General features: G+C 38.9%; 17 protein-coding genes and 3 long non-coding RNA genes across 33 annotated transcripts in view; 10 read left to right on the top strand and 10 right to left on the bottom strand.

The window, feature by feature from the left end:
* Window positions 1-22330, bottom strand: part of LOC146478791 (polycystin-1-like protein 2) — a 39359-nt gene extending 17029 nt beyond the window's left edge. The window contains exons 1-10 of one of the 4 annotated variants that reach the window (XM_085112420.1): window positions 22213-22330; window positions 20228-20390; window positions 11702-12024; window positions 10323-10464; window positions 9538-9651; window positions 8942-9058; window positions 2825-2938; window positions 1937-2052; window positions 1589-1650; window positions 802-947 (exon numbers count right to left, since the gene is read on the bottom strand). In XM_085112420.1, coding sequence (XP_084968546.1) covers window positions 802-947; window positions 1589-1650; window positions 1937-2052; window positions 2825-2938; window positions 8942-9058; window positions 9538-9651; window positions 10323-10464; window positions 11702-12024; window positions 20228-20315 — 1222 coding nt within the window. In that variant the 5' untranslated portion in view covers window positions 20316-20390; window positions 22213-22330. Of the gene's footprint in view, window positions 1-801; window positions 948-1588; window positions 1651-1936; window positions 2053-2824; window positions 2939-7172; window positions 7496-8941; window positions 9059-9537; window positions 9652-10322; window positions 10465-11701; window positions 12025-12629; window positions 13077-20227; window positions 20894-22212 lie in introns of those variants that run through there. The other 3 variants (XM_085112421.1, XM_085112422.1, XM_085112423.1) reach the window with 3 other exon arrangements.
* On the top strand, window positions 19491-22226 carry LOC146478792 (uncharacterized). The gene is made up of 3 exons (XR_014865167.1): window positions 19491-19754; window positions 20231-20346; window positions 21103-22226. It is a non-coding gene; the product is annotated as an uncharacterized LOC146478792 (long non-coding RNA).
* A 1863-nt stretch (window positions 22331-24193) lies between the features above and the next one.
* Window positions 24194-26079, bottom strand: LOC146478793 (uncharacterized). Its single transcript, XM_085111763.1, has 3 exons — window positions 25686-26079; window positions 25438-25515; window positions 24194-24543 (listed from the first exon to the last, which is right to left on the bottom strand). The coding sequence occupies exons 1-3, from the start codon at window positions 26012-26014 to the stop codon at window positions 24516-24518; spliced, it is 435 nt and encodes a 144-aa protein (XP_084967889.1). The 5' UTR covers window positions 26015-26079; the 3' UTR covers window positions 24194-24515.
* A 495-nt stretch (window positions 26080-26574) lies between these two features.
* On the top strand, window positions 26575-29149 carry LOC146478794 (F-box only protein 22-like). Its single transcript, XM_085112433.1, has 2 exons — window positions 26575-27476; window positions 28612-29149. The coding sequence occupies exons 1-2, from the start codon at window positions 26828-26830 to the stop codon at window positions 29070-29072; spliced, it is 1110 nt and encodes a 369-aa protein (XP_084968559.1). The 5' UTR covers window positions 26575-26827; the 3' UTR covers window positions 29073-29149.
* A 667-nt stretch (window positions 29150-29816) lies between these two features.
* On the bottom strand, window positions 29817-46592 carry LOC146478795 (putative tubulin polyglutamylase ttll-15). Its single transcript, XM_085112432.1, has 16 exons — window positions 46246-46592; window positions 43884-44099; window positions 42751-42909; window positions 42053-42172; window positions 37193-37268; window positions 35704-35863; window positions 35256-35340; window positions 34083-34161; window positions 33366-33415; window positions 33081-33139; window positions 32925-32991; window positions 32322-32384; window positions 32020-32084; window positions 31835-31934; window positions 31393-31506; window positions 29817-31015 (listed from the first exon to the last, which is right to left on the bottom strand). The coding sequence occupies exons 1-16, from the start codon at window positions 46285-46287 to the stop codon at window positions 30899-30901; spliced, it is 1572 nt and encodes a 523-aa protein (XP_084968558.1). The 5' UTR covers window positions 46288-46592; the 3' UTR covers window positions 29817-30898.
* A 2469-nt stretch (window positions 46593-49061) lies between these two features.
* LOC146478796 (voltage-gated potassium channel KCNC1-like) lies at window positions 49062-59454 on the top strand. Of its 2 annotated transcripts, none has more exons than XM_085112411.1 (3): window positions 49062-49171; window positions 52908-53610; window positions 57134-59454. In XM_085112411.1, the coding sequence occupies exons 1-3, from the start codon at window positions 49122-49124 to the stop codon at window positions 58193-58195; spliced, it is 1815 nt and encodes a 604-aa protein (XP_084968537.1). In that variant the 5' UTR covers window positions 49062-49121; the 3' UTR covers window positions 58196-59454. The 2 variants fall into 2 exon arrangements, with proteins under 2 accessions (XP_084968537.1, XP_084968539.1); XM_085112413.1 differs by lacking the exon at window positions 49062-49171 and adding an exon at window positions 50399-51813.
* A 5873-nt stretch (window positions 59455-65327) lies between these two features.
* Window positions 65328-80259, top strand: LOC146478797 (uncharacterized). 4 transcript variants are annotated; one of them, XM_085112417.1, is made up of 7 exons: window positions 69893-70077; window positions 70197-70541; window positions 73832-74053; window positions 75250-75777; window positions 77180-77519; window positions 77631-77735; window positions 78128-80259. In XM_085112417.1, the coding sequence occupies exons 2-7, from the start codon at window positions 70227-70229 to the stop codon at window positions 79546-79548; spliced, it is 2931 nt and encodes a 976-aa protein (XP_084968543.1). In that variant the 5' UTR covers window positions 69893-70077; window positions 70197-70226; the 3' UTR covers window positions 79549-80259. The 4 variants fall into 4 exon arrangements, with proteins under 4 accessions (XP_084968542.1, XP_084968543.1, XP_084968541.1 ...); XM_085112416.1 differs by lacking the exon at window positions 69893-70077 and adding an exon at window positions 65328-65663 and having other exon boundaries at window positions 77180-77735; XM_085112415.1 differs by having other exon boundaries at window positions 69893-70094; window positions 77180-77735.
* A 3411-nt stretch (window positions 80260-83670) lies between these two features.
* Window positions 83671-99286, bottom strand: LOC146478798 (ribosome biogenesis protein NOP53-like). Of its 2 annotated transcripts, none has more exons than XM_085112419.1 (13): window positions 99131-99286; window positions 98703-98773; window positions 95973-96218; window positions 94904-94959; window positions 94420-94515; window positions 91386-91490; window positions 90506-90667; window positions 90013-90068; window positions 89804-89923; window positions 89236-89302; window positions 87680-87756; window positions 86461-86542; window positions 83671-86193 (listed from the first exon to the last, which is right to left on the bottom strand). In XM_085112419.1, exons 1-12 carry the CDS (start codon window positions 99250-99252, stop codon window positions 86470-86472), a joined length of 1251 nt encoding a protein of 416 aa, XP_084968545.1. In that variant the 5' UTR covers window positions 99253-99286; the 3' UTR covers window positions 83671-86193; window positions 86461-86469. The 2 variants fall into 2 exon arrangements, with proteins under 2 accessions (XP_084968545.1, XP_084968544.1); XM_085112418.1 differs by having other exon boundaries at window positions 98700-98773.
* Window positions 99287-101632: 2346 nt separating this feature from the next.
* LOC146478799 (ectonucleotide pyrophosphatase/phosphodiesterase family member 5-like) lies at window positions 101633-103825 on the top strand. The gene has a single exon (XM_085111764.1). The coding sequence runs from the start codon at window positions 102066-102068 to the stop codon at window positions 103518-103520; it is 1455 nt and encodes a 484-aa protein (XP_084967890.1). The 5' UTR covers window positions 101633-102065; the 3' UTR covers window positions 103521-103825.
* Window positions 103826-107658: 3833 nt separating this feature from the next.
* Window positions 107659-119201, top strand: LOC146478800 (protein dispatched homolog 1-like). Of its 2 annotated transcripts, none has more exons than XM_085112429.1 (5): window positions 107659-107724; window positions 112109-112306; window positions 113040-113175; window positions 113700-116316; window positions 116653-119201. In XM_085112429.1, the coding sequence occupies exons 2-5, from the start codon at window positions 112176-112178 to the stop codon at window positions 116973-116975; spliced, it is 3207 nt and encodes a 1068-aa protein (XP_084968555.1). In that variant the 5' UTR covers window positions 107659-107724; window positions 112109-112175; the 3' UTR covers window positions 116976-119201. The 2 variants fall into 2 exon arrangements, with proteins under 2 accessions (XP_084968555.1, XP_084968554.1); XM_085112428.1 differs by lacking the exon at window positions 107659-107724 and adding an exon at window positions 108217-108349.
* A 413-nt stretch (window positions 119202-119614) lies between these two features.
* On the bottom strand, window positions 119615-138243 carry LOC146478801 (uncharacterized). The gene is made up of 23 exons (XM_085112430.1): window positions 137381-138243; window positions 135332-136053; window positions 134767-134811; window positions 132283-132411; window positions 131378-131452; window positions 130349-130455; window positions 128328-128623; window positions 128008-128051; window positions 127810-127852; window positions 127575-127642; window positions 127110-127202; window positions 126627-126656; window positions 125715-125787; window positions 124636-124778; window positions 124087-124236; window positions 123820-123920; window positions 123600-123698; window positions 122327-122395; window positions 121952-122044; window positions 121427-121567; window positions 120863-120957; window positions 120325-120378; window positions 119615-119972 (listed from the first exon to the last, which is right to left on the bottom strand). Exons 2-23 carry the CDS (start codon window positions 135497-135499, stop codon window positions 119947-119949), a joined length of 2142 nt encoding a protein of 713 aa, XP_084968556.1. The 5' UTR covers window positions 135500-136053; window positions 137381-138243; the 3' UTR covers window positions 119615-119946.
* A 9-nt stretch (window positions 138244-138252) lies between these two features.
* LOC146478802 (kelch-like protein 28) lies at window positions 138253-148040 on the top strand. Its single transcript, XM_085112431.1, has 4 exons — window positions 138253-139699; window positions 141084-141251; window positions 142400-142699; window positions 143339-148040. Exons 1-4 carry the CDS (start codon window positions 138718-138720, stop codon window positions 143599-143601), a joined length of 1713 nt encoding a protein of 570 aa, XP_084968557.1. The 5' UTR covers window positions 138253-138717; the 3' UTR covers window positions 143602-148040.
* A 3576-nt stretch (window positions 148041-151616) lies between these two features.
* LOC146478803 (ceramide phosphoethanolamine synthase-like) lies at window positions 151617-163715 on the bottom strand. Its single transcript, XM_085112437.1, has 4 exons — window positions 160910-163715; window positions 155528-155650; window positions 153390-153470; window positions 151617-152321 (listed from the first exon to the last, which is right to left on the bottom strand). Exons 1-4 carry the CDS (start codon window positions 161672-161674, stop codon window positions 152295-152297), a joined length of 996 nt encoding a protein of 331 aa, XP_084968563.1. The 5' UTR covers window positions 161675-163715; the 3' UTR covers window positions 151617-152294.
* Window positions 163716-164183: 468 nt separating this feature from the next.
* On the bottom strand, window positions 164184-170459 carry LOC146478804 (uncharacterized). Its single transcript, XM_085112435.1, has 5 exons — window positions 170338-170459; window positions 168315-169438; window positions 167466-167952; window positions 166019-166221; window positions 164184-165823 (listed from the first exon to the last, which is right to left on the bottom strand). Exons 2-5 carry the CDS (start codon window positions 169436-169438, stop codon window positions 165013-165015), a joined length of 2625 nt encoding a protein of 874 aa, XP_084968561.1. The 5' UTR covers window positions 170338-170459; the 3' UTR covers window positions 164184-165012.
* Window positions 169447-173147, top strand: LOC146478805 (uncharacterized). Its single transcript, XR_014865168.1, has 3 exons — window positions 169447-169903; window positions 171215-171319; window positions 171970-173147. It is a non-coding gene; the product is annotated as an uncharacterized LOC146478805 (long non-coding RNA).
* On the bottom strand, window positions 172703-195669 carry LOC146478806 (TOG array regulator of axonemal microtubules protein 1-like). The gene is made up of 20 exons (XM_085112434.1): window positions 193537-195669; window positions 189656-190292; window positions 187114-187173; window positions 184719-184876; window positions 184005-184183; window positions 182115-183514; window positions 181833-181923; window positions 180682-180876; window positions 178155-178260; window positions 177752-177838; window positions 177221-177369; window positions 176835-176993; window positions 176516-176642; window positions 176200-176327; window positions 176079-176133; window positions 175853-175984; window positions 175254-175298; window positions 174901-175072; window positions 174516-174602; window positions 172703-174161 (listed from the first exon to the last, which is right to left on the bottom strand). The coding sequence occupies exons 1-20, from the start codon at window positions 195418-195420 to the stop codon at window positions 173917-173919; spliced, it is 6096 nt and encodes a 2031-aa protein (XP_084968560.1). The 5' UTR covers window positions 195421-195669; the 3' UTR covers window positions 172703-173916.
* A 3713-nt stretch (window positions 195670-199382) lies between these two features.
* LOC146478807 (uncharacterized) lies at window positions 199383-211998 on the top strand. Its single transcript, XM_085112438.1, has 13 exons — window positions 199383-199441; window positions 200791-201338; window positions 202428-202707; window positions 203047-203227; window positions 203453-203536; window positions 204290-204511; window positions 204865-204993; window positions 205992-206274; window positions 207552-207849; window positions 208251-208467; window positions 209549-209832; window positions 209982-210162; window positions 210632-211998. Exons 2-13 carry the CDS (start codon window positions 200891-200893, stop codon window positions 211019-211021), a joined length of 2997 nt encoding a protein of 998 aa, XP_084968564.1. The 5' UTR covers window positions 199383-199441; window positions 200791-200890; the 3' UTR covers window positions 211022-211998.
* Window positions 211999-212451: 453 nt separating this feature from the next.
* LOC146478808 (calcium-activated potassium channel subunit beta-2-like) lies at window positions 212452-227667 on the bottom strand. Of its 3 annotated transcripts, none has more exons than XM_085112441.1 (4): window positions 227527-227667; window positions 226406-226514; window positions 214567-215737; window positions 212452-212979 (listed from the first exon to the last, which is right to left on the bottom strand). In XM_085112441.1, the coding sequence occupies exons 3-4, from the start codon at window positions 214957-214959 to the stop codon at window positions 212632-212634; spliced, it is 741 nt and encodes a 246-aa protein (XP_084968567.1). In that variant the 5' UTR covers window positions 214960-215737; window positions 226406-226514; window positions 227527-227667; the 3' UTR covers window positions 212452-212631. The 3 variants fall into 3 exon arrangements, 2 of the variants coding, with proteins under 2 accessions (XP_084968567.1, XP_084968568.1); XR_014865170.1 differs by having other exon boundaries at window positions 212866-212979; window positions 214989-215737; XM_085112442.1 differs by lacking the exon at window positions 227527-227667 and having other exon boundaries at window positions 226406-226538.
* On the top strand, window positions 220692-233850 carry LOC146478809 (regulator of microtubule dynamics protein 1-like). Of its 3 annotated transcripts, none has more exons than XR_014865169.1 (8): window positions 220692-220840; window positions 223075-223461; window positions 226483-226572; window positions 226958-227013; window positions 227518-227605; window positions 227723-227753; window positions 228882-231915; window positions 232219-233850. XR_014865169.1 is itself a non-coding variant. In XM_085112440.1 (8 exons), the coding sequence occupies exons 1-8, from the start codon at window positions 220712-220714 to the stop codon at window positions 229819-229821; spliced, it is 960 nt and encodes a 319-aa protein (XP_084968566.1). In that variant the 5' UTR covers window positions 220693-220711; the 3' UTR covers window positions 229822-233850. The 3 variants fall into 3 exon arrangements, 2 of the variants coding, with proteins under 2 accessions (XP_084968565.1, XP_084968566.1); XM_085112440.1 differs by having other exon boundaries at window positions 220693-220840; window positions 228882-229018; window positions 229780-233850; XM_085112439.1 differs by having other exon boundaries at window positions 228882-233850.
* Window positions 228042-235362, bottom strand: LOC146478810 (uncharacterized). The gene is made up of 3 exons (XR_014865171.1): window positions 234806-235362; window positions 229374-232607; window positions 228042-228408 (listed from the first exon to the last, which is right to left on the bottom strand). It is a non-coding gene; the product is annotated as an uncharacterized LOC146478810 (long non-coding RNA).
* Window positions 235363-245375: the final 10013 nt, after the last annotated feature.

Raw genomic sequence — 245375 nt, forward strand, 5'->3', positions numbered from 1 at the left:
CTCTATCTGTTCCAATACCAGGCAAAGAAAAGTTTATGCTAGCATATTATATTGTTCAAGATATTGTTCAAGAAACCAAACATAAACAAAACAAACACGAGCTTACAAGACAAGATTCTTTGCCGTCCTTTTCTTCTCTTTCGGTTCACCTCGCCACGTTGTTGATACAATCTACGGATTTTTGAAACAAATGCGGTACTCGTAAAAAGAACATTGGTTGTTTCCTTTACTGAGCTCACGTACAAATATTGGTGATAAATCACCCGCCACCTTAAGTCTTCGTGCAGAACCTTCATGATTTTGCGAGTTCATCGATGAGCTTGGTAACCTCTCGGTCGAATCATGACCGTCGAATCATGTAAAAGAAATCCGGGTCTATACACAGCAATGAAATCAGAAATCAGCTGTAATTCGTGAGGCATGCTTCCCCCCAACCCTAACCCGCCATAAAAAGCCGATAAGCTGAAACACAGGTGATACTAGAAACAGAGCACATAAAACATTGCAGATCCCATATTTGATCCCATGGACGCGACATTACCCGCTAATCATTTTCAGGTGTCCAAACATCACAACTTTCATTTTAAGAAAAACAACGTCACGTGATCCATAAGGCAAATGGCCTAGTTTGAGTGCAGAGCTTACTGTATTAGTTTTTGATTGCTTCAGTAGGAGTGAAACACTAGTTGAACAGTACCCCAATAAGGTTTCCAGTTGTTTGTTAGGTTTTTCTTATCACCGATTGGAAATTTTCCGAAATATTGTCCTTTAGCACTTGCAGGTGGTGTTAAGGCATTTTACCTCTGTTTTCAAACTTCGTGTAATTCTTGTCGAATCTGCCGCTATGAGTGCTAAGCTTCCGTGTAATGGTATTCATGATGTACTCTGTACTGTTTTTTGATGTCCTGAGAAGGATTTCTGCCGCCACTGAATCATCGTCCAAAGGACTAAACAACACAGACAAAACGTATTACATAATCATTTTGAGACCCATTCGACAGGTGTAGTGGACACTTGTGTTCTGTGGGAACAACGCTGTTTGTTGCAAACTCTGTTTATATAGGTGAGTTCGACGATCTAGTACGTTCAGTACGATAACATGACATACTTGACTTAAGATCACGGAGAATCATTCTGCCCATTCTAGAATATTCTTTGCCATTTTGTTATTACTTTTCAGGTTGGGTATTCCATGTAGTGAGCTATATGAGGAGGCTCCACCCGAGAGGGGTGGGGTACTCACACGATGCGAAAACGTATCGATATTTGAGATTAAGTATTTAAAGGGTTAGAAAACAGACAGTGAACCGCAAGGGTGGTAATTAAACCCGAGCAGTAGAAAGGATATCAAAAAAGTGCAGAGATTTTTGGCAGCAATCGCAACGCAAAGATTACGTTTTCCGGCGTTAAAAAGATAAATGATCCCAGCAACTCTCACAGGAATAAGCTGAAGTTCGTCAAATAATGTTACAAGCCCCACACGAGCCCCATGCCGCAATTTCACCCACCCTACCCACAAAAAGTAAAGCACGACTGGGAGGTGGGACTGGTCTTTCATCACATGACGCCAATAGTTTGTGTGACTTACCTGAACTTTTGCAAAGCTGAACCAAAGTAATGGTCCTTCTCGGTCAGCAACATGTTATGCATCTAAAAATAAAACAGGTACAGTATTTAAAATTAGAGCCGAATAAATTTTCTGTCAGACAGGCAATTGCAAGTCTCAGTGAAATGCTGTTTACATATCTTTACAACTTCAGTCGTAAGAAGGGAATCCGTAGTAAAAAACAAAAGGCAAAAAAATATTAAACATAGGTATACTTTTCCGGCCAAGTCTTGTCTGAAGTTTGAAAAATTTTCCACAAAGAAAGTTACGTCCAGGCAAGAAAATTTAAATATCGCTTATTCTAATATAGTAACATAGTTAAAATCATACCTCAGTTATAACATCATCTTCTGTATTTCGATACAAAGCGGAACGCTCATTCACAAGAGGAAGTGTGAAAGTCATGTTCCTCAACTTAAGCCACACAACCAGGAAATAACCAGGCTCTACAAAATCACATAAGTAATTTTTTGGTCAAAGATTGATCTGAAAATTTTGTGCTGGCAATATAAAACATAATTTTAAAAGCACACTCTTGTTCTTAGTTATTGGACAGTGAAATTTCTATGAACAGGTTGACTGAGTTAGAACGACTGACATTATTTATTTATTGTAAAGCGCTTAGAACAGAACTGGATAAGCGCTATATAAGTAGTTATTATTATCATAATATTATTATAAAATGGCAGTGAAAACTTCTGGATGCCCAGATTACCTAAACAATGATTGGGCAGCCAGCCGTAGCCAATCAATGTAACGACCAAATTACAAATTACAAAAATTATTATTATTATAATATTATTATTATTATTATTATTATTATTATTATTATTATTATTATTATTATTATTATTATTATTATTATTATATTGCCCTGTTAATATTTTCCATTTTTTATACATGCTTGTCATGTTCGGTGTCATTTGGTGAATGATCCCCATAAAATTTTACAAAAATAAAAAAAAAGCTGGTCAGTAGTACATTTCTTATGCTGTGCATCTTTAGACTCTTGAAATTGTTTCTCTTGATACTTATGTTAAAAAAAAAAAAGATAAAGAAACAAATGATATATCTGACAAGTTCCAGGAAGCATCACTGCATAATCAGAGCAGGTGCCATGGGAAACATGTTGTTTAATTTCAATATTTTCTTAATTTTTAAACGTGCTTCACACAACAAAAATGGTGGATCTAAAGGTGAAATTTTTTTTTCACACACCTATCTCGCATCTGGATCCAATAAACCCCACAGGACAACTGCATGTAAAACCATTCACATGATCGATGCACGTGCCACCATGCTGACAAGGGCTGCTGGAGCATTCATTTACATCTACAATACATCAAATATCATAAGATAAATATACATAACAGACCCCCAATACAGGGCAAGTTACCAATCTTAAGCTCTCTCCAGCAGACACAAATAGCTTTATAGGCTTATTCAGATCAAAAATAGACATTTTGTTTTAGAGGTTTTCTTTTATTCTCAGTTCTTTATTTCCGTTGCAGGTGGAAACATGTTCTTAAAACTTTGGGTGAAAGAGTAATGACTTAACAACTGTAGACTGACCAGGCTCTGAGTGAATAGAGGCATTCAGTTATGTAGCACTTTTTCCATCTTCGATTCAATCTCCAAATGAACTGTATTGTATCACTCTGACAGCCCTAGTGGCAAGTTTTATTCCTTTCAGTTCTACATATTGTTGATATAATTATACTAGTGCATGGAACAACTCAGTAAGTCAGTACAAAGTGGTTGGACACGACCAAGTTTTCCTTTTTGACTTGTGTGAGTGCAAACAATGAACAAGTTTCCCCTTCAATTGTTCTGAATGATATTTTTGAACAAGGTAAATTTCCAATGATAAACTTAACACATTCTGTCGTGCACACGAGATGAGGCAGACTAAGGCAGAGGTAGACCTGTTAAGGAAACTCAGTGCTCATGCACAACCATCCTGACATCACCAACACACTTTTAGACTGGCTGAACATTACTTTGTTACTGCAATTCTTTCAGAAAAAATGAAAGACGGATTTTCAGTCTGTTTAACATCCCTTCCTAATTTGATGGCAGAAACATTCAGAGATGTGCACATTTAAAAATTGGTAACTACACGAATTGAAAAAAAAATACAAGCACAAAGTGAAAGTAAAGGCCTACTGTGGGACCTTAAGTCGCCTTAAATCCCCCATGGAGGGGACTCACATATAAAATTGACGGGGCTGATCATGGTACCTTTTAGGGGTTAAAATTTCTGGTTTGGTACCCCTTAGGGTGTTAAAATCAAAAAATATTTCCGTCAGAGGGATAATGGTACCCCTTTAGGGTATAATGAGCTGAAAAATATGACAGAAAGCAAATGTCAATCAACTGATTTGGTACCTCTTAGGGGTAAAAAGTTGATCAGATCATCCCCACAAAACAGAAAACACCCTTGTCACTTTTATATGGGAGTCCCCCCCCCCCCTCCAACTGCCAGGCTTTCAAACAAGAAGTTCTGCTATAAAATGGTATTGCCCCTTCTTCATTTCACACCTTTGCAGGTGTGAGATGCAAATTTAGACGCTGCTCAGTTGTGGCAAGTCGAAAATGAAAAATATGCCTTAAAATTATATAATATCACCACAGTAATATAAGATATCAAATTCTAATTTACTTAACAAGGGTTATTCTGAAAACTAAGCCAATTTTATCATTAAAAGCCAATGAAAAAGACACATGTTGTTTGTCAGTTGTTTGAGCTCTAATGGTTGATTGACAACTGAAGGTGAGAATGGCCTGCCCCGGCCCCTTTTATACTGGAACTTCCTGTTAAAAAATCAGTTAGGTCAGCAAAGCTCAAATTGCCCCTAGAGGATAAACTTCCCCATTTTCAATAAAAACAAATATTAATTTGTTTTCTATAATAGTGTAATCATTGGGTTACTGATCTCTGTCAGTGACTCAACTGGTAGCGGCAACATTATATAATGCCGTCAACCATCCTAAATACAAATGTGAGAACTTAAAAGCTGGGGTTGGAGGACCCTTTTCTAAAAGTAAAAGGCCTGATTATTACACCTTTTAACACAACCCTAAAGAATATTCTTTCGTTGGCATGGCTCCAATTCTCTTTCCCCCCAAGAAGCCTTCTTGGCACGTTACTTACACATGTGCCAAAAAGTGTATTTGTATGGATGTGAATTAAACATTATTGTTCAGTTTTGTTAAAGTGCACCTAACAGCAGATCTTTTTATTCGGCGAAATAAATGTACTTTCTTTCTAAACTGTTCCAGCGAAAAAATTTTTTGAATTGGTTGAATCCTCGATTTTCTATGCGCTTTTGAAGTTGGGACTGTGTTGTTGCACCACCGTGTTTTAGGAAGCCTGGGACGAGGATGGTTGTGACGTCACCCCAGGGACCACACGATATCGAATGCGTCTATTTTTCGGTTTATTTCTTCGCGATTTACTCCACATAGTCCGTTTCAGAATGTGTTTGTCTTCTTCTTTACGGTTATCAGAAGAGTCCAAGGAGCCCGAGGAGTCTGACGAGATCGAGGAGGATTTAGAAGATTCGGATGACTCCAAAATGATTTACATCTCCGAAATCGAAATGGACGATTATCGACAAGAAGTTTCAGCAAGCGCAAACCCATTTGATAACAGCGACCTCGAACAAGACCTGTTTTAATACGGATGAGCCGCGTGCCGACCCGGAATAGACAGCCAGATACAAAACACTTTATACTGCGCACCAGCAATACATCCTTCTCTAAATACTACAATTGTTAAGCTTTCGAAAGAGATCAAAATGAACCATTTGGACACGAATTCGCAGATATGAATTCTCGAGTGTGATAGTTCTGTTTGTTGTGAATTAATTTTGCGTTCGCGAGGGACGGACACAAACAGCGCGCTCTGCGATTTCTTTTACAATTTCGATTCTACTTCGCTAAGACTGTTTGATCTGTATACTAGAACAGTGAAGTTATTTACTGGGTGATTTCTTTTTACTCGGCGAAAGAAATTGAAGTCAAAGTAATACTTCACAGTTACGAAGTCTTGAGCGCTTTCGAAAAATTCACCCGTTGTGTCATTTCCTCTCGTGTTTACAAGGTTAAAAGCAGCTTTCTTTTATACATCGCATCAGGAATATTCCTTTTTCTATCCAGTACATGTCTTAAGCTTTCGAAAGAGACCAAAATGAAACCATTTGAACACGAATTCGCAGAGATATGAATTTTCGAGTGTGATAATTCGATTCTGTTTGTTGTGAATTAATTTTGCCTTAGCGAGGCGCGGATACAAACAGCGCGCTCGGCGATTTCTTTTATAATTCCGATTCTATTTCGCTAACACTGTTTGATCTGTATACTAGAACAATTTAGTTAATTGCTGGATGCTTTCTTTTTATTCTGCCAAGCGAATTGAAGTCAAAATAATTTTTCAAATTTATGAAGTCTTTAAGCGCTTTCGAAAAATTCGCCCGCAGCGACATTTCCTCTGAATGTTTTGAAGCTTAAAAACGTCTTTTTATATACAGTGCATCAGCAATACATCTTTTTCTAAACACTACAAGTGTTTTAAGACCTATAGAAACGAAAGTAAGACGAAAGGATCGAATAAAGGGAAGAAATTGGTTTCGCAACATTGGATAATATACAAAGAATCGAAGATTTTCTCACCTTCCTATTGTTTCGGTCAGACTGAGGCACATCGACTGGGGCTCCAACGGCATGAATTTTTGGCCAGACAGTGAATCCCATCTCATCTGTTATTAAATGTGGCCAGAATGGTTTTACTTGGCCAAGTAAATTGTGGAACTGTCTTGTGAAACAGTCCTCCTCAAAATGAGCCGAGCAAATGTGAGAATATTCCGTCGGTTCCCACTTCGCTCGCTTGAGTTTTGCAAAATCCACCCATCGTTTCCGTCTCTTCAAGGCAACAGTACGATCGTCACCATAATATGGTAGTAAATGGAGACCTATCCCCTTTTCTAGATTTGGTACGTTACCACAGCCTCCAACAACACATCGGGAAGGCATATTAGGTCATGTAATCACTGATGTAATTGCAAAACATGAGTAGAAAGACTGGAAAGCGAAAGATCCTGCGTCCCTGGCGTGACGTCACAGCAGCTCGATCCATTCCCCGCCAAAACACGGCCGCGCAACAAAAATGGCGCGATTTTCAAACCTTCGCTGAAGCACCAAAAATCGAGGATTCAACCAAATCAAAAAATTTTTTCGCTGGAACACTTTAGAAAGAAAGTAGATTTATTTCGTCGAATAAAAAGATCTACTGTTAGGTGCACTTTAAAGCAGGTATGAATTAAGCAATGGATTCAAACTGTGATGAGGCTTATGTCATGTGCAATTCCTGAAGCATGGAAAGGAAAACAAGAAATAGAGAGGAGAACGCAAATATATAAAATGAGCTTAGGACGATAATAATTTTTCTAATTAGGTCCTGGATAAAAATAAAGAGTCATTGTCTCTTACTGAGAATTGATACAATGTAAACGTAAAGCTTAAGTGCACACTGTTCATATGAAGCTGTCCACTATCAGTCACTTACCGATTCGAAAACTAATCAGGTGCCATCGAACAGTACATAAATGTAAGAAAGGATAACTTCTGGATATTCACGTGCCAAATCCATTCGCGATGGGTGTCTATTTTTCAACAACATTTGTTTGAGCATTTGTAAACAAACGGAAAAGCTGAAACGTGCCAGGCGTCTCCGGGCGGGCTGAAGCTCGTTCTAATTTCATATATACATTGAATTCAGTTTCTTACTGCAATTCTTCATCGCCAAAACGTTTCCTGTAATTGACTATTAAGTAGAAGTGCAATTTTACGAACATCTTTTCCACTGCGACTGGAAATAATTCCAAAACCTATTAAAATAAATCCAGGAAATTCGCAAGTGACACTCGCAAGTCGCACGTGTTTGAAAGTAGCGTGGACACTGGGAACAAGTAGAGGTGAAGAAATGCATCCTGGGACGATCGTGCTCAGATAAATCAAAATGGCGGCACAGATGCATGTGCATGCTTTCATTCTGGTTTGTTTACGTTTACATTTTTGTGAATTTATAATGCGTATTCTGGTTCTGTTATATTGTCATCAACTGAACGGAATACATTTTATTTGAAACAGGAAAAACGATACCGAAGGAAGCGTGTCAACCGTTTTATAGCTGGATTTCTAGTATAAAGCTGGTATGTTTTTAACAACGACGGCTATCAAAGCAAGTGGGATTTGGAGGAATTCAGCTATTGACATAAGTTTTATATTAATAGTGAATGTAACAAAATGCTGTTAATGTAGCTTGCTAAGCTTAATATGTATTAAATAGATCATTGTGATTGAGTGAGTGATTTTTGATACTCTTTAATCTCCTTATCGCCTTAAGGTGACTCCATACGGTTAGTTGGCGTGCGGCGACTGGGTACTAAAAATGGCGCGAGCGCGCGCAGTTTTCTAACTGATACGTAAATTTTCATTATGCTGGCGCGCGAAACAAGGCGTTTTAAATGAGTTTTCCACGGTGAATTTTTCTGGCTCAATGTTAGCTTTTAGCTGGTATTTGTACTCTAAAATATCTTAGGGAGAATTATACATGGACAACTGCAATAAATGGCAAAAACGAAAATTGCAGAAATAGGCCAAACGTATGTACAGAATTTGTTTTGACTTTACGAGGAGATACTTTGGAGTTTCTCTCTTCTTTACACAAAAAATAGCGAAATTTTACCGCGCAAAATTCGGACAAACCCGTATTTAAACTCGCTAGGAATGAAGGAATCAGCAGATGTATCATCCGATGGTTGCCATGGATACGGGTTTACCAGTTGTAGTGGTGTTTTTAGCAAAGCATAAGGACTTAGGTACTCGAAATATGTTTGAACCCAGATATTTTTATAGAGCTGAAAGAACCCGAACATCAAGAAAAATATATATCACTACCAGCAAAAACTGAAGAAATGCTATAGAGGCACCTTAAGTCGCTTAAAATCGCCTCAATCTTACAGTGTGTATTGCTGAATTTGCCTTAAGTCGCCCAAAGTTACGGCGACTTATGGTCCCAGAGTTGGCCTCTGTTTATTGCGGTTTTGCAGCTGTTCTGTATGCTCCGATTATAAAGTACTGGATGTAGGTCTTATCCATCAGCTAGTATGTTTTCATCGTTAGACCTGAAAAAACCTACTTTAAGCCACCAGCTTAATTCACTCAAGAGAAAAAACTGTGATAATTCCTGGATACAAATACTCTTTGGCACTTGTCAGTCGAATAAATCATGTTCAGTCATGTGACAGCAACAGTTAAAGCTACTTCACAAACCTTGTTCGCATGTCTTGCCAGTGTACCCAGACAAACATCCTGAACATGCAAAATCGTTGACTAGGTCTATGCAGCTTCCGTTATTCCTGCACGGATTGCTCGCACATTCATCAATATCTAAAAAAAGAATGCAAGTTTATCAGTTACATGCTAACACTTAAACACGTGTGAGTGGAACAGAAGACAACCTCTACAATCTAGTCAGAACCCCGGGGTCAGAACTTGTCAAATAAATGACGAGCTCTGCAATACAACCAGTGACATGCAAATAACTGACCAGCTACGAAAATGAAACCTGAAGTCATGAACACGCAAATTGTCGGCTATATCGATTACCTAGCAGTCATAATAATTGAAACTACATTAAAAACTGCCATTTTTTCAACAAGTACTAGCCAAGTAATCGATCAGTAACGAAAACGTATCAGAATGCAGGGGGGTGACTTGATATACTGATAAAAAAAACATCCACTCTTAAGGTAACATGGATCAATCATGCATGTACTAGGAATCCAAACTACAATTGTAGAATTCTTGTTACCAATCATTGGTATATAAATTGTTCAAAACCACTAACAGACGTTGTTTCTACTCACTTATTTCACAGAAAGTTCCGTTGAAGCCAGCGGTACAGTTGCACTGGTATCCACGGATTTTTTCCCAACATGTCCCATTGTTCTGACAGGGAAGGCTTTCGCATTCATTTCCATCTAAAACATAGATGTGCGTTAGATTTTCAATGAACCCAACATTTTAAAATACATGTAATTTCAAGAAAAAAAAAAACCCTTGTGAATTTATCAAGGATCGAAACATTTTAGTCTAATGGGGTTTCGTGATCACGAGGCTCTTCAAATTAACTGCGCCTTGAATGGACAGGTTTGTTCGCCACAGAAATGAGCCTCTGACAGGGCTTTCATTGTGACATTTTTCAGTGTTTAACAGTTGTTGCTAATTTCAGGATTTTTAGTATTATGTTTTGATAGCTTGGGAGGTGGCGTGGCCTAGTGGTTAAGGTGCTGGACTTGTAATCTGGAGGTCCCAGGTTCAAATCCCTGTCTGACCACTTGGATTTGTTCAACTTTCTCCCTTTTTTCAAGGCCATGCTTTATAAATAACCAACTGGTTTGCCTCACACCAGCTGGGATTTTCAACAAATGCTATGTTCAGTTTTTATGTTTATTGCACTGATTTATAGAGTTCCCAATTAGCGCTACAATTCTAAATGCTTCGACTTTCAAACTAGTCTTTTTTAAGACTGTTTCTCACTGAGCAATAACCGTCCTCGCTAATATTAAATCCGGCACATGCTTATGTTACTAGTTAAGGGAAACCAATTCATGTTTTCAATGATATGCTCCTAAATAAATTGCATACTCACCTGCAATGCAGCCGTACAGTTCCAGTCGAATGGCAAAGTTGTTGTTCCATTCTGTTGGGATCACGAGAACAGAGTCGACCATGGTAGGCAGGGGAACATAGTGGCGTACGACAGTATTGTTATCAAAGTTTCCTTGAAATTGCTGAAAAGCAATTTGATGATGAACTTATGAATTTACGGCTTCGCTGGCATTTTAGTTCATTACAATAGTCAGGTTTCGTTCAAAACCAATGCATTTTGGAAATGCCCGCCTTCATTTTACCGAAAAGGAATCAAACGTTTTGCATACCCATGTACACTAACGTAAATTAATGTAAATGTTATTGTGGAAGTGCGCCACCAAAGCAAATTTACAGACACTCCCCCGTCCACACTGACAACGAGCTACTGCTGATTGTTACAACGGTCATCTGCGCATGCGACAAATAAAGGCGTCCACTATGTCTGCGGAATTTTCCGCGTGGGCGTATCGACTAAGTTCCGTTTTCACTGTCCACATTAACTAGATTGGGTTCCAATTTTTAGATGTCATTCTGAGAGTTTACAAATGTAAGCCATTTCGATGAAAACGATAGCATTTTCGATCTTTTAAATGTTGATGCAAGTTCAAAACGCATCGAAATGCGGTGATGCACTTTCAAACGAAAGAGTTAGTGTGGGATGTGGCCTCACCCAAAGATTACAAGTACTATGGCTTCATGAATGACTCTCACAAAAGATTGTTGTATAACTACACGAAAAGTATATAGTTCAGGGAAAGATAAAAGGTTGATCTTTTATTCATGTCAACAAAAAATAATCACGATTGTCGGACTTTTAATATAAGCATTTTTCCGAAACAACAGTGTAGAGTAGTGACCTGATGCTCGCAAATCGAACATTTGCGGTCATTCATTCTTGGCAGGGTGAAAAGAATATTGCTAAGCACTTATATATATTTATCGCACCTAACATACCAATGCGCGCGTGTGAGAGATGCATGATTTATTCCCGTTTTAGTTTGCAATCGGTATGGCAAAGTCTTTACCATTTTTATAGAAAATGCGCAATATAAATATTAAATATTATTATTATTATTATTATTATTATTATTATTATTATTATTAAATAAACACGAATTCTAATTAAGTTTATAGAGCAAATTTCTTCATCCCCATTATAACTCTTTTAAACGATCAGCTACGGTAAGCAACAGCGGGCATTATGAACATGACTATTATTCACGTGGTTGAGTAACGCGAATGTAGCCGCCTCTCGTCGTCTCGACCGCCAAGGAAGTTTGCGCTATGGAGCTCGCACATCCCTAATGGCTGAGACAAATGAGTAAGGTGGCTAAATTATTCACAGACCAGAATTCTGCTCCTTTACCTTTCTCCTACCTTAGTTCTACCTTGGTAGCTCTCCTTAAAGAAATAGGGCTTGCCTGATCCAAATGTATACCCTAACAGATATACTTTAGTCCACTCTTGTATATTTCCACCGAGATAGCCTTGAGTAGCTATTCCAGTGATGATCATAGCTTGCTGAAAATTCACTGAAAGAAATGCGCTTGATGATCTGAGCTTCGCTCGGTAGCCACCACTCTGGTTAAGTCTCGCTCGGGAAGGTCCGTACAGTAAATTATTGTCCTGATAAACAGAACCAGCTGTAATTTGAGTGTCATTGATGCGGCCATCAGCAAGTCCCAGAGGTTTGTGGCAATCTGTAGGATAGAAAAAATATACACATGTTAAAGGAGGAGAAGAGCAGTTTTCACATAAATGGTCACACAAAGAATCTTAAGCACACTGATTCCAGGACTTTTGTGTATAAATATACAACTTTTAGATATGGAAGGTCAAGACTCAGGGAATCATTCATGATCATTTGCATACAATTTACTCAACAATTTCAGCACAACTGAAGACCCTTCTTTTCGATCCCTTCTATTTTCGTAAATGTTGACAGAAAACGTCTTGCTGAAGAAGGACCTCTAGCGTTATATTCTATGTATGTTAGTGTAGTTCGAATTTAGGTGCAAATCCTAGTGTTTGCAAAACTGCGGCAAGGAAACAAGTGAGAATTAAACAAAAAAATTCACAGATTGATTATTAATGGTAACAATTAGATAGCACAACATTTAATCATTTAAAACGCAACTTTTAACTGAAGTAGCGAAACTATACAAGACCTGATCCGTGATTTTTGAAGGAAAGAAGAGTCAACGACAAATGAGAACCGTCGTTTGTTTACTGTAATAGGCATGTCACTATTTGTGATTGTTGCACAACTTTTGCAAGAAAGTGTTGTATAAAATATCATACTAACCTGCGGATGAGACTCCACAAAACCTCAACAAGGCTATCCCCGAAAAACAGTGAATAAGGTAAACTTTAGCTGTAAAGAAGTTCATTATCGTATGATAATCCAAAGCTCGCGTCACTTGGAAGAGTGTTCAAGACTTATTGATTTTCTGGTGGGTTGATAAATTCCATGTCATACTCGAGACACAACACGTAAATTAGGGGCGAATTTTTTAACAATAGAGCAAACACTCTTAGCCGTTGTAATGTTCTGAAGTCCGCGTACAAATGTGAAAATCAGTCTTTATCGAAAGTTCTTGACGGAGTTTGTTTATTAATGTCGAGTTAAACTTGATTAAAACATGCTTGAAAATCTTTGGTAGTTAGCTTATTTTTGTCATTATTTATTTGCTCGTGACCTCTCTTTTGTGAAACGGGACCTCTGCGTTCTGTAATCAAAGGCTTGTGGATAGTTGAAAACAATCAATGAATGTGACGTGGGCGCCCGACATTCCCAAACTTTAAAAGCCATTATTACAAGTATCGTTGTTCAGAAATCTCTCTACCATGGCTAGCCTTTTGCTTCTTTTGGTAAGCTTTGTTCTTATTTTAAGGCCACTTGACAATGGATATATTTTTTGTATTGGAACGCTAGAGGCAATTATGGTAATTGAGTTAAAATAGCTCGATTACTGGCTATGAATGATAATTAATGTAAAACGTTTAATTAAATGGTTTAAGTTAGCCTGGCTTGTTAGCCTTTTTTCTCAGGCTGTCGTGGTGTAAAGCCGTATGGCGCACTGCAGACCTTCGGTAGAGCAGACTAATCAGTTGCAGAAAGTTGTAGAAGGTCCACAGGATGTTCAATGACATCAATTATCAGGCTGTGAGTTCTGACTCTTAAGTGATGTATTCATAAGAGCCTCTGGCTTTTAAAACAATTAACTCTGGGTAGTATCTCTTAATGCTAAACCAATGCACCTATTGCTTGATACCCAGAATTCCGTTTGGAGAAGTCAAGATACGATATAATGGAAAATTTGTTATCTGTATAAGCCACAGATTGCTGACTGTTCACTGTTGCGTGTAACCACCGAAAATAAAGCTTTACTTTTTTTTATTTTTACCACGCACTGCAGTGAGAAAGGAAATTGCAAACTGGTTAGAAACAATGAAAATAGATTGAAGAAATAAATCAGCCGTGAAAGACATCAGTGGGACTGTTCTTGAATATAAACCAGGATCTCATAACTAACAAAACTGGCACAGCAGCAAAAACATTGATAGCACATTGAACGATTTGCATCCTTTTGAATTAAAAAATATGACACACGAGGAACTTGAAAAAATTTTGCAATACATTTTCATCCTAGTTATCCGCAGCCATCTGATAACTTTGTGCTGTTAGTAGGGTTATTCGGTTAACGAAACTGAACCACCATTATTTTAACGTTCCTGTCAATGCAAATATGTTTTTGTTTTCGCTATTCAAAGTGACACTGCTCCTTTAATAAACACTCGAGCCCGGCGGATACAAAAGTTATGCATGACGCAGTGGCTCTACTGCCTTGAAACTAATGACGTCTTATCCAATTCATAGATTCGCTTTGTGTAGATTATTCTGTTTCTTCTTCGACTAAGTTCAGACATTTCCCCGAGTTGAAAATTCTAAATTGAGAAACCGTGATTTGATTTGATTTCTCGCTATAGAGGGAAATTCCGATAGTGATAAGAATTGACGGTTACCGGTAAATTTGCGTGAACTCTGTATTTATGATGTGTATGGTGAACTGACTTATCCAGCAGGTGATAGGCCGTTACCTCAAATCTTTGAAATTTTAACTGCTTACTCGGTTTCACTGCTATATGTTTTGATGATGCAAAATTAATCCAGCATTTATTCTCCACCTTTATCCACTGTTTATATTGGCAAAGTTCTATATCCATGCATGAATTGGAATATCGTGCAGGATAAAGATAAATTGCAGATATATACAACTACAGGCTGCTAGCGCATGCATCAACTATTAGAAAGCAATTAAAATTTTAATACTGAATTTCACGAGTATACCATTTGATTACGTTTTAATAATCGAGGGCTTTTGACTTGTTTATTGTATCGAGAACTCCAAGCATTGAAAGGTTTAAAGCAAACATTTTGGATAAAGTTCACAATTTTTTGAATTTCTCGACAAAAAAGCCCTTTCAAATCCTTCTTGCTGTTTATAAAATCAGGGCCGTAGCCAGTATGAGGCAAACCGAGGCATTTGCCTCAGTCATTGTTGATAAATTCACAAACAGTTAAATAAGTAAAAAAAAATGTTAACGCAACATATTATGTTGAATGTAACGCGAATCGGGCAGTGCCCTGAATTACAGGTGAGAAAAATTAAGCAAAACCAGGCAGCGGCTTCACAAAGAAAACTGTCTTGTTTTCATGTGTCATTTTCTGCCATTTCTCGAGTCTTCTGTTTTCTGTTCTGAGTGAGAAAAATCTATCAAAATGCAGCGTTCTATCAACTTTTTTCAAAAAAAAAAAAAAAAAAAAGGAAAGAAGTTGCTCTCATAAACTACTTTCAGTTCTTCTCAATAATCGAACCAAAATTTAACCTTGTTTTGGCATTACTAGTATTCAGCGAAGCAACTTTGTCTTTCATTCCGTCTAGTAGATGGTGGTGTCAGTGAAAAAGCCCTCGGAGATGGACGGAAAGACGTTGTAGAGGCAAAAGCCGGACAGGCGGCAGCGCCACTAAGTACAGCCGGAAGCTGTTCAGCTTAAGCGCTCTCCACAGGTTGAAGACCTGGTGCCGTTCATCGATGGGCTCTAACAGTCCTTAGGTCGTTGTTATCTAAGGCCTTCCTATAGAAACAAACCTCCAACAAACACATTAAACAGCCGCATACAAGAACACAGAGCGCCTAAAGTAGCATTTAAATGACGACTTATCTCCACGTCGAACTGCTTCAGTTCTTGCTTCTTGCACGCTCCAGTCGGCGATTCTTTTCACGAACGGTGCAATCCATTCAATAATATGGATCCACTGAGTGGAACTGACGTGATCCAGACCGAGAGTCCCGAGAATTTTGTGGTAATCTTTGAAACCATTGACAAGGAATGGAAGAGCAACGAGATTACGTATTACAGATCTTAGACGAGTTGTGGCTTTAAATACAGGAATCCTACTCTTTAAGTTGACTTTTTCCCACGTCGACTACACTCACACTCGAACTCTTCAACTGTGTTTTGTTTTACCGAACAAAATTCGAATTCAGTTTCTTTTTCACAGTCACAGTGTTGTAGATTACTTATATTACTGTTAACTAGGTTCTCAAGCGAGGTTGATGTTGTAAGGAGAAGTTGTCCATCACAAGGTTCGAGCTCACCATTATCAGTCAGTCAGGTTTTCTATCGAGGGGTTAGCATTTTTGATGTGAGAATGAAATTCTTGAGCTAGAGCTGCTTTCAAGGATAATTTACAAGCCTCCTTGCTCACCGTCTGCTGCTCCATGCTGTCTTGGGAGAGTGGTTGCAAGTTAGTGGCCTCGATAGTTTCGTTTATTTGTGTTATATCTAAACAGTGGAGTTTCTCAGGTTCGGAAGGGCAGTTCACGGACACAGGTTCACAGGGTCGCACAGTTTTATCTCAAAAGACGTCAGGGAGTTTCGGAACGGTAAAAAACGCCGCGGACACAGAGTTTTCTTTGAAGTTTGCAGGTGATGATAGTGCAATTCTAATTTCAGTTTGTGTCTCCGCATCTTTGAGATTTCGATTCCCAACCTGACACTGGAAATCTTGTACTGTCACCTTTTCGAGATTTCCCCATCGAGATGCAGCCATCGCTGCGGCTTTCTGTTTACGTCCGTACGGGGATGACATTTTCAAGCAAAACACTCAAGTTTAAAAAATAAAGGCACGACTCACATGTTGTAACCGTAAAGCAGAAGATTAATCAATAAAAATGTAAACAAAAAGTTTTTCTTGTGTTTGTTGCAACGAAGTAAAAAAAAAGGGTACCGGCGACTTGAATCGGCGACGCCGGGCCGGCGCCGAAAAAAGCGCGCGAAAAAATTTTGGCTGACCGGAAGTGAAAATGAACTTGGGTAGCAACCGTGTAGCTTAGCAACGAGATACTTCAATGGGCCCTTAAACCATGGATATTGCCTCAGTCCTTATCTTTTTCTGGCTACGGCCCTGAAAATGTTTCAAAGTTTAGGCAACTGTCAAATCTTCCTTATATGATTGCCTATAATTCGTCATGACTGAACTAAAAAAGCCGCCCGTGTAAACTGCGCTCAAACTTGCGCTCGAGTACTTTATCCAACTGCTCAGGACGAACCGTCTCAGGGTTTTTCTCAAGGCCATTTTCTTCAAACCAAAAACCCTCACGCAGTTAATTGTGCTCTTTCGCGTAGTTAGGTTTTCTGCAGCGTCTTTTAATGCCGTAACTTTGAACCTGGACACCATCTTGGCACTGAGATATAGGAACGTTACCATAGCAATTTTGTAGTTTCACATGTGAAATTATAAATTAGCGCTGAAATTTCGCGCCAAAATTAAGGAATAATTTGTCACCAATGATATTAAAAATGTATTTAAGATAATATAAACCTCGTACAAATATATAAAATTGAAGATTAAATAGGGATAACCTATAAAATACTGTCTTAAATAAGTGAGTCTTAAGAGCATTTCTAAAAAAACCAACGGATGAAATTTTAATGTCAAAATCATGAAAACGTAGTCTATTGGAATTAACCCATGGTAGTTATCTTTGTATTGGAACTACAGTTCTTTGGTCAGCATTATTAGTGTGGAATGAAATAACGATTGCTCAAGGTTGCTGTCTGAAACGCGGTCGCAGGCGGGTTTACAGGCATAGGGAGGTTAAATATTCAGGAACAGAACGAAATCATTGCATTCGCAAAAAATATAACTTAAACCGAGTATTTGCAAAAGAAAACGGCGAAAGAAATCCGACGGCATAGTTAGGCCTGTAGCACCCTTAGGTTTTTTTCTTTGTTGTTCGTTTATTGTTTTTTGTTTTTGTTTTTCCAAGAGTGGGAAGGTTTAGCGCGTGCGTGTTTTGAAGGAAAATGTTATTTATTTGTTTAGCCAACGGGCGTATTATTGTAAGTTATTATTCTCAATGGTAAAATTGTATAATTATAACCACTGATTCCGGAGTCCAGAGGCCCAAGTTTTTGGCGGAAACGGAAAACGGAAAGTGACCTATAGAAAATAGGTCACCCGCTAAATAACGTATTTCCCTAAACAAATATGAGGATTAAATTTGTTCAATCAGAAATAATTGAATGGCAAAGTTTTGATTTCAAGAGCACAGGTTTAATGAATTAGAACTATTAAGCAAATAAAGAGAAGCTGAGCTGAATTAACGACCACCGAGGAGAGTTTCCGTTTTCCTACTGTTTTAAGTCAGTTTAATGTGGTAATAGAACATTTTTTTATTATAGTAAGCCTCAGGAAAAATACTACTGATCTCCTATTTTGTCTATCAGTAACCGGACGGGTTTACTTACGGTGACTGGGAAAACTGAATGGCAAGTTGGACAAGTTTCAGTATATAGTTATTATTATTAGTTGATTGATTAGTTGATTATTAGTTGATTGATTTTCTGTGCTGAGAATTAAAAACTTTCATAAGGAACGTCTTATGCGAATAGGAAACCGTTCATGTTCAAGTAAGGGAATTAATAAAAATCTCATCAATGTACCTTGCATTTCAACATTGCCTTGCTATGTTCAACATGCATGAATGCATGACCAATAATATTTATCACACTCTTTTTGGCCCAATTGTTTTTCCAGACTGTAGTATGCACTCTGTTCTATATTTCTTTTAAGGTCAGGTTAGGTCGCATTATTTATTGTGTAAGTTAAGAACATATTTTAAAACGCTTTACACAGTAACTGAGTTTACCTCATTTAGTATACGTCTGTTGTTTGTTCTATTGTTTTCTGGAAAGGTTGCAAGCCAATCACAGTCCCTATGTGCGTTATGTGTTTGGGCTCATGACAATTAAACCGACATATACATATCGCTTACTCAGACCAAACTAGCTGTCGCCGTCCAAAACAAATTTTTGTTAAATATCGGCCTGGCCGGGCATGGTTTGGATACGTTCTAAGCATTTTAGCCAAAATGTCAGCCTGTTCAGCTTATAAAAGAAAGACTGAGTCCACAATATTTGCTGTGAACCTTGGCTGTGAACTGAGTTAAAATAACCGAAAAACTGAATGATTCTATCCTATGAAGCTATTACATGACTATACAAACTGATGTCTACTTTTAACTGTTATAGATGTGGTATCTACCTGTGCAGTAGCCCATAGCTCCTCATAGCCCAAATAATTTTATTATTATTTATTTAATTTTATTATTATTTTCTTTACGAATTAATAATATTGATTATCAAAGGCCTCTCCATAAAAAACCCACAAAGGTTTAATGAGAACTCTCGTCTATTGTTAAATCTATCTTTAATAAATCTTGTTATAATTTAAAGTAAACGGGGCAAACAAAGGTGATTGATTTAAAAAGTTGAAAAAAAAATCCATTTACTTACTTCGACTTCGTTTCGAAAAAAATCAAACGAAAAACAAAATGAAAAGAAATGAAGGAAACAGCGCAATATAGTATTCCAAACTTTTCATTCATTCGAGTGTTTACCGAGTAGAACATGATTTGTTTGGAGTACTTCTTCCGTTGCCACAAGTTTTGGCGGAAACATTGTTGAGTTCGTTCTGCTTACTAAAAAACGGCTATGGTTAGAAACATTAACCTGAAGATTCCACAGATTCAATGTTTAAGCCGCTAAAAACTGGCCAATGGTGGCTGATTACATGGAAAGGTCTTGAAATTTCAAAAAAAAAAGCTATTGGCAGTCACGCAGGAAATACATGAGTAGCCCATGTCTGTGGCTGGGGGTGAAAGATTAACACCGATTGATCAGTTGTAATAACAAATCGCTGCCATATTACCGTGACAGCTATCAGGCAATTTTATCACAGTTTATTACCCAGCCAAGTCGCAAAAAATCATATCTCCGAGTGTTGTGCTGAAGAAGACGTTTGTGAGGGAATCACAGGTTTCCATTCTAAGAGACAACTGTTTAAAACTTAAACGTCTGGTAAGGATGCCTTCTAAGACAGTGGAATGTTTTGTTTTGTTTAAACTGCTTGAATCATTGTGGATTTCATGAGATAGCCATTTTATGATCCACTCCAGAGAGTAGTGGATACGGTTATGGCAAAGTATCTGTTTCACTGGTGTATTGTGCCTTTAAAATAAAGCAGCTTTACTTTTAAATTGAAACGTCAAGTCTGATTCAGGAAACTGTCCATTGATTAGATCAAAGGCAAGACATTCTTAGACCTGAAAAGATTTTACAACCGCTTTGTAGTAATCGCATTAACGGATTTCAACTGTTTTCCGTGGCAAGACTTTAGTAAATTTTTCAAGCAGAAAACATTTTAAAATTTAGTTATAACGTTACGACAGGTTTCATGGTATTATCCTTACATAAATTATGTATCAGTACAGTAAAGAAAACACGTATATCAACAAATGTAAAAGCTAGATTTTAACAGTTTCCATACTTACCAGGTCCTACGTAGAAAGACCAAGTCTGTCGTGAAAGGAGGAAGATAGCTGGGCCCACAACGAGGAACACTGAAAACGTTGGCTTCATTCCGGAGCTTTGCGCTCGCTCTGGCACGTATGTATGTGTTGATGGTTGCACTGTAATCTTATCATTGCACTGTAACTGCGCGGAGAAAGAGGTCAAGTCAGAGGCCAGACAGTTGTCAGATGTTTACATGTTTACAAAACTTTGACGACTGCTCAGAAAGAATAACACAATACTAATAAATTGTGCTAAAACCGTTATAGTTGATCATCTTAAAACTAGCCTATTATTTGAATAAATCGACATACCGCCTTAACGTCTTTTTATCAATCAAACATTTGGTATCTTCGTTGACTAAAACACCTCTGGCTTATGGAGCTCGAATTTTCCGCCACTGAACTGATATTTCTCTCTTTTTATCAAAAGTTAGCTTCTACCTTCTAAAACAAAAATATTTCTATAGATGCGGCCACATTTAAAACACTTCAGCTTAAACGTCCTTTTGAAGTATTGGACATGTTTATGCTTTTAAAACACAATTGTCATCCAAGGTTACTGATAATTACTGTTTAACAATTGTCCATCGAAGTGGATGTGAAATAGAGTTTGAGGAGCCAGTCAGAGGGCCCGAAAAACACTATCCATCGGCTTGGTATGTACTCAAAGCAGTTATTTGTTGCTGGCAAAGGCTCCACTGGTAATCCGCGCATGCGTGACGTTCTGGGCAAACCGGGGAGATGCGAGATGCTTCCCAGTAAATTTACCTTTCATAATTATTGTTTATTTGTTTATTTATTTATTTATTTATTTATTTATTTATTTATTTATTAATAGCCTCTTTCTCAGATAGGTTAGCCACCTAACATGGAATTGCCTGGTGTGTGTCGTCCAATTTCTATTTATACTACAAGGATCATACATAATTGCTGGAGTACGAAGATGAAGTAAAAAATATATGTGCACCTATGTATTCACTCGATCTCTCTCCTGGGAGGTGATAATTCGCCCATCCAATCAGACATGGAGAAAATTCAACTGAGAATTTAAGGTCCCTGTACCAGCCAACTGCGCCGTGATTCAAAGAGGTGGCATTGTACCGAAAATGGGATCCAAGACTCTTTATATTGTTGACAAATTAAAGCAAAGAGGAGAGAAAACATCTGCAATTGAGTTGTGCGATTGATTTGCGTCCTAAGATTAGTGAAACTCCTTGAAGTATATTCATAAGAGGCTTATACATCCTAGATGTTCATCGTTCAATGAGCCTCGATCAGAAATGACATGCAAAGAAAAAAAATGTGATCATGCTGACGCCTACGCAAAGGATTAAAAGGAAGGTCATTTGTGATAAGCAGCCAGCGAGGGTTTACTTGTTTAAACAAATATTATTCCAGACTCCTAAGTAAATAAGATTCCTAATACCATATATTACGGAATGCCGACATAGCCAGGTTGTTTATTCCTGAGACAGTTTACGCGTGTTTTCTTCGTTTAGTGTGGAGTGCATCAGCTATCAAGACTGCGTTTCATAGTATAAGCGGTTACTAAAATACAAAGTTATGTTTGTATATTGAGTAAATTACGTCTTTCTTGAACGTTTAAATAACAAACCAGTCAGATAACAAATATTAACGCGTAAATCCTAATATTCCCGTTTTGTTAAATGTTTGTTTGTTTGGTTTTTTTATATATCCCCGCTATCTTTACAACGTTTACTGAACCCAACTGTGCTTTCTTATATCTCACTTTTTGTGACTGGATAATCAAGCGAAGAGCTGAGGACTGAATTTTTACGGATTAAGGGCATAGCTGTAGAAGCTAATTTCAGTTCCTGTGATAGTAAAAGAAGACTGGACAACGTTGAGTTTTATGCAGAGACTGGTTAGCTTATCCGTTTCCCATTCACTGAATTTTAACTTCCCGAGTACTAATTACTTAACTCCTTAACTGACTGACTTACCTTTAGTCATCCAACAAACTTGTGGTATTATCCCGTTATCTTCCATCGGTTTCAACGTATGAGTGATAGGTATTATTAAGTTTTAGCTCATGTCGTGTTAACTTTGAACAAATCCGTGAAGTAATGAGTCGGAAGGTAATGTTCAGCTCGAATACCTCTAAATAAAAGCGTTATTTTCAGTATCGTTCCGTATCCACGTCTTGTGCGTGTGGTTTTCCGACAAAATTTCAATATAAACGTCCCTACTAAATATTTGTTGACGTCAGTATTTACAACCAATGTCAATCAAACGTGATATTCTCTAAGTCTTTATTTTAGAGCATTTCGCATTTCTTAAAGAATTACTGATAGCTGCTGTCTAAATTCAGACGATGTCCGCATATTATAATCCGGCCATTGAAAGACCTTGAACCAATATTGACCTTAGCTTCAATAAACGCTGTACTGTACCACGAAGTGCAGCTGGCCATGACGTGGTTATGTTGAATTCTTCAAGATCAACTATTATTTTAAAGTTCTTACTTTTAAAAAAAAAACACTTGAAATGTTCTGTGACAAGTGTTGGATAATATTAGATCAACGCTTCAAAAGGAACCACCGCTTTTTACCTCCAGACATGTTGTGACTGGTGTATTATCAACAAGGAAAATACTGACCAACTACTGAAAATAGTTCTGCGAGAAACGGTAAACATTCTATGTTTACAGACCGATGTACACTCCATAAAATGACTCCTTAGTCTGCAAAAATCCCTGATTAAAAAAAAGTAACCAGGCTATAGAAGGTCCTTAACTTAACCGATGAAAAGCACGATAAATAGGTTAGAATTCAAACCGACCTAGAGTTCGCCTGATTGGCGAAACGTTCCACGAGCGTTTTAACATTGCCACTAAGACGATGTTTACATGTGTAACATAAAGCAGAAAGACACAACTAAAGTGTATGAATGTTTCTTAATGAACAGTTCTTTTTTGACAGAAAAGAGAAAAAAAGTGCAGAGAAGTTTATATATAAGCCTATCGTGATGGACAGAAGTCATTCCTGAAATGGAGTTGTGTTACTATGACAACCAGTGCAAATAGCGCTATTGTGTAAACCCTCAGTATGCGTGTGACTTGCTGTAAGAGAAAAGAAAAGTTATAAAAGAAATGGTATTGGCCACAGAGGCATGAAACAAAACTTGTCAATTTGAAAAACGCATGACGTTACACCTGAATTAACATGAATAAAGTAAATTTAAGGTTGGCATTAGTTGGTGTTTTCAATTGCTGTGTTGTTTCCTTAAACAAGAAACTTTGCTCCTCTCTTCACTCACGTGTATAAAGGGGTACAGGCGGCGTACTGCTGGGGGTAACCCTGAGATGGACTAGCATTCCATCCAGTAGGGAGTAGTCAACTGGCTCCCAGTTACTTCATGCTGGGTACCCTGTGATGTACTAGCATCCCATTCGGGGGAGAGTAGTAATACTCCTAGTTGCTTCATGCTACAGAAACCAGGTTAAGCTCCGGCCGTGTGGGCCACTTAAGATCAAATGCAACTTTACCTTCAACTTTACCTTACCTCAATTCTGCCTGCCTCATTTCCTTGTTTCGACTGCCTGCTTCTCCAGACACGTACAGGCTTAGTTTTGAAATTTGTAAATATTATTACTAGTTAACAACTCTTGTGTTCTGCCATAATGTTTAATTTCCCTTCCTGGCCAATGTGTTCAGGTGGATGCTGCTGCTCTTCAACGCCGACCTTCAGAAGGCATTCTTGAAATGTAGTAGGAATGTCAATAATTACTAAGGAGCCTATTTCTCTAATAAATTACATCTCGTCCCGATATGATAATTTTTCTTAGATCCCATGCACTCTTTGCACGAACAATTCAGTCCCTTGATCCCCACCGGTAAATGGGTGGCAGGACGCCCTTTTTCGGGGCCCAAGGTTCATAAGTAAGTACCAAGGGCATATGCTGTCAAAACTATCAAACAACCATTCTGTCCATGATGATTTTATTTAGATAAAATTTTTGTTCGTACAAGGAAGAAGCTTCGCTATAAAATAACATTGACAACAACAACAACAAAACCTTGATGTCGTCAAGTGTAAGATGAATATATTTTGCAAGATTGCATCATAGTAACTTCATAAACAACCTCCGTAGTCTTATATTGCATAACCAATAGCTCTTTCGGTTCGAGGTACTGCGTTCATCACGTTTGTGAAGAAAATAAATGTTCGCTTTATTACTTTACGAAAAAACAAATAAAAGAAATGCTTCAACAGAAGGATGCTTAGCGGACTCGATTGAATGTAGCTACTTGTTGTCCAAAATTCCCGGGTTCCTGAAACGAGATGGACAATATAAGTATTAATAGCAAAATAGTGCAAACAACCAATCAATGTATTGACGTTTAACGGAGAAAAACTACCCCAAACCAACCCTTTCATACTTCATATAACAATGAGCAATAAGGCAAGGTTTAACCTAAAAAATGCACAATGTGCGGTTGAGTTATGGTGCTAACTGAGAACTGAACAAGGCGCATGCGTACAGCACGTCACTCCTCTTCTGGAGGCGGGCTGGTCATACGATTAGGTATTAAAGTTAGAATCATGTGACCGGTTTCATAAGGCCTCGGATAAAGCTCGAAACCTAATAGTATTGAACAACAGTATTTTATACTGGAACTAAACGGTTACAAAAACACTTTAACTGAGAAGAACTTTGTGTTCTCTGCTGTCGCACTGTGCCCTTGGGCAAGAATTTTCGTCCTCAATGGGGACCAGGAAGGCGTTACGGAATATAATCAGTAGGGATAACCCATTCCATCTTACTGGGGAGGTGGAGCGGGGGGGGGGGGGGGGGGATGTCGGATAATCCTAGTTGCTTTATGATAATGACATATCACTAAAAACCGTGAAACGGGTCTAAAACAATAAAATCTGATACACAGAACATTTGAATGGTTAATAAAAATATAGTAAGAAACATTGAAAAGGGAACCAGTAGTCACCTCGTTGCAGACTAAGTAAGCGTTCTTATTATGATTTCATGCGTGTTGATGGATCTTCTTCCACCTGAAGGGTGTTCAAATCAACTCGCTTATGCCTCAGGAAGCAGTCGATCAACACATCGATTTATTTTGTCTAGTGCTTCGAGTTGTCCTTGTTACCGTTAGCTTTTTTAAAGTTTGTTCGTTAAAAAACTTTAAGCAAAAAAGTAGTAAAGTACTTACTTCTTCTTCCATTCTTCGCAGATCTCTAGCAGGGTTTTGTTACATTTCTTCTTCGAACGCCTTTGAATTTTGTCAATTCTGTAAGGAAGAGCATACCTGAAGGTTTTATTATTTTTTTGTTTTTGATTTTGGACAAAATAAACTGATAGATGGTGCAAAACAAGAGCGAGCGAATGAATATTCTAGTTCCTGGCAATAATCTCTATTCTAGCGTCTACGCATTTTGCACTAAAGACAGTGCGGTTTACCTGGGGGTGCTATAATCCCTTTCTTTCACTTCTTTCTTTTCAGGCAGCGGTTTCTTCGGAATCCTACAGGTATGTCGTCCCTCAGCGGCTGTCAGTCGTGGCGCCCTTACCCCACACCCGGCTAAACTGAATTCGCCGATCATCTGATGAACCAATGTTTTCGTTTGTTCAATTTCGCCCAGCAAACCTTCGATTCGGTCAAGCGCGTTCATGGCGGTTGTATAGAAACGAATTCCATTTTCTATTCCGCCACCGGCTGTGAGTGGTCTGGATTTAAACTTCAATTCCACAGGATCTAGACCTTCTAGGTTTTCTTGTTCATTGCTCATGTTTTTTTAGGACAGGCAAAGTTAAAAAACTGTTGGCACTGATTAAAAAATGCATCGAAAATGTGCCTACGTCACAGGGAACTAATGGTAATTTTCTTTGACAAGCTTCTAATGTCGTTAGAAACTGGTTATTGTTACTTCGATTTACATTAGCGCAGCTCTGTAAAATGCTGATTTATGAGAAAATGAAATTAGGAAATGAAATAAATTGTGATATAGTTTATGTTACAGACACGAATTCGTTAAAACTGTGGCTCACAAGGCGCCGCCTCGCCCATGTAAACTTTAACTCACAACAATTGTACAAATCTGCTTAACTAGTTTCTGGCGGCTCACCACTTTATTAGAAATTCGTAAAAACCCTTTTAAAAAGTTTATGCTGAAAAGACATTATTTCTTAACTTTTCCTAAGGACTGTATTTTCCTTTCGTATTGTGCTTTGTGCTTACCTACGATAACAACTATACCACGTTCTGTCATTTCTGCGCATGCTTTTTCCACTTCTTGGTAGGCACCAGTAGCGTCAGTAGCAACAAAGGATGATTTGCATAATTGAGTGATTTACCGCCGGCAGAACGCTAATTAAGGCAAAAACGCTAACGGTTTGAATGGAATGAAGACCCCCTTCTTCGTTTCATTTCGGTTGCTGTTGCTTGCATTCAAAATGAGCAATTTCAAGATCGAACTCTTACAAGGTGACTAAATGACCATCAAAGATTGCGCGAGACAAAAACTTCCGCGCGCAAATCGATCGAATCTGACCTCACAAAGAAAAGCGTCACAGACACATTCAAACGCAAGAAGACGACGAAAATGTCGAGAACTCACGATCATTCGCAACCATTTGTGCCTTACGTTCCAGAGATAGTAGACATGATTCTACAATATCTTCCCGCTAGGGAACTGCGCACAACAGCAAGAGTGAACACCATGTGGAGAACCATTTCTCTGCGAATTCTTACTTCGCGCACAACCTGGACCGTACATTACCTTGCTGACAAGCTGATCACAGGAAACGAAATCGACTATGTCATCGAAAACATGCACACAGAGCCGCGATTGGTGATTCAGTTAAGCCATCGAGAAATCTGGTTCACGAGAAGAGAGCCTCGGAGGCGCAGAACGGAGGAGCGACAAATGGTGCGATCTGTATTCAACTTATTTTCCAAGTTACCGCCGGGATGCGCGACGCTAGGTTGCACCACTGAACGCATAGTCTTTCAACAACCCATCGACGAGTTTACACCAGATCAAATGCTGCATCTCAAGTCTGGACATGCTTTCATGTGTGCACCTTATATGCCGGGCGTGGAATACCATCATGTTTATCTCCGTACACCAAGACCTCCGCCAGCAAGCAGCTGGTGTGAAATGTTTGACTTACCAGCCACCACACCGGTAAAATTAGTGATATTGATTGCTCTTTCAGCCAGCAGAGATTTTATACCCTTCATCGCTGCAGGTAATACGCTTTCTTTCCTAACTTTTAAATTATCAAAGAAATTAAGTTAGAGCAACTGACGGTGTAGAGTTGCACGTTAGTTTATGATAACCATCACCAGACTTACTCCTTTGTTGTCAGTATTGAGAAAGCGCGCTACATATGACTGGGTGCCCTGTGATTCGTTCCAGATCTCCGTAGTCTCACTGCGCTTTGCCCGACTATGGAAATAGCTATTTTTTTTTTTGGCGGAAAACTTGGCAAGACACGCCGGTTTTTTTTTTTTTTTTTTTAAGATTGCGATGATTTGGCATGCCCTGCCAAACAGTTGCATCTGTCATACCGCTTCATCAGTGCCGTCTGGTTTCTCAAACCACATTCTTGCAACTTTGCAGTTTAGAGCCCAGGGCCCAGTTGTTCAAAGCCCGATTAAGCTAATCCTGGTTTAACGTGAAGTTTGATTCAAGTTTAATTACTAATCAATAAATATTTTTCCAAAAGATTTTTGCCCTTCAGCTTTGACTTGGACTTTTCTTTACCTTAAGCTAAAAATCAGCTTTTAAAAACGTTTTTAACGAGCGAGATACAAACCTCGGTGAATTTTTAATCGGGGATTAGCGTAAATCGCCTTTCGAACAACCGGGCCCAGTCGTTTAAAGCACGATTAAGTTAACCCAGGCTTAGTGGGAAGTTTGATTCCAGTTTCATTACTAATCCATAAAGATTTTTTAAGATCTTTGCCTTACAGCTTTAACTTTTCATTAACTTTAGCTTAAGGTTGGCTTTTAGAAGCTTTTTCAACGACCGAGATGAAAACCTCGGTTAACTTTTAATCGTGAATAAGCATTAATCGGCTTTCGAACAAACGGGTCCAGATCAGGACATCTCGGAGCCCCTTTGACTCTGTAGTTAACGAGTGGGAAGGGAGGGTGGAATTTTAACCATCCAGAATGATGTTACCCCGCTTAATCAAATTAATTTGATTAACCATAGGGCCATCAGGCTGCTATTAAATAATACTTTTGAGGTGACTCTCCTTCCTTCTCCCAGCGCACTCCACCTTCTTGACTGAATTTTATTCTATACTCCTTCGGTTCATAGCGTGTCCTTTATAGTAGCTATATCCCCATGTTACATAACATGTTTGCTGTTTCAGGAATCCGCGAGACATACGGCGACCAAGTAGTTGTATTTGCTGGTGTTGGACATGACCGTTTGTTCATCGATGGACTGGTAAAGAGAGCGAGAGTTGTCGCTGTGTTTATTTCTGGCCACCGATTCCGCGCATGCGCTGGACTTTTAAACAACGGAAACAACGCTGACTTTTATAGCCCAGCTCACCAACTCGTTGAAGAAGCGAGGGTAGAAGGATTTTCACCCAAATTCTCGCTTCTTTTCACCTCAAGATTTGTTCATAAAGGACAGGCTTTCTATTCTAGCTCACAAACTGCTTTCAAACATGGCTTTTCGAATATTCCTATGCTCGGATTTTATTCTTATGGCGAGTATTGTTTGACTGGAAAAGATTCTGTCACAAGAATCAATGAATACAAAAGACTGATGAGATACAACTCTGCTATTTACTGCGTTTGTTCGCATAGAAACGAAGCTGGCTAGAAATTATTTAATATTAATTAAATACAAAATGCTTTGTCGAAGTTTGCAATAGTTAGAATAAAATAAAAGAAAAAGAATCCCCAATCTCGCACTCTCTAAATGTGGCTTTTAATTCAGGTTCGTTTCTTGAAAAAGGAAACCACAAAACTAGCATTTAATCTGAATGGCAACCTGCCCGGGCTTGGGACTTGCTAGAAATTAAAACAGGTGCTGTTTTTATGTTGTGATCAGAGGTCGGTGATGGTTTTATCCCAAAAGACGATAGAAAACACGCACGAACACAACAAAACAAACTAGGTCCTTTAGTGACGTCACACCACAAGGTCTTATAGGCAGGATTACATACAAGGCAGTCATCAATCTCACATGACGACACAGTCCCATTACCCGTATAACGAAAAGGCTTCGCCACCAAGCCCCTCTAAAATAAGCTCCACGATTCTCAGATACACGTTGAGCGAATATAAGGCTTGGGTTGACAGGGTAACCAACATTTCAGTTTAGCTCCCTGTTCAATTACGTTTCTGAAAGGTGATTACTGCGCACGCCAGAGTTCAACGATACTGAACGTGGGGCAAGACGAATCTAAAACTGCACAATGTTAAACATTGCATCTTAGTAATACAATCACGGAAATTAAACATCGTTAAACGGAATGCATGTGACCAAACGAAGTCAACACGAAACCCGTGCAATGATGCACCATTAGGTTGGATCAGTACTGAAACACTCAAAGTCATTCACTTTGATCAAGTTATTTGTTGTTCTTTTATTCTGGTAGAAAGTAAGTGCTGGATTTCACAGTTTGAAAAGAAAATATCAAACCCGCAAAGCCAGGTTACGCGCATAATTCTTGCAAAGAAGACTGACGTCCTCACACTAATCATGCACGCAAGACAAGCCACGAGAAATGAGATAACCGGTCAGTGAAACACCAGTTAGTTGATTCACCACTTCACATACACGCGAATGAAACGGGGGTGAGTAACAGGAAATTGAAAATACAACCTGAATGTCATAAAAGCTTGTAAAGAAAAAAAAATTGTGTACTACTCCAAAATGAATTTAAAGAGTTAGGTAAAATAAATTTCGTATCCTTTCATAAAAATATAAACTTAATCCAATTTTATACACGTCTTTGTGCTGAAGACCAATGCGCCATCCACGAGTAACAAATGGTCCCCCTATTTGCTTGAGACATTTAAAAATAATATACAAAAACAAGAACAATCAAAAGAGGTATCCTGAGATGGTAGCAGTACCTTCTAATAAAAGCTCTACGTACATTATAGTCTTTCATAACATTCCTTATTTAAAGAATGAATGAAAAAATGACTGGGAGGGGAATTCTTCAAATAAATAATTATGGTACACATGATTAACAATTCGCATTTTAAAACCTGAGAAATAGTAAATTATAAACCACAAATTGAAAACAAGTGTCAAAGTCTCTTCAAACACAAACACATACCGTAAACACACCTTTTGCAATACTGTAAAAATAATTTTTCAAGCAGTTTGCATAAAAGAAAACCATTTTCTGAGACAAACATTTTTTTTTTCAATTTCAGTGAAAGATGAAATCTTCACCTACATATGATCAACAAAGAAGTGGTTGAACATTCCATCAGGCCTTGATACAAATCCGTCGCAAGATGCTTGACGTATCACGACAGAGCCAAAGGTTTATCTCTTAAGCATACAATCCAAGCCAGTTTTGTCACACCTTTGCTCCACCATGGCTTCTTTAGCTTGGTATTTTAAAGCATTATTGAAATAATTTGACTGCAGAGCTGTTTGACGGTGCCTAGAATCACTTCACAGCGTCAAGCACACCAAGAGATGTCGCGTTGACACATGGCTTTGAACCACTGAGCCATCAGCTGATTGGATGAACTCAAGCTTAACGCAGGGCTTTCCTCCCTTATATCTCCTGTGTGAGTCTGTAAACAACGATCGTGTGATAAGCAAGCTTGTTAAAGCAGGAATTCAAAACTACAGTAAGTTGAAAGATGTGTTTTAGCTGGATGACCAGTGAAACTAAAACTAAACATTTCACTTCCCTCTCCCTTGCCGATTTTCGCAATTTTTTCTTTTCATTCTCCCACTTTCTGTTGTCTCGTGAGTACTCTAGTCTTCCGTTCTCTCTTCATTTTACCCATACCCCAACACCCTCTTTTCAAAGGTTCGCACTGCCCTGCACTGAATAGTATAGCGTGTACAGAATACAACAGTAAGCACTCTGCGGACTAACAAAGAAAGCCTCGTCCACTTGTCTCCTTGACACTGGAAATTTACGAAAATAATATCGAATACTTACCAAGGGAGGAGGGTAAACTCGGCGGTATCCTCCTCTATGGGTGTGCTCCAAATATGCAGCCTTGATAAACTCTCGTTCAGACTCCCTTAAACACGGGTAGCATAGACGACATTTCTAAGTAATAAAGACCAGAAATTAATGATTCGGAAAGTGCGCCCTGCAGTAGCATAAAGAGTCTTATACAAAATAAAAGATAATAATGGCAAAAGAGAACAAAACAGTGCAAAAAGAAAGCATTGTGAAAAAGTAGTAATCTGAACTGATTTCCCCCTTTTCAGGGCAAATTTTCGCCGCCGTAATTTCGGGCAGCTTTGAACCACCACAAAACAAAAATTGAATGAAAATTTAGCAGCACGCTAGAGTAACAGCTCATCTGGGAAACGAGGTAATATCTAAAGAGCCACGCCCAGTAAGTGGCAAATTGTAGCCAACGAAAACTCACCTCACTATAACAGTCTTTTGAACATTCTTTACTTGCACAGGTTTCGTACAAAACCTGGGTGTCTTGATCGCTTGCTAGCATTTCTTTCTCGGACGGAGAACTAAGGAAACAAAAAATCATACAACAAACGTTCTTTACTTATTAACTGTTTTATGAAATATTTTATTCGGAGTAAGTTATCTTACCTGTACTTTAAACTGTGATCCAGTTTAGTTGCTACTCCTACTAACCCAAGAAGGTTGAATATCACCTGACGGACAAGAACATATCAGATATCAATAGGGGACAACACTTTATATAAATATAGTAAAAATATCAGTATGGGAAATTTAATTTTTGTAAGTGGAGCAAATATTTGCCCCATCCTGAATTACCCCTTCTGAAGAGGGTCCAAGGGTGGAACCAACCCCCCTCCCCCCCCCACCCCCCCAAAAAATGGTTTAACCTCGATTTTTCATTTATGGACAGCCAAGGATCGGAGGCCTACCTGTTCATACATGAGTTTGTTATCGGAGTGTGCGGCAGACGACAGATTGGGAGACATGTTCACCTACAAAAAAAAAGGAAACGTAAGTTTTTATTTACTCACGAATTTCGATAGGTGCAGATAATTGATTTGCTGGAAAGTTTCACAAGCTACAACTTACGTAACAACACATAGTACTTACAAAAAACAATTTATTAAAATGCCTATGTAAATGATACATCAAGTGAAGTCTATTTACTCAAACTGATCCTGTACGTGTTGTTGTTACTGAGGATTAATTGAAAAGCTCTTACGTGTATGTAAGTTTGCTGAGTCACGCTCAATGTACAATGGCGGCATTGTATTGAAGGCATCCTCAGTCAGTTGGATACCATTTATAGGGGCATGATGGTAATTATGCTCTGTTGTAGTCAAAACTGCAAAAAATATTTGACAAGATACCTCTGCTCCTCTGAAGTGCAATTTTTTACAAAACCGGGCCATTGTCTTAAGGCTTCCATCTATATAACAAATTTTGTTTTATGTGTAGCTAAAATATTCAAAGTGACAATGAAAATAAATGCATTGCCCCTTTAATTACAAGCAGTAGCACTGTGGACATACCTCCATAAGCCACACTTTCATGTCTGCATCAAGGATAAAATCAAAACGAACCATCTCAAAGAAATTTCTGCATGGAAAACACAAAATGAGATAAGCTATAGTACTCTACCATTCTATGTGTATCTTCCATCATTTTAAACCAATCTTACACTGTACCTTGTGGATCTGTATGATGAGCCTGCATTAATCAAATCCGGTTCCTTTCTCAAATAAACCTGACAAAAACATGCGATTTAACAAATTAGAAGAATACAATTGGAACATGAAGGCTTTGTCTTATCTCTTGCTTTTTAAATTGTCAACTTTGAACATTTTAGAGTACCCTTATTCTTTTGTCCAAAATTTAACAACCTTGTGATTTGAAACAGGACTTGTGGTTTTCTTTGAAAATATTTGTAGATACCTTACAATCCAGAGAAACATGCAAGGAAGTTCTGTTACCTCTGTTATGGCCCTGTAAATGTCATTCCACACCTTATCAACATCTTTACCTAAAAAGTGCAAGAGTAGAGTAAGATTAATTTTTGGCTCTAGAAATGTTGGGCAAAATTAGCTCTCAAGGGATCACTGAAGAGGGAGAGCCAGACGTCTGTAGCAAATTGTCAAAGGAGTGATTAAAAGATATTTTACATTAGGGAACTTAAGCACAGACGTTTTTGAGCCACGGACGGCAACGGGAAATTGAATTTTTCCCTTTTTGGAGCGTTTTCATGCCATCGCGTTTGTAATGTCCAGCCACAGGCATCAGCAAGAGCTTTTCCTGTCCATGGAAAGGAGCAAAACCACGCCAAAAAATTAAACATTTGACTTCTGGTTGCTGCCCTTGGCTCACAAACATCTGTGCTGAAGCTCCCTATTATCGCTAGGGTAAACTGTCAAGCAGGTGATTAGGGAGCAGGGAGTCTGAGACAAAATGTTACAAGGGTGATCTGACCAAATGTTTGGGTCTACCAAGACTGTGGGGACTGTACTTCACACATGTACATGTACAAAAGAATGAAATTTGTCAAAGTTGAAGTCAAAGATGCCATTTCTGACTAGAACACAGCTTTACCATAATTGTTTGTTTATTCACAGTGCCGGTTTCTGTGACCATGCATTCACACTAATGTATGTAAGGGCAAAGATCAATAACAAAATGAGGAAATCTAATATTACCCTGCTGTTTAAGATACGCATTTAATAGCATCTTCCGACTGTATTTTCCATCATTCCAAAGGGTCCTTAGGGATGGCAACTGAAAATTAAACATATTAAACAAATACAATGTTGCTCAAAAACAAAGGGCGCTTTTTAAATCCACAATTCTGGAATAAGAATGGTTGGTAGGGAATGCTAGGAATAATTCGGATTGTCTGCATAAAAAAACCCCCGTCGGTCCTGGCCGAGTAAACATTGCGTAACAAATATGGCGGTCGACGAAGAGGCTGCCATTGCAGCCGTTATCGCAGCAATTTTCCTTGTACTTTTGGTACAATGAAATTAGAAGCAATGTTTCATTTTGTCCAAAAGTGTAACCTGATTTTTTCCCTTGTAGAGACGTATTTGAATCCGCAGCGCTCACCTCGCCGTCCGCCATCTTGGATTTCATTCGCAACATTCTGTTCATTCTACCCCTGGGAGCAGAATGGATGGAATGGCATTCTGTCCATTCCGGAATAGGAATGCGGAATAGAAAAACGCGCGCATCTTACATTCTGTCCATTCTCATTCCAGAATTGTGAATAAAAAAACACGCCCAAAGAAACAACACAACAGTACTACATATCATATACGTTAATGGAGAGGAGTGCAGAGGAATGGTTTAAAATTCAAGAATAAAAAGACAAAGGTTTTGAAAGTGTTTAAACCTTTGAAACTTAAAGGTGGGGTTTAGCTGTTTTCAATAACCAGGCATTTGGTGGAAACATCACACAATAAATCCTCTTTGCCCTCTGTTGGACTAAAGGAGGTGTTTCATTGCACTGTCTGAGAACTCTGTGAAATATATATCTGATTGGATTGATATAAAAATATATACCAAAAAGTGCCAGTAATGGTTTAAAAACCACAGACGTATACAACCCTTCTTCACTGAATATATATATTTTTATATCAATCCAATCAGATATACATTTTCAAGTGTCACGCATCACCTACGAACTCTGTGAAATGTCTGGATTAGTTTAACTTTGTGGAAATCAGGAAACTGTCACCATAGCTAAATCAGGTTCATCAGCCAAGGGTACCAAACAAGGTCACAGAACTATTTAGTTTATAAGCGGAGATAATTGATGATGCAGAAGGGGTCAGGAGTATACATGGGTAAGAAAGACATAATGTTTGAAGTACCTCCCAAGGTTGAGTGTATTCATCGCCCACAACATACTTGTGTTCATCTTCAGGATCAAATGGATAGTAATCCTTCACACAAAATCTGTGCAACAGAAAAAAAAACAATGTACATAATTAAAAGAGATCAAGCCCCATATTAAACAACACTAAACAAATAAAATAATATTAACAACAGGACGTATCCATCAGCAACAGCCTGTAATGAGCCAGGACCAGGTCTACCACCTACCCAAATCATATGGAGTGCCTTTCACCAACACAAGGCTGTACATCAGTGACTGTATAATATTGAAAAAGGGACTTGAATGAAGACTGAATGAGCTCCAAGTCACTCCCTCTGTTGAACTTTTTGCCAAATTTGTTGATCTTGGAGAATAGTTTCTAACTAAATTAATATTTTATATAGTTGTTGTATGTACAAAATTAGAAACACAGATGTAATTACCTTATAAGAACTTCTTGGTCATAAACATAAACTCTTAGAGGATCAACAGATGTAAGGACAGTGTAAAGGCCAATATCAAACTTGCGATGGTCAACAAGTAAGGGGTTGGCAATGTACTCCTGGACAAAATTTTCATCAGAGCCCTTGTTGAGATCAATCTCTACAGAAATGAAAAATTAAACAAAGAGAGCTTTAACAATTTATTATAGCAAATAAAAAGAATATATTATTCTTCCCTATATTGTGACTGTATGCAAAAAGCTGAACAAAAAAAAAACAGTATTTAATTAAATTATTGCAAAAATATGATTTTCAGGAACACTATTAAGGTTACCGTATACCTTTAGAGGTGTCTCACGTCCAAGCGATGTAGCATGTCCAGTTTAAACTGTAGATACCTAAACCCCTATATCAAATTGAAGCTTATAGAGCGGGCTATTAAACTATACCAAGAATTTTTAAATAAATTGAATTGTCGAGTTTTTAGCGCTGCTTTCTCTAATCAATTTTTTCACTTAAAGGGGACACTTTAAAGAGCTAAAACTCAAAGGGAATTTGTTCGTTTGCCTTCAAATTTGGACAGTAGCTAGTTTAACATATAAAAAACAAAAACCTGTTTGCGAATGTTTTCTTTCGAAGTAATTTTGCTCCGAGAGCGATTTCTGAATGATCACTCCACATTTCTTTTAACCTTATTTCGAACATGTTCTATTTCTTTACACTGCAACACTTACTGAATATGGCAAAACACGTTTTTTTAGCGCTTTGGGTCCAGAAACTGAGAAGGAAATTAAATTAGCGAAAAACAAAATTCGCTTTCAAAAGGTGATTCAGACACTCGCATTTAGAAGTCGTGAAAAATTTGACAATTCATTTTATTTCAAAATTCTTGGTATAGTTTGATAGCTAGCTCTATAAGCTTTAATTTAATATAGGAGTTTAAGTATATCTACTGTTCAAACCGGACGCGCTACATCGCTTGGATGCGAGACACCTCTAAAGGTATACGGTAACCTTAAAGGGCCCTAGTCAGCCACACCTTTGTTTTTGTTTCTATGCAAGAGTTTGGCTATTATATATTATTTGGAGAATGTCGAAATGAACGAAATCACTGTGAAACTACTAAAGACAATGAAACTTATTTTCAGGAACACAACTTACAGTAAAGCAATAAGATTTCGCTTCACCATGCAATATCCATGATTTCTATGGCATCGAAAATGGCGGAGGCTGACTAGGGTAGTACTGACATTACTTGTAGGCCAGAATTCCATTTCTGGGGGTGACTGACAGCAACTCCACAAGAAGTACTTCTTTGTGGTTTAGTTAATTTAGTAAAATATGTAGTCTCAGTAATATAAATGAATGACTCTTGAGGCAAGAATATTTGCTACTGAAAATAACATTTTTTATTGAAATGACATCTTTAGTCAATTTGGTTACAAGGAGCAGCCTGCAGTATCTGCAAGCTTGGCATTGTGCTGAGTACCTTTGGGAGATTTGATGTGTATTCCTCTGTGGTTATTACTCTTTTCAACCCACAATTTCTTGGGATGATTTTTTACCTGTATAAAGTATAATAATTAAAATAACACAACTTGTGAGGACGGTGCCTACTAATACCAAAGTATTTTTGTGTGGTTTATGACTATGCTGGAAAAGCAGATCTTAGCAAGGGCTATTGGAATCCAAAAAGAAAATTGGGGTAACCATGCATTTTTCAGAGATAACTAAGCAATAATATCTCTAAAAACCGCCAAAATATAAAGCAATGTATGGGATTTTTTCCTAAATTGAAGCTTAATTATCTCTGAAAAATGCATGGTTACCCCCCAATTTTCTTATGAGATACCAAAAGCATTTGCTTAAGTTCTGCTTTCTCCGTATAGTTTTAAACTGCGCAAAAATATTCCTGAATTAGTAGGCACCACCCATAGGAAACCCGAGTATCTCGAGATGCGCAGAACGTTATATGCGCAGTAACAATAGTAGGCACCGTCCTTTAGAGAAAATTATTAAAAATCTGAAATATTCATGTTGTGGAAAAGCTTTTTGATTCAACACATGCAAATAATACACTATAGTCTAGCTGCTATCGTCCAAAATTGTTCACTTTTGTGATAAAAGCATGAAACTTTGCATGATTACTACTAACCACGTAACAAACAGTTTCTGATATGGATCCAAGCTAAGTTAAGCTCTGGACTTGTAATCTGCGCATGTCCTGAAATTGCCAACATGGAAACGAGACTGAAATCAAATTGCATTAAAACGAGCCTCCGAATAAAAAAATAAACACAGAACTGATAAATTGGTAACATATGTGGTATTCTGTGCTAGAAAACTATTAAGATGTGATCGCGTGACCTTTCTTTACAATTTTACGATTTTCGCTTGGGTTACCTGTGGTGGAATATCAAAGATGGAGGCATTACGCTATAATTAACACAAATGAAATCCCAGTTATGGTTCTAATATTTTAATGACAAGACAGATTTTTACATTGTTTCCAACCTTGAAAAGACCTTAAATCTTCGCTTGCATTATTGATACATCATGCTCACATTGCATTTTAGATTTGCTTAATTACATAACTGCTAAGGAAACACAGTAATTCTGTATACCTTCACATAGCTTCTCCTACTCCCTGAGGGTCGATGAGATGCTCTAGGTGGCGGTCAATAGAGATCGCAGCTGCTGAGATAGCTGGTCAAAACTGCTTAGCTACAGAAATGCTCTCGGTGAGAAATATGAACCAAGAGCCAACTTTAACGTTTTTTGCAGTTGCCTACACAGTTGCATAATCCAGTACAGGTCAGATTGGCTTTCTGGCATTTGCAGCGTCCTCGAGAACTAGCTTTACAACCACACCAAATGAGCTCATAGCCGGACTACTTTCAAGCTGCCACCCCCATCTAGATGGACATGGTAATATAGGCTGCTTTAACAGGGTCTGGCCCCATACAAAACCACCTTGGAAGGCAGCTCTCTCGACATGTTGCAGTAGCGATGCTTGAGTGGGAGGAATGTTGTCAAGGGATCTTGTCTTTCTTGAGAAAAGCTCTTGAGAAAAGCTGCTTGTGCGGTCCTATAAGAGTATCACAAATCACAGCTTTATTCGTAGATGGGCAGCTTCTTTGTGATTACAGGGCACAAGAGTACTCATATCAACCCTGTATCACAGTTCTCTTGACATGTTGCAGTAGCGATGCTTGAGTGGGAGGGATGTTGTCAAGGGATCTTGTCTTTCTTGAGAAAAGCTTTTGAGAAAAGCTGCTCGTGCGGTCATATAAGAGTATCACAAATCTGCTAATGACATCCATGCATGTATCATCAATATCCTCTGGAAACATCAGCAGTGCTTTAAGAACAGGAGTAAGCTGTGAGAACACGTTCCACACATCCCACGCCGTCTTCTTTCCTTTCCCACTGAGAAATGAAAGTGTGTCGCACCCTGTGAATGAGTGAAACATCGGTAACACACATGCTTTCTCTTAACCCAGAGATGTAGCTATGACCTGCGCTGGAAGGTAACCGACCTGCTTGGAAGAACCGTACGATATCCGCAGCTCACCTAAAAGGAGACTGGTTGGAGCAATGGAAATGGCAAGCACAACAACATCGGTATTACTGTTTCGGATCTTTATTCGTAGATGGGCAGCTTCTTCGTGATTACAGGGTACAAGAGCACTCATATCAACCCTGTATTCAGACGTAAGCACATTTTTGCCATGTGATGTGAAGACTGTCTCTTCTACTGGAAGCTGTAGTAAAAACACCTAGAAAGTAAATATAAAAATTAGTGTTTTGCCAACAAAATGAATGACATGGTTGACATGGTTGACATGGCACCTTGGTTGCTAGCAGTTTGAAGAGCTCATCATTGTTCATTGATCAACTCTTAAGAATCCCTTTCAGTCAGACGGTATTCGGGTAGACAGCAAAAATTTTCTCCTCTGACCCGATCCTCGCTTCTCCCTCGTCGCTTTCTTCAGAGAATCATCTTTTTAGAGGTCCCACACAATGTCAAGCCTCTTTACATATTCTAGCTGCCTCATGATTTAAGGCGCAAATATGGAATTGACGTACTCTTCAAATGCGCTTACAGCTGTGGGCTGGAGCATCTGGACTGTAACGGCTCCATCCAGAATAACTACATCTACACTCAGTTGCTCCACTGTCTGGCTGGAGGCATCTGACAAGCACTTTACAAGATCAGCTTTGGTTCCTCTTCGGAGTTCTCCCATAGACGGCCATGTTTGATTTTCGAACTTGAAAAAGTCTTCAACGTTTCCGTCACGGTTTTGATAGGCAATGTAGAGTCTAGAGTCTTGTTGAGTCTTCAGCACCGTTATTTTAGCCTTATCTTTCGACACGACTTTCCTTTCTCGGGCGTTATATGTAGGAAGATTATTCGTCTTGAGGGGGTCTGTTAGAAGCTTTGTTTTGTCCTGTAGTCTTTCTTTGAGGAACCCTTTAAATTGTTGTTCTCGGCTAGCTGTCTTGCAGTTCTAACGGTCCGCACAACCTCTTCATTCGTGATGTCTTTTGTTTGAAGGGCTATGAGATCCTGTCCAGCCTCCTGGAACGGACTGCCAAGCTCTTTGAAAGAGGACAACAGGATGCAACATCTTTAGCAAAGGCACTTTGGATGACTGGTTTGCTTTCATGATGGTTTTGGCTTTAGCGGAGATTACTTCCTCGAATTCTTCAACAATTCGTGCAAGCTCTGGACCAGCGACCATCCACCTTCTTAGGGCAGCGGGGTTTTCGGTCAGTTCGATGGTACCTCCTTCACCTTTCACGACGGCATTGACTTGCTCGTGGGCGTGGTCTAGGGCGATTGACGAGAATAATCTCTTCGTCTTGTTTACTTTGAAAGAGCCGTTATGGGACTCTGCACATACATCTGGATGCTTGACAGGAAGGTCACACATGTCTCGGTAATGCACAGATAGCCACCTTACATTGTTATGGCTGTCCAGAGCAAACATCCATGAAAGTAACTCTCTAATAGCTTTGAGATACATTGAAAAATCAGCCTCGCGGATCGCTCTCACAAGCTGGAGAAAGACAAGCTCCAATTAAAATTAGCACAATGGCCCATTAAAAAAACTTCGGAAACTTGTTCATCTTCTCGTCTCTCCATTTTCAATTTTAAAATTGAATAAAGTCGTACAGTGAAACAATAAGTAAGGATCAAGAAACGTCCATATCAAAAATGCAGCAAACCCAACACAACGTTCAGTGCGTGTTTTGTGAAAAATCATTTTGATGATAATCAAAAAATAAACTGCAGAGGGGCCGGGAGCGAAAATGCTGCAACTGTACGCAGGATCAGCCAAAAATAAACACAAGTAACTGAAATGACTGCAAGGCTGATCTGTCTGCGTAGAAAAAATAGTAACACGACAGCGACATGATAGAGACCAAACCGATAATCAAAATGCAACCGTGTACAGCTGCCTCAAGCTGGTTGGTTCTAGTCAGCACGGTGTAGTTATTTTAGATGATAATTAAAAAAGGCAGTGATGCAACGCATCGCATGGTTGGCAAATGCACCTGCCGTTGTGGATTTTAGGTTTTTTTAGGGTAGCAAACAAGTGAAAAGCAAGGCCTTGTCATTGAAATAATAGATCCATAGCTGGGCTTTCATTTGTGTTAATTATAGCGTCATGCCTCCATCTTTCACATTCAACCACAGGTATCCCAAGCGAAATTCGTAAAATTGTAAAGAAAGGCCTTAATTATTTTCTTGCACAGAATATCACATATGTTACCAATATATCAGTTCCGGGTATATTTTTGTACTCGGAGGGTCGTTTTAAGGCAATTTGATTTCAGCCTCGTTTTCATGTTGGCAATTTCAGAACATACGCAGATCTCGAGTCCAGAGCTTAACTTGGTTTGGATCCATATCAGAAAGTGTTTGTTACATGGTTAGTAGTAATCATGCAAAGTTTCATGCTTTTATCACAAAAGTGAACAATTCAGCTATTTTTTGGACGACAACAGCTGTACTACTATGTTGAAAATAAAATGGATAACAAAACAGTACTGGAGTAGTAGTAAATACATACATACATACATACATAATTGGCTCGTCCCCATGAGGCTTTTCAGAGTCAATTTAACAAATACAATACATATTAACTAAGTACAAAAGAAGATAAAAGAAGATAAAGCTAGTGGATTAACTAAAACAGTAAAATTATTATACATTGTAGTTAGGATGATGCTATAGAAACCAGACAACCAGTTGCCAGCCACGTGGGCTACCTGCATGCTGCGGTTGACCTCTAACAATCACAGTAAATGGATCAGCTGGGATTAATAAGATTATTCTTACCTCTTTTAAGAATTTATTAGTATCTTTTGGAATCACAAAAGCTGGAGGGATGAAGGGAAAATGATTGACAGCCAAGCTAACTTTGTTTGTTATAAAACCTGATCCTGGAAAATGATTAACCTACAAAGAAAAACAGATACAGTATCAGTCAGGAATTTCTCAAGAATCCCAAGAACACAACCCAAATAACTAATTAAAACAACACTTGAAAATAAATATCTAAAGTAAATAACTGATAAAATCACTGACTGGTTAATGTAGGCTACTATATTTGAAGACATTACAGTGGGGTAGCAGGTATATTTATGTCAGGGGTATGGGGTAAAAGGAAAGGAGCCATAAGGAGGGCAGTTTAGTGTAATATAAGAAGACAAAATAACCTTTTAAAATGTTACCAAATACACTCACCACATACAGGCGTAATACAGGCAGTGATACTAATGGTGTAAGTTCTTCAGTAAAGATAATAACAGATTTGGATTCCAGTCACATTACTGGCAACAAGGCTTTCCGATACGAAAATGGCTGGTCATTTGTTTGAGCCATAAACAACTGCTAAACCATCAACAAAGGTGGTCAAGTACTAACAAAGTGGTCACAAGTTGGGTTCCACCATATCACCATCTTCTTGTTATAATTATTTTATTTATAATCCTACTTTATAAATAATTTTATTATTTAGTGGGGAAAACTCTAACCTTTTGATGTGGTTCTAAAGACTGCAGCATTTCTTTAAGTTCTGTAAATGGATAATCATGAGCCCACATCACATCAAATAACCGGCTGCGTGCCTCCGTCCTGGTGTAACCAATGCGACTAAACACTGCTATCACATGATTCAAGTATCCTGATCTCAACTGTAACAGTATTGGGGTGAAAGATGGAGAAACCAATATGTAAACAAAACTTGACTGTATAACTTACAGTTGTAGTTCTGCTTTAACTGATCCCAAGAGAATGTTATTGATAACAAATTTGTACTTAAATGCCTAACAGATCTCAAGCCCAACTCACAAAAAATTTTTCAAGCACAATTAAGAATTGGTTCATGATTAGCGTGCGTATATCGAGTTATGGACGCACGCGGGAAGTTTGGAGAGCACGAGAGAAGCGTAAGAGTTGCTCGAGGCGTAGCCGAGAGCAACTCTAGCTTCTTGAGTGCTCTCCAAACTTCCCAAGTGTATCCATAACTCGATATACACACAGCTAAAAGCATGAACCAATTCTTTTATAACATAGTGAAAATAAAGTAAACGATTGCTGGAAAACAGGTTTTGTTCCTGATAAATTACAAAATTCTCTGAAAAAAAAAGGTCATATCGGTTTAATCTTAACGTTACATTAACTTCGACAAGCTCTAAGAAACATACATTTTTTATGGTGTTGTCTCTCTGTAAAAAGTTTTTTAAAACATAGCGCGTGCATGCTTCCTTCGCCTGACTTGCACACGTCATCGGATGGACGCACGGCCGTGCGTATGTTGAGAAATGTACCATGATGACGCCAATACAAATAAGATTAGGATGCACGCGTGCTACGTTATAAAAAAGGATAACTCATCAGACCACATATCTGTGGCATAGTGAAGATGGAATCTATTCAGTAAAAACCTGATGACAGATCACTGACCCTAAAAATTTATTTAAAAGGATATTAAAAATAAAAGAAAAAACTAAAAGTTATTCATCATATAATATCATTGCCTTCCCATACATACATAAAGAAACTTAATTCTGCTCTCAAATGGAAACCTATATGTAGTGTGAAAAATGCATTAATGAACTACAAGTAATATGACCTGTACACTATTGAACTCATTCAACATTCATACATTTTTTCCTTTGATCCAAACAATTGGTCTTCTAGAGCTTCCAAATTCTGGATCACCCACAGTCATCCCAGCATTCAGGCTGCGCAACTGGTATATATTCAGTAAAATCAATAGCACACCAAAGCACAGGCACCCAACCATCAGGTACATGACACGCACAGGCATTTGCACCCCAAGATGAGGGTGTGGGTGGTACTTGGAATTATCTGATGCATACTACAAACAAAACAAAAAAATGTAAACATTACTTGTAAGACCCATTCCAGACACAACCATGTGCTGCATAATGTATGAATTATTAAATTTCTCCTCTACAAAAAATTTGGAGTGATCACAAATGATTCAGATGACACACTTCTGCCAAAGCTAGTTCACCAAACCTTAAAGAACAGGTTGAAGTAAAACAAGAACTACAAACAAATGTGTGACTTATCAGGTTAAGATATTGCTAAATGATATAATAAGAGAAAATCAGCTGGTAAATTCTAAATCGTTTATCCGCTAAAACGAAAGCAGCAAGTAAAACAGATTCCCTATAAAGGGTGCATAAAGGATTGTAAATTGAAAGCCAAAAGATGTCAGATTTTGTTACACTTAATGATGTTTGCTGCACCTAATTAACTACAGTATTACCCCTGCACCATTTTCCTGGACTTACATGTAATTCATCAATAAGGTTTGGCGCATTAGTGGCATGACAATTGGATCAGTTCTACTGAATGGGTATTTGCATCCAAATCACAAGCCATCCTACTGATTGTGGACATACAGCTGTAATGGCGTGTAGATTATTGTATAGGTCCCTTGTTTGGAATTTAGAAAGGAGAATGGGTAGGTAGGCTGTGTGTGCAGTGACATCCCAGGGGGGATACTCGGGTATAAACGTGACAGGGGGGTCCGACATATTTTTTTGGGTCTAAAATTTTCAACTCCTGTATTTTTTTGGGTTGAAGATTTAACCTGAAAAATCTGCGCGTATTTTTTTGGTTTGAATTTCTGCCAGGCTAATAATTCTTACATTATTCAAGCCAAAGTTCCCACAAGATCCGAAAGGCAGAAAGGCAGTATGCATACTGTTCTTAAGATTGCATTTTTAGAGTATAAATGTCATGTATTTTTTTGGGTCTCAAAATTTCCAGTCTTGTATTTTTTTGGGTGCACAATATAAGGTCCATGTATTTTTTGGGGTGCAAAATATTAGTCTGTCGGACCCCCCCCCCCCCCCCCCCCTCACGTTTATACCTGAGTACTTCTCCTGGGAGTGACATGGGGTTCCTGATGTCCCATGCTCTGTACAGGGTGATGTGTGAGTTATATAATTCAATTTAATTATTGAAAACAAACAGTTAATGCAAGTACACTTGTCTTACATTACTAATGTAATATTTTTTCCGAATTTTTGTTATGTTTTAGTGACATACAAAGCCTAATAAACACCCATGTCAAAATAAGACAATGGACACAGTCTGTGATTGGCTGATAACAAATTTGGCTGGTAACTTGGGCATAACTAAAATATCACTTCTAATAATTATTGATGACATCCTAAATCACCCTCGTAACCTGAACAACAACAAATATTCAACAAGTTCAAAAGAGTGTAAAACACTTCTTTCCCTTAAATGAATGAAAAATTATTAAATATCACAAAAAAGAAATTGATACAAAACAAAATTATAAAAATGCTGACTTCAAAATTTAGTTTTCCAGTGAAATAAAAATTTTGATGTTAATTTTTTTTACCCCTTTTATCAACCATTTAATGAGGTGGCATGGAGACACAGGCAGCTGGCACAAAATTTTCATTAAATTGTGACCATTGTTTTCTTAAGTATAAAGAGCTGCCAAAATGTGCTTTCAGTCAAGCTAAGGTGCGGCACCTGATACTGTAGGCTAGAATATTACCGACCAATTCTGCTGTTGGCCTTGAGGGCACAGCAGCAAGCTTACTTAATAATAAACAGGGTAACATAGTCTCCAAGAAATGCTACATATCATGAAAATTATTAATCTTATATACGGCAAGCTTACATATATTACAGTGTATAGACTTTTTATATAAGCTTATTTTTGGAAGAGGAAGGGGATGAAATGATTTCGAATAGAATATAAGATTTAAAATCGCGCTCCCAAAAATGTTGCTTTAATTGGCAACGATACCGAATATTTTCCTAAGTAACCCAATTACTGTAGTCGGTGTAGCATAATCAAAACATACGGAACTTCAAGGTGTCCCAACGCTTTCTACATCTGAGAAATGTTACTTTAAAGCTGAGCTGCTGAAGCTATTAGTTGCGATAGCGCTTTTTCAATTTTCCCTATTCGTCGACCTTTTAAACCTTCCTTCACTTTATTAAGGTACCTTAAATTCCGGATGACGATTATTAGACTTCCAAGGCCACATTTTCAGGACAAACACCAGCTACGTTAGGTTTACCGGCTGTGTACTGGCTCCATTCAGCTCAGTGTGTTGTTGTCGTCCCGTTCTTACGTGCTTTGGTCGAAGTCTTCGAGCGAATTCGGCCGAAAGGAGTAAATTTCGTCCCGCAATGTGCTCGGATAATATTGGCATTGGTGACTCGGCGATTTTTAGCCTGATCTGCTTTCCACATGAAGGGTCATCGCATAATATTCAATGGAAATAATAATGCATGTACCCACAGCTGGTTCCGCGGTTTTTTTCAGGCGGTTTTACGGAAACGAGACAACAAGAGAGAGACTGGTGACTGCTACTCCAAACACCGCTGTGTTGCTTCGAAGCCATTGCAGGCGTACGAATTCAATAAAGACAAAAAACACTGTGACATAATAACACCGGACATATACCACGATGTCGTCCATGAGTTGATAGGCCAAACCTAGATTAGCAATCATCTCTTGAACTTACCGGGTCTGCGATTTAATCGCCTGATAATTATCGACAGACATGCGTAAGTAGAAAAATAATTTAGGCTTCCACCCGGGGGCTTCCATGACCACAAAACACGATAAAGAGAAAGAAAAAATGACTAAATTAGTCGAAAACGTTCGGTTTCTTTTTCTCTTATCTTGTTTTAGTCTTGTAAAATAAATTCTTTTTTTTAAAGAACGTCTAATTTTGGGGTCTGAGGCTGAATGTTCTTTTGCCGCAATGTGGTGTAAAGTTGCTTGACAAGTTGCGCGGCTTACATGTACTCTAGTGCTGGGTATAAGATGTCGCGGCATTTGGTCAAAATATAGCTGTTGTCAACTGACTTTCAGGCTGGGTAATGTTCTTAGTAGACTCTTAGCATGTTCTTAAATTTTAGTTAATCTTGGTATTCTTGGTTTTCACATGACGTCATAAAAAAATTGAAATTCATAACTAAAGTCAATTTTGGGTTTTTATCTTCATCACATATAAGAAAATCTAAATTTCCATCGGCTTGCTTGTTTTCAGCAGGATAGCATTCTTTGTTTTGAAAATAGAGCAGTTTGAATTTTAGATTTTTGCGCAGTGCGTGACAGAAGGATTGCTGCTCTCAACATGTCACGTACATGAAAACATCGATTCGCCTCGTGTTTTTTTTTAGGTCTGATCAGCTAACATGTAATAGAAGCGTTAATGTCAATGTGTGAAAGTTCAGCAGAGAGAAGAAAGGCTTTGAAATAGCCTAGGAGGGTCCTGTTCTGCTACTTAGTCGGTAGAGACTTGAAAGAAGAACATATATATCCAATGTTACTTTCTTATTTACCATATGACATTAGTTTTTGCGCTACGCGCCAATAATAGACGATGTTTTAGTTGGTAACAGTGTAATGGCTTTGCCAAAAAACGTTAGCATAAATTGTAACTGGGGAAATAAATTTGTCTACCCAACCCAAAATCCACCCAAAACGAGTTTTCTTACTGATAACATCCCGGGGTGTCCAATCGATGGAATCGATAATCGATGACAATCGAGATCAATCGATACCAATCGATATCAATTAATCGATTGATATTGATAATCGATGATCAATCGATGGCGAAGATTCGTGTGGTTAAGGTTATCGATTGGTATCGATTATCAATACCAATCGATAGATAAATTGGTATCGATTGGTTGCAGATTGACGGAACCGGAATCGACACAAAAAACACAACTTTGTACGCAGTAATTATAAACACATTTCATTTTAATGTTAACAGGAGAACAATACTCTCTTCTTTCTCTTTAACGTTAATGCCCCGTCCACAGGAATCCGTTTTTTTTTTTTAATTAAAATTTTGTTACATGGGCCAATCTATAGACTTCAACAAACGGAAAGTGGTTGCATCGTGCCTTCACAGAAAAATTCTGGTAACAGAAGTTTTACAAACAATAAAATTGCCAACAACAGCAGCATGAGTTGTTGCAAAATAATGAGTCAAGCAGCAATACCTAGCCTTATAATAACGAACCTAATTGTGCAAAGGCTGATCACATACATACAAACTAAAAAAATCTAAGGCGCCAATTGAGTCTAAAAGAAATAAAATATGCAGCAAAAGATAAAAAAGACGTTCCTTTTTTTCATCATAGTAGTAAGCGATGAGCCATTTTAGTTTTGGTGTTTGGTATATTCTGGGTCGAAATTTGTTTTACCAATTTGGTCCCCAGGGCTTCCTAAAAATGGCGGATGATCAAACAGGTAGCGTGCGTGACGTCTGTTCAAGGTTGCTGAGCCAATCGATAGCAATCGATGAACGGTTTTTGTGTGGTTATCGATTGGTCATCGATTGGCCGATACCAATCGATACCAATTGACTAATTTTATCAATTGAATTTCCGATCATCGGTTTCCATCGATTGGATATCCCGGGTGACATGTGGACTCTGAAGTTCAGGATTTGATCAATCTTTACGTGTGCACTGGCGTCATCGGGGTCAAAAGGTCATGGTTCAAGCACTGTGATTAGCGAGTTTCGATCCAGTCTTCGGTTTCTGTATTTTTGTGGTCAGCCGGTATGTCTCTGTAGTTTATATGATTGACTTCAGTAAAACACGCAAATACAAGTTAGTTGGGTTAGTTCAGAGTCCGCATGTTTAATACTGAAAAGATAAAGCAGTTCCACATTTCATTAAGCGCACGTGCGCTTGACTTGACCCGTATAGCTAGATAAGAGCTGAATAAGATTTTGATCACTTCAAGTGCTTAAAAGGTGATATTGCGTTAGCATTTCATTTCAGTAATTTTTCGACATCCCTAGGTGGTATTTGAATCTGGTTTTTGCCATTTCGCCCCAGCGTAATAAACATGGGAGACAATTACAACATTGCGAGGAGAACATACCGTGTGAAGGCAAGGTGAGGTTAACAGAAGCGCTACATGCTTTTATCGTAAGAACAACAGAACAGTGAAACACTTTTACACATTTTAGTATCATCGGCTAAGCAATATTCTGTAGAAAGTAGTCGTCGTTCGGCGAAGCCCCGCAAAGAAGTTAGAAAGGCCTGAGTTAACTCTTAATCGGTCAACTTCATACCAAAGCCACGTGTTGCCCACATCTTGTTCCCAACAATTTATCTTTTATGAAAAAGTTAGTATAATGTTCTACTTTCTGATCACAAACAATGCTGGCACGTGTATTGCTGACGGTACCGGAAATAGCCTCGATCCCATTAACCTCCTCGTACTACCAGTTGCAAACCGGAAGAGGAAAAATAGCTGGGTTTTTTTTATTATCATTGTCCAGTCTAACGATTTCAAGCAGATAACTTATGAATTGATGGAGGCACGATTCGATAAGGAGATGAGAAGAGGGTCGGTTGAGTCAGTCCAATACAGTCATGTCACTGATATAGTTTACTGCTGAAAGAAAGTAAATCTATCGAGTTTATTTGGCTAATGTTTACTCCAAGCGCTCTTTGTGCGAAGCGTAAGAAATGTGGTAAATACAGTGACTTTCAAGAAATTAAAAACAAATGCCTAAAAATTTTGCCATTCCGGGTATTAATTGTTTTCACGGCTGTAATGAATAGATCCGTTCCACCGCTTTCTAATATAGAGATCTTAATGAGCAAGAAATATAAGTAAACAGTCTTATCAACAAAATAAATAGACTCATCAGAAAGTATAAATACCATCTTATAAGGAAAACAACTATATTGGCCATAAAAGGTGAGCATAGCGCGAAACCCGCACAAATAAACAACACTAAAAGAGAGTATCACTCGTAGCTGGGTGCCTCATAAGAAGGAACTGAATGATTCTACCCGTCTTCTCTGAATTTCTTTTATACGGACAAGTGGAGCATAGTAACCGGATATAGCTAGAGTCTCTCATAAAGACTCGGATTTTAGGTTTCTAACTGGGGAGCACGTAAGTTCTGACTTAACAGCCTCTGCTCGAAACAGCTGTCCACGGTTGCCGCATGTCGCTGTCGTGTTAAGTTTTCTACGCAGTCCGATTAGCCTTGCAGAAATTTGAGTTCTTTATGTATGTCAGTTTAAAATCTAGTAAGGGTCTAGTAACTAATGATTATCAGATTATAGATGGACACAGATGGGAATTTAATCTTTCATTTGTATTATAACACCGTTGATAAGGCTTTTCATGACCTCATAGCACTGGCCGGGTGCCTTCGTCACTTTAAGAGCGTGTATCTCATCACTTGCTTTTAAGTGCGTAACCATAAACATTTGTGATGTTCTTTGAGACAACCTCATGATTGTTTTAAACAAAAGTTTGAAAATATTAGAGATTGCTTTTTCATTATTATTATTATTATTATTATTATTATTATTATTATGGAATGATAACTTTATTATTTACAAGAATAAAATCTACTAGATACAGTTTGAATCTATTAAAACCTGAGTGATTTTACAGTTTGCTGTCATAAAATTGTAAAATATCATCATCTCATATATAAAAGCTAATTCATTTGGGTTTGGTTATTATTATTATTATTATTATTATTATTATTATTATTATTATTATTGTTGTTGTTGTTGTTATTGTTGTTTTTGTTCTTATTATTATAATTTCGTGTTTTTTCTCGATGTGCGGTACTGCTATGTGTTTTTGTTACCCGATTTGCCATATGGTGTCACAACCGCGAAAATTTTCCAAAATTACTAAATTAATAAGAGATTAAACACTATTCAATAACTAAAAATACTTTAAAAAGATTTCGAAAATTTACATCTGAAATGGGATATAGCTTGAGGTTCTCAGGTCTCTGTCTAAAGTATTCCAATCTTTAAAGGCATGGCAACACGTTCTTTGCTTTCCCAATTTCGTTTTACACATGGAAGTCTACGTCGTCTTTCGGCTACGTGTACTGTATCTATGCACATTGCTGTTTCTCAACAGTTCCATACTGTGTGATCTAATTCCATTCACGTATCTATAGACATGTAAGCAGGCAGATACAGTATGTGCATAGACGACAAGGTAGAACGCGGAGGAGAGGCCGTGACTTTCAAAACACGCGTTTCTACTGTAGGCTACTCCCGGAGTACTTGACCTGCAGATCACACGAGGTCACAGAAGGACTTCTATCTAAACACTGCAGAGAGGCTATCACTTACACTACTTGAAAAATCAAAACAAACTTTTCAAAATCACCAAACGTCTTAAACGTCGCAATCAGTCACCGTGACTGGTGAGCGACTGAAAATAAGCGGCGTCTCCGTCCAGAAAGGTAGTCTATAATCTACAATAACCAACCAAATCATTCTTTGTCCAATCAATTGCTTTATTTCGCAACTTCTCCGTCATCACTTACTGGGAAATGAGTGCAGAACCAGAGGCAGAGAATTCAGTCAGCTGATATAGTTGGGATTCTTTAAGATTATCAAGTTGACAAGGCTCTTGCGAAAAGCCAACAGATCATCAAGTTAAGGTTAAGGTTGTTGACTCAACCACTACTGCCAAACAAGTCTGGAAGGAACATGTTCGTGTCGAAGCGTAGGAAGGGAAACCACATTATCTCAGCAGTGATGTAAGTTGTACGGTATGCTTTCTGTATGTTGCATTTGTGACAAGCGTTTAATCAAGAAACAATAGCTCAGAGGAAGCATGTTTCATATTGGTAATAAAGTTGATATCCCGAACAAAAACTTGAAAAGGCCGGGCAAATATTGATGCTGTTAATGTAAATCCGCACGAAGATAATTAACCCAGGCGGTGGCTCAAAAGAACATTCCGAGCAACCATCAAGAGTAAATAAGGTGTCATAAAACATTCAGTAATGATATAAACACTCCTTGGTATTTTCTGACCTACCTGCTAAAGAAGCAAATGACGGAATTTAGCCGGAGAAGAGCGAATAATAAATTCATTTGCTTTAATATTTTTTCTTTTAGTGGTGCATTTTTTTACCAATAATACAGCACAGTTTTACGATGAATTAATTAAAGAGAGATAATGTCATCACACTTAATGTAAATCTGTTTTCCAAAGATGAAATGAAGGTGTTTACGTTTTGGAAGAGAGCCATTCCTACTCTGTACATTGTTTAGTTGTCTTAACTTCTTTCCGTGATTTCTTGAGACGCGAAATATCATTGAAACAACAAAATCATGCAGACAAAATCTCTCTGTTTCCGCTAAGGTAGGCGTCCTTTCGCACTTGTATATATTAGCAAACTACTCAGACAGAGCGATAAAAACGTCAGAAAAATTATCTCCTCAGAGACTATAACGACAGCTTTTTAATTTTCACTAAGGCGCACAATCTCAAAAAAATAATAAAACTTTTAGGATGCCACGCAGGAGAGCACTTTACTTACATTGCTATTGCTTAGGGGATGTTTGTTTGAAAAAAAAAAGGGTTGATGTATTTACACGAGTATTTGTGGATTGATTTAGCATCAAATGAGCGCAAGATGCCTTATTGCCCCAGGGTAACAGGCTTAGTAACAGGCCGAGCGCCGCGTGTTGCCAAGTTTGTCACTTACCTGTTGCGGTGAATTGCGTACAGCTCAGTCATAAGTAAAGCACTTATACACTCGCTAATATCTGTCAGACGATGACGGTTAACTAGTTACTTCGCACAAGCGAGAGACTGAATTTGTTACATACATTTGTGCATTAGGATTCAAGATCCGACTCCGCAGTTACAACACACGGACGGCGCAGCAGCTGAGTCCGCTGGCAACACTGGTCAGTCTCCGAGCTCTACGGACTCTGTTCTTCAACTGTCAAACATGTCGCGGTCTCGCTCACGCCTCTTTGATTCAGACAACCCTGGCGAAACGAGGCTTTATTTAAACGTCGGAGGACAAAAACATGAGACATTTGTGAGCACTCTAACGAGTGTTCCCGATACACGCCTGGCATGGATAGCGGAGCGAGTCATGAAGGACCCGAGGCCGCTTGGACAAAAACGAGAGTTTTTCTTCGACCGCAACCCCGCGGTTTTCACGCACATTCTGAATTTCTATCGGACAGGCAAACTTCATTGTCCAAGGGATGTGTGTGGGCCATTGTTTGAGGAAGAGCTGAACTTTTGGGGACTAGATGAGAAACAGATTGAAACATGCTGCTGGGCTAAGTATGATGAACATCGTGACGCCGAGGAAAAGCTACAAGGATTTTCACGCGATGAAGAGCAGGATTCTGACTTCGAAGATATTGAAAGTGGTTCTGGTGACATTGAAATACCGAGCAGTGGAAGTGAAATTTGTCATGAAACACGAAGAATTGGAACCGCACCGCGTGCGAGACATCCATGGCAAGCAGTAAAAAAGAAAGTCTGGAAAACCTTTGACGATCCTTATTCGTCTAAGTTTGCCAGGGTAAGTCGATAAATACCTGTAATCAAATGTATGTTTTAATCCTTGCCCAGCTTTCACTACCCGTTTTTTCGCTAGCGAATCCTTGTAATGGTGATAAAGAAAATTTTCGTTGTGCATTTAAGACGCAGAAATGAATACAAAATGTATTTTACAACTGAGCCAAAGCAGCCCGCATTTTTATTGCAGTTCTTCCGGGTAAAAATTACTAAAGGTATTAGTTTTTCACCTAAGATCCGTTAAATTTCCTTTTAAATGCTTTTGCGGGAAAACGAAGGTACAGTTCATATTTGTTTGGTGTAGCGTTCGTTTATTTTTAGCTTCAGGATTATTTGCATTCAAAACCGACAAAACAGAAAGGTTAGTGTGTTGCGATAACTGAAAGAGAATATGATTAGACGGCCTTTTTTTTCGTACGTGGCTTTGTGAATACCGAGTGTCCTCATTCAATTTTGTTTTGTGTTTAGTTGTGTCTGCTAATGGATCTCATAGCGTTAATGGACGTGGTTCTGGTTTACATGTTTAATAAAGAAAAGACTAGCTAACAAAAACATTTTGAAAGCGGACTTGCGCAAAAGTTATTGCTTTTGTTTTGGCTTTTAAATAGCAAGCAAATCAGACCTAGCCGGAGTGATAAATATCATAAGAAAAGTGTCAGAAACATCGAAAGCAAAGTGAGTGAACGTTTGTTCAGTGTCAATGTATAAATTTTCATCCTAATTTAGTCTTCATACTGTTTGTTCAGTTTTCTATTTTGTTACGTCTTGTGATGAATGAAAACTAATTTATTCTAACAGCGATTGGCTTAGATCCGACTTAATGTCGACTATTGAGAAGGCCGCTTCCGATTTCGCAATGAAAAATGAATCGTTACTTCCACAAAACTTAACAGCAGAAGATAGTGAAATGCGACAACAACACGCATTGATTATTAAAGTAAATTTCGTATATCCAAAGAGATAAGAACAAAATAAGATATTTTGAATTGCGTTTCAAGTATTCTTTTCTTTTCATAAAATTGTAAAGCTGCATTAACCGATTTTGAGTGAAGGGCAATTTTGTTAAGCTTAAGTGAGTTATTATACTCCCTTTTTTCTGTTTCATTGTGAAAAGCCAGGTGGATTCTCACTTTGCATATAAATGTGAGCCGTATTTCTGTTAATGAAAATCTTTTGTTAATGTGTCAAATCTGCTCACGAACCTTAAGAAAGCTGTCTGTATAACTCTTGCTTTTTCATGCTGTTCAACTTTTCTCCACCTTTTCAAATTTAATACGCGTGAGATGCAAACAATAATTTGTCGTCACTTATAAATGGTAAATAAGTTAAAAAGATCTTCTAATTCTTGGTAAATTGTACTTTAGGTCGCATATTGAAATTCGGCTCTTGCTGTTTTGCTCGACAAATTGCATGAGAGTATAGACAGCCCACTATTTTTCTCACTGATATTTTATTTGTACAGAATTTGCTAAGTAATAAAACAACGACAATGGATCTTGACTATACGTAGCCCAGCTCCTTTAGAATAGAAAGAAGTAATTTATTCAAATTTATCTGAACACGTTTTGGAAAATTTGTAGTCAACTCAGTGCAAAATTATCCGGCAAGTCGTTACATTAATAGCAAAATATAACGCTTGCACGCATCGAATTACCATTTTTTTCTGTGAGCCAAATTATTTTCTCAGGCTGAATTAATGAGAGAGAGTCTATAATACAAAGTTTTGAATGTATCATTGTTCAATCTACTTAAATATGTATTTTGAAAACCAATGTTTTTTTTTTCGTTGAACGGAAAGATTCTCGTGCGACTGATCTGTCCGTAAATTATCCAGCTTTGTTAGCGTCCTAGCTGGCTGTAGTTTTGTTTTCCATTGAAGTGCATTCATACTGAAGGTTGCTGGTGACAATATTATGAGGAAGCATAAATTACTTTTGAACATCTTGAAGGTAATTACAAATTTTATTTTCATGAAGGATGCCGCAAAATAACATTCGACTTCAAAATTTATGCATGGGCACCGGGCAAGTTACAAGTCTTAATCCGTCCTACGCTCGCTGAGAATCCTGGTCTTCGAGTGTGACCTATACGTATACCATTTTCAAAATAAAACATTGCATACATACTTCACATACGTATTTCCTTTTATGTAAAAAAGGATTGAAGACTGGTGACTTGAATATGCAGCTGGAGACACATTTACTTATTAACAACCTCGTCTGCAGCCGTAGAACGCTCTAAGCTCTTACATTAAGCTTGATTAGCTCAATAAGCGCGTTGAGGCATGACGCTTGAAACAAAATAAAAGTAGCATATCATGGACGTGTGAGCAATAAAGGGAAAAAAAAAGCGAAAATGCTGTTTTTCATGGCTAGACAAAACAAGAACAAACCTTTTTCAAGTTCCTTGTGTGTGCGCATGCTCTTTTTAAGCGGCCGTTCGGTTTGCCGGCTTTTTAAAAGTAATATACTCTTGAATATTTTTTTACTAGTTTTCGTGTCCATCACCTGCCCCATACAGGCAGGGAATGAACGCTACACTCGGTTTGCTTGATCAAAAGTATCAAATAACAGTTACAAGTAAAACAGTTTAAAGCATTTGATTGGCAGCCCCCCACGCAGACGTCCTTTGGCGTCACGTCACGCACTCCGACGAACGTCTGCGCATGGGGGATAGAATGCAAAGCATGACGTCAATTCCGGTCACGCAACATCCGGTATTCCTTCTTTTCGGTGAAGAAACATACAAAGTAAGTGACGGTTTCTCAACTTTTTTTAATTTTCAACCAGGTCAAACTTTTCAATTTACAGGCATATACAATTGGAATTATTGTACTTACGAGTACCACCAGCATTCTCAAACCCAATTATAAGGATTTCTTGTCGAATTGAATCAAGGAATAATAAAGCGTAGACGCACAAAGCTTGCTTGGAAGAGACTCCAAACAGTATGCGAACATTATATCGCTTATGTACTTTTTCGCCATGATAGTTCCTTACTAGTCAACATTGCTCTACTTTACACATGCATGCCTTATAAGTATAAAAGAAATGGTTTAGCTTTACAGTACATCTACTTGTTCTGAATTAGTGAATGATATTTAGTGAGCCGATTTATGGTGATGTCATGATAATGATGTCTGTGATAATGACGATGATGGTGGGGGTGGTAGTGATGATGGTAATGACTACATTGATGATGATCATGATGATGATGATGATGATGATGATGATGATGATGATGATGATGATGATGATGATGATGATGATGATGACGATGACGATGATCAAATGACGATTTTCTGACCTCTGGGGGGAATTCGTCTTATATTTTCTTTTTGCAACAAGAATAGGCGTCAGCATATAGAAAACACTTTCTTCCACAATTGCACAAGTACGTTTGGTTTGAGCAATTGGTGACATATTGGCGTGATGATTTTGCTTCTTTAGGATTCAGATTGTTTTCTGTATGGCCAGCCCATGTAATGATTTGTTTGCATAAGCTGATTTTCTGTTGTTCCTTTTCAGGTTGTTGGTTATATCTCCCTCATATTCAACTTGGCGGTTGTAACACAGTTCTGCATCTTGACTTTAGACTACTTCACCGACACACACTCCACACAATATCAAGTGCTGTTTGTCATTGAGTCCATCGCAGTCTCATGGTTCACGTTAGATATCGTAATACGCTTTCTATGTTGTCCAGATCGAGTGCGCTTCGTAAAAACACTTCAAAACTGGTTAGATTTCATCGCTATAATACCATTCTTCTTGGTCATCCTAACACCATACGACGAAATCGTCAGAAATTTTAGCATTTTGTACGTGCTTCGTATGACCCGAACTTTTCGGCCGTTAAAATTTTCCTACGTTATGCAAGTGTTCACGCAGACGCTGCGCGCGAGTTCGCGCGAATTATATTTTCTGATCTTCATTCTGGGACTGGAGGTAATAGTGTACGGCAGTCTCGTGTACTACTCCGAACGGAACATTCCCAAATCTAAATTTACCAACATTCCAGTCTCTTTCTGGTGGGCGCTTGTTACCATGACAACCGTAGGATATGGTGACATGTATCCTACCACGCTACCTGGCAAGTTGGTTGGTTGTTTATGTGCCATTAGCGGTGTTCTCATGATAGCGTTACCAGTGTCTGTTGTGGCCAGTAACTTTTCACTATATAACTCCTATGCGAAGGTTAAGTTAAAGCTCCCTTCGCGTGGCAAGAAAAACATGGTGGACAACGCCCTTAAAGCCTTGCAGCTTTCTACGCCCCAAACAAGCGTCAGCTTGGCGTCACCTGACGGTGTAAACGGTCGAGGCCGTTACTCTTCCTTGGTTACGTCAGGGATTGAAATGGGCGTTTTGAACAGCAATAAGAAAAGTCCCGGGGACGAGGTCGAATCGCTGACCAGTCAGGAGCCGGATCAAAACCGAAGGTACGGTCGGCGTTCAGCGCATTTCTCCTTGAACTTGGTTCCCATACGAGCGCATCCGGAGCTTCCTGAAGGTGACAGCGAACCAGAAGACGGCGGAAAGGAATGCGATGGAAACCATCTACAACCTTCTAATAACAACCTTACTTTATAGTTGTTGAATTCCTGCCAGCAAGTGGTCAACGTCAATATCCAAGCTACCGTGTGACAAGGGAAAACAAGATAACAAAACGAATATTCACGAAACCATCAAATGACCATACAAGGTCACATAACGTCAAACGTGAATAACTATCCATACCCAAATCCCCCCAAATATGCCAGACCTGCAAGAGTAAATTAATGGGAGAGGCGTATACAAGGAGAGAGGTGGCAGGTTCAAATTTTAAAAGGAATACAAATAGCAGCGTTGATTTAATATTACGTTTTCGTAAAAAAATTCAATCAACACTTGTGTTGCATGTTTTTAACCAAGGAGGAAAGACAACTTAAGAAAAACTTGGTAGGTTCGGACGAAATTGGTGAAAGAACATATGGTTGTGTTTGAATGAGGGGAAGGGGAAGGGAGAAAGAGGACGAAGAGGAAGGCAGAGGAGGAGAAGAAACTGGTCTCCAGTCAATCTATATATCTCTGTTTATTTACTATTTAATTTGTCCCAGTGTCGTGAAGTGTACTTTTGATACTCGCTGTTTAACAAATAGAAGATGTACGCATGCATGTGGTCTAGGAAAGCAGCTAATGGAGTCGCTAGTTGTATGCTAGTTCTTAGACATCAGCATTATCTGTCGTAGTACTAAGTAAAAAGTTAGCCCGCGATACACGATGTCAGAGAAAGAAACTTTGCAGATTTATTATTTCGTTTTTCTCAATTTGTTTAATGAAACAAAATCAAAAAAGAATGTCCAATCTATGTGAAAAACACTGCCCCTTCTCTGCACGCGATCAAATGTTGCGTCAATCATTGAGCTGATCGGAAGCATGCACAAGAGCTAAGTTTGCTCGATAAGCGCGAAAAAGTCTGGGAACGAGGCTGTGCACAAGCACTTCTATCAAGTCTGTCATCCATAAAGTTACATGTGCGATGCACAGACGAGCAACAGCGTGGCAACGTAACCATGAACACAAGCATGATCACACAGCGTCGGCCATATTGAACTACCATTGTGCCTTTCGTATGGCATCTGTTTGTGCGTGCCTGTACTTGCAGCAAGAGCACTGCAGTGCATGTTCACGCAACTATCTTTAAAGACAAGTAATGCATTAGTCATTTGTCGCGGTGCCCAACTTCGGCAAATGCTCAGGGGCACAACTAAACCAATAAGTTGATTTCTTCATTTCTGGGCTTACCTTCATTCTAATGAAAGTGAATTCAGGATAAATTAAGTGTCAAATAAATCTCATTTGTCATTATCGTTCCAGTGACGGTTTGTTTTGTGGATCTACCATCTAAATTGTTTCCATTTTTCTTTCTTTTTTTCTCTAATTATTTTTTCATGGGTCTTTATCATCTTACCTCTTCGTTTAATTGGCTTTATTGAACTGAAAATAGATGTTTGTGTTCTGACGGCAACAGTCTCTGAGGTAAAGAAACATTTCCGGTTAGTCCTGCACCCTAATTTACTTAGCTCTATTTTCACTGGACTCTATAGGCCTTTCTCATAAATGGCGGTCAATTTATTATTCTTTTAAATACATGTTAATTAGCCCTACTAACCTCATTTTAGAGTAAAAATTCTATTGAATTTTGCACATGCTAACGAGGCTAGTTAGGCTAATTTTCATGGAAACAAAAGAATTATTTATCAGCCGCCATTTATGAAAAAGGTCTATAACCTGCAGCTCCATTGTTTTTCACATCGGCCGCATTGTTTTCTTGTTCGTTTTTTTGTCTTCTCGACCAATAATGTGAGACGTTGCAAACGGTGCAGGCCGCCCCCCCCCCCCCCCCCTCAGTATTCCTTGCTCAAAATAGTAGTCACTAGGTGCTTGAATTTTCTTTCCTTTTTCTTTTTTTTTTCTTTTGTTGTTGTTATTGTTGTTGTTGTTTGTTTGTTTGTTTGGTTTTTTATCACTTGAGACAATTTCCACTTCGGAAAAGGTCGAGGCGATCTTTTTTTACGTAGTCGTGTCTTTGCAGTTGCGGCATACATGCCCCACCGTTCAAATTAATATTTGCTACATTTGCTAGACGCAAGAGTCTTCTTCAATTTCGCTTGACACTCTTAATTAAATTTTTGATAATTCCAAATAAAGTAGATCGATGTGAGGGTAAAAAAAAACTGCCGATGTCAACAAATTAAGATCGTCCATAACCTAACTTGTCCGATTTTACCACCCTTTGCACAAAACAAAGAAAATTCTTGAAAGTAAAAATCATTATATCTATTTGCACAAGCATCGTTTAATGATCATGTGTTTCGCTTTTTTAAATTGGAGATAAATCTAGAACGCAAACATCTCGAAATAGAAACGTGTACTGATATGATCTTCTTTTTTACTTCAGTGACTTCACTCTGAAGTACATAGGATAAATATTACGTTTGATAAATTCGTTCACTCCTGCCAACATCACTTTCTTGCGCGTACGTTGTCTTTATAGTTGTTAGAATGAATGACTGACAGAAAAATGTTTGGAAGCAGATTTTTAAAAAGAGCTCTTGACGTGGGCTATTTACCAGGGTAGCGAGGCCAGACGCAGCCATGTAGAGATTAATTACTTTCGAATGAAAGATTTAAAAAGGCAGTTGTTAAATTGATTTCAATATCTTTATCCCTGAAATTAAAACATATGAATAATTTTAATTTCTTAACGCGCCTGTGGCACTTTCAGTTTTGATGACGAAAAGGTCGCATACACAATCTTCTAACATCAACGCTGACGTTGGTCTTTAGAAGTTATAAAGATTACGGAGGATAGAGGTTCTTAGAGAAAACGTTTTTATCATTAGCGAAGGTAAGTTTACAAAGGAAGAATATTATCTGTCTGTGTTGAAAAGTTAGACTAGAAATAGACGAATGGTAACTGGAATACAGTAACAAACCCTAGCTTCTGATCTGCAAGCGCTCAAGTTAAACAGGCTCCGGACCTTTTCGATTCACTTCCTCTTTCACTATTCTTCGTCTTTTCTCCGGACGGTGGGGGAAGAAACAAAGGACAAATGGGAGAATGCATTTCATTGAGACCCTCCTTAGTGAAAACTTTTAATCAGCGTTGAGCGATAAGATAATAAAACTGTCTCCTTTCAGTAGCTTAACAACCCTAAATCTGATTTTTTTTTTTTTTTGTTTCACTGCCTCGCACGACCGTTGAAGGACGCTATATTATTTTAGCTAGACACTGATTAAAAAAGTGACAAAAAAATCCAGTCGGTTAAAAAGTTTTAATGGAAGCGGTGGCAACAATATGGGATTGATAAATTATTCAATAGGATAAGAATAAACGAAGGACCTATGCTATATTTTCCGTCCGAGGTGTCATTACAAAAAACAGATTAAATTTGCATGAAACGATTTGTCAGTCCGACATTATCTTTGATTGTGAATTTTGATTGACATGGTGGTTTCTTTAAGCACTGCAATAAATTCAGAAATAAATCTGCAAATCAGGCTGACTTTAATTTCGACTTTGAGCAGTAATCATTGCTCTTGGCAATCAGTAAATCAACTTTAGTTTACCTTATTTTCGTTTTCCTTAATCCGTCCGTGTATAGATCTCTCTGTTTGACCTTATCACAATCCTTGGGAATCTTGTAGACTCCTCTGTTTGATTTTGCTGGATCCTGACAGCAAATGCGATTTAGTTGTGACAGACTTTTTAAACAGTCCGTACCTCTTGTTGTTGTAAACAACAGCGAAGAGCCTCTAATAACTCTTTGATATATGTCAGAACCACGGTAAATTTAATTTAGACGGAAGTTCTTTTCTGGCTGCCTGCTTCTTGTTGTCTTTATGTTTTCCGCATATCGAATACAGGTTGATAACGAAAGGTGTACTGCGGTGGTCAACATGAGAAACAGGAGCCTTTTCCTTGATCAAAAGTGGAGATGGTAGCGATGGCGGTGATGGTGACGGTGATGGTGACGGTGGTGGTGATGGTAATGGAGATGGTGGCTGTGACGGTGGCGATGACAACAACGGTGATGGTGATGACAATAGAGATAAAGATGCTCATGCTGATGGTGATGATGATGATGATGATGATAGAGATAGTGCAGACTCGTACCCAGTCGCTATTTACATGTTTTGTGGGTGAGAAGATTGGATACGAGGATCGATTGAGGTGCGCGGGGTGTCATGGGAAGAAGCGAAGGAAAAATAGCGACTGGCAGATCATGATTTCGTTTGACAGATCCCTGCAATTGTGCGTAAAAACCTTGCAGTATTGGTATTTAGCGAGCTAAAGCGTTCGTCCGATGAGTGATTTCTTTTTTGTTGGCTTGTAATGTCGTGCTGCCGTAATGGCTTCTTCGCGGGAACATTAGCGGGAAGACGATGTGGGTGATTTGGACAGTTCCGTCGGTGAATTGTGGATCGAAGGTTAGTTTCACAGTCATATTTCGTCTTCCCGCGAAGAAGCCATTACGGCAGCACGACATTACAAGCCAACAAAAAAGAAATCACTCTTCGGATGAACGCCATATTGGATCGAAATCTGCCAGTCGCTATTTTTCTTTCGCCTCTTCCCATGACACCCCGCGCGCCTCAATTCATCCTCGTTTCCAATCTTCTCACCCACAAAACACGTATAGAGCGACTGGGTACGAGTCTGAAGATGGTGACATTGATGGAAATGATAGAGATAATAGCAGCGATGTGATTGTGGCGGTGATTTTTAGGATAATGGTGAAGAGGATAGCGATGTTGGTACTTATAGTGATGGTGATACCCATATATGGGTAACTTTGGGTCATTTTTTTTTTTATTTTCATCACATATTGTACCAAGCTGAATTTTTTTCGACACAATGTAAAATTTGGTGTTGGATATCATGGCCAAACACTCTGAGAGGAGGTCGTGTGTTGTCATTACGACAAAAAAGCATAACAATAGCAGAAAACTGTAAATGGTTTGAACCCAGGAGTCATGTCATAAGTACGTAAGTTATGATCATCCGGGTGAGTGTAGTCCTGAGAAGGACTGTTTGTGGTGACTTTGACTGACGTTTTGACAACCTGAGCGGAAGTCATCTTCAGAGTCAAGTGAATTGTGGAACGTCAGTAAGTGGTATATATGTCTCTGGTTGTTAACCTGAATGGTCAACGAAGTCGAGATGTTATTGGTCGTTTGTCAGTAAGCCGTCGGATGTTATTGGCTGTGAAGACTGTAAAAAGTGATTGGTGCATTTCAATCCGTCTTTTGTTAGTCAAAAAGTCCGTGGGTCTATTGTTAGTAAAATGTCTTTTATGTGTCTGTTTCGTTGTTGTTGTCAATAAGTCGTTTGTATGGTGCAGGTAATTGTAGGCAACGGTTGAGTGGCGTTTGTTCTAAGTTAGTAAACCAGCTTTCCAGAGTGAGTCGTTGATAGTAATTTGTATTGTAGGTAATGCACTTGGCAGAGTCCCAGTCAATTCTGTGGTTCGTTTGTAAATGGTGCCCAGAAATGTGATTGTTGATATCACCATTTCTAGTTGCTCGTTTGTGTTCAGTCAGTCGTACGTTTAAATTTCTGCCGGTCTCACCAATATAAGTGCCCTGGCAGTCGCAGCATTTGATCTTGTAAACTGCTCCCTGTCTGCGGTTCGGATGATCATAACTTATGTACTTATGAATAGCAGAAACCCTACCTATTTGCAAGTGAATCTCTGCCTAAAAACTTAGTTTAAACCAACTTCTCTATTCTAGTTGAAACCCAACGTTTTATCGTGTATGTAAAACAGCCTGTTAACAAATAGATCTCTGCCTACTTACAACCAACTACTCTATTGCAAATATAAAAGGGAGAGGGTGGACCGCGGCTGCACGAAGCTTTAGTTTATGTTAACCAGATGATACTGCGACCACTCGTACAAAAACATTCGTGCAAAAACACAACAAACTATACTGATAAGCTTTTAAAATTTATGAGGCAGCGTGGTCGAGTAGTTAGGGCGCCGGACTTGAAATCTGGAGGTCCCGGGATCAAGTCCTTCTCTGACCGCTAGCTGGAGTTGTTTCTCGGTAGCCCTGAGTTCAACTCCTCGTCCGCGTGTAAATAGCCAGCTTGTCTGCCTCCTGCCAGTTGGGATTTTTAACCATGTTGTGTTCAATTTAAATTATTTCTTTGTGAAGTTTAATGCTCGGCCCCACTAGCACTTGTGCTATAAACACTGCCGAGGGTAAATAAAGGTTATTTATTTATTTATTTATTTTTATTTATGACAATGAATGTGTTCAGAGCAAAAAAGAGAGCCACAGATTTTTAAAAAGAGTTAGTCAATCAGCGTAAAAGGAAACAATCTTTTTCTTTATTGTAATTTAAAAAGTATTAAAAAAGGTTGATATTTGAAAAGCCGAAATATCTAATCCAGGAAATAAGCAGATGGCCTAGCATATAATTCACTCTATTTCGGCACACTCAACGGGGAGCAAGACATCAACCTCATGGGCTAAACCTCACAGCAATACGAACATAAAACAAATAATCTAATCTCTACTGCCTATTCATATTCAAAACAACTGCTGAGATGACTGATTATTTAGCGGTTGAATGAAGTTTTTAAAGGCAACTTCGACGCGGCAGACTCACTTCAGTCTACACAATATTGAACTTTTTTTCTCCTACCATATGGTATTTTCTATTATATAGGTTAACATTTTATTACCAAAATTGATTGAATGTTTGAAAAATAACGGTAAAATGGTTTAATATCCAAGATGAACTTTAAAAGAAAATGATAACATAATAACTATATTAAGGACATTTTAAAAAAGATGAGTGGCTAAATCATACCCAGAAAGATTTTTTTTCAATTTCATTTTTAAAAAGAGGGCGTATTTACATTTGCAAAAGAAAAACTTCCTCTCCCAAACGAAAACATCGATTAAACTTACACCAAATGTTAGTGATAGCTTTTCTTACCGCGGTTTTGTTTATTCTAGGAAGAGCACAGGGCACCTAAACATGATCCTAAATGGGGCCACAAATCTAAGGATTACTTAGCCAGCCCACGGTTAATTTCCCGTTTTCTACTGAACTCCTTTATGAAGCCTAACAAGAGGCTTCTCAGATAATGCATTATCATTGGCTGCCAGAGGTATGAAAAAACGTCAAACTGTTAATGAGATCCGACTACTGTAAATCCGGTCGACCTAAGACGCTTTTTCATCGCCAACACTCTTTAACTTGAGTTGTGAGTCGGCAAGAATTTCAAATTCGGGGCGTCAAGTTGAAAAGCTCAGTCGTTCCAAACTTTGAATACACTTCAAGCTTTTTTTTTTTTTGACTGCGTATCAAAGTCGCTGCAAGGAGCATCAGTTTATGAGTTAAGCAGAGATTGTTTTGCCGGTAGAGCCAAACAAACTAATTATATTAGAGACCAAGTTAAATGAAAATATTGATGAGACAGGCCAATATAAACGGAATACAGACGTGAAGATTTGACGACGGGATTTTTCCATGTTTTTCATGGAAAGTAAAGCTCAGGTAAGATTTTTTACACCATCACTGGATATTGTGCTTCGAAATGTTCTACTGAAGCGCAAAAATATTAATTTAAAAAAAACCCGATCGAACAGACGGCGAATTCAATAAGATGTGGAAACGGAAGGCAGATAATTTACAAACGAATGAAAACATTACATGTCTGACTCTTGTGAGCTGTAGTGTTTGTTATATTTTGCCCATGCATTCAAATAAGTAGAAAAACCATGCTGCAAAATGCATAAAAGAAAACTACAGAAATGTATACTGACAGTATTTAAAGAACCAAGTGTCTCATTAATTAATATACAAGTTGTGAATCTTTGAGTTTTGTTGTCTTTATGATTCAGCAAGATTTCATCCTAAGCTTGTTTTGCTTTGTGAGCAGATCTTCTTCATGAAAAGATAATGTTCGATCGATTGTAAAAGGAATAATATTAGTGAAATTTTGGCTTGAAAAGCGAAAGCCTTCGCTTAAACATAAAACACTTTTCTGAAAATAAAAGCTTTCCAGCAAAACAAAGTTTTCTACAGCAGCAATTTTTTGACATGATGCAAACCTTTTAATGTTTGTCTTTTCAACAAGTCTTTAATTAAATGATTCACCTTAAAATGAACTGCAGGGGAGATAACGAATTTAGTAAAACATTTAACGGGTAATGTTTGTAAACAACACCCGGATAAGTCACCAAACAATTTCAACAAAATACTGCTCAAAGTTGTCAGTATTTTACATTAAATTACGATTAATTGACAAATTGCCCCTGAAATAACCTTCACAATTTGACAAATATTGTCAATGATATCAAGGCAAATAAGGACAAACTGAATAAAAATATGCTCGTTTATTTACAAAATTAGTTTTCTGAACAAGACCTCATTTTTGTGAGCCCTTAGCTTTTCCAAATGCGTTTATAAACTTATTTCATGGATCATTTAATTAAAATAATATATGATATAAGGATGACACAGGGTATAAGGATGCAATTTACATAAAGATTTAATTGTTTCTATAGAAGTGGGGTATTTTTCGGGGTCCACCAGGCAGCCTACTGTATTCTAGTGGTTTTGAATAGAAAATCTTTGTGTTAGGTTGTTTTATATATATTACTTTGAGCGCACTCGCACCGACACGAGGAGTTTCTGTTTCATAATCATCGGTAGTTCTTAACAGGAGAGACCGGAGTCATCTTCAATTTGTTTGATACTAAAGTTCGAGCTGGGCGACCTCTAGACCTTGGCTTGCCAAATATGGCTAACTTGGGGAAATTAGACGTGTATGAACTTTTCTTTGTTCATCGATGTATTTTTGGCGTTCGGATCAGTTTGCCCTGATCTTCTCCTTATACAACGATGAAAATATGATCTATTTTGGTATCAGAACAACCTGTGTCGTGAACTTTGGCCTAAGAGGAGTTTGTAACCCAAGGTGGCTAACCTCGGCTAAGGTAAATCTTTTAGGGTTAAACTTTACTCAGTGCAAGGAGAAAATTCGCTAAACGTTCATTCCAGTGTAACTTTTGTAACTCATTACTGTATGGACTGCGGCCTATACAAACTTTGATGAGACTTCAGAATGTTCAAAACGTAGCGGCCAGAATCGTTACGCTTGCAGCAAAACATGAACACATATCTCTAGTATTGTATGAACTGCATTGGCTGCCAGTACAAGAGCGCATAGTTTTTAGGATTCTTTTGATGACTTTTCAATGTTTAAATGGTCTAGCCCCCTCGTATCTATCAGAACTAATTCAGAAGTATATTCCTCCACATAATTTAAGATCTTTAAACAGTAACCGTCTTGCTAACGTGGAATATCAACTCTGTAGTTATGGATTAAGGTCCTTTTCAGTAGCCTCACCATAACTGTGAAATTCCCTGCCACTTGAACGTTTTTAAGAAAAAAGTTAAGACTCATCTTTTTAGAAAAGTTTTTCTATAGAATTAAATACCACATTTAGACATTTTGTACATTAGAAATATTAGACCTAAATATGTAAATGTAATCTTCTTTTTTTTATTCAGTATTATATAGTGTAATGAAATTTATTTGCCGTAAAGCGCGATTGGACAACGCTGGAAATCGCGCTATATGAATAAAGTATTATTATTATTATTATTATTATTATTATTATTATTATTATTATTATTATTATTATTATTATTATTATTTTTATTATTATTACCCCATTAAGTCCAATAACGTAACGATAAATCCAGGCAGTACATAGTTGAAATGCCTTGCGTGTGATATCACGGACGTAGTGACTCAAAGATTTGGTTTAAACATCTGCAATATTGTTACTAACTGCTACATTAATACTGCTCATAGAAACAGGCAAGATAACTTGGCCTTGGAAGCCCTCAGTTTTACTATTCCTAATAATATGTAGGCGGTTGTGTACCTAAAGCGAATATCAGTGGAGTGAACCTTGACAATACTGATGATTTGGACGATTTGGACAGAGTAACAATGTGTTGAATAATAAATACTGATTACTAAATACAGCTATCTTAATATTTTGTAATGTTTTTAAGATGGTCCTCTTTAGTGCGGAGTTTGAAGAATGGAGAACTAATGGAGTTGGAAATTAAGGCTCAAACGAACCCGTTATTGCACGTGTTGTTATCATCTCAGTCTAGAGTACATTCCCCGGCATGAAATTTCCATGCGTTTACTATACGATTATGACACGACTTTCTGGAGAGTGGTTGAGGAACAAACTCTGAAACATTCAGGAGAAATCGGACATCTTCTTGTAAATAATTAATAATGGTAATTGAACTGAGTGGAGTGCAATTTGGTCTGAAATCATACGCGTGATTTCAAAATAGAACGAGCGCGCAGCGCGAGTTTGATTTGAAATCACAAGTATGATTTCAGACAAAATTGCACGACACAAAGTTCAATTACCACTTTATTACACCTATTTTGAAATCACAGAGTATCATTGTCAATATTAATACTCTTTTTTGTTACTTCATTTTTATTTTGATGGGCTAAAGAAAGGATGCGATTTAGAGCAGAAAATGGTGCAATTTGGGAATAAATCGCACTGTTGAGAGCCAATCTGATTGCAGGGATCACCAGTGATTTCAAAATGGGTGTAATTAAAGGACCTAATAAACGGATAAAAATAATCATAAAGCTTGCGACTTCAAGAAAATAGGAAATATTGCAAAGTCATGTAGTTATTAGAATTGCATGCATAGTGCGAAACCGCGCGGAATATCGCCCGATGCTAAGCCGACGAGGCATTAGGCCGAGGTAACTAAAATCAGGAGATATTCCGCAATATTTCGCAGGATTATTGTTTTATTTTTCAACGCATTGTTAGCAAAGCACAGTTTTATTGCAGAAAAGCTGGAGACGATCGTTATTTTGCCATATTTCTTCCCGTCACACGAAATTACGCGCAGGATCATGATCTGTTGACTAAGGACGACGAATATTCAGTGCACTATGACCATATTTAGGCAGTGTTATAATATGTTGAATAATAAAAAGGATAAAGGAAGCGTTGAAAAATTGTAGAAATAGAGATTTTAAAAATGTAAGAACAATCTATCAGTCAAGGGTTCACCGGCGAGTCAATGTAAAAGGACGTTCAGGGCAAGCAAACACAAGGTTTACTGAGTAGATACGGGTCTACTTAGTTTTATTACACCATGATTAATCTTTCACTGTAAAATCCTAAAAGAGAGTTTCCTTCTAGGATTTGTTCCGGTCAATAAAATTGAGGCAAGGATATCGAGTCGCGCGATACGCATTTTGTACCACGTGGTCTTTTTACCAATAAGAGTGGCGGATGGATTATAATATAAATACAAAGTGTTATATGTACTATACTAAACTGACAAATATACTCGATCAAGATGCTGCGTATGATATCTGTTGATGTGATAAAAAGGTTCAATCGCTTGTGTAATCATCAAACGAATTTTTCCTTAGCATGCACACAAAAATAACAGAAACTCAAAGGACACAATGTACACGAATCAACTTTGTATTTACCTGCCTGAAATTATGCACTCAAGGTGTTTTCAAAAACATCGAGAAGCAACTGAATGTTGACGGCTGGAGGCAAATGGAAAGAGAATATTTGCTTCTCCTTGGCATACGTTTGAAATATCACCGTCATCTAATAACGTCATAAGACGGTACGTGATTGGTCACTGACTTTTGAGTAGCTTTCAATCATTTAATTTCTGCGAAAAGCAGCTTGAGAATAAAGAATAATTTAAGCTTTCGTAAGCTGTCGTTGATCAACATAGATACCGCTCAAAACACAATGCGGACGACGAAAATGCTCGAATGGACATTGCTCGAAAATGCTCGAAGGGACATTAGTTCTTCGCCGTGACAAAATTGAAATCGGCAAGTTCATCTGTTCACACCTTGGAAGGAAAGAATCGCGTAAGAATCCACCAAACGTGAAGTGAATGACGGAAACATGGATATGTTGGAAAAAAATTTCATATTGGTAGATTTTACAGACGTTCAGTCTTATTATGAACAATTTATTTTTGTGGCAGGTTTTTCACGGAAGGCAGTCTGGCTGAAGCATGCCTTCTAGTAAGGCAAAGAAAAGCTCCAATCGAATCGTGCTGAATGTCGGAGGAGTGCGACACGAAACCTTCTTAAGCACGCTGAAAACAATCCCAGATACTCGACTCTCTTATCTCGGAGAGCATCACACAACGGTCGCAAGATCCCCGGAATATGATGCCTCTAAAGGGGAGTACTTTTTTGACAGACACCCGGGGGTATTCGCACAGATACTGAATTTTTACCGTACGGGAAGACTTCACTGCCCTTCCGACGTGTGTGGACCACTTTTTGAAGAAGAACTGGGATTTTGGGGCATTGATGAACAACAGGTAACGTTAAGTTTACCCTATTGTTGGCGTTGAGAGAAGCTGTCTGATAAAGACGGCTTGATAAATAGTATAACTGAACTGATGAACATTCAAAACTACTAAAAAGCTTATTACATGCAGCTAAAATATATGCAGATAGAACTCAGTCAACTTAATCAAGGCCACATGTTTAAAAAAATATGAAGAGGAGTTATATTTTAATTATGATAGTTAAAAAGTCTTGCTTTGACTGGTTTAAGGCGAGTTTCTGTCTCCGTTAAATTATCATAAGTTGATCTTGCCCTTTTTATGTCGTATTTTAGAATCTGCCGCATTATTGTGAAATTAGTTTTACGTTGGTTTATATGCTTACAATGATTTAAGGGTTGATAAATCGATCTGCATGCTTAGAACAAGATGAACCAAAGCGAAATGCAAACAACATTAATGTGGCCTACAAAGAAGTGAACAAAGTCTTACCGAGAATGGCAACCTTTAGAATTCTAATCAACGAAACGTTTTGGAAGATTATTTCCAAAATAATGAAAATGGGACATATCTGTTTTGTTTCGCTGCGGTTGGTATCGATTAAGAAAACTTTAATCAAGCGCTAAATATTAAACTGACACCAAACAAGAATTAACAATGAAGACTGAAATTGTGTTCAGCGTTCATTTAAAAGTTGTAAATACTCGACATGCCTTATTTATATAAACAGGCAAGTTAAAAATATATTTTAATTTATTTCGCCGCTGTCAGCTTACAAGGACACAGCTCAAACTATTCGACCTTGGATAATTTAAAGGAAAGATGTTCGAAGTTTTTCCTTATTTATCTTACTTTCTCTGATGGTTTAAGGCGGCGACCCTTAAAAATTCCCGCCGTAATTGAAACGCTTCATAATATCTGCTTTGGAACAAGCCGTATCAGCAAAAACGAAGTCTTTCAAATTAAAATAAAGATGTTCTTTTCACTCTCGCATCTCCAAGAATCTATTGTCTGCTAAAAAGCGACAAAAGACAAAAATATTCTTTTGACCTCAACAATAATTGACGTTTTTAGCTTTACCCGCGACCATGAAAGAAAAGTTACGAAAATTGACTTTGAAATAAACTATGGGTGGCATCGGGTAACGCTTTCACTCTTCAAACTCATTCTAACCCAGTCGTAGTTTTTACGCTTTGGAACTGTATATTGTGGTACTATTAATTACCCCAGGTCTTCCGGGGTTTTTTTTTTTTTTCACCGAAGCGAAAAACTGAATATACCTTAAATGTATGTATTCTAATATGAGATCGATATTCATAAACAATTTCACTTTCCAAGCACGATCTGCCGAAATGAGGACAGGTGTTCCAAACCGAGCCACTATCTTCTCACATTACCTTTGCTTTCACAACTCAACCCTTCTGTTTCTGCAAAGTCCAAAATATTATTAATTCTACACAAAAGACGCGCCACTGAAAAGCTTAATCCGAACTATTTGCTCTAAAAGTGACTGGACATTGATATTTTCTTTTCGAATTAACTTGTCGTTTTAAAATGCAAATTGGACAGTGGACTTAACGTTAGGTTTGTTTGTCATAAATCTCATTGACAACCTAAGATAAGATAGTCCTTTTCGTTAAATGCGTAAAATAGTGAGACACTCTTTCCCCGACGCCTTATCAATATACACACCGGCGCCTTCATTCAATATTTTATTCATTCGATCTCTTATTACAACGCGTCTGATCGAGCTTCTAAAAAGTTGATTCCATTTATTTATGTCCCAGAAGCTAACTAAATACAGCAAGCAGTTGTTCAATAAAACATTATACTCCTATCTGAATGACTCATGATTTTTTCATAAATGTCAAATGTAGACAACTAGCAAGCATTCAAACCCTTTCCTGCTACGAGATCCTTCAACAAAATTGTTCACTGTAAGAGTTTTATAAAGCAAGACGAAATTCTTCTTCGCCTCACGATAAATTAAGATTTTACTAACACAAGAAGTCCGACCGTCGTACAGCTTTGATCAATCACCAGCAGAGCTGACATTTCCGCGAGAGATAGACTCAATAATAAAACACAACTCAAGGCGGTCACATATTGACTGACCATGTGCATTAGTTTTAATCAAACAATATATTAATTTTCTTCCTTAAGATTCCGCAATGGAAAACCAAGGATCATTAATATCAGTACAAAGAAGCTCTACGAATTCAGTGCATATCGGGGATAATTCCCTCAACTGTCTTCTTCACAAATGATTGATTTTGTATTGAGGAGAACTGAAATAATGGTCACTAGAAGTCAGAAGCCAATATTTGCTTGTTGACAGTTTTCTTTATCTTGTCACCTGTCTGCTGAACTATGCCTATATTGATATTGTAAGGAGAAGTGAGACTTTCGTCAATAGAAATTGTTGGTACATCTCCTTGACTGAACAGCGTAATAAGCTGGGAGAATTCAGTGAAAGCCAGAAAGATTTAAAAGGTCTTTTTACCCGTGGGGTATCAAAGTATACTCCTTAATATTATTCCTCAGTATTAGAACCGCACAGACAAAGCTATGATCCCAACTGGATCCTGCGACCGGAAGATGTAATAAGAGAACTCCCCAGCATGAGTAAAACGGAAGCGAAGGACAACCAGCCACAAACTACATCAACTTATTCCTGACGGCAACCAGGTCAACAATAAGAAGGGAATACTTGGCCCTTGACAAAAGAATAATAACCAGGTCAACAAAATAACTCTTGTTTCTCTACTTGCCCATGGTTCAGGCGAATTGAAACGCGCAAGTCATCCAGCTGCAAGTCATCGTTGTTCCTTTCTTATCAAAATTAACTGTAAATAGTGCCTAGAGGTTAACTCGAAAACCTTACCGTTCCTTTAGCCTCTAGGCTCCAATTACCTAAATTACTTTTCTTATTATTCTCTTTAATTAACCTGTGATGTATATAACGATCCTCTATAACTAGTTAAAGTGTGAGTTAATAAATATTGTTGTTGTCGTTGTTTGTTGTAGTTGTAATGTCGTCGGTCTCTTTTCATTTGGATCATTTGCGCCAGTGGCTGTTAACTAATGTCCACTTTTATCAAGCTTGCTCGGTCAAGATGTAGAAACATTGTCCACGTTCTTATCTTTACTCCCATATAGAACTCCGCCGAGCATCTTCAATTTCAACCACTTTTCGTAAAAATGATTGGTCTTATCATTAACTGTTGTCATCGACTACTAAACCATACTGTGTATATCGTTTCTGCGATATTTTACGGTTTGAATACATTTCTTTCTTTTTTCTTTTTTTTTTTTGTTCACAGGTTGAGACTTGTTGCTGGGAAAATTACAAGCAACACAAAGAGAAACAGGAGAAGCTCAAATATTTCAAACTTCCCGGATATGAAGACAGCCCAGAAGACGATTTCCAGTCCAAGGATTCGGGGCTTTTTGAGGACGTGGATGATGTGCACTCCTGGTGGTCGCGATATCAGCCCAAGGTCTGGAAGAGCCTCGAGGAACCTTACACTTCATTCTGGGCGAAGGTAAGAGTGATGCAATAGCTACATTATTTTGGTGCACACTGTAAATTGAAAAGGTCTGTTTCAGTCCCAAAGTGATGATTTAGCCCCGGTGACTTAGGAGCTGATTCAACCCCTTGTGGAGCCATTTTGTTCACAATTTTGGGCAAAATGGCGCAACCAACGTTCGCGCTCATTCTGGAACTCAGTTTCGCCCTTGGGTGTACATTCTTTAATTAGCCCCCCCCCCCCCCCCCCCCCCCCCCACAAAAAAAAATTCATCCCCGTCTGGAACACATTTTATCCGTCAGGTGCATTTTGCAGTCTAGTTTGGCCTTAATTTAGCACAGCCAATTTAGCCCTTAAAGCAGCACTGCATTTTACTCACCAAAATGACCCAAATTTTGGGGGCTAAGACCAATCTTTTGATTTTCCACCGCCGATTGTATTTCTTAAGGGGTAACTCAGTTTACTTTAAAAGGAGCTGCCTTTTAACCAACGTAAAAATGGATAAAATACAGTAAGCTGCTAGAGAATCCTTGTAAATAAGTTGTTAGTACCCTGTAATGCTCCAACACTGGTCATACAGTCCAGGAACAGAAACATAAAAGTACAATGACATGAAAATTAAGATTTATCAGAAGCATATTACTGAAGCATTTAACCGGTAAGCAACGTTGGGTCTCGTGCATGCTGCCCCAGAAAATGTGTTTCGTGCCTACAGGAGGAAATAAGCTAGGTACTGCAGCTGGCGCATATTTGAATAGATTTAGGCATGAAACCGGTAAGTGGCTCTAAAAGTTGATATTGGATTCATCTATTTTTTTTATATTGAATTCAGGTCATGTAGAGTAATATAGCACGTAACTGCGTAATAAACAGATCAAATATACACATAAAACTTAACTTTAGTTTATAAATCATCCCCCTCGTGGAAAATTGATTGGCGTTGGTGGCATTTTGCTTGTCCTGGCAACGATTTTGTCATCTAGACCTTTCCAGGTCTATCACAGAGAGGTGCTAGGATACATTTTAAGGAAAGGAGAATATATCGAACAAGGGAGGAATGACGACAATTGTTCTTTGCAACCCTTCTTTTTTATACAATTACTAGTTTGTTTCAACCATTTCAAGAAACTTACAATTCCAAAACGGAATCCTAAACGGAGAATCTCTCGGCAGAAGATTGCTAATACACAATCTTTTATTTTATTTTGCAGCTGGTGGGGATTGTTTCATTTGTTGTCTTCACAGCTTATATCATCAAATTCTCCTTATCAACGCTAGAGTATTTTAACGACAAAAACGCACCACGCTATATCGCTCTGTCAGTCATACACCTCATCTCCATTTCATGGTTCACCATGGACTTTGCTCTCAGGCTCCTTTTTTCACCGGATAAACGCGCCTTCGTAAAGAGTCCCTACACCTGGACGGACCTCATACCTCTTGTCCTGTTGTATGTGTTCTTTTTCCACCCTACCCTGGAGAAGATCCCATTCCTGGAGATGGTGGTTATGTTAAAAGCGGCGCGTATTTTTCAGCTCTTCAAGTTGTCCTATGTTTTACAAGTTCTTGTAAACACCCTTAAAGCGAGTTCCAGTGAGTTGTGTCTGCTGTTGGTAATTATGGGATTCGTTATGGTGGTGTTTGCTAGCTTTGTATATTTTTTAGAAAGACACGAGTTTGACAGCGACTTCCAAAACGTACCCGAGAGCATGTGGTGGGCTGTCATCACCATGACAACGGTGAGTTCATAGAGTTCCTAGTACTTTCATAGCTTGTTCATAGCACCTTTTTTCCCTGACCAACTATGACAAGGGGCTATAATTTGAATGAGAAGTCAAAAAGCACATCAGTCATCCAGTAAGAATAAATAATATCTAAGCTAATTATTATTGCTGTCGTTGTCATTGTCATTGTCAGTCACTGTCACTATCACTGTCAATTTCACGGTCACTGTCAATGTCACTATCATTGTCAATGTCATTACCACTGTCTATGTCACTATCACTGTCACTTTCATTGGTGTTGTTTGTTTTTTATAATAATTAAAAATAATTACCTGTATTTACCTCGGTAGTGCTTACAGCACATGGTGCTAGCGGCGCCGAGAATTAGAACTTCACAAAGAAATAATTTAATTTGAACACAACGTGGTTAAAACTCCCAACTGGTAGAATTTACGTCTACTTTGAATACAGGAGACCAAGGTTCAGATCATTACAGATCATTAAAGTGATCCTAAGTGAAAATATGGCTGATTCACTTAGTAGGAATATTCCTTGCCGTCTGTTTCAGGAGGCAAACCAGCTGGCTATTTACAAGCGTGGCCGAGGAGTTGAACTCGGGGCTACCGAGAGACAGCTCCAGCGAGCAGGCAGAGGGGGACTTGAATCCAGGGCGCTGGACTTGAAATCGGGGGGTCCCAAGCACTTGATTGGCATCATTGAACAGGATGTTTCTCCCATGAACTTAGTTCAATGGCCTTAGCTCCCACGAGTCTCCTGTAACTCAGTGGTAGAGCATCCGAACTAGTAATCGGAAGGTCTTAGGCTCGACTCATGATAGGAGCACTCGGAATTTCTTTTTCCGAATTTGCCTGTGTCATTACTGAATAATACATTATTCTCATTATTGTTATTGTTGTTTTCCAAACAAACTTACTGTCGATTTAATTTGTGCCATGAAATGAATGATAACCATGGATCATGATAGCCAAGGGTCTGCATGCAATAATCAAATCAGCAGTAACATAATTGGCAAGTGTTCATAAAAATAAACTCCAGTGGGGTCTCAAAGGGTGATTTCTGCAAAACATCATTTCAGAATACGAATCGCATGCGTCACTGACAAGTTCTGCTCGGCAATACAGGAGCGTCTTACTGGGTTATGTACAAGTAAATATGGCGGCTATGGCGTTTTGCCACGATTGGCCAAACGTTAATTTTTGCAGGAATTAACGATTTAACTTGATTAAGTTTAGAAACTTTTTCATTGCTTTAGCAAAAGATTTCATTTTAATGATAGCAATTGGCTAAAAGCTAACAACTCGGTATCGTAGTTAACTTGTGAGAATTCAACAAAGAATGGAAGAGAAGGGATTTAGGAAGCTAATCCTAGACTAATGTAAAATATTACATTCATCAGGTTGGGTATGGCGAGGTACATCCTCGAACATGGATTGGAAAGACCGTTGGTAGCGCATGCGCAATATGTGGAGTGCTGGTTATCGCTTTGCCTGTGTCCGTGGTCGCTAGCAACTTTTCTCTATTTTACACCTACGCCAAAGCAAGGCTCAACTTGCCGCCTAAAAAGAGACGTTTAGCTTTTTCCCATGCCCTCACGTCTATGAACAATCAGAGAACCCAGTGTGCAACACAAGATGGCGCGCATGCATTCAATTTTATGTCGCTGTACAGCGAGAACAAGATGGACCGTAGCTATCCCCCCTCAGAAGGGTCGATTAGCTGCACTATGACTCCAAGAGGTAGTTTGAAGAAATCTTCTTTTTGGTCTCTGCGTTCAATTTCAAAGATGCTGAGACCCTCAAAGCGCTCCAACATGAGCAGGAGCAAGTCCTTGAATTCTGTTTTTTCAGATTACAAGCCACAAAAGGAAATGTCCGTGGATGGGATTACTCTGAACTTTGAACCACCTTCCAGGTCACCATCGGCCATTGATGTGACAAGAGACCAAAGACAAGGTAATCACGACTTTACAGTTGCATGACGATAAACGTATTTGGTGATATTACTTGCCCGAAGGTAACGTTTGGAAAGACGAGCAGCGAAGGGCAGTTAACCTACGATGCACTTGTATCCCATTCAAGGAAAAGCACAATACAGAAATCTGACTGAAGAAATCCGGCCGGGTGGGCTACCTGTGACTCGCATACGTCTTTGCTTTTACTAATGTAAAACACAACACTCATAATTAATCATCCTAATTAATCTTTGGCTCTTTTATTATTATCTTTACTAAACAGTCTGGCAGTCCTCAGCTGCCAGACTGAATCCAAAGGTTTGCGTTTCAGGGTTTGGTGGGGTCAAATAACTGAACCTTGCTAACCAAGGTAATTATGGTTTTCTTCAACAGGCTCACTAACAATAGGAGAAAACGCATTTCTTAATGTTCCTAACGACAAGGGAAAAACATTAAAAAAAGAGAACATGAAAGATCTCCCTAGGACACCCTTGCTGAACAAGTCTCTTTACCCTCTCCACCTACGACGTGGAGCCGTGTCACCGGCGTCTTTCAGCCTCAGAAGCGCTTCAACGGCATCCAGCCTCAATGCGCTCCCACGGGGCTACAACGAATTGTGCAACGCTCTCAGTGGCAAAGGGCCCATAATTCTACTCTCAGACCAGGCTAGTGTGCACAGCCTTTGTTCGCTACATTCCCGGATGACATGTTCGTGCTCGAGTTTGAAAAGCGTAGGGAGTGATGGGTCGCAAGGAGCGGCCGCTAATGCAGATGCTGGAAACGTAACACCCGCGGGAAGTGATGGAGGTTTAGTAAGCAGCCCACCAGCAAAGGTTGACGGGATGCAAGTAACTCTGAGCGTTCCCGTGGAGTGCCATGGGAAACGAAGGAACAGTAATGGCCATCACGGTCTCTTAGCAACGGAAAATGCCAAATGCAGAGGCGACACAAAAGAAACACTGCTAACGCCGGTTGTGTCTGTACCAATTGAAAGCGGAGGAACAGACATAAACAAAAAAGACGACATTGATATAACGCTTACAAACCACGCCTCCAGTATAGCTGTTACAGAGAACACAAGAAAGGAATTAGACAACATCAATCTAAACAGTCCAAATATCCATTGTCTGGAAACTGGGGGAGCGGCATTTACCTTCAAAAATACAAAGGACGTAGAAAATTTACCGCTACAAAAGGATGACGAGTTGGACGCGTCTCAAGTAAAATTACCTGTTAAGCCTGTGCCGGTTGTTGGTAGGGCTGTGTCCGCTTACTCACTCATGGAATACCGTCTTTATAAAGATGTGGTACCAAACAATGGCGAAAGTCCAAAATGTAAGGACTTACCTAATACTAACAATGACAAAAATTCCCCAAAACGGCGGCACAGCGCGTTTACACTTATAGATTCTACTTCTTCCACAGTGAAAGCACGCCAGGGACGTTTAAGCACCGGCTGTATGAGGAAGAACGTGACTGAATGCGAACCACTGATTAATGGAAATGTGGGGCAGGATTGTCCAAATGACGTGTTTATCAGAGATGATGATGGAGAGAACGTTGACGGCGACAGTGATCAACGCGGCGTTCACACCTTGCAAAGATCACGTAAAAGTGGTGTAAGCGTTTGTTATTTACCGACCAACTCCAGTCAAAGAAGCGAGGACAGTACAGTTCCGGAGATTAAAGAACCTTCCACTGAGAACACAGACGAAGAAACATGGCTACGACCTATTCATCCATGTTCATCGAATGGGTGTCTTCTTAAGGTGACTACACATTATCCTAACTCAGAAAGAACTTCTCGCGTGTAATAATACGGTCTGCTTGCATCTCTGAAATCAGTGCATGCAGGTGCATTGCGTTGCCTACGTGATTTACGTGATGTCACGGTAGCCAGTGCCACGTTCTCTTTATTATGACTGGAGCAGTTGTCACGAAACCTAACTGCCTGCTATTGTTGTTCTCCACTAATTTGCGATTGGTTTAAGCTGTTCCACGTCATAAGTTTAGTTTCTTACGTAGAGGGAAACTACCAGCCATACGGCGATTGTAGAAGGATTGTAGTTTACCACTCAATTTTTCGCCAGTCTGATTGGGTTTACGTAATGTAATGCAAGCATAGGGCTTGCCCGACCAAAATGTATTTATTTCTCAAATTTATTAGTAGACAGGTTGAGTTTATCGTATTTTTATCTTTATTAGTTACTCATGCTATATTTGCCAAATTGGTGGGCTATAAATTAAAAATGCCAGTTAGTGTGTTCCTTGTTGTGAAGAAAAAATTTAGCGAGGAACAAAATAGTGACTCTGTCTCTAAACTTAGGTAGATTTCTTAAGAAATTTGAGTATTAAAAAAGAAATTTTAATTTGACGTTTCTGCGCTGATAGTTGCCCGCGGAAATTTGATGTTCTTAAAACAAATATCGCTTCGAAGGCCTAATGCTGGTTTAAAGAGCATCAAATGTCCAAGTGATAGTCCCGATATGCATGAACAAGGCACTAGTGTAGCTCCTAAACAAAAATCATTGAAACTTCGTTTGGATCATGCAGATCACGAATTTAACCTTTTAGTAATGAAAGTTGGGCTGATAATCACTCAACAAAAACATTATGTTATCAAGTTGAACTTCTGTTGATGGCGGCCTCTCCTCTTGTCTCCCCATCGATCCATTCCCTCAACTGACCCAAGAATGAGATCTCACCTCCAAAACTACCAGAGTACTTGGTGCTTGGGGAAGGCCAGTGTCGTAGGGTTCGACTTCAAAGTTATTTCACAACTTCGCTATGCATTGCATCCATGAACCACAGTACACTATTCGAACTCAACCCACGCTCAATAAAAAAATTTCTTCCAAGTGTTGTATATATGTATAAAAAAAATGTTTGTTAGGAGAATTTGGCTTTATATCAACATGTCGTTTGCTGTGATTATCGGGCTGTCACTGATTGTGTACCATTAAACATGGTTTGCTTTTCGTTTTTTTTTTTTTTTTTTTTGGTTTTTTCAGTATAAAGAAAGTATAAAGAAGTTTATCACCCTAGGAATTATTCGAATTTAACTACTGCTACTAACCACCGGGATTTTCAATGCACAAAGTGTCTCCGCCATCGATGAACGTGTTTTCACAAACGTTCCTGTTTGCAAAATATTACAATCGATATAATAAACAAGGCAATTATTCCACGTCTTCAAATAAGAAGAAGGCCTGTGGTGGTTAGAACAGATGTTATGTAGTTAAATCAGGATTTTCACTTTTTTTATATAACGAGTAGGTCATACAATGATCGAAAACACATTGTCTGTTGCATTGAGACAATAAATGTACTTAATATACGCAAAAGTTACTCTCCAATGGAGGGAGATACTCAAACAATTGAAATAAAAAATGTCTGCCCAGAAATTCCGATATTCTTGTTGTCAATCTTTTTGTACATTGCTATAGTAACACAAGTATTTATCCCACAGGCATGAAGGTGGGCTAAAAACAGTGAATACTGGGGTGAATTGTTCGCCTGTATATTATATCAAGTTAAATATTTTTAAAAGGCACGCCAGCCAAAGCCACCTGTAAGATGCGCTGCAATCTCGCGTTTACTTTTGGCGGGTCGGCACAATCAAGAACTTTCATCCTTTCGTCTAACCGAGTGTTTATCGCTTTGAGTGTTGCAGTAATTTGCTCCATTTCCTGGATAAAGATCGCGGACTCTCTTGCGCGCCGTTGTTGATCACGCAGTAACTGTTGATAAACTGTCTCTCGTCCAATTCGGCGATTCAGCGGTCTGTTCTTTTTCAACTTCTCGTGGTCTCCGCGCAGCATTTCTATTGCTTCGTCTCGGCTCTTAGCCGAAACGTTTTTGGTTTTGCTTTTGATCTTACTTGTCTGAGATAACCTTGGCAATTTTTTTGCATCCGAGGCAAGTTTGGCCTTTGTGGATACTGGAGTAACAAGAGTACGGCTTCGAGTGAGTGAGAAATCTTCGGAGATCACATCGTTAAGTGAATTCCGACGCACGGGAACGTCGAAGAACACAGTGTCGCTTTCATCAGCTGGGGTTGGCGGCTCCGTGTACGATGATCCAGGGTCGAGAACAGGGTTTGGCAGGAAATCAGTAGAATGCGAGGGGGCCGGACTCGCACGATTAACAAGCTTTATATCCACGAAAGGGGAGCTTTCCTCTTCGGAAATCGCAACAATAACTGGCTGTTTGTTTCCTGCCTCTCGTTCACTCTTCGCACGCTCCCCTTCCGCTTGAGATTCATCAGGCGTCCGAATATACTTGCTGTAATTTCTTATGACATTTTCCGCCAATGACAAGCGGCGGTTCAAGATTTTCGAATGCGCGTCTGTGGACGATAGTGTGTACTGCTTTTCTGTGTCATTACTACTGCTCGGCGGTGCTGATAAACGACGTGAAGACAATGAAGAAGCACTTTCGTTGCTTGCTGATACAGTCTCCACGTTTTGTTTTCCCACATCAGTCTTAACTGAAGATCTGTGATTTGGGTTTGCACTTTTTAAATAAACATACGTTTCCTCTTCATCGTCTTCATCTTCGTTGTCGCTAGTGTTTTCGTCGTCACTGATGTGACTACCTCTTTCTCGTTTCTTCATAAAGCTCGGTATTTCTTCGTCGTAGTCAAAGGAGCTTTTCTCTGCTAACCTTCCACGAAGTCTCTCCCATGCAGTGGCAGGCTGGTCGGATTGATGATGAAACTGCTGCCGAACCAAGCTACGCACATACGAACTGCTTCTCGAGAAATTTGCCAGGTGAGTCATAGATATTCTTTCGCTTTTCCAGTCGCCCGATGGCTTACCGCTGTCGGCCATGCTCTCAGAATTTACAGAGGAGAACGCTTAACTTTTGTCAAGAAATGGTTCCCGTTGTCAGGGTAAACTATTCTAACTAAAGCATGGTTATCCTGAGCCGAATCACATCTTTCTGAAACGTTATACAATTGCTTAACATGAAATGCAACACGCTGTGTAACGATAGCATTTTTCTCATTAAACATCCAATTAGAGCTTTTTCTGTGTTGTTGTATCTATTGTTCAATATACCACAGATAAAATCATTTTTTCTTATACAAAACGAAACATAAACAGTTAAGCTATTTTATCTACCACACTAGTTTTACATATCATTTTTCAACAACTACCGGTAATTATGGTGAATTTGCAGTTCTTATGATCTTCTTGTGATCATCTTCTGATCTTCTTATTATCATAATTTCCGTTTAACCCCTGCCTTTAATATTCAGATTATGATTTCTTTCAGAGTTTGCTAGAATTTATAGCCATTGTGAAGATTTGTAACCGAGCTACACAAACGCAGCAAAATGTTTGGACTGGTCGAGTGCGCATGGGCGGGCGAGTGACGCTTAATTGGTTTATCATACTGGGCCTCACTAAACTACAGTCTTTTGACAAATTTGAAATCTTTTGCAGAAGTTTTGCTTAACTATTGCAAGATAACGCAAACTGCAACCGCTAGCGAACACTGGATTTATGTGATGACAGAAAAAAAAACCGGAGAAATGGAAACAAGAACAGTGCATTTTGTCTTCTTTGAACTCTTTCGGGGTCAAACTTTCAGTCATGCTTACAACAATGTGGCTCTGACGTTTTGTCCGTGAATAAACTCATAGACACAGACGCAGGAATTTGCTGAGATACTGTTTTCGACGGTTTTCTTAATGCTACTCAATCACTGGACAGTGCAAGCGAGGCAGAAAACTGACCAAAAGCCAGGCTATATGTTTACAACCGCTTGCTGCCATGATTCCCCAGTCATTACAGTGACAACGTGGAATCCAAGATTGAGGAGGAGAATCTATACGTTAATCAAACCAAAACGTTTCAGTGGACTTTTAAGAACATCTGCGACAAAGCAAAGATGGCCAAGCAGGCTAAAAAAGAGGTGAAAAATCAACATAGCAGCCAGGAGATGTGGTTTATTAGCGATAACCACAGTTACACCGGTTTTCAATGATTCAACGACTCCCTCAGTACCAGGGTCAAAAGGTAAATTCTCCTTTTGATAGCTAACAAACAAACCCTACCATACAGCCATCTATCTTCATGACTTTGAAAACTGAGGTAATAATTTCCGAGACAATGTTATGCAGGAATTTGGTACTTTGCCCACGTTAAATAAACCATGTCTACGTCTAGGAGTTTCCTCTAATTAAATAAACAACCTTTTCTTCATTCGAAAGCAAACTTCCGCGCCGCGGATTTCACGCCAATTTTTAAAAACCTGCAGCAAAGAAACTCCTGCGTTAAGGCACTTGAAGATTTCCATTATTAGAAGAGATTAGGATTTAAGCGACATAAAATTTGTATAATGTCTTCTTATTTCCTAAGCAAAAAAGTGTCAGGAATGACTTCCTTTGCTAAATAAAGCAGTGTAAAATTCTTCCTTCAATTGCTAACTTTGTCTTACATATCCCTGTGATGATGTTGCACATACAAACCGCAACGGTTATTGTAATCAGATCCCGGTATTAATTAATGACGACGAAACGCTGCTTGACTATCGAGGTTTATAAAAACAAAAGTTTTCAATGTGTACTGATCCGTTTAATATTTAATAAAGCAACAGAACATATTTTCGCGTTCTTATACATCAAATATAATAAAAAAAAGATACTGGTTCGCAAAGAGAATTAAGTCTACCTGTTTAATGCCAACGCATGGTTTTACGATTGCTTTATGAAAATTTCCTTTGCCGTCAGGTATCCCAAGCTAGGACAATGAGAGATCGGTTACGTGGTACTATCGATCTTTCAAAGTTTAAAACAATAGTTTCTTGAATTTGTAACACGTGTTGCTGCAATAATACAGCGTCCACCGAGAGGGTACGATTGTTATGCCATAGGCTTCTGCCATGCAAATACGTCTCCACGGTCGATAATGTTATCTCCATGTAGCGATCTCAGACATTTTGAGAGGAAAACTGCGCTCAGAAGCTTAAATAAAGCATCATCACAGATTGAGAGTAAAGTACGACATGATCCAAACATAAGCGAACTGGCCATAAGGGAACCGGTCATAACAAGTTTATTCGAAGAGGACCCACCTTGTCTGGGGTAAGGCCGGGTTATCGAAGACACGACCTATCTTATGGACATTACTGACAACATTTTGTTGGCTTTAAAATTTGAGTTAACACAGAAATATTCAGCCAGCAAGAGTCAGCGTTCCTAGATAAACAAGAAAGTGAGGTTTGAATCTCACGGTCGCTTTTTACTGCTGGATGGAGGGGTGGCTATGGACCATTTTTTGAGGTTGAGGAAGGGGGATGCAGAGATCACCATCTGTTTTGTGGTTTGGTGGGTCCTGTTCGAGTATAGTAGTTTTGACCACTTCCCTAACAAGTTTATTCGAAGAGGAACCACCTAGTCTGGGGTAGGGGGCGGGGAGGAGGGTGGTCATAGAAGACACCACCTATCTCATGAAAAAAAAAATTCATTGGCTTTAAAATTTGAGTTGACACAGAAATAGTTAGCTAGCAAGAGTCAGCATTGCTAGATAAACAAGAAAAGTGAGGTTTGAATCTGATTGTCCTTTTTTTACTGCTGGATAGAGAGGTGGCTATGCAATAAAAACACCATCTTTTGAGGTTGAGGAAGGGGCATACAGGCAGAGACCACTAACTATTTTGTGGTTTGGTGGGCCCTACTCGAGCACCGTAGTTTTAACCACTTCCCTAAGACAGCAATTACTTCCACATGCAAACATTGTCACGTGTTCCAGCTAGAAATTTAAGCAGCTGGCCGGCTAATAGATATTCTCGTCCCAGAGCTACCTGAATCCTTGGCTGGCGCAGAAGAGGCACGAGAACCCAGCGCCACCGGCTAAGACGGACAAATGGGTCGGGGACGAAAATGGTGAACAGAGCTCACTCAGATCTAGCCAATCATACAGATTGATACGTATGATTTGTTACTGGTGATTAATGGATAATCTTTCTAATTTCACCACCTGAGTTCACTTTAACCAGAATTTCATCACGAGTAGTATGCCTTACTGTGAGATTCAACATAAACGCAAATATATCACTTGGTATGACGGCAGTTGAAGCATTGAATCCGTACCTTGTTTTTGTTTACACCAAACGAATGCTATTGTTTCTTCCTGTGGGGAATATAGTGCTACTTCCTCTGGAAGAGTTGGTGCTTCCTCGCTCAAGAGATATAGTGCGTTATTCTCCTGGGGTAGGTGGTAACTGGATGTCAACGTCTTTTCGTTTGATAACTTGCCAGTATCGCATGGCAGGGAAGGGAGGCACTGTACGTGTAACAGATTGTGATAATAAAGCATAGACAGCGTGAGGATCCGGCCCTGTACTGGGTTCACCCTGCTAGTGAACTGAACATAATTCTTGTCCACGAGTTGTTGGCAATATTTTCAGATTCTGTCGGATTCACAATACCCAACTATGACAAAGTGTTTCTGAAAGAAACAAAGAAAGGTAACAACAACAACAACAACAACACTTTATTTACCCTTTTTGTTTTTTACAAGTATTTACATTTAAACAAAAACAGCTTAGAAATAAAAAGCAAGGGTACTGGCAAGCTGAAATAACCATTGGGTTAAAAATGCCAGGTTGCCAGTACTTTTATAATACAAATTCAAAATATTTAGAAAAGGATTCAGCAAAATGTTCTTTTGCGGCTGTACTGTAAAGAAGCATATGACACTTAACAATTTCCTTACCTTCCTTTTCTAGATCTCCTTAATACAGGGTTTATCGTATGATTTTCTCTTATATGTTTTTTGCTTGTATTTTCGATGAGGCCTAACAGGAATACAAGAGAAAAATAACAGGATTTCGTATGGTAATGAATACTGCACAAAGGAAAATAAAAATTAAACTGAACCACAACATATTCACCATACCCACAGGCACTACAGCGGTCTTGTTATAGGGGACAATATCTACCACGTGGAGTTCTGGGGTCTGTTTCACAAAAGTTGCAAAGAGGTTTTGGTCGCTCAAGAAGTAAAGTAATATAATATTTCGAAATTATTAGAAATTGAATTTCTGGTGATGGAAATTATGCTTGTAAAACAGTTTTTCTGGCACAAAATGCTTTCGGGAGTTTTAAGAAATGTTTGCCTAGGCCTTTTGCTTGAAAGCATAATAACAAATGCAAATCCAGGGTTAATCTTTAGCTAAGTTTGCATTCTCTCTGCTACAGCCTGTGATCTCATCAATGAATAGTTTAACCTGGATTAGGGTAAGGGACTTTTCATTTTTTATGGGATAGAGGGGGCTGGTGGGATTTGGGGGTGGGCCATGCGAAAAATACAAAAAAGACTTTTGAGTGGGGGGGGGGGGGGGGCTGCCCAAAAAAATTGAAGGAAAAGTGGGGGTTGAGCAAAATTCTGAGATAGAGAAGTGGACTGGAATTTTCGCAAATTGATGAAAAATTCCCCTGCTTTATTCGCGAAATACAAACATCTATTATGTGCTAAAACAGTTCCAAAATAACAATAAAACTCCCTAACAACATTTATTTTAGAAAGGTGTTGCCACTTTTGTACTTATCAGGAGGTTAGAACACTCTTCGTCTTCTTTTAATTTAACTTCTTACAGTATAAAACACCAGGTATAACTTTTTTCGTAGGGAGGTGGGGTCATCCCAAAAAGGGTGGGTCAAAAACGAGGGGGGGGAGGGTCATTTGAGTAAAATTGGCTGACTGGGGGGTCATACAGTTTCCAAATGACACTCCCCCAAACCCCACCCCCCCCCCCCCCCCCACACCCATCCCATAAAAAATTGAACGGTCCCTAATCAATCAAACTTTAAACAACTGGACCTGGTCACAACCTTAGATCCACCCCTCCAAATAGAGCTGGGAATGACGTATGTAAAACTTTAAAAGAAATTTTCCCTTCAGTGTTTTGTCAATGGGCGTGAAGCTCACTCACTTTACAGGTAGCCTTGTTTCAATGATATTTCTTCTCTGAAGACTCTTGAATCTATCTTCAAACAAGTTTCCCTCTTGCTACAAAAGACAAGCACACAAAACCGTGAGTACAATCATAGCTGAGAGACTCCTAAGATTGAGCATTGGCAAATTTTTAATGCAGTTCACAACAACTTTGAGATAATTGCTTCCAATTACAATTGGTCACAATTAGTGTTTCTTGAAGCTTGAAATCAAGAATTTCAAGCCTATCATTAACAGAGGACTTGAAGCTTCTAGAGATATTAGATCTGTTCCTCTGATTACCAACTATTCTAGTTATATTTACATAATATTAACACACCTATGATACTTTTAAATTTTACAAAAGGTGACTTAAAATATCTTTACATGATTATGACTCTGTAATAGAGCCGAAATATTGTAAGTTTCAACTATTTTGTATTAGCATACCTCAGTGACCGACTATCGCGTAACACGCAATCTGATTGGCTACACAGGTGCCGTCTATCAATCGATAGACGGCAGTTTGTCAGAGCGCGCGCGATGTAGCATGCATCATTGCACAAATTTATCAAAATTTATGAAATATAGAGATTTTTTTGCTTCATAGATCGATCACTGAGGTATGCTAAAACAATTAGACGGCTCGCTCTGGGTTTCTATCGCCTTTGATAGTTGGCTCGGGGCTCAGCCGATAGAAACCTCGAGCTCGCCGTCTAATTGTTAAATAAACCAAAACTTCGTTTCTACAATGATATCAATTCTCGACCTGGCTTTCTTTATTTTGTGCATTGGCAGTTAGTTGAATCTTTACCTTCTACACTGAACCAAACTTTAACAATCAGTTTGAAAAACTACAAGTACCAAGATCACATTACAACATTATGTTGCCAATTTTCTACAAGTACCAAGATCTCATTACAATATTATGTTGCCAATTTTCTACAAATACCAAGATCACATTACACCATTATGTTGCCAATTTTCTACAAATACCAAGATCTCATTACAATATTACGTTGCCAATTTCCTACAAATACCAAGATCACATATTTACACCATTATGTTACCAATTTTCTACGAGTACCAAGATCTCATTACAATATATTGTTGCCAATTTTCTACGAGTACCAAGATCACATTACAACATTATGTTGCCAATTTTCTACAAGTACCAAGCTCATATTACACCATTATGTTGCCACTTTTCCACAATGTTTGTCACTTGAATGAATGACTGATCAACAAGATGACAGAAAATGACACTCTGTAAATCTAATATGAAGAAATCTTCCCTTTGTCTCTTCACTGGCACCATACTTACTGATCATGCAATCAAAGAAACATGGCTGTCACAATGGTTGCAAAATTTAGTCCCACAAATAGTTAACCAGAGATCGAGAAATTAATTGGCCTGCCACTGGTTCAATTGTGGTATCTTCTAGTATCAACTAGACTTCTTTCATTTAGGCAAGAAACAAAAAATACTATGCTGCTTTTGTAAAGCCAACATTCACAAGTGAAAGTTTCAAAAGTGAGCAGCAGAACACCAACCTTGAGGGTGCGAAGACTACCTGTGATCTCTCCGCTAAGTTGAAGTTCAATGTTTGGTGCTTCGTATCTAAAGTTGAAGTTAAGTCATCAACCTTGAGGTACGTGTACAAGGATTAATAGCAGAGCTAGGGCATGAAGGGTCCAAATCAAACTCTAGGTTCAGTTTTGGTTTTTATCAAAAATGAAACCAAATTCTGGGTGAGGGGCGGGGGGGGGGTGGGGGATGGATTTAAGTTTCTCAAACGAAGTAAACAAAATAGAAAAAATTGTACAATCATACTTAATTTTTTTTTCTGTTTACCATTGATTGGTATCGTTCTGGGAGTTAATTGGAGAACCTTAGGCCCATTATTTTTCCAGGATTTGGTAGTATTTTCCATTATTAAAGACCAAATACTGTATTAGCCTAATATTCAACATAGACCATTTATACCAACAGCCCTTCAACGGTTGTCTTCCATCCAGCCTCAGGGAAGGCATGACTTCCACCACTCCATTCACAGGACGGGCAGGTCGAATCATCTACCCTCCCCACCATGCATCAAGTTGGCATAAAGTAAAAGGATACTGGTATCTGCTCAGCTTTTTGGGTTTTGTCGCTGAGGTTTTTTGAATTTCTTCTTTCTTTTGCTTTCTGACATTAGCTTGCTGTTCAGCCATATTTATTTCTTTTTTCAATGTTTTTAATCTGTTACAGAAGAAAACAAAACGATTGTTGGATTAGCAACACTTTATGAGCGCTAGTTTGTATATGGTGTGTAGAAAATAAACACTAACCGAAATATCTCATTCTGTCTTAGCTTTTCTCTTTTTTCGGCTTCAAGCTTCTTTTGCTGCAAAAACAAAAAAAAAAGGTACCCTTTAAGATCGAGTGGAGGATGACCTGTGGCACTGTGGCATTTCAGTTAACAGGGTGGAGCGGGCATGTGAGAGAGAAATGGGTGGTGGAAGCTTCTCCACAATGGCACCACAAAAATGGAGTCGAGACGGTGGGAGGACGGTCAACCATGCCAGAAACAGGTGGCCTTGGTGCAGACGGCTTGATCCACTTGGATCTGAGTGGCTATATACATGTAGTATTTACAGACTAGAGTCCACACATCGATAGTCTACACATAGTTTGTATGGTAAAAGTTGAGAAAAATGTTTTAAAATCAAGACAATTAAACTTTTATTCTTTATTATAAAATCAATGTTAGTTATGTATAGAAATCACAAATAGAGGTTGCTGAGTGGTAAACAAGTACAGGTAATTAACAAAATTATTTACCTCTTCCTGTTGTTCCTTCTCTTTTCTTCTCTGTTGTTTTGTTTTCCTATCCACAGCTCTTACTGGCCCAGCAGACATTCCTTCATTACCACTCTCATCTTCATCTTCATCCTTGTCATCCTCAACAAACAGCCCCTGGCTCATCTCTTCAGTCCATGTTGGCTTAAGATCACACAAAACAATTCAGTGGCAACACATTTATGATGCAACCTTCTTCCGTGGTTTGCTTTTACTTACACTTTACAGTCAATCCACATCATACGTGACCAGTATTTCCGAGAATGAAATGAACAATCAAATTCCTCTTTGTAATGTCCGGCATTTGAATGGAATGTTGAACATTTCTCTGGAAATCTTTCCGAAAAAGACACATTAACTGGAAAAAAGATTCAAAATACTTGGGAAACAATAATAACAATTATTGTTATTCTTGAAATACTTTACGCTGTAATGTAAAGAAAAATTCACGGCTTTACACCGTCAATAAACTAGGGAAATGTTTACGGGAATTCTGAAATCTCGTTTACAATGTTCAAAACTGACATGTAAATTTCAAAACTCCGTTCAAATTTCAAAAATACTGGTCACGCGTGACATGGATTGACTGTAACAAACAGAAAGCTGCTTACGATAATTATCACTGAACATTTTATGAATACCTTATTGCATTTTCACTTTTTATTCGTGTCTCTTAAGAATTCTTTTTACATTTATAGTCCTTCTTCTTTCATTGATAATGGCGTTAAACGAACATTGAATGAAATGCCGTCGTATCTGAAACTTTTAACCAGGATGGTTTTAAACTTTTCAATTTTATCGCAATGTTTTATAGTTAATTTGTTTCACAAATGTCTTCTTCTAAACATTTTATGATGCTCACCAAATTGGCAACCTCTTCAGGAGTCAAGAACTTGACTTGTCTTTTTAATTTGTCTATTTCTTTCACTTTTTTGAACTCAACATCATGAGCAGTTTGAAGCAAAGACTGAAAGAAAGAGTTAAAAAAAAACCAGTCATCTTAATGTTAGTGAGAGTATAGTTTATCATTGAATAAAGTTTAGACTACGTGAAAGGTACTTCACATCAGAGCTGGTCTCCATCCCAGAGAAAAAAAGATTCTGCATTCTTAAAGGAGGCTGATTCCATAATAGCTCCATCCCTTGCTAATTCATTTAATTTTTCTATTAGAAGTGGAATTTTTCCAAGAGAATGGAAAATAGCTAATAAAGTAACACCGATATACAAAGATGGCAAGAAATGCATTCCTGATAACTAGTTAGACCTATTTCGGTAATGTCAGCTGTCACCAAACTGATAGAAAGGATTATTTTTAACCAACTGTACGGTTATCTGACAAAACACAACATACTCTCAGACTCCCAATCAGGCTTTAAACCCGTACACTCCACTACGACTGCTTTATTGGGTGCCACTAATGACTGGTTTCTAAATATGGATAAGGGGCTATTACATGGTGTCATTTTCCTTGATCTTAAAAAGGCTTTTGACACCATGGATCACAAAATCCTTCTGCAGAAATTGAAACTTTATGGTGTGTGCCAGGCCAGCCTAAACTGGTTTGTTTCATACCTCACTGAAAGAACTCAGAAAACGTTGTTGATGGTGTACTGTCAGATAGCAGCATAATTAAATGCGGAATACCACAGGGATCTATTCTTGGTCCGCTACTTTTTATTATTTACATTTAATGATCTTCCATCCTGTGATCTCTATTCTAAAGTCAGGATGTATGCAGATGATACCAGCTTAACTGTTGCACATTTTGATGAATATACCCTTGAACAACTGATGAACCATGATTTACATGAAATTCATTCTTGGCTTATAACTAATAAACTTAGCCTAAATGTGATAAAGACCAAATACATGATTGTAGCTAGTCAAATACCTCGAGCATCAATTCAGTATACACGTAAATCACCATTACCTTACAAGGGATAACTCATATAAATATACTGGTGTCGAAATAGATCAATCTTTAACATGGAGGGATCATGTAGATAAAATTGCTAAGAAAGCCTCTGGAGGGATTGGAGCTCTGAGATGTGTTAGACATCTCATACCTCATGAAACATTAATCACAATGTACAGCTCCCTTGTACTGCCATATTTCAATTATTGTAGTACAGTATGGGGGAGCTATGGGAGGGGGATGTGTGACAAACTCCAGGTCCTCCAAAACAGGGCTTCCAGAGTATTAACCTTGTCAAATTATGATAGATAGTCAGTTGAGATACTGGATGAAGTTGGATGGGATAATCTTGAGACACGAAGGATAAGGCAATTAGCTGCAATTATTAGTGTATAAACTGATTGATGGAACTATGCCCAATCATTTAACTCAAATTTTTACATGCGCAAACTCTGCACATGTATTCTGACAACTTAAGAAACTCTACATACAATTTGTTTGTACCAAGACCATGTACTGAAGCTGGAAAAAACAGCTACCACTATAGAGGGGCAGTTCTTTGAAATAGTCTGCCTGGTAAGGTCAAAGGTCAGACAAGCCTGAAATCATTTTTATTACATTTGTAATTTATTCATATATATTTAAGACCTTAGTCTCCTATTTATACATTATACTTCTAATTATCTCCTGTTGTATGTTTTATCATATGTTTTCCATATTGTATCATTAATATTTGTAATTTATTCATATGACACTGTTCTCTCCAAATACGTCTGGGACCAGAAGGATAATGGCACCAGTTACACGATCAAATGGTCCATTCTGAAACGAGCAAATCCATATCACAGACATCCCTCGCGCTGCAATTTGTGCTTATCTGAGAAGCTCTGCATCCTATCTGCTGACAAATCTACCCTCCTCAATAAACGATGAGTTAATTACAAAATGCAAGCATGAAAATATATTCTATGCAGCCAATCAGAAGCAAGATCACTCCAACCGCCCTCCTTAAATTATAACTCTACAAACTCCAACGGTACAGTCTGATGATCGCTTAGTGCTTGAAACTCGAGTAACTGTGTGACATTTTCTATCTTAAATTTATATTTCGCTCTGCATGTTTTTGCATCGAGCACTCGTGCGACTGAGTGAAATAATCATTGTATTGTTTCTTTGTGTAATTTATTCATATATACTTAAGACTTAAGACTCCTATTTTCCATATTGTACGACTTATATTTGTATCTTTTACACGGCTCTCTGGAAGAGCATTTTTCTGAAAGGGATTCCTTGTTTAAATAAATAAATAAAGATGATGATGATGATGCAATGATAATAATTATTAATAACATAGTGCGCGTGCATCCTAATCTAATTCCTGTTGGCGTCATCATAGTACCTTTTTCAACATACACACAACCATGCGTCCATCCGATAACGTGTGCAAGTCAGATAGGGGAAGCATGCATGCACTGTGTTATTAAAAACCTTTTACAGAGAGACAACACCATAAAAAATGTATATTTATAAGAGCATGAAGCTTAATGAAACATTAAGATTAAACCGATATGAGAAACCATTTTCACCTTTTTTTTGTACAGAGAATTTTGTAATTAATCAGGAACAAACCATGTTTTCCAAGAATCATTTACTTTATTTTCACTATGTTATAGTTTTCACTATGTTACATGCTTTTAGCTGTGCATATATCGAGTTACGGATGCACTTGGGGAGTTGGAGAGCACTCAAGGAGCTAGAATTGCTCTCGGCTACGCCTGGAGCAACTCTTACGCTTCTCTCATGCTCTCCAAACTTCCCGCGTGCATCCATACATCAATATACGCATGCTAAGCATGAACCAATTCTTAAATGAATTGATGCTTTGTTATCTCTGGTCATACCTAACACCAGGTGGAATTATGTTAAATTCTGGGGTGGGTCTTCCAGGGGTTTATGGCACAGGCCAGGCAACAATTCCTACCTGATGATCTCCATAGGTTGGGTTATATGAAGCTCCAGGAGCACACACTTCAACAGCTTCCAACTCTGATGTCTTCCTGCTGATGGTTTTTGGTTTCTAAAATATTAAGTAAAAGGATTTTAATTTTCTAATTCCAATTACTCTGTCTGAAATTAATAATCGACAATGTTGGAGAGCTCAGGGCTCAGGGCTCAGGGCTCACTGGTGATTCAGATTACTCTCAAATTGGTTTCCACAGTGGAATGACTACAAACTACATCCTTTGAATGAGGTGCCTATCAATTCCAAGTAATCCTCAGCATTTTTGTCTGGTTTCCACCTCAATTTGCCATTTCTCTTATTCTACAACAAGATAAAGGAACAAAGTGTTGGAAGAAAGTGCCTTGCTTACATACTGATGCCCTGAACACATAGATCTAAGTTATCACAGTATTTTTGAGAGGTGGGGGCTTAAGGGGTGGTTTCTTTCTCAGTAGTGTCTCACCTTGACTTTCCTCCTTCTTGTAGCTGTGAGAAAATGTTCATCTCCAGTGTGAGAGTCTAAAAAGAATCAATATAACAGTAAAAAAATACTGTACTAAAATTATATCAAAATCAATTTCAAATTCTCTTAAATGTTTATTTGTTTTTATTCTAAAACAAATTTAACAGGTACAGCTGTATAAATTTACACTTTAACAAGATGCCCCTCTAATGGCATTACACGGAATGCTTAATGTAGCCCCAATTATTCCCCATTGTATGTTTCGCAGATATTTAAAAAATATCCTCCCTTGGCCATTGAAATAATTGTCTGAATGGTTTTATTCAGATATATTGCGTGATACTTATCGTTGTGTTACTAGGAATCATACCAGAAATAACTATGCAATAACGTCATGACCCCGCTGAACTGGTCTGGCCTCCTCTAGCTCTAATCCTTCGCATTGATCATTCGATCTGTTTTTTAAAGCGGATTTTCTTTGCTGTGAACTCTCCCAATTTCCGCTGTTTCAACTGTCAAGTACTACCTAGAAGTTATTATTTCGATTTACTGCTTGAGAAAGGTTGGTTTTCTCTCTGAAAACGGCAGATCCGGAGTCTTAAATTCAGACATGTGGCCGCCATTGAACAAAAACAACTTTTCCAAATGATGATTTGCTTTGACGTCACACAAGTAGAGATGAGTGGGTCCCCTCCCTCATGATATACGCGCAGATAGTGGAGTTTGATTGGGCCGCTTTTGTTCAAGACGATCAAAACAATAGATCCCTTCTGGGAGAGGGAAGAATTTAATCTAGTTTTAATGAATAAATCAAATGATGATTTGACGTCACACAGAAGTGATGAGTGGGTCCCCTCTCTCGTGATATGTGCCTGAAAAATAGATTTTGATTGGGCCGCTTCTGTTGAAGACAATCAGAACAATATATCCTTACTAGGGGAGGACAGAGTTTAATGCATAAATTAATGTGCACATTTATGACACCGATGAAGAAAAAAAAGATACCCGACCGAAACCTAGACACGTCATGCCCTGCGGGCATTCCGTGTAATTAACCTCAGTGCCATACCTTCTGTTTTCCATAAATCAAACGCTTGTCTTGTTGGCAATTTATTTTTATTTTCCTTCGCAGCAGTAGGTCTGCTTTGCTCCATCTCGACATCAGAATCTGATGAGTCTCCAAGCCCTTCAGTTTGTCTTTTCCTTCCATTAATCTTTCTTTTCTTGCTTCCAATTGGTTTTATCTTGCTTTCTGGTAGAAGAAGCTGATCAACCTTGAGAAGTTTTCTTTTCCTAGATCGTATCCTGGGTTTGCCTGAATAAAGGGTGCATAGGTTTGAAACTCATATAATTCAATAAAAATCAAACTAATGAAATAATTATTATGAAATAATATGTTACGTCAACATTGTTCACGACTCAAAAGGAAGGTCAATGGAAATTCCAAGGGGGGGGGGGGGCTTATGGACGGAAAATTCCGACGGGTTGGGGGGTGTTCCTATGAAGAATTTCTCCAGAGGGTAAGGAAATTCACAAAAGAATCGTAAGCGAGGCACAAAGTTGGCTGACACTGTGGAAAACTAATTATAATTCAAGACAACAGCAGCGCAAACTATGAATCATTCTGGAAAAAGTCATTTTCAATTGGTAGAAGTGTTGTCTGTTTAACCCTTCTGATAAATGAAGTAATGTGTGACAGGTATTTTTCTTTGAAGTTCAACTTCGCAGCGTGATCAATCGGCCTCATGCTTTGCATGGTTGTGACTTCACAATCGTTTGAAGTTAGAGTTTTGAAATAAATAAAAGCCTCTTTACTCATATTGTAGCATCAAATGAGGAGATTAAAAGGTTTCAAAACGTAGCAACTATTTTGATGAGCATAGCCTTTTTCATAGTTCCACAGGCTAGTCTGCAGTTGAAATCTATTTCTGACACAACGAAATGTACAATGCACGTGCAGTGCTGTCGTGTTCCATGTTCTGGTCGCTTGCCAGAAGTCAGACCACAGGGGGTCTAAATTTCAGGTGAGTTACATATGGTAATTGTGGAGACCAAACACTTTTGCCAGTGCTTACCGAAACCCAAAGTAATAACTTTTCTTTAGACTGCCTGATTTAGGAGCAGACAGTAAACGGCATTTTGTAATGTTAAATTTCAAGCTTAAAACATCTACAACTTTCGCGTTTGTTTGTTTGTTACATAATCCAGTTGTTGTTCTTTATCGCCACAATTTTTCTTTTGACTAATGCAAGGTTGAGAGAGTCATCACCGGTCATGCATGTATAGCGTGCTATTTACAAGATAAGAAAGTTTCTTTCCTACAAGGGATTCAACCTGATTAAAGTTTATTTCAGTGTACACTATAGTGCATGTGTATGTTATCAATTGTTTCAATGCCAAGCTATTTCAGGAGATACTTCCAGTAGCTCCAGCTGTGAGATTTCAATACGGCGTCCACTGTAATAATGTGGGCCAATATGTTACAGCGACACATTTTGCAATTTCCGCCCGTGAGAGAAACAACAGATTGCGTGTCAAGTGGTCGCCTACGGAGGTTAAAAACAACTGAAATTTTTAAACAATCACCTCTAAAAGTGGTCGCTTGCGAGAGGTGGTCGCCTATGAGAGGTTCAATCTATAGTGATTTGACTTGAAAACTTTTGGTATTTTGGAAAAGTGGTCGCTAATGAGAGGTGGTCGCTTATGAGAGGTGGTCGCAGAGGGAGGTTGGACTGTAGTTTGTTTGAAGTTTTGAAAGGAGAACCTTTTGAAACTGTCCACAAAAGCGGCTTTCAATTATTGTGCATGCCGCCAGTTTTTGACTGGGTTTTCAAAGTTCTTCAAATTCTACTTGATAAATTAAAAGCCAGCATTGTATATTCGATATGCAACTAATTCATAGTGGTTTTTTTGCGGTAAATTTGCAAATGTTTTTCTGTGGAGGTCATTACAAAAATGGAATTTGCAAGGGCCGTCGTTTCAGGTTAAAAAAAAAGTTGGAAATTCCTGGAGGGTGGGGGGTCTCAAAGAGCCTCTGGAATTCCAGGGGGTGAGGGAGGGGTCTAAAGTGAAAAACCTTCCATTGGGGGGTGCAGATATTTTCTGGAACCACACATTACCAACATGGTGTGTAACCTAAACAACCTGAGTTTTATCCCCCGTCTTAATTCAATTTCAATCTTGCATTTGCATCCAATTGTAGGAGTGTAATCCATTATTCTTAGCCTTATTGGAATTCTGCTAAAAAAAACTGTCAATCCAAAATGTCCTTCACTATGACAACCATTATAAGGTGATGCCCCTCCTGCAATTTATGTGTGTGGATTTAAGACCATATGCATACAGACATACATACATATAATTTTTGTTGAGGCAGGTCGGTTTGCGGCAACCCAAAGGCTGGTGTGGACTTGCCAGGAACTAAAAAACTACCTAAATATATGTACAAGTCTTATTTTATAAAAGCTTACTTAACGTAAAGAAATTTCAAAAACTTAGAAATATAAAAAATTTGTTTGCTTTGATGTCATCACACAGGCCCCCTGTTCGAATTGAATGCGATTTAATGTCCTTGAGGCCTGTCTAAGTGCGGCAGCCTGGTAGTATAGGGTCCCCAGGGAACTGGTATGGCCGTCTTTAGTTTGCTACACATGGCTCCTAACATTTTCACAACCTTTATTCACAGAACATTTTCTTGGGAAAATGCTAATGCAATGTACATGCATAAAAAAGCAACTAATCCTTAAAAATTAAACATTTTAATTAATGAATGTGTATTGAGTTGTTTTCATCATACCAGCTGTTGCAGTTTCCTCAGTTTCCTTGTCAACAAAAAATAGTCCTTCATCAGGCTTTTCCGAGACAGGACCACTGTCAATCAAAATATTGAAACAATCAAAAATTCTTTAAATCAAATAGAAGAAAGATCCTCGCAGTCAGTACGCAATTAAGCAGTTGCGAAAAGAAAGCGGCCGGCCTGAATAATTTTTACCAAGTGTTAGAAGAATATTAAACATTGAACGCAATCACTTTCACTCCCATGCTGCTTCAAATGGTAAGCTTCTACGAGCTCTTTGGAAATGTTGGTATCTCGAACGAGTTTTCGCTGGAGATACCAAGATGCCGCAATGATAAGGTTTACCAGCCACACGTGGATTTGAGATCGAACGAGTTTGCATGAACGCAATATTCGCGATATTTTTTCAAGGAAAATACAATTTAACTCACCCGGCTCTTTCTTCGCGCCTGGTCTCTTCGAGGTGTTCTTCTACATCATTAATATCTGTGTGCTTTCGCCAGCTTTGTTTGGTGTTTTTACTGACTTTCTTTCGCTTCGTGGTTGCCGCCATCTTGAATTCTTGTTTGGGAGATCAACGTGGGCTCAGATATTGCGCAACAAAATGATTCGGGCCCAGTTTACTTGCTGCCTTAGCGCCCGCCATTTAACATTTGCTACTGTATCGTTGAGGAAAAAGTGCGGAAACTAAAAAAATCTTGTTCAGACCAGTGCCCGTGCTAAGGATCGATGCCTGGATACGTACTATCCGTTGATGTACTGCTCGTGCCCGCGCCCTAGAACCGGACCCCTAGCCGGGCATCAAGTCTGAACAGGACCTCAGAAAAACCTCTCTTGTCGTTTTCGCGCGGGACCATTCAGTCTTGCAGCGTTAAGGTTTTTTCTCATGGTAACAGATATGACGTCAAAAGCAGAGTACACAAAATATTTCTGATCACATGGGATATGGAGCAAACCCACCATCGTTTCACTGAATAACAGTATCAACATGTATCAAGGTAACCTTTAGCTTATATAACACTCACCGTCTCCAGATGAAGTCAGAATAGCCTACTTGCTAGTCTTGACAAGTGATCATTGCTTTAACTTTTAATACAGTAATAAATGGGACATTTTCAAGATGGCATTATTTCACAATAATATAACAGAAACTATAACTAGTCAAACAACCGGTGCAGCTAGATGAAGACCTGCATATATTTTTTTCCTTTAATTTTATTCATATTAACTCCATCCATCTAATCACAGTTTGCATCTACACTCGGCGACCTGACAGAGGTTGCCCATCTCGCGAAGAGTGCTTGTGCTGGTGCAGGTTTTTGAAAGACTCAGTTTATAGTGTGGCTCCGTAGTGCTCTTGCATAATAAAACAATGAAAAATGTGCTCTAACAACTTGGTTAAATTTCTATTTTTTTCAGTTTTTTTATTAATATTATTATTATTATTTTTTACTCTTTAAAGCTCTTTATTAATAATAATAATAATAATAATAATAATAATAATAATAATAATACGAGAGAGTGCACAAGTAATATTGAGATGCCGAAGCCAGGAGCTTATAATATGGCACAAGTCATACGGGAGATTGATCAAGATGGTGCAATGTGTGAGCCGAGGAACGTTTATTTGTCGACGCGCGAGGATGTAAAGTAATAAACCCTTTTTTATGAAACAACGTTGTAGGTTTACCATAAGAAAGGGAAGGTCCGGTATTCTGTTAATGGAGGCAAAATGTCGTCTCCAGTCATGAAAAATTGTTGTTGTAAGCTGGTTGATGTGGCTATTGACAGCATCGTGTAATCATGAATAAAGGCTATTTAAGAACATGCACGTCAGGTTGTATTAATTAAGAAAAGAAGACCGTTAATCTTGAGGCATAATGCCCCACTAGAGGCAATAAGAATAAGTTAATCTTGAAGTCCAACGTCGTCTCCATAGGAAAACGTTGAAGAGCAGCCCATAAAGTATTGAATTAAATAGGAGCGGTTATTGTTGAGAGCATTATAAACCACATGTACAAGGATTAGTCTCTTTACTTCCTCGGTTCACACACATAGAACACATAAGGATCAGTTTTCAATGAGTTATCAGAGCACATTACAAAAAAAAGAAATGAATATAGATGCGGAACGGCGTTCTGACTCCCTTTAAATTGTTCTGATGTTTTCTATGCGAATTAAGGTTGGTCTCTCGATGGACCAAGACGTAACGGATATAATGGCCTATACTACGTTTCAATTACCATAAAAAGAATAAAAAACAGAGGATTGTAGTAATAGATGCCAAATGTCGTGTACATGAAAAATTGCCATTGAAAAAGAAGGAGTGGTTACTGGCTGTTTTTGTGTCGTCATGAAGGACTACCGAAAAAAAAACACTTTTGCGGTTATTGTCCTGATTACCATAAAAAATAAAAAGATGAGGCTGTTTTGTCAAAGGCTGTTTTTTTGTCAGATGTCCTCTTCACATAAAAAAGTTAAATAGAAGTCCATAAGTAATGAAAAAAAAAATAGGGCTGAGGTGGTTGTTGAGAGCGTTATAAGCTGCAAAGATCTGTTACTTTACATTCTCTTACTTCATGGGACCAACACATCTCGACACCTATTACGAAGAACAGTTTCCTAACGATAAAAATATGTGAAAGTTCCCTGAAAACATTTTTAAAATCGTGATGTGAAATGCTTCTTGTTTGTTACATTTATGTTTACTTTGTCATTGATCTGTGCAAAGGGCGCAAAACTGTTACAGTAACTACCTGCACAGAGTACAGCAAACCGAAGCCAGGGTATGACATGTAATCAATTAAAAAAATTGGACGGACGAGTCAACTGATAGCAAACATCCTCACACTCCAAGATATATATTCAAGACCATATTATGGATTTTTACTTTAAATTCTCGCGAGAGAGTTCACGTGAAGGCGAACTTAAAGAATTCCACAGATTTGGTCCGAATCTGTCCATAGCCAAATCTCCCATTGTCCGAGAAGAGGTCTTTTTTGTCTCTCGACGCTCGAGGATTTAAACCGGATGAGCCATTTAATTGCTCTGATTGTCAAATGTAGTCTTCATGCGATTACTGACCACATTTGCGTAACAATAGAAAAGGGCCATTGGAACGGGTGCGGTTATTGTCTTAATTGACATGGAAATCGAAAAACTGAACAGATCCGTTTATTTAAGTCAAATGTCATCTTCATAACAAATAGCTGAACAGAAGCAAATAAATGTTGAAAAAGTAGGTGTGGCTAGCGAGAGATTTATGCGTCATTGTCAAACGAATAAGTATATGGCTTTTACTGAAACCTAATTAGCATTTTCTCTTCCTTGCCACCTGAGCATTGTTGTTTGCCTGAGTCAAACGGAATGGCAGTACAGGTGTCTTTGCCCGGTCGCTTTCAAGAGGCCTTGATGTTCCTGATTTTCGCCTTAGTTGTTCAAGCGAAGTTTGCAAGTAGCGATGACAAACAACAAATCACCGACACAGTTATTCTCGTTTCTATGGATGGCATGCGATGGCAATTTATTGACAACGGATTTGCAAGCACGCCAAATCTAGACTCCATTGCCAAAAATGGAGTTAAAGCCAAGTATATCAAGACTGTGGTACCAAGTAAAACTTGGCCAAACCATCATAGTTTCCTGACGGGTTTATATCCCGAGAATCATGGAATTGTATCCAACAACTTCTGGGATCCTGTGTATCAAGAGAAGTTTGTCCTCGATTATGACTGTAGTAATTATGATCCTAAATTTTATAATGCATCCCAACCGATTTGGTTGACCCTGCAAAAGAATGGCGGAAGAAGCGGGATGTATTTCTGGCCCGGGTTCGCGGGATACCCAGAAAAACCAACTTTCTACGAAAAACCAATTTGCCACATCAACTGCAGCGACGTAAGCCCCAAGGATTTGCCAAAGATGCGAAACATAACCCGTAGGGGTTGGCCTCCATACATTCACTGCATGGTGAATCACAGCGAGCCAGCACAAAGACGGATTGACAAAATAATGAACTGGCTCACGTCCAAAGCCCCACCCAGATTCGTTGCGTTGTACATTGAAAACCCAGACTCCACCGGCCACAGCTATGGGATATTTGAAGAGCAGTATAAGAAAGCTATGGAGGCAGTGGATCGTGACGCTGTGGGATATTTGATAAAAAGCCTTAAAGAAGCAAACCTCTTTGAAAACGTCAACATTATCTTTGTAAGCGATCACAGTATGACCAACACTTCATCTTCTCGGCAAATATTTCTGGAGGATTTTATCAATCTTGATGACTTCCAGCTTGTGGAGGGAGGGGCAGTTGGACACATTTGGACAACAGAAAACAAAACTGACGAAATCTACCAAAATCTTACCAGTCACCCGCACATGACAGTGTACAAGAGAGAAAACATCCCGGAGGAATACCACTGGAAATACAATCGGAGAATCCCGCCAATTTTCATTGATCCGGAAGTAGGGTGGGTAGTGAAAAAGTCACGCGCTGGGGCTCGTCAAGGGAGCTGGACAGTGGGGGATCATGGATGGCCACCGATTAAGTCCCAGAGCTATTCTGTGTTCTTTGCTCATGGACCCGCCTTCCGTAAAGGCCTTGAGATGTCTCCTTTTAATACTGTGGATCTGTACCCACTGATGTGCAAGTTGTTAGATATAAATCCGCTTCCAAACAACGGCTCTCTAGAAAATGTTAAGATGATGCTCAAAGAATACGCACCACTCACCAGAAAACCCACCGTCAAAGGAAGAGCTTCCAGGTGGAAATCACGTGTCCCTATTGTGCTCATGGTGCTCAGCGCGGTATTTTGTCGTTGAAGTGTAGATAATCGACGTTTTGGCCATACAGTGAGAAACTGCAGTGACTATGTAATGGGCCGATTGCTTGGTCGTTCTTGCTTACAGCATGCATTAAAAACTGAATAAGGCTTTTTTCTCACAGTTTAAAACACGCGATGTAAGACGTGTAAAGTCAGGCATATTCATTACATTTACATTTTATGCGCATACAGTTTCCTTAGGAAAACTACTTTAGTTTCTTTGTTGAGTGTTTAATATAGCATTGCACAGATTTCTTACCTCTGTATTTTTAACCGTGTTTAATTTAAATAAAGGATGTTCATTCAAAAACTTCAACATGTCTTCACCATTTTGTGTGATCCACTTCTGCTGTGTGGACCATCTAGTCAGTTATCTAACCATGTAGAGCACGAGTGAGTGGCAAGGCATTATGGCATCAATTCACAGAGAGAACAAAAGTGAGGGTCAGGGAATGCTATAGGTACAAAGTAATTCAAGGTAGCCTCTTGCAGTCAGTAGTAGCTCAAGTGGATCCTTTGTAAAACTGATAACAAGATAGTTTTCTTGTACTATAACAGACCGTAAGTCGTTTTCTGGCCAGCAGAGCCAGGATAACTAAAGTTTGGCTGAGGCAGTGGTTCTATTTGCTGACTTGTATGATTTTGTAAATATTTTTTGTGGAGATGTTTCCTGTGACGTGTATTAACATTAAAATAATAAATAATAATAATGATAATAATAATAATAATAATAATAATAATAATAATAATAATAATAATTAATAATAATAATTAATATTTCTATGGCGCAAATTAACATGTGGGTATGATCAAATGCGCCTTACTAAGTATGTAAGAAATTAAAATAATTAATTAGAAATAGTTATCATTAACTAGCTGGTTCATTAATCAGTTTTTCCGGTTCAGAAGAATGAAATGCATTTTTTCTCGCATTGGCAAAGCTTGGAGAGGCTAACGTGGACCTAAGGCGGTTAGAGATTTCTGCATGCGCTCAGTATTATTCAAACTGGACCGAGTTCGATGTCCTTGTTTCAGAGATTCTCGTACTTTGTTTTTATGACAAGTACTGTTGATCACCAAAATTGCTGGTGCTGTTTCTGCAAAACAGAACAAAAAAATCGCTTCGTACAAGCTTATACAAAATAGATCTAACAAATGGTAGCGACAATTAAGAACCTTAGCCGTAAGTAAAAAAAACAAATACTTTGTATCGTGCTTTAGCCTCTGTAGTTTGCAGAATTGAATTTACAGAGGTAAGTACAAATTCTTAGCCAAATATAAGGACGTCTTGGCTGAAAAAAGCAAGAAAATGTTATATATTTATATATGGCTTCACCGGTCAGTCAAAATAATTCATGAACCTGACGTGGCGTGAAGGTTCGTAGAAGATAGAAGCGTACCTTACAATACCTTATCAGTAGCGGAAGGTAAGCACCGAACATACGCGGACGATACGAAGATGACGGTCTACCCATGTCATAACCAACATGTTGGATGACTTGTAGTCAAATCTCTTTGTCCTGTGTCAGAAAACCAATGGTGCTCGGGGGAAGATCAGCAGAAAGTACAGTCATCGTAGATGATAAGAAATGTTTGGTACGGCCTGTTGACTTCCCCTGGTGTCAAAGCAAAACTTTTTGTTATTCCTTATAATGTAGGATCACCATTCTTGAGGCAATTCAGATCGGAGTCAAAGCTTTGGAGAGTTCATTTCCCAATAATCAAGTAATTCTTAACCGAAGAGAAGTAGCAAATCAGGGAAACCGGCGGCAGGCTGCGGCAAAAATATGCGATACGACTGGTGCCTTGACTTGCTTTTACTTTTGTACAGCGGCAAAAAAGTTAAAAAACAATAAATCTCCGTATTCAGATAGAATCAAAAATGAAATGATCAAATCTAGCTTAAACGAGTTAATGCCAGTTTATTTACAGCTATTTAACAAGGCCCTTAGCTCAGGTACAATGCCTCAAAATTGGTGCGATGGTCTTATTACACCCATTTTTAAAACTGGATCTAAAACTGATCCCTCAAATTATCGTGGAATCTGTATTTCTAGTTGTCTTTATAAATTATTTTGCTCAATTCTCAATCAAAGACTCCTCGAACACGTTCAGTCGCATAACATTCTTCATAAATCTCAAATTGTTTTTTTAGCAAAAAATCGAACAGCAGACCATGTCTTTACACTACGAACACTAGTGGATAAATATGTCAAATCTCACCATACAAAAGTATACGCATGTTTTGTGGACTTTAGAAAAGCGTTTGATTCTGTTTGGCACGATGGACTTATGTACAAGTTGTTACAAATCAATGTCGGAGGAAACTTTTATAAAGTTATCAAAAGTTTATACTAGAATTCTACGTGTTCTGTTAGAATTGGAAATAGTCAAACGCGATCTTTTCAATACAGTAGAGGTGTGCGTCAAGGCTGCATTTTAAGTCCTCTGCTCTTTAATCTATATGTTAACGATTTAGCCTTTTCGCTCAACAATATTTTGTCTGACCCGGTAATACTACCAAATGGCACCAAACTCAGTTCATTATTTTATGCAGATGACTTAATTATATTGTCACGATCAAAATTGGGATTACAAAATTGCCGTAACAGTTCATCATCATTTTGCGACTCGTGGAGGCTAAAAGTAAACCCTAAGAAGATTAAGTTAATGATTTTTCAAAAAAGCACAAAAAAATGCGATTATACCTTTCACATAGGCAATGAATTAATAGATATAGTACAAGACTACACTTACTTAGGAACTCGCATTTCGTCTTCCGGAAATTTCACACTCATCGCTTGAACATCTTCGACAAAAAGCTCTCCATGCTTTCTTTAGTCTAAGGCGACACACTGATTTTAGTACACTGAAACATTCTCTTGCATGTAAAATTTTTGACACAATGATTCAGCCAATTCTAACCTACAATAGTGAAGTGTGGGGTGCCTTTGTTAAATCAGATTTTAAGTCGTGGGAAGGCTCCAGAATTGAAAAAACGCATTTACATTTCTGTAAACGTTATTTAGAAGTACATAATAAGTCATCCAACGTTGCATGTAGAGCTGAACTTGGCAGATTTCCTCTAATCGTTGACATAAATAAAAAGATACTTAATTACGTACACTACCTCCAAGGAAAGGATGAATATTCTATAGTAAAACAATCCCTAAGAATATCTGTTGACCTTCATTATAGCGGTCAAACTAGTTTTTACTCCAGTCTCATGAAGATGAGTGAATACTATAATTTCCCCAACTTTAGTTATTACACATTGAATGAAAATAACATCAAACAATATATAGATCTTATGAAAAAGAAATATATCTCTTATTCATTGGCACCAAACCTTTCAACACTCACAAAAACTCAGCTTTTATTTCACAATCAAAAAAACGTTTGGGCCCTCTGCTTACCTAGATCTCACAAGGAAAAACGCTTCTAGGAAAGCATTAGTGAAACTAAGAATAAGCACTGAGCCACAAGCTTTTGATTGAAACAGGAAGATACGACAACATACCCCGTAATGAAAGGGAGTGTAATGTTTGTAACTGTAAAACCATTGAAGACGAAATTCATTTTTTATTAGATTGCCTAAGTCACTGTTCTTTAAGAGATATGTTCTTTTCTAAAATAGAACCTAGCCTTCCATTTACACGATTATATTAGTAAAAGAAACGTTACTATCGCATATAATGAACTCAAGTGACTATTTTATAAACACTCAATTAATTTCATTTCTTTCCTCGTGCTTCGAATTGAGAGATAAACTTCTCTCCGGAATGATTACTTCTACTGTATGAAAAGTTTAATTTAGCAAAGACTTCAGTTACTTTATTTGTTTATTTTATTTTATTTATTTTTTATTTTTTATTTTATTCTATTTTAAGTTATCTTAGGAATTAGTTAACGAATCAATAATTAGCTATGAATAGTTTTGCAATACTGTATTTGTTATAGTCATGCAAATAAAGCTTGTTGTTGTTGTTGTTGTTGACTTTTACTTGTAGTTAGAAAACGAGATGATAACCTCACGATTTTATCTTTCAGAAGGTATTTTTAACTTGCATTTTATCCGGTTACTTCCTTCTTGAATAAACTAAAGAAACTTCATCGGAAGAGTGGAAGACTTGGTTGGCCATCATTCTCTGCATGGTGAATTTTTCAATCTTAAATCCTTGGAAGGTCTACAAATCCCGCAGGTAATTCACAAAACTGAAATTGATAGTATTACTTCGTTCTTAACAAATTAGCCAAAAATTAAAACTATTCGCTATTAGAGAAATGTTATTTAGCTCAGTGTCCTTGTTATCACAGCTTTTAGCATTGTGGTCCGTGTCAACTGAAGGATTATTTTTATTATTGTAGCTTACTAGTCGTACAATTTCGACCTGCTTAAAAATCTATATCAATTTCTAATGAGCAGAGCTCGTGAACATAAAAAGCATGGAACGAGTTCAAAATATACACAATATGTCAGGCAAAGCACAGTGAAGACTTTCTAGCTATAGGACACCCATTTCGTTTTTATAGTTGAGAAATATATTACCAGTTGTATTTCGTACCTCTTTCAAAGTACCGTACACCAAATAACTCAGAACGCAACTGTGCATGTCCTGTGAGCCCGGCGGCGGAAGTAGACTATGGGTTGCCATGGAAATGAAGAACCGGAAGTAGCGTCACTTGTTTATAGTCGGCAAGTCGCCGGGTTTTTTGTTCTTTTCGTTTCTGCTTAGAGGTAAAGGAATATATAGAGCGTCCCTCTTAAATGGATAAGTGAACGTTTTTGGTAATGCTTATCACTTGATTCCGTTGGGTGCGTACAAGGTAGGTGTATTTCATAGTCAATCTTTTAAGGCCTGTCTCTCGACTCGAATATGTGCTGTAACGTGGAAAATACAACGTTGAAAATTTAAGACAAGCCGCTTCTGCATCAGGAGAAAAGTTACTCGGTATATAATTGGTCACAGATTTGTGCGATCTTAATATCCTGGAGTATAAAATAATATCTAGCTTTAAGGTGTTATTTGTTTTCATTTACAAGTAATTTTTTTTGTCAGAATACCGGAATAAGCGCTTAAGTGTTATGCTCTATAAATTACTCATAATGATTTTTGTTTTCAAAAAATTCGCGCTTGAAAATAGCAAAGTGTCGCCCAGTAGCAATATACATGTAGTATCTTCACATCACTTGTAGCCACATTGATACAGCAATGATATATGTTTCATATTATTTTTTAATTGATATTGTTATTCGATTTGTTGTCGGTATCTATCAGAAGTTTGAGCACTTAGCCATTAACAAAACTGCGAAATCGGTGAATTTCCTTGATATTTTTTTAAAAAACTTAATTTCTCGCATGAATGTTGATGACAGTGCCGCATCAAGAATCTAGGAATTATATAAACTGGACTGTAACAGGTAGTTGCGCGTTTAGACTTTCAAATTCAAAGTTATTAATTTTAAAACACCTGGTATCGTCCATTATGTATTTAAGGTTTGTATAAACCCAGATGATTGTACGGTAATACAAATGTGGGCGGTCAGTTCGGTATAAACGAGCATTTCTGGAATATTTCAGGAGAAAAATTATTGTGGCCGAAATACAGTTGTTTGCAGAAGACTAAACTGCCAAAACCAAGGAGCGAAAACCGCAAGCCATGCACCTGTCTGAGGTACATTCATAGAACAGCTTCTGTCCTTTTCAATGAAATAAGCAAAATAGCCGTCTAAAACTTGCAAAAAAATAATACAAATTCTTATTCAAGTAATCTTTTTACTTTAGCGGAAAAATGGGCAAAGTCGTTTTTCATGATTTGTTTTTCGCATGAAGACGGCTACTTTTAGTTATTATTTATTTTATTTTCGCAGCACGCGATATTATTTTCCGCAAAAATACCACATTCAAGACTCTGCAAAAAAAATGTAACAGTTTAGATTTGAAGTACGTACTATAAAAAAATTGCTCGTACATGTAATGGCCTGGGTTGGATAGATTAAGGGCCTCTTCATATGATCCCGGTTGACCGGGCTAGCCCGCTTACCGAGATCTCGCCTCATTCCTATTTCTTTTGTAAAAAATTCGATGTGTTCATATGAGAAGGCGGGCCAGCCCGGTTACCGAGATCTCGGTTTCAGCGACCGAGATCTCGGAGTCCGGGACGAAAATTTTCTCATATGAACACGGTATCCCGGTTACCGGGATGAAGTCTATAACCAAACATTCGCGTCTTAGAACGGATATATTTGATTATTACGGCTTATTTCTGAGATGTTCTAGTTCAAAATAATTCCTTTTCGTAGTAGAGATAAAAATATAATACTTTTGAGGTTTGTAGAACCGATAAAAATGAAAAATTCTTGCCGGGCTTGTTCGGTAAATGTCACGCTCGATTGACCGCGTCACCACTTTTCATCTCGGTAACCGGGATGAAATTTCCCATATGAACGGACTGCAAAATTCATCCCGCTTACCGAGCCATCCCGGTAACCGGGATCATATGAAGAGGCCCTAACACAGACTAAAGAAAATATGTATCTATTCACGGAAAAATTAAAGCCAACCAAAACAATGGCCTGAAGTGAAAGTCAAACAGCGTAATTTATTTATTGCAGAAAAAATATACAACATGTCAAATCGCTGTTAAATCACTAAAAGCAAAAGAAAATTGTTGGGTATATTTCAATAAACGGCCACGCTTTTTATATCAAAACGTTTCCAAAAGGTCGTAATTTTTGAGAGGAAATCGTATCCTGGTCATAGCACACATCAATTGGTTTCAAGTTTCCATTTTTAACTAGTTATGGGTATGGTTAACACTTACCGCGCTAGAGAAATTGAAAACAAATTTCAAAATTATTATAAATATGTAAGCTAGAGAAGGCCAGAAAGCTACGGTGAGCAAACAAATAAGGCTTAATCCGGCCAAATCTCATAAATGTTTTACACTGTTAGCTGCATCGGTATTAAAAAGGCTAAAGTTCAGCGTCCCATTTGGGGAAAAGAGCTAGCACCTCCTTCATTTCAAAAAATGTTGTGGAAGTGAAAAGCAAATTAGCCGAATTCACTGTAATACCACAAGGTTGCCTCAAACGTCGTGTAAACGACAGAGATGAAGGACTCCCATGAAAAGTGCTAGTCGAATTTTTTTTAACCGATTCCAAAACAGGAATTTAAACTTTAACTTAAAAAGCGAAGTTTCACTTCTAAAACGTAAATTCTGACGAGTTTTGATAAGTAGTCATCACCCTTGTCAACTTTGTCGACCGTGGTACGAGGATACGGCAGCTGTCCCAGGGTTGAAAGTCTGTCTTGAAACGAAACCGTTATGGCTCCGCGCCCTCAACCAAGATATTAGACGAGAAATATGAGTAATTGAAGCTAGTCGGGAAGACGTAATACTGTACTTGGGAACTCCGCGCTGTGCCTTGAATACAGGACTTGGTTCGATTCCGGTGTACTAAGGGGCAGGATCCTTTTAACAGTGCACGTTTCACACCCATTTCACACCGATGCGTTTTCAAACTCAGCCGTGTTTACCTTTCAAAAAACGGGTCAAATATTTTCTTCCTCAGTAGTACTTTCGGAGTTTTCGCCTTTTGTACGCCTCGGGATGGACATCTGTTACCAAGTGACAGGTTTTCGTTCACGTTCACAAGCTGTTCTCTGAGGTTTTCAATCACACGCACATGGCGCCGTTGCATATAATTGATTCATTTGCACCATCTGGGAAAACAAACAAGCCTCAAGCTTCAACGCCAATGATACTCATTTGTAACTCTTTCTCATTTAATTACCGGGCTTAAAAACATACCATTTCATTCACAATTTTGTCCACACTCTTGAAGAACCTCCGTTTTCAAGTCCCCACAACTGACCTTATTTTTGTAAAGGCCTTCGCGTTAGGAAGCGTCCAATTGTAAATGACTGGCAAAAAGTTTTCAGTATTAAGGCTCCGCGCCAGGAGTTCTTGTTAAGGATTACCAAAACTGATTCAAAAATTAAGGCCTGATGTTTTTTTACGGATCGGAAAATAGAACGAATTCTATCATTCCTCGGCCTAGTTTCATTATTTTTTACTTGTTGCTGATTTCACCAAAAAAAATCGCTTTCTAAACTGCTAAGCACGAGAATCATCGACGCCCAAGGTGTAACTACTGTACTTAATTTAGAGAGGCACTATCACAATAATTCTGCTGAGCTTTGGTCAAAGCTACAAAAAAAATTTGACAAATTGCCTTTTTGCTCAAACATAAATAACTCTTCGATCGCTGGTAACAAAATTTAAAGTGATTTCTCAAAGGAAGAGCAAATCATGGTCAGTTTTTAGCGATTTTGCTGGTACACTTAGAAAAAAGTTGAAAAAATTCGCCAATCATTTTTCTTGTTGCAATCCATTTCAATCCTGGTCATCCGCGGCCAAATATAGTTCATACTAATGTCTGTGAGTTGGTTAAGGGACTATTGACCTTTCCGTTGTTTAGCGCTATCCAAAGCTATGTTTTAACATCCTCAATCGAGTTTTTCTAATTACTGTTTGTTTGCTTTTTACTTAATCACTCCTATACTATTCCATTAACTTTAGGGTGATAGCAAGTATTTGAAATCACCTCACAACTCTGCCAAAAACCAAAGCAGTTCAGCGTAGGATTATGGATGACCCGGAGATTGCTTTGAAGGACGAAGAAGCTCCGACAAATGACGAACAAATCCAAAATAATAACGATGGTAAAGAAATTCCTGTGCAAGCTGACCAAGCTGGGCAAAAATGGTCGAGGCCAAGGTATGGGCACGTTTTTGGATACCTGCACACAAAAATGGGGTTTTGTAAACCACATTTTAATTAAAACGGCCGCCGAAGCATGACATTTCTCTAAGTCTACGGAAGAGAACTCCTAGTTGTTCTCTAATTACTCTACAGCGGAACGAAAAAAAAAAAAGCGTTTGCACACTAAATTCCTTCACACGCATCTCGTTTATTGATGAATACTGAGACCTATACACGGCTACAGGAGAACAGTAGTCGTCCTAAATACTAAGAATTATAACAAAATATTCTTTCCTTACATTTTAATCTTGGATATCCAAACTTTACATCACTCGCTGACGCCGGCTAAATTAAGATTCGTCTGAGCCTAAATAAAAGGAAATTTTGCGTTAAGGCAACCGATATATGCCGCCGAATGACCTTGAACTACGAATAACACCCACTTAGATAGATATACCTGACAGAGAAATAGTCATGTATGCTTCCAAAACATTAACTGAATGTTAGTACATCCCCCTAAAATCCCGGCACGTCCGAACTATAAAAAAACGTGTTTTTTTAACGTGACATTTTCGATGGTCTATTGAGTCTTGTTCAAGCTTCATTTTATTCTATATTTCCGCGGAAATGGGCGCAGAATGTTTCCTCCAGTCGAAAGGGACATCTATAAAAAAAATAGTTAGGTCTACAGCTTGTTTTAGCAGTCAACCCTTGCACGCATAAAGTACCTATGTTTTTCTCTTTCCAGGTACTCGGTGGTGTTGGCTGAATACCCGTATGCAGTGTTTTTCGCCACGTTACTGCTGATCATCATTTGTGGACTCTTTTCTTTTGTTCCTCAGCTTAACGCACCAGAGATTCCAGATTTTTCCACTCCAGTTTTGGTGAGATTACACCTTGCTCAATTGGTTTTCGATAAAGTCTGACGTGTGCGAAAAAGCGCAAAACGAGTCTTTTGTTATGTTAGTAATCTTTTATGCGACTTTCACAAAAGTGAGCTTGGATTTACTAACATAAGTTTTGCAACCTTAAAACCTTAATCTATTGTCAGAAGCAGTTTGAGGAATGAATAAATACATCACCTCTATAAATGATGCATAATTTACCTTTTTTAATGCTTTAAAATCCTACGGTAAAATCTTTTCTAATCATTGCTAGCGAAGTTGATTGTCTAGTTCTTCAGAGTATAACCATGCAAGATATCGCTCGTGAAGTTAAATGTGAACCGTTAGATAAGCGTTTGCTTATTTGGCCTTTTTATAAACCGATGAAGGCCGAAGATTTTCGGCCGAAACGTCTTGTTACGTTTTTATAAACGTTTGGTTTTAACGTTTTACAAGTCAGTGTCATACACATTTTAGATTACATTAAGTTAAATGTATATCTCTTTTCTTTTTATTTCACTCAGGGATTTGAGCCTCGTGGGACACTGATCAACAAAAGATACCGTACAAGTCTTCTTCTCGGGTCAGCCGTAAGAAATGATTTAATCGCCACTTTCCCAATACCAAAAATAGACCTAGGAAATCAGACTTGGTACTCATCACAAATTTTGCAACTGTCTGCTGTACCAACGGCAAAGACTCGAAGAGAGAAGACGTTAAGCCGAGTTAAGAGCCATTTTCGTCTGGCTATGTGTGATAGTCCAAACGTCTTCATGAAAAATAAAATTTCTTACAAGATGGTTTTTGCCTCGAAAATTTCTGGCGGGAATATCTTCAATGCACAGAGTCTTAAGGCTGTTTGCCGTATGGAAGAGAAAGTTGTGCGCATGTCAAGAGGATTTAAATCAAATTGTTTTGAAAGGAACATTAACTATAACTCTGTGAGGGTTAGTGAATGTTGTCCTAGTTGGTCTGTCGGTAACTACATCGCCGCTCTCTCAGGAAGAACTTCCTGCCAAGATATATCTTCACTTGACGTATCTGCTGTTTTATCGTTATTAAGACGGTGTGCGTCGCTTTTTAACAACGCCAAGTTGAAAGAAAACTGTTGGAATTTTAAATACAGCATAGTGTACCCAATATGCCAAACTCTTCCTTTACAGTGCGTCAGATATAATGCCGTTTACAACATTCTATACTACTTAACGGACAAAAAATTTTTCGGTCCAACGGGTGAGAAGCTTGAATACACAACAGTTTTGTCCCCAGCAGGAAAGGACAAATCGTTTAGGAAACTAATCTATGAGAAGTATATTAAGAAAGGGCACGTTTCAGACGGCGATGTCAAGCTAGTGGGAACAGAATTCTACTTTCTAAAATTCGATACATTCAACAAAATGTTAATGGCAGACATAATTTATCCTTCTATGGCCATGATGATCATTCTGTTGATCATGTGGTTCTACACAGAGTCCATACTGTTGACATGTCTTCTGGTGCTTTCTGTTGTTAGCGCTTTGATCATCGCCTATTTCTTATACATGATCGTATTCGGGCTGAAGTTTTTCCCGTTTTTAAACATTACAACTCTTATATTTCTGGTGGGTATCGGAGCTGATGACGCCTTTGTTTTCACTGATGTTTGGCGCCAGTCAAAACAGAACAACCCAGGAGCAACTCTCACTCGCATTACCGCTGACACCTTAAAACATGCGTCGTTGTCCATGTTTGTCACCAGTCTCACGACCGCAGCTGCCTTTATTGCAAATTTCAGTTCTCAGATAACCACCATCAAATGCTTTGGAATATATGCTGGCATAGCCATTCTGTGCAAGTTTAGTATGATGGTCACGTGGTTTCCTGCTGTCTGCGTGATCAACGAAAAATTTTGTGGTCCCTGGTCATGTGATCAGAAGTCTTCGCACCAAAAATTGAAACTGCTCTACGAGCGATATGTGAGCAATTTTGTTCGCTATTTCTTTGATAAGTTCCTCCCACAAGTCGTGATAAAATTCCGGTTTTTCTGGATCGTTTTATTCACGCTTCTTACAGCAGCTGGCTTAGAAGTTCTTCTCTTTAAACCCGGCTTCCAGCTTCCAACATCGTCTGACTTCCAGATGTTCGAGGCATCACATCCCCTTGAAGTCTATGAGTTAAACCTTAAAGATAAATTCCGTTTCGAGACCAGCCCCTCCCAGGGAAGCGCTACATTCCACATCGATGTTTTCTGGGGGCTCAAAGCCATCGACAACGGAGACCAACTCAATCCTCATGACTATGGGAATCTTGAATGGGACGGAAGGTTTGACATCTTGAACAGCGAGTCTCAAAAGTGGTTGATGAGCTTCTGCGAAAGACTTCGCAGGCAGACATTTTATGCAAAGAAAGAAGGTATAACGAGGTACTGTTTCCTGGAAAAATACTATAATCAAAGCTGCGATGACCCATTAACGCCAGAAATCTCCTATTATCCTTGCTGTAAAAATTCAACGTTTCCGTTTAACAAGACGTTGTTAGATTCGTGCGCTATCTCGGCATATTTTCGTGAGGAAAAGCTGAGGTATAAGCGGCACGACCCAACTATAGGGAGCTTTATTTACGACAGGGACGGCAATATTAAGGGCGTCCATATGCGTATTATAACCAATGTACAAATTTCTCGCGCTTACAAACCCGCGCACCAGTTCTGGCAACGCATTGAATCCTGGATAAACAAAGAGACGAGTATCGCGCCAGGTGGCATGAAGGGGGCGTGGTGGATTAGCAATCTGGAGTTCTACGATCTACAGAAAAGTCTCTCCACAGGAACACTTGTTTCCATGACGATCGCCATTGTTATGGCGTTTGCTGTGATGCTGTTGACTACCCTGAACGTCCTTGTCAGTGTATACGCTATACTGACAATTATCGGTATCATTTCTGTAACGACTGGCTCTCTTGTTCTGAGTGGCTGGAAACTCAATATCTTGGAGTCCATAACAATGTCAGTAGCAGTAGGGGTGTCCATTGACTTTGCAATGCATTTTGGGGTGGCCTATTGTTTGGCTCCTAATAAAGAATGCAGGAAGGCTCGCGTGCAGTTTTCATTATCCCGAATGGGATCGGCTATCACCATGGCAGCCGTCACAACTTTCATTGCAGGTAAGGACAGTATAAAGGTGTCCCTTCTATCATGCTAATACCTGTGCCCCTATCAAATAAGACTACTGAAGACAAATTTGCAGATAGCGGAGCTTCCACAGTGATCAAAGTATGTTGCAAGCCTTGACACTGAATATAGTAACAGAAGGAAAAAATAATGAGGGGAAAGGGAAAAACTACAAGGAAAGAGTGAACGAGAGTAGAGAATAAAGGTACGTGTTTATATATTCTCTCCAGAGCTCGATCTCTCTCGTTCTCTCCAATTCTCCGAAGTCTGTATGTGACATATAGAAGCCACCAGAGACAAAATCTAAAAACTGTTTAATTTGTTTCTAGGTGCAATGATGATGCCGTCCAGGGTCCTCTCCTATTTGCAGATGGGACATTTTCTGATGCTTGTCATGGCCCTTGGATGGGCTTTCTCGACGTTCTTCTTCCAGGCTCTTTGCTGCACTATTGGCCCGCAAGGGGATTGGGGACAGTTTAGCTGGAGTGACATTTTCTCGTGGTGCTGTAAGAAGACGTCGAATAAAGAGCTACCAAAGGAAGAGAGGGAACTGTTAGAGACTGAGTGTGAACCCGGTGAAAACTGGTTGGAAATGGATAGCACCAGTGAAAACTGTGTTACTTTTAAGAGCATGAAAACGACTGCAGTTTAACGACTGCAAATTTCATCTTAAAAGTGGGGTATTGAGTGTGGAGCAAAACTAGAAAGTAAACTGCACAGTGAATGAACAGACCGCGTGGCTAACAACAGGAAGAAGATGGAAATTTCAGCCTATTGGCTGTTGACAAAGACTTCTTTTGCTTTATGATTGGTGCATTTAAATAACAGTCGGATATGAATTAAACAGTTAACTGTGCACGCGCAGTGTACTCCGCTTATCTTTTTCGCAAAAAGGTTTGCGATTGTCATGGTTATAATTTCAAGTTTTTCATAAAATTGTAGGACATCAAGATCCAACAACTTATCCAACCAAATTCCCATAAATGATTAATATATTTCTAGTAATATGGTTAAATTGCTTTTTAATGTTAGCTTGGTGATTTTTTAAGCTCTTGTTAGCTTTTTATCTAGAGTTTTTGCAATTGACGTGAAAAATACCGCTTTTTAGGCAAGTGGGGTGATTTCCTTAATGCGGTATGATCCGAGCAACTTTTTGCAATAGGCTATTAGAGTATAACTCGTCTTACAAGGGGTTTAGAACTAAGTTTGTCTTCCAGAACAATCCTACTACAACTGAAGCGCCCACGATACTTTCCGGTCAACAGATCAAATACAATAGAAAATAAAATAATAAAAAGACGGGGGCTACGTGGAAAAGCCGGAATATTCTCGTCCTTGGCGGATAGGTTGCTTGGTAGCAGAGCAGATTGAACAACTCCAAAATGTACGAAAATAGCAGTGCGACATGGACAGCCTTATGACACAATATTTTCTTCTTTACGAGGTTCGATAACAGCACCTATGGATGCTGTAGTGAGATTTAAAAACTATTAGTAGAAGTTTTAATTCTAGTTCTATTAGTTTCAACTTGTCATGAAATTATTTTTTGGTTTGTGATTATTTTATTGTCGGCTTGCAGTAGTAGACCTTCAAGTATTCTGAGGGTATTTACAGTAATTCTGTAGCCGTTTCCGTTGCAATTTTGTAAAATTAGTTTGATATTGAGAGCATACAGGATAAGTAATTTGTTGAAATTTAAGTTCTTTTGAGAACACAAGTAAAATCACGTTTGAGTAAAAATTGAAAGATGGCCCGTTGGTTCTTTGCATCGACAAAATCTTAGAATTTTTTTGTTGGAATTTAGCTAATTCTTATATTAATATTTGTTTGAGGAGGATGTTACAATTATCTAATAAAACACTATTATTGTTTTACATGTAGTGCATCTCTTTCTTCTTCTTAATAATAATAATAATAATAATAATAATAATAATTAACAATAATAATAATAATAATAATAATAATAATAATAATAATAATAATAATAGACTTTGTATTTGGCAAGGCATAACAACGCTCTTAAGATTTTGTTTTTTCAAGTGATCAGGGCACTGGACCTAGTTACATCAAAGGTTCCATGGTTTTCGAAAACCCAGCCTAAGCCTATGTACGAGAATGAGAGGGCGATAGCATATTGGGACATTCCCCTGTATGCAGATAACACGCACGTAAAGGCGAATAGGATCGACGCCACCATCGTGGACAAGGAGAATAAGGGAGTATCGGTGATAGAGATGAGCTGCTCTTGGGTTGAAAACAGGGAGGAGAAAGATGCCGAGAAGACAACAAAGTACGGGCCATTACGCTGGGAGCTCGAGCAGAGATATCCTGAATATCGTGTGAGACAGTTCAATATTATTGTGGATGTACTCGGAGGTTATTCAAGAGATGTCAGGAAGGCACTTAAAGAGCTAGTGGGAGATAAAAGCGACACAATAGTTCTGCAGATACAGAAATCAGTTATCACAAGCTCACTCAACATTGCCAGGCGCTTTAAGCTTTTTAAATAATGGACATTAGGCGTTTTATTATACTTTTATTTTTATTTACTTTTCAAGTGTTTTCATCGCGATGAACAGAACTTTTAGTATTTAGATTTAGGATTTTATGAATGATAAATAGTTTTAGCATTTTATAACTAGGATTTTTAAGATTAGAAGTTCGGAGGTTAATTGTAAATTTGTAATTTGTAATTTGGTCGTTACATTGATTGGCCACGGCTGGCCGCCCAATCATTGTTTAGGTAATCTGGGTGTCCAGAAGTTTTTACTGCCATAATAATAATAATAATAATAATAATAATAATAATAATAATAATAATAATAATAATAATAATAATAATAATAATAATAATAATAATAATAATAATAATAATAACCGCTTACTTCAGAGAAAGTTGGACGCGAGAAGGAAAAGATGGCGAAATCTACGAACGCGCATGCACATTGCGACATTTCTCGCTATCTCCCCCCCCCCCCCCCCCAAAAAAAAAAATGTGTTTAAATCGGCCAAATAAGAAAAAGTGTACTGAAAACTTTTGGATTTCATTTACGTACTCAAAAGTTAGAACCACCTTGCTCAGCACAATAAATTGCATTCATTACCACAAGAAAGTACTGCTCATACAGTAGCTTTCATGTGAATCATTACACTTAGGGATTTCATCCAAAGAGTCAAACTGGGTATCTGTATCAGATATTAGTACGTTTGACACCAAGAGTGAAAAGTTATTATTGTTATAAAGGTTTCACCATCTACTAGGTTAAAAAGAATAAATGCAAACAAGACAAATCGCTAAATTATCACTTTATCTCACTCTCACTAAAACGTACGTTCCTTTCACTGCAGTGTCCATAAAAATCTTGCAATCGCTTTCAAGATCACAAGACGCTATACGAAGTTCTACTCGAAAACCTCTCTTCTAACACTAAAACGACATGCACGAAGAAGCAGTTTCATTCTTGTTCATGTCTGTTGTGAAGTTGAATCCTCCATCTGATCCATGGACCTTTGGTTTTTGATGTGGTTAAAATTCTTTGCATCTCAATGCAACTTTCCTGCAATACATGGCTGGTCAATGCTGGGCATTTTCTTCCATCACGCAACTTCAATGGGAGTCAACGCTATCGAGCCGAGAGACCTGGGGTACCTGTATTGACATATAAAAAAAAACAACAACAACAACAACAACAAATCAAATATATACATCATTTAATAAACAAAAGTTAGTTAAAACTGATTCACATGGAAAACATAAAAGGTATTTGTTTAAACAGCCCCAAGCCTTACTCTAACCTTAACCCCAGATACGTAGTACCTGGATGTCTATTAGCTAGTAAGAATATAGGCTGCGTGGCAGACGCTGGAAAGAGACAGAAAGGAGGGGAATTCGGACGGCGCGCATGCGTGTGGGACTCGTGTGATTCCCATCAGCCTTTCACGTAGGCTAGTTGGATTAATTGTATCTAAGAAAAAATGGAGTCTGATTACTGTTAACACACCTGGCATTCTGTCGGGTCTTACGAAGTCTTGAGCAGTGGTTGACAAACGAGGAGCTGTCGAAACAACGTAACGTCAACAAATTAATGACTGATTCACGGACTGACAGACCGACCAACTGCCTACCCGTCTGTCGTCTGTCTAACCAGTGTAACCGGCTAAATTTCCGTCTGACTGACTGTCGGTGATTGACAGAGGCCATACCTGTCAGCCTAATCGGCTAAATGACTGTCCAAGTTTCACTGGCTGAGCGACTACCTGTCTGCCTTAAATGGCTGATGGCCTGTCTGACCAACAGAACTGATTGACTGCTTGGTTTGCTACTCGACTCACAAGACGAATCATGAATTTGACATAATATTATATTTGCCAGGATCGTAGAAAGAAATGTATTATAGGTATTCTAGAAGACAATCATTACGTGCTCCTTCCAAGGAACAAAACAACATTATCTGTTACCGAGTTCCTAAGACCTTCAACACTGGGAGAACATTTCGGACTAAAATAAAAAAAAATAACAGCAAAGTAAGGAGCACATACCTCCCGTGTAATGTTTGTGAAAGTAGTGGGAGCTCACAGACAAAGGCGCAATCCTCCTCGACATTTCAATAGTGCGCTGCTGAGCAGACGTGAATCTGAAAAGGAAAATTTCAACTATTACCGAAATTCTTACTTAATGCTACACTTCACAGTATAATGATTTTTGTTTTGTAATACTAATCTTTAAGTGATCTTCGAAATTGGAAATAAAGTCGACACCTTTGCGCTAAGTTCGGATAGTATAACCTCATTAATTGACCGAGTTGGTATAATCGCCATGCCGTCTAAAGAAAGTGGTGTTGCCGTTCCTTCTGAGAGGACCTGGTTTTGTTCCCCTTTCCGCACCTTGTTATTTATTTACTTATTTATTTATTTATTTATTTATTTATTTGTGGATCGCAAGAACAAGGACTTGTAAAGAAAGTGATTATAAGGCTTTACAGAAGTCTAAAGTGACAAAGCAGCCTTGACTGATACCACTGGCTTCGATTTTCCTTTGCTTTCACGCTCTGAATATAAACTAAATATAATTACCCAGTCTGTATGAACACAATAACAAGCTACCTTCTTTGCTCCGGTGGACAGAAGTCTGCCTTCATTACTGATGAACTCGAGGGTTTTGTTTCTCGACTGAGATGGAGATCGTTTGTCAAGTGCTTGGCAAATTCTTGATAGTCAATATACCCAGACTGATATTTATTGCACCTAACAAAAGGAAAGTGCGATACACAGTCAAAGAAAAGTCTGAGGCTAATGTGAACACTTTGTCTAAAATCTCTGGTCTGGCCAGTCAAAACAAACGAAATACTACGAAGAGCCGACCGAAAAAGAAGACAAGACATGCAATCAGCTCTAAGCTCGGAAAAAAACTTGTGCTTTTTTTTTTTACAATCACAGAAATAATTCCCTCATCTCGCGCTTGCTACTCGCGTGCAGAGATTTAGGCATAGCAATAGTTACTTATTAAATCGACTGTTAAACGAAAGGAGCTTAAAGTGGGAAACAATTTCGCTCTTAACAGGATATGAAAAATGCCAGCATCGCTCTCGGCCAATGAGACGCAGCTGCATTCGCAAGCTTAACACTTACATTTGAAAGAGTTTTTCAAACGTTTCCAGTTCCATGTTGATGCCAAGATTGGTGAGAACACTTTTCAGATCTTCTTTGGAAATTCTGCCACTTCTATATAAGAAACAAAAGTCACAATTTATTATAAAGAAGTTAATGAATGTCATTGGCCTCATTCAAACAATGAATAAACCACCTTTGGATAATTTTATTTAATTGCCCAATAAAAATTTTCCACGGACAGGTAAAATATTTATGCTTTAAACGTACACATTGTGTTTTCAATGTAAAACACGTTGTGCATCTCTAAAAGTAATAAACTCCTTACATTAATTGTCACTCTAACAGAATTAGAAACAAAATAAACAAAGAAAAAATGATAACTTGTGCACTTACAAACTAGTGTCAAACTCTAGAAAAGCTTTCCGTAAGCTGATATTCATAGGATCCTGTGGGTTAAAATACCTGTGAAAATGATGGAAATTACAATAAATTAATTGACATGAAAATAACTGGACGGTTTGTCAACCTCCTGATGTGCAAATATAACAAATAAATTTGCACAAATCATAAGGGTTTGCAGGTGAATTCAACAAGCATACAGTCGAACCTTCCGTAAGCGACCACCCATAATGTCAAGGATATGTGGTCGCTTACGGGAGGTGGTCGCTTACCAGAGGTTAGACCACAAAGGGGGGGGGGGGGGGGGGGACGTCTAAATTCCGGGTAATTTACATGATGGTAATTGCAGACACCTAACGGCTTTTGCCATTGCTTATCGAAACCCTAGCTAAATAGACTGCCTGATTTAGGACTAAACAGTAAACGGCATTTTTGCAATGTTACATTGCAAGCGTAACACATCAACAACTTTGGCGTTTGTTTGTGTGTTACATAATCCAGTTGACGTTCTTTATCGCCACAATTTTTCTGTTGAATAATACAAGGTTGAGAGAGTCATCACCGGTTTTGCATGTACATGCATGCTATTTACCAGATGAGAGAGTTTTTTTTCCTATAAGGGATTCAACCTGATTAAAGTTTATTTCAGTGTACCATAGTGCATGTATATGTTATCATTTGTTTCAATGTCGGGAGACACTTCCGGTAGCTCCGGCTGTGGGATTTTTAGTAATACGGCATCCGCTGTAATGATGGAGGCCAATATGTTACAGTCAATTTCTGCCCGTGAAAGAAACAGCAGATTGTGCCGTGTCAAGTGGTCGCCTTCGGGAGGTTAAAAACAATAGAAAATTTTAAACAATCATCTCTAAGAGTGGTCGCTTAAGGGAGGTGGTCGCTTACGAGAGGTGGTCGCCTACGAGAGGTTCCATCTATAGTGATTTGACATGAAAATTTTTGGTATTTTGGAAAAGTGGTCGCTCATGAGAGGTGGTCGCTTACGAGAGGTGGTCGCAAAAAGAGGTTCGACTGTATTTTTAAGAGTCCGAAATAAAGGGGAAAAGAGAAATAGAAAAGCGTTCACTTGCCTTTGTTTTTTTATTCTTGGTTATAGGTTGTGCATTATAAAATGTAAACTCGTACGAGTGACTCTAAAATGACCTGATACATTAACACATGCACAAGAAACAAAAAATCCCTCACAAACTCTGAACATTTATGCTATAGCACAGAGACCTGCAGGGCCAACTATCGTATTACAACTTACCTTTGTTGGCTCAACTGCTGTAGCTGATTCTTAATCATTGCAACTTCATCAAACGGACAGGAAGTAGTCACACTATGCCTACCTTGTTCAGCTGATTCACTGAAAAAATAAGCAGTTTATTATGTATAAATTAAACATCCCTGCACATTGGATCTTTCAGGTAAGTCTCCAAATTCAAACTGTTTATGGGTGAAGCCTAAACACTTAGCTGTCAACTAACCTTGGATAAACATGTGAGTACTTCTTCTGTGCAGCGCCTTCACTCTTACCAGCAGCAGGGAGTGATGGATTGAGACGAATGGGAGGCAAGAACTGGTCATGCTGATAAAAAAGAATGATTTAAAATTAATCATAAGAAAATATCACAAAGACGTGTAGCTGCATCATCACCATCATCATCATCATCAGTACAGCTGTGATCATTATCATTATCACCATAAGTCACAAAACATCAGAAGGAATACTTTAGCAACAAAAGACTACCAACCTGTTCAGTACAATTGCGCTCGCTGTCTGAACCAAACTGAAAATGTGTGCTTTTATTGTCTTGTATCCGCCCATCACAATCAGCTTTTTTGGCTTTATACTGCAGTGATGGATCACTTGTCATTACCTCATCCATTGGAATAAATTCTTCCTGTACAAAAGACAACAAACAACATAATTTATTATGATTAATCCTTTTATTACTAAAAACTCCACAATTCTTGTATTATGTAAGAGATCAAATCCCTTCTTAGTGATCATTTTGTAAGCTGCTTACAAATGAGGGCCATCCAATCCTTCAAGGTATCATAACTGAGCCTGGGTTGTTGAAAACAAGACACAAATGGTGAAATTTTTTAAAAAATTGCTACAAAAATTGTAATTTTTGCATAATGGCTGGTTTACCAGTGGTTAAAATTTATCTGTTTCTACTTTTTTTTCACCTAAAACCTGCACCTCAGCTAACATAAGTTAACCAAGGACGTCTTTCCATATATTTTGGGTGGTTCATGCTTACAAAAGTTTCAACTGCTCACAGATTTCTTCCAACCTTAGTTTCAGAAGGCTTGGGCCAGACTGGCATTCTGAGCAGGGCTCCATCACTGTCCAAATATCGATATTTACTTCTTGGGGATTTCTGCGGGCTCAAGTATTGACTGCTGTTTAATGGATGTAGGTAGTCAGCACCTGTCACTGAAGAAACACACTGTTACATCAGACAGTCACATCTGTGATGTCACACTGTCACATCACACAGCCATGTCACACACTTCCATGGTTCACAATGTTACCTCACACACTGTTACATCAGACAGTCACATCACAGACTGTAACGTCACACTGTCACATCACACAGCCATGTCACACACTTCCATGGTTCACTATGTTACCTCACACACTGTTACATCAGACAGTCACATCACAGACTGTAACGTCACACTGTCACATCACACAGCCATGTCACACACTTCCATGGTTCACTATGTTACCTCACACACTGTTACATCAGACAGTCACATCACAGACTGTAACGTCACACTGTCACATCACACAGCCATGTCACACACTTCCATGGTTCACAATGTTACCTCACACACTGTTACATCAGACAGTCACATCACAGACTGTAACATCACACTGTCACATCACACAGCCATGTCACACACTTCCATGGTTCACTATGTTACCTCACACACTGTTACATCAGACAGTCACATCACAGACTGTAACGTCACGGCGCTGTCACATCACACAGCCATGTCACACACTTCCATGGTTCACAATGTTACCTCACACACTGTTACATCAGACAGTCACATCTGTAATGTCACACTGTTACATCACACAGCCATGTCACACACGTCCATGGTTCACAATGTCATCTCACACACTGTCATGTTAGACACACAGATCTGTATTGATTTCACATACAGCTGGATAAGTGAAAACTGGCCACATGTATTCTGTATGAGACAGACATGACAGATGGAAGTTCGCATATAATTAGTGCTTACTGAATAGAAATGGTACAAAAAAGTGAAAGAAAAAAAAACAGCAACCTCACACCAACATCTGACTAGGAACACAGCTCACTTTCACAACATTGTAAGCTTCAAATCATTGACTTACTTGATGCTTGCCTGTCTCCAGCATGACGTCTTGCATCACAGGTTAACACAACAGCCACAGTATTATGACGTTCCTACATGTATAGAGATAATCATTAAAAACATCCACAGATCCGAGAGTTCCCAATTACACTTTTGGAAATTACATTTTTGCACAAAAATTTTGGAAAACTAAGTTTAAAGTTTTCAAAGCAATTCTCCCTACCTTGATTAATTACTCACTGTTGGGGGTGGGGGGGGGGGGGGGGGATACTAGTACTTGGGTTCAGTTTTGCTGGGTATGTGCCGCTCGCCTCTCAGAGCCCCTGCCCCATTGTAGTCTATTTTGTGGCCAGTTATAGACCCCATCTTAGTCTCTTTTTGGGAAAACGTAATTTTCGCGATCCCAACTAAGTCACTTTCTATTTATGCATCTACTTTCAAGAAAGGAATGTAATGCGAGGTGATTGTTACATTTAATAAACAACTTTCTGACCATTTTGAATCCCTACTTAATAGAATTTTCTTACCCCAAAAATCCGAAAATGTGCGACCCTATTCTAGTAACACTATTGAAAATGCAACCCCATTCTAGTCAATCCAGTCATAAAAATGCGACCCCATCCAGCGGCACATCCTCATTAGCCTCTTATAAGGAAGTAACCCCCCACCCAGGGAGTAAGAGCTGGGCACCATGCAGATAAGCCATCTGTGAACACAAACTTTCACCTGGCTACCTTCAACATTTTCTTTGACATTTTTTTACAAAGGACTTATATCCAAGTTTTCCAGGTGCACTAACCTCTTACCAAACTGTTCAAAATCTAAATGAAACCCTTCATTGGTCAACAAACACCAGACCAGGGGAAAGGGGAAGGTTGTCGCAGTGACTTACAACACTGACTGTAGATGTAGAAAAATAGATTTCACATACCCGATTTAATGTTGTTTCAGTAGTTCTTCTCTAAAATTAAAAAAAAAAAGTAAAAAAACTGTTTATCAATTGAGAATGTCAGACTAGTGCTCGCAAGTTTTTAATGGTTGATATGCATTTCACTGATTGAATATGAAGACATATTTAGATAATTATTATCATTATCATCATCATTATCATCATCGTCACAATCTGTCTAACAAAGAGGAAAGCAGCATTGATATAGCAACTACTGTAAGCACAAATTCTTACACAATGGATATTAAGGCCCCCACTAAGGGAAGATTGTTCTCCTGCAACAAATATGGCAATCACAAAAACATTATATGGGTGGCAAATAGGGGTATGGCACATCATAATTTGAACCAGCCTTTTATATAATATTTGTTAAAGGGAATGCATCTGAACCTCTCAAAAATTTTACAAATGCTACAATGAATTAAATGCTATCTAACAATTCAATCTATGATGTATGATATTTACCTGACCAATTTCCTGGACTCGAGTCTTATGATCCACAAAATCCGCTGTGTTTGTTGAGCGCAAGGGCAAGCAGTCTTCAAGATTTGGAAGAACCTATAGTAGTCAGATTCAACTAATTAATATTAAATTAGACATTGCAAAATTAATAATTACACAAAAATACAGAAAAATGGGAAGCAATATTTTATTATTAATATGAAATTCTTTAACGATATTAAATTTGTAAATTTTTCTTAAATGCATTTGGAAACTGTATCAGGTTGTTAGTTGTCATTAATCAATTTAAAGGTCCACCAACCTTGTAAAGCAAAAAACACAAAAAAGATGAAAGTATTGTGCATGGCAATAAATTTCATTTCAGTACAGGTGGTGAGTTAAAAGCTGGAATCATTATAAAAACATTGGGAGTGAAAAATAAGACAACTATCCATCTTATGGAGGCAAAATCTCCACATCAAAAGTTACCTTAGATGAGATTGGAGGTGGAGCTGGCAATGGTTTGGACAAGCACTCATGCTTACCAAGCATGAAATCTGTAGGGAAAAGAAAATAGCATAAAAACAAAGAGAAAATAAAACTAGGCCGTGAAGGGTCAACTAGTCAGATGACTAACCAAGTCATCAGAATGAATCAAAGCACCAGATTCGAAGGACGCATGTTCATCATGATAAAATAATCAGTTTCAAGCCATTTATTTTACCTTTGAAATACAATGAGCTTCTTTCATCTGTGTTGGTTCCTAGCTGCAACAAGCAGAAAGAAAGATCTAAAAACAATTTTACCTTTAACATCACTAAGAGGACTGTATGTTTTACTATGATAAATCATCATTTAGTATATTACTTACTTACTTAGCAAGTTGAAACATCTGCATCACTTATACAGCAATAATACTTACCACAAAGTGGGTGCTGCGCTGATAGTAGGGATGGTTGGGATTATCTGCAAATTGGATACAAAACAAAAAATATAACATACCAAAGATCTGACGTAAAAATTTGCAAGAATTAAAAGAAGTGCTTAAAAAGTTTGATCAATAGTCCATTGCTTAAAAATCCCATAAATAACAAATAAAATGATTGTGTTTCTTTTCAAGGAACAGTCTAATCATGAGTCTTTATACTTTGTTGGTAACTAATTTTGTAACAGGCTTTATTGTATAACGAGGATAGCCAAGAAAGTGCTTCACAATATTCTACAAAGCACGACAAAAACTACCTTTAGGAGCAACAGAAGGTTGTTCTGTTTCTTTTTCTGAATCAACATTCTCTCTTTCTTGCTCCATTTTGCCACTGCATTCATCAGCATCAGCAGTAAATGGTTTAATGTGGAAGTCACTGCGTGTAACTGAATGCTGTACAAGGTGTGGCTTTGCTACATTCCAGTCTCCTTTCCTAAACACACTTGATTTATGAGTCTCTACTGCTGCCTTGGAACCCAAGTTAATAGAACCAGGTTTTTCTGGAGACCATCCTAACTTGTCCTTGTAAGAAGACATTGTTTCAGTGCCATATCTGTAACATCAATGGATTTAAATAAAATTTATAACTTTAATATATAATTTAGTCCTGAAGCAGATATCAATGAAAATTACTGACACAGATAGATAGCAGTTAGATAGATAGCAGTTTATTGTGAAAATACGCTTAGCTTTTGTGAGACCAGCAAGCTAGGCTCACCAGCTAGTTTACAGGTATTTCACACTAAAAGATTAAAATAACTAACACAAATTACACAGTGAAAAGTACAGCTGGGCAAAAAGCATTAAAAAGTGTAATTTCTATGTAGTGTCATCAGTCATATTTTGCACACTGTTGATCTGGATTTCCATTATTGTGGTGCCACATAAGTGCAGTCTGCATATGTTGTGTATATTATTCTAAAATATACTTTACTATCACCTGTATCATTGCAGATCCAAGTGATTTATTTCCCTAATTCTCTTTTATCAATACCCTGTATCCTCATAACATGTTGCCCAAACATCCCATATATATTCTGCCCCCCCCCCCCCAAAAAAAAGAGAAGGAACCTCAGTGTTTGCTGTTCTAAAACCAACAACATTACTCAAAGCACTCCATTCATTCAGTGTTTATTTAGCTCTTTTAGTCTTTCTTAGGTGTTAATGACATTTGTTAGCTGAAAACAATGATCCAACGCGCACATGCCCTATCTCCTACAACTACTGAAGCTTTCAATGAAGAATGCGATAAATCATGCCATCTTTGTTCGTCTTCAATATCCTGTTGCCTACATAAGGTCTGCCATTGGCAGTTTTGTAAGTGATATTTCGTCAGGTGTTGAGGATCAACAAGTGAAAGACAGCCGTGTTGTAAGAGTCAGTCTCCCTGTCAAACATTAAACATCAGCTAATGCGGTCAGAAGGCAAATGCACGATCTCAGTCATAACATCGGCATTACCATGCAACCGATCTTCGTCAGCAAGAAATTGTAACAAGATATAGCCAAAAGAAGTATTAAGCCGCCAATCGTTAATGAGCAATGCGTGGTTTATTTATTTTCATGTGATCTGCGTGATACAGATTATGTTGGCTATACTGCCTGACATCTTCTCCAGCACACTGTTGAACACTAGAACTCAGCGATTGGTAAACACCTTTTGGAGGCCCATGGGAACTCATGCCATCTAAATGAAAAACAGTTTTGGATCTTACGCAAATGCGGTACAAAGTTTGAATACCTGTGTACAAGATGCTTTTTATTAAAGAAGACAATCCATGCCTCAACACACAGACCGATTCCATCCGTGTAAAACTCTCAAATTTAAGAGCATTCTTTAGTTAACACTTTTATTTATTTTTAATTAGGTATTGTATTTTTTAGTATTTGTACACATTCATATCAGCACTAATTTGACTTGAAAATTTCATTTAGTTCAACATCGAAACATTGTCGGTTTTTAATGTTTTTAACTTTCAAAATGTTTTTGACAAGAAGTATTTTATCGCAGTATAATTTTATAGTTAAAGGACATTTGTGTCTGCAGATTGTAACAATTTTTAATTGCTTTTAGAATAATAGACATGGAAGTCTTTGTGTATACCACAACTGACTGTCACAGTGATCCCAGATATGAAACCAATGCAAGCAAAACCATGTCAAATCAATTTAAATAAACTTAAACAAAGAACTTTAGTTAATAAAATTAATACAAACAAGAAAAAATTAAAACTATAGCCAAAGATATTAAATAAATAAAATATTAAGTATTTATTTACATATTGGCATCAGTCCCAAGCTGAAAATGTGTTGTATTCAAATCATCAGTGTGCTGCTGGCATTCAGCTCTGTTCTTTGCACTTGATGCTTGTGATCCTTGGTCTTTCTGCAAAGTGTAATAAATTATTATAACAAATCATGTAAAATAGTAAATCAACTATCAAATTGAGTGTATGAATAGCATGTTACTAATTTAAAAACACTGTTCAGGGAGTATCAATAAGTTTTAAACTATAATTGTTGCAATGTTCTACCCCACCCCCCTGTTCTTGTTGTCAGTAAAATATAAAAGATTACACCTGTACACTGGTGAGGGCTGATTCCCATTTCAATTTTACCCTTTACCTTAAAAAGCTCATTAATAAAATTGTTCATAATTGTGGTGATATCATACAATTTAGGATTCCTGCATATATCTCCCATCAGCAGCTGGATTGTCTGATGTGATAGAAGTAACCATGTCATTTATATTTATTAAATATACTTGAATTTCCCATTTCTCTGGTGAACTCCAAATGAACGCAGTTCTTGTGTGGGAATTTCCTCCACTTCAGCTATAGTGTCCTCTACAATCACCTCACACAAATTTTCCCCATTACATCCCCTTTGAGTCTTTCTCCATTTTGAAAGCATACAATGCAAACTTTTCGTTTTGTCAGGTAGCATACAATTACATTGGCTTATGTGCAACTAAAACTTTCAGTCAGTGGAGAAACTGGAAATAAATTACATTTGTAAGACAACAAAGTAAACAGGGAGCGAGGGAGGGGAGGGTCACAGCAGCTGGTATTCTTGTTGATTTCTGTACAGGGTCGTGAACATTAGAATGTATCTACTAAACAGAGTGGAAGGGCCACCACCCTTTTGAAAACATTATAAGAAATTCGCCAGCACACTCCTATAACATAACAATAATAAAACGTTTCAAATATCAATCATTCAATTACATGTAACTGATATTGATTGTTATTAACTGATATTATCAGTGATAACCAGTTTCATAGATTGGTCAAGCTGGGTAAATTTACCTTTGCAAATGAGTTGACATAAATTGATCCAGATTTGCCAAATGACTTATCAGACATGTACTTGGGAGCAAAATCCTGTAAAATAATTAAGTAGATAACTATAAAATCATCAGTCAAATTACAAATGAAAAATTAAGTAGCCTTCTGTCCTTGCTTTCATACCCTTTTAGGACTTAAACAAGATGCCTGCTATACTGGCATTACGCGTGATGCTGGGGCTGATTCATTTATTCCAACTGTATGCTTCGCCGATTGATAAAACTATCCTTGCTAATGGAATAGTTTGAGTCACGACGATTGCGTTACGTTGTTTCCCTTGCGTTACGCTACTCCGGGTTTCAAGGGAAATTGCAGGAATTCCATTGCGATAACATAAGCTTCTCAATGACCTCTTTTCAGTCTCGCGTCGTGGTCTAAGACTGTCAAACAAAGCACGATTCCTTCGCCAGGAATTTACCAATTTCCACCGTTTTAAATGTCGAATGCTTCTTAGAAGTTATTCTTTCGATTTGCCGCTTCAAAATGGTGAAATTTCCGTTTGAAAACCGCACACTTGAGTCCAGAACATGTTAACAATATGGCGCCAAATTTAATCTGTTTTTTATAAATAGATCAAATGATGCGTTGACGTCACACAGGTAGGGGTGAGTGGGTCCCCTCCCTCGCGATGTAAGCGACAAGAATGGATTTTGATTGGGCTGCTTCTGTTGAAGACAATCAGAACAATACACCCCGAGTAGGAGAGGAGTGAGTTTAATGAATAAATTAATGTACCGATTTGTAGCTACGAGGAAGAAAAAAAAAAAAGAAAAAAAAAAAAAAAGAAATCGACCCATTTTTAGACACGGTATGCCCCTTCAGGGCATCCCGCGTAATTACTGGTAAATTGAAAAAAGTTAACTTACAGCAATGCTTGTTGATTGGCTTGGAGCTGCTTTTTCAGGGGCTCCCTGGAGCTTGTTATCAAAGTCCTTAGCTGTAGTTGCCAGTAAGGGCCCCTCTTCTGATCCCAGCACAAAATTGGCAATATTTGTCTGCAAATTATTAATGATCAAGCACAATAAAATATTGATAATACTGATCATAAATAATAAGCCAGTACAGTACAAAGAAGATATGGAATTTCTCCTTCTACAACCAATAGCCCTTGAATGTGTAACCTGGACAAAAATGTTCCTGTGAGCTACACAACGCTTATATATTTAGTCCACTGTATTTCACATATACACATTACTGGCAGCAAAGTGGTGGAAACTTGATTAACTAAGAAGGGAACATAACATGGAACATAGTAGTGGGAACTGGGACAGAAGAAAATATAACCTGGGAAACAAAGTGAAGGGAACTGGGATAGAAGGGAACATAACCTGGAAACAAAGTGGTGGCAACTGGGATAGAAGGGAACATAACCTGGAAACAAAGTGGTGGGAACTGGATTTCAAGGAAGGGAATGCAACACGGGTTCAACAAAGTGGCGGGAACCAGAAAGAAAGAAGGAAACGTAAAAATGGGGTAAGAGTGGTAGGAACTTGGATATAAGGGAGCTGGAACATGAGGAAAAGAGGTGGGACTTAAAAGGAAGAAGGGATTGTAAAATGGGAAAAAAGTGGTGGGAACCGAAAAGGAAGAAGGAAACATAAAATAGGAAAAAAGTGGAGGGGACTGGGATAGAAGGGTACTGGAACATGAAGAAAAGTTGTAAATGGTTTGAACCCAGGAGTCATGTCATAAGTACGTAAATTATGATCATCCGGGTGAGTGTAGTCCTGAGAAGGACTGTTTGTGGTGACTTTGACCGACGTTTCGACAACCTGAGTGGAAGTCATCTTCAGAGTCAAGTAAATTGTGGAACGTCAGTAGGTGGTATATACGTCTCTGGTTGTTAACCTGATTGGTCAACGAAGTCCAGATGTTATTGGTTGTTTGTCAGTAAGCCGTGAGGTAATTGGCTGTGAAGACTGTAAAAAGTGATTGGTGCGTTTCGATCAGTCTTCTGTTAGATATTGTACAATATCCGTGTAGCTCACAAACCTATAACCACTTTACGACAACTACCGACGAAGGTAAAGGACAAAGACGAACCGAACCGCAGACAAGGAGCAGTTTACAAGATCAAATGCTGCAACTGCCAGGCCACTTATATTGGTGAGACCGGCAGAAATTTAAACGTACGACTTACTGAACACAAACGAGCAACTAGAAATGGTGATATCAACAATCACATTGCTGAGCACCATTTACAAACGAGCCACAGAATCGACTGGGACTCTGCCAAGTGCATTACCTACAGACCAGAGTACAAATTACTATCAACGACTCACTCTGGAAAGCTGGTTTACTAACTTAGAACAAACGCCACTCAACCGCTGCCTACAACTACCTGCACCATACAAACGACTTATTGACAACAACAACGAAACAGACAAACAATAGACATTTTACTAACAATAGACCCGCGGACCTTTTTGACCAGCAAAAGACGGATCGAAACCCACCAATCACTTTTTACAGTCTTCACAGCCAATTACATCACGGCTTACTGACAAACGACCAATAACATCTGGACTTCGTTGACCAATCAGGTTAACAACCAGAGACGTATATACCACCTACTGACGTTCCACAATTTACTTGACTCTGAAGATGACTTCTGCTCAGGTTGTCGAAACGTCAAAGTCACCACAAACAGTCCTTCTCAGGACTACACTCACCCGGATGATCATAATTTACGTACTTATGAAGAAAAGTGGTGGGAACTGGAAAAAAAGAAGAGATTGTAAAATGGGAATAAAGTGGTGGGAGCTTGAAAGGAAGAAGGGAACATATAGAAGGTTAAATCATGATTAAATCATGATTAAATCATTTGCCTTTTCTAAACAAAATTGTTGCAAGAAATGTAGTTTTAGTAGCATATTTATTTGATTGCAATATTTAAAGGTGCATGATGTCAGTTTGCTTGTTTGATAAACCTAGTTTCTATTAACCAGGTTATGTCCCACAGAGATATTGTTTCCGAACTTGTAGGTTTTTGTTTATGCTTTTGACCAGCAATTTGTGTCTCCATACTGGCCATAAGGACGTTTGCACAACTAACAGCCATTTTGATGCCAGTGGTCCATTTGATGACTATTTGAAGGTCAGAACTGTGTCCCAGGCCAGGATCAGGGGAGTTTGTCAATAACATTTGAATGAGGTTCCATCAAATCCCCACCATGTCCCAGGGATGGGGGGGTGGGGGAGGGTAATAGGCACCGCAGTTACATGAAAATCAGCACACATGCAAACACGAGAATGAGAATTGCAATTCGGTACAGCCACACCGTTTTGAAAGTTGTAGTAGAATGACTTTACCAAGAGTAGGGCCGGGCCTAGTTATCAAGCAAACTTACCCGCACATCTCTAACACGCTGGGCACTTTCATCTGAGCCAGGTTTCTAGGTTAACGGATAGAAACAGAACAAATCAGTGACTCAAGTACCGCAAGAACTTGACGGAAAAGCAAATTCAATGTTATATTAAAGACACTCAACAAATAATGACCCAATTGCAGTAGTTCGAAGACACATTTACTTTGCTTGTACTGGGATTACCTCTCGCTGAGAGAATACGTGCATGGGACGCTAAACATTATGCATGCGCGAGGAACAACTTGATAGAAGAAACAACCGGTTACGCACATGTCACAGTCCTAATTTAATATTAAATGAAGCTGAACTAAAGCGGGGAGGGGTTTTATCACAAAAGAGAGGCAGTAAACAATTTTTCGACTCTTAAGATACTTGACCTGTGGCGACCTGTAGCGCTTTTGATAATTGCGATTTTATCGGTCAACAAAGTCAATAAGTACTCGCTTTGAATTCTAACTCTTTAGAAAAAAATTGGAATAACACGCGGTTTTTTATCTGTAATGTGCTATTTTCCCTTCGAGAAAAGACCGAAATAGATAGCACCTACCTTAAAAGAGGTGGCAAAGGACGTTGTCCACGGATTCCGCTGCAGATTTTCATGCCACTCGCCCTTTCGTAATACATGATCGCGCAAAAGAATGTCTTTGATTTCCGTGTTCGCGCTGATACGGGAAGGGCCGTATAACTCTTTGTGTAAACTTTTTGAAAACATCATCCACAATCAAATCGATTTCTAATTGCCTAGTTTCTACGCACTGTAAAAATATTTACTTCCACAGTCCACAAAACAAATAGCACCTACTGTGCGGGAATGTAACCAATTAGCGATGACGGTTGCTATGCAACAACAAAAACAGCAGGGGAGGGGAGGGTTAAAATTGCATAATGTCTCAAGTTGATAGAAGAAAGATAAATAATAAGAAAAATGAAAAAAAAAAAAAAATAAAACAATAATAATAATAATAATAATTTTAATAAAACTTTATTAAGAAGGCTCATGAAGGTTTTTTCATTATTGAGTTGTTTGTGAAGTGATGAATGGCCAATCTCTAAACATGTACATCTTTGCAACTATGTTTGTTAGCCTAACGATTTCTAAGATTATGGCATGGCAACAGGTCAGGTTACTGCCATATATTTTCCACTTCCAGTGTTAAACTACATATGCCACTTTTGATGGAAAAAATGATTCATTCAGTTGACATATGCACCTTAGTTATGGTGTGGGTGGCTTACATGTGCATAGCAAAAAAACCTTTCAAGCCAGTCCTTAAGGCGGGGGTAAACCTTAAAGCCGTTTTCATGCCGATTAAAATCGGTTTCATGGAAATATCTCGTTCACGCTTCAAGCAATCCAAAATCTCTCTGCTTAAAACGGAAACCAATGTTATTGGGTGTTTTGTGAATTTTTAGGTGAATTTTGGGTATATTTGGGAGGAGATAGTTTTTCTTGAAGGATTGGTAAAATTAAGAGAAATAAGAAATATTGAAGATTTAGTGAGGTTTTAAAATTAGAATTTGTAGTTAATAATTAATAGACGGATACCCAGTTAGTCCACTAGCAACCTGGGGTGCTCTTGCGTGGTTATCGACTGTCTGTTGGTGTTTTAAAAATCATTTTCTTTCTTTTATCTCTTCTTCAAACCTCTAAAAATCCCATTCAAATTCACGTTTACCCCCACCTTAAAGGAAGACAAGAACATAGCTTTCTTAACATTTAAATCGAATTTATAGTGCCAGATACATCCATTTGAAGTAGTTACAAGTGAAAACGCGCCTTTTAACATGTTAATATAACAATAAAAAAAATGAAAAATAATTTGAGCAAAATGCTCCCCCGTCTCTGCTCCCCCCTACCCCCTCATTGGGGTAGAGTTACTGGGCGCAGAGTCTCTGCAGAGTCCCACCCTCACCGGTCCACCCGCCGAGGGAGCTCCAATAGCCTGATGATGCTGAAAACATTATATAAGACGCGACAGCGTCTTTCCCTCCCATGTGGGACACATTTTCCTAGACGTGCACGAGGCATGGCCTCGTTTTGGTGCGAAGCTTATTTTCGTCCTATAACGTCATAGAATTACTGTTTTCGTTCACAACTCTGATAGAAGTCCTGAACTCGTGGATTTCTTGACATCTTTTAGGTTGATGTCGATTACATCAAAGAATTTCTTGAAAATGTTCGTCTTAAGGCGGGGGTAAACCTTAAAGCCGTTTTCATGCCGATTAAAATCGGTTTCATGGAAATATCTCGTTCACGCTTCAAGCAATCCAAAATCTCTCTGCTTAAAACGGAAACCAATGTTATTGGGTGTTTTGTGAATTTTTAGGTGAATTTTGGGTATATTTGGGAGGAGATAGTTTTTCTTGAAGGATTGGTAAAATTAAGAGAAATAAGAAATATTGAAGATTTAGTGAGGTTTTAAAATTAGAATTTGTAGTTAATAATTAATAGACGGATACCCAGTTAGTCCACTAGCAACCTGGGGTGCTCTTGCGTGGTTATCGACTGTCTGTTGGTGTTTTAAAAATCATTTTCTTTCTTTTATCTCTTCTTTAAACCTCTAAAAATCCCATTCAAATTCACGTTTACCCCCACCTTAATCACAGCTCCTGAAAATGCTTTTCAGTAATAAATTACATATATCATACATAAAAAAGTTCTCCGTACTTAACTGTTGAAGAAAATTCCACTAACAACCCTCTCTTGTAATTAACGGAAGCCTTAAAATAATTAATTTTATCAATAGCCAAGCTGTCTGTTAGCTCTTTCCATGCATTTACTTCACTGACTAAAATAGAAATTATACTGAAGAGTGGCGGATCAGTATGGAGTGAAATATCTAACATGTTGTTATGTCTTGATTTATGAGCATGGACCTGACATCTTGAGGTAAATCTGCTGCATAGATATTAAGGTATCAAACCTACATCCCTAATTCTCAACATGTGGTTTACTGTCCAGCAGTATAGTCACTGCAGCTACTGCAAGACTGGTGTAAAATGATCACATATTTTGTACTAATGTAATGCAACTGAATGCTGGAACACATACAGGGTTGTTCATACACTATGGGTATGTTATGGTATGTGTAGCTCCAACAGGTAAGGTAAAAAAGTTGGTATGAAGGTCTGAAAATGTTACCAGCCGAACTGGTGACCATAGAGACCAGTCTTAATGAGATGCAGATCAGAGCCTGCTGCATTTTGTGCAAATGATTGGAATGGCTGGTGGGCTGGAAAACGTGCAGGAATAACTGTTTGTCAAGTTCTTTCGAATCCTGCTCTGTGGAGCAAAACTTGTCCATCTATCACAGTAAGGAACAACATGCAATGTTGCCAAGACTGATTATTATGTGCAGTGTACGACATATGGATGCATTTAAAATTAGCCACATAGGCCGCAAAGCATAACTTATGTTGCTTATTATGATGATTATTATCATTATTACCTGACGAACTTGACTTACCTAAGATTAAGACAGCAAAATATCGGCATATTTCCCATTTGTTGCTCAGCAGTCCCTTTTCCGTGACTTCTTGAAAATAATAGTGTTTATTTTTAGCAAATCTTAGTCTAAATATAACTTTATGGAATAAATTTTTAACCAGAAAATTTTGCCCGCTTCCATCTAAACTAACCCAAACGCAATACCCGTCCAGGCTAAATGATACTACAGTGAGCTGAAAATATAGCAGAGATTTTCGTATATAGTTAAAAAAAAAACTGCCAAAAACGATTCACCTTTTTCACAATAATCGAACAAAACCATCTGTCCACCAAAGAAAATGTTTCTTTGCATGCTCCCCACGGCCAACCGCTGACGGGAACTGAGCCGGTTGATGAGGCTTCATGGAGGGAGCAAAGGGAGCGCTTGTTTTGGTTTGAGTTTCCTTGTGGTTCACTGGTTTTAGAGTAAGTGGGAGTGTGATACGATGGTGAACGAATCAGAGTCTAATCCAGGAACCTTAGAAGTCGTACATTCGAATCAGCTACTTAAAGGTTTGAATCAACTTCGACAGAGGCGCGAGTTATGCGATGTCGAACTGTGCGCTGGGGAGAACAGGGTTTCAGCCCACCGTGTTGTCCTGTCTGCTTGCAGTCCCTACTTTAACGCTATGTTTACAGGAAAACTTCTCGAGAGTCAAAAGCAGGTCATACATTTGAAGGAGGTAGACGAAAGCGCCCTTCATATCCTTGTCGATTTTGCTTACACAGGGAAAGCTCACGTTACTCAAGAAAATGTACAGCTTTTGCTGCCAGCTGCTAACATGCTGCAGTTAAGCAGGGTCAAGGAAATCTGCTGCCATTTTCTCAGCCAACAGCTCCATTCCAGCAACTGTTTAGGAATCAATAAGTTCGCTGAGGCTTACTCGTGCCAGAGCTTGCAGAAGAAATCGAGGAAATACATTCAAGATCACTTTCAGGAGGTTATTCAACACGAGGAATTCTTGCTTTTACCTGTCTCCCAGCTGGTTGAACTGCTCCGAGATGACAACTTGAATGTTGTCTCAGAACAAGTTGTGTTTGAAGCGCTGATTTCATGGATTAAACACAAGCTATCAGAACGAATTACGCTTCTTGGAAAACTCCTTAAGTACGTTCGCCTACCTTTGTTAACAGTTCGTTTTCTCACGCTCAGCTATGATACAAATGAACTTATTCGCGCGGATAGGACAAGCCAAATGTTATTAAACGAAGCCTTAAAATACAGATTTCTTCAAGCAAAATGCGTCCCTTGTGAAAAAGCAGTGAGACCTCGGCGTGCTCCTAAAAGGATCTTTGCTCTTGGAGGCAAAAATGGCCTGTTCGCAACTTTGAGTAGTGTGGAATATTACGAACCCGAAAGAGACAAATGGGTTGAAGTTTCCAGTATGAACCTCAGAAGATTCGAGTTTGGGGCTTCGGTTTTAGACGGTAAATGTTAGCATAAATTTTCATGTATCTTTAACAATCAACAATAGAGTTATTAGTACAGTCATGTTAAGAATTTGTTTTTATTGTCCTTTGGCATTGGTACTAATCAACGACTTAACTTTGTATACTGTCGATCGATGATTTGATCAGCAGTAGTGTTGATTGTTTGCTATGTCGTGCTATTTTTCTTCATTCTTGTCTGTGCCCAATGATCAATTATTCCTTGGTGAAAGGTAAAGATGAAAAATCACGGGTTTTTAGCTTTAGCAGTACTAATCCAGCTTGTTAATTGAAACTAAAAGTACAAAAACAGCAGCCATGTTGGAGGTACAGAACAATAAAAAATATTTGCATAACATTTTCTTTTCTCAAAGGAAAATGATTTTATTGTTTTTACCTCCAATGTGGCTCTGCTCATTTAGTTGGGGCTCTTTGTCGATATATCAACAACCATTGTTTATTACTATTATATGAATATTCCATAAAACGACTGAGCACAAAAGGAAGTGATTAACGTAACAATAGATAAGATTGTTGTATTTCATTTCGTTGATAATATTGAAAAGCTCCTGAAGTTGGTTGGTTTATCTATGATAGCCTTCTTTGATGAAAAAATCAACTACCACACAGGTTTTTGGTGTGAAGGGTAATTGTTCATGGTCATGGACTGCTTTTTAGAAGTGATGAGCAAAATGATGTATAAAATATTTATATGTTATAATTCGCAAAGGTTTGTACAATAATGCAGGTGTAAAGAATTAATTGATTTGTTTGCAAAAGTCAAAGACCACCACAACAATCACATCATAAACTTTCTTTAAAATGTAATTTCCTTGTGTGTGCAACAATTATCTTTTAAAATACTTTTTTATTAAAAATGAGCAGGGAACTGGTTTTGCTTAGATGGTATAAAGACTTGAAGTACTCTTCTACTGAGCTGATTAATGGGGAAGTATCACAGGGTCTGTGATCTGTTCAAGTGCAATTTGGATACAAACATTTGAGAAGTTTAAAAAAAAGTTAGCCTAACTTTTCCCAAGCTGCAATCCATTTCTACCCAATCCATCTATGGCCAAACACACTCAGTGATGGTTCTATAACTATTTTTTAGTTTCAATAAAGCTTAAAAGAAAAATGCTTTGGGTTTTTCAAATGACACCAAATTTCTGTGGGGCTTCCCCTTTGGTGACTCCCTGATAATTGAAAGATTTTTAAAGCTACTGTTAGCTTTTAACTTTTCCCTTTATAAAAGCTATTGCTTTGACTTTTTAGTGTTTGTAAAGCAACACATGTGGCTGGTAGTTAGTGGATTTGGTGCAGTATAAATGTTATTTGGTACTTTTATTGAAAAGTTGTTTTTATCGAGAATTGTTGTTTCATGTAGGTAAACTTTATGCAGTCGGTGGCCTTGTTTGTGGTGTTGGAGTGCACAGTGGAGCCCCTTTCAGATATTGTGATAATGGAAGTGAATGCTTTGACCCTGAAACTGGCCAATGGGCAAGAGTTACCCCCATGAACCAATGTCGCAGTAACCACACAGTACAGCCATTAGGTAGGAGTCATGTTTTGTTGTCTCATAGGAATCTTGTTAATAGGTGGTTCATACTTAGTCTTGCTGATCAGTAGCTAGATATTTCTGGTTTAACCCATTCAATCCCACAGCGAAACATTGTTTTTCAGGGTTATTCTAGAATGCAGCATTGTGGAATTCGTGCATATAACAATAAATTGGAACATAAAAGTTGTTTTAGTGCATCACACAAGGTACACAAATGCCACCAATCCAACATGCCTATTACAAACTTAAGAGATTTGACAATTTAATACCTTTTGCAAACATTGTTATATTTGAATTTGTTTTGTACTATACACCCAACAAATTACATTACAAATTTAATCTGCTATCAAAACAATTTATAGAAAGTACCAATTTATCATTACTTCGCCTTTCAATAAGGTGGACTCTGAAGTTCAAGATTCAAACGACCATTACGCTTTTCATTGCCGTCAATCACTACAGAGGACCTCTAAGAAAACAAAAACATTTGGCTCAGTGGGGTCAAAAGGTCATATTCATGAACTTTGACTGGCGGATTTCATTCCACTTTGTTGGTTTCTTAATTTTTTTCCAGTCAACCGGTTGTCACTGTAATTATGATTGACAGCAGTAAAACACAAATCGTTAATTGGGGTTGAAGTTCAGAGTCCGTATGTTATTGGTGCAGTCATTCATACATACATATATACATACATACATACATACATACCACTTCCCCAAAATGGATTTTCAGAGGCAATAATATACAGTTAAGATAAAAATTAATCATTAAACTTTAAAAAATGCTATAATAATCATAATAATTATAATAATAGCCTAGTTGACTTAAATAGAGCAAATAACATAGCATAATCAAGCAGAAGTACAAAAGCTACTTAAGAGGCAAGACCTAAGGCAGCGTTAATAAACAAGTTAACCGACACACGGAACAGTGGAGCCATGTTGCACTGATGTATTTTACAGTCAAAGATGTTTTGTTACAGCAGTGTGTAATGTGTAATTATTTTCTGTATGCGGAGTTGAGATATCTTAGACCCCTTTCATAAAAAAGTCCCTATAAAATCTCTAAAGGGGTCAGCATGGACCTCAGAAATATGGGAAGTGGTAAGTGAACTAAGATTTTATTATTCTTATTTCATTAGATGGATTCTTGTATTCTCTGGGTGGCTATGATGGTAACTCATATCTCAACACTGTGGAATGCTACAACAGACACACAAAACAGTGGAGCCATGTTGCACCGATGCATTACAGTCGAAGTTGCTTTGCTACAGCAGTGTGTGATGGATATATTTATGCTTTGGGAGGCTACGGGCCATCTTATTTGAGAACTGTAGAACGGTATGATCCAACAACAAACTCCTGGGAAATGATGCCTGCAATGAGCACATACAGGATCAACTTTGGTGTTGGCGTTTTGAATGGTTGTCTGTATGTAGTTGGTGAGAAGTTTTCTACTGTTACATTGTCTCTAGTTATAACATGTGTCAAAGCATGACACTTATGAGTCTCACTCCTTGCACTCTTGGTCACCAAGGTTTTGCACCCATAACTGACCACAGGACTGAATAAATTCTCTTTAACTTAACAACTTGTTTTTTGTCCGCCTCAAGAGGTTATTTGATCATGATAATGTCTACTTACAAACCTTATTGCAGCATTAAGTGTCAGCTGCCTAATGGAACTGTAACTGCTACATATGTAGTTGTTAGATTTCCTCTCTTGTTTCTTGTTTCTTTTCTTTTTATTTGTTATGTCTCAAACACATGTTTAACTGGTTAGCAAATATTTTATAAGTTGGGTCTGTTTTATGGTGGTTAGGTCAAGGTACTCAACCCTTATATTGACTTAAAGTCCTAAGAATCATATTGGTTTTGATTAGTGTGTTGTAAATAAATCAATCAATAAATTTATTAGACCACAAAGAATTATTCGTTTCAGTTTTATCATATTAAACATCTTTTAAGGCCAGTTGTAAAAGAATACCAGCCAAAGCTCTGATGGGTGCCAGTTATTATTGATAGTAGTGCCAGAAATTATTTCAATATTTTCATGATCTTGCCATAAAATTTACTCATCAGGTGGCCACAATGGTGTGTCTCATTTACGGAGTGTTGAGCAGTTTGACCCAGTCTCCAGTGAGTGGACGATGGTTGCACCAATGAGTCGCCCTAGGACAGGTCTTAGTGTCGCTGTGTTGAATGGGTTTCTTTATTCCGTTGGGGGACATGATGGATCCGGATATCTGAGTCTTGTGCAGTGTTATGATCCTCATTCAAACACTTGGCACAATGTTAAGAGTATGTGCTCTAGCAGGTGTAGTTTTGGTATAGCCACACTATAATAACACTGCAACCCTTCTGTCTCAAAATCTTAAGGTGTCACGTAAGTTTTGTCAAAATTCATGGAAAATGCAGTTTCGTCTTTTAAGTGGTTCTCTACTTCATAGAGTCTTGATATTTTCATGGTCATCTCTCATCTCTCGTATGGATATTTTGTGATGGAACCCATGACAGTGGCTACTAAGCGATTCTCTCATTGTCATAGAATTTAGTCTGAAAGTCTTAGACTTGAATTTGAGAAGTTTCAATTATTTATATGACAAGGAATGATCACCAAACATAAATTGTAGTGTCTCATCATCTCCTCCCAAGTTAGCACTAGATTGACAACTAAGTATAAGACGTATGCAGTCCAGATACCTGATGACTAGTCCTAACCTCACAATAATAATTATTATGAGGTTCTTTCTTCTCCCTAGTCTTAACATTGACTTTCACAGTACCATGTATACAGTTTTAGCAATTGAACTTTAAATGCATGTTTTTGCTTATATTAGAATATCGTTTTTTCTTTCTAGTTATTGCAATACTGTAAGAAATTGTTTGAATGGCACTGAAAACTTAGTTTGTGTTAGCAGGCATTTGTCATAGCAGGGTTGCAGTGTACTCATTCTTGTACACCTATCTCTGTTATGGTTTGAATTGTTTAGGTAAAAAAAATATAAACCAGTCTGAGATTATTTTTGATTACTTTGTTCCAGACTAAGGTTGTGTTGCCCCAGAAAATATCTTTACCCATCCTACGGAAGGTCCCAGGGGGATACTCCGGATTTCAAGTGACGGGGATGATCAAAGGATTTTTTTGGGGTTGAATTTTTTGATTCAATGATTTTTTTGGGTAGGAAAATTTGGCAAGTTTTTTTTTGGGTGGCTGGAGTTAAGTAGGAATTTTTTTGGGTATTGAAAACAATCTGAAGATTTGTGGTAGTGCCAAAGTATCCCAGCCGCATGGTTCTGCAAATAAAGTACAACCAAACTTGTTTTGTGACTGTTTTAATATTTAACGCTTTACATTGCATCTGTTTCATAGAAACAACTTAGACAATGACATTAAAAACATCAAATTATTGTCCCTTTTTAAGGCAAAGCTTAAAAGTCTGCGAATGATGATTGTTTAGCTATTTTTAAATTTGTTTGATCTTGTGAAATCATTTGTTAGGTAATTTTATTTTTTATTTTATTTTTAATTTGCAGGGCCCCACTGAAAACCGCCAAGGCGAGTGGGCTCCCTGGATAAATATTATTATTATTATTATTATTATTATTATTATTATTATTATTATTATTATTATTATTATAACCAGTTAATATACAATTAAACAATAGTAGGGTTGTTTTCGTAATGTTCTTGCCCGTGGTGGTCTTGTTTAGAGTTTTCATTCTGCATGATGTTATTGTTGAAACAGAAGATGTTCGTGGGTGTCTTGAGTGCTGTTAGCATGACTACCAGTTGCGGAAAAGATAACTTCAGATAGTATGATGAATAAACAAACACAAAGATGCAGTTTCTAATGTTTTTATTTTTTGTGTTACATCATTTAATGCTTTCTGGAAACTTTTAAGGTTTGAAAATTTGGCATGGGATTTTTTGGGGGTTAATTTTTGGTCCTGACCAGGGATTTTTGGGGGGTTTGTTTGCCCCAATTTGATCATCCCCGTCACTTGAAATTGGGAGTACACCACCTGGGGAGTACACCCCCTGGGCAGAAGGTTATATGGTGTGGACATGCACCCCTCTGGAAATTCCAATTTAGCTTTATAGATGTACTTTTCGTTTAAAAAAAATGGGCTTTTGAGATCCCTTTTCACCACTTGGAATTTCCAGTTACCTTCCATGGGAGAAGTATGAATTTGCTCTGGATCCACACATTTTGGTTACAGAAAACAAAGAAAAAGAAAAAGTAGAGAAGTTTCCCCCCCCCCCCCCCCCAAAAAAAAAAAAAAACAAAACAAAAAAAAACAAAGACAACAACAACAAAACAAAACTGTTAGTCCACAACATCTTTTTTAAAACATTGCCATCTTTGTACAAGTTCTTTAATATTGTCATGGTTAATTCCTTTAATATGAGTAAATCTAAATAAAATTTATTGAAGAGGTGCACAGGAAAATGCTCTATTAAAAGTGACTCTTGATCTCACATTACATTCTCCCCCTTTTTACAAGGAAACACAAGGTAATTTGGAATGAGAATCAAGCAGTTTATCAGAAGTCACTTTGGGCTATTTTCGAGGCACCCCTTCAATAATCATTGCGAAATTATTTGACTGTTTTTATTTGGATGTACACCTTGTATAGGCAAATGTGAATGAGAAGTGAAGTGGTATTAGAGCTATTCTAGCTGTTGTGGTTTAAATTAATTTTTAGTAAATCTAATTTTTCAAACCAGAGTGATTTTTTTCCTTTCTTCCAGATTATAGTTCCATTATTTTATGAATCTAAGACAAGGAAAACTAGTTAAGGTGATTCCAATGTGTTGCATTGCTCATTCTTACTGCAAATAATTTGTTGCATCATTAACGTTCCCTTAGCGTGCTTGCATAGAAAACATGGTCTGTTTTCCTATTTGCTGAGCCTAGTCAATAACGAAATGGCTATTTCCTCCTAAACGAGCATGGTGGGAACAGGAAAATGAGTCATTGCCAGAAATACAAGCTTGTGGGCATAAAATAGTGATACTGAGAATTTGCATGCAAGAAAGGTTTTGGGTCGGTACTGCTTCATATTTTGCTTCCCTGCCAAGAAATTCACCTTTTGTTGCCAATTTTGCCTATAACATTCTGTATTACGTTTTTCTAAGTTATGCTAGTTTATCTATGTAACTTCTGTTACCACTAGATATTGCAATAACTGATCAAATAAACTACTTTTTGGAAGCGAATATTGCAAGCCATTATGGGGTAAATTGAGTGGATTGAGCTTGTTTGCAGGCGTGGTAACCAATCTTTTTTATTTCATAATAATTAATATTAATTAATTAATAGTACACAGTAGTGACCAATCACAGGAAGTTTGAGTAAATTTTCACAACTTCTCTTTTTAGCGGGAATCACCTTAAACTAGTCTGCAAATTCTGAAAACCACAACATTGATTATTATTTTCACAGTAGCTTTATATCTGGTTATTCTTTTAAGATTACTGGGAGGAGATCTAACACTATCATTTTCATCATGTGGTAAATATTAACAATTACTCCATGAGCGCGCATTGGATGTGCTATAATCATCTCATATCCAACAAGCACGAGTGGAATAATTGTTTTATTAAAAACAATCAAGAAATATTTCTAGATCTTGCTGATGTCGCCTTGTAAGAACAATCGGAACACAATTTTTTCTATTTCTCGGGCATAGTATAATGGTTGACATATATACCACGGCCCCTAAGTTTTTAATAATTGCAGTTATTTACAATGTTCCTGGCAAACTAGCCAGTATTCTGTGTGATGGTATTATTGATCACCAAGGGGAATTTATCAATGTTTTGAGTTTGTGACTGAAAAGTTTGCAAGAAAAGTAATGGTCACAACATGTAAAATTTATTATTGTTTGCAGTGCAGTCTAGTTGTAAACATGCAAACCACAGGAAATAAGTACAAAGCAGAATAATTACTGCAGTGAGCATTTATATAGTCTGAACTAAGGAAAGTTCTTTTGATGTTAAAAGCATACTCTTCCAAGGATGTCAAGAAAAAAAAAATAATAATAATATGGAGATCACCGAGGGAACTTCAACATCAAAAAATTATTTTTAAGCCTCAAGGGCTAATGTATTCCTTGACATCCAATCACAGTCCATTGTCTTCCAGTTATGTTTTACCTGACATACTTTGTCACTTATCTTTGTTAGCATAGCAATAAATTATTGTTCCTGCTCTGGCATGGACACATTTTTCAAGTTTGTCTTTTTGCTGTAGCACTTTTAATTAGCATTTGCGTTTGACTTGCATGAAAATGGAACTAAGTACAACTTCAAACAAAATCTATCAATCTGCAATGATGGGGCCTTAAAATTTTTGTTTTATAATTGTGGCCAAGAGCTAGTGTAAGAGAAACACGAACTAAGTAAGAACAAAGAGTACAAGAAAGACTTCTGGCCCCCATTAGTTTTTACCAAGATTCAGACCATCAGTTTGAGACACAAATTTTGCTGATAATCAGTACTGGTAGATTCTTCTGCACCCTTTATAATATTGTTAGATATTCTTACAGTGTTAAATTAATTTGTTTTATGGGTGCTCTTTGTTTTAAATTGTGCATTAATAGTTATTCTAATTACTGTGATGGAAAAAGTTTTTCTATACGAGAATTAAAACATTGTGGTGCTTTATTGGTGTACTCAGTTAGCCTAAACTATGGACAATAAGAAATGTATATTTGCATGCTGCAATTCCGCAATTTAAAGAATTGAATAACAATAAAACAATGATTGTTACAGACGTGTCTGTTTTATCATTTTTTTACACTATTGTTTTAGTCAGAAGTATTTTGCAAATCTGAAAACTGTGAAGAATTTTATAAAGCTCGACAAAAAGTACTGCAGTAACTCTTGCGCTGTCCATGTTTTGTTTACATTCATTGCAATGTTATTTGAATCCCCATTTCAGCACTTCAAATTCTATTCAAAGTATTCACAGTTTTGACATGTGGCTATGAATACATATACTAAAAAAATATAGTCTATATTAGTTAGCTCTGCCATGAGGTTAATGTTGTGGTACATACCATAATGGCATGAAAACACCATGAGGTATATTCAGGGTTTTTATTATTATATTTGTGCCATCATGGTTAGTCAATTTTTAATTTGTTAGGTTTGTTAATATTTCCAGCAGGTCTTCCCATTGTTGTAATTTACATAGCTCTCCTATGAAGGTGTGTTTTGTCAAACTGAAATACCAGGCAGATTTATAAACCAAATATTCAAAATCTCCAACTGTCGATCAGCCTTGCATTTTGTTTTATCTTCTTCATAGGCCTTTCTGATGTGCTAGCTGGGATATCCCAACCTAGTTCCCAGGGTCTCTCCTCTTCCTGTCCCTTGGAGTCCCTCTCTTGCTCCTAGGGACAGGATAGAGGAGAGACCCTGGGAACAAGGTTGGGATATCCTTGCATGCAGGAAATGTACATACATTTTAAAAGAATCAGGCTTGTTCTTGCCGATGATGCATAAAAAAGCATGTAAGACAGCGTGTGAGCTGTAACTAATTGCATGGAATGTTCAGCAAATTATATAGAAAAATGAAGGCTTGTATTGAAATTCTAAAACGAGGAGAAATGTGATGGTAAAGACAAGCAAAAAAATGGCATCTATAGATACATTTTGTAATAATGGATCCTGCTCTACACAAGTTCTCAAAAATTGCTCCAGACCTGTCTGTTCAAGTAGTCCCTACAGGATTCAAAGATAAGTCAAATACACTTTGTAAGCCCACCAGGTAACCCAAGAATCAGGTCTTGCTCTAAAGAGTGAAGTGAGGCAGAGAATAGCAGGGAAGAGGCGAGAGAACTACTTTATTTCTAAGTAGAAAATTAGCTACATCTAAACCAATCAGATACAGCTAACCCAAGTCACTGCTGCCCAAAATACACACACAAAAATTTTTTTTTTAATTTTTGAAGGTCAAAGAAACACTGTTCACAATGCCATACGTATTAATTATACACAATACTAAAATAATCACTAATGCTGGCTAAATAATATTATTAATGGTCTTTAATGGACGAAAAGCACTATCTTAAGTTTTTAAATCTGATGCATACTGAAAAAACATAATTATATATTATTCTGAGTAGTCAATTTTCCAGTAATTATTTCTTATGTGCTTTAAGGTGAAAACTGGAAATTATAACACTGGATTTTAAGCTACCAACCACTGTAGTATTGACAACAATGATTCACAATGATATAATTGACAGTTTTTCAATAAATAATATAAATCAAAAGCTCATAGACAAAAAAATATCAATTTGTTATTACACAGAAAGCCTCAGGGCTACTTACAAATGATTACACAATTTACAGGAAATTTTTATGGAATCTTCATTAATATCTGAATGCTAATTTTTTTGAAAATTAGTTAAAATTTTCACAATTTTAGAGAATTTATAACAACTTCTCGTAAATATGGTATCAAAGTAAAATTATTTCCCTGACACAATGTTAAATTCTGAGAATGTTAACATGTAAAAATTTCCTGTATAATGGCCACTCTCTAAATTATTAACAGTTCAGTTTAGCCAACTAGTTTGCACAATTTCAGAACTTGTAAAATCGAAGTAGATAGCTTATTTGTAGTTGCCCACATCTAGATGGTTTATTATTTACAGTGATAGGTAGCATGTCTTACTTACAGAAGTAATCTTCACCTGCCAAAGTTCAATCACAACTGGGTGAAACATTCATTCACATACAAAGCTTCTCACTTGTGAAGAAAGCTTGCAACTGATTTTAATTAAGCAGGCAAACCTTTCACAATATTTATCTAAAAGTAGACTTAGGACTGTTGCACTTTAGTATGATACATATTTTACACTTCCTATACAGTGGTGTGTAAAATTAATGTAAATGGTTTCTTAGATGATTTTAGGTTTTAAATTTAAAGGCCTAATTTATACTAATTTACTTCCACAATAGTTAGTAGTTCTGTGGCTAGGATATGTATTCGCACTTTGTATAGTTAGTAGTGCTTAACGCTCTCAGATGCATGTGCTCATATTTCGAAAGAGCTTGTTTTTAATAAGATGCAACATGGGTAATTGATTGATTGATTGATTGATTGATTGATTGATTGGTTGATTGGTACTATACTCTTACCACTTTATCCTCTCCACTGGATTTTTTAACTTAGCAGGCTGATAAGGCTGACTTAGGTTTCGTGGGCACACTTCAATGCTTGGGACAGCAGAAAAATGGGCACAAAAAATTAATAAACTATGACAGTTATTATGGGCAAGTCTTCTTTGAGGCAGTTGCAAGGTGATACTAATACATCATACAAGGTTGTATAAAAAGAGGGATGGGATATTTTATGTTGTGTACGTGAAAAACGTCTGAAATTACATAAATATGGTGACATCAGTATACTATGCAATCCTCAATATATTATTTATGACACTTTTAAAACAACAAAACCAGAGAATACATTTTCTGGAACAGTACAACCATGGATAGCTGCATTAGTATGATTATCTTACCTGACAAATGAGAATAACAAGTGACACTTTCACGAATAAAAATTCCACTGTGTGACTATTCTATCGACAGCAAAATTTAAATTCTTTTCTACTCTATTCCTTGAATTATAATTCTCAAACTCATTACGCGGGATGCCCTGAAGGGGCATACCGTGTCTAAAAACGGGTCGATTTCTTTTTTTTTTTTTTTTTTTTTTTTTTCTTCCTCGTAGTCACAAATCGGTACATTAATTTATTCATTAAACTCTCCCCTCTCCTACTCGGGATGTATTGTTCTGATTGTCTTCAACAACAGCAGGCCAATCAAAATCCATTCTTGTCGCTTATATCGCGAGGGAGGGGACCCACTCACCCCTACCTGTGTGACGTCAATGCATTATTTGATATATTTATTAAAGACGGATTAAGTCGCGCCATATTGTTTTAACATGTTCTGGACTCAAGTGTGCCGTTTTCAAAGGGAAATTTCACCATTTTGAAGCGGTAAATCGAAAGAATAACTTCTAAGAAGCACCCGACACGTAAAACGGTGGAAATTGGTGAGTTCTTTGCGAAGGAATCGTGCTTTGTTTGACAGTCTTAGGCCACGACGCGAGACAGAAAAGAGGTCATTGAGAAGCTTACGTTATCGTAATGGAATTTGACAAATTTCCGCTGATAGTCTGAGTCGCGTAACACACGGAAAACAACGTAACGCGATCGTCGTGACTCAAACTATTCCATTAGCAAGGATAGTTTTATCAATCGGCGAAGCATACAGTTGGAATAAATGAATCAGCCCCAGCATCACGCGTAATGCCAGTATAGCAGGCATCTTGTTAATAATTCAAAAGCCAAAGACAAAGGAAATCATGCACTGTGACTTGTTTGGATATCTCACAAAAAAATCATTGTTTTTGCATCCTTAATTTCCCCCTCAAAATCAGTTTGTTTGAGAAGTTATCTCAAACACTCGTCACAGTGTTTCATCACAATATAAAAAACCTCAAAGTTTGTCAAAAATACTCCGATACGCATTCTATATTCAACTCTCTTCTCGGTGTATGATATGTGATGAAACACTGTGTCTCGTGTTTAACCTATTACATCATACATGCTTGGAACATCATTGAACTCATCAATAATAGAGCAGCCGTATAACAAGATGTTGAGGTCAAATGTCTACAACATGACATAATAAATCAAAAGTGAACTGGGAATTAAATACAGTCAACTGCCGATAACTCAAACCCTTGCAAACTTGAACCTCGCGCTAACTCGAACCAATTTTCCTTTCCTTTCAGGTCATTTTATTTATAATTTTACCCCCAAAAACTTGAACTCCCGATAACTCGAACCTTTTTTAATTTCCCTCGAAGGTTCGAGTTATCGTGAGTCGACTGTACATGCATATATTAATTCTAGAACAGTTTGTAGTAACTGTACATTACAGTAAAACATCAGTGCATTGATTCCAAAAAGGAACTAGAACGCTGTGAAAAAGTTTTGCATTAACATCTTATGTCCCAAGCAGGTATGCCCTCACCTAAAAAAGGAAAACAATATAAAAATGTTATTCTCTTAAAAATTACTTGCTTAGCCCCAGTCTAACATGTACATGTAAGTAAGTATAACTTTATTTCAACTCGAGTTGATGAGGCTGATAAGGCCCCTAGCAATACAGTCATGCTAACATGCCGAGAAAAATATAAAAATTCAAAAATATCGAAAAAAAAAATCATACATGATCAATAATTATTAACATTCTAACTATATCAATAAATAAACAATAAACAGTCCTAAGTCTTAAGATTATGACAATGAATCATATAAAACTGTACATCACAAATTTGTGTTGTTTTTAGCGACCTCAAAGATAAAGCTTTTTCAAGCAATGACATCAACTGTATATCAGCGTTGATAACTTGCATGCATGGATGAAAATATTTTGTTGTTTTTGCTCAAATGAGAACAGAGACTTTTAAATATACCTTAGTGTTGATAGAGTCTTTTAAGACATGTAGCACCCAATCTACCTCCTATTGACGTCATCATGGTACATTTCTCAACATACACACAGCTGTGCGTCGATAAGATGACGTGTCCAAATCAGGCAAACTTGGGTTTCCGTCTCTTAAAGTTTTTACAAAGTTTCCCCAGAAATGGACAAAAGTAGTGAAGAACTACCAGACTTTTCTCTTGGAATTGAGTGTTCTCCATTGCGATGAATCAAAACCCTAGCTCAAGCCTTTAACTTTGATTTGAACAAAATAATGAGCACTTAAACATTCTGTGAGCTTGGAAACTCATTCATCTACATTTTCATTGACTTTAACTAATACAAAGAAGCAAATTTTAATTGACAATTTCTGATGAAACATTATCATTCAGATCATACCATTGTGGCGTGTTTGTAACCAGCCAACAACAACCTTTGTTTTTCTGTACAGCATATTGAGAGAATTTTGTAATCAATCACAAATAAAACCTGTTTTCTGCGCACTACTTTGCTGTCACTATGTTATAAAAGGTTCATGCTTTTAGCTATGCTTATATTGAGCTATGGATTCACTATCACAATCTTAGTATGAAATCCAAATGAAAGTTATCATACCTCCATTAAATGAAGTTGAGAAAACACAATCACAAATGCCAATTCTAATGGACCAAAGTAGTTCAACATTTGCACCCAAACCTGACAATGACAGAAACAAGACACTTCAATCCAATACATAATGTACATGTGCATTGTTTTAACAGCATCAAAACCAGTGGTTTCATTAAAAAGTAACTACAAATGAAGGTCTGAAAGCATAACCGACTCATGTCGAATTTTAGCGCGGCCTTTGATTTTGCACGGATTTGTCTGAATTTTGGCTCTCCCTGGTTTTCAAAACATTTCGCAGTTTTACAATCGTGGACAAAACTCCTTGAGAAAACCAAACACGAACAGAACAAAAACCACTTGCTTACTTCTCCCTCCCCACCCCCTCCCCCTATGCAATGACAACCGAATACAGACAGCCAAAAAACCACTCACTTACTGTTTCTCACTTCATAATTCTACCACAGTTACTTCTCCCTCCCCCCCTCCCCCTTATGCAATGTTGATGTGGGAAGTGATGCTTGCCAGGAAACTGTTCGTGACCCAAAAGACAACATTGAGTCAGGGGGAGGGGGAGGGGGATTTGGTAGTTTGCTTGTCTACAAGTGAACGCGCTTGAAAGGCAAATTATTTTATAGGTTTTGTCCACGTCAGACTCGTTTTCCAAATTATCAGTAGGCTAAAAGTTTCCACTGTCCACGAGCCGTGTTTAGTCCCACCAGTTGTTGTTTCTATAAGTAACGTTTGAGATGATATCATGGTTTGCTTTTGCGGGTTGTAACAAGCCCAAAATAGATCAAGGCAGTTGGGATAAACAACTTGCGTATCGTACTGGCTAGTTGGTTTCGCTTTTGTTTGGTGAAGTTTGTAAACACACGACATCTATGGATCTTTTGAAAAGTTATGAAATTGACGGATGCAGTTCACAGGAACTGGTGGAAATGTTGTCCAAAGAATCCCTCCTTGGTAGTGATGACTGTGCCGTGGCGAATTTTTAAATTCGATTATCAAATCCCGCGGGAGCATCAGAGACAAATCCTGCCATGTGCAAGGTGTTTTGCAAGCCTTAGTTGTGGTTTGCCAGGCTTGATATTCGGTATGTAACGATTAACTTGACAATTTCAAGGCAATGATTCAATAAAAGTACGATTAACATAGATTTTCAAAGGTTAACACCGACTGCTCGTGAAAAGAATAGATAGTCTTTACCTTTTAATAGAACTGCCGTTAATCGTTGAAATGGCTACATGTCTTCCTGTTAATCGTGTAGAATGCTAGTATTTTGCGTTATCAAGGGTGATATGTCGACAAAAGGGACAAAGCTGGATTTTACGCCAGGAAATGGACACATTTTCTCTTGGAGAATGTAACTGTTTACATTTCGGACATTTCTGTCACGTACGTAGTAGTTTGTAACGGTCAAATAAAAGCGTGACAGCATTCTTCTCGTTGCTCCCACGAAAAACACCGCTTTCGTGTGCCGTGTTTCAAAGACAACAAGTGTATATTGAATACAAGTATTTAATCCTTAGTGCATTGTCCTTTTGGTCATCCAGTGTCTATAATGTTACCGATATATCTTTACAAGATGGTAAAATTTCTCAATGGCATTTTAAAATACTAAACACAAAGCGGCGTGAAAAAATACTGCACAATGGTTTTCAATCGAATTGCAGTTCACATGCAAAAGTTTGGACAAATCCGAGCTACATCGAAAAACGGGCTGAAATTGGACATAGGTCGGTTATGCTCCCAGCCCTTCAAATGGTACACTGATGTCCAAATGAACTGAAGAAGCCAGCTACTTTGATTTGAATTTTGCATGCTAATGCTTACAAAAAAACTCTGTTCTTCTGCTTCTACTCCTTCAGAAGACTGTCAAAACTATACTGATTTACACAGTTGAGTCAAATTTTAGTCAAAACATATTTTAATGAAATAAAGATCAAATTTTGAGAAACTACCATTATCAATTAAGTCACATTTAATTTCCCTTAGACCCCTTTTTTTATTTATTTAGTTACAAATCCATTAAGGAAGGTGTGACAACAAAAAGACAGTCCTCAACTTAGGAAAATGGGAATTGAAAAGGTAATAAGAATTTATCACGTAAAAATGTGTTTTAATACAACATTCAGTATATTTACCCATAGCTTGTCAAATAGGATTGCCAACATTGTGAATTGTAAAAATGCATCAGCACTTGACACTTTCCACAGCCACATGACAGCCCATGTGCTGCGATAGCTCAACACTTCATCCTGTAACTCCTGTAAAACAAACAAATGGTATTTGTCAAATAAGGCTGAAAGATGAAAAGACTGCCGGTATGCTAACCTTGTAATTATTTGCCATAATTATTTCTTCTATTTTACCCTGCCTTCCCATTCTGCTGAGCGCTCCATTTTAGAGATAAAAAATTATGTTGAAGCCCATCACCCTGGTTTCAAATTGAAGTGTAAGTTTTGGAATCACCTAATCATGTCTGTTGTGGGTGGTCACAATGGGTAGCTCACACCACCAAATGACAAATGATAAGACAGAGTAGACTTAACAAGATAACATTCATGACAACGTGACGACCATTATTTCTTGTCACTGTAGTGTGTGGGAAATTAGTGGAAAAGGTTAACAAGCTCCTCCACTTCCTTTGTGAGACCTAAAAATTAATAAGCCCTTGGGAGGGGTATAATTTAGAGGAAATGTGGTATAAACATCAACGGTTCATATCATTCAAATACGGTATGAACAAGCAGATCACATCGTTCAGAAAATCTTATGCACCTTTTATGATTTGATGCTGTCTCTCAACTGCTGCAACTACAGTAGGGTTTTAACGCATTTCAAAATCCTACAACACTTTACATAGATGTCGTGTGTACACAAAACAACCAATCAATTAGGGTACCTGTATTACAGGCTTGTCATAAGAATCAACAAAAATATACTACCGTTTTACAATAAGCCACAACATTCACCATAACTTGTCTCCCAAATGTAATAAATGGGCAATAATAAAACAGGGGGGGGGGGGGGAATACATGTAATCATCAAATGCCCACATACCCTGCGAGCAGAGGCCCTTCGAGCTTACTTATCTAGGAAGATCGAAGGGCCTCTGCTCGCAGGTTAATGCCCACAGGGTCTGAGTGGTAAAACTGAATTTTTATCCATTTGTAAAGCAGGATCACTTTTCTGCTTGTTTGCGCCCCGAAACCATTGAGAGAGAAATGGTAGAATTCAGGGAGTTGAAAGCAAAATTCTAAATCATACTTCAATGGCTCAAAGAAAGGAATTCAAAGAGTTTCTGAAAGTAAAGCAAAGAAGGATTTGCCATTGTACAACATAATTTGGATAGCAATTCCATGTTAACACCAGTGTGATGACATGACAATTTAACTTGTGCATAAATTTTAAACTTGTCGACTCAGTAGGGCAGTGGTGTGAAAATATTCCACACTGGGTGAATGTTATTTTTACAAACCAATTGCTAAGCCAGTGAACAACTAATAAATGATACCTTTTGAGTTGGTCACATTATTGTATTATTTTCGTCTTTTTGGGAAAAAATTACTATCCAGATTTTGAATGCCAAGATACCGTATTTATTTGATTAACCGCCTTGGGCACTTATTTAATTTTGGGCCCATGCCGGTTGGCACTTAATCGAGGTGGCCACTTATTCGAGGGTGGGTGCTTATTATTTTCCCATCATTTTCAGCAAGCAAAGACATTTTTAGAGAATAACAAAACAAGGGATAACAAGTTTAGTTCGCTTCAACTAGACAAAACAAAGTGTAAAAGCTAACATGAACAAGCCACAAACAATCTAAAAGTTCATTGACTACAGTATCTAAATGACCAATTTTGGAACACAACAGAGGCTCGTCTTACTTCACAATGGGCTGGTACAGACATGTTTGTTGGGCAGGGGTGAGGTGGGCGCTTGTTTAAGTGTTTGGGCTTTCAGGGTGGGCGTTTATTAATTTTTTGGGCTTTCAGGGTGGGTGCTTATTCAAGGTGGGCACTTATCAGTACAAAGCTACACTTATCATATACAAAGCACTACCTGGTAAAAATTATTTCGCTTTGATTTTTTTTAACCATAAGGAGAGTGCATCTCAAAAGCCCAAAACGACTGACATCTCTTTGAGCAAATTTACAGGTATGGAATAATATTTGACCACAGAATCAAAACTACTGCATTATATCTATCACAATGCATTAATCTTCAAAAGTGTGTGAGGCTTTTTCAGCATTTCTGTTGGTTGCTTTGCAATTTTTCTGTCAATTTTGATGATCAATAACTTACCGATACATTTTACGATGAATGCCATTGCGGGAGATCAATTATAAAATAAGGAAAATCCCTCACACATTTTTTTTTTTTTTTTGCTCAATGTCTTGGGAATCTTCAGGCCAAATTTCAGGGCAATACATCAAATCCTCATACCCTATAAATTACTTTAAAGAAAGCACACTCACATAAAAACAAAGTAGGTTTTTCCGCTTCTAAAGGTTTACAAACATTTTACGCCCCTGCTGCGCCATATTTCAACACTGTGCATGCACCAATTAATGTTGATAGCCAATAGAATGGCACCAGACCTACTGCTAAGTCCCCTGAGATTACTGGTGTCGGTTAGCATCTCGTGGGAAAATAGTTGAGTGTGTGACTGCAGCTGTATTACCAGTCAGAATTTTTAGCATTTTCCGGGCAGAAAAAATTCTGCAAAGAAAAGGAAAGCTGCAGTGGCTTCGAGGGTGGGCTTGACATCTATCAATCTGAAAGAACAGCTGCAGGCAGAAATGCGGTCACTGGGGTACGCTGAAGAACCATTTACAGAATTGCTGTCGCAAGCTTGCAGTTCAATATCTGAGTTTTTCTACTTTGCAGGTTTGATGGAGATTTTTTCACTCGCAACCTGGAGCTTATATAGCGGAATAATCCCCCCCCCCCCCCCCCTTAGCTGGGATAGTTGGTTATCCTTTATTATTAAAAACTGGAACATTGTATGAGTGGTTCCAGAAAATATCCATACCTCCCCCATGGAAGGGATTGGAAATTCCAGAGGGGTTGGGGGGTCAAGGGTCCAGGAAATTCCTGAGAGGATATTTTCAATTTTTGCTTGTTTGCCTTTTGCTCCCGAGCCGCGGACGCAAAAATAAATCTTGTTAACAGCACAAAATATTTTCATTGTGGTCAGGCTTAATTTCTGTCACCGCTTGAGTCCAGTCATTTTCCCGAACAGCGGCTGGTAAGCGAAGCCCATGTTGTGGAAATAAGATGAGTAAATCCTGTAAATTACACTCGCTCGAATATCTGCCACACATATTTAACTAGGTACTTCTCTCACTTCAAACTATATCATCTCTGCTGGCAGATACTTACGTCGCATTTTTTCGTTGTCATTCGCCAGCATGAAAAATATTTTTTGAACTGAATTATTGCGTCAACATTGAACTACAGTGACTGTAGTAATTTGGAATAGACAGAAAACAGTTCCCTGATCCCGATAAAAATAACTCTTTGAGAACTAAGTAAAAACACAGTAAAACAATATTATAGTTCAGGAGACAAATATTATTTGTCAAAATTTACAAGCCACGTGTGATATAAATCAGATAAATAAACAATGTCTTAATGCTTCACAAATTTTAACTCAAAACATTAAATATAATTTTGCACAACAGACGGGAAAAATTTCTTTGATACCCATGGTAAATCATGTTGTATTAACGATTAAATCATTACATTTGCATATTACAAAACCTGCAAAAGGCATCCCAAGTAATTCACAGGAAGTGCATGAAGCCATTATTCACACAACTTGGTTTACAGAACATTCCAGCGTGTGCGCTGAAATGTTTTCGAATGCAGGCATGCTGCTTTCAATGTCATTTTCGGCTAAACTTTGAATGGAAAAAATCTAAAGATTTTCTAGCTCTGCCAGGTCTCCAGAGCAGACAGTTTACCATAGTCTAACAAAGTCATAAATAAAAGAAAAATGAAATCAGCGACATGTCAAATTTTGACCATCACACGACGAGACAACGGAACGCTAAACTAAAATATTGTTGCGGGAAAAGAGAAAAATATTTCATGACACAAAAATAACAGTTACTATAGAAGAATGGCTTGGGGAACCTTATCACATTGGAAAACATTAAAAACAGTGGAATCTTTGTTAAAGGCCAAGAAAGATTAGATTTTCCATGTACATGTAATCTGAGACACCATATTCTTTCTGAAATATGTAAATATTTGGGCGCAGAAATTTGATACTGTTTTGATTGTTTTGTTTTTACTGGTGCAGTGTAAAGCGTTTCTTTCCCCAGCGCCCTTGAATGTGAACTTGCATTTTGATATTTATTCGTTTATATTTAAGGGTTGCTGTTTTGTCAGGATAACAAGGCGGAGTTGGTTGTAAAGATGATATGCATTTTTGATAAGTACATTACCATGCGACTTCTGCTCATATGTTGGTCACAGTATACGCTAATTTACTAGAAAACACACGGAAGCATCAAAATTCAGCCTCTTGAACAATAAATAAGCTTATTTCTTGCTTTTAGTAGAAATAGAAATATTTCCTGGGGGTGTGCGGAAAAACGTTAACTGGAATTTCCAGAGGGGAGGGGGGTTTATTTTGTGGGTCGATTTTGGAAAATCCACAGGGGAGGGCGGGGGGCATATGAAAAATCCCTTCTGTGGGCGGGGCATGGATATTTTCTGGAACCACACAATGCAATTCCAGTGGCCATGGTATATGAGCCATTATACCATGCCTGAGAAATACCGATCTTCTGGTTGTTATTACTAAGGGAAACCAGCCATATCATACAACATTTCTTGATTGCTTTCAATGAAACAATTATTTCACTTACACTTGTTGGATATGAGATGATTATAGCCAATTCGGCGCTAAGCACCTCGTTGGCTATCTATCATCTCGTACCCAATGTGCGCTCATGGAATAATTGTTACAGTCAACCCAGGTCACGCGTGAACAGTATTTCCAAGAATGAAATGAACATTCGAATTTCTCTTTGTAATGTCCGACGTGTGAATGGAATGTTGGACATTTCTCTAAAAATCGTTCCGAAAAAGACGCATTAACTGAAAAAAAGATTCAAAATACTTGAGAAACAATTGTTATTCTTGAAATATTCGATTTTGCAATGTAAAGAAAAATGCATAGCTTTATCCTGTCAATAAGCTAGGGAAATTTATGCGGGAACTCTGAAATCTCGTTGGCGATGTTCAAAACTGACATGTAAATTTCAAAATTCCGTTCAAATTTCGAAAATACCGTTCACGCGTGACCTGGGTTGACTGTAAATAGTCTGGAGCACTCATCAGTAAAATCACCATTACATGGTTGATCTGTCATCTGTCCTATTTTGTGAATATAAACTGTAAAGACATCTTGCTTTTTGTACCAGGCGCTTTTTATGCCACCTTATCAAGATCCTCATTAAAATTATCTTTGCTGGAAAAACAGTCATTACAAATCATTACCACTTACTCTTGGTATATCAGGGTTTGGTTTCTCCAGTAACTCCACGTAAGAATGTAGATAATGATCCCAAAAACCACTTCTGGCGATAATCTGGACCACAACAAGCAGCATTTTAATGTTGACTGAGCGACGGGTAACGTGTACATATCTTTCTTCTTCCTCATTTTGAAAACTCACAACCTTTCTTCCCGATTCTAGTTCATCGTGAGGTTTCGCCCTAACACGCTTCCACGGAGGGTATCGATTGAGGAAAATCGTACAGGCAACAGCGACAAAAAGACCACCACACATGTCGGCAAAAGCGTCGATAAGATAACCCATGGAACCCCAGACGGACATAAAATTGTTCTTCATGTGTTGCTGAGCACGGAAGACAACACCATCTAAAATATCCAACTGGCTGCGAAGCTGGTAAAGCAGAGCCCCGAGCCGTCGAATACCAAGAGATCCTGAGACAAAGCATTTGGCAGCAAGGATAGCTAGACAAAGGTGAATTCCAGTTATCAGATTAGGAGTTACGCCAGGAACAGCGTATATGCCGGTGTTTTTGTTGAAAAATTGCATCCAAGGGAGATTTACGTAATGATCCGTGTGGTCTTGCATCCGTATTTTTATCGATTTAACCGGGAACATCATCTGCTCGGCCATCGTCGAATTGTAGAACGAGCCATGTTCCCCAAGTTCATCGAAAAAGCTGAGATCCATCCACACGAAAAACGTAACCAGCGCGAAAACGAAGTAGAAGCCACAGCTTTCTTCACAACCGGCCATCTTGTCGTGCCGCACGTTGTCCTCAACAGGAACAGCTATCGGGTCGGTTTTCACAGAAAAATAATTGAACTTTTGGTGCCGCAAAGCCGTTGTGAGAAACCAAAAGACTTTCTCATTCCATACTATCCTTCAATTCAAATTATTATCGACAAAAGAAACGTCTGAGCTTCCCTTTTCAAAGATTTCTTTTTTCACTTTTTTTCAGCTTGAAAGGCCACGTGATCAAGCCGACAATCAACAATAGTCACTTACTTCCATATTAGGAGGGAACAATTGACAGTGCTTTGGTACCGCAGTGATTTACATATTACACTTTGGTTTGCTTTGCAAAAACACGGAAAATATCCGTTTGAAAAGATTCAATGCAACTTACAAAAAGCACTTGCAGGGAGCAAGACTTGCAAACCTACCACGACCTTTTTTTGTGACAAATACCTCAAATCAGGCCCCATCCGATATACAGTAGACCATATGGGCCATATATGGCTTTCCGGTCTATAAAAGACAACTGAAAATTACATAACACATAAGATGAAATACTACCTGTTTATCCCGAAGTGAAACATTTTTATTCAGAGATTAAGAGTACTGCATTTTCTATTTTAAAAAGAACTTTTTTTTAATTTTTTTTTAAATTTATAAATACGTGCCTCAAAATAAATAGAAACGAGATCACTGCTGATCACCGGTGTGTTCAATACACTGAATCATTAGCCGTGAAGATTAACAGCCCATATCACGCCACATCAGGGAAAACCCTCGCAATTCCAAAGGTCACCATTTTTCAGATGCCAGAGAAATCGACTGATTTGTTGGCACTACAGCGTGAAGCGTATGACCGAATGGAGTTTTTTCGGAGACTGTTCGCCTGACGTGACAAAATCTCTGCAAGGGATGGGACTGAGAGGGGAACCGGGCCGATTTTTATTTTCATCAAATTAAAGTTTTTTTATGCAGCACGCTCAATTCGCCTGATACTTTCTTCCGCCTCTAGTGCACTGTACTGTAATTTCAATTTAGTGGAACTGACATTTTTGTCATTTTTCTGCAGTGAGTACAGAACAGTGGCAAGGTGTGATCGGGCCCAGTTCCAGTATGAGGGCCGTAAGTGCCCGGATACCCGAAAGAAGAGGGTAGAGGGTACTCCATATACTATAAGAGGAGGCTTCGCCCTCGATACATGTAAACTGAAAGCTGAACTGAGGGTAGCGAAATTCAAAATTCTAATCTTTCTTCAGACGCCTCAAAGACCAAGCTTATGACGCTAGAAGAATACACTATACAGTCACACGTCTTGCGGCAGACCGGTAACAGACCCGCCAACTCTCACTCTCTCCGGCTCTCTCTTTTTTTCTTTTCTCATGGCCTCACGACAAGACTCCCAATCTCACGGTTTTTGGGGAAAACTCATTCTGAAATGAAATGTAACCTTGTTGAATAAAATTGGAAATAAAATGGGGAATGCTGGTGCCATAAAGTGATCAACTAATAAAGGGAAACACTGACAGTACTCACTGAACTGTGTGATTTGTGCTTGCCTGTTTACCGTTTTTTGCCGCCGAGTTCCTAGTCCTCTGCTAATAATTTATTCAGCGGTGAAGACAGAAGTTAACCTTTAACCGAGCTTCGATTCAATGTTGAGTCCCAGTAGTGTTTGCAAGTTCATGCGACATACATGGCGTGGGAAAGCAATTGGATCAAAATGGCGAAAAAGGGTTCGTTTAATCTTGATCAGGAAAAAATAGAATCTCACTACTTTCTGTTGAATCTCCAGATTTTTCATAATGGGTCTCCAGATTTTCCTTTATCGGGGGTTGGCAGGTCTGCGGTAAAAAAAAAAAAACGGTCAAACTGAAATTTTGGCTCAGTTTTTGTTCAGTACATTTTCGCCTATTCAAGCTAGCCTGTGCCGGCACAGCCACCCGCTCCGGCTCCAGAAATGTTTTTACTTGGAGAGCAGGTGGCTGTGAACAGGCTAATTCACGATCGTTTCCAGTCCGGCACTAAAAAATAGGAAATGGGAGACCGGACGAGACAAACATTTTTTTCTTTGCAGTCTCATGGGGTCTCCCGTTAACCCTCAGTAGGAATTCCATGGGTTCACCTGGCACTTAAACATGCACTATAGAGTTAATTGTCTTGTCAAACATTTGTGTCCTAAGTGCTAGTGACATAGACTGTTCACAGTCCCCTTATTTTTCCGTGGGATTCTCGAGACCGGTATGCTTCGATGGAGCTGCCGCCATCTTGGTTTGTAAAAGCGAGCGCGATCTGGGGAGACTGTCTAAACTTCCCATCCCCAACTATACTAACACCCACTCCCGCTCCCCTTGGTAGTTTAGACACTCTCCCCAGATCGCGCTCGCTGTTACAAACCAAGATGGCGGCGGTTCCATCGAAGCATACCGGTCTCGAGAATCCCACGGAAAAATAGGGGGACTGTGAACAGTCTACTAGTGACACAACATTCATCTATGTCAACATTACATCAGAACGATTGGGGAAGATCTTATCAACGAATGCCAGCTTTTTATTACATGTTAAAACTCAACCCCCTCTTGATTATTACATAAAATCTAAAAGAACGTTTTTTGCTTTACAAAAATTGCACAAATTTTATGAAAAAGTTAGTATTGGTCTCTGAGACGCTGTAAATAATTATCCGTTATCATTTTAAAAAAAATTATAAAATGCTATGTTTATAGTGGAAGTGAACTCGATTATCTCAAGCCAGTACAGGCATCCCACTCAATAATTAACTGAATAAAAACAATCGCACATAGAAATAGACTTTCTTAAAGTCAGTTTTCGTGGGAGTCCAGTCTTTCGGCGTACGTATAAAAAGACGAGATGAGGCAACAGGCAAGTCCGGCTAGGCTACAACGTGAAACTAAACTGATACTAAGTTTATGGCAGCAATTGACTGGTACAAAGAGATCACGCCATCTTCCAAATGAATAACAATCATACATCGACTACTAATTGGTAGCTACAACAAGCTGAATGCTTCTGTATGACTATATCTGGGTTACTACACAAGATACCGTTCCACAATTAGCCTGCCATCAGGCTATTCTACAAGAGGGACACAGGAACCCTAACTGGTAATGGTACCGTAACTAATACTTCACCCTTCTGTGGTTTTTTGACTTTGTATGAAAGCTAAGCGAAAACTATAACTTAAAACACTATTAATATTCAGCAAATACCGTATACCATGAAATTTGTACAGGTTCTATTTTTGCAACTAAACTAAGTTAAGACTATGTGTACATGTTATATTAAGGTTCCACTGTATACTTAACAATTTAATTTAGACTTTAAAACGTTAAAACAATTCAGTCTTGTAAAAACTTGTCAATCTTAGCTTCAACACAAGCTGCGTACCCCTCACGATGATACGCACTAAACATCTCAGGAGTGAAGAACTGATTAGCAGTAATGTGATGGGGAAACTTTCCCAAACACAGTGAGGAGAGCCAGTGACAAATTTCCTTAGGGCAACAATCACAGCAGCAATGACACTTGACTTTAAGTCTATGGCAACGTAAACAGCAACACCAATTGAGTTGGTTGGCTTCTTCTTCACTTAACTCGGGGCTTCTTCCCCACAGCTCGTGAAACTTACCAAGCTTGTCGTCGCTTCTAAAACTTTTCCAGCTCGGCTCCTCAGTCAGCGGTATGCTTTCGCCCGGATGTCTGGGAGCTATGTAGATTATCTTGCCTTCAGTTGGCTCGCCGTTGCCAGCATCGTAGTAATGAACTCGGAATTCATATTTCCTTGGCAGTTTTCCATCTGCATTCTTGCTTAGAAGCTTGACTCGGATATCTTCTTCAATGTCTCTACCATCATATTCATTGTCACTGCCGTCAGTCTCACAGATTCCTTCAAACCAACAGTGGAGTTTCTCTCTCGCAATCCTCAGTGCCTTAAGTAGCTCATCAGCATACCTTTCGCCACCAGGATTACACGAACCATCAACTATGACGATTTTTGGCAGTTTTTTCTCAAGCAATGGAAGCAAAGCCAGGTTTTCAAAGTGGCCTCCGTCACTCAGGCGTAGTACTGGTGGTGGATTGATACCAACATTAGGGATGTTGAGGAATCCACGGACAAAACGGACAAAAAAGATACGAGTTATCAGCCACCTGTGCCAAACAAAGACAACTCGTTATACTATTGTAGATAGTAATTGTCTTGGAAGAAGGGGGCCTTTACTGGAAAACTAGCTTTTCGGTTGTATGCCGCCCTTTTATTCATTCCCTACAACATCATGCAATGACTCGAGAATGACGTCGGGTTTAAGGGACTGGGAGTTGAACGACAACAACAGACTTACTTACCTTTTAAAAACAAACCAGTAGCTATTTGTCTGTTTAGGCAAGCCTGTATTGAGAACAGCTACACCAGCTAGGGCCACAACAATCACAATGTGAAGAAGAACCAGCCAGGCAACCCAGTACGGGCTGTCTCCCAAGTAATAAGCAAATGGAATCGCAAAAAGAGGAAGATTGAATCCTAACTCTGCCAGACTCGGTGCAAAGAACTGAAACCCATAAAAACTACATCAACAAACAGTAAGTATGTCTAAATCTACCTTTCGGTTGAACAACTTCTGTTCAAAGTTAAACAGGTCCGGCCAAGTTCCACACCGGCAAATAACACGAGTTTAAATTACAACAATATTGCGCTAGCACCTGGATCTGAACAGACGCTAATTCACTTTAAGGCTCAATTGACGTATCTTTTGAGACTGTTGTCGTGCAAAAATAATCTGTGGTCAGCTTTCCGAAAAAAAGCCTTCTAATTTTGTTCTCTTTTCGTTCATGGTATGAGTGGGTCATCCGGATGGGTTACAAATAATTTTGGATATATAAGTTCCAACAGACCTCACCCCTCCAATGTTAAAGAAGCTCCTTAGCTTTGAGAAAAACCTTTTTGCGAATGACGACTGAAGTGAAGATGATGACAACTACGACGATATTGACGGGTATGGTTTTTAAGCCGTTTTAGCCGAACATGGTGTGGCTTTTCACCAGTTTGGTCTGAAAACGAGTACAATACAATACAATACAATACAATACAATACAATACAACTCGGCAAAACTTTACCTTATTACAAGAAAAACGCGACTTGTAAAAAGCCGCGTTAATTTTTGTTAACGTTATAGTTTCCGCGTCACTTAATTAACTGGCGCCAAGAATTCGCGATACACTCCAGAAAGGAAAAAGCATTGTTTTATCAGGGTGGAGATCCGATCTGAGCGCGAGTCACGCACGACGGGAGGGGCCCCTCCCGGCGTACGTGACTCGTACTTGCCTCCGCTCGCCTGAAAAACGAAAAAAAAAAAAAAAATCAAGCCTGTTCTGGAGGCCACCATTTCTTAGCTCCTACGTCTAGCGACAATTCCACGAACATTGTTTGAATTTCGGATTTTTACACTTACGGTTAGAATAAATTTTCCCGTTGTCTAAGCAAATTCTGGTGTTTTTTTTTGTGTGTGTGTGTGTGTGTGTGTAAGTCGCATTAATTCCCTCATTTCGGAATTTTAGCACCTCTTTCGCGTAAATTTCCGTCATTGGTAAGACATTTTTCCTTCAATTCGCGTTAATTTAAGTCGCGTTAATTTCGTGAATTTCATATAATAAGGTATTTAGACCCAGGTCTGAAAATGTGTACGGATTTTAGTTCAGAGTTCAGAGAAGTACCCCCCCCCTCCCCCCCTCCGCCGGGAACATGATAATGGCCGGTTGAGGACAGTGGTGCACAATGTCATGACAATTACGTACCTTACTCCAAATACCCTTTTTATCCTCTTTAACCTGATTACAAACCATTTCATCACCCATCCCAATTCCCAGCAAGGCCAACAGCTCCAAGATCGAGTCAAACACGGTCTCAAATTTGCCCATGGCGAAGCTCACGGCGGCTCCAGATATGGCCACGGCTGAAGACAGCCTCATGTGTCTGGGATGAAAACCTGAATCCTTTAAACTGAGTGCTTCTACAGGTTCTCCTTTTTCATCCACATATTTGCCAATAACCTTTACTTCATCCGGCGAAAACACGGTTAAATGGTGACTTTTTCCTGCCCTGCTTCCAATGTGCCAGTTGTTTACTGTAATGTTACTGATAAACTTGGGGGACTGGTCTTGAAGACATTCCAATGTTAGCTCACTGTCATCATGAGTATGAATCTTCTGCTTACAACATGGAAACACATCATCCAACCGGAACTTTGCAGGTCGCTTGAAGAACGCTTTAGAAAGACTATACCTGGAGAGAGATAAGGGAGGGGGGGGGGGGGGGGGGACATTCACATCAGTGCTTTATCACTCGATTTCTGTGGCTCACAGGTAGGTCACAGATGTCACTTAAGTGTTTCACCTAGTTTTTTTCTTCAGTCTTCAGAAAACATTTCTATTACGATACAAAGCTCATTCTGAATGCAACAGCACGGCAATTATGTGACTATTGTAAAACGCGTATTAAATTGTAGGCTTCCCCTAGGCTTGTAGCTGGACCTATTAAGCAAAAACTTTTCCAACAAAAAATTAATAGCACAAGGTTTCTCAACTAGCAACTGTTTTAAGCATAAAAATATTAAACAGACTTCTAACTGACTTGCATTTACAAACCTGTAGTACACGTTAAAACATGTCTGATGCGTGGAGGCCAAAACTGGAAATAACCACCAAGTCACGGCGAATACTGTCAAGACGACATGGAACACGGCATCGGAATATGGAACCTTTCCGAACAATTCTGTCTTGAACACTTTCCAGCTAATGATGTAACTGTACACATAAAAACCAAGAAATATTGCAGCATAGTTCCGAATAATTGGAAAGACGAAAGGGAGCGCAAGGAGAATGAATAATATTAAAACTTTGATCCAGGCTTTTATGGGCCACAGAAAGTCGTGTGCAACCCAGGGAAATGCAGTGAAGGCAAACACCAAGCCAGCAAGTATGGACAGCAACCTAAAATGGCCTCTGTAGGTTTGACAACAACGGCAGCATTTACACCGTGAAATGAAGTAGAATAGTAAGGATGACAAAGCTGTTACGCTAAAGAGGGCCACACGTCTACCAGAGGGGTAACAGTCATTGTACAATTCCATGATTAAGTATGATGACCTGGTCAAACTGGTTTGCACAGGATCTGGACAGGTAATGCTCTCACGCAAGATATCACCAAAAAGGAAGTCCACTGCAACTGCCACCGGAAGTGAGTATGACAACCACAACAAACAGGGTAATATAACGACAGTGACCAACAAGATAAAAACAAAAAGCAATGATTGAGCAAGTGCCCAACCTGGGTTCTGCCAGTTGCAGATATAGCCAGCATTCGTTCTCATTCGTTCAAAGAATTCCTCGTACCAGTCTTCACTGGCACATTTTTTCCAGGCAATCCAGTCAAGAAAAGCAGCCCCAGTGTAACCTCCCCCAGACACGCAGCTTAGATAGACATTCAAGGATACTTCTTGTTTCAACATCCTACGAAGCGCACCAGAGCAAAATGCTGCTGATCGAATGCCTCCCCCAGAAAATGCGATGCCCGCAGCCGGATTCTCTTGATTTCCAGAATGGGGCTCACCAGACTGCTGAATTGCTGAGTTAGAGGGGTCCATGCACTGTTCATATGGGATGGACAGAACGTGTTCAACTAAGCCACTGGGTGTGTCAGGGACTACGATCTTCATCGTTGGTGCGTCAAAGAGAGGGACCATTTCCTCGGGGTTTCCCGTGTCACTCATCTCTAGAAACAAAAACTAGTGTTACTAAAGAAACAAAACTACTTTTATTAAGCAAGATTTAGTTCTTCTTCATCAGGTTCAATATCTACTCAGCACAGACCCTGTTTGCCACTCTCCTCCCCAGTCCCCACCTTACCTCTCTTTCGATTATCTACTCAGAAGAATTATTAACAATTATTTCTATCACAGTGTTAGTCCGCTACTTGTTCGCAGTAAAAACTCAAATAAATATTGATTTCTTGACTGAGCATGAATAAGAGGAAACAGAGTGAAATTTAAGTTTATCTCTAGATCGCATTACAACGACACGTCAACTTGGTTCGTGACACGGTTCAAAGAACAGTTCGTGACAACAAGAATCTCATGACATACATGCATAATGTCACGTCTTCAGTGCATTCAAGCATAACATATAAAGCATGAAAGTTCGGACGAAATTAACGGAGTGAATGCCACACTTTCCAGGTTTGTAGACAATAGATCAGTGGATGCATCAAAATCAAAACTTAATGCACAGTTTGACTGTGTTCATTTAACTCAGCTTCTTTTTTAACGTGATATATACAATATTTGTTTATATCGACATACCTTCATGAGCGTTATTAAAATAATGACAAAACAACGAACGATGCTGCTCCCTAAAAAGCCTGAGCGCGTTTTACTTTGCGCAACGTCCCTGGTAAACTGGTCCAGGAGCATTTTACGAATAGAAGGATTACTTATCATGATCACATTTGGCAGTTGCAGCTTGTATGCGTACTCAGATGTACGAGTAGATTTCAGTTTAGCTGACAGTCTAGAGATTTTTGCTTTCCGCGGACTCTTAAGGCTGTAAAGTCGTTCCTTATTTTAAGATACTATATATATCTGACACACAGTTCGAATGAATACAAAGTTACCTTGAATCAAAACTTGTAACGGCGCTGAACAAACTGGTCAAAATAGGTTGAGATTTTCAGCTGGATGAGTGACAACACACCCTGTCTGTCCTTTTGTAGCAAACATCGCAGCCGTGATTCGTGACCAAAGACACGATACACAAAGGCGCGGACACACAGTGTGAGTGACATCACGGCATGCAACATTTGAACTAACTTAACAAACGATGTGATATTACATGCAGCACGGCATGCAACACCTCATGCGTGCAAACTGCTGACGTGATACTCTAGAGAGAGAAGGGCTAGCACCATCCGTGACTGTATGTCCCTGCTATCAACGGGAACCCTCCTAAAAACTATTATATTGCGAGTTAAGAACATATACTACTCTTAAAACTATGAATATATATTAACTAAGTTAATTCTAAAATCCTCAAAAATCCTAAAAAAATAGCTAGGGGCTGAAAACATTACAATCATTTCATCTTATTAAAAAGAAAGCATACTTTAGGTGAGGACTTTTAGTAGGATGACGTTTTTCCCTTTGCTGTTTTCGTTTCTAACGACTTTTCTGTTTCTAATTGGGGCCCAAAATAACCTTCCCTGCTAGTAGAGGTCTCTGCTAGCTGGAAAAAATAACCTTTTTGTTTTCAAATAGGCGAAGCCATGCAAATGGCGGCAATTTATAATTTGTCGGTTCCTGTACATAGCGGCATTCACGACAAAAAAATTAAAAATAAATAAAAAAATACTATCTCTACAGGACCATGAACATTTTACAAGGCTGCTTTTGTAATCGACTCCCAAAGAGTAAGAAAATCTGGGTACGAATACGATATTCAAACAACTTCAAAATGGCACTTTAAGACTAATTTAGATTTCTACGCTTTTGCAGCCTGCCTAGCTGTCGTTTCCTCTCCGGGAGCGCTAGAGGATACAGTTCATGAATCTCATTAGCGTGCATTTCTGGACATATATCTGAAAAACAGCTCATCATTAGGTAATATTTTAAATCCAAAATGAGTGTACCTTTTTTTTCCATTTTAAAATGCAGGCAAAGTTTGATGGACGTAGAGGAAAATCTTGCCTGTTCTCTTTGATGTTCAATAGCGTACGGACACTCAGAAACCGTCCTTGTCCGCTTTAACAGTTTATGCATAGTTGATCATATGAGCGTTTTGCTAAGGGAGTGCCTCATTAACCGTTCACTCTTACCTGGAACACTAGGTGCAGTGTGTGTTAGCATTTAAGGGACTAAGGGGGGATTTCACCTGAACGCCATTTTTCTACCACTTGACATGGCTTTAATGGAAATATCTTGTTCACGTTTCAAGCAATCCAAAAACCCTATCATTATCCCGTGAATCTGTGCTGTGGGGTGTTTTGTGAATTTCGAGTGTTTTCGGGGTATTTTTGGGAGGAGATAGTTTTTCTTGAAGGATTGGTAAAATTAAGAGAAATAAGAAATATTGAAGATTTAGTGGTTTTAAAATGAGAATTTGTAGTTAATAATTAATAGACGGACACCAAGTTAGTCCACTAGCAACCTGCGGTGCTCTTGCGTAGGTATCGACGGTCTGTTGGTGTCCAAAAATCATTTTCTTTCTTCCATCCCTTCTTAAAATCTCTTCAAATTTCATTCAAATTTAGGTGAAATCCCTCCTTAATGTAGGGAGCCTCAGATGCAGAAAACACGAAGTCATGCCAAAGTTGCATCACGATGAAGATACTGACTGGTGTGGTTGACCAGAAACAGACGAACGGTCTACAGTCAAACTTGTACCAAGCCGATGATTGCACCTTTCGGTGCCGTTTCTCGCCGATCATCGCCCTGTGACCGCTTCTTGTTCATAAAGTTTCGCTTTCCGCGTTGACATTATTTCTGAATTAGTGTCGTGAGCGAAGGTTTTATTCCGAATTGTTCAATTAATTTTGGTCTAGTAAAGTAATCCACACGTCGGATCCCTACAGTAAGGTTCACAGGTGTACAATTCATCTCAAAAAGTTGGAATTTTTTCAGTGGCAAGAATTTTATTAGAAGCGTTTTACTAAATTCTTTTCTTACAAAAGAAAGGGACTTTTTACAGAAAACGTGGGAACAAAAGTTTCAGACTTTGTTTTCTGTCCATGTAAAAGACGTTGTCCACTTCCGCTTAATGCTGGTTTGACTGCATTTTTGTTCGTCCAAAGGAACTGGCACACACTACCTGTCAAACATCTAGCCTGCGATCAGGCTTCTTCTTCTTTTTTCAGTTATCTTTTTCTTTTTTTCAAGAATCATGTCTTCTTGTGCAACAATATACACAGCAACTGTGATCTAACTGCATTGAAATGGGCCTTCGGCAATAGTGGAGGCTGATTAAATAAAGTCAACAGCATCAAATTCTTTCACTCTCACTTTAATGTAACCTAATATTTCAGTTAATTTGAAAAATGCAATCTGCCCAAAGATGGGGCGGTAAATATACTGCAGCTAAAAACGCGATGTCCCAGTCAAATGATAAACACAGTGTTATGAACTGGCAAGAAAGCTGCACCAAATCCTCTATGGACCACTTCACCAGTAATCACTGGAGACCTTAGAGCCTGCGCGGGCACAACTGGTGCCTGACCACTAAGGACGCGGGCTTGGAAAACGACAATGGTCTAACATTAAAATCAATAAATAGATTATTAGTTAAATGTCATAATTTACATGCTTACAGCTTTTGAACAAATAAAAATCTGCAACCTTACAAAAATAATGTGGTTGATAAGAAATACCTGTCTTTTTTTTTCAGGTAGGAGTTTATACTTTTCCCTCAATCATTAGTTTTACAGGCAGATCATACACACTGCTGTTCACATACAGTGGACTCTGTCTCCTCAAACAATCAAGAGAAATAAAAACTTGATAGAGAATTAGAAAAATTATTCTAAAACAACATACAAGAGAGAAGTGCATTTCGGCCAGAGAGTTGAAACATTTGGACTCAACTGTATGTACCTCGAGATATTTTTCTGAGGAGAATTTAGTTTACGGCCGAGATAGTGATCACCAGTTTTAATCTAATTAGTGTGAACACTACTTTTCTCTGGCAATTCATTTAATTTCTTTTATTCATTAAGATTTTTCTATCATTAAATAATTTACGACAAACGACAAAGTAGTCACGCAGCGTAATGCTTGCATGTTAACTACTGAGAAAGACTGCTCTGTGATTTAACAAAATTAAGCTCCCTCTCTCTTATTCACTAGCAGAAAAATAACTTAATATGAAACTGTCGGTTAACTCTCCACCTGTAGGGAGTTATTATTATCATAATTATACTGATCCGCATCCTTGTCGTTTATAGTGTGGCGGCAACTAAGTAGCAATCACTTTATCGACATAGGAATATCTCGAAATAAAAACCCTCCCAACGGTGTTGGAAACAACTTCCCAATTTACTGTAAAGCCTGAGTTGTGATAACCTCTCCAACAACTTAACCCAACCCAACCCTGCATCAGAAGGGTCCAAAGAAACCGGTAACTCTAGCTTACTGCTAAAGAACCAAAGCATTCTGAGAAATCTTTGACATTGCTAACTTAACCAGTCAGCATCGATGCTTTGCTGTCATGAACCAATAATTTCGTGAACTTTTTCTTGTATTCTCGGCGCTTGGCTGGATGCATGCTCTGTTAAAGCTCTACCCATACTGGAGTACAATGTTGTGGTTAGTCTGTTAACTGAAGTCCTCAGAGCGCTGTTGTTCGCTCCAGCACTGCCATTACTTGTGGAGTTAAGGAGATTCCACAACAGTGGTAGAACATGACGAGAAATAGTCTGAGGCTTCCTGTTGTAGACTGTAGGCACTGTATCTAATGAGCAAAAACATTGATACTTTGATAAACACGTAAAAATACGCTTTATAGATAAAGGAAAATAGTTTGGAGAAAAGTAACGGGATATAACATCGGCGGGACTTGTTGTGATCCCTATTACATGTAACATCCAAACGTGACGTCCAACACTGACTGGAAGCCTCAACAACGTCTGCTGTAACCCCAAGCTAACTTGTTGCCTTATGGAACACAACAGGTACCATTACTGACAAATGTGAAGCGGATGCCATATACCTTTGACTTTAGAGGAGCACTGCACTGGCTGTAATTCAATATATTGCACTTAATTGATCAATATCGCTTGCAACAGATAAGCATGAGATTCTATACCTGATAACTTATCAACCATGATCGGTTTTACTCGGCTGCTTCCATACTGTGCTGTCGAGCAAAATGGCTGAACAAGAAGACTGTTGTCTAAAAAAACCAAGACAAGTTGTATAAGATGTGAATATCAGAAAAACAACAACAATATCAGAAGAAACTGCCGCCGCCTTGCTTGAAAGAAATCCCAGGTTTAATTCAGGCAAGTGAAGTACTTTTCTGTCTTAAATACAAAAATGATGAAATTTTTACTAGCTATTAAAAAGAAGCAAAGACAAAATGAGACAACGTACCATCTCCGTGACGGGTGCTACGGATTAACATACCGCTTTTGCAAAATCAACAGTTTAAACTATCATAATTGATAAGTATAACACTTTTTATGATCTACCTATATTTTTAATCAGGTCATCAAGAGCTTCCACAGCAGTTGAGAAAATATTTGTGTTCTTGGAAGCAAGGTTTGAAGTTAAAGCGCCCACCAGAGGGGGAACTAGAGCACCAGATTGGTTTGCAAGGTAAGGAAGGATCTTGGGAAGGCACTGAAGAGCATGGAGATTGACCTGGCAAGACAAAAAAAACCATCAATTTTTAGATTCAATGGCAACTTTATAAAAGCATGTTGAAAAACCTGACAAGGCAACAAATGCAACTCGCTGGAACGATCCCGAGTGATGACAGCATCGAACCTAAATATTATTATTATAAATAAAAAATCAAAACCACTGGTTAGTATAGTCTCACCTTGCTGTTTGAGTCCTGAAGTCGAGGAACAAATGCATCAAAAACCTGTAAACAGGACGTTTCATTGTCATTGAATTCTCACTGTACAGGTAACAATGATGGAAATCACCCTTTTTCCAATTGCTTTTCATGCTTTCCAACAAATCTTCTCTCGTTAAAAAAGTAAATGTGCATATTACGCCGATTCTCTCAGCCTCCCATACGAGTCACCAAAATGTCCAGGATTGGTCTTTTATCTACAACAAGCTTAAATTAAAATGCCATTTTTTTTTTTTTGGGCAAAATCAAAAGAAATTGGGGTTTTCAAGTTTCATGTTATACTTTCTGGCTGCATTTCGTGCAGAAATGTGTCAATTTTCCCCTATTTATTTATTTATTAATTTTTTGGGGGAGGGGTAGGGTTGGTTGACAATGGAGGTTTGATGCCAAAAAAAAAAAAAAAAAAAAAAAAAGGATCTTTCACATTTCAGATCTCCAGAGGTTGGCATCCCTGTATATGTCTAATGAAGAGACACCATAACAGAGAGCAGGCTCAAACCTCCAAACGTTAGAACGCCAATCTCTAGATGAGTGCACGCCCAGGTAGATCAAAAGTATACCTTGGTAAACTTTGGTCCAAGACCATCTGGGTTCAACTGCATCAAGTCAACAAACTGATCTACAGCTTGCAGTCTTTCCTTCCAATCATTTGCTTGTAAAGAGTTGATCAGGTTTGGGATCATCTCCTCACCCTAACACAAAAGTGTAAAGAAAACTGTTGGCAAAATCAGGAGACAATCAACAAGACACTTCATATTAATTGTTTTGCGCAGGTTACACACTTACCTGAACAAGTACATCTCTGGCCACCGGTTTACCACTACGTGAAGACTGTCTTGAACTGAAAAAGGGAAAAATTAGCAAACAGGCTGGATAAATTATTTGAAACGACCACTACCCTGTGTACCTGGAATTTGAGGAAGGAGACATAGCCAAAGATCCTCGTACTCCACTGCTCCGTGAGCCCCCACCACCAGATGCAGGCTTACGCTGCCGGGCAGAAGAAGAAAGGTCTGAAGGGGGATCACCTAAACCCTAAGAATAAAGTGAGAGAATGTGAATACACTTGCTTACTCAAGACTTGAACATAAGCAGTAGCCAGACGATTAGCTAACAATGGTGATTACCAAGCATATGCTTTACACTTTTGACCCGACAATTAAACCAAGTAAGAGTTCACTACATACAAACCCACCAAAGTAACGGCAAATTGTATTATGTACCTTTGTTCTGAGATTCTCTACAGTGTCACGAACGTTCTTCTGCAGATTGGATGGTACATGTTTGGCCACGTTCTTGTCAAACTCTGGATGATCGTAAACAATGTAAAGAATCTTGCGCCCATAGTACCTACAGGAACAAACACAAGCACAGAATCTTAAATAGTCGTACTTTTAAAAAACACAATCACAGCAAAAATGTTGCTTTGTGTTTGTCTATAAACCAAGAAGGGCCCAAGCTCTATGTTTCCCTTTAATGAACATGTGACTTGTCTCACTGTCAGTCGTCATCTAAAACATGATATCACTACATGTATGTTACCTTGTCTCTGGGCCTCCATCAGTAACAAACTGAGCAGCAGTAGGTAATATCTTCTCTGTGACATCTTTTGCTCCACTCAATAAACGACTTGCTCCCATGCGTTCTGCAAGCAAGCTGAGGAACTGGGCAGTGGTCTTACGAACAGCTACATTACGATGGCTGAAAAAGAAAAGAAATGCTGGGTTTGAAAATGTTGTAGTTGCAGTGTTTCAACATCTAAGAGAGGTCTTTCTAGTGTTTCAGACAAAGTCCAAAAAGATAACTTTAGTCAGCTGTGGGTCACCCATGTTACACTCTGGCTAGTTTGGTAACAACTGTTTCAGCAAACAAGCTACGAACTGCCCAAAAATGCCAACTAGAAGAGAAATTTGACTCTTATCACAAACCTGGCTCCTCCAGATATAAGTGCAACCAGCACACGAGTTGGAGTGAGTGAGCAAACCATGGCTGTGAGAGCCTTTTCCACATCGTCTCTGATAAATCCACTGGATTCACCACCTTTTGCTAACAGGATTTTGGCAGTAACTTCCAATTCCTACAGCATAACGTTTAAGAAATTACATAGTAAATAAAAGAGCCCACCAAACATGCAAACTCAGCGATGCTGTGTTTGTGTCGCTGAACTTGAGGAAGTTTTGGCAACCTCGTCGCAAACAAGGTCACACAGCAATGTTTGTTTCCAGACATAATTCCAAGTATTTCATCAACAAGAGTACACTGAAAAATCATTGATGGTCCTACAACAAGTATCAACTCGGATAAATATTAAACACAATTTCTGTTATATTTTTCCAAAAGATTTCCAAAATGTTATTTAGAACATTCATCTGGAATACATGCTCCAATGAACACACACTGTCAGCTGATAGGTATTCAGTTCTTTGACAATCTGCACAGCAAACTGGTTTGTAACTTACATTGTCCATATGCTTCCCAAGAGTAGTGTACATGTCCCCAAGACAACAAATGCCTGAACGAGAAACTTGTGACCTAAGATTCTTCACCTGTTAATGACAATAACAATGATACATGTAAATCTTCAGGCAAAAGACAGATAGTCTTTTCCAGAGATATGAGGTTCCAGTTGATGGTGATTCTGAATTTTAGTTAATTTAGTTAATTTTCTGAAGGAATGGTCACAAGAACACTTTTAGAGTTTGTCATAAGCAGCTAAATGAAGTGAGAGGAGGCAAATTCTGTTTCAAACCATGCTTACACCTACATGTAGGGGTTGCCCTGATCAGTAAAGTAAGAGAAAGTTGGACATTGCTGTAATGGACCTACAGTTCGACAACATGTCATATCGAGAACATCACACACCTCTGCAATGATAGCAAGGGTGACTGTATGTAGCTGTGCTGTCAACACTTCTGGGTGATGTTTGGTAAGCCGACGAATTCCTTGAATGCCTTCACATTTCATTTCCCTGTTAAAGCAAAATAAAGAACTAGAATCTGTCTTTCTACTCAGGACAATCTACAGCATGTAACAAAATGCACATTTTTTCTCGAAAATGGGCCGAAGATGTGCTCTTGCATTAAGATTGCTGAACACAGTTGACATGTACCATGGTACCTATAAAACAATCATTTTGCTTGCTATGGATAGCAAAGGAATGTTTTATCAAATTAGGAAGGTGTTGTTTGAGATTATACAATGAACAGTGTAAAATTTGCGTTTTGATTGGTGTGGCAGACTTTGTAATTACAGTACAGATGAATGAATGATGCTATTGAGTGGTGTGACAGGTACAAGTGATCAGAGTCTAGAGTCCACCAGCCAGAGTGGACAGTCAACAGAGTTTTACAAACTGCTAAGGCAAGTATCAGACAAACATGGGAAAAATTTTGCAGGAAAGTAAAACTGTACAATGAAAAATCAGATGACCATTGCAAGTGACCTCAAACAGGTTAAAAAAGCTAAAACTTTGTTATGATGTGACAGGGAAGGAATTATTCAAGCTCAAATATGTTGCCAAAACAAATCCATTAATGGCAGGTGACTGGTCACAAGTTGCAGTAAAGCGACTGACATGCAGTAACATTTTGGGGTCACAAACTGCTTCTGGAATAAGCCTTAGTTTTGAAAATGTTTGTACAGTCAAACATGTATTAAGGTCATTCCCCTGTTTTGCAGTGCGCAACTCTACTGCGCACAATGGCAAAATAAAAAATTTACACTCATTTCTAGCTAACCACTGAGTATCACTCAATCTGACTTGTATCTAACAACAAAATTCTTAATTTGCATTTTGCGCAGTAATTAAGGTGTTTTCATAAGACTCGCCCCAGTCCCTTCGCGGAGAAACCAGTTTTGAAGCTCGATTTACCACTGCTTTGTGAAATATCTGCAAAACCAACCCGGTGAACCTGTTTTCTCTTTTCAGATTTCTAACCACAATATCGTTTGCAAACTTTCCTTAAAAGGAAAATCCTAGTGTTAGAAATATCAAATTTTGCGCCTTATATCTAGCCAATAGCACAGGTACAGGTATTTTTTACAGTAAATGTGGGGAAAAAAAGATGTGACTTGTTCTGCTGTCCACTTAATAGAGGGTGTCCGCTTAATATGGGGTCCGCTTAATACAGATTTGACTGTATAATTCTTTCAAATAATACTCTTATTTAGAGGATCACAACTGCATGAATGTTTTCCCTTGAAAGTTTTTGACTTGGCCCAGCCAACATGATGCTCGCTCACAAAATGTCTTGGTTATTGCAACAAATAGATTTCATTTCGCCATGTGGTCTTTCCTCTGATAACACACAGAGGACATCAAAACATGATGTCATCTGTGCGTTATCATAGTACTTGTACAGACGGACCACAAAATGGAATGTATCATTTTGTTACCTATTTTGTTAGGTTTGTGTGCAAGGGCAAGTGAGATCACAAACCAAACCTCAATATTTTTTTTATGTGGCTTAATTGTAATTTAGGCAAGGTTAACCTTGAGACAATGCTAGTGGGTCAGTGGTTGAGCCCAGGCAGGCAAGCTTGTGCGGGGTGGCCGCTGGGTCTGCAGGGGCTTACATGTGATCACATATCTCAGCTCGGCTTTGCTTTGCTGCTCTGTGCGGATCATTGCTATTCACGGCCTGTGATATCTGCTGGGTTTTGCTCCCACTCCTCCCACCCCTGGATAGGGAGGTATGGGTTGTGGTAAGTATTCCACTGAATTCGTTCAGTGTGACGGTGCTGGGTGGTTGGTGCTCACTTGGTTGCCATGGTTACCTCCAAGACAATGCTCCCCTCTCGCACTATAGACCCCTCCACCTTTAAGGCACCAGCTCCCAAGCTCATCTTGTTGATGATTTTAATTTTTTTTTGTTTGCCACACATAAAGAAAACACAAATGACAATAACAGACACTAGGGTATTACAAGTACATGTCTCATTAATTAAATTTCAATAATGTCCATTTTAGCAAAACTTGTAAGTTGGCTTTAACTTTATTAAATTTCTTAGAAATGCACTGATTTCTCATAAAACCTGTGTAAGTCAAGGAAAAAAATTCAGAAAACAGAAAATAGTTTAAAACCTGAGTTGTGTGCTCTTCTTGATAAGAATTTGCCTTGCTCCTGCAAGAAGAATCATCTGGGCATACTTCTATCTTTCTTCTACAGTTTTCATTTCATTGATTATTATAACCCCCCCCCCCCCCCCCCAAAAAAAAAAAAAAAAAAAAAAGTTATGAGAACAGGGAACAGGCACCAAGAACTGGACAAATGGACAAGGAAGTGGAAACAAGAATGCAGAAGCTAATGACTTAATTTTAAACCACTCTTCATTCAAATGAACACCATTCCAAATTTCCTCAAGTGAGTACTGCTGCTACAGAACTTACCAGTCCTCGGTATTTGCTAGATACTTGAGTGCATCTCGCAAGGAATTGTCTGCATTACTGAATGGCTGCAGATCATCCAGGCTTACTTCCCAGCACTGTGACGCAGTACTACTGCCCGCAGATGCAGCATAATGCCGTCGCATCTCTGATGAATCATCTGTGACTGCATAACTGGAATCACGTTCAGCTTGACCACTGCAACATAACATAAAACTTTCCCTTAGTTCAGAAATGAAATGCTCCTTTTTTATTTGCACACTTTTGATAATGTACCTTTAAACATTTTAATTTCAAGAAACTCTTCATTTAAGGACGGTGCCTACTATTGTTACTGCGTATACGTTCTGCGCATCGCGAGATACTCGGGTTTCCTATGGGTGGTGCTTACTAATACAGGAATATTTTTGCGCGGTTTAAAACTATACGGAGAAAGCAGAACTTACCAAATGCCTTTGGTATCTCAAAAGAAAATTGAGGGTAACCATGCATTTTTCAGAGAAAATTAAGCTTCAATTTAGGAAAAAATCCCATACATTGCTTTATATTTTGACGCTTTTTAGAGATATTGTTGCTTAATTATCTCTGAAAAATGCTTGGCTACCCCCAATTTTCTTTTTGGATTCCAATAGGCCTTGCTAAGATCTGCTTTTCCCGCATAGTTATAAACCCCACAAAAATACTTCGATATTAGTAGGCACCGTCCTTAACAATAAACTAAGGGGAAACTCTGCCAAACTATTAATCAGAGATTCTTTGGTAACAAACCAAGCAATGAAATCACACAGAGGGGACAGCCTTAAAGTTGCACCAATTGCTATTTACAATCATATTAAGCCTGCCTGACACGTTGGTAAAGTTGTTATTGCCTCTGAGGATCTCTTTCACTTTTAAACATTAAATCCAAAGTTTGCATTATAATAATTACATGAACATTTCATGTTTATTTACCCTAATTTGTGGCTTAAAAGAGTTCTGATTTGAACAAACAAAATGACCAGCTCCCAGCTGGTTTAATATACTGTAGTATTACCTGCAGGTATTGCAGGATGGTGGATTAGAGATTCATTCAAGATGGATCTTTTAAACTATCAATGCAACTGCTGAAATTGTTAACCACAATTTCCCATGAGAACTGAATTAACATTACTTACGAGAACACAGGTATCTTCTTCTTAGGTGTTCCCCCCAAAGGAGGTTTCCTTGATGACTTAAGTGGAGAACTGGAGCCTGTCACAGAGAGAACTAAAAACAAAATATAACAGTTGAAATATTTGAAAGAATCTAATAATTTCCTTAATAAAAGTGTGTAAAATTTTGTCCGAAGCTTGTTGTAAGTTGAGTTAGTGACACTATATGTAACTAAAGGAAGGATGGGTTCAGTGAATCTATGAAAAAATAAAAATAAAAAAAAAACACAAAAACCTTGTACTAACCATTTGTTTCTGTTTCTGCAGCATTTTCTTTCTGCATCTGTTTCCTCTTCAACTCAGATTCCTTCTCAGCAAGTTTCCTCTTTAACTCCTCTTGTTCTCTCTCTTTCTCTTTCAGCTCTGCCTCCCTTCTGAGTTGCTCTGCCTCTTTCTGTTTCTGCTTCTGTCTCATGCGTTCCTTCATGCGTTCCTTCTGGCGTTCCTTTTCACGTTGCTTCTCTTGTTCAATTTCCTCAAGTTCCTTCTGTTGTTTTACAAGCCTATCCCTCAAAGCTTTTTCTTGCTTCTGTAGCTCTTCCTGTAGCTGTTGCTGTCTCTGTCGTTCTGATTCCCGTTCCTTCTCCTTCCTGTTAAGCATCTTCCCAAGCTCTAACTGCTCCTTCATGATCTTCTGCCTCAGTCGTTCTTCCTCCTCACGCTGGATCTGCCACTGTCTAGTACGATCCCTCTCCAGCTCTTCCAACTTTTCCTGCTCCCGCACTGCTCTTTCTTCCTCTTCTTGTCGCCTTCTTTCCATCCTTTCCCGTGTTGACTTAGACAAACTTTTCCTCATAGTCTTGGGTGTCATATCTCGATTGTTTGCTATGCTTCGTCTGAGTTCACTGTCACTGTCTTCATCACTGTCTTCTAAGCTGTCCAAGCTGTCTTCTTCACTTTTTAATGTTGATGTCTCTGTTTCAGTGGTTGCTGCTGAAGGTGTTGTTGTAGCTGAAGGTTCACTTGCTAAAGAGTCTGAAGGTGTTGGGTATACCTCCTCTTCACTCTCAACTCCGCTCTCTTCATCCTCTTCCCCTGCTTCTTCATCTCCTTCTCCCTCTTCTTCTTTCTCATCCTCTTCCTCACTACCATTATTTCCTTTCTCCTTTCTTCTCTCTACCTCCCCCTTTTCCTCCTCCTCCTCCTCCTCATTATCAGTTTCCTCCTCCTCCTCCTCCTCCTCCTCCTCATCATCATCATCACTGTCATCTTCCACATTGTCATCTGACTCTTCTGTTTCATACTGCAGCTGATTCTTTTCACTGTGTGCTGTATCATACTGCTTACCCAGTCGTAACAACCCTTGGCCAACCACTTCAACTCTCTCAATACCCAACATGTCTTCTTCACTCCCTAAAATGCTACTACCCACTCCTGAGGTTTTACTCTGCTTGTCATCATCATTGTGCACACCATTCGCTAGTGAAGAATTCTCTGCCACTCTCCCTTGTTGAGTTGCTAAAAGCCCATGGCCTGTAACACCAAGTCCTGAATTATCTACGTCTGAGAACTTGCTAGGTAAAGGTGTAGTTCTATGAAGCTGCAGCGGAGTTTCTGCGGATAGTCTTCGGGAATGGATTGGTGTTCTGGCAATACGAGGCCTGCTGTCAAATGGAGATTCTGGTTTCACAGGTCCTTTTATTACTCTAAGAAATAAAATGAAAATGGCGAACTGTTCACATTATTTGTTTCAAAAATCAGAAAATCTGTAACTCTCTTTCAAGAGCTCACTTTTCCCAAATTCTAATCTAAGAAAAGCACCAGGCTCACACAAAATCTTTTTGTTCAGTTAGTGTAGTTCCAGAAAATACCCATACCCCCCCCAAAAAAAAAAATTCCAGGGGGTGGGGGTGGGGTCTAAGAGGCAAAAAAATTAAGGAAAGTAGGGAGCTTAATATTAGAATTTTCATAGGGAAAGTAGGGTCTTGGACAAAATAGCTGTGGGATATTACCAGGAATTACACAATGTATGCTCATTGCAATATTAATATGTACAAACCAAGACAAACTTGAGGCACTTGGCTTAAATCTAGAAATTACTGAGGGAAGTAAAACTTAAAATTTCCTGCAGCCATGAGCATACTCATGTCCTATAAGCCAGGGGCTAGCAATCACGTGTAACTTGTGTTTACATACCTTCCAGTATTTTCCATTATCCCTGGGTCAAGGGGATCATCATTATTTTCTGAAGGTGATGGAGTACGACTTCTCAAATCTTCGCCATCACTGATTACAGAATACATTTTCAGGGCTCGCTTGGTTTCTGCTTGTTTGTGAACTTGTTTCAGTAAATCTTGAGGAGGTAAGTTTCCACCCTAAAAATTCAAACATTTTGATAACCATGCCTACTGGTCTCAATAATTCCTCAAAAAAACTTTCATCGGCCAAATTGGTCCAATACTTTCACACCACACTCAATGCACTTGGGAGAGAGGGGGAGAGAAGCAATTCATAGTCATGAAAAAGACAACTACATATTGACCCTTGCAATCGTGAGCAAACGGGAGGTCAAGTACAATAATCTACAGTAGATTGAATAAACTCCTATTTAGATTCCCTTGCCACTTATTACTTTCTCAGTAATGATACAAATAATACTTGAATCTTTTTCATTGGGTGTTTTCCTTTATATCCAACACATTCATGTCATTAGACACTGTACATATAACCACAGGTTACAAAAGCATAACATTTGCTGAATTTGCATTTCAGTTACTTTGGAAAAAAATATAAGAGTTTGTATGGTTTTTCTAAAACTAGAAATTTGAGCAAAAATGAAAGCCAAATCACTAAATAAAGTTAAAAAAACTGTATAGACAACACACTGTATCTTAGACTTGGAGAGTTCACCTTAACAGGGGCCAGCTGAGGAGGACGTGTAGGAGTCATCTCCAGGAAGTCACTCTCAACCTTCTTGGCATCTCCCAGTTCAGGGGCCCTTAAGCCACGAGTCTTTGATGCTGAACGTGCAAGTTGCGGCTTCATGTGGATTGGTGTCTGAGGTACGTCTGCTTGTAAAAAATTTAAGCCAATTATACAAAGAGCATATAGTTATGGAATAACAAGATTGTGACAGACTAATTGGTCAGAGTTCACCTTGAATGTATGGGTGGAACAATAGACACCTTAATCAATTTCTTGCTTCAGTTTTGGCATTTCTCCTTATGTTTGATTTCAGAATTACAGGGCTTCTGATAATTCGGGGGGAAAAAAGTCAAATTTCGCGGGATTGAAAGAGACAAATTCATGGAGAAAACGGCTGATTTTGCGGTAATTTCGCAGGAATTTTCGGGGCAAATTTCGCTGAAAAGCAAAGAAGAAAGATTCCAGAAAAAAAATATTGGAATGATGTCAAATTCAGGGCAAGAAAGAAAACACAAAACTTCATCCAAAACAGTTCTGATGGCAACTGTACTTGTTTCGAGCAACAAGAAAAACATAAGCTTTACCGAAACCCCCGGCTGGTTAACCTCCTTTTACAGCTGCAATTTAGAGCCGAACACAGCAACATAATAAATTTCTTTTCTTTCCTCGCTGTCTTGTGTAGCTTTGCAGTTTACAAGGCAGGATTGTTTGTGATCGAAGGTTCAAATCCATTTGTGAAGTCAAAACATTCGTGTGTCTTCGATCGTGTCCTGTACGTATGATTAAACATGTGCCTGCATGCGCCTTTGATCATTCTAATGTTAAAGGACGCTATATAAGTAAATAAATAATAATATTATTATTATGAATTAACATTACAACAGCGGAAGTTTCCTTTCAAACTTATAATGTCAACCAAAAGTCTTCTCATTTCGTGTGCTCAGTTTTTCGTAACATTAATCTAAGAAAGCCTGGTAGTTTTGGTACGCTGTTTACTCGTGGCAGTGATGAAATTTCAAGATAAATTTGCAAGTTTATGGAAAGTAAACAGCCCCAGTAGCCAAGATAAGTTTCAAATAATTTATGTTGTACCGACATGTATTTGGTAGGATTTTGAGCAAATTTTGTGGTATTGCGCGTCTTTTTGTGAATTTCACGGGATTCTGCGGAAATACCTGAATTTTGCGGCTCTGCGACCACGCAAAATATCAGAAGCCCTGGAATTATAATAATAATAATAATAACAATAATAATAATAATAATTATAATAACAATAACAATAATTATTTAACAATTATATAATACTATTTACAGTCAATGATCAATAGCGTTTTACAGGAACAATAAAATAAAATACAAGAATACATGAATGTCAGATATGTACAAAAACTGCCTACAATTCATTAAAAGCTAAAAAAGAAAAATAAGTCAAATTATTTAGAGCGGTTTTCAATTGAGTGTCGAAAATATCTCGTGTTTGCTTTGGTTTTGCATTACTACAGTCTGTGATTGGTTAACAAAACTCGCACCACTTTCCCAACCAATTGGAATCCAAATCAAAACCAATCGTGTTTTGGCCGCACTCGTTTTCCTGCGCTTGGCACCAGTTACATGTATTTCCTTCCTATTCTGATTGGCTGATTGTGTTGTTTACGTCTGTTGTGATTGAACAGAGTAATTGCTTTGGTTTTGGTTTTATGACACTCAATTGAAAACTGCTCTATAATAAATAGGAATTACATTAAAATGCTGACCTAAACAAAAACATCTTAAGTTTGCTTTTAAAAACACTGAGTGTTGTGACAACACGCAGGTCAGCCAGCAAGCTGTTCCATAAAACCGGTGCAACAAAAGCAAAAGACCTACCGCCAAGTGTTGGGCACATTGTCTCCCATGGAACTTCTAAAAACAGGCTATTATTCGAGCATAACGAGTATAAGCTCTTTTGCTTAACTTTTATCAAGTCACTTTGATAAGACAGCACTAGTCCATACATTGATTTAAAGGTAAGAATTTGAATCTTAAACTTAACCCAATAAGCAATGGGAAGCCAATGAAGGTCATAGAGAACTGGCGTTACAAGTGAGTACTTGGGTATATCCATAATAAGTCTGACTAGCAGCAGCATTTTGGACATGCCGTAGTTTGGAAATTTGCACATTTGGAAGATTATGGTTTGTAATTAACTAATGTGTGTAAATAGCAGGCAAAACATTTTTCACGTTTATTGCAGACTGCTATGATTACACATAATCACTGCTTTTTTATCTTGACAATAATTAACTAAAAGTAGATTAAAGGTAAAAATTGCTAGAAAGTTTTCCTTCACTGCATAATTTTCCATACATTTACACATTTGGCACAATTACAAAAAACATACCACTTTTCTTTAGGTCACCATCCATATGATCAGCAGCTGTGTCAACATCACTAGATACATCTTGCAAGAGTTAAACAATCAGTTAAATCTCATTTTACACAGCACTTATTTTGTATGCACATAGGATTAATCAGATTGTCAGCTGTATATAAAATATTGCAGAGTGTACCCCCAACTCATTGCTGTAAAGGGTTTGCAGTTCACCTCGCAATGCAAAGGTTTGGGTTTAATGTTTTCTCTCTGTGGTACACTGTGAATATTACATGGAAAAAAAAAATGCTGACCACTGTGAACTAGAAATCTATAACAATGGCTGTTCTTTGGCAAAACCACAATAATATTTATTGTGATCAAAGACATTCACTATTCTACAAGTTTTAATACAACTGGAAAGAGAAGTGAACTGAAGGAATTATGAAGGAAATTGACAGGCAATAAACATTCTTGTACATAGTTATCAGTTAAATTTTTCATTTTGTATGCACCAAAAATTAAAAAAAAGCCTAGATGTACAATCACAAAACATCACTTCACTGCAAGAAGACTTGTTAAATTAGAAACCTTTGCAACAAATCTGCTGTACAAATTTTTCCCATGTATCAGAGGTTTTTGCAATGCATTATGGGGCAATCTCACCGGTAAGGCCATTTTTAACTCATGAATGGCGCATGCGCAATGAACGAGTTATAGCGATGGCGGACTTTTGACTTGGTTGGTTGGTTCTGTTGTTAACTTTCGGGCATGCGCAGTGAATGAGTTTAAATTCAATTAGTGGAAAAAACACGCGAAAATTTTTTGTTCATGGTGCATCAGAATATTCTTATTCAATCTGTAGAGAATAATTTGACGATCATTTAGTGCAAGAATGGAGATTTTTCGTTAAATCTGAGCAAAGTTATAAGTTTTTTTCAGTTTTTCAGAAAGTTTGGGGTCGTTTAATTATAAATGAAAAAAAAAAGGAAATTTTCTCATGATGCATCAGAATAATCTTATTCAATCTGTAGAGAATAATTTGACAATCATTTTAGTGTAAGAATGGAGATTTTTCGTTGAATCTGAGCAAAGTTATAGGTTTTTTCGTTTTTTCCACAAAGTGCGGTGTCTTTTAAGAATTTAAAAATAATTGAATTTAACAATAATTGAATTTAAAATAATTTAATTTAAAAATTCAATTAGTGAAGTGTTGGCAAGAACTTTGAATAAACAAGATGCTTTTTAGAGCGTTTATGTCGGCATGCGTTGATATATGTTTAGCACTAGTGGCCTTATTTATTGTACACCTCACCAATTTTTTAACCTATCCTCCCTTCGCGATTGAACAAACTGAATAGTTTTAGACAGAAAGATTGCGTGATATTGCGTTGCGCTACTTGAAATTTTGCCACCAAAAAACATTTCCCGCCAGAAAATGTCTTCAGCTGAAAAAAGCACTCTTAACTGAAAAGTTCACTGCTAATCATAACTTTTTGCATACATGAAAACTCGACATCTTTTATCATATTTTTGTTTCTCATACAAAAGTGTTACATCAAGTAGATAAGATTGCTAAAAAAAATTAGTTTGGTTGTCAGTTTTCATGCAAAAGCGGAAAGTGCCATGTCACGCATCAGTGACGTTGTAAACAAAATTATGCAAATTTCTGGTGAAAGCAACATTTTTAGATCTTGTCAGCTTTCATAGAGGTTTCAAAGGGAAAAAATGCTTATTTTCACAATTTACATCTGGTAATTTATGGGAAAGCAAAAGGACGCAGTCGATAAATTTTCATTAACTGTTTAATACATACCATGTAGAATTTATTAAAATGCATGTGAACCATGAACGCAACTGAATAACTTTCCAACCGGAGTACAGGATCAAAACCTTTTTGGTATGTTCATTGAATAATGAAGCATAATACAGACAACTAGCTTTTATTGAAATAATTCTTATTTAACAAGAGTTAGTCATATTGAAGATTGCATGGACTGAACTCCAAAGGAAAAATTTCACGCATTTATGTCGGGCATGAAATGTACTGCAACACTTTGTTCAACACATTTCACTTTGTGAGATCAGCTTGAGCAAGGTTATGTTTTTTTTGTTTTTCCACTAAAGTGCAGTGTCTTAAATTCAATTAGTGAAATGTCAGAATGAACTTTGAATAAAAACAAACACATAAAAATTTTTTAATCGGCACATCAGAATAACCTTATTCAAGAGTAGGGAATGAGTTTACAATCATTTTTGTTGCACAAGAATGGTTATTTCTCGTTACATAATCGGGCAAAGATATAATTTCTTTTAGCTTTCAAGGAAGTGTCTGTAGCCGTCTTAATTTCAATTACTGATGTGTCATCTGCATTCACGAGTTGGCTCTCAGGAGCCTTTGATTATCTTTTTCTACAATTTATTAATTTGAGAAAATTTTTCAACAAAACTAAAGATGGGGGGAATCTGTACAATGTCAGACGAGCAACTGTTATTTCTGGTATTTCAATAAAATTAATGTAACAAAATGATCTTAAAATGATGACAATACAAAATATATAGATGAACTTACTGTGAGAGACTGGAGACAATCTACCAAAGGGTCTCATTTCAGACCAGTCAGGCCATGAGCTGGATAGGGACATCGAAAAAGCTTTTCTGTGTGTAGTAGAAAACAGGTCATCTTCACCCCCTGAAAATGAACTCTGCAGTGGATGTGGGGTGGGTGTAACAGATTGTGTGCCCCTTAGAACTGTTTCCTTTGGTGTCTGTTCACCCACAGCTGGCTCTGCGCTGCTGCTGGCCTTAGCTTTACTAGCAATAGTACCACGCTTGTATAAAAGAGCATAACTGTTCACAGAGCTCCCAGCACTAGGAGTTGTTTGGCTTAGGGTCACAACAGCACCACCCAGCTTGGATCTGTCTTTTTTGACCTTAGCTCTGTGCATTTCAGCATAGGAACTTCCCGTTGTGGTTTCAGCAGACTTAGAGGAGTGTCGTTCAGCTACTTGGTTTGCTCTCTGTACACTCATGGCATGGTATTTTTCTGCATAGGAAGAGGTGGTGAGCTTTGACTTTGGTGGGGTAGAAAGTGATGTTGTTCGTGGCTGAGGGGTGGACTTTACAGCACGGTCATTCACTATCTCTGTAGGGGCCCAGGAATTCAGCTTCATTGGGGGCCGTATTGGTTCAATATTATCAGCAACTGGCTGTGAAACAACAACAACAACAATAATAAGCCATGTTGAATTTCCCCATAAATTGTACCATTAATGGAAAAAGATTATTATAGATTGTCATCCTTTCAACTATAACAAAATTGACTAACTTTTTAGCTCACTAGCCCAGTGGTTAGTATCAGGTCTGATTTCACTTAAGCCAGAACAAAATTTTCACTAGCCAGTCAGTTTCACTTAATATTCATTTTAAGAAAAGGGAAGGGAGGGAGGTCATACATGTTTTTTTATGAGATATGCATTCATTCATATTATACAACTATGATTATTTTGAGCAGTCTGTGTCATGTGTGAATAATAATTGATGGAACAGTGTGCATTTCTCAATAAGCACAAACTGAATTAGTTCTTAAATTCACTAATCTCAGAAAACAGCTTTTTACTCGAGCTGTAAGGCAGCACGAGTTAAGGTTTTGGTAGCATTATCAAATTCTTTTATATTTTTGGGGTCGCGATGGACAGAGAGATAAGACTTTGGGCCACGAGTTATTGTTCTTGGTCTCGTTTTTTGTACTCGGCTGGGACGAGTTAAGTTTTCGTTGCGTTATCAAATTCTTTTAATTCTCGGTCGCGTTCGGGTTCGCCGTGAGGTGCCGAGTCTGAAGTTCACAGCAAGACGTGTCACATACAGGATGGCAGATGCAAGACCCAAATGACCGAAAAAATAAGACTTATTCCTCTAGAATTTATCAACTTTAACAGAAACAGCATTTGCTTACCTAGAGAGACATTTTCTATTTCCAAGGCGAAGACTCTTAAACTTTATGCGATGAACAGACGCGAAGAAACTTAATCTGTTTATACGTCTATTTTCATGGTGTCGTTTGTGCATCTTTTAACTTTCCAAGTTTTTCAACCATTCATATTTCATCTTTTCATCACTAGCACTTTAAAGATTCGAAAGGTTTTTATCTTTTTCATTTACTTAGCTTTTTTTAGTTCCTCAAGGTTAGTTTTGTTTAACCGAAAATTTGGCCACTAAATCAGTCTATGACCCCGTGGGCCAAGATAGATAACGATGTCTCATGTTAACTATAGAAAAACAAGCAATGTAAAACCAGTTTCTGTCTTCAAATGAAAGGTGAATAACAAATGCTTTCCCCTGAATTGCATTTAAAAATATAAACAGCGAAACATTGAAAAACGTACAAGGATAACGTACACGTGATGCGTAACGTTACTCTAGATCATACCGGAAATTACGATCTGTCGTTGACCCGGCGTCACATACATATCAGGACCGTACAAATGGTTTCTGTCTCTAAACGAAATGTGAAAACGTAAGGATTAAAGCCCGGGGATTATAAAAAGCATTTGCATGACAAATGTCGTTTTCCCTTGTATTTCATTCTGACTGCAAGAAATGCAATTTTTATCTGTAAAACAGAGTTGAACAAAACCAAGCCTACATGTGACTTGCTTTGTGACTTTGGAACTACAGCAACTGCAGCTTGCAGTTAGTGCTGATTGGTCGCAACACAAAACACATTCTAAAGAAAGTATACATACTATCGCTATGCTAATGTGAGCATGCCAAACACCATACATTAATTTTGTATTCTCTGTAACAATTTCATCACATCTGCATAATAAGTTTTATGTACTCAAGGTGGATTTTATTTGTTTGCATGGTATTAAATCTGTCCAGACATCACATCAGACCACAGCTTTCATCAATAATAATTATTGTTGTTGAGATGGTTGCAATGTTGTCCTTCATTTATGAGCTTTTTTAGTATTTCTAAAATTGCTGTTGATTAGTGGCTTCTTGTTTTAGGAATTGCCTTTATTATACGGCTGGCTCCGCAAGTGGGCAAGATGAGTCAAATCCTGCGCTGTGATTGGCTACCTGAGCGGGCAAGATGGGGCTATTTTGCCCCTCAAGATTACCCGTTGCCTGTCCGTCCTGTATCGAAAGTTTAATCCTGAGCAACAATGCAATCTTTCCTTTGATTTTCACTTTGTTCTGGGGGAAATGCTCACTAAAATGTACATTGTACAGTAAATTCTCAACATTTACCTAAAGGAAAGGAAAGGGAATGGAATCATCCTGGTGTAGTGAAATGAATGTGAGTTGAATTGGTGAGTTGCTCCGTGTGTAGATAGACTAAATTGATTAGTTCTCTATGTTTGCAATGACTGTATTTAAATCATAGCATAGTGGAAGTTGCGTTAAGTGTTTAGAGCAGTTCAGAAAAGTGTTTTTCTCAAGTTCCCCGAAGAAGCTCATGTTTTTAATTTAGCTGCATCTTCCCTGTTGTAAACAACAAAATCTTAACAAAGTTTCGTCCAGTTTTCTGATTTACCCGCTCTTTTTTTCGGCTTATGTTTGCATATAATTTCAGAATGTATTGTTTTATTCAAGAATTATTGATTGGATGCTGAAAACTGTGTAAAAATGTTCATTATTTACACCACTGTGCAATCGGCTGAAAATGGCGAGTTTGCCGAATTCTATTAAAATCTTTCTGCACTTGCGAAAATCTAAATTTTTTGTACTCAATAATTGTATACTCCCTTCAAGCCATTACAAAGTTAGAGCCTTAAGATAATTTAGGATACCTTGTTTTCCATGATTACATGCTAATCCAAAAATGCACTGAAAATAAATCTTATACCAGCCAGCTATGAAGAATTTCTTTCTGAGCAGAACAGTTTTATGTTTCGTTTTGTTTAGTTGTTGTAGATTTAACTTGAAGATAAAGCCATATAATAAATCTTTTATTGACGGAGCTTGTTCAGTCAAGATGGCTGGATATTGGCCTCATTTTTTTTTTTTATGTTTTTATGGACCTCGACTTTGTCTGGGTCTATAAAAATCAAAAAAAAAACTTGGCCAATATCCAGCCATCTTGATCTCACGCTTGGTCAATAATGCAAACATATTGATGTACCAATAATTTTTATCACCCATATGTATGAAAACTCTTCAACCACAAACACATTGAAAAAAAACCTTTCCAAGTCAAATGCAGGTCAACAGCTCTTTGCTACTAGAACAAAAGCATTAAAATTTTAATACTGGACAAGTTCTGCTTGTTTCGTTATAACCGTACCATCCGAATGTGTAGTTCATAATGGCATTTCCAATTTTCCCATTGTGTCCACAATGCCATGCTGATTTTGATTATGTATTGGCACAGTACCTGAAATCTCTATTGCTATAATAATATTATTGTTACCTAAGATGAGGTCACATGTTTGTTGATAGTCTTACCTGGTTATCCTCTTGAACCTGGTCACCTTCCCAGGGCAGCCGGTTCTTCCCTGCGCTGAAGAACCTTCGAGGACTAGGTCCTGACATGTTCAAAGAATCATTAAGTCCTGGTGTTGAGCGTGCAGACCCGCTAGGATCAGCCGAACCAGTTCCAGCTGTTCCTGCCAAAATCCAGTCAATGTCCGCACCACGTGGGGTATTACTCTGACCTCTTATTATGCCTGACGATGGCATAGGGACAGCATACTCTACTAAGCCATCTCTGTTTAAGCGTGGAAGCTGTCTCCGTGCCAATCTTGCAGTTATGGCCCCCATCACACCGTCACCACCCATTGTAAGCTCAACAGCATCAACTGCTGCAATTATAGGCTGAATGCGTCCAGGTCCCATTGCTTGTGCTATTACTGCAAAAGCTTCCAGTGCAGCTTGCCTCACCCTTCTCTTGCTGTCCACCAAAGCAGGAGCAATTGAATTTGTGAGATCCGGAAGACTGAAGTCTGAACTAGGAAAAGTTAACAATGCTGCAATGAAAACATTGACAGTTTCTTCACGCACCCTGGAGTTTCGATGTTGTAAGTTAGCTGTCAACACAGACAGCACAGCTTTGGGAGAGAGAATTTGCATAAGCTGCATGAGTACTTTCATGTTTTCCTGCCTAATCACAATCTTGTTGTCTCCTAATTTATTTGACAATGCCAACAGAACTGGCTTAAGAACTGGACGCACACCCACCCCCAGTTTAGCTACAAGGAGTCCAATAATTTGAAGGCTAGTGACACCAATCTTAAAGTTGACATCATCAAGGAAACCAAGCAGCAGTGCAAAGAATGAACCCAGATTTGGATGAACAGGGGCTGTATCTGTCAATTGCCCCATTAAAGTTTTCAACTCTTCTATTCCCTGTGCTCTTATTCTCCAGTTGCTCTGGTCTCTTAGTTTTGTCATTACATATCTGGGAACAAACCCATACTCTAGTGGCCCATCGGTTGTATCAAGATATTCATTCGAGTTATTAGTTACTGCAATAGTATGTCCTCTGTCCAAAGCAGTACTTCTGTCTGACCCATCAACTCCGTTAGAATTCAAGTGACCGGCACTTTTGGCCTTGCGACCTCCAGCAAGTGTCTCTAAATCCTTTACAGGGTCAGCGCTGCGATTTTGAAGCGCCAATAAACACATCTTTTGTTGGTCGGGGGTCAATCGACGAAGATAACTGTCGAAAACTGAGGAACCTACTACATTTTTTATCCTTTCAAGGGAGATGACAGCAGGTGAACTTTCGGGTCTTGACGAATTTTCCAGCCTACCAACGAGCGCTTTCGTCAACGTAAACAGATCTTCGTGGGCCAGGTTTTGCATTATAAGAATGGGTAAAGCAACTAAACTTTCCGTTCTTGTTTTTCTATTTTGGCTCTCGAGGCCGTGATCGATGATAGCGTTCAAAACAGTGCTAACCTGCGAAGAATGTTTCATGTACACATGCAGTGTCTGAATTGCGGACTTCTTCACCGACACCTGGTTGTCTCCGATGTTGGATACAAGTTGAGGAAGAACAAGTGCCATACAGTTATCTAAATCTTCCCCAAACTCTGGGATGATTTCACACAAGAACTCGGTACAGCGCAGTCTTGTATTGGAGTTTGAGTCGGCCAGTGCTTCGTGCAAAACGCGAAACAAAGCAAGTCGATCGACAAATTGTAATCGACCACCATTTCGCCGCGCGTTTGCTTGTAGCTCGTCCAAAATGTCAGCTTTCCTTGCGGAATCGCTGCTTCTGGCTAGTCCGGCTAGCACCTCATTTTCTTCCATATTTTGTACAAGGACTTCATCGGGCTCAGTGATCACTGATGACAGTGGTTTGAGCTTGGCAACACTACTAGCCATCTACTGTATGCATGATAGAACGTAAACCTACTAATTGCCACGAAATTATCAACAAACCGCTGCTACATAACCATTGCCAGAGGATTTATAAACTCGAATGACGAATCCAAAGTTTGAAGAGAACAACCTCTTATCCATAAAACAAGCTGCCAGGCAAAGAAAACACTAGACGAGGAAATGAAATAGCATGCATTACATTCGTCAAGAGTTTGAACGAAATTCCACAAACTTTTGCTCAAGTCGTAGGTTCCCGGATGCATGAAATTGACAATCAAATCATGCACAGCGGCATAGATTGGAGCGCACTGATTGGCTGAAATCCAGAAGATAACCTTCATAGGAAATTTAATATTCATAACAAGAAAATTGAAGCAAAATAATAATGTTATGATCTATAAACTCTCGACGGTCCTCAACAAATGACGGCCTGATCCAGCCGCTCCACTCATGTGTCGCCGGGCTTATGGCCCTTTAGCCAGCGCGGGCGGGGGAGGGGGTGTATCTTTTGACCCTACTAGGGTGTCCCTAGGAGTGTGACCCTATCTAGCTCTCCATGTATATGTAAACTAAATCACAAAGCCTGACGAATTGAAAGATTCGCAAGGATAAGATCAGGCTATTTCATAGCGTGAAGTGGGACTGAGCTAATCACAAGCGCCGTAAAACTGAATGACTAATGTATGCCGCCATATTTGCTTCGTTCATATTCTCGTCATATTTATATGTCACTTATTTGATTATTTTCCGGCTTTTAAAATTAGAATTTCCACGCTTTATTGCTTGCATTTTTCAGGGACGTAGTTAGTTGCTTTGCTGAAAAATAAATAAAATAAGTTTTATCTTGCTTAGCGGCACAATCGAGGATCCTTACACGTGATAAAATAAATGTTCGTGGGATCTTTACAAAAGCTCAGCTGAGCTTGCTTAAGATCTCCTTGCCTGTTGTAATAATTGAGTTTTGTGAAAACCTTAAAATACATGATGTAAAGGATAAGGCAAAATAAATAAACAGCTTAAATAAACAGGCCGGAAATATACATTTACACCTCTAAAATTCATCGTTGAAAGTAAACTTGGGCGACGTGTTACTGAAAGACGCAAATTTTCTTATCATTTGTGCTTTCAACTGTGTAAACAGTTTAATATTTTACTACCTACATTTTTAAAATTTACATCGATCTGTGCACAATCCGAATTAAAAGGTTATTCATAACGGAAAAAGAGATTTGGTGTTATATACTTTATTGATGCTCCCTAAGGTGAGCCGTTTCAGCAACAATGGCATTAGAAAAGCAACAAAATAGACAAAAAATTTTGATCAGTGTACAAACAATACAGTAAACTGATTAAAAATTTTAAATTAAAATTTAAAAAAAATGGCAACAACAGATACGCTAGGTGAATCAGTAAAGCAGTAATGTGGCAACTCTCGTAAGCTGTTATTGTTTTTTTCCGTTTGGGGGCATTGTTGTTCTTGTTTTCTGGAAAGGTTGCAAGCTCCCCTGAAACACATGAGACCTTATGAGAACCCCTTTAAAATCCTTGGGGCATTTTATCTTCGCCTGAAGAGTTTGGCTCCTTTATAAGCAAAGGAGCGCTGGCCAGGCGATAGAAGGCAAAAATTGTATCTCCAGCTAGGGTGGTAAACGATCAACAGTAGAACACCGCTAACTCGAACTCGCTTAATTTGAATAAAACCCGATTTCCCGTCGATCTGCGACCCCATTTTTTCAGGCGTTTACTATCAGCTAACTCTAACACAGCTCATACTGGAAGTCTGTTGGGGTCTATTGCAATCTCACAATGTCAGAACATAGCTGATTGCTTCCGCTATGGAAACATCCTTAAATAGTTCTCAGCCTTTGTTTGGTCTTTGGTATGCTCTTAAAATGTTGGCTAAGGTTCCGCCAAAGTAAAATGTTCTTATCAAAGACAAAACAGACTAGTGCATTAGTTGCACCCTTGTGACTTGTGATTGTGAAAGAAACTGATGTTTATGCATCACTTGATTACCAGCAGTGCCCATCTCCCGTGGGCCGGCCCCCGGGCGTTAGGAGTTTTTAGGGTTAGGTTAGTATTCCACGGCCGGGACAAAGCATGAGCGGTTCAAATGCCCCGCGGTACAGCTAACGTACAAAGAAAGTTGATTTCTTCGTTTCTGGACTTACCTTCTTTAATGATAGTTAAATAATTCAGACTAAACTAACTTAAGTCTCAAATAAGTCTCATTTCTCATTATCGTCTTTGCCGATGAACTAAAAAAGGAAGTGAGAGTGCTATGGGGTGAAACTTTGTCAAATGCCCCGGGGTAGACTTATGACCGACGGACAACGGACGGACAATGCACAGGGAACTGCTGCAATTGACTGATGCATTAACTTTAACATTGACAAAGTAGTAAGGCACTTTAACTTTCTTTAACATTCTCAGTGTTCATAATTCCTTTCTTTCTTCCCTTCCGTTCGTTCGTTCATTCATTCATTCATTCATTCATTCATGTCGGGCTGCTTCGACCAGAAATGACCTGCGTCTGAAAAAAATCTATATCGTGGTCTTGCAATAGATCAAAGAGGAATCACAGGTTCGTCAAGGTTACTTAAAACATAACAACTACGAGTCCTGGCTGCTGATCGACACAACACTTAGATCACACATGGGTAACTGGCGAATCAATGATCTCAGTGATCTCACTTTTCTTGCTAGCTCTTTAATTTTGTGACGTTTCGTCGTCATTCGTCGCTAGTCACGTCTGGTTATTTCTGTTTTCTTATTCAGTCGGTCCTCGCCATGCAAGACCTGGCCTAATTCACGACTATTCCTCGTTATTTTCCACTATTCGCAACTACTTGTCTCTATTCCCGGGATATTTTGGTTATTCCCTGTTCGCTGTTTAAGTTTTCCATATGCACTTCACACAGTTCATAGGGTCAGTCATTTCATCTTGACACGATATATCACGCACTTGTATGGCAGCCAGTTTATCGACTGTTCCCCAATACAAATAAAAAAAACTAAAAAAATTTCATCGGCTATTCACTAACTAAAACAACATCTGAAAAACAGAGAGACTCCAACCCTTGCAACGTCGTCAGATGGTCTGTCAACTCAGAAGTAATTTGAAAGAAATTTGATGGGGTGTAAATGTTAGATGTATTTTTCAGTCAATACAGACATGGAAACGTAAATCCGCGGAGCTCTCCCAACAGGACTCGGTGCTATGACCTTCCGATTACTGGTTGGGATGCTCTACCATTGAGCCACATGAGACTCGTGGAAACATTCACCAGGCTTGTAGACTTGCTTACAAGTCGAGCTCAGAGAGCGCAAAGCGCGATCGTTTTCTTATTTTGTACATAATCGTTTAGTCTTACTTTTATCTTTTATATCTTCGAAGATATTAGCATAATTGTTTGCTACCTGCAATTTAAAGGTTTTTACTTTTTACTTTACTTATGCCGTTATGACAGAGCACCCATTTCGGTGAGCTTGGGTTCCTGTGGTTACATCCAGGAGCTCTTACCCATTGCCTGTTTTCATACCTTGGGGGTCTGGGTACGAGTCTGTGTATTATGGGTTATGGGACTCAACACCCACATAGCCGGAAAGAGCACATCGAACTTTACAACATCCTCAAGTTTGGTGTCAATCAAGCTAATATTAGGCGAGATACAGCCATTCAAAAACTTAAAAATTTACTAAGAAATGTATGGAACGCCGGACACACGTCCGGCGTTCCATACATTTCTTAGTAAAATTTGGAGTTTTTGAATGGCTGTATCTTTCCTAATATTAGCTTGATTAACACCAAACTTGGAAATGTTGTAAAGTGCGGTGTGCTCTTTCCGGCTATGTGGGTGTTGAGTCCCATAACCCATAATACACAGACTCATACCCAGACCCCCACGGTATGAAATCAGGCAATTCTCTTTCCTCTCTCGTGTCGTCTAATTTCTTTCCCAATCCCCTGCTCGATGCGATCGGAGAGGGGACGCGAATGAAGTTTTAGCTGGGATAAAAAAAGGTATGTTCTGGAATTAAACCGAATCCATTGCATTTATTCGGTTTGCAGACCTATATTAGCGTATCGTTGAAGTCGTTTGTTACCGCGGGATTTGGTCGATAATATTTGCCATGTCATGCTCGACATCTGCGACATGTCCTTCGATCTGTCCACACGCAGCACACGGATACCACTGCAAACTCTCCGGATAGAGTGATTAAAAAAAAAGCCTTCCAAAGTGAAGATTTATTTGAAGCGAGTGTCGTCCTTCAGACGTGGACAGCAAAAACGTACTGAGGTTTTCGAAAACTATGACGTAAATGGTACATATGGACAAGCCGAATGAGTGTGAACGCCGAGATTGGGTCATTCCATTATTTATCCGCAATCCCCCCTCCCCCCTTTGGAGGCCATATGTCCAAACTAGCCTGTCTGAATCTAGAATTTGGAGTGTAAGGGAGGTGTTGGAAACAGGTATTTCAGCAAACATGAGGGTGTTGGAATCACAATGTCTGAATCATTTTTTCAGTAATAGGGGTTTTGGAATCACTTTTTCAGTCATGTGTAGGGTGTCAGAATCACCCTTTCAGTCATCCGTAGGGGTGTCGGAGATAAGAAATGGCTACATCGAGAGGTGTTGGAATCTGAAAAAAGACCTGTCCGAATCTTGCCTTCCATATGGGGTGTGAGGATAAAAAAATGTAATGACCCATTCTAACCCCTTTTGAAGGAATACAGGGAGTATTTTCTAGCACCGAAGGTGCTCACATGAACGCCTGAGGTGCAAGCCTCTAGGGGGGTATGGGGGTATGCCCCCCAGGAAATTTTTCAAATTTGGTTTCTCTCAAGTGGCATTTCCTGAATTGGGCGTGTGGTATGCTATAAGATCTTTATTCTTATCACAGATATGTTTGGGCTTTTCTTTTGTTAGGAAAGTGTAATATGTAACGTTTTATGCTCAGATGGTAAAAGCAATTTTTTGCCTTGTTTTCAGAATTTCATGATAAATCAGAAGAATCTGATAAAAATCGGGAGAGCGGGAGGTAACACATCAAATCGGGAGACTCCCAATCAAATCGGGAGGGTTGGAATCTCTGTGAATGGGACCAGACGAAAATCAACCAATAGGCCTTTTCCGAGTTGCTGTGGATCTCATTATGAAAGCAAGGTTAAGTGCAAAAGCTTTTCAAATGAAAATTAGTTTTGTTTGCATATAAAATTTAAAAACTTTGCACCTAGCCTCACTTTCATAATGAGAAGAAGATTCATTCAATTCGATTAGCAGACGTGTTTTTTAAGGCAAGATTTTTACAATTATGGGCTTATTAAAATAATTAATGTTTTTTTTTTCCTATAATTAATTTTTGCAGAGTTTTGGCTAGTTCTTGATGTTGGTTATAGCTACTTGTTCTGCATCACAGTATCAAATATACAAAAGTTGGGTAATTTTAGTCCACATTTGAGTGCATAATGTCGCTTTGCATTGGAGTGGATGTTGGAGGAACAAACACTGATGCTGTAATACTCAGAAAGAAGGAAGTGCTGTGTTCGGCAAAAGTTCCAACGACAGAAGATGTCACTTCAGGTGTTACAGAAGCTATTGGATCAGCATTACAGCAGCTTCCCCATGAATATCAGCCAAATCCAGTTCAGTATGTGGCAAGGGTAAACATTGGCACTACCCATTTTGTGAATGCAGTTGTACAAAGAAAAGGCCTTGCCAAAGTGGCTGTACTGAGGTTATGTGGACCATCAACAGTAACTGTACCACCCTTGTGTGATTTTCCTGCTGACCTGAAGAATGTTATTGGTGGAATGCACTTTTTCCTTAATGGCGGATACCAGTATGACTGCTCATGTATCACTGATGTTGATGAAGAAGAGGTGAAGATGATTGCTGAAGAAGTGTGGAAAGCAGGTTGGTTTTTCTTTGGGAAAGGGGACTGGAGGATATGAACTTTGTACCCTTATAAATCTTAAATGCACCCAGTCACTACCACCTGTAATGATTGCTTATACATACATATATAAATGTTATCTATTTTGATTAACATTTTGGATAACTATAGCCAAAATAATTATGGACAGCTATTTTGAAGTACAGATACTATTCATAGATGCTTTTGGCTGTAAATGGCCAGGATCGAAATGGATTTGCACTTGAAACTGTCACGCCTATGTTTTCAAGCTTTTCTCTGGTGTCTTGGATAAAATTTTTGTCAATAGATCTTCCTTTGCAAATTCAGTTGATTTCAAAGCAGTGAAAAGTCTGGAAACAAACATTCATCATGTATGAAAAAGGCATTAACAGCTTTAGCAACATTTTTGAAATGGGATAACACACTGCCCCATAGCACATCCATAATCTCCATAGTCACCAACTCTCCTCTTCATATCTGTTCAGTTTCCTTAAATTATGAAAGGTCACAGTGAAAATGATAGAAGGTCCACTTACGTTTTTAGGACAGTCATTGTTTTTTTTTTTTTTAAATTTAATCAATAAAGCAGCTGTGTGTGTAATCAAAGTGATATTCTAAAATTTAGCTTTGCCTAAAAACAAGGATTACAGAGCACAGTACAGGGATACTACTGAACAACAGCATGACACTAGCCATCATTTTACTATTCACTGCAAACGTCTCCCAATTTCCATTAACTCTGAAATGCAATCTTAGTTTCTTGCTTCTTTCTTCCATTCTCACCCTCTATCTTCAGCTCCCACCAAGAGTTTCAGGATTTACATGTAACACATATATCCATATAGTCTCTACTGTCAGCTCATGGAAGGTCTTTGAGAACTCAATGGTTGGTGCATGGGTGTCTGAAAAACAAGAATTTGTAAAGGAAATTATGAACTCAAGCTAAACTGGAATTTCCAGAGGGGAGGGTGATATTCTTCTGACAGTAAACTAATTATTCATGCAGTGTAAGGGTTAAAAGTATGGATAGTTAAATTCTGGAATAACATTCTAATTATTTGTTTTCTATTTTTTCCTAAATAACTTAGGAATAAAAAATATTGTGATTGTTGGGGTGTTCTCTCCTGCCTCTGGCCGGCAAGAGATACAAGTTGGTGAAGTGATCAAATCTGTGTACCCAGATGTGAGTATAACACTTTCCCATGAGGTGGGCTTGATAGGCCTCCTGGAGCGTGAAAATGCTTCTGTTCTCAATGAAAGTCTGAAGCCTCTTTGTCAGCAGACAGTGGAGGCATTCTGTGAGGCTTTAGAGACAATGGGTTTGAGGTGCCCATTTTATCTCACACAGAATGATGGCACTATAATAAGGTACAGTCAAGATTCAAACATTTTTATTGTTATTGTTATTGCAGTACTTTTGTCCTGAATTTTACCGTGGCTGTGACACACGTGTCCCACAACAGAACTTCAAATTTAAGATTACAGACTAACAGTAATCAAAGGGATTAGAAGAATGCTAAAAATGGTCACACAAATTTGATGGGTGAATGGCCGTAAAATGCGTTACACGCCACTAACGTACAAGTGACAATTTAAAGTTGAAGCGGTAGCATACATGCCCGCTATGAAATTAACGACTCGAACTGTTAATTAAGCAACTTTAGCGCGCTGAAAACAAGAGCGCAGTCATATTTTGTTGTTTTAAAGTGCTGAAGAGACAAGACATCTACCAGTTTGCACATTTGCATCAGGCCCAACAAACTCAATGCGAGGAGCAGCGTTCCTGTCTGGAGTCCAGGATGCAATTGTCATTGATATCGGAGGAACAACCACTGATGTTGGCGTGCTGAAAGATGGATTTCCAAGACAAGCATCCACCAGAGTAAAGGTAAAATGATGACCCAAGCCTAATAAATAAGTCTGAGTAAAGGATTAAATTAAAGTTTATATTTAGAAAATCTTTATCAGTGTGTTTTGGGACCTTTTCCATTTGAATCCTTAGTGCACCTTTTTGGGGGGATTCTTTTGATGTAATTTATTCATTTCTGTGTATTAGATTATATTAAATTTTATAACCTGTTCCTTGTACATATTTCTACCCTAATGACTGCAGATTGGTGGTGTGAATACCAACTTCCGCATGCCTGATGTACTCAGCATTGGCCTTGGAGGTGGATCAATAGTACAAAACTCACATGTTAGTAATCTGGATATTCAGATCAATCTGATGTTTGACCATATCATAACTATCACTGTTGTATATTACATGAAAGTAGTAACCTAGGCAGAGAGTATTATGGGATTAGAGTTATAAAGAAAGCACATGGTCAACTAGTTGTGTGTCTTTCTCTGGGCTAGTTTTATGACTAGCATATTCCTTTAATTTATGTATTAAGAGGATACGACAATCACAATCACATCATTGTTAGTACCAGTTGCATGTTAGCATCAGTTGTGATCACATGTTTTGCTTCATTTCATGTTTCAAATGACATCACAATCATTACAAATTAACAACTTTTTTGTTGATAGATGTTTTTTTTTTCAGTCATGCAGTGCACAGGCATACTCAGTAAAAGGAAATCTGAGTTCTCCCAACAGGACTCAACCTATGACCTTCCAATAGATAAAATTATTACTAGCTTGGATGCTCTACCACTGAGCTACAGGCGACTTGAGGGAACTTAGGCTATTAAACTAGGTTCATGTAACAAACATCCTGCACACTGCTAGGATTTGAATCTTGATTTGTAAAAAAAAAAAAGTGTGGCAATTAATGAAAGAAATGTGATGTTATATTTTAAGCCTGGCGAACAAATCCGAAAAAATACATCAGTCTATGATTTATTGACCAGGCTTAAATATAATATAAAATCACAATGTTTTCTTTCCACATTTTTGTTGTAGTTACAGTTGTACTATGTTTACAAAGCATGTCACTGTGTTGCAGATTGGGGTATCTGTTGGGCCCGCTAGTGTTGGTTACAAATTGACTACGGAAGCCTTGTTGTTTGGTGGAAGCACCATGACTGCTACGGATATTGCTGTTGCTTCTGGTTTGTGTGACAATGTTGGAGACAAGGAAAGAGTGAAGTGTATCCCAGATGAGGTTCGAATTGGAGCACTGGAGGAGATGAAAAGAAAGATTGAAACTGTAGTAGATCGAGTCAAGGTATTTTCTACCCAGGGAAAGAGGAAAGGTACTCCTTCAAATTTTTGCCTGACCTGGTTCTCCAAATCCTGACCCCAATTTCAGACCAAAATATTTCATTTACCCATACCCGTTTTTCAGCCTTCCAATAAAAAGTGTTTAATTCTATACCCATTTTCAGTTTATCAGGATGAAATGTATGAAAAGCCGTACCCTTTTGGTGGCACAATTACCTATATAGATTATACAAGGAACTACCTCCCCATCCCCCTGAGGAAATTGTGACATGAGTTTCTGAGTTCAGCACATGTCTCAACAGAATCAAATTCTTCCAAAGAAAAGCTCAGGGAATGTTTCTTCCCTTATTATAATAGCTCAGTGGTGAAGACCATCCAGTTATCCTTGTTGGAGGAGGAAGTATTCTAGTGGATTTGAAACCTAGCAAGCCTGAGTCAAAGACACTGAAAGGAGCTTCAGCTGTTTTTTGTCCCAATCATTATCAAGTAGGTTTTTTGTTAGATGCACTAGACTGATGAGCTGCAAAGGCACCTCTTCCCAGGAAGATCAACAAATGTAAAGGCCTGTTTAAATGGTTTCAATGTTTGCTTCAACATGAGTTCAACAATTTATTGAACCAAATTCTGGGGTGTTTGAACAGGTTGGTCAACATTGTTGAAAGCGTGTTGAATCAAATTTAAATTGGTTTAAACTTTTATTCAGCATCGATTCAACATTTCTTTTGCTCTTCAGTGAAAATATTGAATGGCATTGAAGCTGTTTAACTGACACTCACTTCAACATTTATCCAGCATTTACCCAGCATGTTGAAACCATTTAAACAGGCATTAATTTATGTAACTACCGGCCCTTATGTAGTTAAGGATATTGGTATTAACTAGAGAAAGTCCAGAGGAGAGCTTTCAGAGTCACCCTAGGCCAGAGGAGAGGAGAGATGAGAATTGCTGTGCTATCTTATCCTGGTCTGATCTACTTAGACTCTACCCTGATTGAATGTTGCAAATTGGTTTTCACCTCAAACAATCCTGTTTTCAATCGAGAGAATATTTCTGTGAATAATTACTAATAGCTTTGCAATGCACTGAGGAAGATTAGAGGATCATGTAGAATCCAACCAAGAGTCAGATATATACAAGAACAGTTAAGAGCTTTTTGAAACCGACTGTCAGGTTGCTGGCTTCTACAGAGTTTGCAGTTGCAGTCTGAAGACTTTTGCTGCAGTTTGTAATTATGATTAGCCTCAGGTTTTTAGCCTTACTGGTAAGTTATTTTACTAGGTTTATTCCTTTCTCATTCTTTAGGGAAGTTTTTTTACATATGGTCCTCCTCTTAAATCCTTTTGAAGGCGTTTTTATTGTAATTTTAATCTTGCAAAGCTTTGAATGAACTTATGTGTGTTTTAGTGTGAGGCTAAAAATTAGTTCATGTTCATCCTGCCTACTATTAAACAACTCAATAATAACATTTATAAATTTCTGTGTAGGTTGCAAATGCTGTTGGTGCTGCTTTAAGTAAAGTCAGTGGAACCTTTGATCAGGTGATTCCAATGGACAACACAACCCGTGAAAAGGCTCGCGAGTATGCTGAGAATGAGGCGCGTAGAAGAGCTGTTGAGAAAGGAGCTGATGAACAAACTTTGGAAGTTGTTGACATGATGGAAGTACCTCTAGCATACCTCCCTGGAAATGCTACTCGCTATTATCTCAGAGTTGTTGGAGATTTAGCAGAACCCAAAGCTCAAACCCTGGAGGAATTGCCAGCGCAAGGTAAACAAAAGGATTCAACATGTTTGTTGAATGACTTGTTCTTGTTTTTGCTAAAGCCAGTGCCATGCATGCAAGCCAGGCTTTAACAACATATTTGATACCAGTTTAAGAAGGTGATGGTACTCTAAACCAACAACTCATCTTACATAAATGGAGATATGTCAAAAACAATCTTTGTTCAAGCAAAGAGAAAAAACCTTAGCTCAATCAGTCTAATTCAGTACAGCGCAGTCTCTTCTACTGGATTATAAGGCTGGTAGTCCTTTTCCAGTGTTGTTTTTAAAAGCTGGTCCATGGTCCACTCCTCCGCTGCGGAAAGAAGGGGAACACGCACAAAGCGAGAGGACTGCGGGGGAAGGAGACATGGATGCTTGTTTTCCTTGTCACCACTCACTTCCCGTGGATGCGATAGCCCTTCCCCTTTCTAGCGCCAGCTGCCATGTGGGCTGATGTAGATTGGCTATTTTCTGCCTGAAGCTGTAGATGTCTCATTAATTACTGGTTATTGTTAAATAAATGCAAGAACGTTTTTTTTTTTTTGGTAAAAATAATTGTTATACAATTACAGGAAGTTAATGACTGCATTTTTGTGCCCCCACTTTTCCTCTAAACTGCTCCTTAAGCCCCATTTACGTTTCGTAGCTGTTTTCTTCTGGGGCAGTATGCCTCCCAGTATCTTTCGAACGTCTGTTAAGTCGTTTACCGTTTCCTTTAACATTACACCCGTTTTCACAAACACTTACTACGTTCTTGCTCTAGTTTTTCTGGCATAAAGTACACTTTCCAGAGGTGAACTGACGGCTATTTTTTATATCACACGTCTGTATCTTACAAGTGGACGAGTACTTTAAAAAGCATATTCCCCCAAGAGAAAGTGAAGTAGGAACAGATTAAGAAAACACAAAAAGTTTAGCAGCGTTCAAACTTAACCGTCTACCGACAGAAGCCGTTCACACGTCTGAGGTAGGAAAAGCCAGTTGAACTTGTGTTCGTTTCTACACACAGTGACAGTGAAAATGTTGCCACTTAAGCGGGTTTGTTCGTCATATCGGTGTTTCACTGTTTTTAGTTTCAAACGTAAAAATATCACTTCACGTTGAAAGAATTTAGTAACTCTTCCCTTCCAAGCTGTGGTGACATCACTTCAATCAGAAGGTGAAATCTAACCGGCTGAGCGACACCTGCTAGACTTTTGACGAATCAAGTTAATTTTAATGTAAACCTCTCCTTTTATTTATTTACTGTTAGCAACATGAGTGTTCTGTAATTATCTTAAGATACAGAAAGGGAATCGAGAAGAAATGAGCCAACCAAACGTTCCTCTTCAAGTGGAGTAGCCCCTGCCTCGGTAGAGCAAGCGTCGAATATAGCAGAAGAAGAAACCATCGTGTTTAGAGATCCTTTTATTGATCCAACTTCCGGGGACTGGATTCTGAACGAATTTGATGTCAACTGCATCGCAATCGGAGCAGGCATTATGGGTTGCGGGGGAGGGGGCAGCCCCTACCTTGGGAGATTAAAAGCCCTGGAGCTTATCAAGAGGGGCAAGGAAATCCGCGTTATGCACCCTAAAAGGTGAGCCAGTCATGATTCTAGCAGTGGGGTCGATGGTGGCCATAGTTAAGCTACTGTGCACTCGAAGTCAATCTGATACGGTCATACATGTGAACTTCCCGTTAGTGACCACTCAAAATGTCAAGCCAACGTTGGCGCTTACGGGTGGTCGCTTTCGAGAGTTCAGATTCCAAGGTATCTAAATGTGTCTTTATCAGCCTGCTGAGATTCTAGCCCACAGAGGCGATCAGCAACGCCACAATTGTATTATGTGCAGCCTAGCAGAAGCGTTCATACTTATCAACGTCGAACAACCAAAGAGTTTCTAAGATATCGATATTGTTGCACCAGCATATATTATGTTGGCTCATGAACATTCTCCAATGTAGTGACATCGAATCATGTTCGAGTTTTTGTTGCAGGTTAGGTTCAACTCCTGAGCTTACTGGAGCCGTGGCCGTCTCATGTTACATGGGCGCGCCAGTGATTATTATTGAACGACTGTTCAGCGGTCAGGAGTGCATTTCAGCTCTTGAGGCTGCTGCAGCAATTACATTCAAGCGCAACCAAGTCATGGAGAGAGATACGGGGGATGGGATAAGGGAGGCCGAGAGTATCCAGGACTTGATTAAAGCTCAGGTACTGGTATTTAACAATCTCAGTTAATTCAGTCAAAGATAGACGAACTACTTTCTGTAGAGAGCTTAAAATTATATCAGCTCATGCCAAGGATCCTCCTATCAAAAAGGAAGCCTTCTCTTAAGGCCAAAAATGAATCATCGATGCAGAGACCAGTAGCCAGGAAATTTAAAGGAAGTGACAGTTATCCAACCGTTACAAGCTATAACACAATACCCTGTCTGATGTCACCAGCCATTTTTTGCACGGATGAGCTTACTCATGAGCACTGCACCGGCATCGCAGAGGTCATGGGTTCGAATCCCGTTCAAGCCTGAATTTTTTTTTCAGGCTTTCTTTTCGCAACTGCATAAGTTGCGTACTAACTGCGAGGATCTTTCTTCTATTTGATCTTTCATCCGCAGTTCAAAATATATGTTTCATATATTTACATTTATTTGAGCTTACTCAGTTGTCTGGGACGGCACAATACCTTGTTTACTGTGATAGTCATATTGGAAGGCGACGGACGAACATTTATTGTAATACAGAGTCTCCAATTGGGCATACAGAAGGAGGGACGAACGGTCTCATTGATTGAGAACTCCATTTTGTGAGGACGCTGATAACGCTTTTCCACTGAGTGTAGTAAGACCAAATCCAAAGTAGTTAATGTAGCTAAACACAACAGATGTAAACACCATGATGAACCAATCACAATACAGCGCAAATACATGGATGTAGCTTGCGAGCAAGTCACGATTGATTTAAATATTTGGTATTATCAACTGACCTGATAAGGCAGTTGGGCCACCGTAACTGAAGAGATTCGAGAGCCGACTTTTTGAGCGTTTACCCTTCCTCAGAATGAATGCTTGTCAGCTCAGTTGACTGATACCAAATATCCATTTCCACCGACGCTGTATTACGGTTTCTTGGTTATGGTTGGATGTGTCATTGGTTGAGAAAGGACGCGAGATTTTTAAAACCAATGAATCCCAGAGAGCCATTAAACAAACCAAACAAAATCTGAATTTCTTTCAACCCTTAATTGAAAATGGCTGTACTGTTTTAAGAATTTTTACTGCTTCTTTTCTTACAGCCTAAATCCTCTCAGAAGTGTGTCGCTTTAGTTTGTGCTGAAATAGGCGGCGCTAACTCCATTGAACCTCTAACGGTTGGTGCAGAGCTTAAAATGCCGATTGTAGACGCAGACTGCATGGGCCGAGCCTTTCCTGAGCTGCAGATGTTTTTGCCGTTTGTTTATGGTTGCCCGCCATACCCTGCGGCCGTGGGAGACGAGAAAGGGCATGTGGCTGGTATCACGTATGCTGATACTGCAAAGCAAGTGGAAGACTTCCTCAGGCGGAAAACAGTAGACATGGGGTACGTCTAAATTTGCATTTTAAGCCTTTACCAAAATGTCAAAAGACAACGGCACGTTAAAGCCCCAGACAAAGGTAAACACAGGGCTTCAAATAGCTCCAGAGTAGACTGTAGAGCTCATTAGGTTTTGTTTCTGTTATACTTCCTAGATGCCTGGCTGGCTTATCCTTTATTCTTGACTGGAAAGATGTCAAAGACAAATGTGTGTTGTATTCTCTGAGTCGAACCTGGCGCCTTGGCAACAATGTACTTCGTGCAAGACACAACAAAACGTCTCCTGTAGACAGCATCCTTCAACACGAGAACGGCAGACATCTAGCTACAGGAAAGGTTTGGCAAATTTTGTTCGTAGCAGTACCATATATATCATGCGAGATTAACCCAAGAAACCTAGGTTTTATTTATCAAGTTCAGTTGCGGGCTTGTCTTGCTGATTCTTACCCATAATATCAACTGACACGGTCTGCCTTGAGCTTTACTGCTTTTATAGTCACAGGGGAGGAGGGAGGGGGTTAGTTGGCTGGATGTGAAATCGTGAGGACTGAATAGAGTTATTTTCAACTGAGTTTCGAACGTGATAATCCTTTCTCGACCTATTGGAAGTAACATAAAAGCCACTCCAGCGTAACTTCCTCTCACGCGTATCGCTGCACTTCACAGAATTTACACCAGTTTTATACATTTGTTTAGAATTCTCATTGGTTCATTGGGTCGTTTGCATTTGTTTTGATTTGACAGAGTAACTATTTTTGCGGCAATTCCCCCTTTGTGAATGAGCTGATAAAATCTTTGTTTTCAGATTGCTGATGTGCGCCGTGAAACTAAAGGTGCTTTCAACTGGGGACGTTTGACCATCGAGGGTTCTGCGCGATTCAGTGGTGTTGGACTCAGCATTGAATTCCAGAATGAGAACTACGTGGCTTTCACCTCTAATCCAGATGGCTCCAAAAATATTTTAGCAACCGTGCCTGACCTCATATCTTTAGTGGATGAAGACACAGGGGAACCAGTCACGACAGAGGAAGTGCGTTACGGTTTGCGAGTCGCTGTCATTTCTATGCCCTGCTCACCACTGTGGACTACCCCGGAGGGATTGATAACTGTCGGACCGGCAGCCTTTGGGTATCAAGATACTGTTTACACTCCTGTGGCTGCATACAAGGAGCACCCTCCCCTTCCCAGACATTGATTTGTTTTGTTGTAAACCAATACACCTTTATCACTCGGCGGCCATGTTGAGTCTCAGGAGAATAAAATGCTTTGTTTTTGCACCTCAAGCGTTGCACTGAATCCGCGTCAGGCCCAGGCTAACCGTGCAAAAACAAAGCATTTTATTTCCCCGAGACTCAACATGGTCGCCGGGTGAGAAGGGTCTATAGGATGAGAAAAAGAAACAAATGTTTGGTTCTATCAACAGAGTCGATAAGCTGATTAGGCCACCGTAAAGAGATTCGGGCGCTGACTTCTCAATCGTTAGCCCTACGTCAGAGCCAATCAACCAAAAATTTGTTTCCACTCCCCACGCAGCACCACAGTTTCTTTAGAAACTAACCCCCTTTTCCGTTAGAAATCGAAATAGATAAAATGGCTTTCGTGCAACGAAACAAAGCCAAAAATAGCGATAAAATCTGAGTATATTGTAATTTAATTCTAAATCGATATTATCTTGAACTTTTGGCTTAGCAATGCAAATAACTATTTTAGGTTGTATTAAATTAAATGATTATTGCAAATTAATCATTTTTAAACTGTAAGCTTACAATGCAAATAATTATTTTTGGATATTGTAAAGCGCTCTTGATTAAATGGAAAAAGCGCGATATAAATTTATCCTTTTATTATTACTATTATTATTATTTGTTTTAATAAAAAATATAAAAATACCTGTGCATTAGAAGGCACGCCAGTCAATGCCTCTCGGCCTTTACTTTAACACTTTTCTTTCTTAACCTTCAGGTTAAAATAAGCTTTTGAAGAGAAATGAACTCCTGAATTAGCATTAACTTTGTAAATCCTAGATGAATAATTGTCAATCAAACTTCCAGCAAGCTTTGTTGTTATATTTGGTTATTAGTAGTAGTATCATATTTTTAATTTAAGTTATCAATGATGTTTATTGGTAAATAGTCTTGCCGGTGAGACTCAAATAAAATTGTTATCTTGTAACGCGTAAAATATATTTTTCTTTTTGCAGTAAATGTGCTGACGAAAGAACAAAATGTGAATGATGTTCTCAATTTGTTTCCTTTTACCACTTGTGACATCATTGTAGACTGTGTTGTTATTGGTTACGGGCGAGTGATAAAAAAAAGTTAGTTGTGAATATTGTTTCTTCGAGAAACAAGGAGTTCAGACTTGGAATTTTTTTACCAGACGTGTCATTATTTTGATCAGGGTGAGGATGTATTAGTGCCCTTTTACTTGGAAGCTGAGAAACTCAGCGAGGTTCTCCTATAGAACCATCCACCATTTATTTCAGAAAGCTTGTCCTCCGTCCGTACCATATCATAACATTTGTTTAGACACGATGAATCTTAAAAGAATAGCTTGTGGGGTCGTGGTACAACTCAGTTACAACTAATACTAATACTAATACTAATACTAATACTAATACTAATACTAATACTAATACTAATACTAATACTAATACTAATATTAATACTAATACTAATACTAATGCTACTACTTTTAACACTTTAAGAAACTGCTGATCTGTTTTTGCCTGGAGTGCAACTTTCAACCTCATATTGAAACTGCTCTGATTTGTTATAGTTAAAAGTTCTATACTCATGACCAGCTTCAAGTACCGATTGACCCTTTTGTCTCTCCACCCTGATTCTTATTATCACTCCAATCCTCTGGAAAAGAAACCTCTTTCGTTAAAGTCAATTGTTTTCTCTGAGTTCTCCTCAATTGACATGCCTTGACCATCATACATACACCAATGGCAAAAACACAACAAGGCCAGAACAGCGCGTGTACAGTCAGAGTCTTGTGTACGCTGATGTCGAGGATAACCTCCTCTGGTTTCGTGGGGTTGAAGTAGCATTCTAAAAATGAACCTGTCTGTCCCTTGGTTCGTTTGTAACGCAACACGGACGCCAGGTTTTCTTTTTCGTCAGACCTGCAAGGTGGTCCGTATGTACACTAAGGAAATAAAAAGAAAAATTCAAACTGACCTTCAGGACACAGACTTTAGAATCGAAAATGTGACGGCTGGAATTTTTTCTTTTTTTAATTTTCATAATTTTAGTTTTTTATCTAAATACTGATATTATCCGCATATACTTTTAACTAGAAATACGTGACTCGCAAAACCTCGCCAAGCTAGGGCTGGGTGGACAGTTGATTTGGAGTGAAGGAATGGGCTAGGGCAGCTAGAAAATATGAATTATCGCGGTTAGAGTTAGAACAAAATTTTTTGTCATAAATGAGATGCTGCCACAAGTAACAAGTTAAACATTTTCAGTGAAACACGTGTCTTGGGATTTTGACTCTCAATTTTTGCTGGCTGATTTTCTGGCATAATTTAAGCTAATGAGATTAAATTTAGAAATACAGTTGACTATAAAAATAAGCGAAAAAACGGAACGACGTTTCGGAGTCATCTTGGCACCATTCTTTACTTGATAATGGTACCAAGATGACACCGAAACGTCGTTCCGTTTTGTCGCTTATTTTTTAAAGTCAACTATAATTTAAGCTTTATTGTTAATTTTTCTAGGTCAATATATAATAATAATAATAATAATAATAATAATAATAATAATAATAATAATAATAATAATAATAATAATAATAATAATAATAATAATAATACTTACTAATCGAAAAGCGTTGCACGACGAAGTAGTGTTCACGCTGCCGTTTATGGTCTCTAGCGGGCTTTGTTAAGTGTTTGAATTGTCATTATAATTTAAATGTCGAGAATACTTCGAAAGGAGACCAAACAGTGCCATGTTTTTATTTCAAACACATTGATCGTTTTACTCTGCTAGCTTTGTCGCTTCTGTTTTCGATTACCGCGGGTTGAAAACAAACAAGGACGACAAAAGTGAAGAAACGGGGAACAACAGAGACACCTCTGCTTAGCAGGGTACCCGCATCGCCGTTTGAATTTATCCCCTGGGGTTTGTTTAGTAAAAAGCTTTTCTTAAACTGTTTTACAGGTGGCAGTCGGAGTGAGATCGAGCGGAACGGCAGCAGAAAAAATTATTTTAGAAAGTCATCAAAAGTCTCACAGTCTCAGTTGGTCATCATTATAAATGAACAATGGGGTTTAAAAGCAAAATAGTCATTTTATAAAGATGGCTTTAATCCTTGCTGCTGATAAAGAAAATCTATATTCATACATAAATTGTTTTCAAACATGGCGTAAACAAAAGGGAGCATTTGATCAACGGACTGTAAAATTTTCACAATGTTAGATTTGACTACAAGCCGTCTTGAATATTTAGCGCGATAGTTATGTGCGGTTAGAGGAAAATGTTACTTTTGTTTGTAATAAAAGCTATTTTAAATGGTGTGAAATCTACTTTCCCTGATTCCTTGTGTATTGTTTAAATTAGCCCTGTGATGACCAGCTTAAGGTGCTTTTGGCGCAAAAGAGATATGCTTTTAAAATAAATACCCCTGAACTTTCAGCACCGTCTAAAAGATCTAAGGTTTTTTTGCCTTGAATTTGCCGGTTTAGTTTTAGTTTCGTTTAATACAATATACATAAACATGACTTACATGCGATCCTAGGTCGAAGATGTTGTTATGCAAAAGAACAGACTTGTACAGCTGTCTTTTATGTGTCCTGTCTGTTATTCTCACCAACACTCGCAAGCAAGGATAGCGACTGAAGCAAGAGTGTATTTCGCATTTGCAGCTAACGTTGTGACCTGTAATTACTGAATTTTCCACAATGCAATTTCCACTCTCGTAACCGAAACCTTTGGCTATGTTGCGAACGACGTCCAAACTGAGAAATGCCAAGAGGAACAAACCAACGAACATAAAAGCCACCGCACCAGACTGGCACTTCAGTGTGAGGACTGATCTTTTTTCTTGTTTCAAGAGTTCCTCATAAACTCTCCGAATTCGCGTAGAACGATTGAAAATGTCGCTTCGTGTACAGATCATTGCGATATCAACAAGCTGTTTGAACTCACATTTGAGTGGTACGACTTTGTGACCGTTGTTCACCACCGACTGTCATTGGCTTTGTATGCTGTTTTTTCGTCGATCACAATTAATTCACTCAGTGTACTCTTGTTCTTTTGAACCAGGTGGTGAGATTAAAGTGTCGAGTCTTGCTATCAATCTCTCCGAGTTATCAGCACCAAATGAGATTGTTAGAACTATAAATATTCATTTTTTTTTTCACACAGGCTGTCAGAATATAAGCTAATTGTGGCCAATAAGATGTGGTCTTAATAAAGCAAATGTAAATTTCAATTTCTCATATGGGGCAATTTTCACAATTGACAAGCGAATAAAAAAAACTTATTAGCACACGTATAATTTTTTGTCGTTTGATGCGGACACGCATTTTTCATTCGACTGTTCATTTTGTTATAAATATCCCTCTTGTAAAAAGCCAACCCATCGGTACTCAACATTTTATTTCAACCAATAAATAATTATATAAGTAAAACGCGGGATTTAAGGCCATTAAAAAAAAGTTAAGACCGGTGCTTGATTGCGCAAAGCTGTATAAAGCTTTTATACTGTCAATCTTGATTGTTTCCAGCTTTAAAGGCCGGCCATGCGGCCATGCGGTCTCGTCCCCAGTGTCTTCTCTGCGATTTAAAATGGCGATAAAAGACCAGGCCTCAGGAATTCTTGATGTCGGGTTCTTCTTTCGCTGCTGTTTTGAAAACAAAACGACGCGCATCCGTCCATCGTCAACGGCTTCCACCTGACGAGACAGAAAAAGAAAGGGGTACGAAAGGTATCAATGCCAACCGCGTGAGACTGGAATAAACGTTTAAATCTTCTATTTTACTCTGCTCCAGCGATGTTTAAAGGTCCTTGCCTTTGTCCTGTATGTACCGTGGACGACATCTCGTGCATGGTTATACAGTTTTTTTTTTTTTTTGTTAAAAATTGTACGATTTCTCTCCCGGCAAACCCTATCAAATTGTTATGAGTTATTAGGAATTTGGCCAAACTGCAATTCTCATGAAACTTGATAGTAGTTAGTGGTAACAATTGTTAACAATTATTGTTAAGTATATTTTTAATCCCAAAGGCAGCGCATGACTCTTTTTTCAAGTGCACCTTTCTTTATGCATGTTTCCCGAATAAAGACAACAACAACAACAACAACAACAAAGACCACAAACAACACACAAGGAACCGCAACAAACAAACAAATGCACATGGTCCATATCAAATGTTAACGTTCTATCTTGTTTCGTTTACTATTTTGATGTGCAATTTTCACCGGAATATTTCGTGTAACACTCGAGTGTCGTTTTTAGTCACAATTAAACGCCTCTCCAGGCATTTTTGTCCAATAAAATTACCCTCTTTCGGAAATTTGGAATATCCTCCCAATTTTTCTGCGACATTCACGGTAAAGATTTCCAATTTCCCGAGTTTTAATGTCCTCCTGTGCCGTAATTATTTCATGTTTCCCTGACATTTTTTCAAAAATCTCTCCAGATTCGCGGAGGAATTTTCTGTGAAACAGGCCCTTGATCTTGGACGCCTAAGGGTTGCAATCCTCCCTGTGCGTAAATGTATTTATCGATGCTATATTTTCAAGGGAATGTGTTTAACGTGCAGAATTGGCTTAAAGGCTATGAATAGTACACAATACCCGTCGACAATTAGACAAGGACATGAAAAGGGACATGAATGAAACGCTTCTTTCCCTACGATGTCTTCGGGCGACTTGCCAGCCTTACAGTATCAAAATGGCTGAAAAAGAGAGAAAAATACAGCCGACAGCGGTACCTCTGGACACTTTGCGGGAGCGTTGTACCATGACGATGCACCACAAGAGTTCGGCCCGCGGTTCGCTTATGCCAGGTGGAGATGGTTCCGCGCTGCTTTCCGATACCTTGTCCCCGACAAGACAGCGAGGGAGAGAAAAGTCGGCCCCTAGACCATATGAGACAGATCCCTTTTGTTGGCACCTCAGTTTCACCTTACTGACTTAAATTGAGATTCAGCCATGTATATATATGACAATGTATAGTCACTTCGTCTTCCATGTGGTACGTTTTGAGGTTTGAGCATGCGCCCGGGCTAAAACAATATAATGACAGAAGGAAGACTCGTGGTCAAACGACCTGTAGTCTTGGAGGTACCGCTAGTCTTGGACTCCTTTTACCTCATTTCATTCTTCAATTTTCATTGTTGATTTCCCGAAAACAATTGATCCTTCGATGAATTGTTGACATTGTTAATAGAATCAGGTTGTCACGCGAGGCGCTCTTTGAAAGCCGCTGAAAATGTGCCGCGTTTGCTACTACAACAACTCAAATGCTACCTTTCGCCTCTTGATATCTGATGACATCAATCCTAACCCTGGACCGGTTTTTGCTTCGATCGACTGCTGGTAAGATCAATTATGTGCCTCGTGATGAATGCCAGCACAGCTCAATAAATTGACAATCCGTGCGTAACCTCCATCGCTTCTAGAACTTGGTATACGCCGAAAACTCTGACGTTATATGTGTCAATGAGACATGGTTGAACCGAAATATCAGCAACTCTGAAATATTGCATTCTGGCTTTACAATATTTGGGAGAGATCGGTCTTATCGAGGTGGTGCCGGGTGGAGTTCTTATCGCAATCAAAACAACCTCCTCCTTCAAAGCTGTCAAAGAAATTAAACCTAAATCGGAAGCCGAGCTGCAACAGCTTGAGTTTATTTTTGCCAAAATTTCTACGCTTGCTGGCCGGTCAAAGAATTTTATTCTGTTTTTGCTATAGACCACCCCATGAGGATCGAAGTTGAATGGATGTATTCGATAATTTTATGCATGAAGTTTGTGACCAGTTCGACAATATTTTAATTTCAAGTGATTTTAATTTGCCAGACATTCTCTGGGACTCCATTGACAGCGCATCGGGTGTTAACGAACTAGCCTTTATTGAAACCCTTCACGACCACGTCTTGACACAACTCAATAAAAAACGCACTTGCATGTGGCAACAACATATACTTGACCTTGTAATCACGAGCGTGCCGAATCGTGTCAATGTAACCGACACTGATGGTTTCCAGACCATAGCGTCATTATTTTCCAGTTTCACACTTAAGTGTCGAGTAACCAGCAATAACTCGTGTCCAGATGAATTGACTTGTTGAAATATCTTGTCATATGTGACTGTCTACAGGTAGGGGTATGCGAAGCGCGCGCGTGATGGATCTAGCGAGTCAGCAAAGCCAGTCCCTCCTCGCTCCCTTTTCTTATTTCAAGGTAGCCTACGTGTAGCTAATTTCAAGGCATAATTTAACCATTACTTTGTGCGCGTAATCCGAGAAAAAAAGTACGATTGCTCGCATCCCTTGTTCCTAAAATCAAATTATAAAGCTTGTTATTAGCCGTGGTCACACTACATACTTTTACCCTGCAAAAAATAAATAAATAAATAAATAAATAAATAAATAAATAAAAAGATTTACCTGGCAAACTCAATCGTGTTCACCAGAGGCAGAAGTTACTTCGCGTTTCAATTTTTAGTAAGTAAGTAAGTAAGTAAGTAAGTAAGTAAGTAAGTAAGTAAGTGAGTAAGTAAGTAAGTAAGTAAGTAAGTAAGTAAGTAAGTAACTTTATTTAATTTATCAACATATCACATATTAGCAAAAACCTCGTTTAAATGCAAATGTGCTTTGTAACTTGAGTTTAATATATTACAGATGTGGTGTTTACAATTAAAAAAAATAAAAATAAACAAATAAATTATAAAGATTAATAAAATAAAATTAAAATAAAAAATTGAATAAATAGGTAAACAAGTAGATAAAAAATAGATGAGTAGAAATACGAGTTTATCTATTAACAGAAATCACAGTTGCGGTCACGTGAGGACAACAATGGCATTCGAAGCAACTTTCGCCTAAATTCAGAAAGAGAGTCTGCTGCTCTAATGTTGTCTGGTAAATTTAGCGGCCTGATAAGTGTAAGAGCGGAGCATATGCGACGAGTTTGGTCATCAACAAAGGCTAGAATAACTGAAATATATTTGTTAAAAAAAAAAACCCAAATTTTTGCCCGATATTTCGGTTTGCAATACAAACCTTCCTCGAATGAAAAAGAAAAGTGAGAAACATAAAAGGATCGCTACAAATAAAGATTTAAAATATAAAATATTTATTATGTTATATTTGTTATTCTAGCCTTTGTTGTTTATTTTATCAAGCTCGTCACCTCCACCGTTGGGATCAGTCTGCCGTCAATATTTTGTATTTAAAATAATTGGCTGATCCAGGTCTACAAGTGATCCGGCAGCAGTCATCGGTTTGTCACTGTGGAATTGCAGATTTTATTGTACAAAGGTAGGTAGATAGTTAGTTGATAACGATATTATCTAGCTGATGGAAATACCGTGTATAATTAGCAATTATTCCATGAGCGCGGGTTGGATATGAGATGATAGATAGCCAACGAGGCGCGTAGCGCCGAGTTGGCTATAATCATCTCATATCCAACAAGCGCGAGTGAAATAATTGTTTTGTTAAAAACAATAAAGTAATATTGGTAGGCCTTGCTGGTTTCCTTTTTAAGAGCAACCAGAAAACAATTTATGGTGCTACTTCTCGGGCATGGTATAATGGCTCATATACCATGGCCGCTAAGCCAATCAAAAACATGGAATTGCATTATACAATGATCCAGTTTTTAATAAATAAAGTTATCCTATCCTATCCTATTACTGCTATTAAGCTCCCCCTCTCAAATTAGCCCTCCCTCTCTAATAAGCCCCCCTTTTCAGAGGAAGAAAGTTATTAAGCTCCCACCTCTCTTTCAGGGTCCCCCTCACCCCTTATTCTTCACAACCAAATTGCATACAGTACATGTACAGTATTTAGTTTTTAACATTTTGATTTAGCTTACCGTTTTGTTTAGGTTTTAATTTTACCATTTATAATTTTTGTACCAGTCACAAATTTCAAGGTTCCCACAAGTGAATAAAAATGTTGAAAATAACTTGTATAACAAGTAAAATATCACCCAAATCTCCATATTAGACAGTCATTGCCTAGTCTTCCTCGCAGCATTGCGTAAAGACACTAAAAACGGCTGCGAGGGAGACTAGTCATTGCCTTGGTCCAAATACAGGAAGTAGGGAAGCGTACTTACCGGTAATACGTTTCATTAAATTAAATTAAAACCCCCATCTATAAAGCGCCCCCCCCCCCCCCCCATTCAAACGTGCTTAAAATAAATAAGCCCCCCCTCCCCCCGGAGCTTAATAGAGGATTTACGATAATAGACCTATTCGGCTAACGCAATGTTGTACCCAATTCAAATCCTTTGGGGATAAAATGTTTGGTTCTAAGTATTTCCATATCATTTAAATGTGACTGCTACATTATAATGCAAATGCAATGAACAAAACATCTTAACCCCGGGGGATCTGAATTGGGTACAACATTGGGTTACCCGAATAGGTCTATTCCAAAGCGTTCCAGTCATTTGCAAAAAGAAGTAGTTGTCGACTCACGCCAAGAGTAACAAGATTTATCTCGCCTCTCTTTGTTTTGCTTCAGAAAGGCAAGCGTATAGTTTTCCTTGTTTACTTATGTTTGCTTTTACATAAGTCATGCAAAGATATTTGGGGGGAGGAGTATGGGACACTGACAGCGGTGCTCACTGCTGCGAGAGGCTTGGGCCTAACTTGTTCCCAGTTTTCAATCTTACATACTTCAAAATGGCGGCTGCTTTGGAATTCCGATTTGCTCGGCTTATACGAGCAGTCTTATTTGAGAAAGGATTTGCCATGAACGCACTTCAACAGGTTAAAGGAACTAATAATTCGGCAAGGCACTTTGGCAGAAGAGTAAGTTTGCTATTATTCGTAGTTGTTTGAGAGTAAGCCAGTTAAGTGATGGATTAGTTGCTAAAGAAACTCTACCCCATGCCACTCTCTTAACAATTGTGTTGTACACGTGGCATGTTATGCATAGATACGAATGTCTACTGTTAACAACAACTTCAAATGCGGAGGTGAAAGTCCATCATTGGAGAGTTTTGTTGCTGAATAAATATTAAGAAAGAAAGAAAATCTGTTTTGGCAGGTGCGTAAGTCATCACTTGACCCTGAAGTTGATTTAAGGCTTCGTTTTCGAAAATAATTCCTTTGATTAATCAGGGAACATGATTATTGTGAAATGCTTTTATTAGTAATATTTTGTAATTGTTCTATATGATCTTTGTCTTTCTATATGGCAAAGGGTTAAAATTCCGCAATACCTCAAAGAGAGACTGTTTGATGTGCATGAAAGAATGTTTTCACCGAAAGGTTCTTCATGATTTGTCAAGAGCAATGATAAATCAATAGATTGACCTGACCAATTAACCTAGAGTAGTCAATCGATAAAAATCAGTATCAATCTATCAATCAATAATTATTAAATTTGGTAAATCTGATTTTATTAACATTGATTGTATTGATCAATCAGTAGAAATTGATGTCACACTCATAATCATTTATCTATTTATCTTGATTTTTACCAATTTCATTGATTCATATCGGAAGATTTGTTTGTGCCAGTGACATCAGTTCATCATTGGAATTGGTGCAAGAAATGACAATTGACTTTATGCAAATAGTACATTTTTGACCAACAAGTTCAAAATATCACGAGTGTTCACTTTCTGTTAACGGCTGGATAGCGTCCACGTTTGTATGCTCCTGATTTCTTCCGGTTTTTGTCGTTTTCAAACCATATGGCAACCTCAGTGCAATGAAAATGATGTTTTGTGTTACTAATAAGCCAAGTTACTGTTTAGGTTTCTCGCCATTTGAAGAAGAAAACAAGGAAAGCATTAGTTTCTTGCTCTTTGATGAGATGCTGCTTTCAGACTATATATCAGCTATTATTGATTAATTTGGAAAATCGATGCTTAAGTGCACAGGTTTCACTAATTCATTAAAAAGGGAAATTATTTCACTATGTTTAGGACACTGGAAAAGCAAACACAGACAAACCTCTTTTTCTTCAATGTTAAGGGTCTGAGTCTCAATCTTGACATCAAATAACAACATTGTTGGACTTCCATTTTAAATCAATAAAATCATGAAAAATCGATAATAACGATTTGACAAACCAAATTGATAATTGATTTTCACCGATTTCCATTTTTCACTGATTTCCATTATCAGTAAAAATCACTTGATGTATACCAATTTTTATCGCTTGCCTTTGCTGGCAATTAAGGAGAAAGCTGAAAAGTGCTGGCTGGTGGGTCTGAACTGAAAACTCCTCCGACACGGAAGTTTGCCAACAGAGGGGAGGACTGTATGATATGATGTTTAGAAAGCAAAAATTCCATAACTTGGGTGCAGTGCAAACTAATTTCATCTGTTATGGTTTGTTGTTCAAGGATTGCATGGAATTTGTACATTTTGCCCCGGTTGTATTAATAGTGTAAATAAATTAGAATAAAACAATAATTTAATAAATAGTGATTTAAATTAAGGCCTTAAGTATGTCTGTTGGATATATTTAGGCCACTTTTAATATTATTGTGGGTGACATCTTTAATGAAATTACCTTTTAAAATCCTGAGGGCCAGTCATATGACACTACTATGTAAAAATATTAGCAGGACAGCTGTTGGGGTGATTGTTAGGCAGCCCCATAAGAGTTACCAGGAGGTGTATGTACTTATTATTCCTGACAAGTAGTTCTTGTCCTATTTGTTTTTGTTGTTACTTTATTATAATGGCTCACAGTGATAATTCCAAAAATGCTCATATAAATAATAAATTCTTATGTCTTAACCCTTTAAGCCCTAATATCCAACCCCTGAGGTCATGAGAACTAAGGAAATTGACTATCTAAAGGTGAATGTTCTTGATATTTCAATTACTTCTCTCCAGTTTTTTTAATATAAAGAAAGTATGGGGATAAGATAAGAGAACTTGTTAAGGCACGCATTACATCCATGTTAAGGCTCAATAGGCCATCCCTCATTGCTTTCATTATTATCAATGTTGATTACCTCCCCCCCCCCCCACCCCTTGTGGTGTTAGAAAATAAAGTGATTTTGGTGGTCATTGTTCTATAGGTCTGTCAGCTGTGTAATCAGTTTGTGAAGGTGACTCAACCCAGAAAAGTAGTCCCTCCGTTACTTGCACTTGGTTGGTTTGGAGCTTCAAAACCTCAGGAATCTTTGACTGTGTCAGAAACTGGAAACACAATGAGTGAGCTTGATAATGATTTGAAGACAGCGGATGAGTTGTATGACAACAATGAAACACAGAAGACATACGACCTGCTTATCAAACATAAAGATGCACAAAATGCAGAGGTTGAGTGGCGATTAGCGAGAGCATGCAGGGTGTTGGCAGAAAATAGTACAGATGCAGAGAAGAAGAAAGCATTGACTTATGAATTACTTGATCATGCCAAGCTGGCTTTGAGTTTGGATGACAAGAACTTTGCCTGTCATAAAGTAAGAGTCATTCTGTCTTAATTCACGTCTTATCTGTCCAGCTAAAGCAAACCAATAATATTTATTATGATGCTTAATGTTAGTCTAATGGTTAGTGTGGCATGCTTTTTAATCCAAAATTCAGCGGTTGTAGCATGTTGACTCTTCATTGTAGTGTTTTCTCCCTAGTCAGAAAACTTTACTCCACATTATCTGCTTACTAAGATGTCTTTATATGGCTGCCTTAACTGTCAGGGAAGCCTAACATAATGTGATCAGAGGTGGACTTAACTCCCATTGAAAATATACTGGCCTAGTTTCATGTCACAGTAACTAGCTTAAAAAAATTGCTGAGAAGTGATTTGTTTCACCTATTCAGACTTCCAGTGTTTCACAGTATTGAAAATATGTTGGGCAAATTTTGAAAACTGTTAGCCCTCAATCCAAATTTTTAACTAAACTGTTGTCAAACTTCATTAGCTAGGACTTAACATAATAAGCAGTGAGTTGTTGTTTGGTTAATTGTGAAGAACAGCTCTCCTCTCCAACTGTTGGCCAACTGTCAGTTGTCTGCCAGCCGACAGGTTACTGACACATAATTGACAGTCCACCAAGGGCTACCGACAGTTAATCGAAGTAGAAATTAACGTGACACTGAAACCCGATAGATATCATAATACATAAACTACTCACACTATTTCAAGTTGATTTAACCCGAGAGTCATCTGCATACAATGTAGTTTTGGTTCTACTGGACAAGCATTCAAAGACTATTCTTACGCTATTTGAAGTTGATTTAACCCAAGAGTAACGTAAATGCTTACTGCGTAAGGCACTCATAGGAATCGCCCTGCAATGCATTGCGAACTCCGGAGCATGACCTTGTCATCCACGACCACATGGGATCAGTGAAAGAACTTGAAGCTGTCTGCAGAAAAAGACTTACCAGTTTTGGCCAACAAGCAGAGGGAGCAGACGGCGGGGCAGCTGCTTCCTCTAAGATTTGACGACCGCTTCTACGAGTGAAGCTGTTCTTCTTACAAACAGCTCTATTAGGAGCCACCAAGTTTACAAAAGTCAATGACCAACAATAAATAATATATAAACAAAAACATAAAGCATTAACTGTAAAATTCAGAGGGAGACTGGAACTCATATAAGTATTCCAACATAGCATACAGGTTAAATCATTGTGACTGTAGTTACCGGTATTAGATATTTTTGCTGTTCCTGTTGGTGCTTTCAATAGGTCTTGCATTTATCAGCGCAGCACTTTAGACACTACTGTTTCCCATACAGTGCACAGTGTGCCTTTCAAATCCACCTTTTGGTCATACATACCGCGCAATACTTATGAAACATTGTACCTGACAACTTACAGACACTTCACCAACAGTTGGCCAGTTTGTCAACAGACTGTTCGCCAACAATTTTGACCCAAACTGATCGCTGTTTGTCACTTGTCTGTCAACCAACTGTCAGCCTCTTGTTGGTACATGGCTGGCCAATAGTCAGTCGACCATCAGCCGTTTGTCAGGCAACTGACACCTGACAGTTGGTCAACAGTCAGAGAGGAGAGCTGTTCTTCACAATTACCATTGTTTGATTGAATTTTATCCTTAAGTCAGGCTGGTTGCACGTAACTTTGAGTAAATTTGTCTTCAAGTGAGGCAGTTTTATCAACAATGTGTGCATGCTTATGTGCAAAGCCCGAAAAAGGTTCCTGTGATGATCATTACCCTTGAAAACTTTGTATTTGCCTTTGACATCTTTGACATCTTTTGAACCCCAGTCCTCACTGGCTTGTGTGTAAAGAATGAACAATTATTTTGCAATGAGTTTTAATTTGCTTGTGTAATAACAAATGATTTGCTTCCTTGAAAAGTTTTCCTTGGTGCACTACTGTCAGAGGACATTTTCATTTTCAAGACAATATTTGACAAATCTTCTTGTTTAAAAACTGGTGTTAAGGACCACTTTTTATTTGAACAACAAGTTTTGTCATCAGGTAAAACATGCCAAATTTTGGCTCACACAAAAGAAATATAACGTGACTGTCGTAACAGCTGACTTGTCAAGAAAACCTTGGTAAATTCAATCACAGTGGGAAGTAGCATGGGGGCTAGGGATAACCTCAACTATGGCCCAGTTAGCATTATTTGGCATTAAGCTGGCTGGCATGGATTGGCCCTAATTCAAAAATTTGGTATGGCCTTGTCCAACCCAGGTAGAAAAGGTTTTTGTGTGGGGATATTTGCTGTTTAACATTTAGGTTTTGCTGTCAGGTTTTCCTATGCATGGTTTTTCCAGTTTTTAAGCAAGGAGATTTTGAGAGAGAAACTTTTCAAGTTCTCATGTACATACAAAATGTAAAACTTGTGAAATGCTCCTTTACAGCCAGGCTCAAAGTGCGGATGCAGGTGTGGTTCAGTGGTTGTATAAGCACATGTTGGGACTTTCCATTAACATTCCAATCAGACGATTGAAAAGTCAGCAGTTCAAGGCTGGCCAGGCCAAGGCTGGAATTGTTTCTTTTGAGAAGAAACTATACTCTTCAATATCTCTTTCAATATCTCCCTGCATTGGTCCCAAGTGTAATAGGTACCTGGGCCACTGTTACCACTAAGCAAAATATTTGAACAAAAATTCTGGTGCGAGAAATAACAGTATTCCACTTAGAAGTACTAATGTTCATTATTGCTTCATGCCCTGAGAAGTCAGTGCCAGCACTGATGAGTCACATGGCCTGTTCAATCCTTCCTTCTTTTTTTAATCAGCCTTATTGGTAAACTACAATAATTTATTTAATGTTATGGGGGGAAAATGTGACTCATGCATATAAGCAAGATTGTAGAGGAAGCAAAACTTTCAAAAACAGGGGCCCAAATATAAGGGGTGCAAATGGAAAGGTTAGGAATGTTGATTGGAATGCAAATTGCTTTCACTTAGGTTACGGTTACCATACCTCTTTTTGCTTTAATACGCTTATCCGCTAGTTCTGCTGTGGCCCAGTGCCTTAAATCTCTGTGTTGTTCTCAACAGTGGTATGCAATCGCACTTTCTAATGTCGGTGACTATGAAGGATCAAAGGCTAAATTAGAGAATGCTTTCGTCATGAAGGAGCATTTTGAGGTGAGATTTCAACTATCAATGGCTTTAGGGTATCAATAATAATAATAATAATAATAAATAATAATAATATAAAATCTTTATTAACATATTTCAAGCAAATTGCTATTCACAAGTTCAAAGTAGAAAAAAGAGAAAAGTAGAAAGTAGAAAAGTAGAAAAAAGATAGACAGTTGGGATTAATAATAATAATAATAATAATAATAATTATAATAATAATAATAATTAAAATAATAATAGTAATAATACTTATAGTGTGCAAATTAACATGGGAAATATCATCAAATAATTATAACAATAATTGTAACAATAAAACCAAACTAAATTCAATATTCTTAAAAGCAAGCATAATAATAATAAAATAACAACAACTTAACTTGTTTTGCAGAAAGCAATTAAGTTGAATCCCACTGATCCAACTTCTCGCCATTTACTTGGTATTTGGTAAGACCACTTAATTGCCCTGTTTTGATTTTTAATTTCTAGCAACACCATGTTTCCTCAAATACCTGTCTCTTAAGCACTGTTGTGTAGTCATTTACTACTTAAGTGAGGACACACACACTCCTCCATTGCTTTCTATGTAATGTCCTTTATTCACTAAGCAATTATCTATATTGGAGTACAATCATTATTCTACTTCAACTCAGTAACAGTACTTTCACATCATGCTATAGCATGCAGTAGTTTCAAATAAGGTAACAGTAACACATGTCTTTGTTACTATTAGTAATCAATACACTACAAGCACTTCCCCATCTTGTAACTGAGAACATTTTGTCATAAACAAAGGCTTTTACCAGACAAAGCAAAGACAGAAAATTCAACCAAATCACAAATCGTAAAGGAGCAGCACTCATGTGTCTTCAAACTGTTTTCAAACATGTTTCACACACATACACATGCACAGAAGAAAAACCACAGTGTTTCTTTGTTTACTGTGAACAGGTGTTTTACCTTTGCTGACATGGGTTGGGTGACAAGGAAACTAGCATCTGCTGTACTTGCTTCACCACCAACTGCTACATATGAAGAGGTAAAATAATATTGATGTGGTGTCAGTATCCTGTCTTATGCCTTAAATTTGTTGGTAAAACCCTTTCCGTTTATTATTATTATTGTTATTATTATTATTATTATTTTCTTTTTACAGGCACTAGGACATTTTCAGAAAGCTGAAGACTGTGAGTAATCAATCACCCCTACTCCCCCACCAGATAGGCTTTAGACTTAAGACTGACTTACAGCTTTTAGGGGTGGGAAGAGGGGAAAGGAGCTGAGCCAAGTCAGTTAATTAACCATGGTGACCTAGCTTAACAAAACAAAGGTGCTTTAATTTTTAAATTAGAGCTCTGGAAGAAAATTTGATTTCAATAGGTTAGCGAAATGTTTAAAAAAAATTTAAAATGAAAGCAACTGAGAAACTGTTGCTTGTAAAAATCCAAAGCATTGTTTTTAAAAGTTGAACCAGAGCTGAACTTTTCCCTTTGCCACTGAACTGTCGGAGGAAGTAGTCACGCTGAGTCCAGCATAACATCACAATTTCAAATCAGAACAAAACTGAAGTTGTATGTGGCAGGCAAGGGATTAGTCAAATTGAATGCATGTAAATGAGGGCACGTAAATATTATTTAGAAGAAAATGGGAAGATAAACTGTATCTTTCAAAGAGAGCTCGAAATTCAATTTTCATCCCATGTGGAGTGAGTGTTGTGGTTGACGATGAGCCTTGTTTCCTCTTCATTTCATGCTTTGTGACAATCTAGGGACAGTCCAAACCAACATTTCGTGTGTGAACATCTCTCATCTCTCTGTATAGGGTATCGGCGCCACACAAAAACTATGTAAAAATAATAAATTATCCAGTTGAGTAAACACAGCATTACCATAAAGTTTTCAAATTAATGACTTTCCTATTTAATTAATTGCAATAAAATTGGACAGTTGTTGTAGTATTTTAACCCTCTGAAAGTAACCTGATGCAGGAGCAAAGAGTTTATCCTATTAAGAGAGCCATTCTGAAAATTCTTGCCCGGGCAAATTGTTGCAAAAGTTAAAATTTTAACCATCCTGAAGTAGCCACATCTCTAAAAATCCTACCAAATCATAAGGTAGCAAGTTGCATTAACATGTGAACCTTCTCTCCACGCAGGCCCAAAGGAGGCATTCCCTTTTATTATATAAAGAGTAATCTTGTACCAAGATGTGTGTCTTCAGAGAAAACCCATAGTGAGAACATCTGGGTACAAGATTAATAAATAGTTGGGGAAATAAACAACGAAACAACACTTTGCTTTTTCTTACATGGCCAAGTGGAGCCAAACTTCTACAGCAAAAATCATCTATTACTTGGAAAAACATTTCTACGACAGAATAAAAAGGAGGAAGCTAGGAGGTGGCTGGACAAAGCAGCGAACAGTAATATATGGAAAACTGTGGATGACAAATCGGTCAGTAAAGCGCCAACACATATGCTAAGTAGAAATTACAGCACATGCATATTTGAGGTCCAGAAAAATCACTGCTAGTTGGTGCAGAAGTGGTCAATTAATGCCGCAATGCATTAGAAGTTTGGACTCTTCGGCTGATAATGCATTACATAAACTTGGTCAATTGAGTCCTGACTACAAACCAATGCTGGCGGTGGGATATGATGATAGTCAAGTACAAGTTAAGAATGTGACAAAGGCGCTTTTTCTAGCAATGAAGTGGCATATTGCTTTACCTCTGTCTCAAAGTATTAACAGAATTGGCAATACTTCAGTGAATGAACTACTTAAAGAAAAAAAGTTAAGAATGTCATACCAACAAAACTATGGGGATGGCTATGTCCAGCAGCTACGCAGCAGTCCTAAGTTCAAATTTATCTTGAGTGAGTCCTTAGTGCTGTTTCTAAGTGATGGCTTCCCCATGCATCTGTTAGGACAAGGTTGGAATTTCAAGGCCACCATGATCCGGTAATTCGAGATCATACTCTTAAATATTTCTTGTCTAAATGACTCTTTAGGGAATCATGATGGCGTTTGAACCTGGTCATTGAAAATGACTACAGAAAATGCCGTATTTGACCAAAAATAAGCTTACTTAGGTGTAACCTTTCCCCCATATCCCTGGAAAAATACAAAAAGATCTGTGTGTACGCAAGTCTTATTCTTCACTGGGTTATTTCGTACGTGTTTATATTGTTTCCTCTTTATTTTCCTTCTAAAAGGCACAGGAGGAAGCTCAAGAACTTATACGGAAGCACTTTTAATGTGGCAGACATTGCAGTTTAGGAATGGTCAGCCTATGGTTTACACAATGATTCTTGTTGCGTTCTTGTTGGGCATCCGAAATTGAAATACAAGTTATTTATTGCAAAACTCTCTGTTTGGTTGCTTCAGTTTGGATGCTTTTAGTCATTATTTTATTGATTCTTCCATCCTCAGTTGAAATATATGCATTTCACAAATTTCATAAATGTCACTTGCATCAGTTCACCATCGCTGGTATAATAGAAATTTACATACATACTGACCAGTTCCCAGTTGCCTTGATAGCTCAGTTGTTACAGCACTGCACCAGTACTTGCAAAGGTTATGGGTTTGAATCTCATTCAATACTTGAAGATCTCAACTGGTCTCGGAATGGGGGAGGGAAGACAACTCAGGGAGGAGGATGGTGGTGAGAGGAGGGAGGGTTGTTTTGCCTTGGCAGTTAGGGTAACCCTTGTAGGTGGGACCACTTTTCTTCATATAAACATTTCAACTCGTCTATTGAGACGAAACGGCAGGCACATTTATTTGAACTTTAGGTTTTTGAGGTTTCAATCGCATGTCCATTTACAAGAAGTGAAGTTTATAATAGTTATTCCCACGGTTTAAATAAAAGAAAGAAACTAAAACATCAATCAAGACATAGCGATAAACAACTATATCCAAATGATATGAATAATTGTTTTTATGAATTGGTGTTTACTTTTTAAAACTGATCCTGCAATCTTGACACTTTCACAATATACACTTGATTGCAAAAATATTGACACCTTAAAAGCATAAACCGTGAACGATGAGACCTAAGGGATTTGTGGGTAGTGTTTAAAAATTGGTGCTTGTTGGCCAACTTGGCACTTAAGAAAAGCTTGGACAGTTTCCATCATTCGTCACATGCCACTAATTTTGGTTATCAACCGTCGCTTGAGAATAGAATATGCAAATAAATTTAGTACACTTATACCCATAAAGCCATTGGATCTCATCATTCACGGTTTGTGTTTTTAGGTGTCAACGTTTTTGCAATCGAGTGTATTCACACCCCGATAGTCTATAAAATGCCCATAAATGGGTTTGGAAAATCCTATATTTGACCGAGAAATTAACTTATGAATAATAAAATCGAAATTGGTTAAAGAGGTAAAAGGGATCTTGTTGATTTTTTAAACTGAGGCTAACAAATTCCTATTGCTTCAATATTCATTGGGTTTGTGACAATTTTTGACAAAAAGATCACATTGCCTGACCATGCAAAAAATAGCTTGTGTACAACAGCCATGACAGAGCCTGCCAGAAGACACACTTATGACATGCATTACATACCAGCTAGCAACAACACAGGAGGCAATGTTTACTTCTCATTACCAGGAAAACTGGTCAGAAAAGTGCCATGGACAGCTGTTGGAATGACCATGGACTTCCTCTTTATCTCCCATTCCACTTCGACATGAAGATTCAATACTTTTACATGCAATCTCCCTAGTCTCAGGATTCCTTAGAAACAACTGACGTAGGGTCACTGCAAAGACCTCGTGAGCAGACCACTGACTGAACACCTCACAGTCTGTTCTACAGTTTATTAATGGATTGATTGGTGGATAGAGAAGATCTATCACCATGACCCAATCTTTCATTAACAGCTCTTCAAGGGTGTTGAAATGATGGACTGGCAATTCTTAAAAAGAACAAAACATTATCAATTCAGCAAGTTAATGCTGAGCTGTCTAATATATTAAACAACATAGCTGACTTGTCATGATCAAGCTTTAATTATAACCATGGTTTATCAATTTGTCCAGGCATATCGTGGCTTAAATTCTCATCATACTGTGCAGGTGGGGGTAATTTAGCTTCCAAAACAATCGGGCCCCCAAAAGGGCAAGGAATCACTGAGGCTGCTAGCAAAGATGAAGATAACATGAAGAAAGCTGGATAGCCTGAGGGAGTAGATATACCTGCCACACACTACATTTGTAGCAGATGTACACTCTAGCAAGGACTGTTGCTGGTTACTTCCATGTGGAACTCCACAGCTGCAGTGGATGCTACTGGGTGCAACTCTGTAACCTTCAAGACTGAAGGATGCCCATTAAGTAGTAATCCAACTGGTTTATGACTGTCATCGTTAAACCATCTGTCTGATCAATATTAGTAAGGCTTGTTGTTGTCATGGCTTGTCATTACCATTATCAAGGCTGTTTAATATCAGTCAGGGCTGTTGCTATGTTTAAGTCAGTCCTGAGGTGGTTGCTAATCAGTGCCTCAAACACAAGTGACTGACTGTGATTTGAACTGAAGCGTAAATAATTTTATAATGTTTAATTTCAGAAAATCACCAACTATGTACAGTTATTTTAATGTGAATATTATTTATTTTATTCACATCTCTTTAACTTCAGCCACTTGGAACACAGCCATTACTTGCAGGATCTCTAAAGAACAGGAGGTGTGATGCCTTCAAGAATGATGACTTTTGTTAATCTTTTGAATAATCACTGATGTAATTTTTTTTATGACAACCATGAGGTGATGTATAAAAATGCTTTATTTTACACACCTGTGTGAATGGTCTGTTGTTTATTAAGTCGCTTGGTTTTCTTGCAGCATATTCACTCTCAGGCTTTTAATGATAAAGGGACAGAACTCTGTCTTCCTCAGATGCTTCAACATCTTGAAGCTTTTCTTCCACACATGAAGAATTGCAGAAGGAGAAGTAGCCATAGTCATAGTGACTTCTTACAAAAAGATTGAGGCTTGCACAATCTCCAACTCAGTGCTGCTGTTATACCTGAATTTTGCAAAAGAAAGTGAGATTAATTGATGAGAAACTAATTACATGAATCCAAGTGGTTCTATGTGTGAGTGGCCAGTGCTTACCTGCAGTTGTAACTTCACTGTCAGAAGTGTTGCCAAGCAGTAGGCCACTTGTAACCAATTAGCACAACTGACAATGAAGTTACTGATTTACTGTAAGACTGAAGTGAATTTCACTGGTCGAGGAAGCTTTTGACAGGCTGTTATATAATAATAATAATAATAATAATAATAATAATAATAATAATAATAATAATAATAATAATAATAATAATAATAATAATAAGGCTTTGGTTCTACTACTTTACCTTGGTGGTGGATAGAGGAAGTGAGGACCTATACACCCCAGACAAAATCGTAACTAAAACTAGAAATCAACCAAGCATAAGCCACATTATATTGAACATTGAATTCTTGTACAAAGCTGCGTGAGAACAAGTATTTACATTTAATTTGAAGGGACCGCGACCACTTTTTAGGCCGTAAATAACACATATTCTTTTGTTTTCTGTTTCCGTTTAGCCACCACCCAACAAGATCATGTATGATCTTTTGTAAATCATTACTCAGAAGGGACAAAAGTTCAATTCTTAATGACACTACCCCGGACTGCTGACAGATAATAACAGTTTACAGACAGAAGAGATGTCTATAAATATTAGAACTTATGGGTAAACAGGAATTGTTACAGTGATCTGTTACAAAATGTTATACAAAGTTTCATCAGAAGAATGAATAGATGTGCAAAAATCAAATTAATTAGTTCCTATTTGCCTAATTTTAGCTTCTAAGGTAATATTTTTATGTAATAAATTAATCAAGCTAGTATTAGGCTTATTTTGTTGATATTTCCCGTAAGCGACCACTGTAGGCAACCACTTTGTTGTGCCCCAAGGATTGTCGCTTACAATAGAGTTGACTGTATGTCAACTGCCTCTAAAATAAAATGCCTTTCAAAACACTCCCTGAGTAAGCACTGGATACTATTTAAGTCTGTCATGCTAGCACCATACACTGGAAGTGGATAATTGATCTCAGAGAGTATAAGAGTTTTAAACAGATTTTCTATTTCTTCTTTTGTATTGAGTATAACCCCCTTTACTAGTTTATATAATAACATATAAGCATTAGCCTCGCACAACTTTTGTTGTACATGGGATGTGAATTTTCAATCACTGTAGCTCCTAATAAATTATTTATCATGTTGTTCCATATCATGTGTTGCAGGGTATTCTATGGTAGTCCCTAATTCCTCTTGTTGCATTACACAAAGTGATCTATCATTTAAATGGTCAGAATTTAGAATTTTATCCACAGACTCAAACAGTTAAAACCACTTGATGCAGCATAACAAACAGCAACAAAGCGAAGTGCTGCTCAGTAGCTGTTATTTCAATGGTTGCACTTAAAGATTTTATCAACAGCCTCTAAAGTTAGAATCACTTGATACTATCCAATAAACAGTACCACAGGAACATACTGCTCAGTAGCTGTGATTTTAATGGGCCCACTTTACAATTTCCACAGATTCTAGAACCACCTTGTACAGATTGACAAATAATAGTATGGGAAAGTACTGCTTGCTCGCTTTTATTTGGATTAGTCACACTTCAGAACTTCATCCTCAGGCTCTGCAAAAATTAAGACGGTACTACTGAATTGCCACACTACAAATTCTGGGCATAACTATGCTTGGTTGTTTTATGTTGGGAATGAATAACAGATGCATTTATTGCTGGACAGGTACATTTTTCAGGTCACATTCCCCATGTCAATGTTGTACTGGCATGTAAACAAGAGTGTAAGCATCCCCTAATCCCAAAATATTAGCTTTTTAGTATGGGGTTGGGGCTAGGAAACTGTTTAGCTTGGTTGTATACAATTATTACAGTGAGCTGTATTTGTGACCTGTGACATGTAAAAAAAACGTTTTATATTAATTTTGTTATATAGAATAAAAACTTTAGTTGGCCTATCATGAATTGCCTATCACAATCTGATTTTACAAAGAGTGGATAGCTGTATCCAGCAAATAAGTCACTAAGGCAGTGGATACCATGTATTGGTTGGATAGCGATTTATCCACTGGATAGAGTTATCCGCTCTAACCCTAACCACTGGGTCTAGAAGTTACAAGTAAAAGGTAGAGTTAAGATTTGAATAGTGACTTACTCATTTGGAAGTGTAAAGAAACGGTGAAACTTGCCTTAGTTATCCTTGCGGCTGCCTAGTTTCCTCCAGGGATGAAAGGAAGAGGGAATCTGGAAAAGAATAATTTGGCAGGACCATCGTGTCGTTTTTGGCGGGAAGGTTTGGTTATGTTAATGAAAATCCGTAGCGGTTCGAAGTCGTATTTATGTGGCTTAGTTATTGTTGATTTTTTGACCGCCTGGTGATTGAAGGGCATCATTAAGTCCGGAAATCCGCAAGTCACTGGCACCTTTCAAAGAAACGAAACGTGTCTTCCATCCTTCCATCGTTGAAAGAGCTTTTAAGCGCTATTGCTTCGGCGATGGCTGGTGGATCGATCCAGGCGGAAAGTTTATCAGCAACTCTTCAATATTCCTGTCCACGGTAATCTTTAGTAACCTCGGTATTGCCGTGAGTTGTGGCCCATTTGCCAACTTATGTCGTGCTCGAATTGGGGAAATGAAGAGTTGGTTTTAGACTTATAAAATTTTGATCAAAGCACGGGACTGTGTGTTCGCCGTCAAAAAAGTCCGCCATTACCCACAATGCAAAGGGAACCTTCATTCTTGTACCACAGTCAAACCAAAACGCACGCTCGTCCCATCTAATAAACAAAATCTCGCCTAAGCCTTTCGCTCAAACTCGATTTCAATGAAAATTGACTTTTATGTTTTCCACATGTAAATATTTAGGACTGCAACCTATGTAATCAAGAAAAAGAAAAAAATATAGCTTGCAACGAACACTCGACAATCGAACGAGGAAATCTAAGAGAGAGAGCGCCTCAGTTCAGGCAAGAAACGAATCTGAGAGACTTGTTTACTTTGTAAACCGTACGCAATCTCTTAGGGATCGATGTCAGTAAAATTAAATGCTCGTCAACGATGCACGTTCGGTCAGCCCCAACTTTACAATAAAACGTTCCTCAGTCAATCTTACACCCAATAGTAGTGTAGTAAAACAAACAGAGAGAAAAAACTGTTAATGGTGGATTTCTTAACTCACTTATCAATAAAGAGCTAAAAAATCTGACACCCACCCTCAAAGCCAATACCGTGCTAAAAGCCATTTGGGAGCATGGCAGTGACAGATTAAAGTCCCGTTGACTCGAACAAGATAAAGGGGCACACCAGGTTCCCCCCTGGCGTGTGAGTGTCACAGGACACCCACCCTCAAAGCCAATACCGTGCTAAAAGCCATTTGGGAGCATGGCAGTGACAGATTAAAGTCCCGTTGACTCGAACAAGATAAAGGGGCACACCAGGTTCCCCCCTGGTGTGTGAGTGTCACAGGACACCCACCCTCAAAGCCAATACCGTGCTAAAAGCCATTTGGGAGCATGGCAGTGACAGATTAAAGTCCCGTTGACTCGAACAAGATAAAGGGGCACACCAGGTTCCCCCCTGGCGTGTGAGTGTCACAGGACACCCACCCTCAAAGCCAATACCGTGCTAAAAGCCATTTGGGAGCATGGCAGTGACAGATTAAAGTCCCGTTGACTCGAACAAGATAAAGGGGCACACCAGGTTCCCCCCTGGCGTGTGAGTGTCACAGGACACCCACCCTCAAAGCCAATACCGTGCTAAAAGCCATTTGGGAGCATGGCAGTGACAGATTAAAGTCCCGTTGACTCGAACAAGATAAAGGGGCACACCAGGTTCCCCCCTGGTGTGTGAGTGTCACAGGACACCCACCCTCAAAGCCAATACCGTGCTAAAAGCCATTTGGGAGCATGGCAGTGACAGATTAAAGTCCCGTTGACTCGAACAAGATAAAGGGGCACACCAGGTTCCCCCCTGGCGTGTGAGTGTCACAGGACACCCACCCTCAAAGCCAATACCGTGCTAAAAGCCATTTGGGAGCATGGCAGTGACAGATTAAAGTCCCGTTGACTCGAACAAGATAAAGGGGCACACCAGGTTCCCCCCTGGCGTGTGAGTGTCACAGGACACCCACCCTCAAAGCCAATACCGTGCTAAAAGCCATTTGGGAGCATGGCAGTGACAGATTAAAGTCCCGTTGACTCGAACAAGATAAAGGGGCACACCAGGTTCCCCCCTGGCGTGTGAGTGTCACAGGACACCCACCCTCAAAGCCAATACCGTGCTAAAAGCCATTTGGGAGCATGGCAGTGACAGATTAAAGTCCCGTTGACTCGAACAAGATAAAGGGGCACACCAGGTTCCCCCCTGGCGTGTGAGTGTCACAGGACACCCACCCTCAAAGCCAATACCGTGCTAAAAGCCATTTGGGAGCATGGCAGTGACAGATTAAAGTCCCGTTGACTCGAACAAGATAAAGGGGCACACCAGGTTCCCCCCTGGTGTGTGAGTGTCACAGGACACCCACCCTCAAAGCCAATACCGTGCTAAAAGCCATTTGGGAGCATGGCAGTGACAGATTAAAGTCCCGTTGACTCGAACAAGATAAAGGGGCACACCAGGTTCCCCCCTGGCGTGTGAGTGTCACAGGACACCCACCCTCAAAGCCAATACCGTGCTAAAAGCCATTTGGGAGCATGGCAGTGACAGATTAAAGTCCCGTTGACTCGAACAAGATAAAGGGGCACACCAGGTTCCCCCCTGGCGTGTGAGTGTCACAGGACACCCACCCTCAAAGCCAATACCGTGCTAAAAGCCATTTGGGAGCATGGCAGTGACAGATTAAAGTCCCGTTGACTCGAACAAGATAAAGGGGCACACCAGGTTCCCCCCTGGCGTGTGAGTGTCACAGGACACCCACCCTCAAAGCCAATACCGTGCTAAAAGCCATTTGGGAGCATGGCAGTGACAGATTAAAGTCCCGTTGACTCGAACAAGATAAAGGGGCACACCAGGTTCCCCCCTGGCGTGTGAGTGTCACAGGACACCCACCCTCAAAGCCAATACCGTGCTAAAAGCCATTTGGGAGCATGGCAGTGACAGATTAAAGTCCCGTTGACTCGAACAAGATAAAGGGGCACACCAGGTTCCCCCCTGGCGTGTGAGTGTCACAGGACACCCACCCTCAAAGCCAATACCGTGCTAAAAGCCATTTGGGAGCATGGCAGTGACAGATTAAAGTCCCGTTGACTCGAACAAGATAAAGGGGCACACCAGGTTCCCCCCTGGTGTGTGAGTGTCACAGGACACCCACCCTCAAAGCCAATACCGTGCTAAAAGCCATTTGGGAGCATGGCAGTGACAGATTAAAGTCCCGTTGACTCGAACAAGATAAAGGGGCACACCAGGTTCCCCCCTGGCGTGTGAGTGTCACAGGACACCCACCCTCAAAGCCAATACCGTGCTAAAAGCCATTTGGGAGCATGGCAGTGACAGATTAAAGTCCCGTTGACTCGAACAAGATAAAGGGGCACACCAGGTTCCCCCCTGGTGTGTGAGTGTCACAGGACACCCACCCTCAAAGCCAATACCGTGCTAAAAGCCATTTGGGAGCATGGCAGTGACAGATTAAAGTCCCGTTGACTCGAACAAGATAAAGGGGCACACCAGGTTCCCCCCTGGCGTGTGAGTGTCACAGGACACCCACCCTCAAAGCCAATACCGTGCTAAAAGCCATTTGGGAGCATGGCAGTGACAGATTAAAGTCCCGTTGACTCGAACAAGATAAAGGGGCACACCAGGTTCCCCCCTGGCGTGTGAGTGTCACAGGACACCCACCCTCAAAGCCAATACCGTGCTAAAAGCCATTTGGGAGCATGGCAGTGACAGATTAAAGTCCCGTTGACTCGAACAAGATAAAGGGGCACACCAGGTTCCCCCCTGGTGTGTGAGTGTCACAGGACACCCACCCTCAAAGCCAATACCGTGCTAAAAGCCATTTGGGAGCATGGCAGTGACAGATTAAAGTCCCGTTGACTCGAACAAGATAAAGGGGCACACCAGGTTCCCCCCTGGCGTGTGAGTGTCACAGGACACCCACCCTCAAAGCCAATACCGTGCTAAAAGCCATTTGGGAGCATGGCAGTGACAGATTAAAGTCCCGTTGACTCGAACAAGATAAAGGGGCACACCAGGTTCCCCCCTGGTGTGTGAGTGTCACAGGACACCCACCCTCAAAGCCAATACCGTGCTAAAAGCCATTTGGGAGCATGGCAGTGACAGATTAAAGTCCCGTTGACTCGAACAAGATAAAGGGGCACACCAGGTTCCCCCCTGGCGTGTGAGTGTCACAGGACACCCACCCTCAAAGCCAATACCGTGCTAAAAGCCATTTGGGAGCATGGCAGTGACAGATTAAAGTCCCGTTGACTCGAACAAGATAAAGGGGCACACCAGGTTCCCCCCTGGCGTGTGAGTGTCACAGGACACCCACCCTCAAAGCCAATACCGTGCTAAAAGCCATTTGGGAGCATGGCAGTGACAGATTAAAGTCCCGTTGACTCGAACAAGATAAAGGGGCACACCAGGTTCCCCCCTGGTGTGTGAGTGTCACAGGACACCCACCCTCAAAGCCAATACCGTGCTAAAAGCCATTTGGGAGCATGGCAGTGACAGATTAAAGTCCCGTTGACTCGAACAAGATAAAGGGGCACACCAGGTTCCCCCCTGGCGTGTGAGTGTCACAGGACACCCACCCTCAAAGCCAATACCGTGCTAAAAGCCATTTGGGAGCATGGCAGTGACAGATTAAAGTCCCGTTGACTCGAACAAGATAAAGGGGCACACCAGGTTCCCCCCTGGCGTGTGAGTGTCACAGGACACCCACCCTCAAAGCCAATACCGTGCTAAAAGCCATTTGGGAGCATGGCAGTGACAGATTAAAGTCCCGTTGACTCGAACAAGATAAAGGGGCACACCAGGTTCCCCCCTGGTGTGTGAGTGTCACAGGACACCCACCCTCAAAGCCAATACCGTGCTAAAAGCCATTTGGGAGCATGGCAGTGACAGATTAAAGTCCCGTTGACTCGAACAAGATAAAGGGGCACACCAGGTTCCCCCCTGGCGTGTGAGTGTCACAGGACACCCACCCTCAAAGCCAATACCGTGCTAAAAGCCATTTGGGAGCATGGCAGTGACAGATTAAAGTCCCGTTGACTCGAACAAGATAAAGGGGCACACCAGGTTCCCCCCTGGCGTGTGAGTGTCACAGGACACCCACCCTCAAAGCCAATACCGTGCTAAAAGCCATTTGGGAGCATGGCAGTGACAGATTAAAGTCCCGTTGACTCGAACAAGATAAAGGGGCACACCAGGTTCCCCCCTGGTGTGTGAGTGTCACAGGACACCCACCCTCAAAGCCAATACCGTGCTAAAAGCCATTTGGGAGCATGGCAGTGACAGATTAAAGTCCCGTTGACTCGAACAAGATAAAGGGGCACACCAGGTTCCCCCCTGGCGTGTGAGTGTCACAGGACACCCACCCTCAAAGCCAATACCGTGCTAAAAGCCATTTGGGAGCATGGCAGTGACAGATTAAAGTCCCGTTGACTCGAACAAGATAAAGGGGCACACCAGGTTCCCCCCTGGTGTGTGAGTGTCACAGGACACCCACCCTCAAAGCCAATACCGTGCTAAAAGCCATTTGGGAGCATGGCAGTGACAGATTAAAGTCCCGTTGACTCGAACAAGATAAAGGGGCACACCAGGTTCCCCCCTGGCGTGTGAGTGTCACAGGACACCCACCCTCAAAGCCAATACCGTGCTAAAAGCCATTTGGGAGCATGGCAGTGACAGATTAAAGTCCCGTTGACTCGAACAAGATAAAGGGGCACACCAGGTTCCCCCCTGGCGTGTGAGTGTCACAGGACACCCACCCTCAAAGCCAATACCGTGCTAAAAGCCATTTGGGAGCATGGCAGTGACAGATTAAAGTCCCGTTGACTCGAACAAGATAAAGGGGCACACCAGGTTCCCCCCTGGTGTGTGAGTGTCACAGGACACCCACCCTCAAAGCCAATACCGTGCTAAAAGCCATTTGGGAGCATGGCAGTGACAGATTAAAGTCCCGTTGACTCGAACAAGATAAAGGGGCACACCAGGTTCCCCCCTGGCGTGTGAGTGTCACAGGACACCCACCCTCAAAGCCAATACCGTGCTAAAAGCCATTTGGGAGCATGGCAGTGACAGATTAAAGTCCCGTTGACTCGAACAAGATAAAGGGGCACACCAGGTTCCCCCCTGGCGTGTGAGTGTCACAGGACACCCACCCTCAAAGCCAATACCGTGCTAAAAGCCATTTGGGAGCATGGCAGTGACAGATTAAAGTCCCGTTGACTCGAACAAGATAAAGGGGCACACCAGGTTCCCCCCTGGTGTGTGAGTGTCACAGGACACCCACCCTCAAAGCCAATACCGTGCTAAAAGCCATTTGGGAGCATGGCAGTGACAGATTAAAGTCCCGTTGACTCGAACAAGATAAAGGGGCACACCAGGTTCCCCCCTGGCGTGTGAGTGTCACAGGACACCCACCCTCAAAGCCAATACCGTGCTAAAAGCCATTTGGGAGCATGGCAGTGACAGATTAAAGTCCCGTTGACTCGAACAAGATAAAGGGGCACACCAGGTTCCCCCCTGGCGTGTGAGTGTCACAGGACACCCACCCTCAAAGCCAATACCGTGCTAAAAGCCATTTGGGAGCATGGCAGTGACAGATTAAAGTCCCGTTGACTCGAACAAGATAAAGGGGCACACCAGGTTCCCCCCTGGCGTGTGAGTGTCACAGGACACCCACCCTCAAAGCCAATACCGTGCTAAAAGCCATTTGGGAGCATGGCAGTGACAGATTAAAGTCCCGTTGACTCGAACAAGATAAAGGGGCACACCAGGTTCCCCCCTGGCGTGTGAGTGTCACAGGACACCCACCCTCAAAGCCAATACCGTGCTAAAAGCCATTTGGGAGCATGGCAGTGACAGATTAAAGTCCCGTTGACTCGAACAAGATAAAGGGGCACACCAGGTTCCCCCCTGGCGTGTGAGTGTCACAGGACACCCACCCTCAAAGCCAATACCGTGCTAAAAGCCATTTGGGAGCATGGCAGTGACAGATTAAAGTCCCGTTGACTCGAACAAGATAAAGGGGCACACCAGGTTCCCCCCTGGCGTGTGAGTGTCACAGGACACCCACCCTCAAAGCCAATACCGTGCTAAAAGCCATTTGGGAGCATGGCAGTGACAGATTAAAGTCCCGTTGACTCGAACAAGATAAAGGGGCACACCAGGTTCCCCCCTGGCGTGTGAGTGTCACAGGACACCCACCCTCAAAGCCAATACCGTGCTAAAAGCCATTTGGGAGCATGGCAGTGACAGATTAAAGTCCCGTTGACTCGAACAAGATAAAGGGGCACACCAGGTTCCCCCCTGGCGTGTGAGTGTCACAGGACACCCACCCTCAAAGCCAATACCGTGCTAAAAGCCATTTGGGAGCATGGCAGTGACAGATTAAAGTCCCGTTGACTCGAACAAGATAAAGGGGCACACCAGGTTCCCCCCTGGCGTGTGAGTGTCACAGGACACCCACCCTCAAAGCCAATACCGTGCTAAAAGCCATTTGGGAGCATGGCAGTGACAGATTAAAGTCCCGTTGACTCGAACAAGATAAAGGGGCACACCAGGTTCCCCCCTGGCGTGTGAGTGTCACAGGACACCCACCCTCAAAGCCAATACCGTGCTAAAAGCCATTTGGGAGCATGGCAGTGACAGATTAAAGTCCCGTTGACTCGAACAAGATAAAGGGGCACACCAGGTTCCCCCCTGGCGTGTGAGTGTCACAGGACACCCACCCTCAAAGCCAATACCGTGCTAAAAGCCATTTGGGAGCATGGCAGTGACAGATTAAAGTCCCGTTGACTCGAACAAGATAAAGGGGCACACCAGGTTCCCCCCTGGCGTGTGAGTGTCACAGGACACCCACCCTCAAAGCCAATACCGTGCTAAAAGCCATTTGGGAGCATGGCAGTGACAGATTAAAGTCCCGTTGACTCGAACAAGATAAAGGGGCACACCAGGTTCCCCCCTGGCGTGTGAGTGTCACAGGACACCCACCCTCAAAGCCAATACCGTGCTAAAAGCCATTTGGGAGCATGGCAGTGACAGATTAAAGTCCCGTTGACTCGAACAAGATAAAGGGGCACACCAGGTTCCCCCCTGGCGTGTGAGTGTCACAGGACACCCACCCTCAAAGCCAATACCGTGCTAAAAGCCATTTGGGAGCATGGCAGTGACAGATTAAAGTCCCGTTGACTCGAACAAGATAAAGGGGCACACCAGGTTCCCCCCTGGCGTGTGAGTGTCACAGGACACCCACCCTCAAAGCCAATACCGTGCTAAAAGCCATTTGGGAGCATGGCAGTGACAGATTAAAGTCCCGTTGACTCGAACAAGATAAAGGGGCACACCAGGTTCCCCCCTGGCGTGTGAGTGTCACAGGACACCCACCCTCAAAGCCAATACCGTGCTAAAAGCCATTTGGGAGCATGGCAGTGACAGATTAAAGTCCCGTTGACTCGAACAAGATAAAGGGGCACACCAGGTTCCCCCCTGGTGTGTGAGTGTCACAGGACACCCACCCTCAAAGCCAATACCGTGCTAAAAGCCATTTGGGAGCATGGCAGTGACAGATTAAAGTCCCGTTGACTCGAACAAGATAAAGGGGCACACCAGGTTCCCCCCTGGCGTGTGAGTGTCACAGGACACCCACCCTCAAAGCCAATACCGTGCTAAAAGCCATTTGGGAGCATGGCAGTGACAGATTAAAGTCCCGTTGACTCGAACAAGATAAAGGGGCACACCAGGTTCCCCCCTGGCGTGTGAGTGTCACAGGACACCCACCCTCAAAGCCAATACCGTGCTAAAAGCCATTTGGGAGCATGGCAGTGACAGATTAAAGTCCCGTTGACTCGAACAAGATAAAGGGGCACACCAGGTTCCCCCCTGGCGTGTGAGTGTCACAGGACACCCACCCTCAAAGCCAATACCGTGCTAAAAGCCATTTGGGAGCATGGCAGTGACAGATTAAAGTCCCGTTGACTCGAACAAGATAAAGGGGCACACCAGGTTCCCCCCTGGTGTGTGAGTGTCACAGGACACCCACCCTCAAAGCCAATACCGTGCTAAAAGCCATTTGGGAGCATGGCAGTGACAGATTAAAGTCCCGTTGACTCGAACAAGATAAAGGGGCACACCAGGTTCCCCCCTGGCGTGTGAGTGTCACAGGACACCCACCCTCAAAGCCAATACCGTGCTAAAAGCCATTTGGGAGCATGGCAGTGACAGATTAAAGTCCCGTTGACTCGAACAAGATAAAGGGGCACACCAGGTTCCCCCCTGGCGTGTGAGTGTCACAGGACACCCACCCTCAAAGCCAATACCGTGCTAAAAGCCATTTGGGAGCATGGCAGTGACAGATTAAAGTCCCGTTGACTCGAACAAGATAAAGGGGCACACCAGGTTCCCCCCTGGCGTGTGAGTGTCACAGGACACCCACCCTCAAAGCCAATACCGTGCTAAAAGCCATTTGGGAGCATGGCAGTGACAGATTAAAGTCCCGTTGACTCGAACAAGATAAAGGGGCACACCAGGTTCCCCCCTGGCGTGTGAGTGTCACAGGACACCCACCCTCAAAGCCAATACCGTGCTAAAAGCCATTTGGGAGCATGGCAGTGACAGATTAAAGTCCCGTTGACTCGAACAAGATAAAGGGGCACACCAGGTTCCCCCCTGGTGTGTGAGTGTCACAGGACACCCACCCTCAAAGCCAATACCGTGCTAAAAGCCATTTGGGAGCATGGCAGTGACAGATTAAAGTCCCGTTGACTCGAACAAGATAAAGGGGCACACCAGGTTCCCCCCTGGCGTGTGAGTGTCACAGGACACCCACCCTCAAAGCCAATACCGTGCTAAAAGCCATTTGGGAGCATGGCAGTGACAGATTAAAGTCCCGTTGACTCGAACAAGATAAAGGGGCACACCAGGTTCCCCCCTGGCGTGTGAGTGTCACAGGACACCCACCCTCAAAGCCAATACCGTGCTAAAAGCCATTTGGGAGCATGGCAGTGACAGATTAAAGTCCCGTTGACTCGAACAAGATAAAGGGGCACACCAGGTTCCCCCCTGGCGTGTGAGTGTCACAGGACACCCACCCTCAAAGCCAATACCGTGCTAAAAGCCATTTGGGAGCAGGTTAGGGTTAGGGTTAGGGTTAGGTTAGGGTTTAGGGTTAGGTTAGGGTTAGGGTTAGGGTTAGGGTTAGGGTTAGGGTTAGGGTTAGGGTTAGGGTTAGGGTTAGGGGTTAGGGTTAGGGTTAGGGTTAGGGTTAGGGTTAGGGTTAGGGTTAGGGTTAGGGTTAGGGTTTAGGGTTAGGGTTAGGGTTAGGGTTAGGGTTAGGGTTAGGGTTAGGGTTAGGGTTAGGTTGGGTTAGGGTTAGGTTAGGGTTAGGGTTAGGGTTAGGGTTAGGGTTAGGGTTAGGGTTAGGTTTAGGTTTTAGGTTAGGGTTAGGGTTAGGGTTAGGGTTAGGTTAGGGTTAGGGTTAGGGTTAGGGTTAGGTTTTAGGTTTTAGGTTTTAGGTTTTAGGGTTAGGGTTAGGTTTTTTTAGGGTTAGGGTTAGGGTTAGGGTT

The sequence above is a fragment of the Pavona decussata genome, unplaced genomic scaffold (genome assembly GCF_977016875.1).
Source record: "Pavona decussata unplaced genomic scaffold, jaPavDecu1.1 SCAFFOLD_64, whole genome shotgun sequence".
NCBI classification, from domain to species: domain Eukaryota; kingdom Metazoa; phylum Cnidaria; class Anthozoa; order Scleractinia; family Agariciidae; genus Pavona; species Pavona decussata.

Bases quoted from the DNA above. Each gene is read 5' to 3' on its own strand.
- LOC146478793 (XM_085111763.1), bottom strand. From the start codon at position 26,014: ATGAGCAATGAACAAGAAAACCTAGAAGGTCTAGATCCTGTGGAATTG. The intron at 25,516-25,685 runs GTAAACCGCACT...TCTTCCTTACAG, and splicing joins AGGGATTATAGCACCCCCAG to AATTGACAAAATTCAAAGGC. The intron at 24,544-25,437 runs GTAAGTACTTTA...ATCTCGTTTCAG, and splicing joins TGCGAAGAATGGAAGAAGAA to GAACCCGGGAATTTTGGACA.
- LOC146478794 (XM_085112433.1), top strand. From the start codon at position 26,828: ATGTCGAGAACTCACGATCATTCGCAACCATTTGTGCCTTACGTTCCA. The intron at 27,477-28,611 runs GTAATACGCTTT...TTGCTGTTTCAG, and splicing joins TATACCCTTCATCGCTGCAG to GAATCCGCGAGACATACGGC.
- LOC146478795 (XM_085112432.1), bottom strand. From the start codon at position 46,287: ATGTGGCCTTGGAAGTCTAATAATCGTCATCCGGAATTTAAG. The intron at 44,100-46,245 runs GTACCTTAATAA...TTTTGTTTGTAG, and splicing joins ATCGTCATCCGGAATTTAAG to TATGCATCAGATAATTCCAA. The intron at 32,085-32,321 runs GTAGGCCTCCGA...CTTGTCCGTCAG, and splicing joins ACAAACTCATGTATGAACAG to GTGATATTCAACCTTCTTGG.
- LOC146478796 (XM_085112411.1), top strand. From the start codon at position 49,122: ATGGGAGACAATTACAACATTGCGAGGAGAACATACCGTGTGAAGGCA. The intron at 49,172-52,907 runs GTGAGGTTAACA...TTTGTGCATTAG, and splicing joins ACATACCGTGTGAAGGCAAG to GATTCAAGATCCGACTCCGC. The intron at 53,611-57,133 runs GTAAGTCGATAA...GTTCCTTTTCAG, and splicing joins ATTCGTCTAAGTTTGCCAGG to GTTGTTGGTTATATCTCCCT.
- LOC146478797 (XM_085112416.1), top strand. From the start codon at position 70,227: ATGCCTTCTAGTAAGGCAAAGAAAAGCTCCAATCGAATCGTGCTGAAT. The intron at 75,778-77,179 runs GTGAGTTCATAG...TACATTCATCAG, and splicing joins CTGTCATCACCATGACAACG to GTTGGGTATGGCGAGGTACA. The intron at 77,736-78,127 runs GTAATCACGACT...TTTCTTCAACAG, and splicing joins GACAAGAGACCAAAGACAAG to GCTCACTAACAATAGGAGAA.
- LOC146478798 (XM_085112418.1), bottom strand. From the start codon at position 99,252: ATGGCGGCAACCACGAAGCGAAAGAAAGTCAGTAAAAACACCAAACAA. The intron at 89,303-89,803 runs GTATCCTTTTAC...CTTCAACTTTAG, and splicing joins AAAAAGCTGAGCAGATACCA to ATACGAAGCACCAAACATTG. The intron at 87,757-89,235 runs GTTGGTGTTCTG...TGTCTTTTGTAG, and splicing joins GTAGTCTTCGCACCCTCAAG to CAAGAGGGAAACTTGTTTGA.
- LOC146478799 (XM_085111764.1), top strand. From the start codon at position 102,066: ATGGCAGTACAGGTGTCTTTGCCCGGTCGCTTTCAAGAGGCCTTGATG.
- LOC146478800 (XM_085112429.1), top strand. From the start codon at position 112,176: ATGGATGACCCGGAGATTGCTTTGAAGGACGAAGAAGCTCCGACAAAT. The intron at 112,307-113,039 runs GTATGGGCACGT...TTCTCTTTCCAG, and splicing joins CAAAAATGGTCGAGGCCAAG to GTACTCGGTGGTGTTGGCTG. The intron at 116,317-116,652 runs GTAAGGACAGTA...ATTTGTTTCTAG, and splicing joins CGTCACAACTTTCATTGCAG to GTGCAATGATGATGCCGTCC.
- LOC146478801 (XM_085112430.1), bottom strand. From the start codon at position 135,499: ATGATGTTTTCAAAAAGTTTACACAAAGAGTTATACGGCCCTTCCCGT. The intron at 128,624-130,348 runs GTAAATAAATAC...TTGATGTTACAG, and splicing joins CTTGGGACTGATGCCAATAT to ATATGGCACTGAAACAATGT. The intron at 120,379-120,862 runs GTATGTGCTCCT...TTGTTTCGACAG, and splicing joins TCACAAACATTACACGGGAG to CTCCTCGTTTGTCAACCACT.
- LOC146478802 (XM_085112431.1), top strand. From the start codon at position 138,718: ATGGTGAACGAATCAGAGTCTAATCCAGGAACCTTAGAAGTCGTACAT. The intron at 141,252-142,399 runs GTAGGAGTCATG...TTATTTCATTAG, and splicing joins CCACACAGTACAGCCATTAG to ATGGATTCTTGTATTCTCTG. The intron at 142,700-143,338 runs GTGAGAAGTTTT...TTTACTCATCAG, and splicing joins TGGTTGTCTGTATGTAGTTG to GTGGCCACAATGGTGTGTCT.
- LOC146478803 (XM_085112437.1), bottom strand. From the start codon at position 161,674: ATGGCCGGTTGTGAAGAAAGCTGTGGCTTCTACTTCGTTTTCGCGCTG. The intron at 155,651-160,909 runs GTAAGTGGTAAT...TTTGTTTTACAG, and splicing joins CAAACCCTGATATACCAAGA to GAGTTACAGGATGAAGTGTT. The intron at 152,322-153,389 runs GTATGATAACTT...TTCCTTTTTTAG, and splicing joins CTCAACTTCATTTAATGGAG to GTGAGGGCATACCTGCTTGG.
- LOC146478804 (XM_085112435.1), bottom strand. From the start codon at position 169,438: ATGAGTGACACGGGAAACCCCGAGGAAATGGTCCCTCTCTTTGACGCA. The intron at 167,953-168,314 runs GTTTGTAAATGC...ATCTCTCTCCAG, and splicing joins TGTTTTAACGTGTACTACAG to GTATAGTCTTTCTAAAGCGT. The intron at 165,824-166,018 runs GTAAGTAAGTCT...TGTTTGGCACAG, and splicing joins TACTGGTTTGTTTTTAAAAG to GTGGCTGATAACTCGTATCT.
- LOC146478806 (XM_085112434.1), bottom strand. From the start codon at position 195,420: ATGGCTAGTAGTGTTGCCAAGCTCAAACCACTGTCATCAGTGATCACT. The intron at 183,515-184,004 runs GTATGTAAACAC...TTTATTTCTTAG, and splicing joins ATAATGGAAAATACTGGAAG to AGTAATAAAAGGACCTGTGA. The intron at 176,643-176,834 runs GTAACATACATG...TTGTTCCTGTAG, and splicing joins GATGGAGGCCCAGAGACAAG to GTACTATGGGCGCAAGATTC.
- LOC146478807 (XM_085112438.1), top strand. From the start codon at position 200,891: ATGTCGCTTTGCATTGGAGTGGATGTTGGAGGAACAAACACTGATGCT. The intron at 202,708-203,046 runs GTACAGTCAAGA...GTTGTTTTAAAG, and splicing joins AATGATGGCACTATAATAAG to TGCTGAAGAGACAAGACATC. The intron at 204,512-204,864 runs GTATTTTCTACC...TTATTATAATAG, and splicing joins CTGTAGTAGATCGAGTCAAG to CTCAGTGGTGAAGACCATCC.
- LOC146478808 (XM_085112441.1), bottom strand. From the start codon at position 214,959: ATGATCTGTACACGAAGCGACATTTTCAATCGTTCTACGCGAATTCGG. The intron at 212,980-214,566 runs GTAAGTCATGTT...TTATTTCCTTAG, and splicing joins TCTTCGACCTAGGATCGCAT to TGTACATACGGACCACCTTG.
- LOC146478809 (XM_085112439.1), top strand. From the start codon at position 220,712: ATGGCGGCTGCTTTGGAATTCCGATTTGCTCGGCTTATACGAGCAGTC. The intron at 226,573-226,957 runs GTGAGATTTCAA...CTTGTTTTGCAG, and splicing joins TCATGAAGGAGCATTTTGAG to AAAGCAATTAAGTTGAATCC. The intron at 227,606-227,722 runs GTAAAATAATAT...TTCTTTTTACAG, and splicing joins CAACTGCTACATATGAAGAG to GCACTAGGACATTTTCAGAA.